Source organism: Eublepharis macularius, chromosome 12, assembly GCF_028583425.1.
Source record: "Eublepharis macularius isolate TG4126 chromosome 12, MPM_Emac_v1.0, whole genome shotgun sequence".
Taxonomy (NCBI): Eukaryota; Metazoa; Chordata; class Lepidosauria; order Squamata; family Eublepharidae; genus Eublepharis; species Eublepharis macularius.
The window spans coordinates 19,326,353-19,600,120 of record NC_072801.1 but is presented as its reverse complement, the minus strand read 5'-3'; the positions used below and the strand labels follow the sequence as shown (position 1 = coordinate 19,600,120).

The 273,768-nt window shown below is 44.5% G+C and overlaps 10 protein-coding genes across 22 annotated transcripts; 7 read left to right on the top strand and 3 right to left on the bottom strand.

Moving 5' to 3' along the window:
• Positions 1–1,475: 1,475 nt before the first annotated feature.
• On the bottom strand, positions 1,476–27,004 carry CCP110 (centriolar coiled-coil protein 110). Of its 4 annotated transcripts, none has more exons than XM_054995480.1 (15): positions 26,872–27,004; positions 23,119–23,274; positions 22,280–22,408; positions 18,029–19,652; positions 14,632–14,759; positions 11,689–11,872; positions 11,228–11,352; positions 10,391–10,507; positions 9,658–9,759; positions 8,148–8,264; positions 7,459–7,553; positions 6,597–6,659; positions 6,416–6,475; positions 5,399–5,481; positions 1,476–3,753 (listed from the first exon to the last, which is right to left on the bottom strand). In XM_054995480.1, the coding sequence occupies exons 2-15, from the start codon at positions 23,263–23,265 to the stop codon at positions 3,701–3,703; spliced, it is 3,027 nt and encodes a 1,008-aa protein (XP_054851455.1). In that variant the 5' UTR covers positions 23,266–23,274; positions 26,872–27,004; the 3' UTR covers positions 1,476–3,700. The 4 variants fall into 4 exon arrangements, with proteins under 4 accessions (XP_054851455.1, XP_054851456.1, XP_054851457.1 ...); XM_054995481.1 differs by having other exon boundaries at positions 7,474–7,553; XM_054995482.1 differs by lacking the exon at positions 5,399–5,481.
• Positions 27,005–30,383: 3,379 nt separating this feature from the next.
• GDE1 (glycerophosphodiester phosphodiesterase 1) lies at positions 30,384–41,549 on the top strand. The gene is made up of 6 exons (XM_054992681.1): positions 30,384–30,792; positions 36,218–36,393; positions 37,083–37,188; positions 38,374–38,466; positions 39,822–40,033; positions 40,599–41,549. Exons 1-6 carry the CDS (start codon positions 30,538–30,540, stop codon positions 40,744–40,746), a joined length of 990 nt encoding a protein of 329 aa, XP_054848656.1. The 5' UTR covers positions 30,384–30,537; the 3' UTR covers positions 40,747–41,549.
• Positions 41,445–96,330, bottom strand: TMC5 (transmembrane channel like 5). Of its 7 annotated transcripts, XM_054992675.1 has the most exons (24): positions 89,188–89,280; positions 88,888–88,951; positions 81,118–81,266; positions 79,712–79,914; positions 78,467–78,571; positions 78,076–78,183; positions 76,290–76,389; positions 74,198–74,285; positions 71,422–71,670; positions 70,056–70,207; positions 69,215–69,359; positions 66,474–66,629; positions 65,167–65,333; positions 64,663–64,741; positions 61,681–61,778; positions 60,817–60,912; positions 51,990–52,065; positions 51,464–51,597; positions 50,863–51,036; positions 49,895–49,973; positions 47,667–47,750; positions 45,441–45,545; positions 43,621–43,723; positions 41,445–43,059 (listed from the first exon to the last, which is right to left on the bottom strand). In XM_054992675.1, the coding sequence occupies exons 3-24, from the start codon at positions 81,189–81,191 to the stop codon at positions 42,941–42,943; spliced, it is 2,694 nt and encodes an 897-aa protein (XP_054848650.1). In that variant the 5' UTR covers positions 81,192–81,266; positions 88,888–88,951; positions 89,188–89,280; the 3' UTR covers positions 41,445–42,940. The 7 variants fall into 7 exon arrangements, with proteins under 7 accessions (XP_054848650.1, XP_054848654.1, XP_054848655.1 ...); XM_054992679.1 differs by lacking the exons at positions 88,888–88,951; positions 89,188–89,280 and adding an exon at positions 96,313–96,330; XM_054992680.1 differs by having other exon boundaries at positions 79,712–79,911; positions 88,888–89,275.
• Positions 96,331–96,654: 324 nt separating this feature from the next.
• Positions 96,655–117,804, top strand: TMC7 (transmembrane channel like 7). Its single transcript, XM_054993399.1, has 16 exons — positions 96,655–96,770; positions 98,357–98,591; positions 100,271–100,419; positions 102,187–102,354; positions 102,822–102,907; positions 104,630–104,775; positions 105,533–105,680; positions 106,470–106,643; positions 107,237–107,388; positions 107,906–108,023; positions 108,418–108,515; positions 110,081–110,264; positions 111,294–111,424; positions 112,160–112,315; positions 113,303–113,381; positions 115,572–117,804. The coding sequence occupies exons 1-16, from the start codon at positions 96,722–96,724 to the stop codon at positions 115,629–115,631; spliced, it is 2,133 nt and encodes a 710-aa protein (XP_054849374.1). The 5' UTR covers positions 96,655–96,721; the 3' UTR covers positions 115,632–117,804.
• Positions 117,805–118,469: 665 nt separating this feature from the next.
• On the bottom strand, positions 118,470–129,158 carry LOC129338871 (uncharacterized). The gene is made up of 10 exons (XM_054993398.1): positions 129,078–129,158; positions 127,587–127,677; positions 127,014–127,193; positions 125,843–125,892; positions 124,624–124,735; positions 123,345–123,490; positions 122,226–122,296; positions 120,649–121,973; positions 119,570–119,703; positions 118,470–118,754 (listed from the first exon to the last, which is right to left on the bottom strand). Exons 1-10 carry the CDS (start codon positions 129,137–129,139, stop codon positions 118,652–118,654), a joined length of 2,274 nt encoding a protein of 757 aa, XP_054849373.1. The 5' UTR covers positions 129,140–129,158; the 3' UTR covers positions 118,470–118,651.
• Positions 129,159–130,030: 872 nt separating this feature from the next.
• On the top strand, positions 130,031–137,883 carry COQ7 (coenzyme Q7, hydroxylase). 4 transcript variants are annotated; one of them, XM_054993298.1, is made up of 7 exons: positions 130,105–130,162; positions 130,871–131,019; positions 132,096–132,249; positions 133,373–133,487; positions 133,585–133,724; positions 135,079–135,147; positions 137,207–137,883. In XM_054993298.1, the coding sequence occupies exons 3-7, from the start codon at positions 132,112–132,114 to the stop codon at positions 137,282–137,284; spliced, it is 540 nt and encodes a 179-aa protein (XP_054849273.1). In that variant the 5' UTR covers positions 130,105–130,162; positions 130,871–131,019; positions 132,096–132,111; the 3' UTR covers positions 137,285–137,883. The 4 variants fall into 4 exon arrangements, with proteins under 4 accessions (XP_054849270.1, XP_054849271.1, XP_054849273.1 ...); XM_054993297.1 differs by having other exon boundaries at positions 130,108–130,162; positions 132,050–132,249; XM_054993295.1 differs by lacking the exon at positions 130,871–131,019 and having other exon boundaries at positions 130,031–130,162.
• Positions 137,884–142,706: 4,823 nt separating this feature from the next.
• LOC129339065 (palmitoleoyl-protein carboxylesterase notum2-like) lies at positions 142,707–151,850 on the top strand. Its single transcript, XM_054993670.1, has 11 exons — positions 142,707–143,014; positions 143,450–143,502; positions 145,707–145,802; positions 145,887–145,947; positions 146,769–146,827; positions 146,904–147,006; positions 147,885–148,079; positions 148,421–148,521; positions 149,416–149,563; positions 150,560–150,607; positions 151,649–151,850. The coding sequence occupies exons 1-11, from the start codon at positions 142,707–142,709 to the stop codon at positions 151,848–151,850; spliced, it is 1,374 nt and encodes a 457-aa protein (XP_054849645.1).
• Positions 151,851–157,758: 5,908 nt separating this feature from the next.
• ITPRIPL2 (ITPRIP like 2) lies at positions 157,759–159,554 on the top strand. The gene has a single exon (XM_054993669.1). The coding sequence runs from the start codon at positions 157,759–157,761 to the stop codon at positions 159,208–159,210; it is 1,452 nt and encodes a 483-aa protein (XP_054849644.1). The 3' UTR covers positions 159,211–159,554.
• A 17,547-nt stretch (positions 159,555–177,101) lies between these two features.
• On the top strand, positions 177,102–232,622 carry SYT17 (synaptotagmin 17). The gene is made up of 8 exons (XM_054995397.1): positions 177,102–177,224; positions 185,373–185,390; positions 187,400–187,548; positions 191,921–192,060; positions 193,215–193,834; positions 203,266–203,386; positions 205,434–205,589; positions 232,343–232,622. The coding sequence occupies exons 1-8, from the start codon at positions 177,210–177,212 to the stop codon at positions 232,537–232,539; spliced, it is 1,416 nt and encodes a 471-aa protein (XP_054851372.1). The 5' UTR covers positions 177,102–177,209; the 3' UTR covers positions 232,540–232,622.
• Positions 232,623–237,520: 4,898 nt separating this feature from the next.
• CLEC19A (C-type lectin domain containing 19A) lies at positions 237,521–254,456 on the top strand. Its single transcript, XM_054994620.1, has 5 exons — positions 237,521–237,632; positions 243,713–243,878; positions 244,684–244,777; positions 247,143–247,275; positions 251,075–254,456. Exons 1-5 carry the CDS (start codon positions 237,542–237,544, stop codon positions 251,152–251,154), a joined length of 564 nt encoding a protein of 187 aa, XP_054850595.1. The 5' UTR covers positions 237,521–237,541; the 3' UTR covers positions 251,155–254,456.
• Positions 254,457–273,768: the final 19,312 nt, after the last annotated feature.

Below are 273,768 nucleotides of genomic sequence, written 5' to 3'. Positions count from 1 at the left end.
TTGAGCTGAGTCATCCTGTAAGAGTTTTCCAGGGTGTGGAATGCTAATGGCGGGAGGCCTTCACTGTATCCTGAGGAGGTTCTTTTGCATATGGATTGGTACTTGATGTGCTAATCTTCTCTGCAGGGCTATTGTCAGGGATAGAATGTTTTGTTTGCCTGGTGTTTTTCAGAACTGGCAACCTGTGACACTGAGAGATCTTTGTCTTTTGGTGCTACACCTCTGAAGATGCCAGCCACAGCTGCTGGCGAAACGTCAGGAACTACAATGCCAAGACCACGGCAATACAGCCCGGAAAACCCACAACAACCATCGTTCTCCGGCCGTGAAAGCCTTCGACAATACAACAAAGAAGGCAGCTGGCCAACACATCTATGAACTTATTTCAGATTTCAAAAGTTCTGAAGTCTGTCAAGCAGAGCTACTCAAAGCTGAGAAGAAAACTAGCGACCATATTCAGGGTTGCTGGAGGGAGTGATTTTCTCCCAATGCCAATGCAAAAAAAGGAGACACGAGGGAGGTCCAGATGCATTAAGACCAAATTCTCTGTTCTAGAAGATTTCTCTCTCCAGCCCAGCAGGCAAAAGGTGGTAGGACTTACTCTGCTTTTGTTTCAGCACATTTCAAGAAATACTTCATCTTCTCACAAACTTTAGCAAGAAAGAAGCACACATGCTTGTTACCATTAAGACTAGTGTTGCACAAAAGTGCCTTTCCCCTTTGCCCCTCCAGTCCGCTGAGCAAAAGAGATGAGACAGACAAGGGCTGATGTAACGAACAAAGTATATTCGCAAATATAGGGTACAGGCTTCAAGATGAGCCCAGAGTGTACCCCCGAACAAAGGAGCACATGTTATTTTTAAGGGCTTATGACATCATTTTGGAGAAACAAAAGTCACATTCAAAATAAAGCACCTGATCTCTTTTACACCTTTAGATTGGCTATTGTCCATTTCTCAGTCTTGCGACTGCATCATTTGCCATTCTATCCGTTTTTTTCCTTCATGGTGGCATCTCTCTCCATTCCATAACTTGTTACTTTTCTACAGACACTCTCTTCTCCAAGGGGGGGGGGGGGGTTGCACACACTCTCTTCTCTGTCTCTGCCTCTGCAGATGCATCTTCTCTCTTTCCATGTACAGCCAAGAAGAAAAGGGGGGGGGGTGCCCAAAGAGCAGAGACCAGTTACTTTAAAACATAAAGAATCCATTTTATACCTCCTGCTAGCTTAATATCATGGCTACATGATTAATCCAAAGTCTTTACTAATATAAATTTGCTAATCCCACACTAGCAATTTGAATCCTTGTAGAAAGGGTCACGTCTTAGTCCTGACTTTACATGTGGTGTTTGAGATATTCTTAATGTACAGAGTTTCAGTATGCAACACTTAAATATTAAAATTATTTTGAAAATCTGGGACAATTCCTCTTGTTATTATGAACTTGTTTAAATCCAATGTGTATTAGTTGCAATTGGTAGACTTGAAAGGGTGATAACTGAGGCAAGCCACTTACAAATCTGAGTTGAAACACTCAATGGGAAAAGCCATACACGGACACATTTTAAAGATAAAAAAAAGTTTACTGTGCAAGACGTTTAAGGGAAAAAAACAAGAGCAAGACAGATGACAACCAAAAAGTACAAAAATACCACTTTATTACATTAAAAAAAATTAAAAAGTTAAACTGAAAATTAAAATAAATAAATACAAAACAGATTGCTTTTAAAGTCCTGGCACTTTTAAATAGAAGGCCTTATGAGAGTTTTTTAAAAACGGAGAATTTAGTACAGACTTTTAAATTCAAAAAGGAAAACAGTATAATTAGGATACCAGAAAAAAATTAATTGGTCTGCATATTTTTGTGTCAGGTTGAAACTAAGTTACCACCACGATACGCACAAACAGATTTATGAACAAGGCTTTATCGATATTTTTTAGCACTGGTTTATCAAGTAACCTGTGGGGTATTTCCTACTTACAAGCAATTCCTTGAATTTAGCTTGCCAAATCTTCTGTTAAGCCCCACCTCCATTTGTGTACACCTCTAAGGAAAACATTCAAGTCATGCAAAAAGCATTAAACAAACAATTCAAGACCTAAAAACTACTTGGGAATAAAAATAATTAGAAAAGCTTGCATTGTGCTGCACAAATTAGCCCATAAGGAGCCTTTGAAAGGAAAGCCTTCCTCAGGGCGGGAAGACCTGATGAGCAGTTTGCAAAAACGTTCTTCTGCACTAGCGTTGCTGCTCCCGCTCTACGCTCCAAACCAAGAGTCTAAAATACTGCATGATATATAAGTAAAGGGCATTAGAAGATGCCCACAGTAAGTGTGCTGCCAACCCTCCATACCCAATTAATTAAGCTGCAGAATGAACTTTTCATCCAGTTTTAACTTACAATAGTTACACTGTGTACTATTGTAAATTCAACCATGATGTTGCCAGATGTGAAGTTTCTGAAAGAAGCCTACCACTGTTACCAATTTGACATTCACATTTAACCAATTTCTACGCACTTACTATGTTAAAAACGGCACCATTACTAGCTAAACAGTTGAAGTATATACACTCTCTACAACACAACCCTTTTGGTTCCATATCTCTGAGCCACATCAATATCTAAGCAACAGTTAAGTTTCTAATAACTAATTCCCTTTTTCAGATGTAGTTTTGGTAGTTTAAGAGTTTACACTTTCTGTGAAAACAAGCAGTATTTTAAAGGGCCGAGGCTATTTGAGAAAGCAGGCATTCTGCAAACTTCATTCAGCACTTGAGTATCTTCACTTCAATTAACTAGCCAAAATTCATCTTCCAAAAACCTATCAGTCTTAAAAAGAAATGCAAAATAAGACACTCTGGCTTAAAAAAAATAATAATTTAAGTGACTGAGGCAAGTATTTAGTAAAAACAAATCTGGAGAACTGTCACTGTTTACATTTATTTACATCTTGTCCTTTTCGGGTTTATTGGGGAGGAAGCAAAACCTTGACTGCTGATTCCACAGCACAGATGGAGCTCTTAAGGAGCATATTCAAATATATTTCACAGCCCCGATTTAAAAGATCTGCACAGCATGATGGAGGCAAGGCCAAGGCAAGAAGGAAGCACAGCCAGCATTCATGCTGCCAGGAGGACCACCGCGACATCCACAAATGCTTAAGCCAACATACTGGTGACTAAACCTAGATCAGGCACATGGGATTTTCAGTGGGGCTGAAGCATGAAAGAGCAGAGGGTTGTGTGGTCGAACCAGTGTCTCTATGGCTGCAAATCCCACACCATGGTTCTTTCTATAAGTGCCTGTTGGAGATTTATAAAGGCCGCTATTATGTCCATAAATAATAAAAAAACAATTTAATTAAAAAGTGCAGTTTAGATTCAAATTTTCCAAAAACAATTCTGTAAAATTACAGTATAGCATTCTTCCTGAGTGTGTACAGTGTATACTACTGGTATACATAACACAGCTGTAGATACAGGAGAGTTAAAACATGCAGAATGCTCAAGTCTGTTGCCTGATTTGTTGTTTTTCCACTCCATGGAACACCTCTTAGAAATCTATGCAAAATATTATGAAGTATATGTTTGCTCCTCTAAACTTATCCGTGTGTGTACCAGCTGGAAGATCTGAACCAATGCAGAACATGTACAGATAAATCAAAGCTGCCTCCTTTAGCCGAGGGAATGCTGCCGCCTTAAGTTGTCACAGCACTTGGCTTCTTTCTTTGGATTCTTCTTGCACATACTCCTGGCAAAGGAAAGCAAGCAGTATTAACACACAAACAGAAATGTTCTTAATAATGCTATTCTTTTAAGGGGCTATATTTTAATAAAGGTAACTCATTAATAGCTTCAAAACCTACTGAAGGGAATGAATCTGTAAATATATTGTACTAAAAAAAAATAGAGATGCTGGACAGTCGCTTTCAAGGATTCTTCTGCCAAGCTGAAGCAGCAGCCATTTCTGAGGATGCGATAGCAAAACTCCAGAAAACAGAGCAGGTCCGTGGTAAGAAAGGCTTTATTAATGCAAAATGCACAGCAATTATATTTAGAATGAGACTCTTACTATAGTCGTTGCATCAGTAACCCATACTTTCAGACTACGTGCAGAACGCACACTAACCGAAAGAGACGCCCACAGTTAGTTTACAAGAGAGTATCCAAACCCAGGAACGTTTTTAGAGGAGTTCTAGCCACACAGCATTTCAATACTTGTAAGTTGTAGACAGCTGAGGTCGGAGGGGAAAAAACCACACAGCACGTAAATAAATACATAAATACACCATGTAAAAAGTGAGCTTGAAAGAATATCATGTTAATGGCTTCAGAACAAAACAACTGCTGAATTAGGCATTTGAGGGGCAACAGGAGGCAATACCTGAAACTCACAAACATCATTCAGTACCATTTTTGTTAAGCTTCTGACAAAAATTCCTCTAACAATGTGCCCAGGAATTTGAGTAATTTGTGCATGCTGTATCCATGGGTCTAAATTCAGAATGGCAGTGCTTTAAAATAATAATAAAAAGTGTAACTGAGGGTTGGAATTACATAATACACATAATTAAAAGTTTTAAACAAAAAAGTGAACAATTGTGATGTTCAAGCTGGATAAAAAGAGGAAACAAGTATGGTGTAATTCAGTGGTTTATGACCCATCTATACTTAAGAGAATCCTTTCCACACAGAATTCCAATATGCTGATGAAGATTCTTGGGAGTGATCTAAGATGCCCAAATAGTTCACACGGGGTATCAAAGCGCTTGGTTTTAAAAGGTTTCCCAAAATGCAACACTTTACAGTAGAGAGGCTTTTCTACAAAGCTTGTGAAATGTCCACTAAGGCAAGCCAGATGCCCAAACAGAACACAGTTTAAATATTTTTTCACCTTCCAAGTAACACCAGCAGGGATAACAAACAAGCCATATTGCTAATTCTTTTTTTTAAAGCCATATTTTCTCATGTGACAAAAAGTGTGCACCAGGGTTAGTATCCAAAATACACAATATACATTTTCCCCTCCACCCATGTACGTGGATAAAGCACATGATTTAGAGGCCATCCTACAAGAATATTTGATAGAAAACCTGTTAGGAAAGGTAAGCTATTTTTAATATACAATGCTGGAATTCATGCATCTTTTAAAAAATATACAACTTGCTCTGCCTCCAAATGTGACAACAGTGGTGTTTACAAGCTATTTTACCTATTCATGCACAGTTGGTGAACTTGTTTTTGCAAGAATTCCCAACCATGGTTAGTATAGCAAAGCGAGCGCATAGCCAGGGTAGCAAAGAGGAAAAGCATATGCCACTCAAACTTTGTTATCTGATACAAGCAACTTACTCTTTTCCTTGTTAAATGAGATCCAAGCACCCATTTTTACACACCTGAACGGGCCTTGTTAGACACACTGCTCTCTGAAGGCTTCTTTATATTTTGCTCAGCCCCTTTCACTGAGGTCTTAGGGGTTCTAATTGAATATAAAAGGATAAGTCATTTGCATCAAAGCTGAAATGCTACACCGGTTTTTAGAAAATGTGCCAAATTCTCAACACCATACACCGAAGTCCTCTCCAAACACGTTAATGTAGATTTCCTATTAACTGGCAGTTCCACAAGAGCTTCCTTGTTAAAAATCGTAACTATACTCCCCTCCCAATTTTAAAAATGATGTACTGGGTTGTCCACAGGATCCTTAGAAACAGATTCTGGTTCAATTAATGGAAGACAAATTCAATGGAAGAGAATGGGTTACAAAAGTACAAGTTTGAACTAAAAACAATACAAAAAACCTACATGACTACTAAGCCAATCTGAATGGAATGCTAGACGTTGCCTCAAGCGCGGAGAATATCAATGGCTGCACATTTAGGAAATATTTGCACAGGCTGTTTTGAATTTTACACTCCTCAGAATGGCACTGGGATGAAGCTCGTGTTTCCCCCAAACAACCCAAATCACTCCTTTCATTACACAAATTGCACAAGAGACACAGGATATCAGATGGCAGAGGCCATTCCTTTGGACAGAAGCAGTTGCTACTTTACCACCACTTAGTCCAATGAAAGAAAAAGAAAGACCCATTTTGAGATTTGGGATAAGCATGATAGCCGTTTTAGGCTGGGATCCAGAGAGCTACTTCAGATACACTCAACATCTTGAGCACACCCTGATCTGATGGGGTTTCCCCCCCCTCTTTGAACAGCAGACACACACACGTGCACACACTACTTATCTCAAGTTGTTTTTTAAACTTTTCCTCCCCTTGTACAGCTGGTTCATAGTTTGCAGCTGTTCAAGAAACAAGCCCACAATCCACCTGAGAACAATGAACTGGCTATTGTTTTTAACCCTAAAGAAAGGTGATGCTGCTGAAAATATTTCGTCTTAAACCGTGGTCTTACCCTTGCCTGGAAAGCAGTCTTTGAATGGGAGCATTTTGTCCCTGATTTGGCTGAAGAACTCTGTGGAAGGAAGAAACAATGTTTAATATCTGAATTTCACAATTACATGCCGTTTTGATTATAATTTTGAAGTCTCAAATAGAAACAGTACAACAATTGAGAAAGAATTCTTTACACGAACCTGTTTTCTGGAGTCTTTTGTTTCACTATTGTTTTTTTATGTGACATGCCTATTTCCGTAGCCCTACAGATGCAAAAAAAAAAGTATACGTAAACACACCTTTGAAGAAAAGAACACTTTTATCCAACTTACTATATCAACAAGCCATCTAAAACGGATAGTCAGAATATTGATTATCAGTACAGAACACATTCTAATTTTTCTGAAAATTTTGGAAGAATCTCAAATTGTTTATGAAAGCTACAGCATTGGTTTGCTTAAGTAAATTTATATTGTACATGAGGGTGCATCTTGAACTGCTATGACTGAGGGTATATTCAGACATTACAATAACCATACTTTGTGCAACAAAGTCAAGTTAGTGACAGTAATAAGTCCCGGTCTACGCATAAACATTGGTTTGTCAGTTTAGGCCTCCACCTCCCAACCAAGGAAAACACCACCCCTATACTGCTGCCTATGTAACCAAATGGCTTCCAAAGGCAACGTGATCCCACCAAGTGTGGTCTGTGAATTCAGATGGCACAAAGCCACAATGAGTGGGAACTGTAATTAACAGCTCCAAACCCTAGTTTGAAATCCAGCTGTGTTGGCCAACAAACCCCCATTGCTTAACCTCTTTCATTCAGATGACATGATCAAACTGTGTTCCATCAACAGCGGGTCCTGGAATGCAGCCAATAGGAATTCCAAGTATCTGGAATTTCAATATACTCCGTAACAACCATCAATCAGAAAGTTTTCAGGGGAAATTTTGTTACTGTTTTTCAAAATAACAACAAACTCAAAAAGCAGAACAGACCATCTGGACAACACACTTGGCCATACGCAGCTATGTAATACACTAGTGTACTTCTTTTACCATTTCCCCACATACTTCAGGCATTTCTTCCTATCCAGAGATTTCTGTGTGGCCGTAGAAAGTGTCACTCTCTCTTTAGGGGTTTTTGCTTTATCCTTCAAAAAAAGAGTGAGAGAGAGAAAAGCAGGTCTTACTTCTTGTGCTCAAAAGCAACTTTTAGCCTTGCCTAAATTAATATAACAATACTCTCAAGTCAAATAGTTTCATACTTTATCAACTCATCCTGAACCTCCAGTGAAGGATATGAGCAATTTTTTTTAAAAAAATTAGACATTACCACAAAGAGTCACTCTGAGCAACTTGAAGAAATGGTGGGATAAAAAAAGTAAAAATTTTTAAAAGTCTTTGACCAATAGCTGCTAAATTATTAGGGCAACAGGTCTAAACACCCAAAGCTGCCTTACTCATAGTCAGACCTTAAACCTATCAAGGCCCGTCTTGTCTACTCCAAGTGACAGCGGCAACTCAGTCGAGGTTTTTCACATCACCTCCTACCTGATGCCTCCAACCAGAAATGCCAGGGATCAAAGCTGAGACCTTCCGCATGCAATGCAAATTCTCCACCACTGAGCCAGGGCTCTTCCCCTAGTTCTACCTACAAGCTGCTGATCAGGGCCACAATCAACTCACTCTTCCCATTATACAAACTCTTAAGAACCAACACAGAACGAGCCAATGTCACAACACACCAGCTGCCGTAGCATTTTCTCCTTGCGAACTTCCCGGTCGTGACGCAGGATATTCATCCTCTCAGACACTTCCACTTTGAAAAATATATCGTGGATTTCATACAAAGCTGCTCTGAGCTGGGGGAAAACAAAAACAGAACACCACGCCTCCATGACATGCAACAACATTTCAAGTTCATATTTCAGAGGGAGACACAGAGCGTAACCCCCCCCCAGTCTGAACAAACTTCACAAGGGTCTGCCCTGCAACTACTTAAGCAGGGCTGACAGTAACCCAGAAAGAAGCCTGGTTACTCTCTGAAGTCTCTGTAGGTCAGGATAAAGGAACTCAGCCAAGCACAAATATCCAGAGATTCTCTTGTGTGCTTCAGGAGACCATTTAGGGACTTGGCATATAGAATTTGGGGGCGGAGGGAGAGAATGCCTGCCAGACAGCAGAATTCCTGGAACCTTGAAAGGTTCCATATTATTCCAACCAGCAAAGTCTCGTCACCTTTTAGAATGTCAGATCACAGTGAGATCCAGATGTCAGCTGGCAAACCCATCTTTTCCAGTGATCCAGAAACCAAAACCATTACTTATTTATATTATTAATAGTCTGCCTTTCTCACTGTCACTCAAGGCGGATTACAAGGTGTAAGTACATATGATCAACACCTGGGACATTCAATAAACAATACAATAGGGAAACAGCAGAAATTTTAAAAGAACTATAATACAGGAATGCATAGGTGAAACACTGGTGAAACAAAATATAAGTAATTTTAACTGGGATTTGTAAAGCACTGCAGGCTTAAAAAGGTAGGGGACCTCTGCTGTAGGATTTTCAAGGCAAGAGATAAACAGAGGTGGTTTTGCCATTGCTTGCCTCCGCGTAGTGACACTGGACTTCCTTGGTGGTCTCCCATCCAAGTACTAATCAGGGCTGACCCTGCTTAGCTTCTGAGATTGGGCTACCCAGGGCCATCCAGGTCTGGGCAAACATGATGTCTCACCTGAAACCATTGTTATGGCCTGTTGCTCTAGAGGCCCCTGCACCAAACAGTGGAAAAATGAAAAGCAGAGCAGCAGCAGCGCATGGGAGCTGAGTGGCTATTTAACTCAATAGAAAAGTTCCCAGGGCTGTGATGCTAAAGGGTCACTGGCAGTCAGGAGCAAGCGGAACCAAGTGGCTGGCAGCCAAAGAGCTACTTAGTGAAGAAGACAATGAATGGACAAGCTTACACTTCAGAAGATTGCCGTTTTCGCCAAGGCCCAACTCGAGATTAAAAGCCTTGCAGTGCTGCTAGTGCCACAGGGGTTGTTTGGCTTGTCTTAACAAGCCAATTCATCCAGCACTGAACTAGGTTTTGCCTGTACATCTTGAAGTTCAAACCATGGTTTGAGTTCAAACCTACATTTTGCACAATATTTGAACAGAGCCAGGGTTGTGGTCAGCTTTCAAAAACCCTTTCAAATTTCTCAAGTCTATCACCATGCATTTGTGTACAAATCAGATTATATCCCTAACCTGAGCCGCCACTCGTTCTTGCAAGGACGCATCTTGAGCAGAAACATTTCCTCTCTTTAACGGTGCTTCGGACTGAAAGTTTCTCATGAACTCCATTGTATCCTAAGCAGGAAAAAAAAGCACACAAGAGGCATGAGTAAGCAATGGAAAGACAGTTACCTCTCCTCCCCGCTTACCTACCCAACTTCCCCTCCCTCGTCAATCTGCCTCATCAGCCTGCCCTCCCAGCTAAACCTTTCCCTCTGATATTTTTTGCGTGGCATCTTTGCTTGATAGGCAACCCAAGATGCCAACTGGGTTTTATTCCCTCTCTCACTCAATGTCTGTGCAGACATCTTTTTTTTAAAAAACCTGAAAATGTTTGAAGATGTTTTCATATTTTTTGCAAAAAAACCCACCCTAATCCCCGAATGCCCCTCTGTACCCCACTTCATGGGGGCAGGGGGTTCTAATCTGCACAGCAGGGGACCCAGGCGAATTAGACATCTAACAAATGGAACACAAGGAGCAGGCGGGAAAGAGCAGTGATAGAGGAAAAAAAGACAGTCTGTTGAGTAACAGCTGGGAAGCACAGGCAAGAGAGAGAAACAGGAGAAAGGAATGCCTGCCCTGGACAGGCAGCAGCTGTTAGAGAGGCAGAACACAAAGAGAGCCTCGGCTGGGGTCAAGGACACTTGTGTCTGTGAGCAGGCGCTCATGCACACACCCACCCCACCTGCAGAAAGATACTTGCTTTAACAGTTTGCCTGAGATGCTTCAGTTTCTCTGTCTGCAAGAGCCTACGCGTCAGAAATCCCTTGGCCAGAGCTGAGATCTTGTTTAACTTCCTCTTCATCTCAGGACTATATACCTTGGAGAGAGAGCAGGCAGCCAGGATTGTATCATGTTGCTAAAGAGTCCCTTACATATAAACTAACAGTAATGGTGTGGGCCTGGCTCTCAAAAGAGTAAACCATGCTATTGGACCGTGAGGACTGTGATGGCTTGGCTGGCTCCAAAGCGGTTTCAGTGATTGGTGGAGCTCTGGAAAGGGCTACTGGGGGAGACCAGGGCTGTACCCTCTACCCCAGTTCTCCACCGGCTACGTAAAATGGTCTCCTTCAAGAGGGCACTAAATCTAAATTAATTAGTCAATTGGGAGGGATTCAGGTTTCCTGGTTTTAGAATTTAGGATTTTTACATTCTTTGGATTTTAAAGAATGGGATAACTGAAGTCTGGGGGCTTTTTTATACTGAGTGGTTTAAGGCATTTTTTCCCAAGCTGCCTTGGGTTTGCCACAAGCTGACAGCCAGTAGTATAGAAGTCTTTTAATGAATGGAACCCCAGTCTGCTTGCCCATATCTTGTGCAGTGGTAGCCCCTATTTACGTTTCACAGAAAAGCATAGAATATATCAAATAGAAAATAAGAAATGCCTTTAGCATAACACATGTGAAAATAAAAAATAAATAGATTACATGTATGGCTTTTAATTAAAGATCCACCGATGAATGACTAACCCTGAAAGTTTCACATCTTTACTGCCCTAGCAAGGCTTTTGCAAAAGCCAGCACAAAACTTGACTGCCCACCTGAGACCATCTCATTTTGCTCCTGTTGACTGATCTGGTTGCTGAAACTGACTTCCCACTTGGGGGCGGTTCCCAGAGGTAGAACGGAGAGTCAGCCACGGACCCAAGCTTGGCATTGACAAAGCCTACCCAAATATAGAACAGATCATGATTAAAGCTAAATGGCCATTCAGAGGGAAAACTTAATTAATATAATTAATTATATTCCTTGTTCATACTGTCCTGAAGAGGAACAATCATTCATAACACTACCCATCTTGCATTATGGATTTTAATGTGGAACCCCACAACACTTCAAAATAACACAGCTTTGCATCTAGCACTGCATTTTGTTCTTAATACCTGTACGTGGACAACAGTCAAAACTCAATAAAAAAGCAACAACCTAATGCTGCCGTTTGTAGATTATTTAAGCTCAGTTACCTACTAAAACCGACAACACATTCCCCTTCCATCTTTACCAGCGCTCTCAGAGTTTGCATTATGGAGTGTTTCCACTTGAGTCAGCACAGATTCCAACAAGCGAGGGTCGCTCATCTTCCTCCATTCCAAATCCACCCCGCAGCTAATGGCAATCGGAGGGATCTCTGTTCCTGCTACAGCAGTCTTCTCGCCTTTTAGCCTTCTCTCCTGTTCGATGATCTCCTGCAGATGGAGGGAAACCAGAGATCTGGTTACAGCAAAGAATCATCAGCATTTGGGGAGAAAGGCTTTTTTTTTTGGCAAATCTTCATTAATCATGCCCTGTACATTGTCTCCAAAGGAAAGCTGAACAAGAAGGGAAAAAATTCAGATCTGCAGTAGAAGATCAGGATTCGAATCTAGTAGCACCTTAAAGGCCAACAAGATTTCCAAAATATAAGCTTTCAAGAGTCTGGTGAAGGGTGCTTTGACTCTCAAAAGTTATAACCTGGAAATCTGGTTGGTCTTTAAGATGCACTTGGACCAGAAGAAAAGGTTAACAAAAATCCACTCTTTTTACTAAGAGGCCACCCCCCCCCTCAAAATCCTCTCCCAGAAGCTGCAGTGAAGAATAACACGGCTTTGCCTTGCCTTCAAGAGACCGTGCTGCTTTTGTGAAAGCAGAAGCTGCTTGGGAGAGAAGACTTGTGTTGCAGGAAGACACACTATGTGAGAGGAGGGATTGCTGGTATGTCTTGTCTTAAGTCTGTTCCAGGCTTTGACCTAATCCTGGAACAGATATATATATACATTATATTTGCAGATATAATTTTGACTACATAAATACTTTACTGTCATTGGCGAAAACATACCACACAGCTTATGATTGGTTACAGCCTACAAACATTATTTAATCATGCACTAGGCACACATCTTGCTTTAAACAATAGCAGCACAGAACCCTCTGCTACCTGTTATGGGCAGTTATTGAAAAGCATGTGCTGTTAGGCTAACTCCTGGAACAGACTGGAGACCAGTCATCCCAGCAATCCTTTTTGTCATATACAGTGTCTTCCAGCAATGAAATTCTTCTCCCACAAGCTGTTACACAAGCTCAGACCTATTTGCTTGGCTAACATACCAACACGCCTGGTGTTATGGAAAGAGCAACGACCATCAGTAGAACAGACACGAAGGCTCGGAAGAATCTCATCGGTGGGCATAAAAAGAGAGCTACAGTCTGGAAAGGAGCCATAGCTCAATGGTGAAACATACTTCCTATGCTAAAGGTCCTAAGCTCAACCCCTGACATCTCCAATTAAAGTATCTCAGGTACACTTTTCTGCATCTGAGATTCTGGAGAACCACTGGCAGTTTAATGAGAGAAAATGACTGATGTGTTATCGTGGCCTACAACATGCCATATGAGCCCATCTAGTGATGTCTTTATTTTAATCACAGTGACCAGGCCCAGAAGATAGCAAAACACTGTCAAGATCCCTACTTCTTTAGTTTCCTTTCTGTTGCTGGGCGACGACTTTCCCTGCTTGCCTTCCCTTTCATTAGATTCCTTTTTCTGGTCTAAAGATGGTGGTAAATCTTTACATAGGTCGATGTTGTCACTAGACCTATTCATCTTGCTATCGCAACTCCTCCTTTCAGAGATGAAACGTTTTAATGGAACCAGTGGTTTAACTATTGGGTCACGGAGGTGCTTTAAGGGAGTTATTCCATATATTTGTAGAAAATTGCTTTTAGCCAAAATAAGTCTTGGTAACCTTGGGGGAAAGAATGTAAGTAGAATACGATCATGGTACATTGGACCCTGGATTCTTTCTACTGTTTTTAAGTCTATATGTGGTACATTCAGTAAGAAGGCTAGACGTTGCTTAGCACGCCATTTTGGGAGCCAATTAATACGCCTCCCTTGGTAAGGATAGATCTTTAACACGACCTGTCAAGATCCCTAGCCAAACTGGCCTGGGGAAAATTGCTACCTGACCCCAAGGCGGCGATTGGTCTTACCCTGGCCATGTAAGAAGGGGCCACAAGAACTAAGCACTCATGTAGCCCCTCCTGCCCTCCCTCTCATGATCTGCCTAGGCTCACAGAAAAAGCATTGCTCTTAGATGGCCATCTAGCCTCTGCTTTTGTATTTAAAAAGCTTGATGGTTCCTATCTGGGATAGACTATAGGTGAGAATACTGCTTATTGACCTGGTAAGCACTGGACACGAAAGAGCTGTCAGGTAAGTTTAATAGCTTTGATTAGGGTAAACTGTGAAGGGAAGTATAGGAAGGCGTTGATGAGCTTAGACAGGGGTTTTCTCAGGAAGCCTCGTTATGTCTGCATCTCTCTGGCGCGTGGAGGGCAGTCACTCAGTCAACCGCCTCTGACTTGGGTTCTGGCAATTCTCCAAGCTCCTGTCCAGCTGGCATCCGCTCTGGGCCAGGCAGTGCCTTGGATTTATGGCATATGAGGAAGGGGTTTATGATATGTCATATCTATAAACTGCCCTCTCAGCGTGAAGAGCAGGTCTGACTGCTAACAATCCCACCCCTTCCCATGTCCTTGGCTACCCCTTCAGCCTATTTACTATTGCACCTACATCAGCTCAACCTCAAGACAACTCTGGTAATTGCCTGCCTCTTCCAGGCAAAAAGAATTCCCAACTGCTCTTCTTGCCTTCTGCTGAAAGCTGTGAGTGTACATTAATTATGCCTCCTTCCCTCGGGAGCCTCTTCCATCGCAGGACTAAAATAGGCAGCAGACTCAGCCCTGATGTTGACTTGGCTGTGTTTTTGTAGAGGCAAGAAGGGCTGCTGTACCTGCAGACCCAAACGCAGGCTTTGCAGCCAGGTGTTTTTCAGGGCTGCTGTGCCTTCCTTTCAGATCTGCTAAGTAATTTGGACCAAACAGCAGAGACAGGAGACCACTGGCCTTGAACTGGAGCCTGGGTCAAAGTTCTTGGCTCTGACCTTGCAACAACCACGGCCCCTCACCTTCTGCAGCCTTTCCTGCTCTCGCTCTTGCTCCGCGATCAGCAACGAGAGCTGCTGAGCATGCTGCTCTTCCAGTCGTTTCCTCATTTCTTCCAAAGCCAGCATTTTTATTCGCAGAGCCTCCTCTTCTAAAGAAAGAAAACAACGTACACTCGCATTAAGACTGCAATGGACATTTGTTTCTTCCAAAAAGGCCTAAAATCCCAACGATCCTTGTAGCAGCTACCCCAGTGTTTAATTCTACAGACTGATGCTCCTGACACTGAATTTCTGGCCTTTCTGCCGGCCAAGGGCCTTTACCTTGAAGCAAATCTCAGCAGTCTTGGTTTTAAAAAAAAGTCCTTGCTTCCATACACATGTATAATCCATCATAGTATCACAGCCAAGAAGGAGAACGTGAGAATGCATTTGTTTTAAGGCAGGGATGGATTTTGGAGGAGCTAGGGAACAAGGGCACTTACAACCCGTAAGTGAGTAGGGTGGGGTAAGCTGACGACAGCCACCAATTTAAGTAAATAAACTGCTAAGTTTGACCCAAGACACACAGTACCAGGCACATAGCTGTCTGGAAAGTATTACACTAAGAGTGCACTGTGCAAACACTGTGGTCAAAAGCAGCAACTTGGTTAAATCCTATAGATCTGTCCTGGAGATGGCTGCCCTTTGCGCAAGCACAGAGAGCTTTCTACTGCTGCAAGAAGCCCTTCTGCTGCTCCCAGGATTGGTTGAAGACTGCCTGAGCCAGAGGAAATGCTACCATTTGAGAACAGATCAGCTCCTTCCAGGCCCAATGACAGTCCTAGAAACTCCCTTCCCTATGACACCCACAAATACCCTAACCTTATCGGGGGGAAAAACTGATTTTGGTACAGGTTTTTAAGTTGTCGCAATTATAATTTTTATTGCAATCCGTTATGTTTTGAAAGGGATTCAACAGTCACTGTTCTGCACACTGGAGGGCCTGTACTCCCCCGGCATGCTTGACTGAACTAACTAAAAGGAGGTGTGGATCCGGGCTTAGATCCAACCTAAAAGCCCACGGGCAGAAGGGATATTTTTCGCCAACCTCTATCCTGCAGCAAACTTCCAATTCCCTGTTAGTAGCATTTTGGGGGGAGGGCATTGTGGGCTGCAGTAGAGGGAGAAGGTAAGGAAGTTGCATTCTGCTGATAGAAACTTTTCTACTTGTGGAAATTCCAGGCAAGAATCCAAGATTTTAATACAAAATGTATAGTACACGACTTTAGATCCAGAGAAGTTATCCATGTTAGTCTGTAGTAGCAAAACAGTAAAGTGTCCAGTAGCACCTTTAAGACTAACCCAATTTATTGTAGCATAAGCTTCCAAGAGCCATAGCATAAGCCACAGCTCTCGAAAGCTTATGTTACAATAAAGTTGGTTAGTCTTAAAGGTGCTACAGGACTCAAGAGCTGTGGCTCTCAAAAGCTTATGCTACGATAAAATTGGTTAGTCTTAAAGGTGCTACAGGACTCAAGAGCTGTGGCTCTCGAAAGCTTATGCTACGATAAAATTGGTTAGTCTTAAAGGTGCTACAGGACTCAAGAGCTGTGGCTCTCGAAAGCTTATGCTACAATAAAATTGGTTAGTCTTAAAGGTGCTACAGGACTCAAGAGCTGTGGATCTCGAAAGCTTATGCTACAATAAAATTGGTTAGTCTTAAAGGTGCTACAGGACTCAAGAGCTGTGGCTCTCGAAAGCTTATGCTACAATAAAATTGGTTAGTCTTAAAGGTGCTACAGGACTCAAGAGCTGTGGCTCTCGAAAGCTTATGCTACAATAAAATTGGTTAGTCTTAAAGGTGCTACGGGACTCAAGAGCTGTGGCTCTCGAAAGCTTATGCTACAATAAAGTTGGTTAGTCTTAAAGGTGCTACAGGACTCAAGAGCTGTGGCTCTCAAAAGCTTATGCTACAATAAAATTGGTTAGTCTTAAAGGTGCTACAGGACTCAAGAGCTGTGGATCTCGAAAGCTTATGCTACAATAAAATTGGTTAGTCTTAAAGGTGCTACAGGACTCAAGAGCTGTGGCTCTCGAAAGCTTATGCTACAATAAAATTGGTTAGTCTTAAAGGTGCTACAGGACTCAAGAGCTGTGGATCTCGAAAGCTTATGCTACAATAAAATTGGTTAGTCTTAAAGGTGCTACGGGACTCAAGAGCTGTGGCTCTCGAAAGCTTATGCTACAATAAAGTTGGTTAGTCTTAAAGGTGCTACGGGACTAAAGAGCTGTGGCTCTCGAAAGCTTATGCTACAATAAAATTGGTTAGTCTTAAAGGTGCTACGGGACTCAAGAGCTGTGGCTCTCGAAAGCTTATGCTACAATAAAATTGGTTAGTCTTAAAGGTGCTACAGGACTCAAGAGCTGTGGCTCTCAAAAGCTTATGCTACAATAAAATTGGTTAGTCTTAAAGGTGCTACAGGACTCAAGAGCTGTGGATCTCGAAAGCTTATGCTACAATAAAATTGGTTAGTCTTAAAGGTGCTACAGGACTCAAGAGCTGTGGATCTCGAAAGCTTATGCTACAATAAAATTGGTTAGTCTTAAAGGTGCTACAGGACTCAAGAGCTGTGGATCTCGAAAGCTTATGCTACAATAAAATTGGTTAGTCTTAAAGGTGCTACGGGACTCAAGAGCTGTGGCTCTCGAAAGCTTATGCTACAATAAAGTTGGTTAGTCTTAAAGGTGCTACGGGACTCAAGAGCTGTGGCTCTCGAAAGCTTATGCTACAATAAAGTTGGTTAGTCTTAAAGGTGCTACGGGACTCAAGAGCTGTGGCTCTCGAAAGCTTATGCTACAATAAAATTGGTTAGTCTTAAAGGGGCTACGGGACTCAAGAGCTGTGGCTCTCGAAAGCTTATGCTACAATAAAGTTGGTTAGTCTTAAAGGTGCTACAGGACTCAAGAGCTGTGGCTCTCGAAAGCTTATGCTACAATAAAATTGGTTGGTCTTAAAGGTGCTACAGGACTCAAGAGCTGTGGCTCTCGAAAGCTTATGCTACAATAAAATTGGTTAGTCTTAAAGGTGCTACAGTACACGACCTTGTAACTGTCAAAGTTTTGAACTCATATTTCTAACTGAAAGTTCTTATAAAAGGGACAAAAGAAACTGTTGTCCCATAGATATCAAAAGATGAACAGATATAAACAATCACAGTTGTTATGGCGGCCCAGGAAGTCTTTAATCAATTATCACCTACAGATTCTGATGGTACTCTAAGGTCGCAGTCCAGCAGGGGCTTACTTAGAAGCAAGCCCCTTGGAATCCAACAGGACTTACCCCTGTCATATATGAACTCAGCAGAGGTGTTTTTAAGAGTACCTTCTGAACATTTCCAACCCACCTCAAACCAGGCTTTAATGCAAATTGTATTCTCACCCCTGGAACCTCTGCCATGCGTCTCGTTCTTGGCAGTGGAAGCTGGTCCTGCTGGCCCCCTCGGGTCCTGCGACCACCGTTTCTCTGGATCGCTGGTGCCTGCCCCCATGACGGAAGGTACATTTTCCTTCTGTATGCCATCGGCATCCAGCTCAAGCCTCCGCTTCACCTTTTCAAAGCCGTTTTCCAAGCTCTGCTCGTTTCCTGCATTTGGGGTGTCTGTCTGCTGCGAGTGCTGGGTCTGCATCAGCAATGGAGAAGGGCTTTCGACATCGTAAGATTTATTAAGTTCTGTGGCTGCACTGCATTTGGCTTTGTCTGGCAAGCCAACCTGCTTGGCTCCACCAGCATTCACTGCATTTTGCAAGGCAATGGGGCTGCTGACTGCAGGGGGCTCTTGCAGGCTTGCAGCTGAAAAGCAAGTTGTTGATGCCCCTCTACCATCCAGGGTCATTAACTCTCCTCCTCTTGCTACGGTACTGGCTGGAAACCCTCCACTTTCTTGCTGACTAACTTGAAGCTGACAGACTTGATTTGGCTTGACAGCTACTGATTCATCAGAGATGTCCGAAGCACTCTTGTGGAAAGCGTGCGTTTTGCTGGAGCAAACTGGAGCAAAATCTGGAGTCAGTTTTGGCACAGGGTCCGAGGCAAATGTTTTGTCACCAGCCGAGTAGCCAATCAATCCCACAGCTCTTCCCTTCTCTTTGGGGCTTAATTCATAGGCATTTATAGGGTTGTTAATGACTATGTGTCCCATTGAAGAAGGTCTTGGGCGCCTTCTATGCATTTTGGGGCTCATGCTTGGCTCAGGACTGGGTAATTTCGAGTAAGAACCTGTAAGGCTTCTGAGAATGCTGCTGTCATGATCAAACAGAGAGGTATTTTTAAAGTCTTCATCTGAATCTGAATCCCGCACAGGTGGTGTTCCGGATCTCATAGGTATGTCCACTTTAGAAAAACTGGGTGATGCTACAATCCTCGTGCTATTTTTGGGGACAGAGTTGCCTTGCAGAGAAGTAAGGTTTGGCTTATCAAGAGTCGCTGGCGTGTAACTCCTGCCCATTAACTTCCCTCTCTCTTTCATGGAGTCACTCATTTTCACCGCATCATTTTCTTTATCTGAAAGGCTTTCACTGACGCTTCTCTTGGAACCGCTTCTCATGCTACGTCTGGTTTGTTCCCTCTGTATATACTCCCTCGATTTCTTCAAGAGATTCTGGAGACTCATTACGTAAGGATCTGGGGCTTCCACAGCAGCCGACACCATTTCAACGTTCTCTTGCTTTGCAGTCTCATTTGAAGGAAGCAAGTTGCTTGGAATGGCGAATGAACTTTCTGGGCAAACTTTCTTTTCAGAAAGGTGAGGGCAAACATCCTTTTGTTTATCAGGGACAAGCTGTTCTGTTTCTCCTAGTGAGTTCCCACTAAATACAACCTGGTTATCTGCCCGCTGAGCTTCCAGTATCTTTTGAGGCTCTGTAGAACCACAGGGAGCAGTAGAGCTTGGCAAAACACTGTTTGATTCAGTTACAAAGCCATTAAACACTTGAGGTTCTAAATCAGAACAAATTTTCTCCATCCCTGAGGGACCTAAATCACTCGGACTGGACAATTTCTTCATCTATAGAGAAAAAGAGTCACCAACATTTATTTACAGTCCGCCTTTCTCACTGAGCCTCAAGGTGGATTACACAGTGTGGGTCAGTACAATTAATTTCAAAGACATTTCGATACACATATAATAGGGTATATACATGCAAATTTGCAAAGATTTAAAAACCAGCAGAAATCCAATAAAGAGTTGAAGAAATGCTGAAACAGAGCATAAGTAACAAAAAGCATTCTTCATTGATATAAGCAAAATCTGATAAGATGCTTTAAAAGTAAAAGTGAACTGAGGCAACACAAATATAACAACAATAATAACAACAGCTTATATACCACTTTTCTAGACAGATCAGTGCCTTACTCAGAATGGTGAACAAAGTCAGTGTAATTCTTATCCTCACAATACAACTACGGATCTGAAGCTGAGAGGAGTGGCTTACCCAAGGCCACCCACTGAGCTCATGGCAGCAGTGGGATTCAAACCAGCAGTGCTGATTTGCAACTCAACCACCTAACCATTAGAACAGCAGGATTTGAGCCCAGTGGTATCTCTGAAAACAACAGGATTTTCAGAGCGTAAGCTCTCAAGAGTCAGAGATTGCTTCTTCAGCGTTAAGGAAAAATTTCCCAAAGGTACTCGGCATTCAGGTTACTTTTTCCAACAGCTGTTGCCCACATTAACTAAGACACCAAAAACCAGTGATTCATAAAGATAAATGAGTTTTATTATAACAAAACCCAGATGCAATGCCATGTTCCGACATATGCATAAAAAAATAGTCACAGCAGAGAGTCTTATATACTTATTCCAGCTAATTTTTTACAGAATGAAAGATCAAAGGTTAACACAGGATTTTAAACAAACAATTCTTTGGAAATGCTGTCTTTTGGGAATTATGGCATCTGATGGGTCTGGATGACAAGACAATAAATACTTCTTGATATAAACATGTCAAAAGGTTTGGCGCCTTCTCTTACAGTTTGGTTTTTATAATAGACTGCTTTCCAAGGCTATATTTTGATTAGTGGAAAGGAAAATGCTGACATTCTTGTAAGTTTACCCCGTCTTTCTAACTATGAGACTGCTTAGCTAAGCAAGAATGTTCCCTCGAATGTGTGTAGGCCTGCTTCAATAGCACTCATAATGGATGAAAGATTAAAAAATCCCTAACATTCAGAAATGAGTAGGAACGGAGATCCCTGAGCCTTCTATTCCTGCTTGTGTCTGAAAAAGGGAGCTCTGTTGAAAACTTACACTCTGAAAATCCTGTTGGTCTCAAAGGCGCCGCTGCTCTTCTACTGCAGATCAGTACAGCTGCCCACCTAAAACTTAACCCCCTAGATATGTGATCCAAGATCCCAAAATCATGCAAACTCTACACTCAATAGACCTGCAGCGGTATGTTTTTAACTGGAGAGTTCAAAAGCAGCTTGATAGGGCACGAGTATTGCTAAAGAAAACACATTGGAATGATTTCCTGCTATGCACAATCCTCCATGTGCATCTCTACAAACTCTCTGAATCCCATCCACAACTTGCATTAATGGACCTCAAATGGTGTTATTAATTTGGCTAGGAGGTGAGGGGTAGTCAAACACAAAAGCTACAGAGGGTGCAGAAAGAAAGCTGAATAGTTTGTGCTTTAACGTCCACAAAGGGCTCCTGCCATAACTTTCAAATCCCAAGCCAGGTGATAGTTACTAAGCACACACTAACACAGCATGAAGTTCAACAGCTCATGTTTGGTCCCTAGTATTATTCCAGCTCAACAACCTGAACACACTGTCCATTCAGCAAGCAAGATCACTCAGGCACTATATGGTTTTGCTACAAGACCAAAACGCTCTTTTATTATACTGTCAAAGACTCTAACGATATCAATTCAGAGCTTTCTGCTACCACAACCGCCTTTATGCCAACAGAGTTTTATATTGCTAGTACAGAAGAAATATGTATACACTATGACTCACAAGTAAAAGCAATTAGAATCTGGTAAACAACCTGCTTTCCTTGTGACCAAATCAGCGTGTGTGCGTGTTTCTATTTTTGCTTCTGTTCCCCTGTTGGCATAGATTTACCTAAGTGACTCATTTGGTCTAACATTTTTTGTTACAATTGAGTCAAAACCTAACTAAACAGACAGAAAAGCAAGTCTTTGAGTTGCAATTGCCTTCATACTTTAAACTGACAGAAACAGTAGTTGATCTGCATTGGCTCTAATATCTATGAGTCACAGCCCCCAATATTTAGCACTCACAGAGCCCAGTTAAACTTCTTTACTTGGAGGCCTAATTTCAGTGGATGTTACTTCCAAGTCATCATAATCATAAAATTTATTGCATTGGCTCAAAGCCTTAGCAAATAACGGTAAAAGAAAACAAACAGTCCAAATAAGAATACTGTGGTTTCTCTTCAGATCGTATAAATTTTACTTCCAAGTCAATGTGACTCAAACATTACACTAATAATTCACCTTATTTACCATAGCTAAGGTTAAACAGTGTAAAAATAAAGTGGCTTGAAAGCCTTCAGAGCCCAAAGTGCTAGCAGGAACCAGTTTAAGACAGAAGCTTATTCACTTCCAAAGTTCTTAGACCATTGCTGTTATTTCTGCCGATATTGTTTTAAGTTTATCTCACCTGCACATTTTCCAGAATCTCCTGAACACGATTCAGCAAAATTCTTTTCCTGGAATTTTGCCTCCAGAGTTCAAAGTTCAATGCTTTTTGTCTATCTTGATGGATTTCCTTTTTTCTCTCAAGACTAAGCTGCAAAACACAGTAAGGGGATTGAAAAAGATAATATTTATGAAGTCGTTTGCAGTAACAATTGCTTATAAGAGGTTGTGATTCATCATCAGCGCAGACATCCTTCACTTATTTATTTTAATAAGCTTCTTTTGCGTAAAAATAGAGCCAACAGATAAGATTGAAGTGTACATACAAAAAAAAGTTAACAATCTATATTGATAAAAATAACCCATCGATCTTTGTGGGTACTAGATCAAATCAATCCTGAATCCTCCCTAGAAGCTAAAATGACAAAACTAAGGTAATCGTACTTTGGTCACATCATGAGAAGACAAGATTCTCTGGAAAAGTCAATAATGCTAGGAAAAGTGGAAGGCAGTAGGAAAAGAGGAAGACCAAAAACAAGATGGATGGACTCAGTAAAAGAAGCCACATCCTCCAATTTGCAGGATCTGAGCAAGTCTGTTAATGTTAGGTCATTCTGGAGGTCTCTCATTCATAGGATCACCATAGGTCGGAGATGACTTGATGGCACATAACACATGGCTAAATACAGTTCTGTAATTATAAAATTTAAAATTTATTTTTTTAATAAGATATACAAAAACATTTGGTTTTGGAACAAAGCAACATATTCACAGTAAGATTATTAATGCTACGAAAGTTCCTTCTACCAAAGCATTCTTTTTCTATTAGATATATAAAGTTCTGAATTAAAGACATCTTACCAGAGGAGGAAGCACAGGAACGCCATGGAACTGAATCAGGGAAACGTTGTTGTGCTGAGCAACTGGAGGCATCTCTCCCTGCAGTAGCTCTCCTTGGAGCCTCGCCAGGTGTTTTGCACAGAACGTCTCATAGTCCTCCATCTCCATTCAGTTAAGCTGGGTGTAGAAAAAACAGAACAATAACGTGGCAATAAGCTAATGCTCGTGGCACTTCTAGACAGCTAGGGCCATTCCCTTCCTTGCCTTCCTAGCCAACTTGTAGGCCATTCAGCCCAACCCTGTGCTCAATACAGAAAATCAAAAACTAGCTCAATCCCAGACAGACGACTGCCCATTTGAGAACCTCCAACAAAGCAGAGCCCTATTTCTCCTCTCATCATTTCCATCACATAGAATAAATCCACCCTATGTTTTCAAGAATTTTTAAGCTGTACATTGATTATACTGACTTACGTGCTTTTGTTTATTTATAGTCCGCCTTGAATCTCTGTGAGAAAGGCAGATGATAAATAACATAAGTTAAAATGAAATAAAAGCACAAGCATTTATTACTGCAGAAAATCTGAAAGACGTAAATGGGAGAGGGAAACCCAAAATGGAAACATAGCAGCTAAAAATGCACTTCCCCCCCCTCTTTAAAAAAAAAGTCCACACTGCTGGATGTTTCTCATGTATACTGGAAATATTAAACAATGATAGTTTCCAGACAATGAATCATTCTATCAGTGTCATCTTAACCAATGCTACACAATTGTTAAGAGTCCTCCGCTAGCGGCTAGAAAATTCCAAAGACACCCCAAAACTGCAGCTTGTTCTGGGGAATGACAACGAACTGGAGTGTTCTGAAACAATGGATTCTGGTATTCTCTTAAATGTTCATATTCTTTGACAGGTAAAGTACCTCAACAAAGGGTACCAGAGAGGCAAAGCACAAAGTACAAATCAATGAAAGACTTCTGGAGTGACTGGGAAGAGAATTTGAAGCTCGGCAATCTCACATCTTCTATTCCGCCCCCTATCCTCCCCCAAAAGCATGAGATTAAATTCAGAAGGCCTTCCAATCAGATGGCAGAAATTCCAGATTGGCTTCAACACTGTCATTGCTCCTGCACCACTTCCCTGACTCCTAACCCAGAAAATAAAGTGACCTAAAAAACCAGAAAAGCAGGGCCGTATCAACCCATGGCCGGGCCCCTAGGCTTTCAGGTATTTCGTGCCCCCTCCGGCACTTCAGCCTTTCTCCCCACTACAGATGACAGCCTGACCTTGGTACGGTAGGTACTAGACAGCAGTACATAGCCCTATATCCATATTGGGGGTCTCCAGAAGAATTCTATTCATATATACTTATAAGTGTGTGTGAGTGCAGATAGATAGATAGACACACAGACAGATAGATGTACAGGGGTCATTTCATAGACAAAGAGCTGGAAGAACTCATTAGCATAACTCATTAGCATATGCCACACCCCCTTGACGTCACCAGAAATGTGTCATTAGCATGGCTGATTTGCATATGCCACACCCCCGGACATCACCTATCCTGGCTGTTTTGGACCCAATCCTGGCCATTCAGGGCTGAAATTGGGACCAAAATGGCAAAAAGGGGCTGAAAATGGCCAAAAAGGGGCCCAAAATGGTCAGGATAGGGCCGCCGCTGAGTGGGAGAGTGTTCCCCCCCCGTCAGAGGCCCGATCCAGACCATTTCAGCCCCAATCCAGGCCGAAACGGGCCCCAAATGGCCAAGTCAGGTGGGCGGGGCCACCTGACATGTGACTTCTTTGGGGAACTGCATTCCTGTGCATTCCCCCTCAAAATGAGCCCTGTGTATGTACATGTATTGCTATGGCGCAGAGTGTAAAGTGTTTTTAACCACTGGAGCCTTAGGGCACAGGTAACAATGCCTCAGCAAAAAAAAAATTGATAGGCCCCTAGTCCCTGTGGGGCCCCTAAGCTTCAGCCTAGTCAGCCTTATGAATAATACAGCCCTGCAGAAGAGGCAGCCACAGCATGGTTATAGTTCCATCCTAAACAGAATTACATATTATTATTTTATTTCTAATCTGCTCTCCCCACAAACAGGCTGAGAGAGGAATGCAACACATATAAAATACATAAACATGTTAATTTAAAACCAGATAAAAACATCAATAAATATATAATACAATTTATTTATTTATTTTTAATATATAATTCAATTTCTGAAAGACAGCAACACACATATTGCACAACCCAAACAGCAATCCATGGGGCCAGATGGCCAACTATTAGATGTTAACAGAACTATCAGATGTTAACAGAATGGGGGTAAGCCCCCATGTGGCAAGAGGCCCACCCATCTCAATCACCATACGCCTGGCAGAACATCTCTGTCTTACAGGCCCAGCGGAAAGATAACAATTCTTGCTAGGTCTAAGTCTCCACAGAGAGAGTTCCACCAGGTGGGAGCCAGGGCCGAGAAGGCCCTGATCCTAGCTGAGGCAGGGCGGACCTCTTTGGGGCCAGAGACCACCAAGAGATGTTTGTCCATTGATCTGAATGGCTTCTGGGGAACACAGGGTGAGATGCTGGTCCCAGTCCACTAAGGGGCTTAGAAGGATATAATTCTGCTTAGGATGGAACTTCTGGGCAGTCAAATTTGAATCCAACCCCATTAGCTGCAGTTTAATATACAATAATGAGCAAGTGATCCTGTTCAGGTCCCCCACTATAAACACATCCTGCTACAGACTTCCACTGAAGTCACAGAAGCAAGGGCTTTTGTGTTTGGGCGGGGGAAGCAAATAAAACGAGAGCGATAAAACTAGAGTGGTGTGGTGGCTAGTGTTGAACTAAGACCTGGAAGACCCAGGTTCGAATCTGCAGTGAAACTTGCTGGGATGACCATGGGCCATTCACACACTCTTAGCCTAGCCTACCTCACAGGGTAGTGGTTGTAAGACACTTTGGGTCCTCCTTTCAAAGGGAAGGAAGGAAGCAAATGAAATAAACAGAACAGCCCTAATAATGCACAGCAGTACACAAACATCTTATGCCACCTTATTAACATTTTAAAAGCCACAGTAAAATAATAACGAACACCATAGTAACAGATCACATTGTGTTTTTTCAGTCATGTACAAATACTGTATTGTTTCATGAAATAAACCAGAGAGAGGAGATATATAACAGTTGTAACAATAAATATTGCATGCCACACTGATATGCAATAGCTCTAATGACACGCAATAATACATAAATGTTTTATAGCACACTGATTATTTTTAAAAATACACTTAACATGACTACAATATGCAGCATAGGCTGTGTATATCATTATTTTGGTGTCTACAACATTTCCGTGTATTATTAGGACTGCTGTATATTGTTCTAATTCCACCTCGCTTTATTTAATAAAATATTATGTTTTCATTTTAATGTGCTTTTTTTCTAAGCGTAACGCAGCAACCCTTGTGCATGACCGCAAAAGTAGGCAATTATTTCACGCACTTGTTTTAAAAAATAACACTAAAATGATCACACGTCGTACACTGTTAAACATACCGCTGTTTCTTAATATGATACTTAAAAACAATTAAGTGCAATACAGCTGCTGGAAATTCATGTCCATTTAGCCTTGCTTTTTATTATATGATAATGCATGACCATTCTCTAAGCTCGCCCGTAATTTTTGCAGCTGGGAACTTTGAAGAGAAAGAGTCCAATGCGAGCACAAGGCCCTTCCCCGTACTATCCTCTCCTCCTCCACCATACCTCCAAACGAAGGCCGGTAGATGCGCCTCTGCGTTCCCCGAGAACGAACTCCACCGGCCGGGAAGAGCGCGGGCTCCCCGCCCGCCGAGGCGCACAGCAGCGCGGCTCCGACTCCTGGCAACGCCGGCCCAGCCCCCGGCCCCGAGACAAAAACCCGCCTTCCGCCTGCTCGGCGGCGCTTCCGCTTTGAAAAAAGGGCGGGGGAAACCGTTATACACTAACGGCGTCTCTAGGATACCGAGATAAAACTACAAGTCCCTGGAAGGAAAGAGACACGCGCCGTCATTTTACGAGATTGGGGAAATGGTGCTTTGCATGCCGGGAGTTGTAGTTGACTGCTCGTGTGAGAATTTTTTTTTAGGCCTTACACCATTGCGTGCTGGTAATTGTAGTCGGTAGAGATGGATCAAGATGGGTAGCCGAGTCAGTCTGTAGCAGTAGAAAAGAGCAAGTCCAGTAGCACCTATAAGACTAACAAAATTTGTGGCAGGGAATGAGCTTTCGTGAGCCGTAGCTCACTTCTTCAGATCCCAAATATTTGTATCCGAAGACATGAGCTGTGGCTCACAAAAGCTCATACCCTGCCACAAATTTTGTTAGCTGTGGCTCATGAAAGCTCATACCCTCAGGGCCGGCGGCCCATTGAGGCCAGGTAGGCGGTGGCCTCAGGCGCGGGGTGCCGGAGAGAGTGCCGGAGGGGGCACGGGGGGGGGGGGGCAGGCGTGCACGCCACAGAGCCGCAGCCTTCTATCCCGCCCCACCGCCACCGCTGCCAGCACACGCCCCCAGCCGGGCGCAGCAGCCGCGGGCAGGCATCTGTGGCGGTGCAGGCAACCAAGCGGGAGAGCTCGGAGGCTACCCGCGCACTGTTACAGCCGCCTGCCACAGCGATTGGGCCAGCGGCAGCACGTGCACTCCCATGATGATGTCATGCGTGACATGACGCAGGCTGACGCGCCCGCTCGTGCATGAGTGCAGGGGGGGCGCCCGGCCAGCTGGCCATGAGCGCCAAAAACCCTGGTGCTGCCCCAGCATACCCTGCAACAAATTTTGTTAGTCTTATAGGTGCTACTGGACTCTTGCTCTTTTCTACTGCTACAGACAAACAGGGCTACGCATCTTGATTGATTTCCAAACTTGTGTGTTCCCCCATCATATATCTTCACCTGCTTTCACAAAAGGAGGGCAGTAGGTGCAAGATAATGTAATGTATGGTGTGGTTCTGCGTACAGAACTCAGGGCCTCAAGATTTTCTGCTAGATTCGGATTCTGTTTTTGTTGGAACATCTACCAGAGTCTCTCCCTCCTCTTTTTACACCAGATGGACATTTTTGTTGCTGTGAAGGTTCAAAACAGACTCTAGCCATCTTTCTACACTGGCTGCAGTTGCAGAGGTTCTTAGGGCTCTGACTGCCGTCCCTTCATGTGGCTGGATATTAACTACAAAAATGGGAGGGACATGTCTGGTTTAAATTGTTTTAATGATTTTGAGTGGTTTTAAAATGTGATTTTATTGAGCATGTTTTAATCTGTTTGCCACCCAGGTGACCTATAGAGGGGAGAAAGACAAAATATAAATAAATTTCATGGCACAATCAAGTTAAGTCAACTGTTAAGTCAACTGTCTTCTGCTAGGTATGTGTTACACAACTGGCCCATTAGGGAAAAATGCCTCAGATCCTACACAGAGTGTTCTTGAGCTGTGATAGCATCAATTCAATAAATGTACATTTTATTGCATTTGATGGTGAGTTTTGATTCATGAATGCTGGAATGAATTTGATTAGTCTTTAAAACGCTACCAGACTCCTGATTTATTTTGCTGCTACAGACTGACACAGCTACCCATCTACACTGGAATAAATCATGTTCTTTCTCTTTTAAAACTATTTTAAAAGATTGTAATATCTGACCTGATGAAAAGTTCTGGTGAAATCTTAAAGGACATTGTACTTTCCCACTTTCGATGGAGTTAATCTGACTATTGCAAACTCAGTTAAGCGTTGTACTGGATCCAGCACTACTGCTAGAAAAGCAAGTTAAGGCAATGGTTGTTGTGGGTTTTCCAGGCTGTATTGCCGTGGTCTTGGCATTGTAGTTCCTGACGTTTCGCCAGCAGCTGTGGCTGGCATCTTCAGAGGTGTAGCACCAAAAGTCTTTTGGTGCTACACCTCTGAAGATGCCAGCCACAGCTGCTGGCGAAACGTCAGGAACTACAATGCCAAGACCCCGGCAATACAGCCCGGAAAACCCACAACAACCATCGTTCTCCGGCCATGAAAGCCTTCGACAATACATCAAGTTAAGGCAGCTGCAAAAAATGCTTTCCACAAATTCAAACTAGCCTGGAAGATGGTTCCCTACCTCAAAATGGCCTATTTGGCCACCTAGATCCATGCCATGGTAACATCAAGACATGAACACTATAATGCACTGTGTACATAGGTCTAAATTAATTTGGAGACTCTGTTTGGTGTAGAATGCTGCAACTCAGCTGTTACTGGGAGCCATCTTGCACATGGTCTGTACATATGTATTCTCTATGGTGGCCTCCACCTTATGAAATGGCCTACCTGAAGAGGTTAGGAAAGCTCCTGTCTTTCCTCAAACTGCAAAACTGAATGATTCAAGGTTTTTTACTCATATAGGAAGGAAGCAATCTCAGAGTTGCATTAGTAAAGGAATAGGGAGTGTCTATAGACTTTACTACTATTGCTGTATGATCCTACAGTGTACTTCCTATGTTGTTTAATACCTCACTCTTAAAATTGCTTCAGCATTTCTTGAACTCTGTATTGGATTTCTGCTGGTTTAAATTTTGCAAATTTGCGAGTATATACTTTATAACATGTTTATTGAAATGACTTTGGAATTAATTGTACTGACTTATGCTGTGTAATCCTTGAGTCTCTGTAAGAACGGCAGACTATAAATAACAAATAAAAAATTAAAACTCGTGTTATTTGGTTGGTTTTAATAAGATGTGTTGCCATTACCAGCACGTCCCAGGTTAGCCCGATTGCGTCGTATCTTGGAAGCTTGGGTTGGCTCTGATTAGTACTTGGATGGGAGACCACCAAGGAAGCCCAGGGTCACTACACAGGCGGGTAAAGGCAAATCACCTCCGCTCCTCTCTTGCCTTGAAAACCCTATAGGGTTGCCATAAACCGGATAGAATTGATGATACTTTATAATAAATGGTATTCTGAGGATTTAGTTGCTTTTTCCGTAAACCACGTTAATTTTTCAAAGCGCCTCTGGACTCCAGTTTAATTTTTCTGCACGGGGCACTTATGGTTTAAAGTGCACACGTGGCTTTAGCTTCCCAGGAAGAAAAAAAAGAGGGGGTGGGCGTCAGAATTGTGCGGTTCGGCTTCTGATTGGTTGGGTTCCGATGCGGCTGGAGAGGGAGAGGGGGCGTTCCCGCTCGCCTTCCCCTCCCACCCCCCGTTCGCCGTTTTGCTCATCCGATTGGCTGACGGCCCGGCTGCTGGACGGCGATTGGCTGGCCGACGCGCTCCGGCCAGGCAATAATGCTGTCAAAGGCCGGCCGCCCGTGACCGGGAGCTGAGGACTCGGCGTGGCCTCCGTCCCCGGCCCAGGCGAGGGCAAGGGGCGAAGCGCCTCGGAGAGGCCCCGGCTTCTGGCCGGGCGCGGCGGCCGACCATGTTCTGCTACTCCGAGGGCCTGCTGGCCGCCTTCTCCACCGTGCTGCTAGTGACGCTGGCGCTGAGCCGGAGCGCCGCGCTCTCCTGCCTGCTGACGGGCGGCCTCTACCTGGTGCTACGGCTCTTCAGCCTCGAGCCCGCCTCCCCGCAGCGGGCCCAGCTCATCGTCCAGCCGCGCGACAGCCCCGCGCGCATCGCCCACCGCGGCGGCAGCCACGACGCGCCCGAGAACACGCTGGCCGCCATCAGGCAGGTCAGCGGCCGGCCGGAGCCCCCGGGGCGGGGGGGGGGAAAGGGAAGGCAGGCAGGCGCCCCCGCCTCCCGCCAGCACGACGGACAGCTCCCGGCGGCAGAGAGGGGCGAGCCCTCGGGCTAGGAGAAAACGGGGGCCCGCCAGAGGCGACCTTCAGGGGGCGCTCAAGGCCGGAGGGGGCTTGCCGTTGCCTTCCGCCGTGGTCATCTTGGCGGCCAAGTACCGGCCACGCGGGACCCACACCATATGGGTCATGTCTAACTGTGCGCTCTGCTCCTTCCACAAAGCATGTTTCGATTTATAAACACGCGTAATTGAAATGTGCATTTCCTAAGGAGCGAAGGATGCAGTTGTAATACTTTCTGGCTCCAAGGAAAGGATAGAAAGGAGGAGGGAGAGACAGCAAACAGCCCTGGGAGGCTATGGTGGGATATACTTTTCTCTGTTACTAAAATGTAACAGAGTTACAGATTTTAGTGATCTAGCTGTAGCTGGATCATCTAAGCCTCTTCAGATATAATAGACAATGTGAAACTCCTCTGTTACTGAAATCTTTCTTTCGCCTTGTAGCTGCAGCATGGAAAGTATATGTCAGTCATCTGGCTCTAGACAAAAAGGCTGGAAGATAGCCTTATGAGACTATGAAGGCAGGATATCAATTTTTGCTTTATTAGACACACAGGGGAACTATGAAAGATATACATCCGTAGGTAGATTAGACAAAATTGCTTTGTGATTCTATAAAGACAGATGTGCATATCTCCTACTACTGATGTGCATATATTGCTGCATAGCCCCACAGTAGACTATATATTTTAACAATGTATGATAGATCTTTAATGAAAATGTGTCATAGATGTATTTCGCGCTTTGTGATCCACAAATGTACTTTTCCATTTGATCTACAAATGTATATCCTAGTTTACAGCTCATCACAGCTCATCATTTAATAATTTATAAAGCATGCTGAGTTTACCTCACTTTTTAGCTATCTATCCTGTTATTAAAGTATAGTCTGCTGCAGGAGTCCATAGCAAATTGTGTGGTCTAGTAATAGAAAAAGGTGGACATCCCACTTTATACCTCTCATGGTTAATCACGTAGAAAAGTACATTTTTCTTTCAAGTTCTGCAAGGCTATGTATTCTGTTTACCTATTCTTTCTATCATTTGTTTAGACAATAGTATTTTATTAACATATATTCTGCTCTACGGCTACACTGCAAAATACACATTGTTGCAGAAAAATGTGCATCTCTCTTCCATCTTGCAGTTTCCCTAATAATAATCCTCCTATCACTATGAATTCCTGTAGAGGAAAAATACATGCTCAAGTCTAATCAAGTAAACATGTATATACCTCTTTACATTCACACAAGTTGTGCTCATTTTCTGTCTCTGTCTGATAGAGGAATAGTCTCTTGAAGCTACAAAGTAGGATACGCTTTTTACAATCTATAATAGTTTATGTATAGAAGAATGTACTCTCCATTTTTAAGTGCACAAAGCTCTCTGTTCATTTACAAATATACAACCTACCTGTACAAGATTGCAACCAGAGTTTGGCAGAAAATCATAAACTCTAGAATCTGAGAAGAGTCCATAGACAGACCTTGATATTCCTGCTTTATAGAACGACAAGGCTATCTAAATAAAAATATACACCCTCATTTACAATTGTATTCAGGAAACTAATCTAGGTTTGTAAACATTGCTTCCTGAGAAAAGTCTGCTAAAGTGAATAGGACTTGTACCAGGAAGATACTTGTGAGGATTAGAACCCATTTCTTCACGTGGAAATGCCAGTTTGATCAGCTAGCAACTGCAGTTAAATGCATGGCAAAGGAAGGATTGCACTCACTTGTTTTGCAAATAGGAGTGCTCCATGAACCATAGGGAATGCATGTAGATCAATTAGCCCTAAACAGAAGCAACAAACTAACAGGGGAGATGACAAATATTTGTGAGTCCTTAGGAGTAAATATAGTATCCTTCCATTGCTCAAGATAATCCATAGCAAATTTGGTGACCAGGGAAAAGAGGTCTGTTTACTCTTGTGGCTCTCTCTGATCTGTTCTTTACTCCAGCTATCTGTCCTAGGGATTGGACCACGAACTAGTCCGCAATTTCCTTTCCTTCTCTCTCCTTTCTTCTCTGAACTTGTCACCTTCCAAGTTACTTTGCTCAATCACATACCAGGGAAGGGAAGTGCAAAGATTAATCTACTGCATATGCTTCAGACAAGTGAAATAAATGGGTGAGGGAGAAGAATAAAAAGATGAGAGAGATGAAGCTTGGAGATTACTGCATCCACCACCACCCCATTATCCCAACCCTAATGAGTTGAAAACCTGCCTGTTTCACGTTTTCTGTGTTCAGTCATGAAGAGGACCAAAACAGAATAAACTAGACTTGAAAAGGATGTTGCTTACCTAGAGGAATCTGAGAATAATTAACTTTCTGAGTTTTCAAAACCTCAGATAATTAGTGTATTTACAGATACCATCCATATTATGCTATTGCCTGATGCAGTATATATTTCAGAGAGGGCACAGTACATCAGGAGACAGGGAGTGCACCCTGTTGAAGCTTATTGGAAAGAGGAGCCTGACTGTCTGTGATCCTGCACAAATATTTTGTTAGATTGGAGTCTGAGAAGGAGATTTTCTAGCTGATTCAGTTTAATTGGCAGGTGATGAATTAGCACAGAATCACAGAGATGTCATAACTAGGGGTGTGCACTTCGGGAATCCGATTTGGGGAAAATTCCCAATAGGGCCTGATCCAGAAAGCTTCAGGATTTCTGCTGGGCCCGATTCGGATTCCCGAAGCAAAGCTTTCCGAAGCATTTGTAATGCTTCGGGAAGCTTCAGGGCCTCCAGGGATTAAGTTTAAAGGGCCCCTTTGCAAGTGGCAGGGCCCTTTAAACTTACTCAACCCTTACCCCACCCCCCCTTCTCCCCACCCCTACTTCCCGCTGGAGGAGGCAGCCTCCCTCCTGCCTGCTGGCCTCTGGTGGTGGTGGTGGCCCTCTCTGCCAGCGAGCTGCGCCAGTCGTGGCACCAGCAGCAGGGAAGGCCCTCTCTGCTGGCCAGCCACAACGGCTGCGCTGCGTGGCGACGGCAGCAGGGAAGGCCTTCCCCACCAGCCAGTTGGCCAGCGCAGCGCTGAGCCATTCTAGCCTTCAACTTGACAAGGTAAGTCAGGTGGGAGGTGGGGGTAGGGTTTTAAGGTGGGGGTTTAAGGGTTGTGATGGGTCTCCCCCTCCCCCGTCACTTCAGTATGCTCCAAATCTTTCTGGAGCATACCAAAGTGACTTGGAAACCCGAATCCAAAGCGGCATGCCGCTTCAGATTTCAGGGCTTTTTCTGAATATTTCTCAGGTGCACACTCCTAGTCATAACTGGAAAGTATGGTTTTGGAATCTGTGTTCTTGAACTGCTGTTTCTTTTGTCCAAGGTTATGGAGTCACTGCAGTATTCACCGCTTCATTGAAATCTCACCATTGTGAGTTTAGGATTGAGAATTAAGGGATATTATGCAGTTTACACTTGGTAGCTGCAGTTTCACAGAATGCAAGCCACCTGACATTTCCCTTATTAAACTGGTTTATCGTGATGTGTTTTTACAGCGCAATCTACTTGCTCGCTGCTATGTGATATGTTGGGTTGGATCCAGCACCACATTTCAGCTTGCACTAGAGCTCTTGTGCTTATATTAAGTAAAACTTACTGCATCCTCACTTGTATTTCTGCTAGCAGGAGACTCTGTGAAACCAGTTTCAGGGCACTATAATATATGTAGAGAAAAGCACTAGTATTACCCAAGGTCTTGCACAAGCAGAACTGCACTGTTCATTTTTGTTTTTGGTTGCACATTCGTGGATTCAAGTTGTTCAAAATGCTGCTCAAAAAGAATTTTGTTTAAATGAACAAATGATTCTCCCCTCACCTCCATGACAATTAAATAAAATTGTACCTGCTCATTAGTGTTTTGCTAGTTTTACCAAACTGTATTTTCTTAAACGACAACCCATTCTTTTATTCATTTTGTTATTGCAGGAATTATCATGGCACATGTCATGGTTTGTGATCAGTGTTCCTATCCAAGCAGATAACACAGGAGAAACATTTTGTTGCAGTTAAATTTGTATTATATGTGTTTCTGTACTATGTAGCCTTAGTTACTCTACCCAAGACACCAAGTTTACACTGCCACTAAGATAGACTCCCACATGCCTAGTGAACTTCTCCATTGAGACTGGTTGCTATAAACCAACAAGCAACACCCACAAATGGCTAGATTCTAAAAAGGTTTTCTCCAGTTCTGTGTACTCTACAAAACAAAACCAGACTCATTGTTAAGTCATTTGTGCAAATAAAGGAAATTACCAAACCTCGCAAATCTTCCATGCTTCCTCCCTCCTCTTTGCACGTGTCAGCCTGCAGAAGATTTGACATTTCAGCAAAGAACCGAAAGGCAGAGAGAAAGGGAAGGTCATAAGAGAGCCAGTAAGACTGATAGTAGTGGTGGAAATAGAGCTGACAGGGAATCTTAGCAGTAGGAGGAGAATCTGGAAGATATGGCACAGTTCGTCACTCAAGGTCTTTACCAGGGCTATTTTTCAGCTGGAACATGGTGGAATGGAGTTCCGGAACCTCTTGAAAATGGTCACATGGCTGGTGGCCCCGCCCCCTAATCTCCAGACAGAGGGGAATTTAGATTACTCTCCGCGCCGCTCAGCAGCATGGAAGGCAATCTAAACTCCCCTCTGTCTGGAGATCAGGGGGCGGGGCCACCAGCCATGTGACCATTTTCTCCAAGGGCAACCCACTGAGTTCTACCACTTCTTTTCCCGGAAAAAAAAGCCCTTGTCTTTACTATACATTGCCAATAACTCCAAGTGCATCACTATGAACATGAAGGCTAGAAATATGCTTTGTAAAAAAATGGAGCTGAGTAATCCGCCTTGAGTCTCAGTGAGAAAGGCAGACTATAAATGACATACATAAATACATACATACATAACCAGTTCCGGGCAAAGATAGCAGATTTGGGTTTGCATAGTAAATTTGCAGCCACAATGGATTCAGCTTGCCAGTTGGTTGGGCAAATCAGTACTGAGGTCGTTGTTTGGATCTGTCCAGCAAGAAGTGGCTAGAAATGATGCAATTCCTATTTTGTAGGTACAGGACAGCTTCATGAGGGACATATAAATAAATGGACAGAATATAAAGTGGATACAATACAATGTAAATAGTTTCAAATTAGTAGGGGCCAAAAGAGAGGTCAGACTGTAGCTGGTGGATCTATTTTCAGTTTTATAGTTTCCCGTATGATGTATTAGCAGAAGATAAGATAAAAGGCCAAGCCTGCATTGGTCTACACTCCCCTCTTTAATGTGGTGTGTCTTTGTTTGTTTTAAGGCAGCTGAGAACGGAGCAACCGGCGTGGAACTGGACCTTGAATTCACTGCTGATGGCGTTCCTATCCTGATGCATGATGAAACAGTAGACAGGACCACTGATGGGTCTGGAAGCTTACGTGACTTGACCTTTGCTGAGGTCAGAAAATTTAATCCAGCTGCTAAACACAGATTATGGTAAGAAAGCCATTTGTTTAACACTTATTTCTGGGAATATGGTATTTCCAATTAGTTAAATAAACTTTTTTACAACCTCTTTCTCTGAGTAGCCATGAATGCGAGTTCCATAGAGGCCAGGAGCATCTACTCCCATGATGTAATCATGCATGGAAGGACTGGAGACCTAATTTTTTCTTACAGTCACATCCCATCTCAGTGGGGTGATTCTAGAATAAGCAATTGTAAAAGTGCAGTTCTATGGCAGCAAATTGAGCATTTAACTTTTTCCATCTTGCAGTTTCCCTAATAAAAATCCCCCTATCACTATGAATTCCTGTAGGGGAACAATACATGCTCCTTATTGAACTTGTCTTTTTCTTATCAGTCATCACTGAAGCTCTGAGGTGTGTATATGGAGATTTTCATTCAGGAAATTATACTAGACAACCAAATTAATTCCAGCCCTCCTCTCCCCAGCAGTCCTGCCTGAACTAAAATTGGCTGGTTTCTAACCATTAAGGGATGGAATACCTAAAGTAGCATGTAGGTCACCCCTTTTCTTCCACTTTTTTTCCAAATGAAATTCAGAGTCTTAACTGTGTGCTTGTCCTCTTCTTCAATGGGAACAAAGCTTGCATAACTATAGACTTTTACTTTAGAGTTTTCCTGCTAGAATTGCACCATGACCCCTCCACCCTTTCCTGTAGGAGGGATTACCGTGGGGAGAAAATACCAACACTGAGAGAAGCCGTTTTGGAAAGCATGCATTACGACCTCATCATTTACTTCGACGTCAAGGGCCACGCAGACAAGGTACCGTTTGCTTACAAGGCACTGAATCCTTCTCTCCTTGTGAGAAAACACAAGTTGTGGAGTTGTGTCACTCAACCAGATCCAAAATGGAGACCTTTCTTGAAACAATATTAATGAGGTTTACCAAAAAAAACCCAAAATTGTTCCAGCTATGAATAGGGCCAGCAACAATCACACCTGTTATGTCCATGTTGGCCTTTAGGGCTTGCTGGAATTCCCTCTGTATCAATAACTTAAGATCCTTTGCCTCCATCTGAAAGGCTACTGATAAACTGAGAAAAAACATGTTTTTGCCAATTGGCGGGATTGGAGTAGGGTAAAGACAGCCAATCTGTTGTGTTGATGAAGGGGTTGGATGCCCTGCACAGCGGTGTGTCACGCCTCTTTCTCTGCAACCAACTCTCCGCCCAGAAATGCTGGGAAACAGGAAGCTGCCTTATACACTGTTCAGACTGCAGGGTCATCTAGCCCAGTACAGCCTAAGGAAAGTCCAGGCCCTCAGGCAAGAATCTTCAACATGCAATAAATACACCTACATCCAGGGGTCATTTCGTAGAAAAAGAGCTGGAGGAACTCATTAGCATAACTCATTAGCATATGCCATGCCCCTTGACAGCACCGGAAGTGTGTCATTAGCATAATTGATTTGAATATGCCACACCCCCTGACATCACCTATCCTGGCTGCTTTGGACCCAATCCTGGCCATTCAGGGCCGAAATTGGGCCCAAAATGGCAAAAAGGGGCTGAAAAGGGGCCCAAATTGGTCAGGATTGGGCCGCTGCAGAACAGGAGAGTGATCCACTACCCGTCAGAGGCCCTATCCGGGCCGTTTTGGCCCCAATACAGGACGAAACGGGCTCCAAATGGCCGAGAGTCATGTGGGTGGGGCCTCCTGACATGTGACCTCTTTGGGGAACTGCCGGAACTGCATTCCTGCACGTTCCCCCTCGAAATGAGGCCTGCCTACATCTGAAGTTCCCTCAGATGCGCCTCCTCCAAACCGAAGCAGATGCATACCAAATGGAATGTGTTTTCTAACATACTCTCCCTTGGACTGCACTCCCATCTTTTACCTGCAACCATCTTTTATTCATTGGTCCTTTCCCAATGTTTTCTTAAAATACTAAGTTAGTTCTGTAACGTCTGCATGCACAGATCTTTCATGTTGTTTATTCTCCGGCAGGCAGTTGCAGCCCTCAAACACCTCTACCTGGAATATCCGCGGCTGTACAACACTAGCATTGTTTGTTCTTTTATGCCAGATGTCGTCTATAAGGTGAAGTTTCCATTTGATGGTGTATGTCAGTATTTACCATTCTTAACACTGCAAGAATATAAGGAAGGCTTGGCAGGACATACACCTAAGGAATGGAGGGATGATAGAGAGGATTTGGTCACAGCCGTCCTGGTTGGGTTTGGATAATGAGGACAGGGCATAAGGGGGTTTGTTTTTGCATTCTGGCACCTATTTAACAGATTTTTGGGAATACTTTATTCTGGATTTATCAGTCTGTTGTTACCATTCAGCTACACAAAACAATTTGGTAACTCAAACTAGCATTAAAGCCTATTAACAAGCAGTAGGGAATCCTTTCCTACATGCTAATTAAAAGAGAAAAGTCTAACATTCTTATTTCAAAACACCTCAATACAAATGAACAGTCTGCGTGAGCATACGGCCATCGTCACAGCCATACTGAGACAATTATTCTCTCTGCCAGTCTGTAAGAGAGACGGACGGTTGTTCAAATATTGGAGTGTGAATCATCTGTTGAGTTAACTGCTCAGCTTCAAACAGGATTGTTATAAGACTGGACCTGACCCAGCACTCCATTATTCAGTGCAATTCTTAATGATGGGAAAACACATGCTTGAAATCAGTGGGATGTACTTAAAGACCAGTGGCAGATTTCAAGCGTCATGCTAAACCATGGCCACAGAATCCAAATCTTCACTTGAGCTATCAAACATACCACAGGCAAAGCACTGCATTAATCTCCATATCTGCTTTTTGTATTTTGCCCTCTCAGCACTCGCTCCATAAGTTCCTTCAACTCTGGTCTAACATAGTGTCTCAACAAAGATCGTGCATTTAGGGTCATGGTACAAACAGGGCTTTTTTCTGCAAAAAGAGGTGGTGGAACTCAGGACCACATAATGACGTCACTTTGGGTCTGCTGGAACAAGGGGGGAGTTTTTTAAAGTTTAAATTGCCCTTGGTGAAAATGGTCAAATGGCCAGTGGCCCCGCCACCTGATCTCCAGACAGAGGCAAGTTTAGATTGCCCTCCACACCATATGGCGTGGAGGGCAGTCTAAACTCCCCTCTGTCTGGCGATCAGAGGGTGGGGCCACCGGCCATGTGACCATTTTCAAGAGGTGCCGGAACTCCATTCCACCGCGTTCCAGCTGAAAAAAAGCCCTAGGTACAAATAAACCAAAATACCAATCCCTTTCTAGCAAATATGACACATGAGGCCCAAACTTACTTTCTCTATAAAATTCAAAGACTGTATAAACATAATGAAACAAAAAAGACATAGGCCAGAAACTGCAAATAGTATAGTAGCCCTCACTCAAACTTACCAACCTTTTCGGTATCAAGATGCCTGTTCTCTGCTTGGTCTTCCAGATGCGGCAAGCTGACCGGAACGTTGTGACTGCTCTAACCCACAGACCGTGGAGCTTCAGTCACTGGGGAGATGGGAGGCCTCGCTTCAGCTCCTTCTGGAAGCATTATTTGAGTCTTGCCTTAGACATCATCGTCGACTGGAGCATGCACAACTTCCTATGGCACTTCTGTGGAGTTTCTGCTTTTCTGGTACAGAAAAACTTCATTTCACAGTAAGTGTCTTGAAGCACTCTTAAACCCAGCCCCAGCTATTGAACTTCTCAACAATATGGAAATAGGGAAAGGACACATGCAGACCTCAAACTGGGCAAGATCAGTGCAGGAAGAAATAGACCAACATATTGCAACAATGGCATGGCTATGGAGCCTTGCTTTGTTTAAACAAGAAAGACTTCTGAAATTCTCTTCCTAACTTCCCCTGTGGGTTTTGGACTTCTGAATTAACCAGGCTTTGGTTTTGAGGTAGAACGATGCATTAGGAATGATCTATGATTGTGTTTTGAAATAAGGCTATCCACCTCCCCACCCCCTGCACATATCCCCCTAGATTTGATGATGTTCTGATACCCCTTACAGCAACATCAAGAAGTTCCTTGTGTGTTCTGTTTTGTCAACAATCATAATTAAGAATATCACCTAAGGACTAAAAAGTTAAGATGCCATTTCTATGAAGAACACTTCAAAATAAAGCTCTATTTTTTATTCCAACCGCAGCACAGGGACTCATCTTCCTTCTGTATCATTTTCATCCTCACAACCCCCCCACCCCTCTTCCAGGGAGTACGTGAGACAGTGGTCTGCCAAAGGAATCCAGGTGGTTGCTTGGACAGTCAACACAATTGCTGAAAAAATGTACTATGAAAACATTCTCCAAGCCAGCTACATCACCGACAGCTTAATCGAGGACTGTGACCCTCACTACTAGATTTCAGCCTTTACTGGATTCTCTTGGATTGGGTTTGTTAGGCAGATTGATGTTTATCCGCAACGGTGCTTCAAGGGATTCAGATTATCACGGGTGAACTTGTTTTCTTGGACTGGGTTATGACAATACAAACTGCCTCCAAAATTTCTCCTTTTGCCATAGTGAATAGAGACTTAAAATTATAATCACTGTTGATTTTGAGGAGGACAGATTTTCTGTGGTGAGAAGAAGTGGCCCATGCAGCCCTACAAGAATCAGACTGGTATTACTGACTTGGCAACAATACACGTGTAGCATTTACAAGGTGCTTGTTTGGAATAAGCTCTGATATCAGACCTCTGTAAGATACCCTCATGACTTGAAACATTTTAATCAGCCTGCTTCAGACAGGAATCAGGAAAGGATGCCAGTTGCAAGAGGCCAAGAGCGTGCACTTCCCTCTCCTCACCTTTTCTCTCTGAAATCCAGGGATCATATTTGAAAATAATATAGAGCATTTGATAACTTCTGGGTGCACTGACAAGGGTGTACCTACTAAGAGGCATGTTATTAAGGAGGATTAGCTCAGAAGCGGGACTAGGAAACCTGCTACACAACATATAGGATTGGGCAATTGGGCATTTACTGGCACATGGTGGTCTCTGGAAGGGTGGCTAACATATTTTAGGGGCCTGTAAGTATTGGCTTCTAAAGTCACATTTAGTGTTGAAGAGACAGCTTTTTTTATTTGATCTCAAGGGTCCATACACACAACAAAACTTAGGCAAAAATTATTTTTTGTGTAAATCATGCTACCCTGCTGCTGTGACCAAGATTCTAGTTTTTGTTGGTTTGTTTTTAAATCAGGTCCTTCTTGCACATTTATTTCCAGAACATTTTAGGCTAACCAATTTCAAAACTGCTTTGCCACTGGTAGTCAAAGGATCGATCCAAAATACTATCCTGAGAGTATCAAATTTTACAGCATTAGAGTGTCTTAAACCACATCCTTTTTGTACAGATGGTGTGGGAAATAGGGGGGAAAGTACTCAAGCACAGGAGAAGGAAGAAGTCTTGACCAGCCAGGAAGAATGATGTACAAAGGTCAATTTTAAGTCACTTTTTTTCAAGCAGAAGTCCCCAGAGAAGGTTGAATTGAAATAAAGATTGTCCATCAGCTGCCCAAGAAGCCACCAGTCAGTTCAGAATCTGGCTGTAATCACATTTAAAACTGCCCTTTTCGCCTGTGAATTTCAGTAGTGGGAGAGGAACTGAAAGGCATGTTTATGGTACATCCATGACCTTGATTTTAGAAATCGGCTTTCATGAGGCAATAGCTGTGCAGCAATTGCACAGCTGTGCAGAAAGAAAATTTAGACAGCTGATGCAATTGTGATTTCAACAAACAGGCATTTCTCAGCCCCCTTCTGTTGGCAGTCAATGGGGCAGCCTGGCTGGGAGTAGTGGCTGGGTCAGCTGACAACTGACCTGCCACTGATGTATAGGAAAATGATGAGTACTTGTCAGCCAAGTAACAATTGCAGCTGTCAAGGCACAGACCAAACAGGTCACTGGTGATAAAATTTTAACAAAACAACTGTTTTGCGAATGATATAAACTCCACAATGATTCTCCCCCAAAAGATGTAAGTTGAAGGGAAATGAAAAAATAAACATGAAGTGAGATTTACATTTCCAAATTGTGACATGGTACAAAAAGACAAGGATTTTAAAAAATTATTATTATTCATGTATAACCTTAGTAAAAAAAAATATTCTGATCAGAACAGCAAAAATTCATTAGCTCAGAGAGAAGGTTATCACAAATGTTCACAGAACTGTGCTTGGCAACTCTCCAGGAATCAGCGACACTGATCCAGTGCAGAAAGCAAAATGTGATCAGTCTTATTGTTTCTTCAAATATGTAAGAGATCCTGGACTTATAAAAGGATGGGTGAAAACTGGCAAAGATTTTCAATCAATATATTACACTGCATTCTCAAAAATCATAATAAAGAAAACTGCAACCAGTGGGGAATGTTCAATTTTTGATGCAACATACTTTCTTTTTTAATCCCGTCTTCATTGGCCCATGTTCAGAGTTCCACCAGTTCTTACAGAGACACCCTTCCTGCCCCGCCCCAGTTAGTTGTGCAAATAGCAGTGCTGTGTCCAAAGTGCTTCTTGATGCATTTTGTGCCTCTGTTTCTGTGCTTTTATGATCTAAAATCTTCTTCACCCATTTCCCATTCAGCTTCTTGCCTGGCTCTCAGAGCAAGAGCCAGAGCATCAGAAATACCAGCAGTCCCGGCTGGTTGCGGATCCCTTTGAACAGCTGTAAACGGAAGACAGAAATGGAGTTGGATCCTACCAGATTACTGCTCAACTTCACCTGATTCTTCTCCTCACTGTGGTCTTCTGTCCACATAGGTCCTATGTTTCCTGGTGGTCAAAAGCCTCCCCCCATACCAGTAGGAAAACTGGTAGAATACAGAGTTTGGACAGGGCAAAGAAATAACACTATCAATGTTTGCTAGAAGACATCCCCAGTCTTATCCATCTGTCATGTGCACGGTGTGTGGATATCTCCACCCAGCCCCTTTATTTGGTACTTTCAAAAAGGATGATGACATTTTAAATCCTGCTGGGCTAAAGTGCTTTGCAACTATAACTTCCATCAGTACCTCCAAAAATCAAAAACTGGCCTGCCAGTCAAAGCCAGAGAAACCAAGTGATTATTACAGCCCTGTCCACCTAAGCCAACACACTACCAACCAGATAATAAAAATCAACTCTGTTCCCTTCATGCAGATGCCAAGCATGAACTTACATACATAACTTGAAAATGCACTGTTTGCTACCTGGCTGTCCTTTCTGTGCCAGGTTTCTTGCTTACCTCGAGAGAAGCTTGTCATTTCAGCCTGAGGGAAGAAGCTGGTCATTCCAGGGATTTCAGCAGGGTGTGGGGAGAAGCTGTTCATTTCAGGCATTTCTGAAGGCTAAGGATAACAGAAGCATTTGACAGGCAGAGCCGTTGTTTCTTATATTTTAGTATCACACAAAGCACGGGGTGTTTTGGGCCAAGATCTCCCCCCGCCCCAGCATTTTTCTGTTTCAGCACAGGATCTCAGCTAAACTATGTCTTCTTGTTAGTGCCAAATTACATCATTAATCTTCCAGGGTGTCTGCATTTCTACCCAACCGTGATAACAGGTACTGTCAGAGTTTTTCATATTTATTGCAGCAAGAGTCAAACAAAGCAGAACACACAGCGGCACACACCTGTGAACTTGAGCGCTATTCAGATACCTAACATTCTTACAATTTTTCCTTGGCTTTAATAAGATGCAGACAGTTTCAGAGGAGGTATAAATCACTGCCAACAGCTGATGCGCAGATACAACAACACCAGAGGGAAGAGCAAGGGACTAAAATAAGGCTCCCTTGATGGGATGTAATGTTTCACTAACGTCTGCTGTTTTGCAAAAGGAAAGAGATGATGTGAGCAGTAGGGATGTGCCATATGGATCTGGGATTTCAGAAAAGGCTGGATTTTTGCCAATCTGGCTAAATCTGGCTTTGCCTAATCAAATCAGAGAATCCGGGATCTGATCCAGGAACCCAGATCCAGACCCCACAATAGATCTGGATAAATCCAGGAAACATGGCTTCAGCCTGTGGCTGGCTCCTTCCTGGGTTTCTCCCGCTTTTTCCCTGGAGGGGAGGGGGAGTGAGGCAGGGAGGGGGGACTGAGTGGCCAATCCATGCAAGAGCTCTCCTTGTCTTCCTGGCTTCTGAGAGTGGCACTGGTTCAGTCAGGGTAAGTGGCAACAGTGTCCCTTGCTTCAATTTGGTTTGGGTGGAATTCTCTGTATTGACAAGATTCTCTGGTCTGATGTCGGTCCCTTCGATTAACTTTGGTTCTGTTGGGCTTCCTCTTGCATTTGGGAGTGTGCCTTTAGCCACTGGCAGCCTTGCCCCCGTGTGTTTCTGCCTGAGAGCCTACTTAAAAATGTTTTCCCCATAGGAAACAATGGAGAGTGGCTGAACAGCTTGTCCAGGGGGCATTTGGGTTTTTGGGAGGAGGGGCTTCAGTTTGGTTCTGTTGGGCTTTCTCTGGGTTGAAGTTGCATTTGGGAGTGTGCCTTTGGCCACTGGCAGTCCTGTCCCTGTGTGTTTCTGCCTCAGAACCTGCTTGGAAATGTTCCCCCCCCCATAGAAAATAATGGAGAGTGGCTGGGGGGGCGCCTTTTTCAGGGGCCCACAGAACTGGCCCCCAGTCCAACCTTCCTGAAACTTGGGGGGTGTCTTTAGACAGTCTGAAGTAAGTTCCTGGCAAATTTGGTGAAGTTAGTTTGAAAAATGCCACCTCCAGCCCCCTGGCTAGCCCCCAGATAGTTTTCCCCATAGGGAACAACGGCCGAATAAATCCAGGATTCTCTGATCTGTCTTAAAAAGATCAGAGAATCCCAGAATTCAAGGATGCTGAATTTTTTGGGGATCCCTGAAACCCGGTTCTAGATTTCCTGGATTTTTTGAGCACACATCCCTAGTGATCAGTCTTAGAACCCCTTACCAAAGTAAAGCATACCACTTCTACAATGGGCCAAGAAGTCCCCATTCCCATCTGGTTTTTTTGCTCTCTATCTACACAGGTGGTGGTGAGGAATCATTATTTGACACGGCAAATAAATGTGCATTTGCTCTTGACTGTACCTCAACATATGAGTCTCTTTCCATTATTCCTGGGGATCTTTCCATGTCGTCGGGTGACGATGGAAGCATTTGCTGTCTAGGCAGCTGGGGCACAGAGGAGTTCCTCTGGGGGAGAAGAATAAAGCACTGGAATATTTCTCTTTTGCAGTTCACTGCACAGCACATCCATTCTTAACTGCCCCTTATACCACCCCAATGACGTGCCACCTCCTTTTATATCACCCTGAATGTGTGGTTTTGTTTAGATGCTCAAAAGCACCATCCGAAGCTTGTAGATTCCAACATGGACGGGCAACACTCTTTAGCACTGGGGAGGAAAAGAGCAGAAGCATCACAGATCACTTCTGGAAGTCTGCAGGTCAACCTGATCTCTGAACTTCAGTCACTGTTGCATCGCCTCTAGTTGGTGCCAGGGTGATGGCCAAAGGGAAGCAGAGAGGCCACCTTTGGGCTGCTTTCTCTCTCTTGCAGCTCAGCCAATGGGGTTTCAGAATTTATTTTTATTTATTTACTTATATCCTGCCTTTCTCCCAAATCCTTCTCTCCTCCATTTTATTCTCACAGCAACACGTGAGGTTGGTTAGGCTGAGAGTGTGTGACTGGTCCAAGGTCACCCAGCAAGTGTGGCAGAGTAAGGATTCAAACGTGGGTCTTTCAGATCCTAGCTGGAGACTCCACTCACTATGCCTCACTGGTGTATACTGGACATAAGGAGAGCCTAGCAGGAAGGGGAGGGGGAGGTTGAAAGGAGAGGGAAGTGAAGGACAGGCAGAGCCTGGGAACAGACTCCAAGCAAACTCAAATGTCTCTAAGTGTCTTTCATAAGCTCGAAAGAATGGACATCTGCCTGGGTGAAAAGACATGTGTCAACAGGCATAAAGCAAACTGTACAGAAAACAGTAAGTCAAGAATGAAGCTACAATCAAATATGCTGCATCCATTGTACAGGCAAGCACTACTAATGGTCTAAGAAGAATAATTAAAATTAATTCCTTGGGTGCTGTCTGGCATTAGGTATGCTTGTGCAGTCATCTCCACCTGCTGGCTATACCCAGGAAAACACGTAACTCTGTGCATTACACACTGAGATTTCCTGCAAACTCAAGAGTTGGCAAAATACATGAGGTTGAAATTTCCTGTTCTCCTGTGTCAGGGTGTCCTGAGCAGGGCCATACTGACAGGCGAAGGGACCAGAAGAGCAGCACAAGTCAGGACCATGGCTAGCTCACTGTGAAGAACAAACACGAAGCAGCGTGATGCTCCAGCAGAAGGTCTGAACCCTGAATGAGGGCTTCCTCCGGCATGTGGGTGGGGCAGTGTCCATCAAGCCCCACCCTCCCTAAGAACGCGGCTCAAGTCTTACCGGGGTCATAACTCAACTTATAGGGCTGGAATGCTTCCTTCGGTCTCAGGACTTGGCAAAGCCGTGCTCTAGATGGTTTGGGGGCCAAGACAGAGCCCAATCGAGGGAGGAAGTCTTACCTTCCTAATCATTTGTGGGGGTTTCTCTGAAGGGAGGGCTGCTTCCTGGACCTACGCTCCCCACCTGAGGCTTCAGGTCTTCTCTCTACCAGGAAGGGGCCAGAGACTTGGTCCAAGACTTCTACAAGTATCAATTTATGCTAATCTCTATATCAATTATTTCTTTTCCTTTTGCCCCACCCTCCTGAAGAATTCCATGCAGTGCAAAAGGTTTTTGATAAAACCCCTATTAATAAGGCCAACTTGTTTTGAATCGCTGTCCAAGTAGTAAGTGCAAGCTAAGTATTTTCCCCCAGGGAATCTTTCCCTGGGTTTTGAAGCACAGTTCATCCGATTTTCCCAAAGCAATATGAACAACACTTAACTAGCCAGTTATCAAGCCAAGTTCTACTCTCTGAACAGCTTTCCAAGTGTGATATGCTTTCTGCTTGCAAGTAAGGCAGTCCCTCCGTTCCAGCACAAAGAGCATAAACTGCACCTTCACATGTGTATGGAAAGCTACATTTTGGACTTCTGTGTGTGTGTGTTGTGTGTTCCTGCAGTTTGTATTCCTCAGGAGGATGCGAGAGCCTCTCTTTCTCCTCACTGCCTATATTTACTGAATGTCCAAGCCATTCATCATACAGACTTACTCTGTGTAATCCGTTTTGAGTCTCAGTGAGAAAGGTGGACTATAAAGAGCATATCAATAAACATTCATAGAGAACAAAGCCCATTTCAGAAGTCTGCATTCTCAAAACCAACCTCTTGCTGCTGTCCTGTATTTGGGAGTCTAGATGCCTGAAGCGCACGCAGTTTCTTCAGCAGAAACATCTTATCTTTGCCTTCCTACGAAACAAGAATAATTTTAATATTAATAGATTTCTAATTCTAGTCAAGGAAGGATTTGATACTCTCCAGTGAATGCCTTTAACCTTCCTCCAACAGTGAACGGATGACATTCAGGACCTCTTGGGCTGCTTCCGCAGGTGGGCAATTCCCCAGTTCACTGTTACTGCTGCTGCGAAGGCAGGTTTGGGGAAACCTGCAGCAGAGCCGGGGAAAACCTGGGGGTGGGGAGTGCACAACAGTTATGTGGAAGATCCTCAAAGAAGCTCTGCAGTTTGGGAGGCAGGGCAGAGCAGGCACTGGAAGAAGCCTCCGTTTCCTGCCCTGGATGAGGCAGACAAAACAGGGTGGAGCTCTCAGTAGTAGGTGGTGGGATAGAACCCCCTCTGCTCTCCTGTAGCAACAAGCCTGAGAACAGGGCTGACTACAGCAGACAGGCTGGTGCGCAGAGGCAAAAGATCTTACGGAGCAGATAACACAGCCCCTATGACGACAGACAAGCTAAGTCTCCTGCCCGCCTCTCCTGACATAGTGCAGGAAAGGGTTCTGTGCTTGCTGGTATCTTCAGCTTCTCATTAGTCTGCCTTCCTCAGTGGGCAGAAATGAAGAACAATTCACAGAAGAGCATGGAAAATTTTTCAGTTTGCTTGAATATTTAATTACCAATCATCTGGACAGGCCCCAGGTCCACAACTAGATTTCCAGTTGCCTAGAAAGCCACTGTGGAGAATCAAGTCAGGAGTCGAAGATCGGCATCCAGCTCTCCACAATGACCTGCTGGCAAATCCTATTGTTTCTCATTCTGGGCCCCTCTTTGACTCCTGGGCTGGCAACTAAAAGTCCAAGTAGTGCCTTTCAGAGGGCCCGTTTTCACCCAGGAGAGAGATCAGTTGCCAACCACTACATTAGGTAGAATAGAAAGAGTTCACATTACCACTTCTTTCTGAAATGGAAAAAAACTCAACTCTCTGATCTGCTCTAAGCTGCAGTCGCAGACCCAAACGGAGTACACCAGTGTCGGCACCAGCACACAGGGGCAGCTGCCAGGCCCATGGCTTCTGCAGGGGGCACTACTGCGGATTACCTACTCATGCATCCTCTCTGCCTGAACTCACAGCCTTCCACTGCCTGCTTGTGGGTACTTTGTCACCTCTCCTCCCAGCTGCATATGTAGCCAACTGCTGCTGGAGAAGGGTATATGGGTGGTTCCCAAAGCATCTGCGTTCCTGGTGGCCATGGCAGCAGCACTCACTCACCACCCAACACCATCAGGGGAACGGTGGACAGGCAATGCAGGTAGCTGTGACTGCAGGTGCTGGGAGAGTCTGAGAACGGGCACAGGAAGGATGCACAGGCGGGGGGGGGGTACGTGGGGGGAGGACAAGAAAGGGAGCCTAGCAGTAGGTGGGGGGGGGGCTGAGCACTCTCTGGAACCCGCCCTGGAACACATGGGTAGCTATTCAGAAATTAGAACATTCAGTGCTTCTGTGCATTTTGAATCAGAGACAAAGAGGAGGGGTTTCAGCCACAGTACATCTACTACTGGGATCCCTCCCCCCATGTTTTGCAAAGTAGGAGAAAACTGAATAAACAACAAAACATCCTGTAATTGGGAGGCTTTCATTCTCTTAGGAAACAAAAGCAGAGCTCATTTCGAGGGGGAACGCACAGGAACGCAGTTCCGGCAGTTCCCCAAAGAGGTCACATGTCAGGTGGCCCTGCCCACCTGACTCTCAGCCTTTTGGGGCCCATTTCGGCCTGGATTGGGGCTGAAATTGCCTGGATTGGGCCTCTGACAGGTGGTAGATCACTCTCCCGCTCATCAGCAGCCCGAACCTGACCATTTTGGGCCCCTTTTCAGCCATTTTCAGCCCCTTTTTGTCATTTTGGGCCCAATTTCGGCCCTGAATGGCCAGGATTGGGTCCAAAACAGCCAGGATAGGTGATGTCAGGGGGTGTGGCATATGCAAATCAGTTATACTAATGACACACTTCTGGTGATGGCAAGAGGTGTGACATATGCTAATGAGTTATGTTAATGAGTTCCTCCAGCTCTTTTTCTGCGAAATGACCCCTGAACAAAAGTATACTTTCTACAAAATATCCAGTTCACAGTTGGAGAGGCTTTTCAGCAACACACTTACATTGATTATTTGCTCTTGTAGTAGTCTAACCATTATTTTCCGTCCATCTATTATCTGCCAGTAAAGGTATGTGATAATTCTACAACAGAATAAATACATTCTGGTCAGCACATTGTTTATGAGTAACACATGTCCCCCCTTACTAACTGTTAATATTTTTAAAGAACAGGTTTTTAACACTCATTTTTATATTATTTATTTTTTAAAAAAATCAGGAAAAATTCATTTCCATTCTAGTCATGTGTACAGGGTTTGAAAGAGGGGTACCGCTGCCCCACTTTTATATCTGTTCATTTCAATATGCAACCTTCTCTTTCCCTGAATTCTTAACAGATTTGGCTGGTCAGGAGTCCAAGATGGTCACTAGCATTCCATCAGTGGGAACTAATGGTTAGGAGATTGTCTCCTGATAGCCGGAAATCTTTTGAGAATGAAATAGCTATCAGAACTCAGAGAAGGGGGTCACACCCTCTACCTGAGAATGGGATGGCAGATATACAGCAGAAATGCGCATTTCACGATTACAATGGCTAAAGTGCTGAAATGGGGGTGCAAATTTGAAGTAAGCTCCAAGTTCCTTTCTGGGGTATCTGTTGTCTGGTGGGAGGGTCCATTTGCCAGCACCTGCTGAAGGAAGCTTTGACTCTTGAAAGCTTATAGCCTGGAAACCTGATTGGTTTTGAAATTGCTACTGGATTTGAATCCTGCTCTTTTATTGCATATCAACATGACTACCCTCTTGAAATTGTTTGCGAGTTATGTGGGCCATTTGTTTTATTTACAAATATACAACAGTATGTTAAGTCTCCAGTAAAAGAAAAGAAAATCCAGTAATACTGCTCCTAGTTCATGGAAAGGGGGACTATATTCATCACAGAAATTGTACTCTCTTTTTTAATATCCATAAAAAGTTGGTCCCTGGTTTCAAATGCAACTGTTAAAGGAACAATGGCACGACAGACACTCACAACACGATGACCGAAAGGATGAAGAAGAAATGCACACTTTCAAATAAATTGTGATAAATCCACACGACCCATAGTGAGGCGGGATAAGTGGCCAGGATTGCTACCCAGCTAGAAATGGCTGCAAAGATTGTCTCCAGGCCTCGGAATGGACCACACATTTCAGAAGGCTTCATTCTGGGAAAATAAGAAAAAGGCTCTTCAGAAAGGGGTTCGTATCTTTTGAACACTGGGCTCCAGCATTGCTACTACTCATGGTGCTATATCCTCAGACCTGATGAAGTCCTAGGAGTAACTATCAATGTCTGCAAGGATCCTAACGAAGAATTATAACAAGCAACTGTTCATGCCAAATCAGACAAACGGTCGACAATCTCTTCCAGCTTAAACCCAATGGACTGGATCCAGACTATATTCACCATTTATGGAAAGTGCTTTTGTCAGTGGAACGGTACTCCCCCCCCTACCCTGCAGGTCACTGATGTCCCCCCAAAATGTTGGTTCTGTGGAAGACTCAGGAAGAGGTGAGAAGATTTGGCTTTGCTGCTGGCAGTGGCTCCAGTAAACACAGCCAGAAGCTGAAAGGGGCAGACGTTTCTGTTACCTCCAGACAATGACAGCTATTACAGAGAGGACGCCAGTAAAGGACGGGAAGAACAGCAAGAAAATGAAGACTGTGTTCATCTGGGAAGCTCTCCACGCCTTGCGAGGGGGCTGACAGTTCATCATCAGGCTGACCTGTAGGAAAGAGGAGTGGAGAAGACTAGACACTCGATAACACACATTGCAGGTTAAGAAAGTGTCATTCCGTTCACCTGAGCAGGTAAGGAGTTTACTTTAGCCCACAAGCCCAAGAGCTCACGTTGAGACTGCAGTGACAGGGAACCACCGTACCCTTTGTTTTGCCTTTGTTTACCCCACAAACAGCAAAATATCCGTAGATTATACTGAAAGGTTGTTTTTGCTACTGCAGATTACAGACGCCAAGCATCTTTCAAAATTCTGCCTTTATGTACCTTCTGCAAATCAGACAACCTATTCAGCTAGCTGCCTTTTTTAAAAAAACAGGAAAAAATATATTCAAGCTAAAAGCTGCTAGGTTCTTAGAGGCTTAATGAAAATCAGCGTACCTTTTTCACATAAAATATGATGAAAAATGATATTATCTGAATGGCTGGAATCAGAGGTGAGAAGAAAATGCCGATCCTGCAGAGAAGAAAATCAGGAATATATCAAACTCTTTTTTTTGGCGTAACATAGCTGTGGAAGCAGAAGACCACCTGCTTTGCTCATTGGTAATCAATGAATCTTCTTTTCCACATTTTTACTATAAAGCCATTTTGTCAGAAAAATTATCCTTTAAACTTCCAGGAGAAGTAGCAATCTTATTTTTACTCTTCTCTGATTTAAATGCTGACCTAAGCAAAAGCAAAGCCAAACTAAATCTTATATAAACAATTAAAATATAATTTAGCCAACACCATCACTCTCTTTCTATGTTGTTAAACTTAATTATAAATAATTGTGTCATAACACTACTTAGCAGTTTCTGTTATTGCAACTGGAATCTGTCTGACCATAGATTTTATTGTATTGAGCTGCTAGGATTTATGTCATTTAACTTTTTAAATTTGTGACTACTTTGGCATATTTCAATATAATCTGTGATTAATCCGTCAAAGTGATTTTTTAAAGGTTCTATTAAATAGTTTTTTAAAAATCTAGCACAATACAGGGAGAGCCAAAGGTGTCTTTTTGTGAGAATATGTGTTTGACTTAAAGTGGCGTGCATGAAGGGAGCTGAGGTCTCTGACTTGCCACATTTAAGCCAAAATCATGTGCTCACTGAAAGATTCTATCAGATGCCCCAAAAGAGACCCTCGGCCAATACTCTGATGTACTTTTCCATCCAGTGGAAAATCCCTCTCCCATCGACACATACAGAGCAATCCTATGAAGAGTTACACTGGTCTAAGCCCATTGAAATCAATGGGCTTAGACTGGTGTAACTCTGCTTAGGATTGCACCGTTAAGGTCCATTGTTAGAAAATAGCTCTAAGCAGGACTGGAAGGAGGCAACCTACCTCCCACCCCAAATGATAGGAGGGGGAAGATGTCTGCTGGTGTGAACAAAAAGCACTTTGAATTCTGGCAGGGGCCAGCGGGCTAAAATACACGTTATGTTTTTTGGCATGCTGGTTTGGGGTTTCCTGGACTTGACATGTTTTCCCTACTGTCAATACACCAGTTGTGGGGAAAGGCATTTTTAAAGTCCCCGGGAGCCAGATTCAGCTTGGAACTGCAGCAAAACAGGGTTGACATACCTGTAACTTATGTTCATCGAGTTCTTCTGTGCTGACACACATAGGGACTGCGCAGGCGCAGGCCAGCCGCCGGAGAATTTTCCATAGCTTCTATAGCTCCGAAGGGGCCGTTTGTCGCGCGCCTCAGCGACCGTTTTCCCGCCCAAACGGTCACGTGCTCCTCCAGCGACCAACGGCCCCTTCCCTCAGTTCTCCTTGCCGCCGCTGAACCAATACACATAACCACAACCTGCATAGACATCAATATTTGTTATAGCCCACACAGCATTGTGCATTGGAATTCACAGCGGGGTAGGAGGGAGGGTTGTGTGTCAGCACAGAAGAACTCGATGAACATAAGTTACAGGTATGTCAACCCTGTTTTCATCTTCGTTCTTCTGTGCCTCCACACATGGGAGTGTACCAAGCTTCACACAATAAGGAAGGTGGGGTGAAGTCCAACACAATTTTATTGTATCACACAAGAACCATCAACAAGTGTAAACAACATATAACTATACACAAATATACATACAAAAAATAACCCATATATACAATATACTCCCATATATACACACTTGTATAAGGATATATTCAATAAATATATATAAGCATATATTCATATAAAACATACAACTACAAAATTGTAGCATGATAGCGTAGCATCCCAGAACCCCTTAGGAAAAAAGGGAATGCAATACAGCCCTGGCCACAGCCACATCTCGCCCTGTATCCACATCTACAGTATAATGCCTGACAAAGGTGTCAGCCGTGGACCAGGTGGCTGCCCTACAGATGCTGGCCAACGGAACCCCCCGGAGGAGAGCCGAAGAGGCAGCCTGGGACCGCGTGGAATGGGCCCTAACCTGCAGCGGGCAGCTCGCCCCAGCCAGGGAATAGGCCTTACTAATGGCCGTCACAATCCACCTGGACAGAGTCTGCGAGGAAGCCCTATTGCCCTTGTCCTTGGCCCCAAAACACACGAACAGGTGAGGACACTTTCTGAAGCCCTTTGTCCTGTCCAGATAGAAAGCTAGTGCCCTCTTCAAATCCAGAGTGTGCAGCGCCTTTTCCCCCTTGGAAGAGGGGTGAGGAAAGAATGTAGGAAGCGATATCTCCTGCGACAGATGAAAAGTGGACACTACCTTAGGCAGGAAGCCCAGGCAGGGACGCAATACCACCCTATTGGGATGGAATAAAAGGAAGGGGGGATCAGACCGTAGCGCAGAGAGCTCACTGACCCTCCTGGCAGAGGTTATAGCCACTAGGAATGCCACCTTGTACGATAGCATGTCCAAGGGGCAGGTCGCCAAAGGCTCGAAGGGAGGCAACATTAGCCGTGCCAGCACCAATGACAGTGACCATTGTGGTACAGGAGGCGACACTGGTGGGTAGAGGTTGAACATTCCCTTAAGGAACTGGCGGGACTTCGGGTGGGAAAAAACCGTGCTACCCTCAACACGAGAGTGGGTAGCAGAGATAGCTGCCAGGTGAACCTTGAGGGAGGTAACCCTTAATCCCTGGTCCCTCAGGAGGCACAAATAGTCAAAAATCAGCCCTAGGGAGCTATCCGTAGGCACCACCCCTTTTTCACGTGCCCAGGTCTCAAACCTCCGCCACTTGGCCTCGTAAGAGCGCCGGGTAGATGGCTTGTGGGCATTCAAGAGGACCCGTTCCACCTGCGTAGAAAAACTCAATGAGGAGGGACGATCCGCCAAGCTGCCAGATGCAGCTTCCCGGGGTCGTGGTGAAGAATGTCCCCGTTCCTCAAAAGATCCTGCCAAGGGGGCAGCCTCACATAGGTCCGCTGAGATAGCTGCAGGAGCCTTGGGAACCAGACTTGCCTCGGCCAAAAAGGAGCCACTAAGATGCAGTCTGTCCTGTCCTCCTCTATTTTGCACAGGACCTTGGCTATCAAGGGGAAGGGCGGAAACATGTAATGCAATCCCTGGTTCCACGTAAACAGGAAGGCATCCCCAATAGAGAGCGGGTCGCTCCCTGCTCGGGAACAGAACGTCTGGGCTTTGGCGTTCGCCGCCGTAGCGAACACATCTATAACCGGGTGTCCCCACATCTGGAAGATCAGCCCACTGCACCCGTCGTTGAGCTCCCATTCGTGGTCTAACAACAGAACCCTGCTCAGGGCGTCCGCCCGAGCGTTGTCTGACCCAGCCACGTGTATGGCTCGCAGAGTGACGCCATTCTTGACCGCCCACTGCCAGGTGAGCGTGGCTTCCCGGCAGAGAGTCATGGACGCTGTGCCCCCTTGCCGGTTCACGTAGTACATGGCAGTGGTGTTGTCTGTCTGTACCAACACGTGACGATTTCGCAGCAGAGCTGTAAGGGACACAAGCGCAAAACGAATGGCTCTTAGTTCCAAAACATTGATATGGAGCGCCCTTTCACCTTCAGTCCAGACGTCCTGGACACAGACATCCCCACAGTAAGCCCCCCATCCCACCAGAGAGGCATCAGTGGTCACCGTGATGTCAGGATGTTGATAACCGAAAGGGAAACCTCCAAATAAATTGCCCTCAGACAGCCACCAATCCAATGAGGACAGTATGCTCCTAGGAACGGAGAGCTTGAGGGACGGAGGGTGCTGAAAAGCATCATACCTTCGTACAAACCAGTTCTGGAGAGGCCGCAAATGCAGCCTGGCGAGGGGGATTACAGAAGTAGCAGCAGCCATATGGCCCAGCAAGCACTGGATAGTGCGTACCGGTTGAAAACGGTTCCTCTTAAACATGGACACAAGACCCTTTAGGGACCTAGCCCTCTCCTGGGGGAGCAGAGCCTTACCCTTCACAGAGTCCAGGAGTGCACCAATGTAGGAGACCGTACGACTGGGAACCAATTTAGATTTTTCTAGATTAACCACGAGGCCCAATCGGTCGCATGTGGTAAGCACCAGATCAAGGTCCTGGGCTAATCTGGGCTCAGACTCAGCCACGATGAGCCAGTCATCAAGGTACGGAAAAATTGAACAACCCTGCTCCCGAAGGAAGGAGACCACAGGAGCAACACACTTAGTGAACACCCGTGGGGCAGTGGACAGGCCAAAGGGGAGCACCTTGTATTGAAAAACCCTTTGCCGGTAGACAAAGCTCAGGTATTTCCTATGTTCCTCACGTATCCCCACATGAAAATATGCGTCCTTCAGATCCAGGACCGCAAACCAGTCCCCCTTCCTGAGCAGGGCAAGCACAGTTGCCAACGTTACCATTTTAAATTTAGTCACCCTCAAATAGGCATTAAGGCCTCGCAAGTCCAGAATGGGACGCAACCCCCCGTCCTTTTTGGGGACTAGGAAGAACCTGGAGAAGAACCCCTTCACAGAGCCTTCATAGGGCACCTCCTCTATAGCTCCCTTGGCCAAGAGCGATGTTATTTCAGTGTCCAGCTCGGCCATAGTGTTATTGACAGCGGTCAGCGGTGAACAGCATCTCGGCAGTTCAATGAATTCCAGCCCGTACCCCTTCTCAACAATAGTTAAGACCCATGAGTCAGATGTTATTGACTCCCACTCCGAGAGGAATGGCCTCAGTCTGTCCGAGAAGTTCGGTGGTACGGCTGGGTTGACCCGTCAGTACTGCCTCCCCGGGCCCTGCTGCTCCTTCTGTTGGGACGGAGGCTGCGAGGAACGAGGTTTGAACGGCCTACGCCTCTTGGGCTGTTGCTGAGGAGGGTAGTGCCGCTGTTGATAAGCCGGGAACGGTTGGTAACTCGGCCGCTGCTGCTGGTACCTGCCCTGGTAGTGGTAAGGGCCGTACCTGGGAGTGTATCGTGGCTTGTAGGCGGGTTTGTCAGTGGGAGCTAGGCCCAAGGACCGTGCCGTCTGTCTGTCCTCCTTCTTTTTCTTTAAGGCCTCATCGGTGGACGCGGAGAATAGTGATTCCCCCTCGAAAGGAAGGCCTTCCACCCGGGACCTCACTTCCTGGGAAAGTGCCGTAGACCGCAGCCATGAATGGCGTCGGAGGACGATGGCGGAAGTCATCCCACGAGCTGCCGTGTCGGCCGCATGGCTCCCTGCATTTAGCTGTTGTTTCGACAGGCGGACAGCTTCCGTCTGCAGGAGCGACACCACTGCCTTCTGTTCAGGGGGGAGGATGCCAACATAGGATGCCAACTTTTCCCAAAGGTAGAGTTGGTACCCAGCCATAATCGTCTGGTAGTTGGCAATCCTCAACCCTAGGGACGCGATGGAATACTGCCGTCTACCTAGGGCATCTAGCTTCCTCCCCTCCTTGTCAGGTGGCGCTGAGGGTGCTCCAGAGCGGCGAGACTGGAACTCCTCCGTGACGAGCGATGAAGGTGGAGGGTGCTTCAACAATGATGGCCAGGTGCCCTGTTTAATCTTATAAAGCTGCTCAATCCTCCTCGAGGTGGCAGGTTGGTCACAGGGCACCTTCCACACCTTCTCGACAATTTCCTCTATCCCCTCAAGCATAGGGAAGCCAACGGTTGCAGGATTGTCAGCATAGACCCTCCTGAGCAGCTTGTCCTTGGTTTGGGGAACAGCTGAGGAGATATCCATTTCCAAAGCTTGAGCCATCCGAGCCATCTGATCTGCGTAGATTCTCAAATCTTCATATGGAGAACTACTGCTCGGCGCCACGTTGTCGTCTGGCGAAGGTTCGGAACAGGACTCGGAACCGTACTCTCCGACGCTGCCGACGTCCTCCCCTTCGGAACTGTGCGATTCCTCTCCCCGGGCCGGCGGAGGGAACCATGCCTGCCTAGAGGTCGAGGGCCTCGGTTCCGAGTATGCGAAACCAGGAACCCCTTCCCATTGGCAATGGAAAGCGGGAGGCAGATCCGAAGCTTGACGATGACGGGAGGCCAACGATCGCCCGGAACCGACACTCCCCTCCTCGGACCGACGTCGCTCACGACTGGAAGCAGCTGCTGGTGAGCGGTGACCAGAAGACGACCGATCCCGCCGACTCGGAGGCGGGCCTGGATCAGCTACTGGGGAAGGTGCCGATGGTACAACCTCGAACGCGCCCGGGTCCGGCACATCCTCCGGAACCGGAGAGCCCAGGTGAGGAGACGGAGTGCGTGGAATCAGGATGACCTCCTCCGTCGGAACCGAGCGTGGAGAGCGATGACGGTGTTTGGTCTTCTTCTTCTTTGCAGGTGGCTCTGAAGAAGATCTCGGTACCGACGCAGCCCTGGATGATGACGAGCGCGGCTTAGCCACCGGAATCGACCCAGTCGTCGGTTCCGACCGAGGGCTCGGAACCACGATCTTCGGTCCCGAGGCGGCAGCTCTCGGATCCGACGCGGTGGAAGAAGCGCTTCGGGGCGGCCGCGCCGAACCCTGCGCTGGAGAGGTTGTCTTCGACGCTGCGGCACTTGCGGGGCGTGCAGACCGAGCGGAGGACACAGAACCCGCCCTCGAGCGCCCTCCGACAGAGGGGCTTGGGCCAGCCTTGGGAGAGGGCAGCGGTGTTGCCGTTGACATGACCGCTTTCCAGAGGGAGGAATTCAGCCGGGCCTGCCGATCCTGACGGGCCTTATTCGTGAACCCCTGACAGATCTTACAGGCGGTCACATTGTGGGTCTCCCCCAGACAAAAAAGGCACTGGTCGTGGCCATCGGTCTGTGCCATTTTAGTATGGCACTTCAGGCAACGCTTGAAGAGCGCCTTTGAGGCCATCTTCAGGGGCGCGCAAATAAGAGAGGTCAACCAGTCCGAGTCAGAAACCGTCCGTTAATTACCGTCCAAATCAGTATCCAAAAGCGAAGTCCGAAGTCCAAACCGATGTCCAAATAAACCAGAAGATCAATCACAAGTAATAAGCGCAGAGCAACGAAGCTAACGTTCTCTCCCAGCGGCGGCAAGAAGAGAACTGAGGGAAGGGGCCGTTGGTCGCTGGAGGAGCACGTGACCGTTTGGGCGGGGAAAACGGTCGCTGAGGCGCGCGACAAACGGCCCCTTCGGAGCTATAGAAGCTATGGAAAATTCTCCGGCGGCTGGCCTGCGCCTGCGCAGTCCCTATGTGTGGAGGCACAGAAGAACGAAGATGAAGAGGAGAGAAGAGACTCCTGCTTTCCCTTCCATGGCATTTTCCCAAGCCGAAACAGCCTCTCCAGGGACCTTTTTGTCTGACTTTGGATCTGTGTGCACATGGAGTACTCCATGTGCTGTCAAGTAAAGATAGAGTAACGTCCAGTCAGTTTCAGTTCAGGATTTATTGCATTGGGCCAAAGGCCATTGCAAACAATAAAACAGTAGCAAAAATATAAGCGTCGATACAGATAAAATATACAATGAAAGCTGAATAAAACACTATAAGAAAGAATTACACTATTGTGCTTGCAGCCTGTGCTGTCATGACCTTCTCTCGAATTTTCCCTGCTGCAAGGGCAAAAAGAGCGACCTTGTACGAGGTCTCTGGGTCCACATCTGCTAATATGGCAACCATGTTTTCATTATCTTGTCTGGGTCCCCACCTGGCTAGGATTGGGCTTAGGAATTTCTTTCTAGGGGATGTATAAAGTGGGCAGTGTAGCAGATAGCGACACAAGTCTTCTGGCTCGGAGCCTCCGCACAAGCAGAGGCCCTGAGCAACTGGGATCTTGGAGTAATGACCTTTGAGCAGCCTGGATGCCACAAATGAAGATGTCTTCCTTCATTCCCTTTGAACTCTGTATCTTCATGAAGTAAAAAATCCCACCACATTGGTTAGAGATTAAATATGAAAAATGTTCATGATTTAGCCGGCTTCAAAACACTCCCTTATTCTTTTGTGTGTGTGTGTGTGTGTGTGTCTCTCTCTCTCTCTCTCTCTCTTTGTCTTTAAGTGGGCTTTGGTGGTTGTGGGCTTCCAGCTGGGGACTTGGATCTGGTGGCTGTATAGAAATAAATTAGGTAGGTAGAAGGCCAATTAAAGAATTTGAATGGGAAAAATATTTCACTTTCAACAGAAAAAATTTTAACATATCTCAGCCCCGTAAATTTGGAAATGATTGCTTATTGATATATTTTATAACTTGATGGTAAGATAGTTACATAAAGATAATTGGTAGAATAGACTGTTTAACATTGAAATATTGGTAAAAAGTTAACAAAGTAAAGTATAAATAAAATATAATGATAAATAGAGGGGAAAGAAGGATTTTCCCCTCATTTTCTAAGTTATTGATAAGATAACAAGTTAGAATTTCCCAATAGTACTTATTTTAATATTCTTAAAGGGTATGACAACCAATTACATTTAGTAATAAGCATTTACTGTTAATAACTGTCTTTTTCTCTCTTTTTATTATTACTAAAAAACAAATAGAAATAGGTTTGAATTTTGCATGTGTTGTTTATTTGGGAAAATATTCACTAAATTGGCTTAATTATTACTCTAATAACTATTTTAATATGTATAAAGGTTATGATTTTTGTATTCTGTACTTTAATAATCGTTGTAGCACACAATTATATATTTGTTTTATTTGTCCCCTTTTTGTCCCCTTCTTTTCTATATTCCCTTTTCATTTTAATAAAATAAAAAATATTTTTTAAAAGAAATAAATTATGTAGGCATTATTTGTATTTGGATACCTGCTACACCCCCTCTCTCATAAGCTGCATACTTCAGAAAATTTCTGGAGCGGCTATGGCTAAGCTCTTCTGAATATAAAGCTTTTTACTTACCATGCCAAAGTCTGCGCATAGATCAAATCCAAAACATTTCGAGCAATGTCAAATTCTGGCACACCAAGTTGTTGACAGCATTTCGTGCCAATGATTCTAGAAAAACAACACAAACCCATTTTAATTGTAAATGTTTGTAATCTGCCGGCATATTTCCTTCATATGCTATTTACTGGTACTCTGTTCTTAAATCCAATTAATTCAGAAAAGCAGAGTGGAGTAAAAGAGTCCACACCCTCACCTTGGCCGATTCCAGATGACTAATCTTAAGGCACTTCATGCCGCCCTCTTCCGGATCGCGACGGGGAAAATGCGAAATATCGCGTTTCCTCGCGCAAGGAAACGCGATATTTCACATTTTCCCCATCGCGATCCGGAAGAGGGCGGCATGAAGCACCTTAAGGTTAGTCATCTGGAATCGGCCCTTGTCCAGTGCTGCAGCCTGAACAAGCACTCCAATTCCCCTTTCCCCAGGAGCTGCCTTTATGGCAGGAAAACACATCAAGAGCTCTATCACAGATCTATAAAAGATAGTTATAAGAATGAACACACAAGGAGATGAAAGATTAAGAATTCTCAGTTACTCTTCGTAATAGATCAAGATGGGTAGCCATGTTAGTCCGTCTGTAGCAGCAGAAAAGAGCAAGAGTCCGGAAGCTCCTATAAGACTAACACAATTTGCGTAGGGTATGAGCTTTTGTGAGCCACAGCTTACTTCTCCGCTTGAGCTGTGACTCACAAAAGCTCATACCCTACCACAAATTTTGTTAGTCTTATAATGCGAATGGGCTCTTGCTCTTTGTAATACCTTAAATGAAAACAGCCAAACTATAATTTTAATCATTTACAGAATCATAGACATACCTTCGTACAAATTCACCAAAGAAAGAACCCAGTAAGCAACAGATAAATTCCACCACAATCAACTTGTATATATCTTGGCCAACAAGGGTTTCCCAGCACTAGATTTAAAAAAAGACAAGGGGAGGAAAAGTTCAAAAACACAAAGCTTGCTGCTCCTTTCCCTATGGAGCCACAACATGCATGTGGGCAGGGGGTGGGGTGGGGGGATCATTAAAAAGCAAAATGCTGATAAAAAATAGAGACCTGCATAACTCAGGGTGATGTATTTGTTTGATTTAGCTCAGCTTATGTGGCAGCTGTTAAAGCAGTGTGGCTCCTCCAGTGCACTGCATGGCAAATTGGAAGATTCCTACGGAGACTATGAGATCAGCATAGGCGGTGTAATGTAGCTCACACAGTGAAAGGATCACCAGTGCCTAGTCCATTATTTTCCAGGCCCTGCCTGGAGCACTGAACTGAGGCCTAATTCTCATAAAATACCAGAGAAGGAGGTAAGTCTGTGTCTTGGGCTATATACCACTTCAGACAGCAGGTGAAGGCCCACTATGAGGGAATGCACAAAACATTACACTGATTTTGTGCATGCAGGCATATCAGGGAGGATAGCCTAGAATCTCTTCCACCAGTGCTCCTAGAAGTGGGGCAGTCCTCACGTTTGGGATGTAGCTCCTCCTCTCCAAGGCAGAGTCAGTCGACTTGTTTGATCCTGGAGGGGAGGGTCTTATCCCTGAGATCACCAGTCTTTCTGGCCCTGCCTCCAAGCAGGACATCTTTGAGTTTTTTGGATGAATGGATGGCAGGAAAAGCCACAGGCAAGCTCGCAAGAGATGGAAGGCTTCTGCTCTCTTCAATTGCTTCAGAAGCGAAGGCGAGCACCAAAGCTGATGACCCTAGGTTCTCCTAGGCCTCCGCACAGTCTCCCACTGAGGTCTCCAGCCTTCAGGCCGGGAGACCCCCCCCCCATATTGGAAGAACTGGGGGCATGGTACAGTTTGTGGCAGCCTGACACAGAGTGACGATGGGACAAATAGAGCCCACGACAGCTCCAACGGGCTAATAAAGGGCTCCTACATTCAAAGGAATGTCGCCAGTCCCCTTTCAGCTGACGGAAACATGTAAAAAAGAACCAATCGGGGACAGAAACAGCATAGAAGCAAAGGAGAAGTCCTTTATTGTCACTTTCAGTTCCCTCAGTTTTGGCAGAAAAGATACTTTTGGTGGGAATGGCAGCTAAGACAGGCCTCATCACTTCCACAGGTACAGGGGGTGCAATCTGTGAATTAGATCTGCCCAATTCTCCAGCCTCAACCTCCTCCCAACCATCTCAACGGAACGAAGGGGGAAAAGCCCCTGAGGTGGATCTTTTAGGCAAAGATGCCAGATTAAATCTGCTGGTGTGCTTAGATCAGAAATTGAGAAGAAAGTTAAAGAGGCCCTCAGGGAGCACAACCAGAGTGGAGAGGTTTGCAGACCCCAGGTAAGTAGGGAAAGCTTCCCAATAGGGGCGTCTGGGTCCCAAAAGGGTCGATACCTCTCCTTCCTCCCCTAGATCAAAGAGGAATGGTTGCCCCAATGCAAACAAGGCTCTTCCTTCAGGAAATTTATGCCAGATTGTTATCTAAGGTACTAAGGGTACCTCACAAGACGAAAAGGAAAGAGGAAACAGAACCAGATTTCCCAGAAGGATTAGAAAGAGCCCTAGCCAGGGGTGGTGCAAGGGTTTGCGGCGATCGCGGCTGGCCGGGCACCCCCCCTGCACCGGCCTGCGTGATGACGTCACATGTGACATCATCATGGGAGCGTGTGCGCGCACACACGCCACCGCCACCGGCCCGATCACTGCGGTGGGCAGCCTCCAAGCTCTCCCACTTGGTTGCCTGCACCACCGCAGATGCCTGCCCGTGGCAGCTGCACCTGGCCGGGGGCTTGTGCTGGCGGCGGCAGTGCAGAGCGGAAGGGATAGGAGGCTGCTGCTTTGTGGCGCGCGCTCCCGCTCCCTGCGCCTCCTCCGGCGCTCCCTCCAGCACCCCACGCCTGAGGCTACCGTCTACCTGGCCTCTATGAGCGCTCCGGCCCTGGCCCTAACTAAGTTGGGAGTAACTCCTTTAGGAGTTCCCCTCCCCTCCCAGCAGCCTTCTAATGAAGGCCGAATAGGAAGTCCTGAAAGAACTTGCCCATGCAACAACAGGGAACCAGAGTCAATTGCTCATATATTGCTCCGATGTGAGTTTTACATCCAAATAAGGGAAGCCCTGATTAACCCTTTTTTATATAACAGGTATAGCATTCCAGAAGTGAGGCCTGTTTCCCTCCTTTTATCAGATCAGTATCCCCATATTACCATCTCAGTAGCAAGATTTCTCTGGATTGCTATGAGCTCTGGAGAAATGATTGATTTTGAACTGTATTTTCCATTTTGTGAATTCAAATACTGATTTTGTTTGACTTTATTTTATGCCAATAAAGGTACTATTCAACACCTGCTAGAGATAGGGGCCATAAAATCAGTACCGAACGTGCATAAAACCCAAGGAGTCAATTCAGCATTCTTCATAGTCCCAAAGAAAAATGGGGATGTCAGGGCCATACTGGACCTAAAATGGCTGAACAAATACATCAGAACACGCAAATTCAGAATGGAAAAGCTAAAATCCATCGTAGTGACTATCCAGAAAGACGATTTCTTAGCCTTCATCAATCTCTTGGAGGCTTACTTGCATATCCCAGTAAAAGAATTCCATCTAAGGTTTCTTCGCTTTGCATACAATGAGAAATACTTCCAGTATCGTGCCCTATCCTTCAGTTTAAATTTAACTGGAAAAGTTTGGCGCCAAGAAACAGAGCATGAAAACTTTGATTCCTGAACTTGAGTCTCGAAGGGAGCAAATGGGGAAGCTTCACATTGAAAAGGTGTGTCTGTGAAATTCTTTAGCACCCCTAGTGAACTATCACAGCAGTATAAAAATGAGATCAGAGTCTTACCTGCGCCTTTGACGCAGCCACAATGTTAAGCCAGTAGTAGCAGAGGATCCCAATTATTGACATTTTCAGAATGATATTCCTACAAAGCAAGTAATAGATATCAGGGTTACTAGAGGAAAAACCCAAACATCTTTTAAAATTCATTCCTAAATTCAGAAATTGGCATTGCAGAAACAAAGGAAACACACAATCTTCTACAAAGTTACACTTCCTTAGCTTAGAGAACAGATTACATAGATGGGCTTGTCTTCATTTTCAGGACTAGGGGTGGAGGATGGTTTCTCTTTCTTGCAAGGAGATATCACATTGCTACAAGGGAATGATCAATAATAGTATTCTACTCCTCATAGTGGTTTAAAACAGTTTAGGAGTGGATCTAACACAGAATATGTGCAATACTAGCCAGAGTAGAAGTAGTCCCATGTCAGACCTTCTTCTAAAACCTCTTCCACCTTCCACTTGATACATTCTGTTAAAAACAGGGAAAATATTTATAATCCATACCTGCCAATAGATGTGTAGATCTGATACTTAGGATATGTGAATTTTTCAACAAAACCGAAAAAAGAATAGAAGAAAGGCACCATATGATTGAGCAGGCCAACGACAATTGGCAAGACTAGCGTGACGGCTTCGCTTTCCAATTCTGTTTTATCATCTTTCAGAAACAGCTACAAGAGAGGAACGGGACGGGAGGAAAAAACTAACATTCATCCATTTTCCTTTTGTTTCTTCAAAGCAATTTAAGTTATCAGCAGATTTATTATACAAACAAAAACCATACTGCCAGGCAGCTGAGATTTAACAGAATCCGCTCCATTACAACATCAGGCCTGATAAAGAATTAGAGCCACTGGGTATAGGCGGTAAGTACACCAAATGAAGGCAGAACTATACATTCAAATGCCAGGTCTGTCCAAATCACAGTTAAACTGGGGGTGGGTGGGTTGTGATGTCAGTAAAATTTAAAGCAGGCAGGGGATGTGGAATCCTCCCCTCTATCCTTCCTCCCCTCCCCTCCAGCTCTGCTTCCAGCTGGGCTCTCTCCTGATACTGGAGCTCAGCTTGGAGTAAGGTGAGAGCTTACAAGATAAGACTGCATAAAAAAGAAAGGGAGTACGATTGCAAAGCAGAGGGTGAGAAGAGGGTCCAGCATTTATTGCCCATTCAACATTTGTGCATTTAAAAATATCACAACCCCTCTCTAGTTTACACATTTTAAAGACACAGCTCTGCCATTATCATAGATCCATATCAGGATGTGTCTGAACTAGTCAATTCAATAAATTAGCACCACCACCACCGCCCCAAAAACAGAAGAGGAAATGATGTACAGCTCTCTTCAGTCCCAGCCCCCAAATTATCTGTCACGCACACACACACACATGACTGAGCAACTGGGCAAGGCAGTGCCTGCAAGACTGTGATGGCACAAATTTCCTGCCACAGTCTGCTCTCTCACACAATTCCACCTTACCACAAAAATCTCATGACAGGCAGGGCTTTTTTTCAGCTGGAACACGGTGGAATGGAGTTCCGGAACCTCTTGAAAATGGTCACATGGCCTGTGGCCCCGCCCCCTGATCTCCAGACAGAGGGGAGTTTAGATTGCCCTCCGCGAGGGCAATCTAAACTCCCCTCTGTCTGGAGATCAGGGGCCGGGGCCACAGGCCATGTGACCATTTTCTCCAAGGGCAACCCACTGAGTTCCACCACCACCTTTCCCAGAAAAAAAGCCCTGATGACAGGGAATATTATAATAAAGACACGAACACAGGAAGTGGAAAAATAGGTACAGAGCTGGCCCTTACTTCTAAGTTAGCTGTAGAAAAGTAGTAAATGCCGGCACAGGAAGCCGCCGCAGCCCCCAAGGAGACAACCCACGCAGCCAGATGAATAGAGAGCTGGGCAATTTTCTGACACACCGAAAGCTTCAGTACTTCAGTATTCACTTCGGAGAGCGTTTCCTGGGAATTCAATAACTGCTTATCAGTTCCTCAAGGGTTTATTTCAAAAGCTCCCCTAATTCCTCATTAAAAAGTGGCTGTGATGTTATAGAGACGGCTCAGTGTACAGTTCTAACCATTAAGGCTTCTTCTTTACAAAAGCAACTTTAGGCGAAACAACCTGAAACTCCGAGCAGTTTTTATTCTACTTGCCAAGAACATTCAGTGTGCAGGCAGGGCATCAAGTAACATGTAGCTTAGATTCAAGGCCTCAACCCACCTCACAAATATAAATCAAGAGTCCCCACCCTTCACAAATTCACGTAATAAAAGAGAAATAATTATGGTTTTTTTTATTTGCCATCAAGTCACAGCTGGCGACTCTGTAGGATTTTCAAGGCAAGAGATGAACAGAGACAGTTTGCCATTGCCTGCCTAGACCAACCCTAGACTTCCTTGGTGGGTTTCCCATCCAAGTACTAACTAGGTCCAACCTTGCTTAGCTTCTGCGAACTGATGAGGTTGGGCTAATCTAGGCTATCTAGGTTAGGAAATGTTTTAAAATACCCTCACATAATAAAATCATCATCTTATATACTAATAGCCAAGCGGTCTTGATTTGAGGATACTTAAATCCAGAGATTGGAGCCGTGAATGGACAAGACAGATCTTCCTACACACCTAAAACATGCCCCAGGTTTGTGGGGGGGAAAAGGGAAAAAAACCTGAAACGATAAAAAGGAACAACTGTAGATTTAACCAGATGCTCTCAGTGACTGTTGCTAGGCAACCATACTAGTTAAGTCAGTATTCCAGGCTTGGTTTCTGTCAATAAAAGGCAAGGGGAGAGGGCAGGGCCCTCAGTCAGGCCAGGCCTAGAAGCAAGCACCTCATGACTTGATACCACATGACTTGCATAACTCACTCAGGCTTGGCTGCTTGCTACTGTTCAACAGCAGCTCCCTGCCAAAGATGCCAGTATAGTGTAGTGGTTAGCATTTCAGAGTAGGATTTGGGAGGCCCAAGTCTGAATAACCACTCTGCTGTGAAAGCTCACAGGGTGACTTTGAGCCAGTTTCACACTCTCAGCCTAACCTACCTCCCGGAGTTGTTGTGGATATGGAGGCAAGACTGTTTGGGGTTCTCATTGTGGAGAAAGGCAGTATATGAATGAAATAAATTGAGAAATACAGGTGAATATGGGGGGCAAATAAAAGGGATTTAGTAGGTTTGAGAAGGGGAAAAGGAAAAACGGAACCAGGAAAAGGGGAAGATGCTATGGGGGGCGTGAAAGGAAAGAGAACATGGTAGGGAGGGAGAAATGAGATGTCTTCTGCAAGTCCTTAGGCATCCCCTCCTGTATAAATCTAATATAAAAATGAAAATCAAACTCAATCTATCAAGAAGGATTTTACAATATAAGTTGGCACAGCAGATCTTTCCCCGCCTTCCACAAGCACCCTACAATTTGTCCCAGAATACATCTAAGGATTGAGGAAACCTCATCCAGAAATGCACCACAGGATGGGGAACTAAAGCAATGAGGGGCAATGAGGTAGAACAATCTCTCCTCTGTTGAGGCAAGCCTTGTAAAAAGATAAGGAGGCAATCCCACCCAATTCCCACTTGTCACTACAGCGCCCCGAATTTTGCTTGTCTCCCAGTCTTCAGAGAGCAGTTTCAGGCTGTTTAGCCAAAGCAGGAAAAAGCTACTCCACCAACTCCTCCTGTCAATTCCTCCACTGGACCTAGTCCTTTATCATGAAGTTTTCGTACCACTGGAATAAGTTTTACTACTGTAGTCCATTTTGTCATTCCCTGATAGAAGATTTATAAGATATAATCAACAGCGTGATTGGGGAAAGTGGCCATAAGAGGAACTATTGTTTCTCAATTGTTTCCTTAGCATATAGCTTATAAGAAAAGAAAAAAATGTACAACAGATTCTAAGGGCTCCTTAACGACATAATGTCTGCTCAATGGGGAGATTCACGGCAAACCCTTCAGGAAACTTTTTTCTGGAAAAAAATTACAGGCTAGCAGGGCTCATTTCGAGGGGGAACGCACAGGAACACAGTTCCGGCAGTTCCCCAAAGAGGTCACATGTCAGGTGGCCCCACCCACCTGACTCTCAGCCTTTTGGGCCCGTTTCAGCCTGGATTGGGGCTGAAACGGCCCGGATCGGGCCACTGGCAGGTGGTGGATCACTCTCCTGCTCAGCAGCAGCCTGATCCTGACCATTTTGGGCCCCTTTTCAGCCATTTTCAGCTCCTTTTTGCCATTTTGGGCCCAATTTCAGTCCTGAATGGCCAGGATTGGGTCCAAAACAGCCAGGATAGGTGATGTCAGGGGATGTGGCATATGCAAATCAGTTATACTAATGACACACTTCCAGTGATAGCAAGAGGCATGGCATATGCTAATGAGTTATGCGAATGAGTTCCTCCTGCTCTTTTTCTACGAAATGACCCCTGCAGGGTAGTATTACAATAAATGGGAGAACGGCTGAGTGCAAAGGGGCTCTTGGTCATACGAAATATCATACAACAGAACAGAGATTATTTAGGAAGTTGATTTCTTTTTTAAGCATACTTTTTATTTCATACCTTCATCTGAGTACTGAGGTTTCTCTGTTTCAGCTTCACGGCTTTCTCATTGGTTATGCTGAAGTCCCAGATGCAAAGAAGCTTGGCAGCATGCCCAGAGTACATTGAAGGGTTAATAAAGTTCCTGCGGAAGGACTTTGCCATGCTATTGGGGAAGATGGAACAGGTAAGGGAAATGCCACTGAAAACGCACAAACGTTACAGAAGGAAAAAGAGAAAATTAAAAGTAAGATCAAGGCAACTTTTTTAAACAAGGGATGCGGAATTTCTTAAAACGCCATGTGGAAGTGTTGAACCGAAACGGACATGTTTCTGAAATAAATTTCTTCCTTAAAATGAAAAGCAGATTTGGAAGGGAATGATTTTGAGCAGAGAAGCTATGCGCACATGCACGTGTGCATGCTCTTAACCCTTTCACCTGTTCTTGACAGCCCCCCCCCCGGTGCTTTCAATACGTGTTTCTTCCCTTGCATGTATGTCTATCTGGAATCTTGCATGGGAAAAGCATCTGGAAGAGTATTTGAAGCATGTGGGTGAAGGGTTAAACACATATACTCTGCAGCTTCGCTACTCAAAATGCATCCTGAAACCTCCTGTTCTTTACAACGCGGATATCCCAAGGTTTTGTTCCATGCATTTTTGCATAATATTTCACTTGCGCCCGCCCCACCCCAGTGACTCTGACAGAAAATATTTCCTTCCTGACCTTAAATCAACAGCAAACAAAGCACCATCTGCCAAAGTAGGTGGTTCAGAATTATTCTAAAGATTAGTAGTTCTCCCCCACAGTAATTAAAAGGACTTCAGTTTTAAACAAAAGAGGCATATAAAGCAAACATACCTGTACAACAAGCTCAGGAAGCAGAGGATGAAATAAATGCCTATGGTGAAAATATAGGCCAACTGCATGTCATACGGAGAGGTGCTCTTAGTTTTTGAGATGGTCCCATTGGTATAGAAACCATAATAGAGCACTGTTTCTTTAAAATAACCCTGAAATAACAGAAAGGATATAGAGATCAGAGAACTCCATTGGGAGCCAAAGCCCGAAGGTCCTCCTACTGCCAAAGTATTTCTGTTCTATGGCAAAAGAAACTATACCAAGCTCAGCTGGTAAGACTGCAGCCATATCAGTGTCACTTCCTACAAGGAAAGGGCAAAAGCAACACATACATGTGCAAAGCAGATGTTCGGGAGTGCTGCCAGAGGTTCAAAGACTGGAATAGTGGTGACTGTGCTGCATACTATCAAACAAGATTTTATTAAAATCTTGACACCCACTGACCTAATTTTTTTTTATAAACCTGGACAATATGTACATATCATGTATGCTAGTTACTCTGTGCATTATATCAAGGAGCTCATCCTCTTGCCCCTGAATAAGGAGGGCAAGTGTCTTGGCAGTCATCATGAGTTTGGTGGAGATGAGCAACTTGCAAAGGACAGCTGGCATGTGAGAAGAAGGGTCTGTCATCCCACCCATGTCCTCTAATTCTCCCCCACCAATACCACTCCAGGGCTGTTTGCTCCCCTGATTTCCATGCCTGACTGGAGAGAAAGCATTTTTAAGCAATTGAGAGGGGAGAGGGTGGCATTTGCAGTGGAGAACGGTGAGTAAGAGACAAGAGGCATCACCCCAGCTACTCACCAGTTCTGCCTTACAAGACTACCTTCCCCCTGCTTTAACTTTGCAAAGACAAGCTTGGGAGCCCCACATTTTCCACAGCCGCAAAAACCAGAGTGGGTCTGCATGCAGATTGGAATCCCCCCGCCCACCCATTTCTTCCCTTCCTGCAGATAGAATCTTCCTCTTGACCCTGCATAAGAAGGCAAAACAGAGGGACGGGGACTCTTTACCATGTAACATCTTGTTTTTAAATTTAGGGAGCTTCTTTCTAGAGTTAGAAGAACTGCTCTGTATAACACTAGGATTATTTAATGCAAAGAGGAAACTCCAACTCAGGGCCAAGCTAGAAGTGACGAATGACACTTGAACGGCAAGTGAACAGACTCACGTGTATTCCTCCCCGTTCACTTGCACTCCACTTACACTTCACTCGATCACGTGATCAAGTGGAGTGCAAGTGGAGTGCAAGTGAACAGGGAGGAATACACGTGAGACTGTTCACTTGCCGTTCAAGTGTCATTCGTCACTTCTAACCTGCCCCTCAGATGCCCCCTTTTTTTAAAAAAAGCCACACACTTACAGCTCCAGTGAAAAACTCCAGCCCCGTGAACGAAAGGTTATCTGCTTTGGCTTCAATAAGCTGAGGGACTGTGATAAAGCTGAAGTTCACAAGGAATGAGAAAACGTTGAACATCAGAAGCCAAGTAAGGAAAACAAAGTAAGAGCAGACACTGGTCCCAAATTTGCCGCCAATGACTTTGAGAGTCTTCTGCCAAAGTTGGAAGAACTGAAAGCATTCTAACAAGCCATTTTTAAACCGTCGAAAGGACTGGAAGGGGAGGAGAGAAGAGAAGAGACAAAAACATGAACCTCTTTTCTTAGTACACCACCCAGTTATGATTTTGGTTGCCTTAATATTTATCCTGAAGCTAGCTGGCATTACGTTGGCTATGTTATGCTAATTTATTTGCCGGTTTTGGCTACAATTCTAGTTTATATTGGTTTACAGGCTTTTTGTTTCATCTTTTAACTGCCATCCACTTTAACTTTCTGTTGGATTATGACTTTATGTCGTCTACCGCAATTTTAAAGTAGGACTTTATATTGAACTGTGTTAGAGATTTTTTATTGAAGATAAGCAACTCAATATTGGGACTTGGGCTTACTTTATGACCCAGCTGTGTTTTCAGAAAGGTACCCATGTGAATTAAATGGATTACTTACCTTTCCTATTAGATTGTTTACACAAACAAAAGTTTTTACTAGAACTACACCTGCCTTTTCCAGCTGGCTTTTCTCTAGGTTTAAAACTAGCACCTTGCTGCTCAGAGGCATATAACCTAGACAGCATTTACCAAAAATGACAAACACAATTCACAGTAAGATTTTGTTGAGTTTCTGAAACACGTTCCCCTGCCCAAATGCAATGTGAAATATTTTTCTGACATATTTTAAACTAGACTTATCAGTAAAAGATTAGTAAGATTTTATTAGGGGTTGGATCCAACAGTCTTTCTACTGGTGAAAATATGGACAAGGGTTTCTTCTCACCACCCAAAAAAGCTGTGCTGGAGATCACGGGACCTACATAGACAAAAGCCATATAGGACAGGGGCTGTACTACAGGAAATAATTCAATGACATCAAATAAAAAAGCTACCTGGATCCAACCCTATTTTGGGCCATATGCCATGGCGAAGGCTTACACTTTGCCTACCCAAGTGATTTTTTATCTTCGCCATTCCATCAAGCTGAAGACGTATGATGGTTTTTAGCTGAAAACTGTTTGAGAGAGATTCCCCAGATGACGGTGTGCAGGGCTTTTTCTCAGCAGGAACGAATGGGGAATGGAGTTCCGGAACCTCTTGAAAATGGTCACGTGGCTGGTGGCCCCGCCCCCTGATCTCCAGACAGAGGGCAGTTTAGATTGCCCTCCGAGGACAATCTAAACTCCCCTCTGTCTGGAGATCAGGGGGCGGGGCCACCAGCCATGTGTCCATTTTCTCCGCGGGCAACCATCTGAGTTCCACCACCTCTTTTCCCAGAAAAAAAGCCCTGACGGTGTGTATTCACATATATCTTTTCACCTCTCTGTGTTCCCTGATCAAACAATCCAAAACAGCACAAAACCCTGTTGGCCAGAATTCAAGGTTGGATTAGCATATAAAAATACCACGTCCAGTTTGCTGGGGAAACTATCCTTCAGTCTCCAGCCTGTGCTTTAATCATAATTTTTCATTGTTTTTTCCAAACTACATCCTTGTTTGACACATCTATAAGCAAGTGTTTAATGCCTAGATCCTTCCAGGGGGCTCAGCACTGAGTTAAAAGACCTGTCTTGTGATTATCAGTACCAGTCCCAAGATTGTTTTAGATGGATTCAGCACCCAGACACAGAACAAAATCCTTGTCTGTTTTAGAAAGCTCTTGTACTAATGTAAAGGGGTCCATTATTTTAATCACAAGGTCACCCTCACAAGGCACAGCTTTAGAAGAATACCTTTTATTTACATACCACATGATATCTTAACATTACCCTTTGCTATTGCTCTACTGATAAAGCAAAGAGGAAGTATTTCTTCACTCAGAGTCCCAGAGAATTATCATAAGTACAGTTACACTCTTCTAAGACCATAACTCTGATTAGGATTGCACTGCTAGAGTTGCAAGGGACTGATGAGTCCATTAGTCCAAACCCCTGCTCAACGGTGGAAACCCAAAGCTGGAGTATTCCAGACAAATTGCTGTCTGGCCTCTACTTAGTGGAGTGGTAGAACGCAGGCCAGCATAACACTATATAACCAACAAGCTATACCCCTCCCCACATCACAAAAAACCTGTTCTCCCAGACCCAGAAAAATAAGTCTCTCTCTACACAAGACATCTTACATGGGGGTGCTCAAGTGTAGGGAGATGCAATGTTAGCTAGGAAACGTAGTTTAAAAAGACAGAGCTGAAGGCTCTCTCAATTCCACCTTCCCTTCAGGGAGGTGAAGATGAAATTAACAAACCCTCTGAGGAGCCATCTCTGCTGGCTCTATCTTTTTAAACTATGCTTCCCGGCTAACATTGTGTCTCCCTATACTTGAGCGTCCCATGTAAGATGCCTTATGTAGAGAGATACTAACTATGGGTACTTAGAAGACAATGATAACTTTACCAGCACATGGTCTGTACACAAACTTTATTGCAGCCAAACATCCAACTTAATTTTAGCCCCAACAACTTATAATATCCCAAGAAGATTCCTTTACTTTGAACACACGGATGCTGCAGCAACTATACTATATTGCACTTTCTTCATTAGAAAATCCTCATTTAATGCTTCTTCCTTGAGGACCATGTGCTACACTTACCAAAAATGTGTTGTAGAAGCACTGGGTACAACGGTTAATTTGAGCATCCTGGTTGTGTGACTTCGTTTTCTCCCTAAGAACATGATTCCTGTTGAGTAGTAAAAAGTAATGTATGATATACAGACATAAAATTAACTGGAAGTTTCCAGTCTCCATTACTTGTGCCCAATCACACCCCCTGCTTGCATGTTGCACAACTGTATCCTTATCAGCAAACACACATTTCCTAGATATGTCTCTGTTGATATGTCTCTGCCCATGCAATGATAGATGAGCGCATCTGTTGGGAAACATCAGAAGACAGGAGAGGAATTTCACCTTTCCCATTAATGCTCCCCATTTTCTCGGCAGCAAGGAAGAAGCCCTGCAAAATAAGCCTCATAGTTCCACATTAGCAAGAGAAGCACCGGATTGGGTGTCCCACATTTCACAAGCAATGCAAGATGTAACCTTACCAGTGCATGTTCAGATAGAAAGAAAGCAAAGAATACTTTTTGCCCTTCTGGACTGGCTTGCCTCTCAGAAAACTGAGCAAAAGGACTAAATTTTATAACTAAATTTTACTCGAGTCAAAAGGACATACTACAAGGGATCTGTCTTATGCGCAGGGCCGGCGTGCCCACTGAGGCAGGTCTGGCCCCCGCCTCAAGCACTGAGGCGCTGGAGGGGGCACCAGAGGGGGCGCCAGGGGGTGGGGGTGCCAGGGGCGCGCACTGCGGAGCTGGTGGCGGCAGCGCTGGCGGCTGAGTGGGAGGGATGGGAAACTGCTCGCGCACCGCCCCAGCCGCCTGCTGTGCATGGCCGGCAGCTGCTGCAGCCTGCCAGCCCTCCCTCCCCGCGCCGCCACCAACAACATGCCCCCGGCCAGGCACAGCAGCCGTGGGCCAGGTGTGGCAGGCGTCTGGGGCAGTGTGCGGAACAACAGAGCAGGAGGGCTGGGAGAACGCAGATGCACCTCCCCAGCCACCTGCCATGCCAAACTGGGAGTGCAGGCAGCCTCTGCGTGCCGTCCCAGCCACCTGCCACACCAATGGGGCCAGCTTGCTGTGTGATGACATCACACGCAGTGACATCATCACACACTCTGTGCATGCGCGTAGGGGCAGCCTAGGGCGCCAGAAACCCTGGCGCCACTCCTGCTTATGTGCAAGTACTGTTAGTACCCTTTGGGCCTTGCTCCCTCCTACTTGACCTCTTCTTGCTCCCCCAGACCATTCCACTTAATTTAGCACCCACCCCCAATTTCTCACACTGCTCTCACAGGACTAATTGCAGACTGTTTAACTATAAACTCAATGACTCCTTGACACTTTGACTAGGACCTCTTGCCTAGTACAGCCTGTACAATTACTCCTATCTTACCCTACTGCAGAAGTCTAACAGCCTCAGAGCCCACTCACGGGGATGTGATGAAGAGAGGAATGGTTCCCTTTATTTGAGTAGGGGAGTTCAGAAGAGGTCTGGCCTGGGTAAGTCCAATACCATGATAAGGTCTATTTATGCCATTTTGGAAATATTAAAAAAATGTGTCTTTTATTAACACATAGAGTATGTATATACTGCAATCAGAGAAAGGACACCCACAGTTTGAGTTGATTGAGAAAATAAAATTGGGTCCTAAATGGACTTAAACCAATCCCGTAAGCTGTATTTCATCAATTCTCCCTCTTTATTACAGCCCCATCCCATGTGGCTTTTGTTCTGTTACCTCCCTCCCCATCCCCAACAGTTACTTGAGATGGTCAAAGGAGAAGCCTCTTTCCTTTTTTAGCAGTGGGAAAGCTGGCTGGATCTAACCCCTGCACTGGGCAGGGGGTTGGACTAAATGGTCTGTATGGCCCATTCCAACTCTATGATTCTATGATAACCCACAATTTTTTAATTAACTTTAAAAATGCGGTTGTTTTCTAATTCTTCTATACCAAGACACAGAGGCAGCTGGGAAAGGAACTCAATACATTTTGGTAAAATTACTGAAAAAACCTGAAGTTTTTAAAAATTCTCAGAGTTATTTTTAAAAGTTATTTGTCAGTCTTTCCAATCTAGGCATGCCCAAAGCATTTACAAACATCAAAATGCAATGTGCTTTCACCTGATCTCCCTCTTTTCTTTCATAGTTTTTGGGATCTTCTTGATTGCTTTTATTCTTTCCCAGGTGGACAAGTTGGCAAGATTTTGGATTAGCTTTTCTTCTGCATAAAAAAATCCAAACATGAAAGTTGTATGAAGTAGTATGAAGTCGTATTACTGTTATCCAGGGCTTTTTTCCAGGGGGAACGCGGGGGAACGGAGTTCCGCAACCTTTTGAAAATGGTCACATGGCTGGTGGCCCTGCCCCCTGATCTCCAGACAGAGGGGAGTTAGCGGCGCAGAGGGCAATCTAAACTCCCCTCTGTCTGGAGATCAGGGGGCGGGGCCACCAGCCATGTGACCATTTTCTCTGAGGGCAAACCCACTGAGTTCCACCACCTCTTTTCCCAGAAAAAAAGCCCTGCTGTTATCTAACATTGCCAAAACACAACTGAAAGAACTAAAGCTAAAAACGGAGAAAACTAAAACTGGAGTGGAAAGTGAAGAGATGCAGTAACAAAAAGAGGCTGAATCAGAGGATGCAGTGGGAGAGAACCACACATGCTGCCCTGTGCTCCTTGGAAGAGGGATGGGATAAAGATACAATTAATTAACAACAAATGACAACCCTGGTAAGTGAAATGTGACACAGAAGGATATGAATACTGAGCAAACACATTGGCTATACGCTTAGCAATATGGGAAAATGCAGACTTCAGAAGCAGAAATAAACTTATATTGTTAATCAGACTGATGGCCGATGTGATCTGAGGTTCTACCAGTATCTGGCAGACATTCCTCCTAGATATCTTTCACTGAAGAGCATACTGGATTTGGCTTCAAGCCGGCCAGCTCCAGTTTATGGCCAGGGAAGCCTGGGCAGGGCACTCTCTACTTCATCAGCAAGTAACATCCTAGATGATAAAAGACAGCAATTTCTGGTTCTAGTGTGAAAATGTATCATAATGTATCAGTGTCAGAAAGCATTAATTGGACAGGCACACTCCCAACATTTCAAAGCAGTATCTTTTGCTTCCTCCAAGGAAGTTGGGGCAACATGTTTTTCCCTCCTTCATTTTATCCTCATAAAAAAATCCTGTGAGCTAGGTGAGGCCAAGAACGAGTCACTGGCACAAGGTCACCAGGCAAACTTTATGGTGGGAGGAGCCATGGCTCATCGGTAGAGCATCTGCTTGGCATGCAGAAGGTCCTAGGTTCAATCCCCAGCATCTCCATTTAAAAGGATCAGTTTGTAAGTGAGGTGAAGGAATTCAGAGATCCTGGACCACCGCTTCCACTCTGAGTAGACAACACTAATCTTAACGGTTTGATTCAGTATCAAGGTGTCTTCCCTGCCAGGTAAGTATGAATGTTTGAGAGGTTGCCAAAACGTATTGAACACCAGAACAATCTATCTTTTTGTCATTTTCTGTTAAAGGATAATGATAAAGTGATTTCTAAAGTGGTCGCGGAGTTTTTAGTGGGTGTGCTTAAGATTCATACAAGTTTTGTATAAAGATATTGACTTCTGTTATTTCCTGTAATTTTATAGTGACTTGTTTGCTGTCTTAGATCTTTGTATGCCATTAAAAGTATTTGAATTGAATTGATGCAGTATCAGACAGCTTCATGTGTTTGTGGCAAGGTGGGAATTTGAGCCCTGGTATCACAGTTCCTAGCCCACCATTACATCATGCAGAGGTTGAGAGATGTATGCCCACATTCCCCTTGTCAAATAACTTTTGGGGAGGGGCAACATTTTTTCAATAGATCAAATGAAAGGGGAAGGACAGAAAAAACTCATTCACCTTGCTTTTGCTTCTCTTCATTATATCCTGGGTCCAACTGAAGCAGACTAGAAGGTGCCAGGACAGCCATATCCACTTCTTGCCTGCTACGTCGCTGGATGATACTAACTGAGGAATTAAACAGAACATCTTTTTATGAGTCTATAGGCTTCATAAGTGTATGGCTGAAGAGACAGGAGTCTTATGGCACCCATAATATTTTATTCTAGTAAAAACATTAATGGACTATTGCCCACTTCTTCAGAAGCAAAGGAACATTTCTTCTAATAAATATTCTTTCTGAAAAGATTTTAAATCAGATACAAAAATATTTGGGAACAATAACTATTATGTATAAAAAAAAAATCACCGTTCAACAATGCTGTCCGATATTTGACCCTTATAATCTTACCTCCATCTGGCGTATCAGGTCTGTGTACATAATGATCATTAAAGGTATCACTGGAAGTAGGTAACATGTATGCAAATTCTGGTTCATAGTCAAATGAAGGATTAACTATAAGGGGGACAAAAACAGAATACAGACTATGTGGCTCTTCCTGTCATTAACAGAAGTTTATTGAAAGAGTAACAAGGCTGCAGAGACATCTGTAGATGACAAGGTTTGTATTCCAGAATAAATATAGTCCTGAATGCCAATGTGGTCCAATACACAGGACAATTGCATTGAACCTCTACTCGTCATATAATCACAGTTTCTTTTTATAGCTGATTGCCTCATTAACTCAGCCACTTCCCCCTTTGCTCATGTAAAGTCACTCGTGCCTGATAGCAACATAAAATGTGAATAAGTTATAGATCTCAGAGGCACATTTTGGAGTCGTGAAAAATGTAATTTCAGATAGTATTTACAACCCATTTCTAGGCTGGGTGATAGCTTCGTGCCTGTTGTATCAAATAGGACTGATACAAGTACAGTAAAGCTGAAGACAGCAGAAGAAGTACAGCAATCTTAGCCAAATTGGTCCAATATATAAGGTATTACCCACATTGTTTCAGATCCCCTTTCTCCACTGGGACCAACAGGACAAGGACTTTAGTTAGAAGCACTTTGATCAAGAGTCTCCATTCTGATTGAAGCAATTTATCTGGGCTCTACATTCCACTGAATGTTCCCAACACACACAATTTTTTTTTATCCATATCAGGGAAAGCTAGCACATCAGGGAGGAGGCTAGACTAGAACGTGTCTCCTTGATGTATTAGTTTTCTCCAGGCAGGGAGGTCTTGTGTGTATGGAAATACATTTAGGCTGCAATACTTTCCTGAGAATAAGGACTAAACAGACCTGAGCAGGATTCCAAGTACATCTGCTTAGAATTGCTTTCTTAATTTTGCAAGCCCTCACCTGCAAACTGAAAAATACATAGCCCAAACACAGGTTAAGCACCTCATGAGATCTAGTCTGCAGTTGAGTTCAGACGTCTTCCAAGTACAAATGGGCAAACACACATACACAACCCAGCCACAAAAACTCTCCCTTGCTGCTCATGGTTTCCATGCATTAAGATTACACAGAAACACACACAAGATTTTTATAACAAGTCCTATAGCATTAGGACTAGAAATTCTGCAGTGGAGCCCTTAAAATAATCAGCAGTCTTATACTTTAGATACATGTGATTCAACAACATACTATGTGCATTTCCATATGGATTTGAATCTGATGTCTCAAATGCAAAAGCTCTCGGACTGTATTCAGCTGGAGATTGAAGCTGCACAGAGTCCACAGGCATTTCCATTGGTGAATTTTGCTCTTCTGCACTGTAATCATCATAGGGATCGTAAGGAGAGGAATCATAAGGATTGCGATGAAAAGAAGCGCTCCAACGAGGTCTTCTAGACAAAAGATAAGAAAAGGGGAAAGAGTTACCAACAATTGCTGTAAACGGCACACACTGAAAGCTACTGAAAAAATGTAAAAGAATGTGCAAATATAATATACACAATTTAGCATCGCGGAAGTTAAAGGTTAACATTCAGGGCTAATAAAGTAAACAGACATATAGAAAATCAAAATGTAAATCTGTTGTCTCAGTGATTCATAGCGCCATCTTCTGCATAATTTCTATTCCCTGATTTTTACGCATTATGCAATAAGAACATCGATGGTTGTTGGGGGTTTTCCGGGCTGTCTTGCCGTGGTCTTGGCATTGTAGTTCCTGACGTTTCGCCAGCAGCTGTGGCTGGCATCTTCAGAGGTGTAGCACCAAAAGACAGAGATCTCTCAGAGATCTCTCACTGAGAGATCTCTGTCTTTTGGTGCTACACCTCTGAAGATGCCAGCCACAGCTGCTGGCGAAACGTCAGGAACTACAATGCCAAGACCACGGCAAGACAGCCCGGAAAACCCCCAACAACCATCGTTCTCCGGCCGTGAAAGCCTTCGACAATACATCAATAAGAACATCCTTTGCTGTATTTTCAATGGTATTTCAGTTTTAAAGGTGGAAAAAAAATCCATGGTTGCACGCCCGTACTAACACACCGAGCATCAACTTAGTTCCAGAAAATAAGCCTTTTCATGTGCATTCTTAATTTGGAAGTTGTGAGTGAGCAAAACTAAATGAATATGAGACGTTCTGCCTATGTGAACAGGAGTTGATGGTTTTAAACTTTAAAAGATTACTGCACCGCTGTAAAAATCAACTGTAAAACACTGTAAGCTAAACTGAAATGGGTATTCCACATAGCATTTTAAAGCACTAAATTTTCCTACAGGAATTTAGCCATCTTTGAGTGCATTTACAGCGCAATCCTAAGAAGAGTTACTCCAGTCTAAGCCCATTGAAATCAATGGGCTTAGACTGGTATAACTCTGCTTAGGATAGCACTGTTAGTCAGAAAGTCCCATTCAGCAACAATTCTGCTTGTCATAGCAAGGTTTCTTTTGCACAAGGCGCTCTTGATATGCGCTGCACAACATCAGGATCAAAACTAGAATGAGTAGCTAGATGTATTCTATGGACATTAACCGCTATTCTCCCTGTTACTCAACAACAGCAATTGTCTGTAGTTTTATAAATCCATTTTCCAACATACACTCGGTCAAGCTCCAGTGTTTCAGAGTCATGGTAGTCTGGGTTCTCAAAGGCATCATTGTAGTGAAAGGCCATTTTTCAAGGAAAGTATTTGGAAATTCTTTCAGCAGAGTGCATCAGTTCTTCATTAGTGATATCTTCACTCTGAACCTATTTAAAAAGAAATTACATTCAATAACATTTTTGGCTGAATTGTTTATAGACTACATTTGCTTTAATTCAGGATTATAATCCACTGAACCCAACTGGATGTACCCAACAAAGTTTACCATAAATTTAACTGCATGGTGCATTCCTGGGATTACTGGCTGGTCAAATGTATAAACATGTCCAGTCACTCATCATGAGACACTTGTATAGGACAGAAGATCCTCCTCTGGGCTACCCCCACAAGCACAGCCTTGCAATTTATATGCCGTCCCAGGTTCTCTGTATCAGAACTGCTCTATTTTTTTACAATTATGTATTTTAGTACAATAACAATTTAAGATACATTCCACAACCCTGTATCTCGGTCCTGACCCAAACCCACACAAACAGTCTGCCTACGCTGTTATTTAAGAAGGAAAACATGCTAAAAATCCATTCAGGGTTCTTCCAGTTCCTCACCTAGTAAAGTATTAGTGGCACAATCCCTTCTTAGTTTCCCAACCGCTTGTCTTCAGACGAGGAATGATTTGTTACAACTTACAAAGAAAACCCTCCAAAATCATCTTCGTCATTTTGAAAACACAAGAAAATCCAAAGTGTTTGCAGAATTTCTGAACATTTTGGTATTTGGTTCAGCGAATGGTACAAACAAAGCCTCTTAAAGTCTGATTCGGTTTTGTTTTCCCGGCCATGTCGGACGCTCCTCTCCACAGGTCCAGGAGGAAGCGGCCAAGCAGCCTGACTGGGTGGTTGACCTGCGAGGGTTAACCTCCAGGACTCCCAGTGAGGGGGTCAGGGTCCAGAGCGCTGCGGGAAGAGCCCCCTGAAGTCGATACAGGGGGTAAATTGCCCGTCTGCTCCTACGGAGGCCGGCAGACTTGCGCAGCACATCGCGTGCTGCCGGGCCATGGAGAACGGCAACAAGCAGATTTAAGGTGAAAACCTGTAAGTAAGCGAAGCCCTTCTGCTATTCCAAGCGTATGCGAAGGATTGGTGGGAGTTGAAGCTAAGAAGGTCCGGATATCTCCCCCGTCACTGAGTTTCGGAACTTAGTTATCGGTCTCCCCCCCACCTAAGATGGCGACGAAAAAGCAGAGCCCTGCTGTGAGCAAATCGGTTTTGGCGACGCTACAGGGGAAGGGAGAAACTCTTGAAGAGGTGGTTAAACGGTCGGTCGTTGAAGCTATGAAGCCCTTTGTTGATAAGCTAAATGAAATCGGACAAAGGGTTGGCTCAGTTGAGAATGAAGTGAAAACCATTAAAGATGCAGCGTCTGGGGCAGAGCAATCTGCTCGGGAAAATGCAGTACTCATGAAAGCAACAAACAAAGAAGTAAAGCTTTTGGAGAATTAATTGATAGGATTACAAGTGGATCGTGCTCAGACGGTATTGCATCATCAGAATGTGAAGGAGGAGGAAAGTGAAAACTTAAAGGATTTGGTGTTGGAACTTTTGGCATCATCCGCAAAGGCAACTACAGAAGAGTTAAAAAGCGATATTCTGGAAGTCTGTCGGACATCTTCAAAATATGCAACGAAGCGTCAGCTGCCTCGCGAGATTATTATTGATTTTTCATCTAAGAAGACTCGGGACACCATCTTATATAATTCGTACAATGTGGACTTGGACTTTCTGGGCAATAAGGTTAAGATATTGAAGGACGTTCCATTTTTAGCTCGGAAAAGAAGATTCAAATATAAAAGGTTTGCAGCTCTTCTGAGGAAGCGTGAAATAAAATACAAATGGTTATTTCCGGAAGGCATCTGGTTCAGATATAAAGACCAAGCCTACAAGATAATATCGGAAGTACAGCTGAGAGACTTTGTGTTTAATCATCAAGAGTTCCAGCAAGAAGAAGATTTAGAATCTGAAGGGGGGAGTGGGGAGGAGGGAGGGAGCACAGCTACTGTAGCTGTTCAGAGAGAACTGAGACCGAGACCCAGAGGGGGGGGGGGAGAAGAAGACCTGATCCTGACTGTAGTTTGTATTTTATAAGATCTACCAATCTAATAGCATATTAGAAAGTTTAACTTTAAATAATTGTATTATGAAGGGAATACAATACTTGTAGATGTAGTGTGTGTTTTTATATGTTGTTTTTTCCCTCTCCCCCTGTTCCCTTTTTCTTGTAGTTTTTGATGTTAGCAATTAAAAATAAAAAAATTTATAAAAAAAAGCCTCTTAAAGTCTATAGATACTTTCACCTAAGGATAAATACCTCAGCACAAAGGTCATTTTACTGTTGATCAGAAATTTCTTTTTAAGACCCACGCTGATTATCTGCAATCTTGTCTTCAGGAAATAGCTGGCAGCAAAAGCCGCAGTAAGCAATTTAATACGTCCTCGCTGACAAGTCAACAAAAGCAAATTGGACTCCGATACCGAGAGCATAAGGGAAGGTGCGGTATGTGCACCTAGATTCTGCCTGGGCTTGCTTGTTCTTTCCTCTCCCCATTACAGCTATAAGGAGAGCTAACAGCATCAATAAATTCTTTTCCGTCTCCAAATCTTGCACATTTACCTTCCACACAAACAGCGGAAAACAAAGCAAAATCTGGAAATGATAAAAGAACACCACACATGCAGTGGCTTCTTGTAACCTCCTCAGATGAAATCTTCAAGACTTGATACGGGAAACAGCATGAAATTCTCTCTCCCTTATTTTCCCTAAATCAAACCAAAGTATAAAATACAAGTGTTTAAACTTTGTGTGAATTTCTATGGCTGAGCAGGGATTTGAACTTTTGTCTCCCACACCCTAGTCAACACTTTAACAACTACATCATGCTGGTATTTTAAAATAGTATATTAAATTATTACCCAATCATTCATTATTAAATGATATAGATTCTATCCGGGATGCAAAGAAAATTAAAATGATACATGAAAAAATGTGGTAGATTAACATCATAAATGACAAGTTTTTGCATTGACACAGTAACATCAGCCTCAAAAAAAATCAGATTGTTTTGGTGTGCAACAGCTTCTTAATTCATCCTGAACTGGAAAGGTACAGTGGAGACTGAAGCTTGCTGCTAGTGCCAGATTATAATTTAATGAGCTGTATTAGTTTACAAGCGTCTCCTTGAATGGGGGCAGGGAGGGGAAGCAAACTATAATTTTAATTTAAGACCAAAAAGAGGGAAGCTAGGAAGTCTTCAAGTTTAAGAAGAATACTTCTTATCATCCTCAGCTTCTGTTCTTACAGCTCCAACAATAAAGATAACCAGACCACAATTTGTTGAGGATAGGGAGGTCTTTTTTCCCTCCTGACCTGCTATCTTGTTTTACGTAGTTACTAGATACAAGGCGGGAGACATTGCAGGCAAGAAATCTAAGACTTTGGCAGAGCCAAATGGTACCATAATTTCTATTGTTTTGCTTAATTAAAATTAAATGACAGTTCTTAAAATAGTTGTATTGTGTTTGTCCTCAAAGAAATGGTAGGTTGCGTTATGGATTAGTTCTCATTCAGGTGGTTTTGGATGCAGCTGAGCAAGTACTTTCATAGGAATTAAATGCTTAATTTTCTCTGCAATTCTACCAGATACTTACACAGGTGTCAAGACCCCAGGCCCCTTTTTCCCTTTCCTGTGTGCTGAGCACAGCCTTCCCAAGGGCTCTCTCTGGACTCAGGCAGGTAAATATATCGTAATTTATTAAAGAGAGATTTCAGGAGCATATGCTGAGCAGGAACCACTCTTCAGTTAAGCATTAAGGCAAGCACAAGAATAAATAAGAGCTTCGATATTCTAAATACACTTAACTAAAATAGTACTGATAGATCAAGATGGGTAGCCGTGTTAGTCTGTCTGTAGCAGTAGAGAAGAGCAAGAGTCCAGCAGCACTTATAAGATTAACAAAATTTGTAGTAGGATGAGCTTTTGTGAATCACAGCTCACTTCTTCAGACACTTCTTCAGGTATTCATGAAAGCTCTTACCCTACCACAAATTTTGTTAGTCTTATAGGTGATACTGGACTCTTGCTCTTTTCTAATATACTGCATATCTGGCAATCTCTGGCTTCATGGCTGAGATCCTTACCAAAGGCTTTAGAGCCCAATCTGCGCACATTCAGTTCTTGTCCTGCTAGAAAGCAGGAAGCATGGAAGTAAAGCCTCTCTCACACAAGCTGGTAGACAGGTACTGACTAGAGATTACCACAGTAATTTTCAGGCCTGCATTACGTCAGACCACCAGAGCATGAACCAATCAGGGCTTAGATACTTAGCATGAACCAATCAGGGCTTAGATACTTAACTGGCAGTGCTAGCATGAGAAATATGGGGAGTACTGCTTGATAGTGACCACAGCCGCACTCTGCCCGGATTCCCAAGGCCAATTCTCAAGAAATTGTCGATGACTTGCAGATGTGCCTGATCAGCGAGTCGAGAAACTTTTCTCAAAACAGGCCTGGTTTGGGGCCTGTGCAAACTCAGAGCCAAACTACAAGTGACGTCTTACACAGGTTGGACACTAGTCGGCTTCCCTCAAGTTTTGATGGGAAATGTAGGCGTCCTGGTTTTACAGCTTGGCTCTCCATTACAGCTGCAAGACCAGGATGCCTACATTTCCCATCAAAACTTGAGGGAAGCCGACTAGTGTCCAACCTGTGTAAGACGTCACTTTTAGTTTGGCTCTCAGAGCCTGAACCAGAGTGTTAAACTTATCCAATCGAGAGCCTGATGGGCTCCTTTCCTTACAACAGCATTTTGAACAATTATGTTTTAAGAAGCTAAGTTCAAAAACAATTTTAAAAGCTGATGGAATACACATCAGTCTCTAGCCTCTTAAAGATAGAAAGCTCATACCCTGGAAATCTAGTTCGTTTCTAAGGTGGTACTGGACCTGAATCTAGCCTTTTTAAAGTTAGACCAAAGATTCCCACGCTCATTATGATCAAGTGAAAATTATGCTGTAGATTCCTTTCCCCAAATTTCACTGCAAGAAATTTTATTGGAAATCACCTGTTCTTACTAACCAGCCAAGCTAAGGGCCAAAAACAGATGTGATAGAAATCACAGATCTTTGTCAGTCTGTATAAAGTAAGAGTCAGGTGAACAGCCATATTGGTAGAAGAGCGAGTGCAGTAGCACATTAAAGAGCAACAAGATTTCCTGAGTATAAGCTTTTGAGAGTCAAACCTCCCTTTGTCAGATCAGCTGAAGGGACTCTTGACTCTCGAAAACTTATACCATGGAAATCTTGCTGGTTTAAAACGCTACTGGACCTGAATCTTGCTGTATTAACAGAAATCATACACACACGCACCCATAATTCAGAAAGGAAGATGCTAGCCAAGCCACTAACCCCTAATCAAAGTCCCCAGTGCTGCTATCAACAGTTTTAAAGAAAAAGACTTACCTTTTATAATGCTAATTTTTCCCTTTCTGCAGTGGCAACATGGGTGCCCAACGTCAGTTGGCAAAACAAAATTGGAGGGATGTTGAATAGTTTACTCCCCTCTTCCCTTCCTGCGGGGCCCAGATTGAAATCTTAGCCGCACATATATGCAATTTACCTTTTTACAGAGCCCTGTGATCACCAGCTCGCTTGTTTTGTCCCTTGGATTCTACCCTGGCCCTTTCAGGAAGCTTGACAAAGTTATGACCATTGACATTAGCAATCATTAATCAGCCTTCCTTAGATCTTTTCCCCCAACAGACCAATATGTGGCTTTAACTTCCTTATTGGCAAAACATTCAAAGATAGCTTATATGCATTAAGAATACTCCACAGCGAACAAAAGCAACTTCTGTTTTTGACAGGTGATCCGCCACAAATATTAATATGCCTCCATTTCCTAAAGTGGGGCACAAAAAAACCTCACCAGGCCTTCTGAACAAACAGGTTTCCCACCCCCACCCTATTTTTAACACTTTCAACATTTTAAGGCTAGGCCTGCTCTAAGCTCAGCGGAAAGTAATTTTGAATACTACTTTTGCCACAAACATGTAAAAGGCAGAGACACATTAAATAGTCCTCAGGAATACTTGCTTGAAGAAGGCTCAGTGGATTTTAGAGCTGCTGTAGCACAGTGGTTAAGTGGTTCAGCTGTGAATCAGCTCTCTACTGGTTCAAATCCCACTACTGCCACGAGCTTAGTAAATGACTCCTCTCAGCCCCAGCTGTCTTGTGAGAATAATAATAACACTAACTTGTTCACTGCTCTGGGTGGGACACTAATCTGTCTAGAAGAGTGGTATAAAAGTGCAGTTGTTATTAATATTATTATGATTTAATGAAGCTTGTTTGACAAGATGGGTATGGAATACAGGGTTTATTCTAAGCCAGTGACACTTAACTATTCATCAGCTATCAAGCACTAAGACTTCATATTCAGCATTGTAATCAAAGAGCGCACTGGACAAAGCAATCGTTGTTTATATAAGTATATTTATAAGATATGCATATGATACACAGACCTCAGGCACACATTCAATGACCCCCTTGTCCCCAGTGGTCAACAGCCAATTCCTTTATTTTGATTCCTGTTTGCTGTGTGCTAGTTCAGAGGCCTGGGGGAGAAATCTAGGTCCTGTGTTTTTATTCCCAGGATAGGGAGAACAGTGTAAGATAACTCTTCCTCATTGGTTGCCACAGGCTAACCCCCACCCCTCAAGCACCAGAGACCCAGGTTCAAACTCCCACCCTGCCACAGAAGCTCTTGGGGTGATCTTGGGCCAGTTGCTCTCCCTCAGCCTAGCTTATCTTACAGGGTGTTTGTTGTGAGGAAAAACGTAGAAGGGAATGTTGCAAGCCACTTTGCGTCCCCATTGGGAAGGGAAAACACCATATAAAGGTCTAAAAGAATAAATGTCAGCAACCGCACAGACTGGATTTTTTTTCTAGTGAAAGACTAAGAAGAAACAAAAGAAGGAAAACAGAAAATGAAAGAAAAAAGAAGGAAAGTTAAAATGGAAAAAAAAGATATTCATCTTTATTTTTCTCATTTATTCATTCTTTGTACAAGTTATTAAAGCCTCTATGCCAAACTGCCCAAAAATATAGTTTCCACTACAGATTTTTATTCCTGCTGTATAAGATGTGTTCAGCTGTACACTGTAATAAATTGTGGCACAGGAAAGAAAATACAAATAGTGCTACTCGTTCAGGAAATACGTGCAATGACTAGCATAGGGACAATGGTGCTGTGTGCCTGTACCACAATACATGTGATTAATGCAGGGTAGGTACCCAGGATGAAAACAAATCATACTTAAAACCACCGTTCAAAGTGGGCAGAAACGCTTTAGCCACAACAAATCTGCTTGTCCTTAAGGTGTCACAGGAAACATTTGTTTCTGTGGTGACAGCAGACTAACATGCCACCTGTCTAGAACTCAGACCACATCATAAAAGCCACGTGCCTTTCCTAACTGGAATATTGAGAGAGATTCAGGTCAAGAATCTGTTTTTCCAAGGCAACCTTGACACAGGATAGTTTTCATTTCAGAACATGAGCACTGTGCACAGAGATCCGTGATGAGACAGCAGAGGGCATGAAACCACGGGTGACATGGGAGAACAGACATCAGTGCAAAAGAACAAGAGCTAATGGAAAGGGAGAGATGATCCCCTTCTGGACAACAGACAGAAAGAAAGCGCTCCCGTGCTTACCTCAACCTTCTAATTCAGGTACTCCTCCAGGGCTGAAAATTGCTGGATGAATTACTGCCTGGAACTTTAATCAGAACAAAAAAAAGAACAGCTGAAAAACCATCCTTAGCTCTCTGGCTGCCGGTTTCTTTCTCAGGAGGTAGCTGGCACAGGATCCCAGGGGGAAGGGAGGAGGCAGCGTCCTGCTGCTAGCAGGACAACAGGTGCTGCTGACACCTACACCGCTTGAACTCCCGGAAACCCATTCAGAATTAGCGTCCCACAGAGGCACACAGCGCAATCATTAGCAATGCTCATTACCAGCAACGATCTTGGTAGGTCTCCTCCGGTCCTGAAAGAAAACTAGGGCATATGGAGATAAAGTTGACTGAAGTTCTGCTACTCTCCCAAATTCTCCTTCCTTGTGCATATTTCTTCCTTGTCCTTCCTTGGCTATACAATTTCTCTGGAGCATGTATTGTTTTTGTTTGAGCTTAACGACTTGGTTAATTCATTCTTTGCAGCAAGGACTATGGTGACTTACCACAAACCGAGGTGTACACACAATTCATCTATGAATTCCCAGCAGAAGGTCACGCCCTGTTACTCTCACAGGCTGTTTGATCAGCATTGTTATATCTTTGTTCACTGCCAATGTTTCAGCTCAGATGTCAACTAATGTGTCCCAAAAGCCGCTGAAGCATTTAGTCCACAGTATTTATTTGCTATTCAAATTTCTCTACTTCGAGCAATTCTTACCAAGAGCAAGGCCGCAGAGCTGTACATGTTGTTTGATGCAAACCACCACAAATGAAACCCAGGAAAGTAAAGAGTACTGCTAGGAAAAGTTTTCTGAAAATAATTACACATTACAAATAACTCTTTGAGCAAAAGTGTGTTGGACGCAGGTCATACCCTTGGTTATACACTGTACGGTGTTACTGCCTAGATCAGAGGTCCCCAATGTGGTTCCCACCGACGCTTTTCTTGGCCCCCAGCGCTTTTAGAAAGTGGGTGGGGCCAGGTGGGGTTCCTGCCCTGCAGGACTTCTGATTGACCATTGAAGATGCAGATTAAAATAATGCTTTATTCTCTCTCACTCCACTTTCCCAGTGTATTTTTAAATTACCCCTCTTCTCCCTTGCACTTGAGCTTTCTCTGTGTGTGTGTGGCTCTGCCTTTTGTGGCAGCCATTTTTGCACTTGCACTCACCACCTGTGTCAGAATTCAAAACGTTCCATAGGCTCAAAAAGGTTAGGGACCCCTGAACAAGACTGGGTGTGACAAAGCGGTTGGAGTGCCAAATTAGAACAGCGGAGACCCAAATTCTAACTCTATTCAGCTATGAAACTCACTGAGTGACTCAGGGCCAGACACTCTCATCTTAATCTACCGCACAGGGTTGCTGAGAGTACAAAATGGAGAGAATTATGTGTATCACTCTGAGCTTCTTAAAGAAAAGGTGGGGAAAATGTGATATATGGCAGGCATAATGCTGTGACTAAGACATTATGAATCAGGAAGCCCGTTCTAACTTCTAGATTTATTAGGTAACCTTAAAGCAAGCAACGTGTCAGCCCCCTACCCCAGCAATACAGTGATAATAATATTGACTTACTTTACTAGGAGTAGCCTGAATAACCTTGATTAAGTTTAATCTTGTCAGAGCTTGCAAACTAAAAAGGGTTGGCCAAGATTAGCACTTGGATGTGAGACCACCAAGGAAGACCGGAGTCTCTATGCAGAGGAAGGCAATGACAAACCACCTCTGCTTATCTTGTGCCTTGAAAAACACCATGGCCATGGGGTCACTAATAGGGTTGCCATTCCCCCACTGGGGACAGGGGATCCTCCGCTCCCACCCTTCACCCCCACCCCCGCTTACCTGGCTGGTGGGGGAGGTACGGGCCTCTGGGGGTGCACTCCTGTGGCCCCAGTCCAGCTCAATTTGGGACACTGCAGAGCACAAGAGCATTCCCACGTTCCGCAGTGGCCCATTTCAGACTGATTCAGGCCCAATCCAGGCAGATTTGGGCCTGAAACAGGCCTGGATCAGGCTGCTGCGGAGCGCAAGAGCATTCCTATGCTCCACAGCAGCCCGATCTGGGCCAATTTGACCCCCCACAGAGCGCGGGAGCACTCTGTAGTAGCACTACTACTACATTACAAGATTGTTGCAAAGCAGTTCAATATAATAAACATGAAATACTTTGAATGTTCCCAAGTTCTATACTGCTGGGGAGAGTTGTTCTAATTATCCAGCCAGGGTGTCAGGACAGATAAACCACAAAATATACTAAATTCACTATTAACTGGCGGTGAAGGAAACTGTTGCTTTAAAGTACTCTTAAAACATATCCATCAAAGATCACAGAAACAGTTATTGTTTGGCTCAGGGTTTTAATTCCAGCTAATCTTGGGGGCAGAAGAATGATTTGTAGCTAGGGACAGCGAGGATGGAACACTGAGGGTTCTGATTACCACGCTTAAGAGTCTCTTGAGACAACCATATCCCCGTTTATTTGGGCAGACTGCCAACTGGCTTCTGCAAACTTTGGCTGATAGGCTACATATACAAAGATACGTGCAGCATTTTCTTGTGGAATAGGGTACTTGATTTTATGCCAGTATCCTCTGAGAAAACAAGCACGATGGACTGGAAAAGGCAGAGGGAAGGAATTGTCCCTAATGAGGGATCTTGAACACACAGGTGTCCTTCTGTTGTTTGTACTGCAACAAACTCAGCAGTAAAAAGGGAAAATATGTTACCTTCTCGGAAGACACCCAAGATGTATTTTATTTATTTTTATGTCATTTATAGTCTGCTTTTCTCACTGAGATTCAAGGCAGATTACATAGCGTGAGATTAATACAATCAGTATCAAGGACATTTCCATAAACAATGCCATAGGATAAATAAATACAAGTTTACAAAGACATAGCATTAGCAAGGATCCAATGCAGAGTTGAAGAATTGCTGAAACAGAACATAAATCAATACTAGGACTGACATTAGACAACATGAAGCACAGGTAGCATATAGGAGTACATATTTAAAGCAACAAACACGTACGGCAACATAGTGGTGAAGTCTATGGTCCCTAACGCATTAGCAAAGCATCAGGGGCCCCCTCCCTACAATACACCCCTTCTATCTGAATTAAAAGGATTTTTGAATACTTTGGTTTTGTATCATTTGCAGATAGCCAGGAGAGGGTGTGCTCCTGACCTCCTCAGACAGGCCATTCCACAGGCCAGGGGCCACCACAGAGAAAGCCCATGTACAGGCTGCTGTTGATTTTGCCCATGTGCAGTCTGGCACCTGCAAGAGACCCTGTTCAGATGAGAGAAGCTGCCATGGAGGGGCATATGGAGGGAAGCAGTTCTGTAGGTATGCCAGGCCGAGGCCGTGAAGAGTTTGTACGTAATAACCAATACCATGAATTGAGCACAATAACTGATAGGTAGGCAATGGAGTGACTGTAGGGTGGAAGTGATGTTCATGCTCCTGCTTGCTCCTGACAACAGTCGAGCTGCAGCATTTTGCACCAATTGCAGCCTCCTAGTTAACTTAGATGGGAGACCAATGTATAGTGCATTACAATAGTTAAGTTTTGATGTTACCATAGCATGGATCCAGGTGGCCAGGTCAGTCGAGTTGAGGTAAGAAGCCATCTTCCAGGCTAGAGTGAGATTGTAGAAAGCATTTTTTGTGGCTGCCTTAACTTGTTTTTCTAGTAGTAATGCTGGACCCAGTATAACCCCTAGGCTCTTAACCGAGTCTGCAAGGGTCAGATGAACTCCATCGAAAGTGGGGAGTACAATGTCTTTCAAGATCTCTGCCTTCCCAACAAGCACCACTTCAATCTTGTCTGGGTTCAATTTCAATTTGTTATTTTTCAGTCATTTCACCATGGCTGTCAGGCAGCAATCTAAGATTTCTACTGCATCCTGTGGGGACCTGGATAGCGAGATAGAGCGTTGGGTGTCATCTGTATACTGATGACATCAAACCTAAAAGTTTTACATAGAGGTTGAATAACTAGCTTACGGGACTGTGTCCTGCGGAACCCCACAAGATTGTTCCCATTCTGGAGATAGCTGATCTCTGAAGGCAACCCTTTGAGTTCGTTCCATGGGAAACAATTTAAATCAGTCCAAGGCACATTCTTTGATGCCCACTTCCGTTTCTAAATGCCTCAACAGGATGACTGTGTCAAAGTCTGCAGATAGATCCAGGAGGAGCAATAAGGAGGCATGGCCTTTGTCTATATTCAGACAGAGATCATCTACTAACACTACTAGTGCTGGTTCTGTCCCATGCCCTGGTCTGAATCCAGACTGGAAAGGATCTAGAGTGCTAGAGTTTTCCAAGAAGATCTGGAGTTGGTCAGCTACTGCTCTCTCAATCACTTTGCCCAGAAAGGGCAGGTTAGAGTGTGGGCGATAATTGGCCACATCAGTTTTGTCTATGGATGGTTTTTTAATTAGTGGACAGATAACTGCCTGTTTGAGCGGCTGGGGGAAGGTTCCCAGAGTTAGCGATTGATTTACAATAGGTCTCAGTGGTTCACTTATATGATTTTTACTTGATTTTAACAGCCAAGATGGGCAAAGATCAAGTGCACAAGTAGTGACTTTCATAGATGCCAGGATCCTGTCATTGTAATTGGTTCAAAGCTGTACAAATGTAGGCCAGATGGTGTATTAAGCATTTCTTTTACCTCGTTTGCACTGCAGCTAGCATCTAGATCAGAGCGTATTTTGTAGACTGATTTCTAGAATGGCCACTGAAAGTTGCAACTGGAGTTTTTAAATTAATGTACCTATTAAAACATTTATATCCCACCTTTCCACATGTTTAAAGGCCGTTTACAATAAGAAAAAAATAGAAGAAAAACAAACATTTAACAAAACGAACAAGAGAGGTCTGTAGAACAGTGTTGTATGAAATAGCAAAGCAGAGTCAGGCTATAAAACTTGTACATAACATTCAGAACCAGAACAATAACACAAGTAAAGCTTGCTAGAGGTACTGAAAAAGATAGAAAGGAGCAATGAGGTCAGTTTATCCTCTGAATCTATGAAAAGAGGAGCTAGTAAGGTGGCATGGCAGACACACAGTGGCTGACAGATTCTTTGCAGATCACAGCCATATTTGTGATTCATACTCAAGATTCTGAATTCCAGAGACAGTTCAGCCACAGATAACAACAAAGCCACTGCCTAGGCATACCACAACACACACACTTACCAAAAGCAATGTACAAACCTGAACATACCAACCAGCAGTTTGCTAGCAACCTGGGCCGATTCCAGACGACTAACCTTAAATCGCTCCATGCCGCCCTCTTCCGGATCGCGACGGGGAAAATGCGAAATATCGCGTTTCCTCGCGCGAGTTTTGCGCGACGACGCGCAAAACTCGCGCGAGGAAACGCGATATTTCGCATTTTCCCCGTCGCGATCCGGAAGAGGGCGGCATGGAGCGATTTAAGGTTAGTCGTCTGGAATCGGCCCTGATAGAAGTTTAACAAAAGGCTTTCTGGAATAGAACTTTTTTATACAGGCTTTTTGAAAGCCGACAAGAGTGACAATCTTCTAGCCAGAAGGTCAGGACCCAGAAGAATGCTTCAACAAGCCCATATTTGGGCCGAATCCTATGGAACCGTACAGTAAGAATAGCCAAGGGAAGCAAAATATGGTATCTCTACAGAAATGTACCAAACATGACTTGTTCTGTCAATGTAACAAACTGAACAAAAAAGCCTAGTTTCATCATCTACTTACTGTTCACTACCTCAAGCATTTATTGCATTAGTCACAGCAATTTAGTTGTCAGTATTGCTACAGGGAATGAATCCTGCTGGCTTACTGGGCATACACTTCCAACAGTAATTACAGCCTTCCCTTGTAACAGCAGCTTTGCACATCCCAAAACAAACAAACCATTAAAAATAAAAGTTTTACTGCCATGCTTAAGGAAACACAATGGGGAAACTGGCAGGTCAGTCTCAGTATCTGTTTAACCATGCTTTTAGCGTTACCACCCTCAAGAAATACCAACAAACATAATTTGACAATTTCCTACCAGCAGAACTAAATATACAAATAGTAACACCACCAACAACTATGTTTATATACCACTCTTTTAGAGAGAATAGTGTGTTGTTATTATCCCCACAATACACCTAGGGAGCTGGGCCAGACAGGAGTGGCTTGACTTAGCCAAGGCCACCTCCAGAACTCATGGCACTAGTATGAGTCAAACCAGCAGAGCGCTGATTTACAACCTGACCACTTAACCACTATGCTACAGCATCCCACAATCACCTTCACCTCACCCACAACCAGGGCTTTTTTTCAGCTGGAACGCGGTGGAACCGAGTTCCGGCACTGCTTGAAAATGGTCACATGGCCAGTGGCTCCGCCCCCTGATCTCCAGACAGAAGGGAGTTGAGATTGCCTGCCGTGCGCTGGAGCAGCGCAGAGGGCAATCTAAACCCCCCCACCGGTCTGGAGATCAGGGGGCGGGGCCACCAGCCATGTGACCATTTTTGCCGAGGGCAATTTAAACTTTAAAAAACTCCCCCCTTGTTCCAGCTGACCCAAAGTGACATCATTGTGCAGTCCTGAGTTCCACCACCTCTTTTCCCAGAAAAAAAAATCCCTGCCCACAACTATTCCGCAGGAGTAGATACACCAGGGCAAAACATAACATGAGTATCCTCTCTACATAAAATCCTACCACCTTTTAAGAATGGATGGAAAACTCTGCCCTGATTTACTTCTCTAGCCAAAACAAGGCTTTTCTACTATACCCACGGGTCTTTCAAGATCTCACACTCTTATTCGCCCAATGACTCCCCAAAACTTGAACTAGATTTTTGTTTTCAATGTTTAAGGTGCTGCCATGTTCGTTTTATTAAGCTACCACTAGGAACCTCTCCCTTTTTCACAACACTTATTCATAGGGTTGCTAGGTCCAGGTTGGGAAATTCCTGGAGATTTTGGGGGTGGAGCCTGAAGAGGGTGGGGTTTGGGAGGGGAAGGGCCTCAGTGGGATATAGTTCCATAGAGTTAACGCCTCACAGCAGCCATTTTCTCCAGGGGAACTGATCTCTGTTGCCTGGAGATCAGTTGTAATTCCGGGAGATCTCCAGCTATCACCTGGAGGCTGACAAGCCTACTTATTCATTATGAACATCAGTTACATTTTAAACTGATTTTTGTTCCACTCCAACCTCCCACCACAAAACACTGAATCCCACGTTCTTCCCCTCAACACCAAAAAAAGAACTGAGATTAAAAATTGGAACAAAGTCCCCGTCCAGCTGCAAGCCCCTTAGAGCCCATCACATTTTGACCTGCTTTCCCAAGTGAAACCCCTCTTCGTCAGATAGTTAAGACAGGGAACAAACAAATGTTGAATATAATGGGACTTACTTCAAACTAGACCCCCTTCCAGCCTAAGAGAACCGAATAAACCTCCCTGACCCCCAAATAGTGAAGCGCTGAATGCAAAGAAGTGAGGGAAACTGATCTCCCCGCCTTCAACAAGGCATATCCAGACTTGTGAGGTGGGACGCTTTCCTGGGCACAAGCTCCGTTGAACAGACCTGCCTAGAACGAGTAACCTATTCGTAACTATGCCGCCTCACTCAAGCAAGCACGCTGAGCGAAGCCGCGCCCCTTCCCCACAGCGGCCGCCGCCTGTACCTATCCATATCCGGCCTAGCCGCCACTAGAGGCCGCTGCTCTTTCGTAGGCCCGGAAGCCAACCTGGGGCCGCGCTGAGGTGGCTGCTTCGCTGAGGGGAGATTAGGACGGCGGGAGTCGCCTTTCCCTGGGCAACATGAGTGAGCCGTGGCTGGCCCCAGGAAGACCAGACAGCCCCGGAGACGGTAATGAGGAGGGGGGCTCCATAGGGTAGGGTGGGGTCCATATAGGTCCATAATTGAGGGTGGGAGAAGCTGGGTCGTGTCGCCTCTTTGCTCTGCCTCATAAACGCTGCTTGTTGGGGGGCGGTTTAAATCTCAGTCATGCGGGGAGGAATTTGTTTGTTGTGTTAATCTTCTGTTACAATTTGCGCTCGCTTGACTATTTCCCCCTATTTTTCTATTTGGTAGAGAGAATTGTGCTTGCTGCACAGCATATAATGTATCCCGAACAGTTACTTTTTCACAAATCCTGTCGCTCTCCAATAGGGTTGCCAGCTCCAAGTTGGGAAATTCCTGGAAATCTGGGGGGAGAAACCTGGAGAAAGTGGGGTTTGGGAAATGAAAAGAACTTGGCATGGCATGATTCCATAGAGTCCATCCCCCAAAGTAGCCATTTTCTCCAGGTGAATTGATCTCTGTGGCCTGGAGACCTATTGTAATTCCGGGAGATCTCCAGCCACTACCTGGAGGCTGGCAACCCTACTCTCCAAGGAAGTTCAGGGCACTTTACACGGTTAAACTGATTTGCATTTGCTGTCCCAAATAGCAGTAGAGGGACCTGCTTTTTGGACATTTGAATTGGTGTTTCTACACGTGTTTTATCAACCTGTCAGTGTCAGTTATTTTCACTCAACTTGTTTGCAAATCTATTTGAACTTATTTTTATTTATTTATTTCATTTATAGTCCACCTTTCTCACTGAGACTTAAGGCAGATTCCAGTGAGTGAGATCAGTATAGTTAATATCAAGGACATTTCCATAAATAATGCCATAGGGTAAATAAACACAAGTTTCCAAAGACATAACATTAGCAAGAATCCAATGAAGAGATGCTGAAACAGAACAGAAACAGATTTTTCCTCACTATCCAGTATGTGTAAGTGCTAATTCTGTTAATTTATGCTGGGACTTACTCCTAACCTTTCTACATCTGGTCCCAACTTTCCTTGACATTGAGATTTATACTTGAAATTCATACCAAGCCTTGACTTTCTCCTTCACCTGCTGCATGAGATTTCCCATTATGATTTTTCTATCGCATATTTATTTATTTGATGAAGCGGGTTGTGACTAGGGTTGCCAGCTCCAAATTGGGAAATTCCTGGAGATTTGGGGGGTGGGGGGGTGAAGCCTGGAGAAGGCAGGGTTTGGAGAGGGAAAGGACCTCGGCATGATATAATTCTATAGAGGTCACCCTCCAAAGCAGCTGTTTTCTCCAGGGGAACAGATCTCTGTCGTCTGGAGATCAGTTATAATTCCAGGAGATCTCCAGCAACCACCTGGAGGCTGGCAACCCTAGCCGTGACCCATGAAAGTTTATAAAGAAATAAATGTTGCTCATCTTTAAGGGGGGTCACTTGATTTTTGCTTCTTTTTACCTTTGTAGTGCAGGTGTAACTTTTACAGTGCAATCCTAAACAAAGTTACATCCTTCTAAACCCATTGACTTCTATGTACTTAGAAGAGTGTAACTTTCCTTAGGCTTGCACTCTTGTTCTCCAGTTAAAATCTGAATCCCTTTGACCTTTTTCCTTCTTCAATTTTGCAGACGTATTTGTGCTTGATGCACATAATGTGTCCCCAACAGTTACTTTCCTACAAGAGCTGCCCAGTTACCAGTCTATGCTGAGAAGGAGAACTTCAGCTGGAACACGTGACAACCACAGCTTAGCTCGGTCAACTTCTGAGGAGTCTAGAAGCCTTATAGAAAGGATTGGGAGTCGAGAGCCTGCCAAGCCCCTGAGAGAATATGCGTTGAGTATGGCAGAAAAAAGGCGGCTGAGGTTAGAGCACAATTCTTCCTTTTCCAAGTTATGAAGGAGCTGTGCTGTTTGTATCTATTTCTGTTTAAAATGGTCAGTGAAACCTTGGCTAGTCTGTCCAGGAGGCATTCTGGTTAAATTTACTGTTTAGTACTACTAGTAACTGGAGGTAATTGATTTTATTTGCTCTGATTATTTTTGCTACTGTGAATATGTTCTGTAGTTTTAAAAAAGATTTTGGTTTAGAAATGGTTTTATGTGGCCTAGCTTTCATTGTCCATGTTCGGGACGGGGTGCCTTTGGTTGGAAAGGGGGATGCAAAGGCATACCTCAACAAACTATATTTGGTTTTAATAGGAAAGGGGTACGGGAACCATTGGATTTGCACATTCTCTTTCCCAACTCCTCCTGTTGCAAATAATTGAAGACTTCTTCTTTAGTAGGAAACCATATTTTGACTCTACATCTGTATTATGATGTACTGTTCCATGCCCTTTCTCAAGATTCCAAACCAGAGGTGAACTAGAGTTTGGGATACTGGTTTTTAGGGAACACAGAAAACCGTAGTTTGCAGTTCACTTGTAGTTACAAACTAAGGTTTTCCGCAATAGAAAAAATCTTTTGTTGTCAAGTCATACTTGAATGGAGGAGGGAAGGGTGTGTGTCTGAGGTTCAGAGCCTCCTGGGCTCTGTGATGTAACAGCAAAGTGTCAGATATCTTAGTGCATAAGTGAAAGGACTTCTGGCAGCAGGATATGGTTCCCTTCTAAATCCATTTCCAAGTAGCGAAAAGTTCTTTGAGTACTTCCTAGCTAAATAAGCTTTTTCATGTTAAAAGAAAATCAAATTAAAATGTAACGAGACTACGTAATTTTTCACCATCCAATTGAAAGTAAATTTCAGAACTGTTCCCATTAGCTTAGTTTGTGCTTAACCATGGTAAAGGACAAGTAAATAATTGGTGTGAATCAACAGAGTTTATGAGACAGAAGGGAGCCAAACTATCTTAAATATCCTTAGTGCGCAAACAAAACGGAAAGGGGTCTCTGGGAAACTCACAGTGCCCATCCTAAGAATGCGTTCCTGAAGTCTTGTTAAATATACACAAGTAGGATTCTGAGTAGACCTCCTTAGAACTGCTCTCTCAGTCAAGCATGATGGGAGCCTCCAGTCTTCTCCCATTTTTCACTACAAACTTCTTTATTTACTCAGTCACAAAACTGGTTTTCTTATGTGAAAATTCAGGTTGAAGGAATTAAACTGTGTCTTTAAGCCCATAAAAAGCCTCCGGGTGGCTTGAGTGATCCATGGAAAGTAAAAACATTGGCTGTGTTGTGCGGAGGGGTTGCTAGTTTTCTGGCTGTAGTAAGTAGCTGTCCTTAATGCTTTGTGGAGCTAGCCCTGCAGGAGCAGATGGAAGCAAGGGTTTCATATTCAGAGTGTTGTCTGCAATAGGAAGGAACCTGGGGAACAAACAGCATATATTTAAGGGTGTATTCCACACTTAAATCTATGCTTTGTTCCTTGATCAGAATAAATTAGGTAATTTTGCTTGGAGGAGAGAGAACTTCTGAAGCTAGTCTTGTTGGACTTCTTAAACAGTTTGAGTCAAATTGTGGTGGGGTGGGGTTGGTTTGCTGGTTCCAGAAGAAAACTGTGGCTATATTGTTGTCATGTTTCCATTTCTGTTGTTTTGCAAGGGATATTCAGGAGGCGAACACAAAATACCTGTCAGTGTGGCTGCAGTGGAAACAGACAAGCAGGAAATCATGGCGAAAGCTTGTAGAGGAGACCAAAGAATTGTCGTCTTACTTGGAACTTTGGAGACATGACATTCACAGCATTGAGGGTGCGGCTGCTGTTTTTTGACCTCTTTAGGCATAGGAACACATTTTGAATGTCTGAGGGGAACATCTGCAAAAGCCTTATTTGTCCTTCTTTGGCACTTGATTGCTGAACCAAAGAGCACAGGAAGGAATACCTCCCCCCAAAGTAGGAACAATGTGGCATGTGAAAATCCATGCCCTTACCTCTCTCTTACATCTTTTTATCCTGCCCGTCTTCCAAAGACGCTCAGAGTGTGGCAGAGACAGTTCTCCCTTCGCATTTTATCCTCACAGCAGTCCTAGGAGGTAGATTATGCTGAGAATCAGTGGCCCAGAGTCGCCTATGTAACTTTATGGCTGCATGGAGGTTGAGCCCCCAGAGGTTAGTACAACCTCTGCTTCACGTGATCTCTCAATGGCATGACTCCATGCAATGGTATAAGACGAGCTGCTTCCTGGGCATCCCACCAATCTGAGATCCACCTGTGGAGCTGAAGCTCCTGGAGGCTGTAATTGCTTTCAGTACTTGGGTATTGGTCATCTGTGCAGTAGTGGCTGTGGCCAGGGTAAATTTTATACTCTTCCCCCAGTGGACAGCCGTATCTCCTCCCATTTATAGGTTTGAAAGAGATGGCCAGCAGAGGGATAACCAAGGTGATTTGTAGAACCTCAGAATCAAGGTAGTTTGGGGAAGAGGTTGGATGCCCTCAACATGGCAGTCAATACATCCAAGCCTCCTACCCAACAACCTGGCATTTGTTATCCCTGCAATACATATTTGGTGTCCAGGAGGGAGAACTGGGCATCTCTTTAATTCACCTTGGCTATGTCAGCACTCCGAAGAGAAATTGCACTTGTGTTAATCTAGGGTACCCCAGGAGCCAATAGGCCAGTTGTCCTCAGTCTGGTCTAGTGCCTGATACTGGACTGCTACAGCAGTGGTTCCCAACATTTTTGGTATGATGGCCCACAAATCCAAATTTACTTTGTAAGGCAACCCATCCAGGGCTGGCCCAAGAGATTGAAACGGTGCTGGGGAGAGGCTGTTGGATTGAGGAGATGTGGGAAGGTGGCAGATATTGGCAAAGAGGTGGGAGGCAAGTGGCTCAGTGCAATACATCTCCCACATCAGGTCAAGGGCAGTGAAGCACTGCAGGGGGCTGAGCAAGAGGTTGGACTGCTAAAGGAGCAGTGCCAAGACAGAGCCTATGCTCACATGAACCTCTTTCTCTCCTCTCACTTTCCCACACACTGAACAGCTCCCATTTACTTTCCAGCCTTTCATCCCCTTCTTCACCTACCATTGTAAAGTTACTAGTTGCTAGACAGCTTCTGCCTCTCATGATTGTTGCAAAGGGCACAGTGAGAATGTGAGAAGCCAGCAAGGAAGGAGAGGAGAGAAAGAGAAGGGAGCAAAGGGCAGGAGTTGCTATTAGGGCTGGCTGGCCTGGGACCCACTTTTGGGTCCCTACCCACAGGTTGGGAAACTCTGCTACAGTACAAGTGTCAGAATGCTGCAGGAAAAAATGGTTGCCACTTTCTAGGTTTGTTTCTTGTGCCTTTGCCTCATTCCCTCAAGGTCTGGGGACAGCATAGTCCACCTCCCTTGCATTAGCCAGGCTGATGCCTCATATTATGAAAAATGCTACGTGATGCAAGGGGGTCAGATGCATCCTGGGCTTGCTGCTGCCAGAATGCCATTGATGCACTGTAATTTTTCTTAATGTTGTTTTACTTTGATAAGTGATGTGTGGATTGTAAAAGACACCCCTCTTTTAAAATCTATGCAGGAAAATTTGGAACTGGAATCCAGTCTTATTTCTCTTTTCTGCGGTTCCTGGTGTTGCTGAACGTCGTTATCTTCCTCCTGATGTTCATCTTTGTCACTCTTCCTAGCACTGTTTCTAAACATGGTGTCTTCAATGGCAGCTATGTTAAAGCTCCCCTGAAGAGCACAGGTAAGAAGATGAGAATAGCCTCTCCAGACCAGTGGTCTGTCTACACCAGCGTGGAGAGGGATCAGGTCCCCCAGAATGCCCACAAGTAGGGCCATAGAGGCCAAAGCTGCCTTCTGCAATTGCCAGCCAGCAGTGTAACATTCAGAGGTATGCTGCCTCCAGATATGGCTGATGGCTATTGAAGGGCTTATCCTCCTTTTCCAGTCCCTTTTTAAAGCCGTCTGTTTGCGGCCATCACTATATCCTGTGGCAATGAGTCCCACAAATTAATGTTTTGTTGTGTAAAGAAATGCTTCCTTTTGTCTATCTTGCCCATCAAGAGTTTAAAAACTCTTCTGACTGACCCTCTTTTTGTAGCAGGATAAAAAAAAATTCTTTTTTACAAGCATAAGATGGATGTCGTTAATGAGCAAAGAGTTCAGTGCTTTAATTCTTCTAGTGAATTTTTTAAAATCTGTTGTCTACAGAGCCACAGTGCACAGTTTATATAGTGAGTGGTACCAAAGGACTGATTTATTTCTACACTTACATTATAGATCTTCTTTCTGGCACAGTAAGTAAATGCTTCTATATTTTTTAAAATCCCAAGTTAAAAGCAAAAATGGAGAGCGTCCCTAGGAGGCAAAACAGCTTTCTGAATTACTGGGAGGGCAGATGAAATTTGGAAACTTTTGGCTATCTTCTGATATCACAGGCAAACAGATCCAGAGGAGTTAGCCATGTTAGTCTGTAGTAGCAAAATAGAGAAGAGTCCAGTAGCACCTTTAAGACTAACCTTTACTGTAGCATAAGCTTTTGAGAACCACAGTTCTCGTCATCAGATGCATCAGGCAAACAGAGGAAGAAATTCAGCTTATTTTTGTGTTCTCATCTCCCTTAGTATTTAAGAAGCCTTGACTCAAGCTCCAGTTTGCCACGATGTCAGAATGCAGGCACCCAGGCAAATGGGAGTTTGTTCCCCACCACCACCTTCAATCCTGAACCTGAGCAGTTAGAATACGAAGAGGAAAAGAAAACCCTGTATGTAGAGGAATGGTGGGCCAAAATATCCTAATGCTGAAGACTGCAAAAGCCAGAGAGGCAAAAGCCAAAAGCAAAGGGTGGTAAACCACAGCCGTGGAGATTTTAAAAAGAGAGAGATCTATGGATCAATCTATAGTGATACCAATGTCAATTTTGTGGTGGGCAAAGTGACTATGTGCTTAAATAAATACTAATAAATATTTAAAAGCTCTTACGAAAATCAAGCCACATTCCGATGAGACTCACATTCCAATCCAAATAAGATGAATGCTCTAATAGGAGCACTGTTGCTTCAGGTAAGCCTTAATATGAAAGAACAATGTCTAATCCTCCTTCCTTTTCCTTTTCAGGTGGAACCACAGACAAACAAGGGGGAAAGTGGATAACCCCCTAGCCCGACAAGATGCTGGCTGATTTTCATGCTTTTCATGTGTATACTTTCTCAGTGGCCATGTACGCAGTCCACCGTGAACTGATCAAAATCAAAGGTGAATGTCTCTCAAGTGACATCAAGAGTACGTGGCCTTTAAGGAAGTATACACATGAGAACAAGTGTGAAAATCAGCCGGCCCCCTGTTGGGCTAGGGGGTTATCCACTTTCCCCCTTGTTTGTCTGTGGAAGGAGGATTAGACATTGTTCTTTCATATTAAGGCTTACCTGAAGCAATGGTGTTCCTATTAGACTATCCATCTTCTGCGCAGCTGCAAAAAAAGAACAGATGAACCAGTGTTTCTCTAAATATATTATGTAGTGATATTGAATGGACTATTACAGCTGACAATCAGGAGATATGATCTTTGTATTTACAATTTGGATTGGAATGTGATTGATTATTATTGGAATGTGGCTTGGTTTTTGTAAGAGCGTTTAAATATTTATTAGTATTCATTTAAGCACATAGTCACTTTGCACACCATAAAAATGACATTGGTGTCTCTGTGGATTGATCCATACATTTCATTGATTTTTTGATCCTCACGGCTGTGGCTTACCGCCCTTCGCTTTTAGATAAAATCCTAATATGCAATTTGCAGGGTAATAATGACATTGTATTCCTTAATAAGCAAATGAGAAGAGTAAAGAGTGTGGCTTTGTTAGGGGTTCAACGTCACCGAGTGGCTTCAGGAATGGAGAGAAAATTGCTTTTTGTCACTTGTCAAGGTTTCTTCAGATCAGCTTGTTTGAGTGTAATGTTGTTTTATGTTGTGTGTAGTAACTTGCCCTTCCTTTTGTTGCTTTAACCTGTGGCAGGGTTTCCTTGAAATGACGAGTCTCTTTTACGGCTATTACTCAGTAGACACCATATATTTTGGTGTTGTCAGATACAGCGTGCCACTTGCGTATCTACTGACCACACTGGCTTACCTTTCTCTGAGCTTTCTCTGGATCGTTAAAAGGTAACCAACCAATGTTTGCTCAGGCTGTACGTAGTGATCTGTCTTATCATTTTGCTGCCTACATCAAAAGGTTGCTTTGAGGATGACCAAGATAAGGGCTGCGATAAAGCCTATCAAAAAGGCTTTACATATTTTAAAAATCTCTATAGAAAGGAATAGGGTTATTAATAATAAAACCATTGTTGACAGAGTTTTATTACTGGCACTGTACTGAACAGCTTAAAAACTAATTAGCTGGCCTGACTGCACCACTGCAATCAGAGCTTTTTCTTCCGAAGGAGCAGCCATCTGGTGTAGCAGAGATCCATACTGCTCCTTTCTGAGTGGAACTTAGGAAATTTGCCAGATAGTCCCACAATGGTTCGTTGGGCCCGTTCAGCTGATGCTTCATCCCCAGGCTATTCTGCTTTGGGCTCTCAGACTTCCCTTTTATTGCAGGGAGAAGTGGGTTTGAAGCTGAATTTCTGGTTGCACATTTGCAAAGGTTTTTTTAAGCGTGAGTGCCTTAAAAACTGCAGTTTCTCCACCTGCCATCTGAAGCAGAGCAGCAGAGTAACACGTTCCTCGTGAGATGCTGATTGCATTTTGGCTGTAAGGCTGTGCTTTGGAGAAAGTCCCGTTGAGTTCCACAGAATTTAATTCTGAGGAACTATGCATAGGACTAGATGGTGAATACTCGAGCCTATTCTTATAAAAACAGGGGATATTGCTAGCGATGAATCTAATTTATTTTTAAAATGCGCATTGCCTCTATTAGATCTGTCGAAGGGTTTAAGCAAAGTTTGGTCCGTAATGAAGATCAGTTTCAGAGCTACTGCAACAAGATATTTGCTGGCTGGGACTTCTGTATCACAGATGTAAATGCTGCACAGTTGAAGCACAACAGTTTGCACTATGAACTTAAAGTGAGTGTGTTTGTGCGTGTACGTGTGTCTCTCTTTATAACATGTCATACTGTGCTGTGCTTGAGATAGAAATCTAATTAAAAAGTGGATGGGACTTATCAGAGCTGAGTATCCAAGCTGGAGGAAAAACTGAGACCCATCTGTAGTCATTGCCTTTCATTTTGTAAACCATTGTGTGAAGTGTGCAGAGATTTCGCTTCACAGAGGCTTCCTGCAGTAACTGCTAACAAGTAATGAGTATCCCTGCTCTCTTCCCTTGGTTGGTCAGAGTTGGTAACTGTTTCCTTATCACAAGATCAGAGTGGTGGCCATAGTTCCCTCCCTCCCCCAATGTCTGGGAAAATATTGAAAAACGCTGATCGTGCCCACAATGAGGAACCGAGTCCGTGTTTGCGCTCTCTCTCTCTCTCTCTCTCTCTCTCTCTCACACACACACACACTCTCACTCACTCACTCTCCTGTGCCTTCAGCAGATGGACAGGATAAAAATGCTTTCCTTGCCCATGCTGATTTTCTTGCACTCATGTACCAGTGAGGGCTCAGAGAGTCCTGCAAAAGTAATGCTGGCTCCCTGAAAACTTCATTGTGCAAACTGGAACCCAGCATCTGGAAGCCACTCTCCTCTCCCTCCCCCCCCCCGCCCCAACACCTGAGTGAATTTTACCCTTACCTTTCAAACTCTGGCTTAAAGGTAGGAGCGTCAGTCTTTAACTGTGGTTTGAGACTTACTCAAGGGGCAGATCTCTGAACTACAATCTAGGGTTGCTCTTGTCATTTGCTGTTTTACAGACTGACCTGGAGGAAGAAAGGCTGAGGCAGAGAGTGGCGGAAAGAACCACCCATGAGAAGATCCGTATCTATTGTTTGAGAATATTCTTAAATCTCGTAGTTCTTGCTGTGTTGTCAACCTGCTTTTATTCTATCTATCGAGCTACTCTCTACTCACAAGAAAATACTTCCTATGTAAGTGATGGGCTGATTTTTACAAACTGCTCTGAGCAGTCTAATATTGAGATAGAGCAGATTAGCAATTTTAAAGCGGCAGGAGTAGTAATATATGCCCCCTTTCTCCATGGACCCGTAACTTGTTGGAATTCACACAACATCCCTGTAAGGTAGCTCACAGGGATGAGCTACCTTCCATGACATACAAGAGTAGGGGCTGAGACAGTGTCTTGTCCAAGATGTTGCCATAGCTTTCCATTTCATCTCTGCTTTTGTTTTTATAACTTATGGTGGGAGGCTGTATTAAGGCATATGTACACAGCTTTTAGTTAGAACTAGGGAAGTTTCAGTTCGATAGCCATGTTGGTTTGCAGTAGAAGAGCAAGATTTCGCGCCCAATAGATCTCTAAAGACCAATAAGATTTTCAGAGTATAAGGAACAGTTGAAAAACTGCCCAAGCAGGTTCTAGATGCACTTGTATTTCCCTGAAAGAGTTGCTGCTGTAAGAATTGGGTCACATGGCATTTAGGGAAGGTCTTGGCAAGTGACAGTTGCCCCCACCAGTTAGCCAGATTTACCAACTAACCATATACTTCATCTCTCTGTGTAGGACAAAAGCAGATTAGAGGATAATCTCTGGGTACAGTACTTGCCTTCTGTAGTGATCACAATGGCGAACTTCATTGCCCCGTTAATTTTTTCTGTTCTCATCAAGTTTGAAGACTATTCTCCCGCTTTTGAAATCCGGTTAACGCTGATAAGGTAAGCATTTGTGCCACTATCCTGAACAGGTATTTTGGTTCCTCAACAGAGTATCATGAAGGAGCCTTTATTGATATATTTCATTTAGGAAACTTGTGTGCCTTGCCTTCTTATTAGAGAATCTAAACTTTCAAGGTGGCTAATGGTACAAAACAGTGGGATCAGTTGGTCTGCTCTCCTTGTGTGATCAGGTGTTGCAACATTTATAGTACTAAAATGAATCGAATACCTTTATTGGCATAACAGGACATACATATGCACAGTCAGCAAGGAGACAAAAAAAAATCCCTTGCCCTATCACTTAAACCATTCTTCTCCTCTTCGATGCACAACAAAGAAATTTAGCCACAGACTCAATGATCCCAGGGTTATGTGTAGATAGTAAAAGGTGTGTCTTACTGTCATCCGATTGACCGTCATGATTTTGAAGCAAAGGTTCTAGATGAATGGCGCAAATATTAGAATATAGTACTAAAGGAATATTCATTGGTGTGCTGCCTCTCAATCCCTTTCAAAGGTGTGTCTTTGTGCGGCTGGCCAACATTGGCGTTCTCTTGTTCTCACTGTGGACCCGGATCACGCGCTGTACTGACCAAAAGTGTGAAACCTGTGGATACAACTACGAGCTCTACCCTGTAAGTAGATTTTGCATGTGAGTTTAAATCGCTGCAAGGCCTGTGGGAAAAATTCTCCCTTTCAGTCACTTGTCTTTGAATGTCTCTTAAGCAGAGGAGTGACTGGGCTGCATAGCTACATCTTGCTTTTATGTGTTTGTCAAAACTGTGGGCTGCCTTTCCGTCTAACAGACACTCAAGGTGGCTCACAGTAACAGTAAAAAAAAATCCTAATTGCAGAAATTCATACAATACAGCCAAAAATTTAAAAAAGAATGTCCATAACATAAATCAAACAAGGAAAGATGTGGCACTGTTTTTATGTGATGTGATGCTGTTTTTATGGACCACTAAATCTTTCTCTTTTCTTCCATTGGCTGCTGGATTTAGTCTGTGGTCTCATCTTTCATTTCAGTGCTGGGAATCACGGGTTGGACAGGAGATGTATAAACTGATGATCTTTGACTTCATAATCATTTTTGCAACTACAGTCTTTGTTGACTTCCCTAGAAAGTGAGTATGCAACTTGGATGAAAAAGTTTCACCGCACTTTATTCCAGAAATAGTTTGGGATCAGTCTGTACATACTTTGATGTAGTAGTCCTTATCAAAAAGAGTTCCTTTGTTAGGGCATGGTATGGAAGCCCTTTGTTCAAATCAATTGCTTTTCCCCCCCCAATCAGGCCCAAGTAAGGATGTTAAAAATGTAATGAAGTTGATCAGACAGGAAGCTTTACCAGACTATTTATTGAACTGGCCTTTGGGCAAGGCTAATTTGATCTCACTTGCTTCTCTTTTTTGGCTGTGCACTGGGAAAGCTGCATTCAGATGTCATAACAAACCTCTGCTTGTGATAGGCATAGGCTCTGCTTATTTGTTATGCTCCCTGCCTCCTCCTTGCGTGCATTAGAGGATCCTTGACTCAGACTTCTCTTTGTTATCCTCAAATGCAGACAAATTGGAGATTATTGATAGGGGGAGAGGCTGAATCGTCGCACCGGTGTTTGTTTGGACCAGGTCAGAAAGAGCAGGGACTCTCTTCTGCTGTTTCATAACCTTCGCCACAAATTAGAGACCTTCCACCTCTTCCTCCAAGCTCTCTCTGCAAGCTTGGAGGTTACTGGGGTAAACCAAGCTAATACTGTGCAGCCCTGGCCCAACGCAGCTGCATAATTCATACAGGCTGCAGTATCTTAACTTTTTCTGGTGCAGTGTTTCCAACTAGCAGGTGGTTACTTATTTTGCAGGCTCTGTTCTGTTTCCCTTATCAGTGTTGGGTAGGGACACTACCCCTCCCAACCATTATACTAAAGTTTCAGGGGTTGCCTAAAGTGTTGTGGCTGTCTATTAGGTTTTATCCCATGCTCTCTTGCCTCTTCACTTTTGGAAGGGAGATATTATGGTGTGCCATACTGGGAAATATATCTCCTTTTTGCAAGTGGGGAAATTGAAACGGTTAGGCGTGTTCAACTGCATTACCCCTTCTATGGCAATCACAGATATGCTTTTATTACTCCTGTTTCTCCGCCCCCTACCCAAGCCTTGGCAGATTGGAGGAATTATATACCTCCCTTATTTTTGCAGACCTTGATACTGGGATTATGGATAGAGTAGGTAGTTTTTGTGCAGCCACTAGAGTCTACTGTAGTTCAGTGGTGATTTAATTAATTATATTTGCTGTTTCTATATCTTCTGTGTATCCATTTCTAATATAATATTTTTGCTATTGTATGTTTTATTTTGCTGGCTTATGACCATAATAAGCAACTCAGTTTAATACCTCACTCTCTCTCCAAAGGGCATAGCGTGGTGTACATGATTCCTCTTCTCTTCCTCATTGCAATGTTAGCTAAGGATAGTGAGGTGAAATATTTTACCTCACTATCCTTAGCTAATATTGCAATGAGGAAGAGAAGAGGAAGCAAATTGATGGGGGCAAGCTATAAATATATTTCTAATGCAGTTCTATCAGTATGGTTCCATTTACATAAATACATGTTTTCAGATGCAAAACACACCATTTAGTTTTGTTGCCGGACTTTAAAATCAAGGACTTTGCTTTACATCTTTGTTCTTAGGTTGATCATGACCCATTGTGCTTTGAAGGCCTGCCGGTGGTGCGGCTTGCAGGAGTTTGCTATTCCTGACAACGTTTTGGAAATTGTTTATGGGCAAACCATCTGCTGGATTGGAACTTTCTATTGTCCACTTCTCCCTGTGATTGCAACAATAAAATATTTCATTGTCTTTTATGTCAAAAAGGTATCTGTGCAGTAAGAACTGGGTGCACTGTTTGTTTGACAAATGGAAAACAAAACCCCAAATTTTTCATCCTGCACTGAATTCTCATGGAAAGTTTAAAAAATGAAACAAAACCCCAGTCACACAACCATCATTATTTTGTGCAGGGTATTTCTTTTCTTTTTTTCCTTCTTGCCTTATATGGGTGAAACCTGCATGAAACTGTTTTGCAGAACAGTCAGATGTGCTTTCAGCGCCCATCCCCTATACAAGCAGAAAAGCTTGTGTTTTCCTATGGCTGCCAGTGTGATGGTTATAGTGCAGAAGGCGTGTTGGACCCATGTCTTTTGAATGGAGTCACCTGTGCATTTCGTAAGGGGATGGGGGGAAAACTTGCACGGGGTGTGTGTGAGAGAGAGAGAGAGAAAGCATTTGTGAAATCCATCCATAAACACTCACATGATTGGTGAGATGGTGACCACGTGACTTGTTCGATCCTCTGATTCAAAGATGAGTTGGAGGCTAAATCAAACTTCCTTGAAAAGCTGAAAGATCACATAAACAACTGGTAGACTGTTAGCTCAGAGGTAGATGGTGCTGATAGTAGAGAGATGCTATGACCTGTGGACAATCCAAGAGTATTTACCTTGAAACCTCCTCCGGTTTCTTCTGTAGCAGACTGTTATCATTTCTGGAAAATAGTTTCAGGATCCTTGATTGGAAGTGCAAGGCCTTAAATCGTCAAACTTGAGTACTTTTAGGAACTGTGATCAGAAGCTGCAGTGGAAGAAGAGAATGACAAGGGAGGAAATTAGAGCTGAGGATAAGAAACAGAAGGCCCATTGGACCTTTTTTCCAGTTTTGAGTGGCAAATGCTCGGGGCTTACTGGCAGGCCACTGAGGTCAGCAGGTGAGCACTTGGTGTTTTCCCATTTATTAAGCTCCTCTGCTGATCAAGGGATTCGGAAAAGAAGCCGAAGTCTTTCTTAGGGCCTGGGATCAATATTGTGGCGCTTGGACTGAGAGAGTTTGCTCTTTCATCCTCTCCAGATAAGTTTGATGCACACATGCAAGCCTTCTGCGCGGCCTTTCAGAGCGTCAAGCTCCAACTTTTTCTTCCTGGTGGTGCTCTTGATCGGCTTGATATTGGCTTTCATTCCGTTGGGACTCAGCATGACACAGTAAGTAGGCCTGTTGTATTCCTGACTTTTTAGTTCACTTGTCCTTATGTGCTACTTTTTATTACTGTAGAAGAGAAAAGAATTGACAGTGCATCAGTCTTTCACTCAGTCCGTCAACATTTGTTTGAGTGTCAGAAGATCAGTATACTTAGGTATAATGACAGACTGAACCAAGTGATTTGCATCCCTGTATGCCATAATTGGTCTCAGTGATCCACCCCAACATGGTGCCTACAGATTTGTTTCCCAGCACCCACGTCCTTCTTCCCCGGGCAAAAAGCCTATCCCAATTTTCCTCCACCTCACTGGAGCAGGAGGTGCTTCTGAGGAGTCCAGAAGGCATCTCTTTTTGTCCAAAAGGAGCAACTGCTTGGAAACAGCTGACCTCATTACAGGATAAGACATGACTTTGAACCTCCTGCCTTACATTTTGTTATTGGCTCCAACCTCCCAGTGCAGCTGTTTTGTGGTAGTGCCCATCCTGTTCTGAAAATTCCAGAAGCGTCCACAGGCTCTGCAACATTGGGAACCACTGCACTGACTAGTCTCTGCCATCTTTGTGCTGGCTAGCACTGACCAGACTTGACTTTTGGATGTGCTTGCCGCCCTCAAAAGGAGATACATCACGGTAATGTTTTGTCTGATAGACAGAAAGCGATCCTTTGTTGGTGTGTAAAGTCAATAACAATTATTTTACGGGCTTCTTCCTTCTTTTCCTAACCTCCTCCCCATCAGTATTCAGTCTTCAAAAGCTTGTGGACCTTTTGTGCATTTTACTCGTTCGTGGGATGTGATTGCACATACAATCGACGGGTTCCCAGATGTGCTGAAGAAGGTCCTGAAAAGCGTTGGCTCGGAAGCATTTGCCGTCCCTTTCTTCATGGTTGTCTGGTGAGTCCTGGCAAAGGTGTATGGTGGCCCCTTTCCACTCACTTGGTAGTCACTATTGACTGTTCTTTGCAGGCTTCACCTCTGGAGAAAGGGGTAGCAGCCTTCAGCAGAGCTGAGTGTCTTGCTCCTATCCTTTTCTGGCATGAATGTCTTTCTATAGACTGATGGCAGAAACCCTAACTCAAGGCAGTTCTAGAAAAGGCACACTCTTAACTCACATCATTCTATCCTTACCCGCAACTATACATTTTGGTTGAATTTTCATGCTTTCTCAGGGGCACAAGGATAGACCACAGGACTGGGGGGAAGGGGTGTGAATTTTCAAACCTAGGATTAGTATCAAATATACAAGTGCTTAGTTAATAATGCCATCAAGTCACAACCGACTCATGGTGGCTGAGGACCATGGGGTTTTCAAGGCAAGAGATGGGCAGAGGTGGCTTGCCATTGCCTGCAATCCCAATTTTCCTTGGTGGTTTCCCATCCAAGTAGCAACCAGGGCCAGCCCTGCTTAGCTTCCAAGCTCTAACGAGCTTGGACCAGTGTGGGCTATTCAGGCTACTTTATTAAGTAGTCAGCCTGGATAAAACAATCTGAATGTTTCAGAGAGAGCCATCGTGGAATTTCTAGGTACATGGACAGCCCTAGACTAGTTCAGACTGCGGCTCATGGCTTGTTCTCAACAAGCATTGATGCTCCAAAGAACTGGACAGCACACCAGCCTCAAAAGGCTTTCTTGCAAGGAGTCTTGTGTGTTGCCCAGTTTCAATAGGACTGCTTTAATCTTCCACTAAGCAGAGTCCTGAAACCATTCCCAAGCCAAAGACTAAAACTGGCACCTTCTATACAAAACGCACGTGCTGCCCCAGTCCCCAGTGGCACAAGTAGCTTCACTTTAGGATTACTTTCCATTGTTGACTATGAAGCCTTTTCCAAACATGGTTATGCATTCAAGTTACAGTGCCCTTTTATCCTTATTGTTTACAGCCTCATTATGTTCTATTTAATTGCCTTGGCTGGAGCGCACAAACGAGTTGTTAATCAGCTCAGAGAACAATTAGTTATGGTAAGTTCGAATCATGTCCTTGTCCACTGCAGTCGGGTACACTCAGCTGTCTGACCAATCAGAGGCGTGACACTGTGCATGCCCCCACTTTTGTCTATTCCACATTAGTTGTGAGCGCAGATGTTCCAATATTACAGTTTTAGGTGGATAACTGTGTTGGTCTGCAATAGAACTTGAGTCCAGTGGCACCTTAGATTTTCAGGGTGTAAGCTTTCAGGAGTCGGAGCTCCCTTCTTCAGACACAAGTAGGAATGGAGATCCCGGAGCCTTTACATCCCAGCCCAAAGGTGAGTGGGGTGTTACAAAGGAGGGCATCAGGATGTAAAGGTACAATGCAGATTGATTAGATAGAAGGAATGCAGCAAAGGGAGGTGTCAGGATGTAAAGATACAATAGTACAACGCATCTAGGTTACTGAAACCCCCCTCCTGGAAGGCACCACGTTTAGCTGCATGGAATGGAAATCTGTCAGCCTCATGAAGAAACTTGTGCAGGCGCAAACCGATATCTTTCTTACCAAATGCAAAAGACTAGATGTTATACCTAAGGGATTGAAATAAAAAATCCACTGCAAACCACTTCCTACAAACTGGGGGAAATTTGTGCCATGCTTTCTCCAAGAAACTGCTTGAACATCTGATCAGTGTCTTGTACTGCCAGCAGAAAGAGATCAAAGATCACCTCTCTGAACCGGACATTTCCATAAAGAATCAATCCGGTTACCAGCAAGCTGTCTACAACTCACAACTCATCTCCCTGAAGAAACAGAAAGACAAACTGTCTAGACTCACGCATGCTGCAAGCTGTAGGAACAATTCCTCCAACAATATTGTCCGCCTTGTGCAGCACACTCTCAGCCCAGCACAGGAACCTGTTCTTTCATGAGAACTATATTTCTACCCCATTGAATCTACACAGATGATAAAGTTCTTGGGTGATTTGGAGGCCTTTTTTGCCATCTGCTCCTGAAGGAGTACTTCCATCGAGCTTCAGAACAGAACATGGATGGACAGAGCGCAACTTCACAACACAACAATTCACAGTCTTGCTGATCAACTGCCATCTCTCAAGCCTTCCAATAGACAACACACGACAGCAGTTGCCACCCATCCCACACTACAGGAAGAAGAAAGACTCTACGCGGGCCACCCTGATGGTCTCAATGCCACATTAGAGCTCTACACAGAATGGCTTTTCACCGAGCTCAAACGGATGTGATCAAGAAACATCTCCCACAACACAGCCTCCCCCACACTGAAAGAAATGCTGTAAACAGCCTCATAAAATAATCCAGACACGATTAAAGCTGACAAAGAAGGAGCAGTTGTCCCCATGGACAAACCTGACGACATCTGAGAAAAACAGCTCTTCAGTGCTACTTTCTACAAACAACTAACCTCAGACCCTGCTCAGGAACACCAGAAAGAACTATACAGGATTGAAAAAGAATTACCCCCACACATAAAGGGACAAATCTATACGGACATACCCTAGGAACCTTGGCCAGGCGCTTTCTGTCTTCTGCCAAAAATACACCAGCCGGGCAACTCAGGACATCCTGTTGTCTCGGGCGTTGTTGGGGTGTCTGGGTACGTGGACTGCGTTCTCAGACCGTATGCTATCAGTGCCCCAGGTTATGTGAGAGACACCACGCCTCTCTTGAAAGCTTACACCCTGAAAAATTTGTTAGTCTGTAAGGTGCCACGGGACTCAAATCCTGCTGATATTAGAGTGGTTGATACAATATGTCAAATTATTAGCGGGGTCAGGGAGAAATGTCCTTCCTGGAACAGCTATTTTTAACCTATACATTGTCAAAAACACTGAGTTATGTTAAGTGTAATTATTCTAGATCCTAAAATATTAAAGCATAACTTGGCAGTTATCCCGCGGCTTCTGCCAAGAGCTTGCACCAGAATGTTAATATTTCTGTGCCACCTTTCCACCCAGATGCTCCCCCAGGGTGGGATATAGTACCTCGAGCCAATGAGTCAGCGCCTACAGTTCAGGGAAAGGCAAACATTACCAGTTGGTCTGCATTAATAGACGGCAAAGTAGCTGCTGTTGATCACCGCCCTGATTGTTCTGCTTTTTCCACAAGAGGCAGCTTATGGATGGACATTGCAATAGAAGTCTTATATTTTCCCCAACTGTGCATTAATTGTGCTTTTATTCTGATGGCCACCTTAGGAGAGCCGAGACAAACTCTTCTTAATCAGGAAGCTGACCGAAGCCCAGAGGCATAGCTGAGGGCCCTGCAGATGCCGGGCATACCCTGAGCTGCATTCAAAAGGAGCCGTGTTAGCAGTGCCGCAACAGCAGGGGGCCTGCAGTGCCTTGAACCAAGTAATTTGCAACCTCATTGTTGCAAAGTTGAGGATGCACCGTCTGTGAGCTTTCCCAGCTTGTGTGCACATTCCTGTGGAAGCGTGGGTGTGGGTGTGTTATGTTTCCCATTGCTTTGCAGCCCTCTCATGCTCATGGCTGGAGCAGATTGTTGATCAACTCAGGGAAGGAAGGACTGTCAAGCATGCCACACCTTGGTTTTCTTCCGCAGGATTTCCCTTATCTTCTGTTTGTACAGAACTCAGTTACTAACCTTGCACAAGCTCTCTACTATTGTAGGGCTGTATTTGTGCTGCTGTACCTTAACTTTCATGGGTCGTTTTTCAGGAGCTTTTATGAAAAGCATGCTCTTTGTAAGGGTTTTGCTTGCAAATTGCCTTAAGGAACTTAAAATGCTTACCTTCCCCACTGTGGCTGTTGTTCCAGTCTAAACTGACTTGGATGCCACTGGGCAGGCTAGGAAATGGACTGAGGTGCATAGCAGTTGCTTGACATCCAGCCAGCTGGGTCTGCCAGTGCGTGCAGCTCTTCCAGTCCTATGCCTTGCTGCTGAAGAGGCCTGAGCTATCACTGGAAGTGCCTGGGGTTGCACAAGGGAAGGAACTGTGTTGCCTCCATCTCCCACCAGTGCTTCAAAGAACAAGCCAAAGGAGGTGTGGGCAGCTACCTCTGCCCCCCAATCTTCTTCAAGCTTTGCTGGCGGCAGACGACAATGTTTGCCTTCCCCATAAATTCTGAAGGAACAGTTGATCACTCTGCATTTGCTTGGACTCTGCATGGTGGGAAGCTTATATGTTCCTCCCCCTCACCCCCATATGTAAACTGCATTCCTATTGCTGCCTTTAGGAGAGTGGTGACAAACTTCCTAATGTGAAGGCTGCCTGAAGCTCAGCTGAGAAGCCTTGTCCCCGGAGGACAAGGCATAGCCGTCTGGCTCACCGTCATGCGCCTTGTATAGAAACCACTTTTGAGTATCTCTTTTACTGGATATACGCTCAAGCTGTATGAAACAGGGATACCGCTGCTGGTGTTCTGCATCAACATGAAAGTTCACAGCTTTTTAAGCCACTGGATTTCGTGAGATAGGGGCAAGGAAGAGGAGCTGGAGTTGCTGGGGCTGGTTTTCCTTAGCGACATACAAAGCTTCTAAAGTCCAAGTGTTACCTATGGGTCTTCTAAGAGTATTTCACTCTGGGAAAGCTGGCTTTGCAAAGACCAGAGGCTCAAGTAAATGAGGGTCAAGGCTCTTAGGGCTGGATCCTGTGCCAGTGTATATTTTTGTAAAGTCGACCGAGTTTGTTTTTGGGTCCTCGGGAAGCCACGTTGCCTTGGTCTGCTTATGTTCAAGGGTAAGCATTAAGCACTGGTGCCTGTGCCCTTCATACTTTAGGGCATGTTCGGAAGTACTGCTCTTAAAATGCTAACTTTAGACTTGTTTGCATAGACTTTGTTTCAGCACTACTTCTGTTTTATCTAACTGGAAGTCTGTAGAAAGATTAACTTGAAAAGGCATGCAGTGTTCAAAAAAACAAATACTTGCACAGTTTCTGGTACGTGGTTAACTGCAAAATTTGAAATCTTAAATTGTTTTCAGTATTTTAAAATGTTTATTTTTAAAAGTTAAAAATATGTATTGATGCTAATAAATACGATGTGAATACTTTATAAAAACAGATTTTTTATTTATCTATTGCAATATCCTTCGTCTCCCAAGTATCACACAAGGATCAAGATCATGCTTCTTAAAAAAAAAGGATAATCAGAAAGTGGAGAAAATAGGTACAGTGCACTCAAAGTTAAGCACAGTTGAGAAGTGTTGATTTTTAAAGCCAGAACGCTATGTATGAGAATTGGAAGGGCGCTTATTTCTCCTCATCTCTTAGCCTTGTTATAAATGCTGTCAGATTTCAAAACTTTTCTATAAATCTCTAAAGACTAGAACCATGTTTTAAAAATCTAAACACAGCTCTAGTGTTTCAATGGGAACCTGTAGGCTTTATTGGCATACGGGACTGTGGCTCAGCGGTAGAGAATCTGCTTGGCATGCAGAAGGTTCTGGGTTCAGTCCTGGGCATCTTCGGTTTCAAAAATATCAGGTCAGGTAAGAGATGATGGGAAAGACCTCTACCTGAGACCCTGAAGAGCCACTGCTGTTCTGAGTAGACAGTCCTGACCTTGATGCCTAACACTGGCTGTACCTTTTCGGCATCAGATGAAATGTGCTGTAAACCACAAAAGTTCACTAGAGTAGAAAAGTCAGTCTTTTAACAAACAAGGATCCTGTTTGCTTTTGGCACTTGGTAGATTTCATTGGAATGTGTAATAGCTATAGGATAATACATGTGAAGTTCTAGTGCTTGGTATTTTGATTACCCATGAACGTGAGAAAACAAATAATGCTGGCCAGTTTTGAAAGTTTCACTGTGAAGGCTAAGCTCAACAATCAGATTTGAACAACAGCCTGGTGGGTCTGAGAAGCACCTGCCCGTTCCTGACCATAACCTTCTTGGCATCATATTAAGCAAATGCAGGGCTTTTTTTCTGGGGAAAGAGGTGGTGGAACTCAGTGGGGTTGCCCTCAGAGAAAATGGTCACATGGCTGGTGGCCCCGCCTCCTGGTCTCCAGACAGAGGGGAGTTGAGATTGCCCTCCGTACCACTCCAGCAGCGCGTAGGGCAATCTAAGCTCCCCTCTGTCTGGAGATCAGGGGGCGGGGCCACCAGCCAGGTGACCATTTTCAAGAGGTGCCGGAACTCCGTTCCCCCGCGTTCCCCCTGAAAAAAAGCCCTGAGCAAATGTAAGTTAAGTTGTAAGATGGCAGCAGCGGATGTGAGGTTCTAATGGAGCTTCTAGGAGGAAAGAAGCAAACTGAAGTGTTGGTGCTGGAATTGAATCCCTTGAAGGATCTGGGTTGGGAATGTGAACTAAAACGATGTGGGAAGATGAGAAAAATAAACCACATGAGTGGCGGCGCGTCTATCCTCTGGTCCACCATCCTTGTTGGTTCTCTTCTCTTCAGCAGAAGAACTGTAGAAAAAGCAGCAAGACCATCACAGTTTATGGACTGAACAGGGAGGGAAGGAGGAGGTCTGACCAGGCTTTGGTTTTGCATCACTGTTTGTACAGAGATTAACGCAAGAACCTGCATCCTTGCCAGAGCGTGGGGAGGAAAGGCATCTGAGCTTTCTATGCAAACAAGGAAGTAATGCTGGAAAATAACTGTGGTGTACTTAGTGATAAGGAAGTGAAATACATACTAGATTACTAGGCAGCCATAACAGAAGTTACTGGTACATATAATAAGAAATGTACATTTCAACGCACTTTTTAAAAACAGCTGTATACCTGTTACTTCCTCCTGTGTCATCTCTGCTTATACAGAGCACCATGGTTCTGTGCTGGATCGCTGCTTCCGCTGCAGAGAGTCTCAGGTTCAAGCCCCAATAACTCCAGTTAAAAGGACTGGGTAGAAAGTGAGACCCTGGAGTGCTGCTGCCGGTCAGACAAGGCTGACTGGATGGTCTGACTTGGGATAAGGCAGCTGCTTCTGGGCACGCAGACCAATGTCTGCTGTATGCCTGAATTAATGCTCCACTGCAGCCCTGAGACTTGAGATAAATTGCCACAATTTTAAAGTCTGCACTGCTCTGACTTGTCTATCCTTGCTTTGGGAGGGGAGGAGAATGAGTTACAGTGGGCCAAAAACTGTACAGTGCTTAGAGGAGGGGGAGGAAGGATTAGGCAAGGAAAACCAAGGATTGCTTGTATAATGCCAAACCACAGCTTGGCGTCACGTTTAAACTTTGCCTTTATTTCCCAGTAAAATGACTCATGGTTTTTACCTTAGCCTTTCACTGTGTTGACCAAACATCTCTTGTTGAATGGTGCTGTTTTCTTGCATCGCATTTGCAACTAGAAGTTTGGTGCTGGAATCTACATCTTCCCTCTCCTTTAGATCAGCATTCATATTTCTGCTCTAGGGTGAAAAAGGCAGAGAGAAAGACACTTTGAAGAGTATTTCTGTTGGAAATGTTAAATTTGCCCTAATTGAGAGATCATAGCAAGTTTTCTCTAGACTAAACCTATTGGCCATCAACTTCAGCTCTTCAATGGTGCTGATGATAAGGAAGGGTTGTGTTCAATGCTGTCTGTTGAGCAGAATAAATAATACCTGAATATGAACGTTCTTGCTTCTACCAAATGGGAAGTTGATTTCTGAAGGCTTCCAAACCTCCTATGATATGATTAACCCTAAATGGCAGCAAATCTTGGGTCTTTCATGTCACCTTGCATTATTATTCTAGTGATCTAAGGTTAACCAAGAAAAGGAAGCTGCATTAACTGTTTTGCTTCCCCCAAAATCAACCAACCCTGAAGAAACTTGAATTTGGAGCCAACCTGATACTGCAGCTTAAAACACGACCCTTCATCCTTTTCTCCCTTAGCATTAAGAGTCAGTCCTTTATGACACTTGCACAACGTAGTGGCAATTTCAGCTACTTGAAAGTAGTTAGACTATTGCTTAGGAAACAGACGGCAATAAATGCTTGTTTGCTATAAAGAGGTGGAGAATATGAGTAGTGGATTTAAGTGTGATGATCAATGACAAACAAAAGTCCAATGTTTTGTTTATACATGTTTGTGTGCAAAAAAAATTGATTTGCTGCAAAACTGAGGAAGTTGTCCATTTCTGAATGGTTTACCAGTGCTGTGTGTTAGAGCCTTCACAGAAACTGCATGCCAACATTAAAACACTCTTCATATGCTCAAGAGAATGACAGTGGCGGATCAGACCAATGCAGTTTCCAACCAAAAAGGTTGGAGCTGGAACAGAAGCATCAGCTGATGCCTCGTTTCCAGAAATGGGGCGGGGGGGGGGGGGGTGTTGTGCTTTGTTGACGGCACACCTTCACGCTCTTACCTCTGTGCTGGTTAATGATTCAGCACTCAAGCTGCTTGAAGCAGAAGAAATGGTAAATTCCTCATCACATGCTTCATTTTCCAATCTTCCAAAAATAGGACTGCTTCTCTCTGGGGATGCTGAGGAACCATCTCCCTCTTCAGAGGTTTCGCCAACACCTGGAAGCACTGGTGGGATATATACCACTTGCTGGTCCCATGGTTCATTTAAAATAAGGTTGGTTATTTGCATCTTATTGATAGGATCATCAACAGCCTTGTCATCTACTTCATTCAAAGACAGTAACTGATTTAAAAGATTCCCTGAATGGCCTTTGATGCCTTGATTTCCCACACTGGTATCCATATTCATACTCTCATTCATAATTGGTGCATCTTGAGTTCCCTGGCAAACCTGATACCCCAAAGATGATCCATGTGTGACCGTAATAATATGGTCCTTATCCTGATCATTTGGAAGACAGGCCAGAATCTCACTGGATTCATCTACAGAGGCTATGGGCAGAGTTGCTTCTTTAGGCCCTAAGTTATCCAAGTTACAGCTCTCTGAGCTGTGCTTCCATTCAGCCTTTCTGGGATGGTCCCATTGCTGGAGCCCTTGGAAATGGACTCGATGACCATTGGAGTTCCTTTCTGTTGCAGAATCAAGCCCTCCTTCAGTTTCTTTCGGCCAGTTCATTTGAGACTTTCCTGAGAGCTTACTTTTCCAGTTACCTTGGGCACACGTTTCTTTAGCCTGCCCTTGAAGTATAGCACAGCCAGAAACCCTCTTGAAATTGTGTGGCTCCCTAGACTTTTCACTGACGTTTGAACTTTGGGCATGCTTCACTTCAGCCATCTGTTTCACACAACATACTTCTCTGTTATTTCTTGTTACCTCTGGAGTATTCCTGGGGGTCAAGATTGGTTGTCTAGCCAAAGGTTTGCTAGCTCTAGAACTCTTTGTTCTTGAAACCACCCCAATGGGAGTGCAAGGTGACTTTTTCCTTTTGATTTCAACCAGCTTGCAGGACTGTCCAGCATGGGAGGGTGGATAGCACTTCCAACGAGTGTTTGGCGCTATGTTTTGGTATTCAAGTGTCTCTGAAGAGGTGCAGGACAGAGACGTACTGTTTTTAAGAATACCTTTCCGAAATACTTTATTTTGCCCAGGTGGTGAATATGGGCTTGGGAAACTTTCATTCACTAAACATGAATCACTGGATTTAGGGCGCTTTGTAGAGAATATCCTATTCAATTTATAAGAGTTATGGGAAACATTTGAGGACATTTCACTTGGTTTTGCTCTACATTTCACATTCTTTCTTTTCTGAGTGGCCTTTGGTTCTGGAAAGACACAAAATTGAAAGCATTTAAAAATCCCGTCAGCCTTGGGATTTATCATAAACAAAGGTGCCATTTGACTGAAGACCAAATTACAGAACCACAACTTGTCACTAGGAAGGAGAAGAAGTATTATTCAACAGTACTTCTTCAAAATCAGCATCTTAAAAATTCTTGAAAAGGTATAGTGCTGGTATCTTACAGAAAAAGACGATTTGGGATTGAGGACTACATTTTAAATGCGTAACAACTTACTTTTCCCGACATTCTTTTGTAGCGTCTCTTGATCAAGTTCGGTTCTGAATTCTTCATTACCCTCCTGTATACTGTAGAACGCAATAAAATTAGTCAGCAGCAGCAGCAGAACAAAATCCTCCATTTAGTATTAGAGCCAGGAATTAATGAAGCTTGCCAATCAATATTTTAAGAACCCTGTAAGTAGTTATTTACCACTGAATCAAAACCTCATTGAACTGAAAACATTTGCCTAGCACACATGGATGCTGCTTATTGATTTTCTAAACACACTGTCATGTTACTATCATATGCCTTGGGGGGGGATCTTTATAAAAGATTGGGGGTTTTTCTGGGTAATCAGATAAAAATATACCAAATGTTTTACAGTGATTTACAGTGCACCCCTAAGAAAAGTTACTCCAGTCTAAGCCCATTGAAATCAACGGGCTTAGACTGAAGTAACTCTGTTTAGGATTGTACTGTTAAAGTTATCCATGCAGTCATTTTCCAGCATAGCACAATTGTATCGATTTTGTTAACAGCCTGATTGGAAGGGCATAGAAGGTACTTTTTACAGCCCAGTTACACAGCTGAAATTGCAGCAGTGGAACTCCACATGCAAGCATAATTTGGCGCCTAGGCTCTTCAACTGATAGCGACTTGCCTTGGTGTACAGTAATAGCCCTAGTATATGATTGTGCCAGAGCTGTAGTGACTTCCATCAGCATCTCCAGAGGTCTGCTGGTGATAAGTGCATATACCTCACCACCCATCTTCTGGGCCAGCTCCCTGGGATCCTTCCACTCTGCTGCCCTGACTAACCTGAAGCCTTAGACCCCTTCCTCTCCCCCAAATCCAGTTTTTGTAGATAAAACTATGGAGTCTATGAAGCTCCAGGGAAAGTGGTCAGTGCAGCAATTGCCTCCTTCAGTTTTGCAATTAGCATCAAAAAGGGTGCTGTAGGAATGATGGGAAAAATGGAGTTGGTAGCAAAATTCTTGGAAAGCTGAGAGTGAAAAGATAAGGTTTCAGGAAGGATCAGAGGAACCATGGCTTGGATGAATCTGCTACATGCCATCTCAAGTCAATGTTTTTTGAAGAACTGCAAGCAGTTATTACGGGATCTGGCTTCCATACCCCTCTGCCTCATCATGGTGGGATTGTGTAGAAGGAGCCTTTTTCCAGACACGATCCAAACTTGGAAAGCTCCTAGTAGCGCTTCTCTTTTGAGTTGAAATGATTTCTGGAGTTGTTCCTAATACTTTGGGAGAGATTTCAGATGTCTGGAGAGAAAAATAAGTCATTAAGCTCTTTAGATAAAAACCGTTTGCCGTTCGATTTCAACAGGAAAATGTGCTCAATATTATCTGCTTGACTGATATTTCTCCAAACCCACTTCTCCCCCCACCGTGTTTAGAAGGATGGAAATTGTTGGAATGCAAAACGTTGCTACTTCAACTGCAAAAGAGCAGCACAGTGCAGCAGTTACAATGTTTGATCTGGGTCTGAATCCACACTCAACCAAGGAAACTTGCTGGATGACCTTGGGTCAGTTACACACATTCTGCCTTCCTTACCCCACAAGGTTGCTGTGAGGATAAAATAGAGGAGAATGTTATTTTCTCCCCATCAGGGAGTGGTTTACAAGGATATAAATGAAGTGGTGGTGGAGAGTGCCCTCAAGTCATAGCTGACTTATGGTGACCTCCCCCCTCCCCCTCCGGTGGGGTTTTCATGGCAAGAGACTAATAGAGGTGGTTTACCATTCCCTGCCTCGGCAACTAGAGGTGTGTCCCTGAAAAATATTCGGGTTTCCCATTTCGGATTTATCCCAAGCAGGTAAACAATTTGGGATAACCTGAATCCTGAAGCAGCAAGCCATTTGGGCTTCAGGTGACTAAATGCTTCGGGATGCTTCGTAAAGATCTGGCTGAAGTTCAAAGCACACCAGCAGCTTATTTCAGAGGAGGGGGGATCCCCCTCCCATCAGCTGAAAAGCAGTGGGCATTTGAAAGCAACACTTTTCTCATCACTTGCAAATAGTAAGACCAGTGTTGCACTTTGCCCAAAGCTTCCCAAAGTGATCACTTTGGGAAGCTTTGCTTTAGGATTCCCAAATCGGCTCAGCAATGCTTTGGCTGATTTGGAAATCCCGAATCTTTCCAAAGCGGGCCAATTTGGGTTAAAACCCTGAATCAGAAACTGGACGTGCACAGCCCTATCTGCAACCCTGGTCTTTGCTGGAGGTCTCCCATCCAATTACTAACCAAGGTCAATCCTGCTTAGCTTCAGAGAACTGACGAGATCAGGCTCACTTGGACTATCTAGGTCGGCATATATGAAATAAATAAAATTTAAGCAGCAGCAATAAGTTTTTAAGGGAAATGTTCAACCAACTTTTGAGAGTGATACCTACAGCCGCCACTATAAGTTTGGAAGCTGATGAAATTATTCTTTGCAATTCTTCCGCTGACATGCTCGGGGTAGCATTTCGGTGTAGATTGGAGGTGCTCTGCCAGTTATTTTGCCTAACAGAAAAATGAAATCTGCGTTCAATTCATTCCAAGTTTAACACTGGTTAATTATAGCACGAGCAAGCTACCCAAGGAAGAGAGAGGGAGATTTTCAGCAACAGAGCTAGTACAAGAAAGCACTCGATAGTATACCTGCTATCATGCCAAAGCAAGAAGAAAGCAGCAATTATCTAGCATGCATAAAATAAAATCTTGTTTCATGTTTTTAAAAAATAGCTCTCCCAATATAAGTTATGTCCTCACAGAAATATGCTGCCCAAACTGTCTACTACTCACCAAGATTAGTACTGAAGTGACATAAGACTCTATAAAACTAAGTTGCACTGCAGTGTATGGCAGCACCCAACTGTACGGGGGAAATGAAAGAGTGCATAACACATGGCAAGTCATGCTGCTACTCAGATTTAGCATTCTCCTCAATTTGCTTTACCTGCTGTTCTCCTAGCATGGGGGTGGGAAGGTTACGCATCATGGCAATAACACCTACCATGGTTGAGGGCAGTGTCTTGTTGCATGAATGTACAAGTCCGTCACATAAACAGCAGGCCTCCTCCCTCTAGAAGAGCACAGCACCTCCCTTCCCCACCTCAATTCATTTCAGGAAAAGATGCCTCCAGCCTTAACAGTATGGGCTTCTTAATGTGAAAAGGCTGAGCTTCTTTGGTTTTGAAACAGTACGCTAATACATTCACAAAGGTACAGGGGACAAGCTTAGGTCAGGAATCTCAGTTCAGCAAGTCCATTTGCGCCTCTGAGCTAACTCTGAGTCTTGTAGAAGATAAAAGCAGAAGAACTGTGTGTGCTGCCTGGATGATGGGTAGTACAAAGTGTAATCTAGCGGCATCTGCAGACTATCTTTGTTGTGGTTGCGATTGTGGGAACCTCGAAACTGATTTCCAGCAGCTCTGCTAAGACAACATTAAATGATTATATTGCTGAACTTTTGCAGCTAATATTGTTAATGCAACCTGCTTTCCTTAATATTCTCACGTCCTGAGTCTTCAGCAATGAAATGACCTGATGTTGCAGCTGTTTAGTGTATTAGTGAATTAAGAGGGAAGCCAACATCTGACCCACATCAGCTCACTACAATGCATTTACCTTTGAGTCCTCTTAGCTCTGCCCTCATTCATTCTGTCAGGTACGTAATCCTGCCAAAAAAAAAAAAAGAGCAAGAAACTCTAGGTGATTACCTCTAGCCATGAAATAAAGCACAAGCCCCCCACTTATTCATCAGCCTGTGGTCTAGGAGACATTAAAAATAAAAATAGCAACAGGAAAAAAATCATATTAGATGTATCAGAACAGAGCTTGAGTGGAGGTGGACATATTGGAAAATTGTCATTCTGTTGCTTGACACCATGATCATACAAGTGTTGCAATGCCTCCTGTATTCACTACCCAAGCTATGAACTGGTAAAAATGACCAGCAATGAAAGTCAGTGAGGCCTGAGTCATGAGCTGGGCCTGTGACGAAGCAGCCACACAATTATTTTCACTACATGCCAAACTGCATGAATCTTCTAAACCCAAGTTATTAATATAGCAGTTTGGTGGCATGTCCTTGTCTGAGTCTGAAACATTTCATTCTATCAGCAAGCTAGACATCATTGGGGCATGTATGTGTGGCTGCTTTCCAAGCCTTTCCCAAATGAAACTGTAACAGGAAGAGACTGCTCTGCCATTCTCCAGAAGGGCGGGCAGAATCTTTCTGCCTGGGGATAGAACTCTAACAGTATTTCAAATGTGTTGCTTTCTCAGACCCCTTTCGGTTCTCCCCTTCTCAAGGCTACAGGTGACCAAGGGTGGGGGGCAAGAAGTCACCTCCTCCCCACCCCTTCAACCTTGAAGACATCTCCATCCTTTTAATTTGTAGTGCCAAAGGGTGAAGAATGGAGGCAGCCATTTTGATAATCGCCTCACCTATCGGTGTGGGCATTTTATAGTACGGGCCGCTACCCTTTTGCAACATTTAAACAAAGGCCCACAGGCTTCAAACGGTTGTGGGGTCCCTTTTGATGGAAGGATCTGGGAGACTCGGGTTCAAATCTCCATTGTCTGCCATGGAAGTGCACAGGGGCAGGCAGTCATTCTCTTAGTCCAGCCTACCCCAGAGGGTTGTTGTGAGGATAAAACAGAGGGGGAGACAACAGTGTTGCAAGTTGTTTTTAGTTTCTGTAAGCTGCTTTGGAGAGAAAAGTAGGGCATAACTATGTAAAGAAATACACCTAATAAATAAGGAGAGAGATAAAATTATGGCTTTAAGCATTACCTGTGCCTTCTCTTTTATGAACTTTTCCAAAATCTTTCGCTTTCCTGGGCTTTCCTGCACTTTTCGGTGATATTCCTCAGCACTGCCCATGTACATGCGCAGGGATGCCTCCAGTTTAACCTCGGAAAAATCGTGCTCCAGCGGCCGTCCATGCTCCCACTCAACCAGACGTGTGGCATGCTGAAAGACAATGAACAATTCCAAGGCAGCTGGAGGCAATAAGCAGGCACTCACAAGCCAGCAAGCTGCAAAAAGGCAGGCCAGGCTTCTGTACCTGTTGCACCACTGCAAGTGAACAGAGAAAGGGAGTGCCGATCGTGAATTCAATGACTGTATTCAGCTCCAATGGCAACAGAGGTTGACCCATCCTCGTTTCCTTTAAAATCAGGTCTGAACAACTTTAACTTTGGTCTGATGTTCAGCAACTGGACTGCATTTCTTGCTTGATATTTCTCATTGAAAGTATATATTGAGTTATGCTTCAACACTCTAGAAAATCCATTGTGAAAAATCCAGCACATCATTGGCCTATGTGCAATTTGGAAACCCACACCAAATCCTGCAGATACTTACCACATACCAACTGGAGCTCTCTGTCTCATCTCTGATTAAGCCAGACGAATCAAAGGAATGTTCTTTTCTTTGTACGTCAATGTAATATTTTCTAAGAAAAAAAACCACATGTTTTTGATCAATAAAAATGTTTCAAGTCAGAAGATCTTGCTGTCTTTCTTCCCATTCCATCACAGTATGTGCAGTGCTGTCATGAAGAGACAATAGTGTATAATTTAATTTTCTTACTTTACTTACAGCCCAGCTTTCTCGCTGAGACTCAAGGCAGATTACAAAATATAAAAATGCTAAATAATGCTAAAATGTCAGATTTCTATGAAACATGGCATGGTTTTATTTCATATAGGAATCAAAAAGTATCCAACAAACATCTATCTGAACGCTTTCTCAAATTATGGAAAAGGAACTAGATAAGTACATAAAGAAATACTTTTTAAACATCCTCTATGTCATTAATAATTCTCTTAGTTATATCTTGCAAGATAAGTCTGAAAAATGTGTTAAATATTAAGCTCTCTGTCAGTAACTTGAGTCAGCACTGTCTATTTTGTTTTTTGCTGTGTTTTTCTCTATCTTTTTGTAATCTTGTTTGTTATGTCTGTAAATCACATGATGGTGGTTCTTTTTTTGTTTGAAAGACTAATAAAAATTGTTTTTTAAAAAAACAAAATATAAAAACAATACCATCATATGCCTAATGAGTCAGTTTTTCTATCCAACTGCAAAGCAAAGATAAAGTATTGGTTTGATAAATCTGTGCAGAGGTCAGCGAACAGCAGAGTGTCTTCCAGCAATGAGGGCAGCAGTCACCTAAAAATGTTACAAGGTAGAGTAACTGTGCGTGGGAGAAAAAGGTTTTGTAGTGCCTTCTGAACTTCTACATTTAAACACTTGTATGCAGGCAGAATTTCTATGTGCGAACAATAGGACGAACCAACCAACCTCTGCATAAAAGAATAAATGGACACAAATCTGACATCAAAAATGGCAATATTCAGAAACCAGTAGGAGAACACTTCAGTCTACTAGGACACTCCACCAAGGACTTAAAGGTCACCATAGTTCAACAGCAACCTTTCAAAAATAAAATCCAACCGGAAGCTGCTGAATTGGAATTCATATGTAAATTTGACTCCGTTAGACTTGGAGTGAATAGAGACTCTAGATGGTTTGAGAGGTAGGTTAGGCTGAGAGTGAGCGACTGGCTCAAAGTCACCCAGCGAGCTTCCCAGGCAGAGTGGAGATTCGAACCCAGGTCTCCTCGCTCCTAGCCTTGACACTCTGACCATTTCAACAGGCTGGCTGTCATATGCGCCCCAGGAGTCTCGGGTGACATTCAGAGTCACACTTGATTCGGGTTTCTATTAGCACATTAACTATTAATGAATGTTTAAAACTACTACTATTATTGGGTTCGCATCAAATATTTAGGGACCAGTCAAAATGCCATTCGCGCGTGCCCTCCCGCCCCGCCCAGCCGCCGTCCCTTACAGCCTGTGGGCCACCGAGCGGGCGAGCGCCCTCGCCGAGACCGAGCCGCCGCCTGCCGCCATGGCCCCCTCAGCCCAGCGCCGCCGAAGGCATCCTGGTCGCCACGGCAACCGCCACAGGAAACTGAGGCGAGCTCCCGCCAATGAGGACAGACAGCCTCGGGAGTGGGTGTGCCCAAGCAAGCCAATAGGAGCCAATGGGAAGGAGGGGCTTTCGGGGGAAACCCTGCCCAAGGGCGGCCACCAGAGTGCTTAAGAGATGGAACAAGATAGCTGGCAGGCATAATAAAAACTTCCGGTAGCAAACTGAAAACACCACCCTTCTTACTTGTGATCCAATGCATCTTAAAATATTATTATTTCCTTCTCCATTTTATACTTCCTGCAACCACCCTGTGAGACAGGTTAGACTGAGAGAGAGTAACCAAAAAGGCACTTCATTCGCCGGAATAGCATTCTTTATTGGAGGAAGGTTCGGGTCCAATAGCACCTTGGAGACCCAAGTCTTGCTCTTCTACTGCAGGCCAACACGGCTACCCATCTCAAACTCTTGTTTATTGCATGTCCCAGCCGGTCGATTGGATTGACTTACGCTGCGTAATCTGCCTTGAGTCTCAGTGAGAAAGGCAGGCAGTCAATAAGGTAAAAATGGGAATTCATCCCAGATCTCATAGACATTACCAACCATCCATAGCTCTCCTGCAATGGGGAAGCGGGGAGCTGAGGACGTCCCCTCCACGGCAGCGAAAGCCCTTCTCTTTCCTAATCAAAGAGAGTCCAGTAGCACCTTTAAGACTAACCAATTTTATTGTAGCATAAGCTTTCGAGAATCAAGTTCTCTTTCTTGCAAGAGCTCACTTCCCCCTATTTTTTTCCCACTCAACGTCCAAATAAAGCCGGAAGTGTTTATTAAGATGCGAGTGATTTCCCCCTATGTCTAGCGGTTGGCTTTGACGTCATCGCCGCGCGCCAAGTGCTGGCGCCGAGGCGGGCCCGGCAAGCAAACGACCGGGATGGCGGAGGCGGCCGCGGCTCTGGCCAGGAAAGGGCTGCGTGCCCATTGCCGGCGCCTCTGCTGTGGGGAAGGTACGGGCAATGAGTGGGGCGCCCGCCCTCTCTGAAGCCGCTGGCCAGCAGATCCCTTCCGGATACCCGGATGTTTCTCCGCTTTCCCCCCCCCCTCCCCGCTTCGTCCTCTTTTGCCCTTCTGGCGCGCCTTGGCAACTCTGCTTGCTGCGCGCGCGCCCTCTGCAGTGTAGGACAGAAGAACTTTTAAGTGGGCAGGGTTTTTTTTTAAATCTCTTCCTGCTTGTCTCTGTTCTGTGACAGCCAGTGTGTTGTAGTGGTTGGACAAGCATCTGGGAGATTCAGATTCGAATTACCGCTCTGTACAACCTCACTGGGTGACCTTGGGTCAATCATGCACATTCTGCCTTACCTACCTCACATGGCTGTTGTTAGAATAAAAGGGAGGAGAGGAGAACGATGTGAGCTCCCCCTGTGGGGAGAAAGGCAGGGTATACATGAAATAAATATTTCCTCTAATTGTTTTTCAATAGTCATTTATAAGCCACTGTCTTTCTCGAAATCTCTTTGCTGCTTCTCACAAAAGAAGGGGACTGGAGAGAACTAGAGCTGCCAGTCAACAACTGGAGTGAGGAAACATTCCTCAGGGCCATCAATGTCTTAGGAGAAAGTGTAAATGCAGAGGCTTGCGGAGAGTCATAACACTCCTGGAAAGAAGGTGGCCTTGGTTACTCTTGGAATAATCAGATCCCTATTTCCTTTCTGTAGCATAGGCAGGGGCGCTCTTTTGACAACATACACAGTTCTATTTGTCAGTCAAGAGTTCTGCAGATTGCTCCAACAGCAGCAGTTATTTCAATTGTTCAGGGTTAAGGCTTTGAACTATTAACCTCTTTGGGTGCTCTTCTGGCAGAACGGTAAGTAAATCAATGATGTAGTTTGATGTTCAGTACATGTTCTCAAAGGTGTGCAGCCCTGTTCCCTAGAATGGTACAGTCAACATGTAAACTCTGATACTGAAGCTTAAGAGATTTTTTTTAAGCAGTTTTTCCTAATTTAAAAAAGGACAGTTCTGGCATAAGCATTTCACTTAATGGTTTCCCTGCCTTGCAGCGGACAGTTATACTCAAGTGAGGCTGGTGAACTACAAAAAGCATAGCTCTGTAAATTAAAAATCATCGTGGTAAAATCCTGAGCAGAGTTAAAACTTTATAAGCTCACTAACTTCAAGCAACTTAGAAGGATGTAATTCTGTTTAGGACTGCCCAGTAAAACTGCAACTGGATTTTTCTTAATATTATCTACTTCATACCTTCCAGTGAGTTTTTAGCAGTGCTCCTCTGGAGAAGTCAGATCAGTTTCAGTATTTATTTAATTATGTGCCTCTCTTATTTGAGGATTATAACTTGACAATTGGAACTTGTGCTGGGGTGAGGCACCCCTGAGCCCATTGATTTCATGGCATTGTCCTGCATGTCATCCATACTATTATTGTTGTTGTTGTTGTTATTAATATTTATATTATTAATAACAACAACAACATTCAATTTATATACCGCCCTTCAGGACAACTTAATGCCCACTCAGAGCGGTTTACAAAGCATGTCATTATTATCCCCACAACAAAACACCTTGTGAGGTGGGTGGGGCTGAGAAAGCTCCAGAGAGCCATGACTAGCCCAAAGTCACCCAGCTGGCTTCAAGTGGAGGAGTGGGGAATCAAACCTGGCTCTCCATATTAGAGTCCCGCGCTCTTAACCACTACACCAAACAGAGCCAGGCAGATTCTAAAGGAGTTTGTGTACTCAGGACTACTCTCAAAATGAGCAGACTAGCAGCCTTGATCTATTTATGATTGCGGATTAATCTTTAAAATAAGTTTCCATCAAAACAAATCTGGTTAGAAATGTCATGCTGTTTCTGTAACAAATGTTTTCTCTCTGTCAGGTTCGAGAGGAAGATGGGGTTTCCAATCCATACACTCCTTTTACAGGTTTTGCAGCACTGGAATGGCCTTTGAAAGCATCAATAAGCCAGTTGTTGACCGCATAATCAGAGTGGATCATGCAGGAGAATACGGGGCAAACCGCATATATGCAGGCCAGATGGCAGTGTTAGGTCGGACTTCGGTTGGACCAGTGATCCGGGTTAGTATCTCTGGCATGTACTTTTGTTTCATGCCCAGTTCTCTGTACATTTTGAGGTCAGCTTTGCTATCAAGCAGGCTTGATAAAAGCTACTTCCCCTGTTGCTTTCTCATAAAGCAAAACCATGGTATAATTCAACTAACCATGGTTAAGTATAATTATCCAAATGTTCACTGCTCTGCTTACCATGGTTAGTTAGCATTTGTCAAACTCTGTTCTGAAACCAAAGCTTAGTAATGTCTTAATGGTGGTTTCATGTGATTTACCAGTGATTTACCATTCTGACTAGTTCCCTGGAGCCACCCTGGTGTGTTTCCTGGCCACAGTTTCTTGGCCAGGGTAAAGGACATGTAACTAGCATTTGTCTAGGCAAACTGGGATTTAAATTATCGTAATGAATCGGAATCCTGGTTTCAAAAACAAACCATGATTTAATATGTAATGGCTTTGTGTTATGTCTAAGCTAAGCCACTTTATTTTAAATTGGGTATCTTACCAGAGTTTGTGCTTCAGAGAGATTGGTCTGACTACAACCTGACAAAGGGACATAGGCCACTATCCCTAGGTGGGGAAAGAGAGAGAGTTTGCTCTTCTTTCTGGCATCCATATGGGAATTTAACATCCAGAGTGGGTCTGTGCAGATCACATCAGCTTCCTAAAAAAAAAAATCCTTCCAAGAGTTTACATTTTTCAGCACAGTCAGCAGAGATGCGTCATGGTGCTCCCCCCACCCCACTGCCCTGCTAAGAATAAGGAAGGGGAGGAAATGCACCAAATCCCAGAAAAAGTATAAAGGGTAATTCAATAATATGCAATAGTTATTCAGTAGGATAGAAGAATATTTCAGTAAGGAAGAGTGGCACAGGTGCAATAATAATTTAATTGAATCTTCCCAACGGGAGCTGTCTTGAGCTCCTTGCAAGGAAAGGGGGAATAAAAAAGTACTTGGCCATAAGATCTCGCATGGGGAAATGTATGAGTTAATTGAAAACGTGTATCAAACTCCCATGTTAAAAGACATGGAACATTTCTGTCGCCGACGTACGAGTGTGTTGCTGACCCTTGTGTACCTTTTCCCAGTCTCCGTGCAGCCTTACTCTCCGTGATTTTTTTTTAAACACAGCACATGTGGGATCAGGAAAAAGAGCATTTGAAAAAGTTGAACGAGTTAATGATCTCGTATCGGGTCAGGCCAACTATTCTGTTGCCTTTCTGGAACATCACAGGGTTCGTGCTTGGTGAGGCTCAGAATAGTTTTAATTTTATTTTAAAATTCAAACGCGTATGGAGTGATCTTTTGGGGTATCTGTCCTGATGTAAATGTCTCTGCAATAGGTGCCGGGACTGCCTTGCTTGGTAAAAAAGGTGCTATGGCTTGCACGGTGGCGGTGGAAGAGAGCATCTCTCATCACTACAACAACCAGATCAGGACGTTAATGGAAGACGATCCGGAAAAATACAAAGAATTATTACAGGTGCTTCTTTAATGGTGTTTGAAAGTTTTTTGGAAGAGTGAATGGGCATGGCTGGATAGGCAGCCTTTTCTGGCTTGAGAGCTTTAAGGAAATGTAACATCTTTCTGTGAAGAGGTGGGTGTGCTTGACAAAAAATTGGCAGGGGGAATTGTATTTGGCCAGATGTGCACAGAGCAAGTGAAGCTTCAGCGAGACTGTGTGTATTTGATGGATTCACCTTGGCCTCAGCTGTTCGGGCCTGGGAGGGCAAGACGAGCATAAACCACGCCTCCGCCTTTTCCTGCACAGCATGCCTCAGCAGCGCTGCCAATGCTTTAGTGACTTGGGCCCCTCAATCTGGGACCCTCACTGCAAAGCAAAACGGTCTGGTGCGCTGCTGTCGGTGCACATGCCAGGGGGTTGCCCACCTGTGTAGCAAAGCTTAATTTGGGCCAATGGGTTATTATTTGGGGGCAAAGGGCAACATGGTCTTGTGAATGAAAGATCAGTTTTCCAAGGGTTGATGATCTGATATGGCAGTAGTAACAGCAGCCTATTTAGTATCTGTACAGCACTTTCAGGGTTCAGATATAATACGGCAGCCCCCGTGCATTCAGCCCAATGTTTGTCTTCATAAATACGTGGGCAGGGGGGAGGACCTGATTGCTAGAGAGAGTGCCTTGCGGAAGGCCACCTGGCAAGTTTGTGGCCAAGTTAAGATTTAAAAACCCCTAATCACAGCTCACTCTCTTACCTAGTGTGCTACCCCACAGAGAGAGGCCATGGCTCAGTGGCAGAGTATCCGCTTGGCATGCAGAAAGTCCCAAGTTCAGTCCCCAGCATCTCCAGTGGAAAGGGTCAAGTAGGAAGTGGTGTGAAAGGCCTCTGCCTGAGACCCTGGAGAGCCACTGCCAGTCTGAATAGGCGGTACTAGCTTTGATGGACCTGAGGTCTGATTCAGTATAGAGTGGGTTCATGTGGTCCTGTTCCTGGTAAGGGAACGGACGGGGGAAGCCAATACACAATTCCAAAACATAACACAAAACAAAAAATAATTTTTAAACACGATCCAGCATTGCTTTTGAAACGTGAAGGAGATTTGTTCGTCTTTAATTTTTGGTTTTTGAAAAAAGGGCCTGTGGGAAAAAAGGAACAGTACCAGCTCCCCCAATGACACTCTGCTCCACCAAATCCACATGAAAGGTTAAAAAATAAAGATTAAACAGAGGAGGAGGAGGAGGCCTAAAGGGAGGAGCAGCGGGCAAGGGTAAGGAAGAAGAGGGGAGCAATAACAGCATATTTTAAAAGTGTCTTTGGGCATCTCCATAGCTAGCCTGCCGAAGTGCTCATCTGCCGTTTTTGTTCTTTATGCCAGGTAATTAAAAAATTCCGGGATGAGGAGCTGGAGCATCATGACATTGGGCTTGAGCATGATGCAGAACTGGTAAGCATCCCTGATTACGAGTCAGGCATCACCTGCCTTGCTGTGGGCCTCCTGGGGCGCATGACTGCCAGAGGGGATTCTGGCTTTTTTCATGCCTTTCCCCCTCCTCTTTGCATTTTAAAAACAGGCAGTCTGTCCCGGTCCTTTGCCTGCTGTGGCAGTTTTCTGTTTGCAGAGAGTTCTTAAGGCAAGGGGGAGCATTCGCTGCCTGCAAATCTTTATTTTTAAAGCGTACGGTGGTGCCAATTTTGTTAATTCCGTTTCTGCCATTTCTCATACTCACTTGTTCCCTAATAAGTCCCGCACCCTACGGTTCTGTTCTTGAGGGCACTATGCTATATTGTCTTTTCCTCCAGTTAGTTTTAGGTGGGTAACCTTGTCGGTCTGTAGTAGAAGAGCAAGATTTGAGTGCAGAAGCATCTTGAAGGCCAATAAGATTTCGAGGGTATGAGCTTTTAAGAGTCGAAGCTCTGGCATGAATCCAGTGGAGCTTTGACTCTTGAAAGCTTATAGCCTAGAAATCTTGGTAGTTTTTAAGGTGCTGCTGGACTCAACTCTTGCTTTTCTTCCAGCGTATGTTAGTCCACACTGCATATTTACTAAACAACTTTTCCATTCTTTTCTCACATTTATTTATTTAGAACATTTGTATGCCTCCTCTTCAGACTTGGTGAAGGCAGCTCACTGCTAAAACAGTTGAGCCAATAAACACAAGCCAGTAAAAGCATTTCACACCAATCAAAACATGTCACTAAAACAAGCCAGGCTGATAAAATAAATAGACAAAACAAAAATATTTTTTTAATCTGGCTCCTAAAATAGATAGGCCCTGACCTGGGTAGCCCAGGTGAGCCCGATCTCGTCAGATCTCAGAAGCTAAGCAGGGTCAGCCTTGGTTCATAATTGGATGGGAGACCTCCAAGGAAGACCAAGGTTGCAGAGGCAGGCAATGGGAAATCATCTCTGTTTGTCTCTTGCCATGAAAATTCCACCAGGGTTGCCATAAGTCAGCGATGACTTGAGGGCACTCTCCACCACCAAAATAGATTTCTATCAGGCAAGCCTCAAAGGACATGCATTTGACACAGCTGACTCCTACTTGCAGCAGAAAATTGCTGAAGATCCATAGCTCCATGACAGAGGGATGTGCCTTTTGTGCAGGTTTGGTCTTTAGTGAACAGGATCCCCAATAGCAGGGCAGGGAAAGAGCTTTCTGCAGAGCCCTGGAGATCCATTGCCAGTCAAAGCAGACGATGCTGGAGTAGATGGATTGATGGTCCATCAGCATCAGGCATCTTCATATGTTCATAAGCTTTAAGTAGATAGGCTGTTGCGTTGTAGATTAATATGCTCAGAAACGTGAGAATCTCCATTGAGAAGGATTTCGGAGAGTAGGGACAGGAAAGCCCTTCGCTCGAGAAACAGATCACCGTTGAGACAGTACTGGACTGTGTGCGCTAACTGAACTCCCCATATGACATTAGTCACTGGCTAGTTGTTTGCTTCTGTATCCAATTCAAGGAGCCTTTTAAAGTCCTTTACAGTCTGGATCCCTCGTAACTTGAAGGACTGCTTTTCCACGCAGGAGCCCAGATGGACCTTATGATCCTCACAACCACACCATCTCTCTTTTCCCTCCTTAAAGGAGGTGAAATCTTTACCTGCCAGCACAAGCATGTTTCCTATGGTGACTCCATCTTTAAGAAGTGGGGTGCTGGTTGAAATAAAGGCTGTCTCTTGTCTCATGTAGTTCAAGCAGCAGGCGTGTGATGCTCTGTTGTTTGGGTGGGCTTTTTCCTGACTTCATTTCATGTTCTATTGTGTTGGTTTTTCTGGTTGGCTTTTACTTTGCTGATTTCATTGTAAACTTCTGTAGGCAATGAGGAAAAGCAGGATAGAGATGCAGTAAATTAACAAAGGGATGGGTTGACAGGCCTGTTTCCTGTGTTTTACAGATATGATTCTTAAAATCCCGACTTTAGCACACCTTACGATTCTTTGGCATTATTGTACGTAAGCTATAACATTTACTGAATATTCATTTCTCCTTTTTGTGTAGGCTCCAGCATATTCTGTTTTGAAGAACGCAATACAGATTGGATGTAAAGCTGCCATATTTTTATCAGAAAGAATATAGTGGATTTTTTTAGCAATGATATGATACTGGTATTTCAAATAATGTAATAATGTAAAGCTAAAAAAAAGACTTTCCCCACATAGACAGTGTTTTTGGTTCTGTGTTATTTTTTTTTCACTTGTGATAGCACCAAAGAAATGTATGACCGAGGGGACAGTATATCTTTAGGAAAGAACAGTTTGTTAATTGGAAAGGAAGTCGAGCCGCGTGAATGTTTGCATTGTGGATGCTCCAGTATAGCATGCTTATCTAATGTCCTTATACTAATATTATGGGAGAAAATATAACTTTCATATCACTCCTAAATGCATTACTTTGATGTAATGCTCAAGTAGTTTAACGTCCTTGCCTATGTTAGATGGAAGTAAACTTCATTGTAATCAATAGGACTTCAGAGTAGTCTGTTCCAGCGGAAGGGAAGAGGTGTCGCATAAGTTCTTGAGCCACATACGCTATTGCAAAACAATGTCCATTGCAAGGATATTCAAAAAATTCAATGGGAATGAAGCAACACACACTTGCCCTAAATGAGTTATCTTCATGCATTATATTTGCAGACGAGAATTGGCAGCCTCTAAAAATAAACATCTCAAGCTTGCTGTGGCGAGTTTAAATTCAGCAACTGCTCCTACAAGGAACAGCAATAGACTCTACTTACGTAGTTCTGATTCTCCTGTAAGCCAAATGCATTCTTACATGTCACATTTTTTATACAGTAGGTAACACATTTTTCCCCCTTGAATCCCCAAACCCGATATAGGCCTATTAGTAAATTTCCTCTCAGTTTGAGGTTCAGTCTTAATCCCAAATTTATGAGTGCACATTCTGCTAGTAAATTTGGTGGGGCAAAATCTCTTGAGAGCTAGAGTGGTATTGCAGCAAAGAGCAGAAAAACGAAAGAATAAATATGTAGTGGGAAGGAAAATGATTTTATTCACTTATACTGCCCCTGTGCATTTTGCATATACTTCTTTGGTGGGAGTCTATAAGAATGGGAATAAAAACAGGAAAGAATAAATTACCATTAAGAAATGTAGTAAATAGACAGTAAACACTGAAAAGTTTCATCTTTCATTTCACCAATTATTGTCACAGCCAACTTGACTAGATTCAGCTTCAGCCCACCTGTACTTAGCTGCAGCTACCAATGCAGCTCAAGAAAACCAGTGACTTAGGAGTGCAATCCGAAGCAAACTTATGCCCTTCTAAATCCGTTTAAATCAATGGGACTTACAAGGTTGTGTATTTAGAATTGCCTGGTTGGACAATATTTCCTGCAAACTGAGAGTAATCCAGATTGGTGCTGAGAATGACCCTGCATACGTGGGAGTGTATGAACATGTACACGGTACACAGATTATTTAGAGTTTATGCCCCCCTTTTCTCCTTGAGGCTGAGAAAATGTAGCAAGTGCAACTTATTACAGCCGCGGAAAATGCACATGAACTTACCCTATTTTTGTTTATCATCCTGAAAAGAAGTCAAAGCAATCTGATGGGATTTATTTGTAGCACCTGGGATGTTCATAAGGTGCCTTGATCTTCACAGCGTTCCTAAGCACTTTTGCAAATGTATAGTGAGTAAATGAAATCTAGATCCCGTCGAAAGTGTGACTGCAGACCTACATATCGCTTCTCCCATCTGTTGCGTGATTGGTTCGTTTCAAATGAATGCTCTGTATAGAAACAGGACGAGGAGAGGATGGTGTCTTTCCCCAACAACAATCAAAATGGCCCCTGCCGGATTGACAGCATCGTCTGCCAAGAACATTCGTTCATTTGCTGCCATTGCGTAATGTGCAAGTAGCTGAGGTTGACGTGTTGTCTGTCTGCAAAGGTTGTAAAAATGCCATTGGAGTGACCGGAAAAGAGGAATTCTGGAGATTTGTATTAGATTTCTAGAACAGCATAACTCTGAGTTCATAGCTAAAGGTAGACATGCTTTTTACATGATGGAAGAGATTCAGAGCACTGACATTTTAGGGAGCATTTTCTGTAGCACAGAAGAGCACAAAAGGTAACATTTTCCCTCCACATATTGATCACTATCACGGTGTCTAATAAACTGGCAAGCCCATGCAGATCACAAAAGCCACGCAACAGGGCCACCTACGGGCAAGGGAGGGGTCTGTACATACTAAGGGGATTTCCCAGGTGAATTGAAAAATACGGCTTTGTAAACCAAAGGAAAAAGCAAAAGATTTTAAAATGACTTATGGAGAATATGCTCTTCTAGTACCAGAGCCTGTTGCGTCATAATACAACGGGCTCTAGCAGCGGGCACCGGGCCAAGCTGCCCTGCAGCAGGATCTTCAGTGGTGGGCTCCTCTGCAGCAGGGGAGCAGCGCGAGGGGGGGGGGAAGCGGGCTCTTTGGCAGCAGTGGGCTCTTCAGCGGCAGGCTCTTTGGCGGCAGGCATCGGTGGGCTTCTTGGCAGCAAGAAGGCTTGGCGCTGCAGCACTGGGTCTTCCTGCCCCTCCTGTTGCCACGTTGGGCCTTCCCAGGCCTCTGGAGGTCCCCAGAAGGCGGTGGGGAGGTAAACCATGATGCTGACGACTCGTTTCTTATCCCCATGCACTTCCTGCTACTGCACTGGGCCTTTCCGGGCTCGAGGCCCTGAGGAGGCGGTGGGGAGGCAAACCGTTTTGCCCCCACTCACTTCTTATCCCCGTGTACTGCACATGCGCAGGAATAAGAAGTGAGTCGTCGGCAACGCAGATGAAGCATGGAGAAAAAATACTGGCCTACCGTACAGAGTGTCTGTGAAGACTGCAGCCAGACAATGTGTGAAATACATCTTGCATACTGAAAACTCTTAAATGCTGAGTATTATTGTTGTTATTATGACATCCTGCCTGAGGTTCGCTTCCAAGCTGAAAGATTTGTAAGTTTGTGTGATCCTGTGAAAAGTCAGCTAAGCTCATTGAAACCGATACGCCTAGACCGGAGTAGCTCCGTTGTAACTGACTGTTAGCTTCAAGAGACAAATGTCTTGCACTATGTCTGCGTGAAGCATCTCCGCAATTGCCAACAATGTCCTTTTGACGGATGGCATTTCGTTGACGAAAGGAAGGTGGAGGACACTGGGACTCATAAGTCCCTTTAGGGACTCATGAGTCACTCAAGTGCTATTTGAAAAATATGCCAGCTTGTTTTCAAATAGACAGCTTTTTCTTTCCCTGGGTTCATCTTCTCTTTGGTAGGTGATGCTTCTTGGTCCTGCTCGGTTGATGCCTCTTCCACCCTTACTCAAGGTAAAAGCTGTTTTCTTTAATTCCTTAGTGTGCATTCTATGCAGCCGGGCTGTAGGGGGAAAAACAACGCTGCATTTGCAGTGAGCTAACCTAAAGTTTTGCTCAATATGTCCTCTTAAATATTTAGCAGGGGCTTACAGTGCTGAATTATTTCTCGGTGGCATTTATTTATTTGTACCCCACTTTTCTCCCTGATGGAGGAGTAGCTTGTAACATCATTCTCGGTTTTATCCTCACAACAACAACCCTGTGAAGTAGGCTAGACTGCTAGAATGACTGTCCAAAGGTCACCCGGTGAACTTCCATAGCAGACTTGGCCAGAGCTGCACACTGGACAGCTACTGAATTCTGCAGCACCACTGTTTCGATGTGGGGGGAAAACAGCCCAGTAACGTTTCTCCTTTGTGCCAGTGGAACTGTTCTCAAGCCTTCATTCCCACACCATTTTCTGTGTCCCTGCGTCAAATTTTCCCAATTAATGTATGTATTTTCAACATTATGTTTTACTTTATTTTTATGGCACCCAAAATGTTAAAATTATGCTAAGGTAGTATAAAGAGAGCCAGTTTGGTGTAGTGGTTAAGAGTGTGGAACTCTAATCTGGGGAGCCGGGTTTGATTCCTGGCTCCTCCACTTGAAGCCAGCTGGGTGACCTTGGGCAAGTCACAGCTTTCTCAGAGCTCTCTCAGCCCCACCCACCTCACAGGGTGTTTTTTTGTGGGGATAATAATGACATACTTTGTAAACTGCTCTGAGTGGGCATTAAGTTGTCCTGAAGGGTGGCATATAAATTGAATGTTATTGTTTTTTTGCTTTATTGTTATAAAAAAGTGAAGGGAGGAACACCCAGAAGGAAAACGAATGAGACAATCCTGGGGGTCCTTGGAGAGACACTGAGCAAGGTCACTGTGGGAGCAAAGACACAGAAGGATCCGCACAGAGAGAATCCGCCTCAGAGAATACACAGCCCAATTCCCTAATTGTATTCCCTAATTAGGGAATTCCCGAATTCCCTAATTTTTTGGCAGTGATGGGTGTGCATGTGCCTTTTTGCCACCAAAACGGTCACAAGAGAAATCTGGGTTCAGTGATGCCTCTGGGGCCCAATTTCCCATCCCCCATGGATTGTTGCAAGCCCCCACTTGAGTAACTCCTATCAAGCAGTTTGCACAGATGTTTTGAAAATGTCTGCAGCGAGCCATTCTTCCATCAATGTTTTTGCTTGTCCCAAGAGGGGACAAATAATTTGCATGCAATATTTTATTGGACAGTGGAAGATCCGGATTGGAACCCCTGCTCTGCCATGGAAGCTTGCTGGGTAACCTTGGGCCAGTCTGTCTCAGACAAAGCTGCCTCCCAGGGTGGTAGTTGTGAAGATAAAATGGAGAGGGGGGAACAATGTTGTCAGCCACTGCAGGGTCCCTTGGGGAAGGAAAGTGGCGTATAAATATCTAAAATAGAAATAAATAAAAACGACTTAGAAGAATCTCGCAACAAGAGCCCAGCGATCTCATAATGGGCAGGGCTTTTTTTCAGCTGGAACGCTGTGGAACGGAGTTCCGGAACCTCTTGAAAATGGTCACATGGCTGGTGGCCCCGCCCCCTGGCAATCTAAACTCCCCTCTGTCTGGAGATCAGGGGGCGGGGCCACCAGCCGTGTGACCATTTTCACCAAGGGTGATTTAAACTTTTAAAAAGTATGCGTGCACTTTGCGCATGCACATGTGGTACCAGGGGCACCACCTCCAGCCAAGAGCTGCCCGCTGTGCTGGCCACCCACTGAGTTCCACCACCTCTTTTCCCAGAAAAACGCCATGATAATGGGTAATGTGTCAGTCTGATGCTCTCATGCATGTTTCTACGTTTCTGCAAGCTTAAATCATTGCGGTGGATCCAGCCATCCTGTCCTCCTCCCAGCTTCAGTGGTTCTTCCTGCAATGGAAGATCCCCTGAAATTGGCGGAAGACTCCTTAAACTGGAGGAAGATGTTGAAGTTGAGCCAAAAGGAAAGATGGGGTGTAGATATTTTAATAAATGAATGAACCAACTGCTCTGTGGAGTGTTAGGCTCTTCCTAAACTATCTCCCTCTTCCTAAATAAACCCCCAGTACTGTAATTCTCTCCTCCCTGTCAGATGTCTGGTTCATTCTTCTAGCTTTTCAGCTCACGGATGACGGCGCTACAGATTTTCAAGGGGCTGCTACTGGCCCTGCTGTTACTAGGGCAAGCTTCATCTCAAAGCAAACGCAACCCCAAACTTAACATCAAGACTCCTGCTCGGAATCAAAAGGGTAGTCATCCACCCATTGTGCAGCCTGCTGCTGCAGAGGAAGTCACACACCAGATAGTGCCTCCTAGTGGGGAAAATGCAGGGCCGCTAGCGAGGAATGCTTCGGTCAACTCGAAGCCCTCCAATGACATGAAGCTTACCTTTCTGAAGAACACCAAGGTCACCTGCAACGATGGGACAACAGCCGGGTAAGATGCCTTTCAGCATATCCTTATATCTCATAGACAAGGGCTGGTGCATGTGCCAATTTTTTAAAAAGCTACACAATGGGCCAGCCACAATTACAATTTGGGTTCTGCAAACTTGGGAAAACCTCTACCTGGACAGGGGGGGAAATCCAAGTTGTTGCAAAAAATAAAATAAAATTAGGAGGCAATTCTCAAAAATATTGAGATGTCTGGGCATGCACAGACTGTGGGGTGGGTGGGATTTGACCAGCATCTGGAGTTGCATTAAAGCAATGTGCGGCAGGCGGTGAAGATAAGGTAGGGAAGGGAAGGGAAGAGCATGCATGAGATTTGCCCTCCCGCACAAGCCCTTGTGAGCCCCTTCTTAAAGAAGTATGAATTAGTATTAGAAGGAAAGAAATGTAATATTTAATACTCTCTTCTCTTTCATTGCAGATATTACATAAGGGAGCAGAGAAACAGCAAGAGGTGGATTATCTTCTTAGAAGGTAGGTAAGAGGAAAAATTGCCTCTCATCAGAAATAAGCCAAAGCTGTCAATTTTGTTTCTCACTTTGATCACGTACAAGCCTGCCCAGCAGTTAACATTTTCTCCAGAGAACCTGCTCTGTGAGATTGTGGAGGTAAGTGACCCAAACAGGGCCTTTTTTGTAGAGGCACCCAAATTCCAGAATGCCCTACCAGCAGAAATTCCTCTAGCACCAAACATACAGGCTTTCAGATGCCGAGCAAAGATACTTTTATTCTTCAAGGCTTTTCAGATCGCCCTTGCCCCCGGTGAACTTTCATTACTGGTTTGATCATATTGTCTTGTTTTTAATCTCATGATTTATGGGCATCCTAATTTAAAGGGCTAACCCGGCACATGTGCCCGCATGTCAGCACAACACTGGTGCCACTCGATCACTCTCTAAGGGCCTTTTTGAGCAAGCCAGGCTGGCGCCCGAGCCTGGGAAGCTGTGGTGCGGCTGCCACTGAGAGCGCTGTGCTCACTCCTGTGATCTGCTGAGCCACTTGGGTGAGGCAAAACATTGGGGGAGCAAGTGAGTTTTTCCCGTAAAATGGGTGCCTGTGGCCTATACCACCGTTTTTTGCAGCGTAACTTTCTGCTGCTGCAGGGGGTGTTCCCAGGACCAGGATGGCTTAGGGAGATGACTAACTCGAGCCCCACCTCCTGGACCACCCCCCTGGCTGCCAGTGCAGGGGCTTGTGTCGCACTCGCATCTGTGCCCAGCTGCTGTGGCCGGGCATCAACAGGGTAGCACCACAGCTGGACACATCATAGGGGGGTTATGCTGGCGTAAGTCTGGGTTAAGATGGCGTAACCCTTAGTCCACTCGCTGAGCACTTTCCGCCCCCACCCCAGTTTTGCTGCTGTTTTTATCTACATATGCATTTTATCCTATTCGTTATTGTTTGTATCTTGTTTAATTGCTTTATTTCTGTGTTTTAAAAAGAATTCTTATGGTTAGAAGCTGCCTCACCAGTACTTATATGGAGAGGCTGGGGGAGGGGGGTATACATAGTTTCCTGGAGTTCAGGACATCATTTTAGCATCACAACAATCCTGCAAGGTACATTCAGCTGCAGGGACAGAGATTTGTCCAAAGTAATTTAAGGAACTTCCCGCCTAGCGGGGCATTTCAGTCTGGATTTCCCATATCTACACCCAGCATTTTAGTCCTTATCCTATCCCACAAGCCCTGCAGCAGGCCAACCTGTGTCATGATCGCAGCAGGTATTCATGTTCCAGGTAGCTGTGGCTCGGCTGGGTGGGGTGGGGCAGAACCTGGGACAGCTCCCAGTGCAAACAGGCAGGAGCAAGCGAAGAAGTGAGAGCCAAGCTACAAGTGGTGCCTGACACAGGTTGGACACTTGTCAGCTTCCCTCAAGTTTTGATGGGAAATGTAGGCGTCCTGGTCTTGCAGCTGTAATGGAGAGCCAAGCTGTAAAACCAGAACGCCTACATTTCCCATCAACATTTGAGGGAAGCTGACAAGTGTCCAACCTGTGTCAGGCATCACTTGTAGCTTGGCTCTGAGTGCCTAGACCCAGCTCCTAGCTGCAAGCTCGTATACATTTAATTGAATGACCCATCGGGTAGGTTTCTCTTCCACTGTGTATCCTGCAGAGGTCAGTTCCTCAGATCAGGCCCAAAGCCAGCTTGGAATCTTGTGGGGTCTCGTCCTCAGAGTCCCACTGACCCATATCCGTAGCAGTCTTTTCTACATCAAGAAATTTCTTGATGAAAAATCAATGATATTATTACTTAAGTACTAGTTAGCTTTTTTAAGGATGTTGAATTAAGATGATGGTGCTGCTTGCCTCCATTGCACAGACCAATTGTTTATTCTTTGGAAAAGCATCCCAAAGGCATTTTTGGACTCAAAAGGATTGCAGAATTGGTATGCATATGGAAAGGCAGCTCTTATTAAAACACACGTGCAAAAGTCCATGGTTTGTTTTCAGGCGGTGACCCGTGAATTAATGAACAAAATGCACCCATTTCCCAGTAAATGCTCCTTGGCCTCTTTTTTTTGGCACCAAAGTTCTGCTTGGCCCAAGGTTTTTTTAATTAAAAAAATTAGGAATCCAAGGAGAGAAACAGATCCCCCCTCTGAAATGTAACCTCAAGAGTGTGTTGAGGCAGTTGTATGCAACGATTCCTGACCATCTTTTTCATCCTTTGTCAGGTGGTTGGTGCTGTTACAACACAGAAACTTGTGACGGCAGACACAAAAATACTCGTCGCTTGACAAGTTCATCGGAATGGCCTCAAACAAGAAAAGGTACTGAGGGTTGAGAGAGAAAGCTGGAATTTAGCTGTTGGACTGTACTCCATTGCTGTCTTATTTCTCTGCTTGCTATCCTAGGAACAGGCATTTTGTCAGCTCACGTGGAAGAGAATCCTTACTGGTGGAGTGCAAATGCAGTGTAAGACGTTTCTTCTATTCCTCAATTGTCAGGGACCAAAGGCAGGGGACGTTAAAGACCAGGGCTTTTTTTCAGCTGGAACGCGGTGGAACAGAGTTCTGGAACCTCTTGAAAATGGTCACATGGCTGGTGGCCCCGCCCCCTGATCTCCAGACAGAGGGGAGTTGAGATTGCCCTCCGCACCACTGAGCGGCACGTAGGGCAATCTAAACTCCCCTCTGTCTGGAGATCAGGGGGCGGGGCCACCAGCCATGTGACCATTTTCTCCGAGGGCAACCCACTGAGTTCCACCACCTCTTCCCAGAAAAAAAAAAGTCCTGTTAAAAGACGTATCTTTTTCTTCTACCTGCATACAGAGATCTTCTGCTCCATATGCTTCCGCTATCAGAAGTCCAGTGGATGGCTACATGGGGCAGAGCTTCCTTGCTGGTGGCCCTGGGGCTGTGCAATTTCCAACACAGTTCTTTCCAGTAGGCACTGGGTGTTAATACTTTTTAGGTTTCTTGTTTGACTGGATATTCTGGGGTTTCTCCTGATCTGGGCCTTGAGATTTGCTCAGGGTGATAGTTGTTGTTTTTTCTTCTTGACCTGGCTGGTTATTTTGTTCTAGGTTATCCTCTTCATAGTTTTTTATATTGTATATAGTGTGGACTAGTGGTGCAAAAAAGCAGGATATATATTTTTTAAAAATGTTAATAGCAGAGGTGTTGGGAGGCCATTGAAAGCAACTCAAAAATGTCATGGCATTTTTTTTTACTCACTGCATTGCTGATTATAATGCTGAATTGCTTTAATGGCATGATGTTGCTGCTTCTTTTTAGGTTTGTGCCTTATTGCTCCAGTGATATTTGGATCGGAACTCTGCCCAAATCACGACAAGGTATACATTGTTTTCCAGTTTCCTTCTTGCCCCTTTTCATCTCAGGTCATTGTCAAACTTGCCCTCTTTCTTCTAGTGCCTTATGCTTTCATGGGCTCTTTGATTATCCAGGAAGTAATAAAGGACCTCGTCCCCAAAGGAATGAAACAAGCAAAGGTGCTGTTGCTTGCTGGGTCAAGGTAAGCCAGAAGTTTCTGTGAATGGAAGAGCGAAATCTATTTAAATTGGGGGTACGCTTCCACCTCCCGAATGGCAGAGTTTTTGTTCAATGGCGGAGCATCAGCTTTGTATGCAGTAGGGTGTAGTGGTTAAGAGTGCAGGACTCTAATCTGGAGAACCAGGTTCGATTCTCCACTCCTCCACTTGAAGCCAGCTGGGTGACCTTGGGTGAGTCACAGCTTCTAGCTCTCTCAGCCCCACCCACCTCACAGGGTGATTGTTGTTGTGGGGATAATAACAACATACTTTGTAAACTGCTCTGAGTGGGTGTTAAGTCATCCTGAAGGGTGGTATATAAATCGAATGTTGTTGTTGTTGTTAGGGCCCAGTTTCAACCTCTGACACCTCCAGTCAAAAGGCTCTCCAGTGGCAGAGTCTGAGAACTCGGAATGTTGCTGCCTCTCTAAGCTGCACCTACCTCAAAGGGTTCTAGTGTGGGGACAGGGCTTTTTTTCAGCTGGAACGCAGTGGAATGGAGTTCCGGCACCTCTTGAAAATGGTCACATGGCTGGTGGCCCCGCCCCCTGATCTCCAGGCAGAGGGGAGTTGAGATTGCCCTCCGCGCCGCTGGAGCGGCGTGGTGGGCAATCTCAACTCCCCTCTGTCTGGAGATCAGGGGGCGGGGCCACCAGCCATGAGACCATCTTCTCCAAGGGAAACCCACTGAGTTCCACCCCCTCTTTTCCCAGAAAAAAAGCCCTGTGTGGGGATAAAATGGGGGAGGAATCACATCGGAGATGAGAAAAACATCCATTGGTAGATCGATACGGCTTTTTCGCGGAGTCAAAGGTTCAGTGTGGAATATATGGGTCCTGCCATGGTGCGTTTTCCTTTTCAGTGCTGGTGCCACAGGAGTGCTGTTGAACATTGATCGGGTGGCAGCCCTCTTAGAGGCGCTTGAAGCAGAAGCCCTTCAAGTCCAGGGGCTTGTTGATTCTGGCTGGTTCCTGGTAGACACCAAACGGCCAAGAGCACCTGGCTGTTCAGATGCTTTCGCTTGCTCTCCGGTGGAGGCTCTCAAGAAAGGGATCCGGTATGCTTTTGTTTGCTGACCTGACACTGGAATTCCCACACCCTTAAGAGAGGGGAACTCAAGTGTGTTTATTAAACGGCATTGCTGCAAGTTCAGAACACTCCATTGCCGAATATTTTGTGGCAGAGTGTAACAGTCAGTTGGGCTTCTGTTCTGCGTCACGTCCAAATGTCACCAAAGCTCCCACTTCACATCAAACAGCTTTGGTGCCCCTCTGAGATGGGAGCTCCAGACACTGTCCGGAAAACAGCCCACGCAAAGCAGGAGCTTTCAGAGCTCCCACGTGAGAAATTCCCAACATTGCCTCAATGGTTACGTTTTCTTGCCTTTCCCCCCTCTAGAATGTGGAGTGGAATCCTTCCGGAAAAATGCAAGCAGCAGTTCAAACGAGGCGAGGAATGGCAATGCTTCCTGGGATATAAGTTGTATTCATCCTTGAAAAGTAAGGCTGGTTTCACACTGCATCACAGGGCCTCGTTCCTACGGTGCTATCAAATGAGGGCAAAGCAGACAGCAGAGCAACCTTAACCAAGCGACTATTGTTCACCCCTCATAGAGTCGTTGGTATAGGGGGTTGCCTGCCACCAGTTCACTGGCACCTGCTTGCTTCTACGGGTTAAGATCTAAAAGCATGGGGGGAATAAAGGATGATTCAGGTCACACCCTACCAGTAGACTATCACATTGACAGGCTCATTCTGGGCAGGTGCATCACAGCCATGTGCCCTCAGCTTGACCACAGACATGGCCTTCCCTATATCTCTGGCAACCTTAAGGTCTTCCTTATATTGCTAGCTTGGCAACCTCTCCTTTTGATTTCACAGGGAGCAAACCCTTCCCTTTTGGGGGAATGTAGAACCCAACAGCACCTGTTTTGCAAAGCAACCAGTCAGTTAATCACCGGTGGCAGCCATTTTGTATTTGGCCCCATCCTTGCATGGCAGCCATTTTGTTGTGGCACTCACTCCACTTTCAGAAAGGTCCAGAAGGGATCTGATGGCTCTAGAACATAGGCCTAGCAGTTTGCAATCCAGAGAAATCTTCCTTTAGTGGGAAGCAGTTGCTATCCCTGCCCCTCCCACCCAATTTCTGTTCAGTCCTGTCATTTATTCCCACCCCCCGCAAAATCTTCTGCCCTTTGGGGGAGACATTAACACAGAGACCAGGAAGAAGGCCCCATGGAGACATCTCCTACTCCAGTGAGAAAACGAAAGGTAAAAAGACATCTCTGGGTCACAACCTGGCAACCCTAGTAAGAGCTGTTTCTTTGAGGTCAGCCTATGCTATAGAATCATTCCTTTGTCTCCAGCCGGGGTCCTTCTTCATTCTCCTTGCAGCTCCAGTATTTGTGGTTCAGTGGCTGTTTGATGAGGAACAACTGAAATTGGAAAACGTCCGCCTCAGGAGCACGAGCGTCTTGGAAAATCAGTGGAGTTATATTCAGAACCTTGGAAGGGACCTGAAGAGCACCTTGCACGACATCCCGTAAGTACTCCTGATGCTAAAGTTAAATACTGGAGAGGGGCAAGAGTGTTTGCAGAGAAAGGCCTTCTGGGTTCAAGCACTGAAACCGGCTGTTGAAGAATGAGGATTAGGAAAGATTTCTGCCCACTTTAAGGACATCAGAGCAACCTTGGTAGGTCAGATCAGCAGTCCATCTAGTTCAGCATCCCATTTCAAACAGTGGCCAGATGAGAGGCCTACAAGGGGACATGAAAATGAAGGTCTTTTGACTGTTGTGGGTCCCTAGCAACCAATCTTCAATGGTATACTGCCTCCAAACATGGAGGCTCCATTCTACCATCATGGCTCATAGCTTGGATAGGCCCCTCCTGTGCAGTCCCCTTGAAAAGCAGTCTAAGCTAGTAGCCATCTGACCATCTTGGTGTCAGTGAGTTCCATTAGCGAAAAAGTGCTGCTTCTTGCCTCCTTGAATCTACCCCCACCTCTCATTGACTTCATTGTGAGTGCCTCAGTATTACGGGAGAAGAAGAAAAAGTTCTCACTGCCCTTTTCCACTGCCTCTTTCATAAGTTTATGAAACTCTTCCATGTCCCCCTTAGCTAGCTCTTAGAATCATAGAATCATAGGGCTGGAAGGGACATCTATGGTCATCTAGTCCAACCCCCTGCATGATGCAGGAAAATCACAACCACCTCCCTCACATATCCAGTGACCCTTGCTCCACGCCCAGAAGATGGCAAAATACCATCAAGATCCCTAGCTGAACTGGCCTGGTGAAAATGGCTACCTGACCCCAAGGTGGTGATCAGCATTATCCTGGGCATGTAAGAAGGGGCCATGAGAACTAAGCACTGATGCAACCCTTCTTCTCTAAACGGAAAAGGCCCAGGCTTCTTCTTCCTCAAGGAGGTGTTTTGCTTTCTTTGAATGGGTAGCCCTGGCTCTGTTGAAAACTGCTGTATCATATGTTGGGTAAAAGCAGGTGACAGCAATGCCGTGCTTTCCTCTTTCCTGCAGTGCGGTGTTTGCGCCCTCCTGTCTTGCTCATACGTTGGTAACGAAAAGGTGAGTATAAACGCACACCCCCAGCTGCCTTCTACCGAGTCAGATCATTGCTCTAGCAGGGTCAGAATTGCCTGCACTTCTTGGCAAAGGCTGTTGAGGCTTTCTCAACATCACCTACCACCTGATCGTTTTAACAATAGGGAATTTCCGAGAATTGGACCTGGGTCCTTCTTCATGCAAAGCAGATGTTCTGCCACCTTGAGGGACAGCCCCACCCCTAATTCATGAGCCAGCTTTCTGCTGCCAAGTGTCAGTTCCTAGAACATTAGATACCCATGAATCATTTGACTATGGGCCAAGCTACAAGTGACGAATGACACTTGAGCAGCAAGTGAACAGGCTCACATGCATTCCTCCCTGTTCACTTGTACTCCACTCAATTGAGTGGAGTGCAAGTGGAGTGCAAGTAAACAGAGAGGAATACATGTGAGTCTGTTCACTTGCTGCTCAAGTGTCATTCGTCACTTGTAGCTTGGCCCTTTGTGTTATTTCTTGGCACTTCTTCGAGGGATGCTCCTGGGTGGCTTAGGTGAGAGCTGAGAGGGTACCAGCCTCCCTCCCCGCCCCGGGGCCAAGGAAATCTCTGTCATTATCAGAAGGACGTCTTTCGGTATAGCATTGCTTCCATCACACAATGCTCTGTGGTTGTACCCACAATAGGGGTGCCAACTTTGGGATGGGAAGTTCCTGGATATTTGGGGGTGGAGCCTGGGGACGGCAGAGTTTGGGGCGGAGAGGAACCTCAGAGATATAATGCCATAGAGTCCACCCTCCAAAGCAGCATTTTCTCCAGGGGAACTGATCTCTCTAGTCTGGAGACTAATTCCAGGCTCCACCTGGAGGTTGGCAATCCTAGCCCACCCTACAGGCTCAAAAGGGTTGGGGATCCTTGGTGTAATTTCTCTTAACTTTTACTGGGTGTGAGGGGAGGAGGAAGGCCAATCACGTCAGGAAATTCAGTCATGGGACCCCAACGTGATGTCCAGTTTGGTCCTCAGATCTGTCAGTCAATCCTCTCTCTTTGTGCTTTTTTCTCCACAGTTACTGGACAGAAATTCAAGTGAAAGGGGTTCCTCTGCCACGAGCCTTGCAGTGCTGGGGGAGGAGCCTTCAGGAAGTGGGCCAGTCCTCCAAACCGCCCCTCCGCAGCTGCTCCTTCCGCCTGATTGACAGCTGCTTGTGGCCAAACTGCAATCCCTCCTGCTCTGTGCTTCAGGATCGGGCTGGACACCAAGAAGCTTAAAAGGAGCGTTTTCAGTTGGGGTGGGTGGGGGAGGGAGAGGCCTCTCCTTTACCAGAGCTGCGTCTCCAATCTATACAGCCTCACCCCCCCAAAGCTATTTTTTCAGGATCATAGTAGATCTGGAGTTCCAGTTACAGGATTCCTGCCTCATATGCAATTTGATCATCAATCTGGGATCTGGAAAGACAATAAATCTCACTGTCGCCACTAGGTGGCACTCAGCAAACCAATATTCTCCAGCCTCAGACCCCTCCTGTCTGCAGTATGGGAATAATTACTGGCCTACCTTACTGAGTGGTTGTTAAGGACTACCAGAATAATGCTTGCAAAGTGTGCCAAACCCTCCAAAGCACTGTATAAATGTTAAGTGTTTTCATTACAGATAAAGGTATGCCCTTACCCAAGGCAAATGGAAGGACTAGCCAGGGAATTACCTCCTGCAGGGCCGTCCGCACCAACTTCCTCGAGTGCTCCTTTGATATCACCCACAACCCCCCAGCTACTTGTGTGCTGCTGGGCGTGTGGGAAGCTGTTGTGGCTTTGCAAACCCCAGCAAAAGCAGCATATGTTTTGCACAAATTATGCACCGTTATCTCTCTGCTTACAATGCGCAGATGATGCGTCTGTCTCCTGGTAGCTGCAGGAGAAACAACATTTAATCTTTGCAGAAACGCCTGCTTTAATTATTGTCTTGAGGACAGTTTTGGAGTCAGTTCAATGCCATTACATTAGAGGCCTATCATGAATCGCAGGATGGGGGAATAATTTGGAAATCTCTCTCCTGCCCATTCTTCTGCAGCAGGCCTTGCTTCTCAGTTGCTGTCAACATTCTGCAATCCTGAAGCAGATTCAATCCTCATGGGGCCATTTGGGATTTGCCCCCCTGCCCTCCAATGACTCTAATGTCACATGACTTTGTATCACATCCATGCCACTCAGTGGGTCTCATGCCCAGTGGGTCCTGGGTCTGGAAAGACTGAAGACAACGGACCTAAAACACCCTAGCTCAAGACACCTGCAATATAACCCGGGCTATTTCATATTTCAGTTGCCTCTCGGCCATGGAAGCTCGCTGGGTGGCCTCAAATCAGTTATACATGTTCAGCCTAACCTACCTCACAAGGTTGTTGGGAGGATAAAATGGAGAGAAGAATGATGTAAGCTGCTTTGGCTCTCCAGTGGGGAGAAAGGCAGGGTACAGATGAAGTAAATAAAAAATAATAAATATCAGGAAAACAGCATGGAAGGCTTAAATCCCCTTCTCTTACTCCATAGTTGCCCTGTTTACAAGTTACAGAGAACACACTACATTCCATGTACAGCATACTCTCGATTTTCTTTATATGTGCATTGAGTAATTTTCATGTTGAATTCAACACATGTATGTGCGTTTGAAACTCCCACATCTATCTAAGCGCTTGTCCCTGGTTTCATTTGTAAAGTGAACATCCGTTGGCTCTTTCTTACAAATAGGTGGACACACATACATGTAGTTTATATGTGTGTTCACTGTAACATGTGCAACCCGAATTGGGGGTTGGAGGGCTGAGCATGATTTTTAGAGAAAGAATGCTAGAAGTTCTGTTCATAGAACACACCGTGTCCTGCATAGATCGGCTTCACTGAATCCTCCAGGGCTACTCTGATTTCTCAAGCCTTCCTTATCCCAGAGAACAAGACGTATCAAAGAATAGCACAGTTATAGAGACGATAATGGGATGTGTGCCACGTAAGTTGCTTCCTTGGGCTTCACTGTTTTGCTGTCCTTGGGGCGATCCGCAGGACAACATACAACTGGAAACATTCTTGTGAGGTGGGGAAGCGATGATGATAAGCAGATTGTTGGTTGTCCTTCTTCTTGGTTAAGGGATTAGTCTGTATGGTACTGTTTGTCCAGGGCAAACAGTTAATGTCTTGCTAGGCAGCAGAGGAAGGTGACCTTCCGGACCGACGCTCCCCAAAAGCAAGGCATGCTGCTTCTGAAGCAGTATTTATGCATGGAGAGGATAATTACCAACGGCGTATTTTTGTATTTCTCGAATGAAGAGGGAAACCAGCATGTAGTTGGATGCTATTTGTAGACTGCCTCTTCTGTTCTACAGGCCGTTTTGTTAGCAAGTTAGCTTCAACAAAGCTATAGGGGGTCTGCTAACCTCCAAGTTAATCTGCTGCTATGTGTTCAGTTATGGGGTTTTTTTTTTACCATGAACCACTGTTCAGAAACAGCAGCCCGGATCTGCTGAGATGGATGTATCTCAGTGGTATGAAAGGATCTTCGCATTTCTGGCAGGCACAAAAAGTTCTAAACGGTTTAGCGCCACTGTGGTTCCAATCCCATTTCAACATTCATGCATTTTTGGTGTCACCTGAGAACAGGTGTGCTCCAGCTAGGTTACCGGTCTTCCATCTAACTTTACTGGCATAAAACTGTAGACATTTGAGTCTAGGCAAGTGCGTGCAAGTGACAAATGTGTGTGTACATCATTTCCCACTGCTGTTTGAGGAAGAGCCAGAAGGAACTTAAAAGCAGGAGAAGTTTTCACTTGTCAACCAAGGAAACGCAAATAGCGGTGAAGCCCGAGGTGATAATTAAAGCGATTTTCAAGGCATGTGCAAAAACGTCCTTATGTTGCGAGGGCTGAGATGGTGTTTTAGAGCTTTCCACTGGGTTTGGGGGGTGGGGGGAGTAAAGCGTCTTCAGCAGGGCTTTTTTTCTGGGAAAAGAGATGGTGGAACTCAGGACCACACAGTGACATCACTTTGGGTCAGCCGGAACAAGGGGGGAGTTTTTTAAAGTTTAAATCGCCCTCGGCAAAAATAGTCACACAGCCGGTGGCCCTGCCCCCTGATCTCCAGACAGAGTCTAGATTGCCCTCCACGCCGTGGCACAGAACGTAATCTAAACTCCCCTCTGTCTGGAGATCAGGGGGCGGGGCCACCGGCCATGTGACCATTTTCAAGAGGTGCCGGAACTCCGTTCCACCACGTTCCAGCTGAAAAAAAGCCCGGGTCTTCAGGATAAAACTGTCATTATTTATACATGTGCAGCCTTGGCTGGCACAGAATACAGCCATGATGAAACTGGACGTATGAAGCTACGTGATAGCAAGGTAGACCATCGGTCTGTGGTGGAGAGTGCTGTCAAGTCCTAGCTGACTTATGGCGACTCCTGCTGGGATTTTCAAGGCACAAGACTAACAGAGGTGGCTGGCCATTGCCTGCCTTTAGGTCTCGTCTTCTTTGCAGTTCTCTCATCTAATTACTAGCCAAGGCTGACCCTGCTTAGCTTCTGAGATCTGACGAGATCAGGCTTGTCTCTCAAGGTCAGCATTACCTGGTCTGCCCAGGGGTTCAGGCAGAGAAAGGGTTTTCTCAACATTTGCCAGCGGAGATCCTTTAATGTCAAGATCTGTACACCAGAAGGGTTTTGTGCTGGTATATTTATTGCAAGGGTTGTGACTGAGGGCCCTGCCCGTTTCAACGAGACACTGACCACCCACAACACCCCAGGAATTCCTAAGCCGGCAACAGATCTCCGTCCAAAGACAAGAACAGACATTTTTACAACTACCGACTAAAAACCAGAGCAAAGATTTCGGTTGATATTCAGTTGAGTAAATCTTAGTTGGTTATCCTGTGAGTTAATTTGTTAATCGGTTTGTTAAATCTGCATGTGAATAAAGAATTGTTCTGAAGGCGGGGCACTGTCTGTTGTGAAGTACCACACATAAGCTTCTCCACAGAAACAGCTTTCCCTCCTACAGGGGAAGAGGAATGCTTCGAAAAAGGTGTTTGCTACCCATAGGCCTGACACTATTTATATGAAAAATAAATAGCATTTTCCCTGAAGTCTGCCCTCCAGTCACTTTGGGGGGCCCTTTTCAACCAAGCAAAAGATTTTGAATCAGTTTATTGTACAAATCTCTGCCTCACAATTGCCTCAATGGAAGGCGCGTGAGCTATTAAAAAGGGCTATTCAAACAGACTCGAGGCTCTGACCTTTATGAAAATCCGTATTTTCTGCCGTTTGAGGGAGAAGCTTTAGGGTGCCAATATGGCAACCTGCAGCTGTCTATTTCGGGAAACAGCAAATTCAGCCACACCAGAACTGGAGAAAAATCCTTCAAGTGGAGAAAGACAATGCTCTGTTACCTAACAATAGGATGTTGCATGATGTGGCGTGTTGTAAAGCTCTTCACAGGGGTTTTAATTCAGCACATTAAAGACCACTCTTGGCTAGATGTTCAGATTGGTACTGGGGAGGGATTGGGTTCACAGCTCTGGCTTTTATATTCTCAAAAGGAGGATTGCTGGTTTTTGCTTTTTCCCCCCCCCAAGTAGATTTTGGTGCATCTTTAAATCTGTTCTTGTACCCAATGCTACAGAATTACGCCTGCCCCCACCTTCATCTGCAGGCGTGAGGCTTTCCCTGAGAGATCCATTTCTTCCTTCTCTAGGTTTTATTTTGCACTGAGCATCCAACCTCATAAAGTTCTGGGGCATTTGAAAACTTGTTCAATGTTCTGTGACATTCTGGCACATCCTATTTAAAAGGTGTCCTACTGCTGCCGCCAGGGCTACAGTGGCACTTTGTTAATGATATACTATGGGGACCTAGATGTGATAACTCAGCCCTGCCAGAAAGGAACTTTGCGCGTGGTTCAAGGCACTCTGATTTCCACCCAAGGGAACTTGAGCACTGCTGAATCCGAACACAAAGGAAGCCTGAATCCGCAGTTCAGTGTGTGTGTTTAAACAAGAACACGTCAGTTCTTTATGGAAAAAAGAACTTATAAGCAGGGCTTTTTTTCAGCTTGAAAGTGGTGGAATGGAGTTCTGGAACCTCTTGAAAATGGTCACATGGCCGGTGGAACCCCCCCCCATCTCCAGACAGAGAGGAGTTGAGGTTGAGGTTGCCCTCCACCCCACATCTAAACTCCCCTCTTGTCTGGAGATCAGGGGATGGGGCCACCAGCCATGTGACCATTTTCTCCAAGGGCAACCCACTGAGTTCCACCACCGCTTATAAGTAACGAAATTAAAAGCCATTGCAACTTCTATGGAAATGCACAAAGGTTTGGCATCCTTTCCTGCTGCATGGGGGAGAGTGCTAAATGAAGTGTAGTCCCCCCCCCCCGCTTTATTTGCATTTCCTTTTCCATGTTGGTCAATGAATAATTTCTGCTTTCTTGTCCCGTTAAACGTTCCCTGGAAAACTTACGTTTCCCTCCCTCCGCGCCCCCTTTTTTCCTGGCCCGGAGCCGCATCTGTGCCGCCTCCCCAAGGAAGCCTGTGCGGTTTGCACGCTGCGCCCCCACCCCGTCCCAGCCTTTGGCATTTCCTCTGAGCTCAGCGGGTGAGTGACGCGGGCGGTTCCTCTCTCCCCCCTTCCTCCCAGCTCGGAAGAGGAAGCTTCACATGAACTTTGAAGTAACGGGGCTGGGAAAGGGCCGGCCGCGCTCGCCTTGGGACACAGTCCAAGTTTGGAGAAGGCGGAGGGCGCGCTTGCTTGCTTGTCCCGGGACCGTCCAGCCCGGGAAAAGGAGAGAGAAGGGGCAGGAAGGAGCCGCCGATAGCCGCCCCCCGCCCGGCCGGCGGAACTCCCAACAAGGGGACAGAAACCGAGATCGGAGCGCAGGAGCGGCCCAGGAGCGCCGCGGGGGCTTTGCGCCAGGAGAGGCCCGAGGAGCATCGCGGATTCCTGTCCAACCGGGAGCAGGCCGAGGCGACGGCGGGAAGTTGGCAACGCGGGGCTGGCCCTTCGCTTCCGCACAGCCTGAGCTGAAGAGATTCTCTTTTAGGACGCGAGGTCGCCGCGCCAGCCCCAGAACTCGCCGGGCGCCCTCCGCGCCATGCACTCTGCGCACGCCCAGAGGCCCTCTCGCCCATCCGCCCGCGCCTCCCCGCCATGACCGCCTACAGCCTCAACCTGCGCGTCTTCTGGCCGCTGGTGACCTGCGGCTGCACGGCGCTGCTGGGCCTCTTGCAAGCGCTGCGGACGCGCGCCGGGCCGGCAGGGGAGGGCGCCCCGGCGGCGCTGCTGCTGAAAGGCGCGCTGCTGCTGCTGGCGCTGCTGGCCTGCCTGGCACTGCGCTACCGGGCCCGAGGGCGGCGCGGGGCCCCGGAGAGCCCCGTGGGCGAAAGGAGCCCGGCGGCGGCCCGGCCCGGCGGGCGGCGGCGGCGGCGCGAGGCGCTGGAGGAGTTCCACGAGCGGCAGCTGCGCCTCTCGCCCCACGTGCTGGGCCACAGCAAGGCGCACGTCAGCCTGGTGGTGGGCGAGGTGGTGCGCGCCGGCAAGGCGGCCGGCCGGCTGGCGCTGCGCGGGGACTTCGTGCAAGTGGGCAGCGCCTACGAGCAGCACAAGGTGCGCAGCCCGGACGCCTTCGACGTGCTGGTGCCGCTGCGCCTGCCGCCCCGCCTGGCGCTCCGCGTGGAGCCGCGCCGGAGGGAGGCGGCGGCGGCGGGCCTTCGCGGCGCCTTCGCCTGCGCCCTGGAGGTGGCGGCGGCGGCGGCGGCGGGCGGGCTGAGCGAGGCGCTGTGCGTGGAGCGGCCGGCCGAGGGCGGACGCCGCCTGTCGGCCGCGCTGGTGCTGCGCTGGTTCCAGGGCCACGTGCAGCGCTGCCTGGGCGCCGTGCGCTCCCGCCTGCAGGAGCGCGTCCGCGTCAGCCTGGCCGTCGGGCCCGGCCGCCCGCTCACCTTGCACGTCGCCCCGCGCTCGGACTACGTCTGCTGCCACCTCTCGCTGGCCGTGCGCCTCATCCCGGCCATCCCCTTGGGCGAGGCGCTCTTCCTCACCGCCCTGCCCGCCGCCCAGCCGCCCGCCCCGGGCCAGCTGGCCTCCCTCTGGACGCTCAACGTTTCCAAGCCGGAGCAGCGCCTGCTGGGCTGGCTGAAAGAGCAGGGCGCCGGCGACTCCTGCCACCTCAAGTGCCTGCAGATCCTCAAGGGCCTGAGGGACCTGGGAGGGCGCGCCTTGGAGCAGCCCCTGGCCTCGCAGTGGGCCCGCGTCCTCTCCTCCTACGTCCTCAAGACTGCGCTTCTCTCCCTCCTCTTGCGAGGATCCTTGCACACCTGGGCGGACCAGTTTCTGGTGGAGAGGCTGGAGGACTTGGTCCAGTTCCTCCAGGACAGCCTGCGCCAGCGCATCTTGCTGCACGTTTTCCTGGGCAACACCCGCCTCCCTGAAGCCCTGAGCCTCCCCAAGTTTCTCAAGGAAGCAACTCCTGTCAACCTGCTGGCAGACTTCGACGGTCCCACCTTAGACAAGGTGGCCGACCATCTCCTGAACACATGGTGGCAGGCACCCAAAATCATCCGAATGTACAGTGGCCATAGGTACAGGAGGACGCATCCTGTCTGAGACAGTGATCCGGAGTCTCGGATGCAGCTGCATATAAGCAGGCAGCTTTATATGTGACACTATCCATATATAGAAGGGATGTCGTCTTTGTGGGTTCATTGTATGAGTTTCATTCACATACATTTACATATCACAAAAAGTGTTCCAAAAATTATATTTTTAGGTGATGAGTGCCCTTCTTTGGAGCAGGCATTGTATTAGAAGAGGCATTCTTTCTCTCACACAAGAGGGAATGCTTCTTCCCAAGTGTAATTTGCCACGTGTGGCTTTCACGCACACCACACATTTGCATAAGAGCAGTCTTTCCAGAGATGGAAAGAACAGACCTCTTTTGCTTTAAATGATACTCTGCAGAAGGTACAAGAAGCATTATCTGTTCTCTCCCCCCCCCCCCCCCAGGGAATGCCTCTTTTCAGAAGCAATTTGCCGGGTGCTGTTTTTTTAATTTAAAAAATTGATTTTGTGGGAATCTCCTATCTCAGGAACACCTTGCAGCTGATCAGAAATGGTTTTAGTCAATTTCATCCAACTGATTAAACTGCGGTGGTTGTGGCCTTAACCAAAATAGGTTCGTATCTTAATATGTGTCTTTCTCTTCGATATCTCTTACCCAATACAAGTTCCTTTTGAGGCATTATTAAGGATTCATCAGGTTGGTCAGTATAAGAGCTGCTCTGAGTTTGGCCTCTGGCCAGAGGGGCACTTTGTCATAAGCACATGTGTGAGTTTTGTCTGTCTTTTACTGAAATATTCGAAGTGGGAGTTGGACGGAGTGTAGAATCCCTTGGTCTATGCTTGTGGTGTGTGACTATGAGCATACATTCAGCAATGTTGGAAATCAAGGGAGGGTGTCTATCACATGGCTTTTAGCCAAAGATCTGAAATGTTCCAACGCAAAGCGTGATACTGGGGTCAAGAATGGAACTGGTTATATTCAACGGGAAGGTCACCATGGGATCTTATAGGCAAGTATGTGTTTGGAGACCAAAAAAGCACTTTATTTTTATAAGGACTTTCCTTGTTTGTTCTGTATCTAAATCTTGTCTTTGAAGCATAGAACATTCGTTGTATATATAAGCTGATTTTTTATGAAGGCCATTCATTCCAATCCTGAAGGCTGTTACAAAGGGCCAAGCCAGAGGTGATACTGTGTTATCTTTGAATGAGTCTTCCCAGCATTTGTTAAAAGAGGGGCCACATGGAGCTGAGTTCAGATAAAAATAAAACAGGAGTCCAAGGGTGCCTTAAATTTGGCCTAAGCTGAGTCTTCATGGTAGAATGCATTTTGTTAATCTTTTAACGTGTCACTGGACTCCTGTTTTATTTTGGTGTTCCCCATTTGGAATTACCAGTTCAGATCAGAACAACAGTGTGTTGGGTGGCGGTGGTAATTAACACTTCCTACATTGAGTGGCATTGCCAACTGAAACCATCCCCCAAGTGTTATTAACCTTGGAAAGGAGGAAAAGGCAGGGGGTATTCCCGTCCAGCGTTTTATAATACGGGACGAAGGTTCAGTTTCAATCTGCAAAACTGTGTTTTGCAAGGGAAGGAAACAGTTAAAACACAAAGCTAAAAAAAAGGCATCTCAAAAGAAGGTGTAATAAGTGGTTTTGATCTCTTGTAAGTGGGCCAAGTCTGCAGAGCCAGATGTGTTCAGACATCGGAGCTTCTATCTGATTTTTCTGTCTCGGAAGTGTTAAATCCAGCCCCCTTCCCAACCCTGGTCTAAATTGGTTGTTTACATGGCTGCTTTAAAAAAATTCCCTTTAAAAAAACAAAAACCTGAACAGATCCGCTAATGGATCTCGCAGGATCATGTCTAGCTTGGCCCTGAGGAGGTACTGCCAAGCCTAAAACAGTATTTCGCTTTAAAAAGTTGTCCTGTTAAAAGCAACTTCCCTTTTTGTGATTTAAAAAAAAAATCCTGTTCAGCAAGAAGACTTGCATAGAGCTTTGTGTAGCTTGTAATAACAATTGTCCTGTGTTGCTCACCTTGTGAATCTCTTGGCTCTCAGTCAAGCTTTCCGTATCCTTGTATCCTTTAAAGTCAACAGGGAGTTTCATTTGTCCTTCATGTTGCAAAACATGGTATGCCAAGGATTTCAGTCCTTTTTGTACGTGTGTTGGCTGTGAGCCCAATTGGTCTTACTCCTGAGTAAGCATAGAAAAGATCAGTGCTGTGAAGTTGTTCTGAAGCCAGAGTTTTGGTAAGGGCAGTGTTTTCAGAGACTGTTTACATTTCCAGAGAACTTTGTAGGAGCTCATGGTGCAGAAGAAATTAGGCAGCTAGGCTGCAGTCCATGGAATCTGAAGCAGTGTACGTAGAGTGTGGCTTTTAAAATCACTTTTTCCTGTAGATGCTTTGCTTATCAAAAACTAGGGTTTTTTTTTAAATTTGTGGTACATGCATGGTTTCAGCATGCTGGGATGCACTAAAATGACGGGGGGGGGCCTGTTGTAATTTATTTATGTTTTATTATTTATTTATTTAAAACGTTTTACATGCCACCTCTTCAGAGACATGCTTGAGGCAGCTCAGAAAATGAAACAATTCAAAATCAAAACAAAAACATTAAAACTCCAGCCAATAAAAACCAAGACGCATAAAAAGCAGCATTAAAAATCCCACAGTTCCTTCTGAATAGTCATAGAAAGGCATTATATTTCCAAATGTCCTGGCAGCTGTAACATAACCCCCGCCCCCCCAAATCAGAACTCGGATTGCGTACGTTCCTTTAAATTACTGGCATCGGGATTATTGGATGTCTTATTTGAACTCATGATAAGAAATGCTGCAGGCCAAGAAGAGCAAGCTGATGCAATCTATATCCCACTTAATCATGCGAGATCTATACAAGAAGCCTTGCCGATCTCAGTGGGATTTTAAGTTTTAATCACAACAGGATATGATCGGAATATTTACAGTGATGGAGATTCATAAGATCGCTCATCCACACACTGATGTCAGCGGAGTCAATTAACTGTGATTGGCGAACCAGTTAAATGTGAGAGTTAAAATGACCATAATCTGCCTAAAGCACCCAAAGATGGAAATGCTGGCTATGTTTACCTAGAAACAATTTGTCCCTGAGACAGCATGAGTGGACTGTAACATGGATAGGACCAGTTTTTGTCTCCATCAAGTTATTTCTCAGATTTAAAAAAATGCAACCCTAAGAACGCTTCCCACTTGATCCTAAGACATGCTTACCAAGAAGTCCTCCAAATTCAGCCCTCAAGAGAATGCACCCTAGATTGCATAGCATAGGATCAACTCCCGTCCAAATTGCTGGATCCTGAAGCACTTAAAAGTGATCCTTTTGCTTTGGGGTGAGACTTGCAGCTTGATCCTGCCTGGGTTTACTGATCTGCTTAGGAGTGACCTACCTTGAGCTTGCCAAAAGTTCTCCAGATTGCTTCTGTTGGCTTTAATGGATTGAAAGAACTCTGATTTCATTGATGAGTGGTGCTGAAGGGTCTGTTAAACTCCTAGTCTGAAAATGGGTTTATTTGTTAATCAGCTGTTTTGATTGGGGTTCTTCTGCAGGCTTAATGTTTCTGCAGAACTAAGTTCTGTCTGTTCAATAGCAGCTGTGATCCGGGGCCAAACAACATGTTGCGTGTTAATTTTAAACAACTTCCCCCTTCTGCAAATCCAGCTGATGGGGCTACCTTTTCAAGGAGGAGAAAAGGGAGTTCTTTAACCCTTTCCTTGCTGCTATTTTCCTCAAGGGTTGTGTTGCTGATATAGAGAAAAAGAGTGTCGATGCCTGTGAAGATTTGTTCCAACGTACAACTGACCCCAAGCAACCTTTATTGATAGCTTACTCCTCCGCCTTTTCTGAGATCTGGTTATTTGAAGTGGCATTTTCCTTTTGTCAAAATCATTTCCCCCAGGACTGTAGAAGGAGGTCTCTGTTGATTAATTGGAATCTTTGTTTAACCTCAGTTCTGGCACGGCATCCCAAGGCAAACAACTTCTTTACACTTTTTTTGGATTACTTTTCATTTAGGTTTTATTTATGTTTCTGTATATTGCAGTTGATTAACATTTCTGATAGCAATAACAAAACATAGTAGCTGAAAGTTGCATCATGTAAAGATTGAACCATGCTGAATTTTGTGCCAGATTGCGTAGCCTGAAAGTTGAGCGAAAGGTTCATGGAGGTCAGTTTGGCAAACAGTAAAGACGAAAGTATGGCTGACTTCTGTAGCCCACTGCCTCTGTAAATTTGAGGCAATTCACATGGCTTCAGATTTTTTTTTAACACTATAGATGCGTTGTAATCATTTCAGATGATGTCTTTGGTACTGTTCTATTTATTATTGTTACAACAACCACAACGGTTGGAACATTATATTATAAACGTTAACAAAAACTGTAGGCCAGATTGGAGGGGTCAGTTATCTTTAAAACAGAAACATCTTTATTTAGGACGATAACAAAGGTGGAAAATGAGTTAGAAATGACGGAAGAATGGACAGCGAGGGCTATGCAGTTGGTCACATAGGTTGGAGAAGGTACAGAGGAGGTATCATAAAATAATGCATTTGAGGGTTGGGCAGGGCAATGGGAAATGAGTGGGAGACCCAGTTCAAGGCTGCTCCAGTCATAGAATGCAGTGGTTGAGGTGGAAGTTAGTATTTTTAGCGAACAGGGAGCATGGCGTGGGGAAGGGGAAGGAGCTGAATCTTCATGCCCATGGCTTAACCCCCCTCCCCAAGAGTTCCCATTCTCTTTATTGTGAGAAAGTGGCAATATGTATGTTGCCCTCTAGAGGACAGGGGGATGCACTACAGTGGAAGTGTGGCGAGACCAAACTTCTAAAATTCTAGAGAACTGGCTTAGCTCAAGGCAGATTTGGTGTGTGGTTCCCAGACTGCTTTGCAAAGCTAAAAAGGGGGTGTCTTTTTTGTTGGACCCAAGAGATTATTTAAAAGCTGTGCTTTAAGATACGCTTGGCTAAAAATCAAAAATATTTTGGCGAGTCCAGGGCCATATTAGTTTCCCTGCTGGTGTTTTTTTTTTTATAAGTGCCTCCGTCTCTAGCTGTTCAGGCTAGAGGCCAGTATGAGTCATCCAGCTGTCTCTGCAGAATTAATCATTAGGAGTTGCAAGCAGGTTTAGAAAGCTTGCAGGGCTAAGGGCTTGTTTATTAAACAGTATTGTAGCCCTAATGAGACAACCTCTATTTAAATTGACGACCTACACAGGCAAAGCACATCATTTTTAGACACTGCTGTGTGGCCTTTCTCTCTGCCTGGTGTATCTTGAAAGCTGTAAAATCTAAACCGAGCTGCTGCCTCTCAGTTGCTGAGAGATAAAAACACATTTAAGGCTGGCTTGGATATAACAACTTCTTTGATCACCTGGGGTGAGCCATAATGGCTCCCAGGTGATTAGATATAAAAGCTTTATTCAAAGTTCTAATGTCACAAATGACCGGTATAGGCACTGATTTTTTGCGTGGTTGATTTAGGACTTGCAGTACACTTGCAGTACACTTGCAGAAGCGTGCACTCCCTATATTGTAAGGTACAGTTTTCTGTAGAGTTGCTTGTGGACCAGACCCTGAGAGAGTTCCTGTACCTTTAAGAGTGGCATAGAAGGGAGGATTCTGCCCTATGTGGCTGCATTATGAGGGGCAGGAGTTTATACCTTGCCAAACTGTCTCTTTACAATGCAACTCTTAAAGGAGCCGTTTGATACACGTGCTCATTCATACATCATTATTTATCAACTAAGAACTTGCTTCTGTTGTGTTAAAATATTCCGGTTTTGAGTGCTGAATCTCTGCAAAACAACACACTCCACATACTGAACTTGCAATGGACGATTGTGGTACGATTGCTGTTATTGGTTATTGATCCGGCCACATGCTGAGCTCTTTCATACATTCTAACAAGTGCCAAAAGGAGAAGCGCACGTTAGATACGTGTCCTATCCTTGTGCCTTTTCTACCCTTCTGGGGCAGGGGAGAGAGAGGCCTCCCTTTTCCCATGTTTTACACAGGTGGAAACAATAAGGATGACTCCTTTGTGTTTCATTTTTAGGGCTTGCTGAAGGCTGCAGAAGCATTCCAAGGGTTATTCAGGTACCAGTGCCAGGGAAGGTTTTGAATGTTACAATTTTTCTAGCTTTAAAGATTTTTTAAAGCTAGATGTAATATTTTTAAAAGATGTTAACTAAGTTTTGAATGTTACAATTTTTCTAGCTTTAAAGATTTTTTTAAAAAAATTGCACTGCTATTGTTTGAATAAAAAGTTGCTCTGATTTGAAACTTGCCACTAATAATAAACAGCTGTTTCGAGACATCTGAGCCTGCTTGTTTGTACACTAAGAGAATGCTTTACCAAGAAGCTAGCCTGATCAAATGCCTTTGAACTGAAGAGGAATCACAAAAGAGCTGGTGGATTTTGTAAAAAGAGAGCCTGTTGTGTCTCCACTGCTGCTTTCTACCCTCTTACCAAACCAGATTGTTCCAAAGTTTTCCCAGGCACTAAAAGTATCGGTGAAACTACTGAGGCCGCTGGACCTCCGAATCATCAATAGGTGATGCCTTGGGCGTGCAGGATTTTCCTGCCTCTCCTTGCACGGACTGCAATGACCCGACACAGATTTTCAATACATGATGCAGAGAAGTTGCTGAAAGTATCCTCAGCGTCAAATGAACAAGGATAAATGCGCTCAGCACTGATAGTTTAACAGTGCAATCCTATGTAGAGTTACTCCAGTCTAAGCCCATTGAAATCAATGAGCTTAGACTGGAGTAATTCAGCATAGGATTGCGCTATAAATCTTGCTTAGGTGTTTTTAAAACTTTTATAATGCTGCTCTGAAGTGCTATTGCAACTGCCATTTTTTTGTGACTGATTGTCTTGGTGATAACAAATTCGATTTGCAACTGCTGTCAGATAGAAATACAAAACTGTATATAAGGGTAGAAGATATATAGGAGGAAAGAGTATCGCCAGACCAAACTATGACATTTGCTACAGAATTCTGCCAATTTGTGTGTAATAAACTTATTGCTACCATTCTGAAGAAGGATGGGTTTTGGTCAGTACTTGCAAAGGACAATGAGAGTGTGGGTGTGGAAGGAGTAGTTGTATATTACAAGAATCCAGGGGGCGGGGTTCTAAGTACATGACAGGAAGTTATGTGACATCAGAGCCAGGCAGCAGGAAGAGGAGGAGCCAGAATTATGCTCTCACAGGTCAGAAGGCCAAAATCATAGGCAGCAGACTAGACTAGGAATGCTACCCAACCAGAGTTAGTTCAGTCTATACCAATTGAAACCAGTGGCTGTAGACGGCACTGCGAAAAAGCAGCTAAAGGGAACAAGGCCTGTCAAGTACGTAGCAGTTGTTGGTGGTGGAGAGTGCCCTCAAGTCAGAGTTGACTTTTGGTGACCCCCTGGTCAAGAGACTAGCAGGTGGTTTGCTATTGCCTGCCTCTGCAACCCTGGTCATCGTTGAAAGTCTCCCATTCGATTACCAAACAAGGTTATATTTTGGTAAAAACAGGAATTCCATTGGAGGCTATTTTGTCAGATATTTATGTTTTAAAAATGTATTTTAGTGTTTGTGATTTATTTGGGTGTTTATATCTAATCTTCAAGTGCGTTCCCAAAGCAGATTTCAACCACCTTAAAATAAAACCACACATTAAAACTTCCCCAGGAAAACACCAAAAAATCTCAACAGCAGGAAGAGAACGATGCAAGCCCCACTCCTGCTCACTTGCATTTTGAACCCAGACCACTTTACATGTGGCGTTCATGCTTTTTGAAGGCTTCTTTATGTTCAGCTGTTTTGTTCTTCTTGGCAGGGGACTGAGAAATTCCACTTCCTGAATGAACTAAGCATTAGATCAACAGTTATAGAGGAAGTGAATCATTTTTTTCCCTCTGTTTCTTTTGAGAGAGCTGTCTAGCCACTGCATTCGACATAATGAGAAATATTTCTTTGCCGTTCTGGACATTGGTTAGCAGTATAAAAAATCTACAGAAAATTAGTGCTGGAGAGCCCATTGCTAAGGTGGATTCAGAAAGCTTGGTGCCGAAATGCTGTACTTCCCTGGGCATTCCTTAGACACGTTTTGCTGCCTGACAGATGGTCTTGCGATTCATGGGGTCTGTCAAGAAGCCAGCCTTACATATTAATCATTCAAAGACATTCTCATACATATGAAAATGTGGGCGTCATTCCTCCATCTGCAAAGAGGAGCGTGGAAAGCCTTTGCCAATGTGTGGCTTTAAAAATGCTCCCTGCCATGTTCATCTCAGTTTTTGGCACAAGTATACTCCAAGGCAGCTTACATATATGTAAAACAGCAACACAAAATACAAGTAAAGAAAAAAAATGTATACTTCATTTATATCTTCTCTGCCTGTCCACTTCAGTGTACCCCAAGCCGCTTACATCCTCCTCCTGTTTTCCATTTTATGCTCACAATGGCCTTGTTGGGTAGGTCAGGCTGAGTGTGTGTGACAGCAAAATTTCACGACAGTGGAGTTTTGAACCTGGATCCTGATCTGATACCCTAACCACTACATCTCACTGGAATGAAAAAGGAAAACCAAGGATGTTAACTAGCAGCTTGAGAAAAGAATTAGAACTCAAAAGATTCAGCCAGCCAAGTTTGAAACAAGCTTTACTGCCTTCCTAAAAGCCACTGGGAAAGGGCTAATGGAGTTTCATAGGTGCTCCATTGTTCAATAATCTTGGTGCCATCACTGGAAAGGCCCTGTCAAGCAAAACTACTCTTCAAAATGTTGGTGTAGGACCTCAGTAGATTATCTCCCCATCCAACGGGGCCAGAAGCAAGTTGTGGATCAGTCCCCGAGATAGCCTGGTCCAAATAATGTAAGGCTTTATAATGTCAAAACCAGTGCTTTGAATTGGGATCCAAAAATAGGACTGGAAGTCAGTCCCGGTAGGTACAATTAAGATATCCTGTTAGTCAGCCCTAGTTGATAGATAGCTAGTCAGCCTAATTTTGGGCAGTTTCCAAGAACGTTACTAAGGCAGCCCCATACAGAGAGTGCCTTAGTCACAAAACTGCCTTTGATCTGTCCAGGTAAGTCTTGTCTCTTCTGATTGTCAGGATCTCTCCAGGGTCTCAGGTAGCTGTGTACCACCAGAGCACCACCAAAGCTGGGTTCTATTGCCACTGGACCTCAGCCATTCTGAAAGGCTCTCCTGGAACATCTTGTCTAAGGAGAAACATACACAGCCTCTTGCATTTGGGAAAAAACTGCAGCAGCTGTGTTTGTAGAATGACTGTGCTCCACTTGACGTGGGGCCCTGGTGAATCGTGGCAGATTATTACCTTTTAATCATCTCCCAACATGGTTTCCATTTTGGAATGTTGATCTGAGGCTCTGGAAAGTCCTGATTTGTGGCAGCTGATGTGAACAGCGCCAGCATCTGCTGAAGTTTCTCTGTGAGCAGGGCTTTTTTTCAGCTGGAATGCGGTGGAACAGAGTTCTGACACCTCTTAAAAATGGTCACATGGCCAGTGGCCCCGCCCCCTGATCTCCAGACAGAGGGGAGTTTAGATTGCCTTCCGCGCCGCTGCAGCGGGGTCTCTCCCCTCTGTCTGGAGATTAGGGGATGGGGCCACCGGCCGTGTGACCATTTTCGCCGAGGGTGTTCTAAACTTTAAAAAACAACCCCCTTGTTCCAGCTGACCCAAAGTGACATCATTGTGTGGTCCTGAGTTCCACCACTGAGTTCCACCACCTCTTTTCCCAGAAAAAAAGCCCTGTCTGTGAGTAATGGATTGCCTGCGCTGGTCTCGTTGTGAGAACTGTCGTTACAGGCACAGCAAGGAGTCTCCATCGAAAGAGAAAAGTTGTTGTGGTTTCTAAAAGAAAAGCAGACAATGCAAAGCGACGGGGACCTGAGGTCTGAAGGCCAGATTTAGAGGATTTTTTTAAAAAAAAAATTACAATACTGAAATAAAAAGAAAACGTGCTTGTACTGGCATTGCCAATTAGGGCATTGTGGGTGGTCAGATAACAAGCTGGATTTATCTTGGAAAATGGGGAATGGGCCGAGGCAGCTTCTGAGGTAAATCCGAGCCGCGGTTTAGAACACCCGATGAAAGAACAGGAGGCAAACAAGAAAGAGGGCTATATGATTCTTGGCGTTTTTGAATTCAGCCAAAGGAATTGGGCATGACAAGGGATTCAGCACAGAGAAAGAAATTGGATAAAGCTGAGGGAGAAAAATGCAGGAAAGAACAAAGGGGAGAGAGAATGTGAAACCCTTTTCAAATCTCAACCCATTGACACAGGTAAAAGATTTGATGGAGGCAGAAAGAGGCCTGCACAATATGATGTTTTCAGACATGAATGGGCAGGCAGTCCTCTAACTCTATACAAACAGATTCGTCATCCATTTTGTGCAGGGCTCTTGTGAGTCAGTTGGGCCAGAAAAGTGGTTTTGCTTTTGAGACTGTGGAGTGGAATGTGCTTTTTGCTCCTTGAGACTGGCTGAGTTGTGCATTCTGGATCCCTTGTTTATTCTCCATGAACTCTTTAAGTACAAGTGTACTAATTCCTTACTGCTATATCCAAAGAAGGATCGTATTAAGCTTGGGGACTTGGCCATTGGCACTCACATTCCTTAATCCCTGCACCACTTTGGTAGCTTAACTGAAAAAATAGTTATTTGCTGACTCTCTGCTGCAATTCAGCACCCCCACAGAGGAGGGCTGGAGGGTACAACGGCAATAGGAGCTGAAAGGTCTCTCCACCTGCTCCCATTCTATTTCTGGCTTGAGTATGGTTCTTTGATCTGAGCCCCTTGCTTTCTTCTAAACATCCTATGAGAATGTTGCAGACTTTTCTTTTGATTTGATTTGTAGAAAGGAAGCCGCCCTTCTCTCTGAGGTGATTTGAACCACTGAGGTAAAATGGGGACGGTCCATCCTATATATTGCCAAGCTGAAAAGGGCTAGAGTCTTTGACAGGAATCTGAGAATGCAGGGGAGCTAGTAGGTTGTGGCAACAGATTGTTATAATGACCCTGTGCTACAGTGATCTGGCCTGAAAAAGGCCCCCAGCAGTGGGGCAGGAGATGACATTGGGCAAGAGAAAGAGCAGGGAGAACTGGATGTGAGAAATCATCATGGTGAAACAGCCTGATGCATTTTTGCCTTATGAGCTGGGGATTTTGTTTTCCTCATTAAAAGGCAGCTCTGGGTCATACGCTGATGATGCCTTCCTGTAGCTACTCTTTTCGCTGCTTGTTCCTTCTCTTTCCCGCCTCCTTCCTTTTTAAAGCCCTGCCATTTTATGGAGCTAATCACGTTGGCTGCTTTTGTTCCCAAGGAAGTCTGTGAAGATAAACAGTGATAAAACTGCATTCTGCTTGCTCAGACTCCCACAGAGTCCTAATTAATTATCAGGATTAATAGAAGGCAAATGGGCAGCACACTGTGCGGGTCCCGATACCCCATTTGGGTACAACAGCCATGCCAGACCTGAGGCTTCTCTCCGTCCCTCTGACCCATTTGCCGTGGTATCTACTCCAAGATGGAGGAAAGCTGGCTGGGTGAGCCAGGATTTGTTCACACAACCAAGAGTTTGAGGTGGTTATACTGAGATTAAACCCAGTGTGTTTGTGCATTGGTCGACATACCCTCTTCTCAGCCCAGACTGACTCCTGAAATGGCCCACGGCCAGGGCTTTTTTTCAGGGGGAACACGGGGGAACAGAGTTCCGGAACCTCTTGAAAATGGTCACATGGCTGGTGGCCCTGCCCCCTGATCTCCAAACAGAGGGGAGTGTAGATTGCTCTCCATGCTGCCAAGCGGAGCGGAGGGCAATCTAAACTTCCCTCTGTCTGGAGATCAGGGGGCGGGGCCACCAGCCATGTGACCATTTTCCCTGAGAGCAACCCACTGAGTTCCACCACCTCTTTTCCCAGAAAAAAAGCCCTGCCCATGGCAATTAAAATCTGACCGAGATCATACCCCAAAGCAGTGATCATGAAGGTCAATGACCCAAAACACAAGAAAGGCAGAGGAAAGAAGGCAGAAGATCTTCAAAACTAGACTGCACCTGATCTCCAAGGAAGGGCTGGAAATGGAGGGGGCCGGCCAGAATCCTGAGCCCTCCATAACATAAGTGGAGCCTGCGGGATCAGACCAGTGGACCATCTAGTCCTCCAGCATCTGATTTCACTCAGTGCCCAACCAGGTGCCCTGAAGGGCCAGCAAAGAGGGCACATAGGCCAAGGCTTTCCTCTGAAGATGAAGGATCCGTTTACTCAGCCAGTGATAGATCTCTCCTCCATGAATCTTTTTAACCCCCGTGTGCAGCCATCGGTCCTCACAGCCATCATTACAGTTAAGTGAACCAGTTTGCTGGCTGCCGGGATTAGCCAAACATAGCTGAACAGCCTTCTCACTCTTAGGGACAAATCTGTGGGCAAAACCTGGAACTCCCTATCCATTACAGCAGTACAGGCAGTGTGGTGTAGTGGTTGGAGTGGTGGACTAGGATCTGGTAAACCCAGGTTCAAATCCCCATTATGCCATGGAAGTGACCTTGGGCCAGTCTCACACTCTCAGCCTAACCTACCTCACTGAGTTATGGTGGGGGTAAAATGACAGAGAGGAGAATGATGTAAACTGACCTGGGGGGGATGGGGTGTAAATGAAGTGAAAAAAAATAAAACAAAAAATAATTTTTTTTCCTGATTAGATGTGAATTGTACATGAACACACTTCACTCTAAACTTCCTGTGTTTCATGGGTCCTTGCTGTTGTTTATTTTATAAATACCTCCTGCATAAAATGTCTTCATTGTGAATATCCCCTTGTAGCATCTGAAGAAGTGAGCTCTGCTCCATGAAGGCTGATCTGGAATAAAATGCTGCTAGTCTTTTAAAGTGCCGTGAGACTCCTGTTTCCTAAGTCCCACTTGATCTGGTGAGTTCCCTAGGTACAGTAATCCACTTCTGAGGAAATTTGCTTGCTGGAATTCCAGTGGATAGCTGTCTGATTTTAGGACTGGAAGCGAAGGTGGTGATGACTGACGTGATTTCTTATTCTGGTTTCTGACATGGACAGCATTTTCTTTTCCAGGTGTTGCTCTGTTTCTGTTGTAGAGCCATAATGATCCATGAAAAAAAAACCCCAAACAAGAAATCCGTGTAATAACTTCTATTAGGACCAACCAAATCAACACAAAACTCTGCAAGCTTTTGAGCGCAATAGAGCTCTTCATCAGGCTGGATGTTACAAAATATTTTAAAAGACTGAAGGGTAGAAGGCAGAATTCCCGTGACCTTATCACATGGTCTGAGAATTCTGCTTTCTACCCTTCTTTTTTTCTTTTTGAAACTGTTAACACCCAGCCTGATGAAGAGCTCTGGTGAGCCTCAACGCTTACACCATTTTGTGCCAGTTCGGTTGGTCCTGATGGATCTGGTATTTGTTTTTTGGTATGTCATGACAGTTTGCTGCTGGAGCACATTTTCCTCTACAGCTGCTGCTGGATTGGGGGAGGGGGAAATCCCCTCCAAATTCCACTGGCTCTTTTGCATTGACCCTCCTACGTGTTGCTATTTGGCAACATCTCCATCTGGTGACAGACAGATGGATTCCTGTGTTTCCGAGAGATGCTTCCTCCAGATACATCCTTGGGGTTTTCAAGTGGGGGGGGGGAATAATATTTGAAGGGAAGACGAGCTGAGAGAAAGGAATCCAAGTTGCTAAAAATGTAGCAGGTGCCTGCGCAAACCACGCTGGGGGGCGGGGTGCACTCGCTTGCCAAGCACAAGAGAGGAAATTTAAAAAATCATGCAATTGAATGACAGGCTGAAAGACCCCATCCTTCCCAGTGGAGGAATCATAGCGAGCCGGGGTGGCATGCAACAAATATCCCAGGAGCAGACCCTGAAGCGAAACTCATGCGCCAGGAAGAAAAGTCTGGTAAGGAAGCTCTACAGGGTGTGGGAGAAATATGGGTCTTTTTCACTGGATAAACCAGTTGTGTTGGATTTGGGTGGCTGAGGGCAAACTGGGGAGAGATGGTGTACTTGAGCTACACAACAGGGTTGTGAATTGTGATGCAGCAGGTGTATGATCAGGTGTGTCTGAACATTACTGGGGGAATGCTGTTCTAGGCAGGAGAGAGAACAGAAGGGGCTGGCTGTGAAGGGGGGCTGACAAGTTTATGTGTTCATCAAGGAGATGTTGTTGATTCAGCCTTGGTGTGTATATGTGTGGGGGGGATTAGAATAACATGAGCTTGCAAATGAGAGGCACGGTGCCATTGACTAGTGAAGAATGTCACACCAGCCAGCTTCATCAAAGTTCCAAATTGTATTTTTCCCCACCTGTTCAATAAACACAGGTGCATCTGGTATTTTTAGGGCTGCTTCTTGGCGGTGGACAACTTTGTCAGAGTGATGATAATGTGGGAGGCTTTCTGCCTACACCAGTGTTGGGGATCATGGCAGAGCACGCATCCTCAGTGGCAGGGGACTCTGTGCATCCAGATGTGTCCGGGAGGAGAGACTGTGTGGATGTGCATGGTGGTGAATGGGTTACTTTTTATATACAGAGTGACTGTGTACATTTTTTGTGGCTGATGCTGTGTTGTGTGTGCGTGTAAGAGAGGCACAGGAAGAGAGAAATGTTTTTCCAATTAGTTTTTAGCACAGGACATCAGCTTAGCGTGCAGAAGGCCCCAGGTTCAGACCTGGGCATTTTCAGTGAAAGGATCTCAGGCATCAGGGGCTGGGAAAGACTTTTCTCTGGAGAACTGCTGCCACACCTAGGAGACAGCACTTACCCGATAAATCTGCAGTCTCATTTGGTAGAAGGCAGCTTTGTGTATTTGCATGCAAGGCTGGCATCCACAAGGTCCTGGGTTCAAGCCCAGGCATCTCTGCTTAAATGGCTCTTGAGCAGCAGGACCAAGAAAGGTTTCTGCCTGACCCTGGATCGCTGCTAGGACATCAACCAGAGAACTGATTTCTTTGAAATAATGCAGCCACTATGGGCTGTAACGGCAGCTTGCTTTGCTGTTAATGTTGGAGCAGGATAGGCAAGATCTAAGTCCAAATCACACTCAGTCACTGTTGGCCTAACCTACCTAACGTTGACAATATCAGGTTAGGCAATCTGGAGATCTGGGAGTGATGCCTGGGGAAGAGAAAGTTTGGGGAAGGGAGGGATGTCATGCCATAGAGCGCACCCTCCCAAGCTGCCATTTCCTCCAGGGAAACTGATCTCTGTAGTCTGGAAATCAGTTGTAACTCCAGGAGAACTTCAGGCCGCACCCGGAGGTTGGCAATCCTATACCTACCTCAGAGGGCTGTTGTGAAGGAAAAAAATGGAGGAATGGACAACCATATCCTGAGTGCCTTGTAAGGTGCGATAAAAACACAGCGGAGAGATTTTTCAGCCTGCCATCCACCTACTTTGGAAGTATTGAGACTAGATCCCTTTGGAGACCAGAGTAAGAAAGGGCGGCTTACGGAGGTTTATGATACTGGCTGGCACCTACTTTTTCCCAGATAGAAGAAGGGCTGCTCTTGTCACAACCCCGTCTGCATCCTGGGTGGCAACAGCAGCACTCATTTTTTTCCAAAACATGTGCATCTTTGCTTTCTGTGGCAGGTGCTGGCTGTTCCCCAAAAGCTGGCTTCTGCCATTGTGTGAGATACTGTCTGCCACTTTTAATAAACAGGATTGTTTTGCACTGAGTCAGACCATTTAGCAGAGCCATATTACTGAGCTCTGGCTGGTAGCAACAGCCTGAGAAAGGGCTTTCCTTGAACTAGAGATTGTACTTGGGACCCCCTGCATGCAAAGCAGAGGCTCCGGTCACTCACTCAGGATCAACCACTTCCCAGGGAGAAAATGAGCTGATGCTTCTCTTCCGGAGCAAAGAGGAAGGAGGAAGGTTATCTGATGCTCACATCACCAACATCATGCTGCACAGATTTCAACGTTTAAAAAAAGATGTTTAAAAAGGTTTTAATATAAACCCCTGTATTTTACTGCAACACTGCTCTTCCCGGTATTTAGTAAGTTGTCCCCCCCCAGCTTTTCAAAACTTCCCATGCTCTTCTTCTCCCTTCTTACTTTTCTCTTAGGGCCAAGCTAGAAGTGACGAATTTCACTTGAATGGCAAGTGAACAGACTCACGTGTATTCCTCTGTTCGCTTGTGCTCCACTTGCACTCCACTCGATCACTATGTGGAGGAATACACATAGTGTATTGAGGGGATGCACTCCCTCGATCACTTCGAGGGAGGAATACACGTGAATCTGTTCACTTGCCATTCAAGTGTAATTCGTCACTTCTAGCTTGGCCCTGTGATTTCAGCATTTGCAACCATTTCCAACCAATTGACTGATCAATCTCTCTCCTGGAGTGGCTTCCCGGGATGTTGAATTATCTTTGGGCCCAGCTACTAATACGCTTGGGGTGTGTGTCTGTGATTTAGCTGCAGTGTGAGTGCAGGGGGCATGGCCTGGGGCCTTAATATTGGAAAGAGAAGGCTTATTTCCCCGTTGAACTGTTTTCTGGGTTGAAAATGTCTCTCCAGGCTGCTTTAAGCCCTGGAAGAGAAAAACGTTTCCATACCTCGTTGTTATCCCTGTCCACCCTTGACTGCTTTTTGCAGCTAAATTTAACATATGTGGATCTGATCATTTTATTTATTTTTATTTTGTACGTTTTTATTCCAGTCTTCTATGTAGCACAGGGTTCTCCCCTCCTCTGCATTCTCCTCATAACAACAACCCTGTGAGGCAGCTTAGGCTGAGAGAGTGATGGCCAATGGTCACCCAGAGTGCTTCTAAGGCAGAGAGTAGGGATTTGAACCTGGGTCTCCCGAATCCTGGATCCCCAATGTCACTTTGTGATTGTGTGAAACAGAAATGGCGCAGAGCTAGATGTCAGGAGTAGTTGCTCTCAAGCTGACAGGTGTAGAGACAAGCCTTAGCCCTTTTTCTTTGCATGTTGGCTTTCTATGGACAGGGAATGTTGTATAGATGAGCGTTCAGACCGATGAGTATTGAACTGCAATCTGAAAATTCCCTCCTATGAGAAAACTAGCATCTCAGGAAGAGGCATTTTAGAGGAGCCTTCCTCCCTGACATACTAGTTTTCTATGTGACAGGTAATGGTTTAACTATGAAGAGCATTCCAACCAATAAGGATTCCATTCTGTGAGTCCCCACTTGAAAGGGGTGTAGCCTACATGCTGATTGGACACTTCAGAGAAAATTGTGTTAATATTTTCAGGCTGCACACTAGTTCTCAAATCAAGTGCTGGAATTGAAATCTGACTCTGTTTTTTTTTCTTTAATTCTTTGCAAAATTGTATGCATTTTTTTTTCAAAAAGTCATGCCCGAAGTCTCGGGAAGTCCGCCTGCCCTGCTAGCCCTTCTCGTCCGTTCCCCGGAATTTTCATGCCGTCCTTTCAGGTTCGGCGGCGGCGACCACCGCCCCCTAGTGACCGGTGCGAAACCGTGTTTTGATCCCTGGCGGCGTGCGCCTCTCTGTCGTGACACGTGTTGCGCTGGACAAACCACCTCTCGCTTGGCGCCAGCTGCAGTTTTTACGCAGCAGGGCTGCAGGCGAAAGGTCCATTTTCCCCTGCCCTTGCTGTGCAGTGCCGGGAATCGAGAAAGATGGACCCGGCGAGAGGGGGGCGTAGCGAGGGGCTGCAGAGCGTTGCAATTAAATTAAATTAAATTGCAAGGAGGGACTCGAGGCTCCAAGGAGAAGCGGAGCATCCCTCCCCTCCAGATCTTGCAAAGAAACTAAGCAAACCCACCCCAGCCCCAAACCTAAGCTTGCCTCCAAGCGCAGGAGAGGGAGGAAGGAACGGCCAGTCGATCAGGGCAGTCCTCATTGAGCAAGCCAGGCACGTCGATGCTCCCCTACTGCCGAGGCAAGTGGAGACAGACGCCATACCCAGGCTTAGCCAGGGACTGATGTGAGACCCGGCGAAGATGGCGTACACACAGGTAGGTCTGAGCAGCGGTGGGGAGGGACTGGGCAGGGGCGGCGGCAGAGGAGGGCGACGAGAACTGCCCAGGCTTGGGTGGGGGCTGAAAAGGGAGGTTTCCCTTCAGCCAGAAACTTACTAGGTGAGAAGAGTTGACCGTAGAGCGGCTGACTTTACTCCCTGGTGCAAGATCCAACCTGTAGCATCCAGCACCGGGCTGGATTTGTGTTTGTTTTAATCGTCTCTCTCTGTGTGTTTCGTTTTATTGTCTCGTCTCGGCTGTTTGCGTGTTGCTTTTGGGTTAATGGAACCGCTGCAAAAATGGGCTGGGAGGAAATTGGAGCTCTGTGTAATTATGCTGAAAGTAAGTGCGCGCCAGAGAGAAAGCAGGAGAGGTTTTGCTGGAGGCAAATAGGTGTAAACAACTCTTGTGCGTGCACAAGGAAGGCCTGTGAAGAGGAGGGCTTTTCTTGATAAATCTTTCCAGTCCGTGTCCGTGCTGGGTGTTGCCCTCCATTCCAGATGGGAATGTCAACATCTGTGAGGGTGAGCAGGCATGTTTGTGGAAACCTCCACGGAAGGGAAAGGAGAAACTTTAAAGAGTTCAGTATTGGATTTGCACTCAAAGCTCTGGAAGAAAAACAGGGACCGACCGTTTTGCAAGAGTTGCTTCTTCTATAATCCTGGGTTGTTTTTTGCCCCATCCATGTGTGGCAAGCACTGACCTCTTATGGACTAGAATGATGAGACAGGCTACAGAGGGGTTCTCTGTATGTAAAAGTTAACAAGCTGGTGGGTGACAATTGCGGGATGGGGAGGAAGAAGAGGAAACAGAGGAAGGCCAATCTAGTCCAGCATCCTGTGCCTCACACTAGCTAATTAGAATGGAGCCCCTGGGGATGGGCGGTATACAAATTGAAATATAAATAAATAAAAAATAAATGCCATCTTAGAAGTCCACTTTCCAGTAATTGTTAATCCAAGGTATGCTGCCTCTAAACATGGAGGTATCATTGAGTCATCAAGGCAAACAGCTGTCAATAAACTTATTCCATGAATCTATCGAATCTCTGTTTATGTTCAGCTCTCAGCCTAGGGGCCTTTGCTGCATCCTATGACAGTGAGTTCCATAAATGAATTATGCACAGAACAAGTTGCAGTAACTAGTAAGCATTTGTGTAGCACCTGGTACACATGATTTGATTATAATCCTTTAAAAAGCCTTGTAGGGTAGGTCACTGTTACTGCTGTATTGCAGACAGGAGGCAGAAAGAGAGAGAGAGAGAGTTAGCAAAGTTAATAGCAGAGGAATAATTTGACCTAGGAGCTTGTTGAGCTGTAGTTCGTTTTTCTAGCTCTGATTCACTGTGGTCTTAATCAGAGTGTTGCAACTTCTGTACAGCTCCCGTCCCTGTTCTTCTGACTGCTGTTGCCATACAGCAGGGTTTAGCAACTTTCTATAATTAAAAAGCCAAACTACATCTAATTTCAGAGCGAATGAGTATGAGAGCCCATTTTGCAGAACTGAAAATGCACGACTTAAGGTTACTGATAATTGACATATTGATTAATAGTGTTTCTGCAGCTCCAGCATGAGTCTTTTACAAGGAAGTAGCACACACGAGGTCTCACAGTATATGTACACAACATACAGCATGTTTACACTTGGATTCCTGGCAGCTGTTCACTTCTATAATCTCCTTTTCGGTAAAGCATCTCTCAGAAGCCCTTTGGTATTAAAAAAACCCCTTTGCCTGCCATTCCTTTCATATTCTGGTTATTCCAGCATCTAACCTCTCCCACCAAATATACCTTGATGTAAAGATTTCTTTTTTTAAAAAAGAGCCATATCTGGTTCCACACTGAGCCATGGCTTGCAGACGCCTGTTGTAGGGGCTCAGCTTGCTGAATCAGGGTGGAACCTGGCCTACTGGCCTCTGAAAACTCCAGCCAGGAACCAATCTTCAAGCAGTCATTACTCATGCACATTTAAAGATTACTAGATCAAAATTTCAGACTTGACAGATATTAGCAAGTCAGTAGGTTGGGGTTTCAAACTAAGCTGATCTGAAGCCCAGGAAACCAGAACCTAAGTCCGTGTTCTGAAAGTGTAAAGTTACTTCCCACCAAAAACACTCCTGGCCATGTGCAGAGTTCCTTAGGGATCAGAGGTCGGGCAGGCAGCATTTCCACATATGTATGAGCTCTGGCGTGTCTCCCAGAAACAAACCACTGCATGTTGGCCTGTGTGTTTATAATCCAGACTATACCATGGACTGATGGTAGCTTAATCATATGAATCAATCCTTCTCCCTCCATGCCTCCGACTTCTGCTCCTTCCCATCCTATCTTTCTATCACATTTAAACCTTCCTTTGTTAAGGTAGATTAGCCTGAGAGTGAGTGTGACTGGCCCAAGGTCACCCAGTGAGATTTATGACCAAGTGGAAACTTGAACCCCAGACCTAATCTTACACTCCACCCACTGCTCCACGGTGGAATATATAGAAATACATAGGGACTTGGGAAAATAGGTAGGGTGAAGCCAAGCAGTGCGAGTTTCATTTAGCCATTGTGGCTAATAACAGTTGATAGAACTGTCTTCCATGAATCGGCCTGTAATCTCCTTTTATAAGCCATTTTACCCTAGTGACTATCACTACAACATGTGGTAGTGAGTTACACAAGTTAATTACGTGCATAGTAATGATAACAGTATTCTGTAGCAGGAGAAAAGAGCAAGAGTCCAGTGGCACCTATAAGACTAACAAAATTTGTGGTTGGGTATGAGCTTTTGTGAGTCACAGGTCACTTCTTCAGATACAGCTAGAATGTGAGTAGTCTGAGGATACAGTATTCTGTAGAGCAGCCAGTTCCCATTATTCTGTCTCTGTGTCCTACTTTGTTTTACAGAGAAGCCAGGCTACCAAGATGGGGCCAGTTTCTTTCTGGTGCTTTGCAAGCTAACTGCCACCCCCCCCCAACCCAGGCTCTGTTTTTTCCCTTTTTGCAAGAGCCCTTGGTCCCCCCACATGGTACCAGAGTCTCCCCCCCCCCCCGCCATCCGTCACTAAGGCAGTTGCACAGATGGACAAAAGCAATGAGGCCAGGATGTCCCTGCCCTATACTTGTGGGAAGGAGCTGTGGCTCAGTAGCAGCACGTTTACTTTGCCAGCAGAAGGTCTGGGCTTCAGTCCTTGTATTAAGGGATGTCAAGTACCAAGCGCTGGGGAAGCGCTTTCTCTGCCCAAGACCCTGGAGAGCTGCTGTCCGATGCGGCAGAGATTATCGAATTATTGAGACCTATGTATCAGGCATCTGACGAAGAGAACTTGATTCTCGAAAGCTTATGCTACAATAAAATTGGTTAGTCTTAAAGGTGCTACTGGACTCTTTTTGATTTTGAGACCTATGACAGTATCTCAAGCTTTGCAGACTGGATTGAACAGGTGGGCAGCAGAGCAACAACCCTGTGAGGCAAGATAAGCGGAGAGAGGGACTGTCCCTGAGGTCACCCAGTGAGGCTTTGAAGCAGGGTCTCCACAAGCCCAGTCCAACACTCAAATTGCTTACACTGTGCTGGCTCGCTGTGTCGCAAGGCTCCCCTCTTTGGACGGCTGCCGCTGACTAATGCGGCTAGGACCCTGGTTGCAAACTGACTTGATTCTGATTGCAAACTCTAAAGAGATGCTGATGCTCGATGGGGGTGGGTGGGATGGTAACCACTGCCCATTTCTGAGGCCACGGGATCGCAAGCCCTGTAGAACAGGAGAGGAGAGGTCTTGGTCATCCTATTGAATCAGCATGGTGGAAAGTCCACAAGCTTGTGTGTGTCAAAGTAGAAACCGGGATGGCTCTTTGTTTAAATACGTTTTCCCAAAATGTCACTTTAAGAGCCTCGAGAATCTCTGGCCAGTCATACACCTTCGTATCTAGCTGAGTAGAATAAAACAAGTTATCCTGCTTCCTCTAAAGCAGCCTGATTATGTTCATAATGGAGAAAGAGAGAGGAATTGTCAACAAACTAAGCAGCATAAAAATAGATAAAACCTGCCTTCTGTAAACCTCTGGGGTCATTCTTTCTTAAGAACGTAAGAAGAGCCCTGCTGGAACAGGCCCGTGATCCATCTCGTTCATGCGCCTGTTTCACACAAGGGCTGGCCAGTTGCCCTAGGGGGTGTGCAGACCTGGTGTAGGGGCCGAGGTTTCCCCCTGAGGTTGACTCCTAGTGCTGATATTGAGAATTTCCCTTTGGTCACCATAGCATTGATGGACCAGCCCCCACCCAGGAATCTGTCTAACCCCCCTTGAAAGCTTGCCTTCGTCTCATCACCCCCTTGTTTTGTGGGTCCCAAGCAGCTGTTTGTGTTTGTGTTTCCTTCCTGCCTTGACAAATTTCTAAAGGGCATTGTCAACTTACTGTGCTTGCTTTCTCCCTTGGGATCTGCCATTTTGTGGTGCTGAGGTTGCACTTCCTTTTCAAGTATGTTAGGTATTGCTGTTATTTAGCACTCCTTTGAAAAGCATGGAAAGGGGTCCTTGAAGGGACTGCTTCCTCCCATATTGTCTAGCCCACCCTTCACTCTGTGCTCTTGCCCACGGAGGAGTAGGGCACGTGGGGGCCAGGGATAGGGCCTTTTCTGTGGTGGCCCCTTGCTTTTGGAATGCCGTCTCTTTTGAGATTCAACTGGTGCCTTCCATACTTTTCTTTAGGCACCAAGCTAAAACATTTTTTTGCCCAGATTTTAATTTTTAAAAGGAAAAAAATGTATAAAGTATACCTCCCGAAACAGAGTTTTTTTAAAAAAATTACCACAGTAGAACTAGCATATTCCTTTGAAAGTTTTTTAAAAAAAGAATTCAGATTAGGAGAGCGATAAATGTCAGGGCATGTGCTTGTAAATCTATTGTGATGAATGAACAACAATCACAAAGGTGATCTGGTTTACAGTTCTTGATAAAAAGTGACCCCCCCCCCCAAGCACTCACAGCAGCTATGTGCCACTGGCAAGCCTTTTCCATTTGAGAGAAGCAGGGTCTGCCCTTCAGTAAAGAAAACCTTCCAGACACCTGAACTACTCACAACAATTTTCTCTTTGTATGCCCTCCTACCCTGTAATTGCAGTGTGCCTTTTCTATCTCAGCCAAATCGAAGATCGAAAACAGCTTTCAGTGCACAGCTGAGACTACTTGAGGGAAAGAGCTTTCCTTAAGTAATCTCTTTGTCAGTCTGGCGGTCTTTGGGTTCAATGGATAGCCTCTTTCTTTGCGTTATGTGTTAAAAGAGTTGCTGTAGCACAGTGGTTAAGTGGTTCGGCTGCGAATCAGCACTCTACAGGTTCGAATCCCACTACTGCCATGAGCCCAGTAGGTGGCCTTGGGGAAGCCACTCCTCTCAGCTCCAGCTCCCCAGCTGTATTGTGGGGAGAATAATAACACTAACTTGTTAACCACTCTGGGTGAGGCACTAATCTGTCTAGAAGAGTGGTATATAAGTGCAGTTATTATTATTATTACATCCCAATATATTCTTATAACACTAGAAGTCAAGAAGTATATTAGCCACGGATCCTGTGGCACACCGTGACACCACCACTTGCACTCATGGGGACCAGTGATACATTAGCATGTATATTCATAAACCAAAGAAATCTGGTGGCGTGGAAATCAGTAGTGCAACTCAGCCTTCAATCTGTGTGATGTGGGGTTGCAACAGGTGCCTCCTCACTTTCGTTTCTTGCAGCATACTTCTCATACCACAATTGAGACTGGCAAGTGGCCTTATTGTGCATCTGATCCAGAGGAGTTAGCCGTGTTAGTCTGTAGTAGCAAAATCGAAAAGAGTCCAGTAGCACCTTTAAGACTAACCAGTTTTACTGTAGCATAAGCTTTCGAGAATCACAGTTATCTTCGTCAGATGCACATCTGACGAAGAGAACTGTGATTCTCGAAAGCTTATGCTACAGTAAAGTTGGTTAGTCTAAAAGGTGCTACTGGACTCTTTTCGATTATTGTGCACTGTATCCCAAAACAGTAGAAAACATCAAGAGTCCAGTAGCAACTATAAGACTGACAAAATCAGTGGTAGGGTATGTGCTTTCGTGAGTCACAGCTCACTTCTTCAGATACCTGAGACTCATGAAAGCTCCTGCCCTGCCACTAATTGTGTTAGCCTTGTAGGTGCTACTGGACTCTTGCTCTTTTTTACTGCTACAGGCAGACTAACATGGCTACCCATCTTGATCCATATCCGAAAGGTTTGGCCCTGCCTGGGGATGTTGCAGCCTCACCGTTTCAGCGCAGGGTCTCAGTTCAGTCAGCGCATGAAAACTTGGACGTATTTTAACTACTGGCTAGTTTATGAAACCGGGATTCAGCTCGCAGGCAGTCACAGAAATACCGTCATCGCTTCCTTCTCTCTGCAGCCTGGGAAGAGTGTTGTCAAAGAACAAGGCCGGACTAAACCAGGTTTCCGCTTGGATGTATTTGTATTTACTTCATTTTATACCCCACCTTTCTCATCAGTGGCTTACATCATCCTCCTTTCCTCCGTTTTATCCCCACAGCAACCTGCCTACCTCACAGTGTTGTTGTAAGGATAAAATGGAGGCAAGGAGGATGATGGGAGCTGCTTTAGGTCCCCATTAGGGTATAAATAAAGTAAATAAATAAAACTGTGACATGGTAATCATTCTCCTCTGTTTTATCCTCACAACAACCCTGTGAGGGAGTTTAAACTGAGAGTGTGCGACTGGCCCATGGTCACCCAGTAAGCTTCCACGGCAGAGCAAGGATTCAACCCTGGTTCTCAAAGATCTCCTGGTCTTACACTCTAACCTGCCTCACCCTGGCTCTGAATGTCTGCATTCAGACAGCGCATGAAATGATTTTAAGACTGTTTAATAAACAATCTTTTATCAGAGGGCATGAAAGTCATATGAAAACAATAGGAAATATCATTTCTATGGATTCCACTTGTTCCTCTATTGATGGAGCGTACGGTTTGCTGGAATAGGGCCTCAATCCTCCCTAAAGTACTGGTCAATGGTCATGAGAGCTAGAAACCTGATTTTTAAATAGAAAGGATTAAAGTCACATCTCATGCCAGCTACATTATTGAACAGATATGTGGGAAGCTCTGATGTTTTACCATTCTTAAGGAATTGTATGACACTGCTAGCCTCATTAAACAATTAAAACCGGTAGCATCATTTATACTACCGGTTTTAATTGTTTATTTCTGTATTTGTAAACTGATGTGATCTGCTCTGAGCCTGCTTGCAGGGACAGTGGACTGCAAATTGAATGAATGTATGAATGAAGTGGCTCTGTAATAGAGCATAAGCAAGCCCCCCCGGGTTTAATCCCTAGCATCTCCAGCAGGGGCTACAAAAGACCCCTTTCCACATGGGACCCTAGAGAATAACTGCACATCAATGGAGGAGCAAATGGGTGGTTGGTTAACCATAAAGCTACTAAAAAAAGTCCTGCATCTTGGGGTAAGGGAAACTGTGTATGTGTGTGCGTGTGTACGTGCATAGCTGGGGGAAGCCTTCCTTAATCCCAAAGTCACAACTAACTCTGAACCCATGTTTTAAAGAGGGGATTTGCTTATTTCAGTGGAATTTGCTTCCAAGTAAAGACTGAAAGACCCCCCAGCTACAAGTGACGAATGACACTTGCCTGGCAAGTGAACAGACTCACATGTCTTCCTCCCTGTTCACTTGCCATTCACTTGCTCTCCACTTGATCAAGGGGAGCGCAAGTGAATGGCAAGTGAACAGGGAGGAATACACGTGAGTCTGTTCACTTGCCAGGCAAGTGTCATTCATCACTTGTAGCTTGGCCCTCAGTCCCCCTCAATTCTGAAGATATACAGTAGGCAACTTAACAGAGGGAAAGTGTGGGGTGGTGGAGGTGAGGATATGAAATTGCAGCTGATGTGAGGAAAAGACAAAATAAATTGATACCCCCTTCCGATCCCTTTCTCTTTCCTTCAAATAATGTAGGACAATCAGAGCAGAGGAAGAGCATCATGCTAAGAATCAAAGCCCTTGCAGATTGCTCGAAGGGCAGGTGTTTGGGGGTCACTAGAGAGCTTTGCTAAACTGGTCTTGTCTCTTTCGTTTTCTTCCCCTTTGCTTCAACGTGGATATCTAAAAGGACAGTTGGAACCAATAAATGAGGTGAGTTAATCTGATGATTCATTCCTCCTGCTCTTGCTGCTCCCCGTGCAGAGGGAAACAGTCATGCATTTTAGACTGCTTCTCTTTCTAGGGTACATTTTTTTTTTTAGTGTACGCATTTTCCAGCACGCACAGCTTCTTCGCAGACCATGCACATTTCAGCTCATTAAAAATAAGTTTGCTGGAAATATAGTTTGAATGTTTAAATATGTATTGAAATAACTAGTAAAACAAAAAGATCTGTTTAATTAAAATACAGGGTGAATCTGCATAGGTGTGCATAATTCCGCACAATATCAAGTGTACTGTAACCGGATTCCTTGAGAACCAATGCTTTCATTTAAAAAAAAAAATTCCTAGTACTCATTTTTCAAAGGTTATCTGCACTCAGGGCCGGCGCGCCCATGGAGGCCAGGTAGGCGGTGGCCTCGGGCGCGCGGCCACTGGAGGGGCGCTGGAGGGGGTGTTGGGGGCGGAGGCACGCGCAGCAAAGCTGGCATGACTGGGCTGCAGCTACTGCTGCAGCCAGCCCGTTGCTGCCGCCGCCGCCACCGCCACTCACCTCAGCTGGGCGCAGTCTCCGTGCGCCGCCCCAGCAGCAGCTCACGGCTTCTGCGTCCAGCTGGGGCGCACGGCGGCGGTGGTGGCATGGAGCTGGCTGGATGGCTGCAGCAGCAGCTGCAGCCAGCCACGGCAGCTCTGCAGCGCGCTCCTCTGCCCCCACACGCCCCAGCCAGTCGCAGAAGCAGCGAGCCGCTGCTGGGGCATCGCGCCAAGCAGCCTCCGTGCGGCACCCGCCCCAGCAGCAGCTCGGGGCTTCTGCACAGGGCCGGCGCGCTGCCGCCGCCACACGCCCCAGCCGGGCGCAGCCTCTGCGCACTGCCCCAGCAGCGGCTCGCAGCTTGTGCACCCGGCTGGGGTGCGCGGTGGCGGCGGAAGGACGGGGCTGGCTGGCTGCAGCAGCAGCTGCAGCCAGCCACGCCAGCTCCGCTGCGCGCTCCTCCGCCCCAGCCGAGCGCAGAAGCCGTGAGCTGCTGCTGGGGCGGCGCACAGAGCAGCCTCCGCGCGCTGCTCCAGCAGCAGCTCGCAGCTTCTGCACTCGGCAGTCCTCTGTGCGCCGCCCAGCCCCGCTGCGGCACGTGATGACGTCTGCGATGACGTCATCACGCAGGCCGTGGCGGGCGCGCACATGCACGCCGCCGCGGGCGCCAAAACCTCTGGCACCGACCCTGAGTCTGCACTCTTTCAAAATGTTGCCAAGCTCTGGGTTAGATCCTACCAGCTTTTCCACTTGATCTTAACCCCCATCCAGTATGACTCTTATCCATGCAAGTCCTGCAATTTCCAGCCCAGTTTTTTGGATGGTCAAAAACACAACAGTTACAGTTTCTTGATGTAAACAGGTATGCCTCTACTGTACTCTGTTGGCATCTCACTTATCTTCCAGGGCCCCAGAAACATATCTCTCTAGTTCACCTCTCTCAGTCGCCTTGTAGTTGAGATTGTACCTGTAGGCAGGGCTTCTTTTCAGCTGGAACACAGTGGAACGGAGTTCTGGCACCTCTTGAAAATGGTCACGTGGTCGGTGGCCCCGCCCCCCCTGATCTCCAGATGCGGCGCAGAGGGCAATCTCAACTCCCCTCTGTCTGGAGATCAGGGGGTGAGGCTACCGGTCATGTGACCATTTTCGCCAAGGGTGATTTAAACTTTAACCCCCCCCCTCGTTCCAGCTGACCCAAAGTGACGTCATTGTGCGGTCCTGAGTTCCACCACCGAGTTCCACCACCTCTTTTCCCAGAAAAAAAGCCGTGCCTGTAGGTATCTTAAATTTCTTTGTCTGGTGTTAATGGAAGGAACAGTAACAGACCTACTGCTACAACAAGAACGAGTGAAATGCACACATGCAAAACCAAAAAACCCCAACACCTAACAGTTTGCAACATAAGACCACGGAGTGCTAATTTTGCCAGCTGGTTATAATTTTGCTTTCTGGTTTCCAATGGCCTCAGGGCCTGTTGTCTAGACTCTCGGATCTCTTGCTGTGCAGATGGACTTGCAGGAATTGCTGTCAGAAGTGTTACGACTGTAGCTGTTGCCAGTCGAGCGAAGATGAAGTGGAAATCCTGGGGCCCTTTCCAGCACAGACGCCTCCTTGGCTGTAAGTTTTGAATGCTGCCATTTTTTCCCTTAGGCTACGTTTGGCTGTTTCATGTTGCCTTCCACGGCGCTGGAACGTCAGGAGAGCCCTTCTGGATCAGACCGAGGGTCTGCCCAGTATCCTGTTTCATGTAGCAGCCAACCAGTCGCCCTTTAGTCACCATTGCTAGGAGTCATTGCCTGCCCTCTCCTCCATGTGGAACCAGGTCCTTTTTTAAAAGATTGCGGCCTCGCATGTAGCAGGGGCCACCTGGACATTGACAAACAGAACTGTGTTTCAAGCTTTGAAATGATTAGATTCTTTTTCTTCCAAAGCAATAACACACATCTCTGAAGACATAACTACAGCACTAGGTGTCATTTCAGTATTATGGGCTTGTCCCATGCTTCAGTGAGTGACTGTGGCTCAGCTGGTAGAGCATCTATTTTGCATGCAGAGGGTCCCTGTTCAATCCTGGCACCTTCAGGTAAAAGGATCTGGTTTGATTCCCCACTCCTCTGCTTGAAGCCAGCTAAGTGATCTTGGGTCAGTCACAGCTCTTCCAGAGCTCTCTCAGCCCCACCCACCTTACAGGGTGGTTGTTGTGGGGCCAATAATAACATACTTTGTAAACCACTCTGAGTGGGTGTTAAGTTGTCCTGAAGGGCAGTATAGAAATCTATTGTTATCGTTATTGTTATTGTTATTGTTATTATTATTAGAACAGGATGTGAGACACCTTTGCCTGAGACCCTGGAGAGCTGCTACCAGTCAGAGTAGGCAATACTTTAGACAATGGATGTACTTCCTATAAGGAAAGTTCATGCATGTGTTTATTGGGCAGAGGAGGGGTTTGCTCTTATTGTCCTGTTGGCTGAACAATTTAAACAACAGTCCATTACCACATTTCCTCAGAACCTCAAGTAGGCCAAAAGCTTAGCTGATAGTCTGGCTGGATGATGGGATGATAGGGCCACACACCCCCAGCCAACAGCAGCAGTACGCAACCATCTGTATACCTAATAGCCACGAAATCAATGACCCAATAACCTCTACATCATGGGCCATTCAAGCCATAGGTTTCTGCAAACCAGATGAGGAGGGGAGAAAGTTATTCTGCCAAGTAGAGAGCTAGAAGGAGCAATCGTATAAATGTCCATTGAGATAAACCCAGGATTCCCAGCCTGCAGGAGACTTGGAATTTTGAGGGAGCCAAACCCCAAATGGGTGCCTTGAGAGGCAGAGTCAAACACAGTATCTCCCTCCTCACTTTGCAAAAGAATCACATGGCAACCACGTTGCATGCGTGAAGCTGCCTTGTTCGGAGTCCAACCACCGATCTGACAAATGTTATCTGTACTTTGGTTGGAAGCATGCACTGGCCGGTGGGAGGGCAGCAAGTCTGGAGAAAGAGGGGGTGGGGTTCTACTTCTGCACACTCTTTTCTCCTCCTGCAACAGTCCAGCTTCCTGGCTTTTAAGATAAGACCAAGCTCCCTTTCTGATTTGCAGAATAAGCTCATGGCAACAATTGGTGAAGCTTGAAGGGGGAAGGGAACCACATACTGGCTAAGGAAAGCCCACTCCCCCAGCGGTCCCCCCCCCCCCCCCGCGAGCATTCAGTGGCTGTAGCTGCTATTGCCTCCGTGGAAAACCCTTTCATTTGAATGTGGGTAGCTGGTTACAAGCCCTGCCTTACGATGGCTCTGCCCACTTTCTGAAATTCTTGGTGGGCATCAGGTTGGCACCACCCTCGTAGGGGAACCATGAGATAGATACAGGTAAGTGATCATGGAACAGTATGTAATATGTGGTTCAGCCCATAGTTGAACCTAAAAGTTCTGAACATTATCCACGTCGTTGGATATGAGCACGGTGATGGTTCTCCCTTCCGGGCTTTTTACTGTATAAAGCTGAGGACATGTCTGTCTTGCTCCGGCAAATCTAATTATGTTGACTTAACGCACATGGCAACAACACCTTCCTGTCATTTCCTCTCTAATATTTACTTTCCAGCCTTGTTGGAGGGAGGAAAACAAATTGGAAAGAGCAATGGGGGTTCATTGGTTTTGCAAATTATGAAATGTCCGATACAGACAGTCAAAAATAAATGTTTCATGCTCTAAGAGATTACATGGAAATCAGAGTTCAGCTTCTTCTTCACGGTGTCCCTAATTAGTCAACCATAAAGGAGAGGTTTCATTCTAAATATAGCTAAGATTTATAGGTTATAAAAAAAAATAGATGGCATCTCGAAAATTGCTGTTTTGTTTTTTTGGTTTAGTGCATTATTAGAATATCTTACAGCTGTTCTTGGCTTAGTTGATTTGTCTACATTGCTCTCGTTTTCAGCTCAGTGGTTAACAAAGCACATGCTTTGTAAGGTTGCCAGCCTCCAGCTGGTGGCGGGAGATCTCTTGGAATTACAACTGATCTCCAGGTGACAGAGATCAGTTCTCCTGGAGAAAACGGCTGCCTTGGAAGGTGGGCTCTATGGCATTATACCCCACTGAGGTCCCTCTCCTCCCCAAGCTCCTCCTCCAAATCCCCAGGAATATCCTTCCCTGGAGCTGGCAACCCTACAAGGTGGCAAATCTTGAGCTTGGTCCCTAGCACCTCCAGTAAAGGGATCTTTCAGAGCAGAGCTGGGAAGAACAATTGTTGAGGAGCTAGTGCCAATCCGAACAGATGATACAGGGGTCCCCAATGTTATCCCCGAGGTTCTCCACAGTGTCTGCTGACATCTTTCCTGGCACTCTCCGAGTGTTTTTAGAAGGTGGATGGTTCATGGTGTGGGTTTTGCCCACCAAGGCTTCTGATGGCCGATGGCCATTAGATTGACTGTGCAGATTTTTAAATATAACACCGTAACACAAGGATCTTCACTGGGTGAGTGATAGGGTTGCTGTTCTCCCGGTGGGGGTGGGGAATTAGAAACCAACAACAGGAAAAAAGGAAGTATGCCAAGGGGTAACTCAGTACAATATTATTGTCTGTACCACACTGCAATTAACAATATATCCACATTGAGATTTCAATGATCTACAGCAGTCCAAAATACATGCATGGAGAGAGAATAAATTCCAATATAGTAGAGTTCTCTTGAAAATTACTTATAGCGCCCGAAGGTACACAGTTCCAAAAAAGTCCAGAGTATAGCTGGTTGATAACATCCAAAGGTTGCAAAGTTGCAAAAACCAGGTGGCAAAACAGGTGGCAACGAGCTACACCGGTCTCATTCCTTTCGGCTCGTTTCAGAAATGGTCCTTCGTCAGGCCACAGTTATCTATTTCATCAGGCGTGGGGAATTCCCTGCTCCCCCCCTCTGCCCCCCCTTACCTGGCCAGTGAGGGGGGGGGGGCGAAGGCAAGGGAACAAGCCTCCAGGGTGTACTCCCAGGGTGGTGCCACAGTGTCACTCCCAAGAGTGATGTCGTCACACCGCTTTGAGAGCGCACTCATACTTTGTAGCGGAACCGTTTAGGCCTCAAGTGGGCCAAACCAGGCTTGTTTGGGGCCCAAATCGGCCTGCAGCAAAGCGCACAAAGAAGAGTGCCAGGGTCCCCCCTCCCTCCAGGAGGGTAAGGAAACCGGGCAACCCTAGCAAGTAAGCCGCTTCAGCCATTTTGTGGCAGCTGTTTTGTATATGTACCCACCACACTGTCAGAATTCCAGAGGTACCTGCAGGCTCAAAAAGGTTGGGGACTCTGGACTCGATGGGCCAATGGTCTGACTCGCCATAAGACATTTTTCTTGCTTCGTAAACTTTATGGCGAAGGGTTAATATTTCCCATGCCTTTTCTCAGCTTTCACAGGGTGGACTGATTCACAAATAATTCTTATTAATAATTATTAATAAAAATTATTATTATTATTATTAGTAGTAGTAATAACATAAATGCTGCCTTGTGTGTGTTATGTGCTGTCAAGTTGCCTCCAACCTATGGCGACCCTATGAATGATAGACATTCAAAATGTTCCCTCTCTAACAGACTTGCTCAGATCCTGCAAACTGGAGGGCGTGGCTTCTTTTCTTGAGTCAAGCCACCTCATTTTAGGTCTTCCTCTTTTCCTGCTGCCTTCCACTTTTCCTAGCATTATTGACTTTTCCAGAGAATCTTGTCTTCTCATGATGTGACCAAAGTACGATAGCTTTAGTCTTGTCATTTTAGCTTTTAAGGAGAATTCCAGCATGATTTGATCTAGTACTCACTCGCTTGTCTTTTTGGCTGTCCATGTTATCTGTCCATAAATGCTGCCTTACAATCTAAATAATGATATTGCATGTTAGGGTAGTTAATTGATGAGGAAAACCCACAGCTGGTTGACAACCTTACTAATGTGTATGATGCGGTCCTGGGGTTCAGAGATTCCAATGTGTCTTCTTGTCCACAGGGTAAGCAATCGAAGTGATGAGAAAGATGGAGATTCAGATAACGCCACGACGAGTGAGCCTCCCCCGACGCCTCAGGACAGAAGGAGGTCCTCCTCAGATACGTCTAGGTCCACTTACAGCCTCACAAGGCGAATTTCGAGTAAGATTATCGCTTGTTTGGTGTGGTTGTGAGATAGATTAGCCTGGTTTCTTGATGCAGAAGCTCAGGGGGTGGAACTGGTGGGATGAGGTGTAGCCTGGTTGGTCAATGGAAATGCCTGGATATGGGTGTGTCGGAGATGAATGGCAGACATTTTAAAAGCAAGCGGAGAACATCCTGAATTCTTTCCTAGAGATTTTACTCCTTCTCTTGGGTGGCCTTAGGAAGCTGATGCCCGAAAACTAACCCAATTCTGCAACTTCAGTTCTGAAAGCAGTCCACTTGGGTGAAGCCATGTGTTACGTGGAAGATTTGTTTTCTGATTCTCAGGCACACAGCTTAGTTTCAGAAAGAAGCCAAAAGGGTGGGAGGGGACTGCTATGAATTGGGGCTGGGGTATGAGGGGGTTAACTCTTTCTCCCCTGTGCACCATATCCCTGTTGGAAAACATTCCCCCTGCTTTCAGCCCCAGGAATGAAATAGACAGGCACAATAGTTAAATAAATAAGTAAATAAAATACGGGTCGAACCCAGAAGCTTCTCAATCTTGCTTTGCAACCTGGTTCTCAAAGTGGACCACTAGATCCGTATGGTTTAAAAGGCTGTCTTCTTTTGATCCGGTATTAATAGAAAAGAATAAGCAAATGAAATAATCTAGGATAGTACATCCAAAGATCCCCTATCACCCCATTCTCCTTTGCTGCTCCCTTCTCAAGGGGGCAAGGTATCTAATCTGTAATTTTATGAACATGTTAATCCCTTACTTTTTTCTCTCTGGGGAATCAAAGCAGCTTGCAATATAATTGTTCTGGCCATCCTTTTTATTTTTGCAACAACCCTGTGAAGCGGGTTAAGGCTGGTCAAAGCTTCCACAGCACGCACGGTGGGGATTTAAACCTGGGTCTTCCTGATCCTCTTCTACCTGTAAACTTTATTGGGAATCTCCTAATGGGACAAAATCTGTCTTTACTTTGTGTGTAACTATGTAAGTCTCTTTTTGCTCTCCTCGATAATAATGATACCATCTTCCTTAGCGGGTCGTTGTGTAAAATGATAATACAGCATGAGAGCACATAAAATGTTACAGAAGCGCTATGCATTGTTGTAGATTCTAAAACTGTCCTGATAATTTGCTGTGTGGTCCTCTTGTGCAGATCTGGAGCTGAGGCGGCCGAGTTCCCCGTTAATCGACATTAAACCCATTGAGTTTGGAATTTTAGGAGCCAAAAAGGAGATAGTCCAGCCTTCCATCCTGAGGAAACCCTACACTTCGGATGACTATTTCAGGAAGTTTGAGCCGAGACTCTATTCCCTTGACTCTAATAGTGATGATGTGGACTGTCTGACGGACGAGGAGATGTTGGCTAAGTACCAGTTGGGCATGCTGCATTTTAGTACGCAGTATGACCTCTTGCACAATTACCTAATTGTAAGGGTCATCGAGGGCAAAGATCTGCCCCCTCCTATTTCCTATGATGGCTCCAAGCAGGATATGGCTCATTCAAACCCTTACGTGAAGATCTGCCTCCTTCCAGACCAGAAGAACTCCAAGCAGACGGGAGTGAAGCGCAAAACCCAGAACCCCGTGTTTGAGGAGAGGTACACCTTTGAAATCCCATTTTTGGAAGCCCAGAGGAGGACTCTGCTCTTAACCGTAGTGGATTTTGACAAATTTTCCCGTCACTGTGTCATCGGGAAAGTGTCTATGCCCTTGAGTGAGGTGGACCTTGTCAAAGGTGGCCATTGGTGGAAGGCGCTGGTCCCCAGTTCTCAGGTAAAAGGGTTATCTTCTTAGCTTATTTATTTAGAGTATGGACACTCCACTTTTCTACATGTGTTGGCACCCCAGCAGCCTACAAAGCTTTGTAAAGCAGTTGGATTATAGTTAAAAAAAATAAAAATAGACAAGGACATTGGTGTTGCAGTGAGTCCAAATGATTCCTCTTTCTTTCCTCAAAGGAGTGTCTTTACTGGATGTGTGTGTGAAGCTGACTTAATTCCTCATTTCCACCCTTAAATGGACATGCTGTGGCAACGGTCTCTTTGGGGCTGTTCTAGCACCTCCCCGTGTAATTGCCAAATAGTTAACGTATTCTTGCTGGCCTTGGTGGCTTTTATTTTCTCTTCCTAACTGTAATTAATGTGAATTTCTCTCCCAAAGCATTTCTGGTGCATCTCTTCCAGGGGTTTTAAGGAGTTGCCCAACATTATATCTGTCGCTAAATTGTACGTGAAATGCTTGTACAGGTTTGGATCCAGTGGGCGATCTCTGCAGGTTTGTCTCCTAGGAGCAGCGTTTGGGGCAGTGAGGGGGCAGCCAGGGAAGTACCATACCACTTACGGGGAAATCCCTTCTGCCAGTAGAAATTACTTAGAAAAGGGATCCCAGATGTTTCGCAAATGAGTTAGAAACCATAGATTTCACCATTATGTTGCCTTACATATTATCGGTTGCTTTAAATAAGTACTCCTATTTCCTACCTGTGCTTTATGTTGTTCAGTGTGAGTCCTAGAATTAATTGATCATGTTCTGTTTCAGCAATTCCTCAACCCCATACTGGATCCTTGCTAATACTATATCTTTGTAAACTTATATTCTTTTACCCCATGACATTGTTTATGGACATGTTCTTGAAACTGTATTCATTAACCCTATGACATTGTTTATGGAAATGTTCTTGACACTGTATGGAAATGCCTGCCCTTGTCCTTGCCACTAATTGTGCTAATCTCACACTATGTAATCTGCCTTGAGTCTCAGTGAGAAAGGTGGAATATTGAATGAATGAATGAATGAATGAATGAATGAATGAATGAATGAATGAATGAATGAATGAGAGCCAGTTTGGTGTAGTGGTTAAGAGTGCAGGACTCTAATCTGGAGAGCTGGGTTTGATTCCCCACTCCTCCACTTGAAGCCAGCCGGGTGACCTTGGGCTAGTCTCTCACGGCTCTCTGGAGCTCTCTCAGCCCCACCCACCTCACAGGGTGTTTTGTTGTGGGGATAGTAACATACTTTGTAAACTGCTTTGAGTGTGCATTAAGTTGTCTTGAAGGGTGGTATATAAATCGAATGTTATTATTATATTATATGAATGAATGAATGATCCAGGCCTCAGAATTGAATCTAGAGGAAGAGCTCATGGAAGCAATTGGCAGAGTGGATCCTTCCCCACCTCCCTCTTGCTGATTGTTCCAGAACTCCTTCATGGGGATCAGAAAGGCACAGGGCCACAGGAAAGGGTGTTGCAGCGATGAGGGAGAAAGCCAACCCAATCACCAGTTCCTTCCACAAACTCTTCCACTGCATCTTGACCTGATACCCCTCCTCCAGTCTTACGGCCAAAGCACCAATGTGCACTGAGATGTATTCCCTCTAATATCAGGAATTGCCTCATTCATTTCCCTAGAGGAAGATGAGCCCTTTTCCAAAATACAAGCAGAAGCCATTCCTGAGCTAGACGAGCAGCGCAGATGATTATGCAGAAGAAACAATTTAGTTTTGTCCACCTGGGTAGAAATTCTTTGTTGGGATCTTGTCCCTGGCTTTTTAATTGCATAATCCTGTGGTAGGCCTAGCATTTAAAGATGGAAAATCTCAGGAAAACTGTTTTTATATGGAAATGTAGTATGTAGGTATGCAGGGTAGAATAGGATGCTGGAGGGATTTTTGTCCTAATATCTAATGACCACAACTAACCCAGTGATCCTTACAGCTTTTAAGTATATTGCACCATCTTCTCTGGTTCTCTGCCAGTTTCCAGGGTAGGAAGCAGTGAAAGCCTCCCCCCCCCCCAATACCTACTACCCGAGATTCTGTAACTAGCAAATGCAGTTGAGGGGTGGGATTTCCAAAGCCAGTTTGCCACCACAGAAAAGGACCTGTTTTTGGTAGCCATCAGCTTCACCTCGAAAAAAGAAGGTATGCCTAGCAGGGCTTCTGTTGAAGATTTTAGTTGACAGGTTTATATTGGAGTAGACAGCCTTTTAAGATTAGAGATGTGCAAAAAGAATCGATGAATCTAGTTTGGATTCTCTAGTTTCTCTAGTGTAATTCTCTGGTTTGTTTCGGCAATATAGAACAAACTTGGCAAAATTCAGTTGTCATTTCCACTGAAGCAGTGGAATGGAATTCCTCCAGAACCAAAGTGAAGAAAGGGGACCAACATCGCACCAGAGAATCACACCAAGTCCACCCAAACCAAACTGAAGCAAGGGGTACTGTTGCAATTTTGCCCAACAGAAGTAAATTGAAGCAAAGGAATGGAAGCCCCTCAGAACTAAAGTGAAGCAAGGAGATCAACCTCACACCAAAGAATCACTTCTATTTCACCCAAACCAAACTGAAGGGACACTTTTGCAACTTAGCCCAACTGAAGCAAGGGAATGCCTTGTACTTATGGCTGCATACGGCTTGGTTCTGTTCTATGGTGTTCCCCCACTGGCTGAACCCAGTGCCTGCCTGCTGTGAATGACACTGGTTCTGCTGGGCTCTGTTTGGTTCTAGGGGGATTCTGTTCCGGTGCTTCAGTTTGGTTCTGTTGGGCTTTCTCTGGAATGAGCTCAGCTTGCATTTGGGAGTATGCCTTGGCTGTATGAGCCTTGCTCCAGTGTGTTTCTGCAGTGGGAGTCAGCTTTGACTTCTCCCATAGAAAGCAATCTTCCTTGGGGGCCCACAGAACTGACCCCCAGGATCCAGTCTACCTAAAACCTAGGGAGCCTTTAGGGAACAGTCAATAGGTTTTTTCCAAATTTGGTTGAAGTTTGGTTGAAAAATAATCCCCACCAGTCCACCGGATAGCCTCCGGATTGATTTTCCCGTAAGAAACAATGGCTGAATGTACTGAATTTTACTAACTTAATTTGGTTAAAAAATCCAAAATACCGAATCTAATTTGGTATTCAGGATTTTGATTCAGAATAGCTAAATTCCACTGAATCAGCCCAAATCTGTTATTTTAAACCAAATTCCACACTAAACTGCATATCCTTATTTAAAATACTCTTGTCTCCAACCACTTAAGGCTTTCAGGGTCAAAATTGACACTTTGGTTTGTGTCCAAAAACACAGACAGTTGGTAAAGAATAAGTAGATTGAGAGATCGATAAGATTCATAATTTAGAATAAAAAATCTCATGATAATCTTCATTTCCATCTATTTTCCTCCATGTTACAATCCTTTTTCTGTTGTTTTTATTGCTAAGTATTTTAAAAAAAACAGCTACATGTAGATTGCTCGCATGGTGTCGCTGCATTGCCAAGGGTAGAAAGGAGAGTTGTGTCATTGTGTTTCATTAGCCTGTTTTTGGCCCATATGGTCTCTTTGAAGAAATAGGCCATTTAAGAGGCCTGGCTGTGCGCAGATTTTTGCCAGAGGGCCAGCTGTGCTGCTAGCTCAGAACATCTGGATTTGACCCATAACTCTTTATAAGCAGTTTTGGTACAGAGGCACTGTGATTGCATTCAAATGTTACCGCAAACCATGGGCTGTAGTTTTGACTATTTCGATTTTGGAAATACCGGGCTCCTATGCTTTTTGACCCAGACACCTGGTGGATTGGAAATTGGCCACATGACCTGGTTGGCAATCAACCATCAAAGGAGAAATGAGACTTCACCCACAGTTATCTGTGAAAATTCCAGCTTTGCACGGTAAATGCTTAGTTTAATGCTCAGAGGTTAATTTAAAATGCACCCCCTACTGGTTGGCAAAAAGTTGCAGATAAAGCTTTTCTGTTTAGCATTCTTGGTTCTCCACATTGGCTTTGGTGCTGGTTAATTCCTCGCATGGTTCTTCTGAAAGACTGAGTGATCTTTTTGGGTGTAGTAGGTGTTGTCGGTCAATCGCTTCATAATCATGGCGCCTAAATACAGTGTCCCTGAATTTATCAAAACAGACTTCACAACCTCCATTGGCAAGATGTAATTTAAAACTTTGATAGTATAGCGACTCTGATTTTATGGTTTAGTCAGGTATTGCTAACATACTTTGGGGTTGGATTCCAAGTTCCTCCAAGCTGCCCTTTGCACTTGGTTGCCCTGGCCTTCTGATGCAAGGCTCCTCTATGACATCAGAGCAGTTATGCCAATGGCATTCTAGTTTACGTTAGAACTATGTAACCGTTTTCAAAGATCTGACTGGGAGCTACAGATCCTTTTCTCTTACAGCTATACAGGGTGGTGAAGAAATGTGACCTTTGTAGCTGGATAGCTTACGGTGGGGACAGATGGTAGACATGGCCTATGTAAGAACTCAAACCGAATGTCGAGAGCCAAAGCTCAAGGAGACACAGAAAGGGGTTGAAATTAAACACCTTCTGCCTGATAACAATATACAGTTTTATGTATCAGTGAAATAAACCAGAAAAATCAAGTCCAATATCAATAGTTATACAAAGTCCCATTCACAAAATTATCATGTGTTTTCTTGAAATGTTGTAGTAACCAATAATAACCATGGGCGTGGAGGTCAGTATATAAAGAAATTACAATGAAGACAGCATGATCTTTTGAAGATTGGTCGTGCACTTTATTGGTTACTCCAACATGATCTACCTCAGCACTTACAGCACTTACTCCGTTTATGGGCTAATTGGAATGTGTGTCTTGAAATTTTCTAGGAATAATTCCATCAGCTTGGTACATCAGCATCAGATATCGGCTGAAATAATTGCAATAGCCAATTGTAATATTTATTTGTAAAAGAAAGTATTAATGTATTGTTGATTGCAGATGTTTGCTTCTTGAATTGTACTTTCAGCACGTATGCACTTTTTCAATATAAAATTGTAAAAATGGTATTGCTTGTTTGGTGAAGAAATCCATTACCAGGAATTTATAATAGTATGGCCTATGTAAGGCCAATGGAGGCTCCCACTTTGAAAATTAAGTGATGTTAGAAACAAGAGTGAAAGTGGCTGTGGGATGACCTTGCAGCTATGAGGAGAAAGGGTTAAGTCAGAAGCAGAAGGGGGAACCTCCCAAATATTTCCTTTTCCTGTCTCATTGTTCATCACTCTTCAGCCTAGCTGGCATGAAAATATTTTAAAGAATTACATTGTCAGTGTGGTGGCGGCAGCAAGACCCATAACATCCCCCCCAACCCATAAGTAGCCTGAGATGATAATGGTGGTGTGTGTATGTGTGCGACAGCAATGGTGTGGTCCCCGTTGTGATGATGGTGATCCATAGTGGTTAGATTTTCAGACCGGGATCTAGGAAAACAAGCTTTGAAGGGCTACTATGCAAACTCACTGGGGAATCTTCGGTCAGTTATTCTCTCACAGACAATTCTACCTCACAGGTAGTTGTTAGGACAAAACAGAAGCAAGGGGAATAATGTTGTATAAGCCACTTTGGATTCTTATCGGGGAGAAAAGGTATACATAAATATCTAAACCAATTAAAATTTTCTTCTGTTTCTGTCCATGGACAGACCGATGATGGGTATTTTAATATAGTCTAGAAAGGGTGTCTGATGAATCAATCTAATAACATTAATAATAACAACATTTGATTTATATGCTGCCCTTCAGGACAACTTAATGCCGGCTCAAAGCAGTTTACAAGGTATGTTGTTATCCCAACAACAATCACCCTGTGAGTGAAGTGAGTGGAGCTGAGAGAGCTCTGGAAGAGCTGTGACTGGCCCAAGGTCACCCAGCTGGCTTCAAGTGGAGGAATCAAACCCGGCTCTCCAGATTAGAGTCCTGCCACTCTTTACCACTACACCAAATTGGCTTTCTAGGCAATTTATGATGATAAAAGAATCTACAATACTTAGAGATGAAAAGTATACAAGAAAAATGCTTTTGGGCAGAGGGTGTGGCTCATAGCTTGTCTTTTGGTAGCTGGAGTGACAACGAAAGTTGCTGAGGGAAGAGGGCAGGATGTTAATGCTTCTTTATAGGGCACTGTGAATTCTGCTGGAAACAGACACTCTAGGAATCAGACTACTAAGCAGCATCGGTAGTGATTGCCTCCGGTTGGCAGGACTTCTCACTGAAATACGATGTGACTCCCAACTTCCTCTTGATGGTGAAGTGAGACACATGGACACATGAAGGTGTCTTATACTGAATCAGACTGTCAGTCCATCAAGATCAATGTTGTCCACTCAGATTGGCAGTGGCTTTCCAGGGTCTCGGGCAGAGGGTTTTCACATAGCCTCCTACCTAATCCTTTTAACTGGAGATGCTGGGGATTGAACCTGGGACCTTCTGTATGCCAACAGAAGCTCTACTACTGAACCATTCCGCCTCCCCACTGGGTGCAAGTTGTCATAAAGCCCTTCTCTAGCACTCTGTTTTAGGGATTTTTCCAACTTTTATGAGCATATTGGTTTGATTTTTTTAAAACTTCCAATAGGTCTTCTCCCCACTTGGAAAAGATATGCAGGTGTCTTTTTTTTATCCCTGCTGAACGTACTAACAAAATTCATTACTGTTAAAACTGACGTATGTTTTTGCACATAAAAGGAGCAAAAAGAGCATGAAAGAAACTAACCAGTTGGGAAATAGTAAAGAGTCCAGTAGCACCTTTAAGACTCACCAACTTTGGCTGTGGTTCTCAAAAACTTATGCTACTATAAAGTTGGTGAGTCTTAAAGGTGCTACTGGACTCTTTACTATTTTGCAACTACAGACTAACATGGCTAACTCCTCTGGATCTATAACCAGTTGGGAGCCACCAAGGAAGCTGATAAAGGGCCAAGCTAGAAGTGACAAATCACACTTGAATGGCAAGTGAGCAGACTCACATGTATTCCTCCCTGTTCACTTGCGCTCCACTTGTGCTCCACTCAATCACTATGTGATTGAATGGAGCGCAAGTGGAGCGCAAGTGAACATGTGGAGCGCAAGTGAATACATGTGGGTCTGTTCACTTGCCATTCAAGTGTGATTCGTCACTTCTAGCTTGGCCCAAAGGCAAATGTATCAAAATGGGTATCTATCTGTACCTCCCTACCAATGAGGCAAGGTGGGTGTTACCAGGGAATGTGGTGGCAGCAGTCAGGACCATGGCTAGCTCCCTGTGAGGTTGGAAACTCGGCCTTTGACTTGCAGGAAGCTTGCAGCAGAATTCAGTGGCAGAGAGCTGACGTGGTAGGCTGCTGTTTTTTTCCAATATTCCCTTAACTCAGAGCTCATTTTGAGAGGGAACGCACAGGAACGCCGTTCCGGTAGTTCTCCAAAGAGATCACATGTCAGGTGGCCCCGCCCACCTGATTTTTGGCCATTTTGGGCCCATTTTGGCCTGGATTGGGCCCAAAATGGCCAGGATCGGGCCTAAAACAGCTGGGATGGTCACAAAACGGCCAGGATTGGGCCTCTGACAGGGGGTGGATCACTCTCCTGCTCAGCAGCGGCCCAATTCTGACCATTTTGGGCCCATTTTCAGCCATTTTCAGCCCCTTTTTGCCATTTTGGGCCTACTTTCGGCCCTGAATGGCCAGGATTGGGTCCAAAACAGCCAGGATATATGAGGCTAGGGGTGTGGCGTATGCAAAACAGTTATGCTAATGACACATTTCTGGTGATGTCAAGGGGTGTGGCTTATGTTAATGAGTTATGCTAATGAGTTATGCTAATGAGTTCCTGCAGCTCTTTTTCTATGGAATGGCCCCTGCCTTAACTTAATAGTTCCCTGTGAAGTATAACTCTAGAGCAGCTAAAATCTTTCTCCTTGATATGCTATTTTTTTCATTTACAATGAGTATTTGCATAGGGAAGAATCAAAAAAATGATCACCTCTTTCTTCAGTCTGAAATGATACAATCAGTTCTACTGCTTAACACCTTGTTCTTCTTCATGTATCAACCAGATCTCAGACTGTGGCTCCAGTGCTAGTCTGGAGCCAAAGGTGGAAAGCTTAGGAGGCGTGTTTCCTGTGCCATCTCCTTGGGGCACCTTTAAGACTAACCAACATTATTGCAGCATAAGTCTTTGAGAACCACAGCTGTCTTCGTCTGACGAAGAGAGCTGTGGTTCTCGAAAGCTTATGCTACAATAAAGTTGATTAGTCTTGAAGGTGCTACCAGACTTTTTACTATTTTGCAACTACAGATGAACACGATTAACTCCTCTGGATCAGTCTCCTTGGAGGGGGAGACAGCTCAGGTGTAGGTGCGAACACTCTTGTCAGGCTTTGAAAGCATCCCACGGTCTCTGGATTTGGCATTGTAATAAGCAAGGGCTGTTTGGTGCTACAGATGGTTTGGGGGGTGAATCACAGTCCAGAAAAGGGGGCAAAGCTGTTGCGAGGGATGCCCCTGTCTCTGGGTGTGCATGGCTCAGTGGCAGAGCTTCTGCTTTGCATGCAGGAGGTGCCAGAGTCAATCAGTCCCTAGCATCTTCAGCTGAAGGAGCAGATAGGAGATGATGGGAAAGACCTTTTCCTGAGACCCTAGAAAGCTGGTGATGGTCTGAGTAGACCATTCTGATAGACCAAGGGTCTGAATCATAGAATCTGAGTAAGCGTAAGTGCATCCTCTTCCCCATGTGAGCCTCTGATACTTCAGTGACTGCTTTCTGGGCTGATTCCTGGTCCCAGGCCTCTTCTGCATCCCTCTGATACAAAAGGGCCAGGGATTGTGGTCCATGCAGTGACCGGGAACAAGATAACCAGCATGCCAATCAACTAGCTAACTAGGAGTGAGAGAGGGGGTGAGGGGGTTCTGGATCATTGCTTGTAATCGTCATATATGACTCCTGCATATCTGCCAAGAATGTATATGGGTTCTGCCTTGGTCTTCTGAGAGTGTGGGAAGTTCTTTATTGCTACAATGCCAGTAGGTTATCTTGCAAATGTTTACTTTCTCTTTCTTGCTCCGCTGAGCCAGTGTCCTTGACTGCCAGCCGAAGCTGGCTCGTGATGTGTTCTTCTTGAGAACCAAAGACAAGTTCATCCTTCTCACTGCCTGCTCTAAAATGTTTCAACCCCCCTCCCCCCGGCCGTTAACGGTCCTTCTTCCGAAGGCGGGAAGATTCCCTATAACAAACATTGCTGGCCCCACATACGTCACTTCTGCCAGTTCCATTGTCTTTGCACCTTGTACTGAATGGATCTCTAATTAAGTTACTTCAGCTGGAATACCTGTGTGTTAACTGTGGAGAACTTGGGGACCTAACTGCCAGGGACTGACAGTAATACTTCCCCTGCATTCCGAACGCCCTTTTTGTCACGGTGTTTGATTCCTCTTGCAGAATGAAGTTGAGCTGGGAGAACTCCTGCTGTCCTTGAACTACCTTCCCAGTGCAGGAAGACTGAACGTAGATATCATTAGGGCAAAACAGCTGCTTCAGACAGACATGAGCCAAGGCTCAGGTAATGCTTAGAGCTTTTTCGAAGAGATTAGCGTGCCAAGTTGTCAGTGTGTTACTATGTGTTAATAAGCTTGATAGCATGTTAAATATAATAAGCTTGATATTAAGCTTGATAGCCTGGTAAGTAATAATGAGAATGACAGGTGTGATAAAGTATGAGATATGTGAAAGATTTGGATGCTTTACCTAAGGTCTGGAAGGCAGATGTTGAAATCACTAAAGTAGCTTTGAGAATCTTTCCCCAAAGGTAGGCAACTTGCAGCACACGTACTGAACACCAGCATGCTGGACTGCTTAGTGTGGCATGGCAACATCCTTGATTCACCCCCAAAAGTAGAGGTGTAGATGATATCCTTGGGACAGGTTAAGGTCCCGGCTGGAAGAAAGTTCTCCTTCTGTAAAGCTGTGATTCTTTAAAATTAGAATTTGGAGTGAGATAGTTCTGAGAATGAAAGTTGGGGGTGTAAACTTGCCCCCAGGGTGCCCTCATAGCCCAACAGGCTCACAAAACATCTTTTGGGACCAGGTCTTACACAGCTGATATTTTATCCATTGCAATCCAGTTCTTACATTTTCCCCTGATGTGCTCATTCTCTATTTGCATGGAGTTTTCTTTCTCGGTTTTTGATGTGAAGGGACAAACTGAATTACTTACGAGCCATCTGTAGTGGCACAGTCCGTTTTACTGCCTCGTTCTTCTGCATGTGTGAATTGGTGAATCCTCAGGTCTTGTCTGGATAGGAGGCGGCAGACTGTTGATACAGTTCGAATGGACTGTGCTACTTCAGATGGCAGGGGAGGGATTTCCTCTAAGTGGAAAACACCCAGCATGTGAGGAGGTGTGCTGCACTTTTCATGGAACCATTACAGTTGTGATATTCTCCTCATCCGGTAATGGTACAGGCCATTCTCTCATTTCTTTCTTCTTCATATCTAAGCCAGTGAACTTATACATCATGCTGGAACAGTAGAAACCATTTGTATGTTTAGAAGAGGTGTTGTTTGAAAAGGCCTTCTTTACCTTTCTCCTTCCACCAGGACATTATTTTGTTGTCATTCCTGTTACTTGCTGTTCCCGTTGACGAATTCTTGCTGTTTCAGGGAGAACAACATAGCGACCTCCTGTCCACAAGGCCAGGTTTTAATTCTTCTCAGTTGAAAGTAAACAGGGTACATTTTGACCTCTGCAGCTGAGAAGCCCAAATGACTCATTCTGAGAGTCTAAGAATGCTTAGAACGAGGCTGCTCTCAAATGCCACCTGCCTGCCAAACCTATCCAACTTAATATAAGATATCTTGGATTTTCCATGTAGGTGCCCTGCGATCTGGGTAAGGATTGATAGATAAGCCTCTTGCACACCTAGGATTCCAGTATGCATTTCCCCCTCTAAGCTGATAAAAGATTGTGTGGTGAAGAATAGCCAAATGAAGAGGGTCATGTGAATGGCAGACCCAACGGTACACATTTGGTGTGATCCACAGTTATTCCAAAATTATGTCATATTTTGAAAGAAACTGATGTTTGTATATTTATTGTAATAGGAATATACATTATAGGACCTGTCCTAAATTGGTCCTGAATCAGCTGACTTAGTTTGCTCTGGCAATAGGCCAGGAGTGCTTTGAATTTTGATCTTTGGCTCACACCAAAGACTTGTGCCTCTGGCCACACGCAAGTTTTTATACCTGCACACAGGGCTTTTTTTCAGCTGGAATGTGGTGGAATGGAGTTCCGAAACCTCTTGAAAATGGTCACATGGCTGGTTGTCCCGCCCCCTGATCTCCAGACAGAGGGGCAATCTAAACTCCCCTCTGTCTGGAGATCAGGGGGCGGGGCCACCAGCCATGTGACCATTTTCTCCGAGGGCAACCCACTGAGTTCCACCACCTCTTTTTCCAGAAAAAAAGCCCTGCCTGCACACACGAAAGGAAACAGAACTTCAGCTCAGATTGCCAGAAATTTTCCCCAGATTCTCCTCCTGTGCTACGTAACCAATAATTAATGAAATACAGTAGTCAATTTGGAATTGTTTGTCTTTTCAATTCAGATCCCTTCGTGAAAATCCAGCTTGTCCATGGGCTAAAGTTGGCAAAAACAAAGAAGACTGCTTTCATGAAGGGTACAATAGACCCCTTCTACAACGAGTCCTTCAGTTTCAAGGTCCCACAAGAAGAGCTCGAAAATGCCAGCTTAGTGTTCACAGGTATGTCTGCAAGGCTGCTTTAATCATGTATCCAATAAATACATATTGATGTTTCATATACTGAAAGCCACTATGGTGCAGTACCTGATTAGGACTGCAGAGACTCAGGTTCAGATCGCCCATTCAGCTGTGACACTCGCTGGACCACTCTCCGTCTAACCTACCTCACAGAGTTGTTGTGAGGATAAAATGGAGGAGAGAACCTCTTTCGAGTGGCCCCGAGTTCCTTAAAGCATGGACAGAAATATAATGGATGTTATGAGGCATGGATGTTTTGTATGAATAATAATCTGGGTTTTAGGAGTAATAATCCTTAGAAATGTTGCTACTTGGTTTTGGTTAGCACCATCTGGATTGAGGTTGTGAGAATAATGCACGAGTGAACTGTAATTACTCTCATCTTCCTGTGACGGAATAGTTAGCTAAAGAGTACCTTGTTTCAAAAACAGTGTCATGGTGTGAACGTCAGAAATGGCACTAACAGGTCTGGCCGCTGGTTTGTCTGTTGTGTCTACTTTAACAAAAAGCAGGTCTCTGGGTTTTTGGAAAACAAGGGGGTAAATACAGAAAGCCCTGACCCGGATGGCCCAGGCTAGCCCAGTCTCATCAGATCTCATAAATTAAGCAATAAGTACTGGTAAGTACTTGGATGAGAGATTGCCAGGGAAATCCAGAGTTACTGTGCTGAGGCAGGCAAATGCAAACTACCTCTGTTTGCCTCTTGTCTTGAAAACCCTGTAGGGTCACCATAGTCAGCTGCAACTTGACGGCACTTTACATACACAAATACAGAAAGCCAGAATGAGTAAATATGTACATTACCCACGTTCACAGCTTGGCTACCATGCAAACCAAGAGGATCTATACCCAGCTGGTGGGCTCTCATCATACCCGATTCTAATGTTTGAAAAGGTCTTCTGTCTTCCCCTTTCATCCTCCTTTTAGCATATTGGCATTTCAGTTTAAAAGCAACCGCAGAGGGACAAAACAGACACTGTAACTTTTTCTTGTTGCTGCTGCTGTTTCTCCCATGGTAAAAACAGATGTTCTGATAGAGACGAGAAGCTCAAATTGAATCCATTAGCTTGTTTCCAAACATTTCATAACCAGACTCGTGCTCATCAGCAATTTAAATCTTGCTCAGCATGTACAGGATTTTTGTCCTCTGCAGAAAGGACTGTAATTAATTGGAACTCTGCAGGAACCATCTTGAACACACCCTCTCATCTGGAAGGATGAAATCGTTCCTGTGATCCAGCCTCTCTCTGCACAAGAGAAATAAACTGATGACATTTCACTCTCGACATACAAAAGACTGGCTCTCTCACTCTGTGCACATGTTGCAGTGAATGGGCAGACGTCTATTCGTAAAGAAGAGCCAGCGCACTTGCACTTAAAAATAAAACGGGGGGGGCAGTGTCTGGATAAAGGTGGGGTTTACAGTGTGTGTTCAGCTATAAATATGAGCCCTTTTCAGATGTGCCAAGAACATGGCAACTACACACATTGCGTCCATGTGTGTTACCCACAGTGCTTCTTGATGTGCACAGTTTCCATGTGCAAAATATGTTAAAATGCCCCCGTCCAAGCAACAGGGCATAATGGGAACGTTGTGGGTAGAGTATAGTCCCAGTATATGTGAATATAACATCTGAAAAAGGCTACCTTGAATGTAATGTAAAAATTACTCAATGCTTGTATGTAGAGCCAGAGGAGTTAGCCATGTTAGTCTGTAGTAGCAAAATTGAAAAGAGTCCAGTAGCACTGTACTGTGATTCTTGAAAGCTTCTGCTACAGTAAAGTTGGTTAGTCTTAAAGGTGCTACTGGACTCTTTTCAATCTTGTATGTATAAAAATCCTTCGTAGTGCTGTACTTGGATTTTACAATTTTACAAGCATTCACAGAAATGGGTACAGGGCTTCTGTGAGGTGAAAGGAGACACAAAAACAATTCACTATACTAGAAATTTGAGCTGTCTCCCCTAGATTTCAGAAGACAGTCGGTTGGCTCTGTGCAAGCTTATTTTAGTCCTTTGACGAGTTTGGATCTGTCTGAATCAGCCGGCCTCCATTTTGAAGGGACAGAGTTACAAGCAAACACCAGCCATTCCTCCCAAGTGTACATTTCCCCGGCCTTCTGACTTCTGATAACCCCAGACACTATCAAAACAACCCTAATGCATATTATTTAGGACAAGCCTGAGCTTGCTTTGCCCTTCTGCCCTCTACAAAGAAATGATCTCTCATCCCTCTGGGTTTCCTCCTTGGATCACATCATGCTCCACAGCCAATTTCACAACTCAGTTTGACACTGAGAATACATGCAAAGCCATTCCAGCGGTGAAACCATGTTAGTCTATCACAGCGAAAATAAACAGGAGCACAATTCTGGCATTAGCTTTGGGGAGGCCAGAGCCCACATGGTCAAGTCGTGTAGGAGGACCTCGCTGGGCAGAAGGATACAAGGTTATACAAGGGTCCAAAGGCTCTGAAAAGCAGGATGCACAGTGTCGCAGAACAGCCGTGCTGACTTGCAAGCGCTGTTTTGCTTTGGGTCCTCTGAGAAATTGAGACTCAGCAGCCACCCCAGGTCGCTGCTCAGGGGTACACCACTCTCCTGAGCCCACCTTTCTCTCTCCCCCCCCCATCGTACTGCTTCATAGCTTATTAGTTTTAAGCAGACTACTGAAATATAAAAACCAGGCCACATTTAAACAGCTGCAAAAATCCATCACAAGTGCATACAGTTTCGCAACGGAAAGAGTGATGGGTCTACTATTATCTTCTAATAAAAGAGGTAATGTCTCCATATGATCAATATTTGGTGCAAAGGAAAAATGAAAAGATTCCTAGCCTCTGAAAAATAGCTCTATTCAAAAGTCACATGATATAGAGTGGTCACTCTCAGGGCTGGCGCCACCATTGAGGCAGTGAGACGGGCGCTGGGGCGCTGGAGGGGGTGCTGGGGGCGGAGGCACATGCCACGGAGCTAGCGTGCCTGGCCTGCAGCTGCTGCAGCCAGCCAGCCCTACACCACTGCTACCGCCACTCACCCCTGGCCAGGCGCAGCAGCCGTGGGCCAGGCACAGCAGGCGTCTGGGGCAGCGTGCGGAGCGTGGGCAGTCTCCGCGCGCCGTCCCAGCCACCCGCCAGCCAACGGGGCCGGCTTGCTGCGTGATAACGTCATCACACAGTCTGGGTGGGAGCGTGCATGCACTATGTGCGCATGCACGTAGGGGCGGCCACGGGCGCCAGAAACCCTGGCGCCGCCCCTGGTCACACTACCTATTCCACATTCGTGTACTGTCTCAGAATATGGTACCCTATGATACCTCCCTTGCAGAACTCTAGAAAGTAAGGCATTTAGGTGTACCAACATGAAGACATGCCTGTACTGAGGAACAGTCAGATATGAACAGTAGCCAGGAATCTGGCCATATGGAAGAATATCAACAAAATGAGTAGAGCTAACATGTTGTGTTCTACAAATTGTGCTGTGAGAGTCATGCCTAAATAAACAGTTCTTAATCACGCTTATGGCTTCTTTTCTGGTGACTGAATGGAGGGAGTCCAAGGAAAGATTAAGGAGCGGAAGTTGTTGCTCTACAACTTTATCCCAATGGAAAACAAAAGAATCTTCTCTCATCAAACCAAGGTAGCCCTCTTGGATGTCGGAGTATATCATTTTAACTTTACTAGAAAAGGCCTTCATTCAAGCCCGAGCTTCAAGAGCTGATTGTCCCAATTTGCCTCAGAGGGCCACCCCCGCTACACAATTCGGAATTCCAGAGATGGAATGTAGGAATTTATGGAGAAATGAATCAAAGGACTCCCTTGTTTTATCAATCCAAATACCCACCCCATATAAGCATTGTGTGGCAATCTTGGCATTGACGAGTTTAATTGTAGCTGGAATATATTGAGCCCCAGATGAATAAAAGAAGTGACAGCTGATATTTGTTGCCTCTGTAGCCAATCTTTTAACATGAGCAGCTTGCACTGACTTACTTATTTATTTGTTCATTGTCCACCTGTCTCACTGAGACTCAAGGCGGATTACGTAGTGTGAGATAGTACAGTCAGTATCAAGGACATTTCCATAAACAATGCCATAGAGTAAATAAATTCAAGTTTACAAAGACATAGCATTAGCAGAAATCTAATACAGAGTTGAAGAAATGCTGAAACAGAACATAAGCAATTCTAGGACTGACATTAGACCACATGAAGCACAGGTAGCTCATAGAAGTACATATTTAAAGTACATATTTAAAGCACTGTAAGTCAACATAGTGGTGCAGTCTATAGTCCCTAACTCATTAGTGAAGCATCTGAGACCCCCTCCCTACAATACTTCCCTCCTAACTGAGTAAAAAGCCTTTTTGAATAATTCAGTTTTGGATCATTTGCAGAAAGCCAGGAGAGAGGGGGCTCTCCTGACCTCCTCAGGCAGGCCGTTCCACAGGGTAGGGCCACCACAGACAAAGCCCGTGTATGGGCTGCTGTTGATTTCACCCACATGGAGGCTGGCACCTGCCGGAGACCATGTTCAGATGAGCGAAGGTGCCGTGGAGGGACTTAAGGAGGGAGGCGGTCCCGTAGGTATGCTGGGCCAAGGCTGTGAAGAGCTTTGTATGTAATAACCAATACCTTGAACTGAGCACAGTAACTGATAGGTAGCCCATTGAGTGAGTGTAGGATGGGAGTGATGTTCATGCTCCTGCTCTCTCCTGACAATAGTCGAGCTGCAGCATTTTGCACCAATTGGAGTCTCCTAATTAACTTAGATGGAGGACCTATGTATAGTGCATTGCAATAGTCAAGCCTTGATGTTATCATAGCATGGATCCAGGTGGCCAGGTCGGCCATGTTGAGGTAAGAAGCCATCTTCTAGGCTAGGATGAGGTTGTAGAAAACATTTTTTGTGGCTGCCTTAATTTGTTTTTCTAGTAGTAGCGTTGGATCCAGTATAACCCCTAGACTCTTAACTGAGTCTGCAATGGTCAGACTAACCCCATAAAAAGTGGGGAGTACAATTTCCTTTAAGATCTCTGCCTTCCCAACAAGCATTACTTCAGTCTCGTCTGGGTTCAATTTTAATTTGTTCTTTTTCAGCCATTTCACCATGGCTATCAGGCAGCGAGTTAATATTTGATCAAACCAAATCCCTAATTTAAAATAGGGGACCTCCTCAATGTTGTTACCATGAATTTGCCACTTATGATGTGCCTGAGATTTTTTACCAAAGACAATGACCTTGGATTTTTGGTAGTTCTCTATTGGGCTTTCTTCTAGACATTAAGAGATTAAAGCCTTTATCAGAGAGGACAGTTCTGAAGTTGTTCTTGATAGGGAAAACTGCATCATCAGCAAAGAGTGAAATAAGAACTTAAAAAAATTATTTATTTTCGATTTTTATTCCACCCTCCCCACATTTCCAGCAGGCTCAGGGTGGATTACAAAATACATAAAGGTTAAAATATATAAAACAGTTGTTATAATTAACATATTAATAGATGGAGAATAGTAATCCTGGGTGGAAACAGCAGAACTCATATCATTAATATACAAAATTAAACAACAAAGGGGACAGCACACATTGGAAAGTTGACCGTCTAACTCACAGTGGACTTGTGCAGTAGGGTTAGAATACAGAATCTCAATCAAAGCCAGATCAACAGCTGTTGATTTAAGCTTATGCCACAATCTGGCATGGGGTACAGGAACAGAAGCCACCTTCAGTTTGGAGCCAGTTTGGTGTGGTTAAGAGTGCAGGACTCTAATCTGGAGAGCCGGGTTTGATTCCCCATTCCTCCACTTGAAGCCAGCTGGGTGACCTTGGGCTAGTCACAGCTCTCTGGAGCTCTCTCAGCCCCACCCACCTCACAGGGTGTTTTGTTGTGGGGATAATAATGGCATACTTTGTAAACCTCTCTGAGTGGGCATTAAGTTGTACTGAAGGGTGGTATATAAATCGAATATTATTATTATTATTATTATTATTATTATTATTATTATTATTATTATTATTATTATTATTATTCAATCCATGAAGGCAGCAGCAAGAATCCCCGGCTCTTGGTTGTATATTTGTTGATTTAAGAACTGCGTTGTCAAAAAATAATCTTCTGTACCAGCCCTTCACTTAAAACTGGCCTGTTCCCTCCCCAGAATTTTATTAGTGTCTTGCCAGTCCACAAGTCGATAGTAAAGAGAGAGAGCCTAGAGCTTCCCGACCACTGATAAAAAGCTAATCAGCCTGTAATTGGTTGTGTCTGCTCTGTCCCCCCTCTTATAAACTAGAATTATGATAGCATGTCTGCCAACAGATGGCATGACTCTTGTTTCATTTATCTGGGTGGAAACAGTTGCCAATATATCCTTCCACCAAGAGAGATTGGCTTTAAAAAGTTCAGGGGGAATTAAATCTGCACTTGGGGGCCTTTCCTTTCTTCATTTGAGAAATAAAAAAATCTGATTTCAGATGGGTGAACAGGGGGCCACTCCAGTAGTTCAGCTAAATTCCAGTCACTGTGATAATTGTAGTTAGAGCTAGCAAAAATATTAACAAAATGTTCCTCCCAGGTTTGCGAAGGAATATGGGATAAGAATGGACTCCTAGGCTATAAAATAGAACTAACCAACTTCCAAAATTCACCCAGATTTCTATCATTTCCAGCGGCTCTGATTAGCTTTTGCCAATTATTAAGGCAAGCTTCTTCTTTAGTCCTGTGTATAGCTTGTTTATATGGACCCACCAGCTGAATGGCTTCCCCAATTGGCATAAGCTTGTTGAAGAGAACCATTACAGGTTTTCGTTTGTCCAGTTACAGGACTGGATGGTTTAACAATTATCTTACATTCAAGTAGAACAGAAAAAATCAGTTTAGCACCAAAAAAGGCCACTTGATCTTGTTGAACATCCACCCGAGAGCCAGATAGAACATTTGTAGTAGCCTGACAGGTCTGTATTTCATCAAGAGGAGCTTGAGATCTCCAATTTGTCAGTGGCTAGGGTACGGCCCTCCAACATTACTAGTGACTGGCTAATAGAACATGGGGCAAACTCAGAGGAATGAGCATCTACCTTAGAATAAGAACTTCCCCGCAAGGTTTCTGTAGAGTTTTCAATCTGTTGATTAAGTGGGTTTGCTCACCGTAAGAGCCCCAAATGATTTGATCAAATTTGTTTTGATTGGTTCAAAATGAGATCCTGTAAGTGCCTGAGCAGCCTCATCCTTTGAGGCTTTTGCCTGGTGATTAATAGGGTGTGTAGCAGGTACAGCCACCTGCTCAGAAGGTGAGACAAGATCAGTGAGCATGGGCACTTTTTTCAAGACTTTTTTCTTTCCAGTCTTTGTCCTAGTCCAAGAGACTTACTAGGAAATAAAGGAACCAGCCTCTGTGAATCAAAAGCTCTAGCAAGATATATATTGTATCATTTAAGATATAATTCTTCAGAGCATATTAAAGATGGCAGTCTTGAAGAGTAGAAATAAAGGGCTATAGGGGTCGCATGAATCAAACCTGGGACCTGTTCCATATATCACCAATCTGTTGAACTTAAATGCTAGTGCAAAAGGAAAGCTCCATGCTGCTTTGCTTCCCGTTCGTTGTTCCCAGAGATGAATGTGCCACAATAAGGAAATATATTTAAAACTATTTTGTTTTTGTTCAGAAGGAGAGGCCCAAAGTTCACAGAATTGGCAGAGAAATTTTTCTTTGATTTAAACTTTGTAGCTGTAGATGTTGATTTCTCATTTAACTTAACGAGATCTAAAAATTTACCATCTTGTTTCTAAGCATCACACCGCCTTAAAGGTTTAAAAACGAGCAGGTATTTTAAGTTGGTCTGTCAGGTCGTTAAGTTTATCATATATTCTTTCAAGGGTCTCCACAGGCTCTTGGCCTGTGGCTCTTCGCCTGGGGACCTGAAACTCTGCTGGTATACTGGTTCTGCTGGTACTCTAGGTATATATCTGGAAGGCAGTCATGTCTACTGAAGCCCCCTTTGTAGTCACCTGCATGGAGTGTGCCATGTTTGTTTTCCTCCCAGAAGAGAAGACAGAGTTCACTTGCCAGAAGTGTAAGCTAGTTAGAGTTTTGGAAGAAAAGGTTCAGAGCCTGGAGGACAGGATCGCCACCCTTCAGGAGATCAAGGAGGGAGAGGATTTTATTGACAACAGCCTGGGGGCTCTGCACAGCCAAGAAGAGGAAAGTCAAGGAGGAGAAGAAAGAGTCGATCTCCCTTCTGAGCCTCCTCTCAGATCTACGGTACAAACCCGAAGACGTCAACGAAGAAGATGCTCTGGTCCACTTGAGCTCAAGAATCATTTTGAAGTGCTAGAGATGGTGACGGAGATGAGAGTGGAAGGAGAACCGCAAAGTGCTGGAAGAGGGTGTGCAGAAGACATGAGGCCACATGGAAGTGGAAAATATACAGAAGGTGGTAGTTGTCGGGGACTCTTTGCTTAGGGGTATGGAACACCATGTCTCTGAGCCAGATCCCCTATTCCAAGAGATGTGTTGCTTGCCGGGGGCCAGAATTCAGGATATTACCGACCGGCTGCCGAAACTCATCAAGCCTGCTGATAAGTACCCGTTTGTACAGATTCATGTGGGAACGGCTGTGAATACTGTTGCAAGAATTAAAGAGGATTATGAAGCTCTTGGAAGGCAGTTGAAGACATTGGGAGCTCAAATGGTATTCTCTTCTATCCTTCGAGTCACAGGAAGAGGAACACGCAGGGAGCGGACCATACTTGAGGTGAATCGTTGGCTGAGTTGGTGGTGCCGGCAAGAGCGCTTTGGATTCTGGAACCATGGGATAGGTTTTCTTAGAGAAGGCCTTCTAGCACATGATGGGCTTCACCTCTCAAGTGCAGGGAAGAAAACGTTTGGAATGAACCTGGAGAACTTCATCAGGAGAGCTTTAAACTGATGCCGCAAGGGGAAGAGGATGATCAACATGGTGATTTCAATGATGAAGTGAAAACAGTGGGAACCCACCTGGGTAGGAAAGGTCAAACAAAGGTACAAGGCTACAAGTGTCTATATACCAATGCCCAAAGTATGGGCAATAAGAAAGAAGAGCTTGAGCTTCTATTGCAAACAGAGGGCTACGATATCGTAGGAATTACTGAGACTTGGTGGGATGATTCCCATGACTGGAATGTGCTAGTGGATGGGTATGAGTTGTTCAAGAAAAACCGGAAGGGTAGAAGAGGAGGTGGAGTGGCGTTGTATGTGAGGAGAGGGCTTGATTGTCAAGAAGTTATGGAGAATGGGGCAGACAGCCCGGTGGAAAGCATATGGGTAGAAATAAGGGGAGGAAGGACAAAAGGTATTATTGTTGGAGTCTGCTACAGACCACCTGACCAGCAAGAAGAAACCGATGCTGCCCTCTTTGAACAGATTGGTAGAGTATCCAGACATCAGAACCTTGTAATTATGGGTGACTTCAACTTCCCTGATGTGTGCTGGGAGACAGGCTCAGCAAAGCGTCATGAATCATGGAATTTCCTGACCTGCCTGGCCAATAACTTCCTTTTTCAAAAGTTGGAGGAAGCTACAAGTGGCTCGGCCATACTAGACTTGATATTAACCAACAGGGAAGAATTGGTAGGTGAGATGAAGGTGGTGGAGACCTTAGGGGGAAGTGACCATGTCCTCCTTGAATTCCAGTTGCTGTGGGGAGCCAAGGAAGTTTGTAGCCAGACTCGTAGGTTAGATTTTTGTAGGGCCAACTTTGATGAACTCAGAGGCTTGATGAGAGTCATTCTGTGGGGGAGTGTGCTGGAAGGGAAAGGAGCGAGTGAAAGGTGGGCCCTTCTCAAACACAAACTTTTGCAAGCTCAAGCCCTCACTATCCCAGCAAGATGGAAACATGGTAAGAGCTCCAAGAAACTGATGTGGATGTACAGAGAGCTCCAGAATAAGCTAAGAGAGAAAAAGGAAATGTTCAGGAAATGGAGAGGACAGACGTCTAAAGAGGCGTATATGAGGGTTACTAGGCACTGCAGATCAGCCATCAGAGAGGCCAAAGCTCAGTACGAGCTGGGTCTGGCCAGGAGGGCTCACTACAATAAAAACTTCTACAGATATGTGAGAGGCAAACACAAGGTAAAAGAGGCAATTGGACCGCTGTTGGGAGTAGATGGAGAAACTGATGCAGGACAGAGAAAAAGCAGACAGGCTTAATGACTTTTGCCTCTGTTTTCTCCCTGAAGAACTCAGGCACATCTAGAGATAGTAGAAAATGTGGCAGGACACCTGAGTGGCTAATTGACATTGACAGAGAGGTTGTGGAGAGGCATCTGGCTGCATTGGATGAATACAAATCCCCTGGGCCGGATGGGGTGCACCCAAGAGTGCTGAAAGAACTTTCTAGAGAACTTGCAGAACCCCTGCCCATCATCTTCAAGGCCTCCTGGAGGACTGGGGATTGCCACAAGATTGGAGAAGAGCAAATGTTATCCCAATCTTTAAGAAAGGGAAGCAGGATGACCCGGGAAACTACAGGCCGGTCAGTCTGACTTCTGTTGCTGGGAAGATATTAGAACAGATCTTAAAGGGATCAATCTGTAAGCATTTGAAGGACTGCTCAGTGATCTGGGGAAGTCAGCATGGTTTTGTTCCTAACAGATCTTGCCAGACCAACCTGGTTTCCTTCTTTGATCGAGTGAGTAGCTTACTGGATCGGGGGAACTCTGTTGACGTGATTTATCTGGATTTCAGTAAAGCTTTTGATAAGGTCCCCCATGACATTCTGATGGGCAAACTGGAAGACTGTGGAATGGACTATAGGACAGTTCGGTGGATAGGGAACTGGTTAGAGGACTGCACTCAAAGAGTGGTGGTCAACGGCGTTTCATCAGATTGGAGGGAGGTGTCCAGTGGGGTGCTGCAGGGCTTGGTTTTGGGCCCGGTACTTTTCAATATTTTTATCAATGATCTGGATGAAGGAGTGGAAGGGCAGCTCATTAAATTTGCTGATGATACCAAATTGGGAGGAGTAGCAAACACTCAAGAAGATAGAATTAAAATTCAACAAGACCTGAATACTCTGGAGAAGTGGGCAGCTGTGAATAGGATGCAATTCAACAAAGACACGTGCATAGTATTACATCTGGGCCACAAAAATGGGAAGCACAAATACTGGATGGGGGATACACTTCTGGGCAGTAGTATATGCGAAAGGGATCTTGGGGTAAGAGTGGACTGTAAACTAAATATGAGCAGTCAGTGTGATGTGGTGGCAAAAAAAGGCTAATTCAATCTTGGGTTGTATCAAAGGGGCCATAGCATCGAAATCGCAGGAGATCATAGCCTCTCTCTATACTGCCTTGGTCAGGCCACACCTGGAGTATTGTGTGCAGTTCTGGAGGCCTCACTTCAAAAAGGATGTGGCCAAAATCGAGAGGGTGCTGAGGAGAGCGACAAGGATGATCAGGGGTCTGGAGACTAAACCTTACGATGAAAGGCTAAGGGCCTTGGGAATGTTTCGTTTGGAGAAGAGGAGGTTGAGGGGGGACATAATTGCTCTCTTTAAATATTTAAAAGGCTGTCATTTGGAGGAGGGCAAGGAGCTGTTCCAGTTGGCAGCAGCGGGTAGGACGCGAAGCAATGGTCTTAAATTACATGCACAAAGGTACCGGCTGGATATTAGGAAGAACTTTTTCATGGTCAGAGTAGTTCAAAAGTGGAATCAGCTGCCTAGGGAGGTGGTGAGCTCCCCCTCACTGGCAGTTTTCAAGAAGAGGCTGGATGAATACTTGTCAGAGATGCTTTAGGCTGATCCTGTGCTGGGCAGGGGGTTGGACTAGATGGCCTGTATGGCCCCTTCCAACTCTATGATTCTATGATTCTATTAAAAGGGTTTGAGTGACAAGCATATTATAATCAAAAGCTCCCCAATTCTCACAAGGAAGGCAATCACTAGACAAATTAAAAACCCTTTTCTTCCCTAGTCAAGGGGGGAAAGGAGATAGTTCTTTCACTATAGTATCCTCATGTTCCACACAACCGGTGGACCGAGTGTCCCTCGGCCAATTGAAGAAGAGACACACAAGGAGTCCTTTGAGTGACAGCAAAACTTACAACATTTATTTAAATGTTGAGGAGGACAGTAACACAGAAAGTAAAGACCCCTCTGTGTCCGTTGCTCATCAGGGCACCAGTGGTCATGCAAGACATTTTGTACCCTTTGGCTCATTAGCACAGATTACAATCTTGGGGTCCTTGCAAGCGACCACGCCAATGATCTGGCGGTCTCGCATTGGAAGAACAATTTTGGTCATCATTAGCCATGCATACTTTTCAATTAACATCACTTATCACCTCAAGAGATATTGTTTATAATGTCAAAGAACATCTTCCCTTGTTACTTTCCCATCCATAGAGTTGTTATCAGTTCCTGTCCTATTGAGAGTGTATCGCTTTTGTGATTATTAAGCAAACAATCTCCCATTTGTGCATATTGTGGGAGCAATCTCCCCTCCTCTGAAATGCGTTTGATGCTATCCAAGAACCCCATATCTGGTGCCTAACTGTCATGGGAGGACTTCAGAAACCTTGAGGCTCTACTGATAGGAAAGCTGAAGCAAGCTTGTTTTTTTCTGCTGAGTTGATTATGGCTCTCTCCCCCCCCCCCCCGCCCTTCCCTGCATTCCAACTGTAGCTTTCTCCTCTTGCCATCTGCCTGGTTTTTCTGATCATAGTTCGGCTATTGTTCTTTCGCCCCTCAAAGTAGCTTTCTCTGGCCCCCTCCCTGGCCAGTCTTTTTGCTGAATGCTACAGCTGCTTTAGCACAATTAAGCCCAATTGGCCCCCCAAAGGAGGCTTCTCTTACTAACTCCTAATTATAGCAATATGTGTGTATAGATATATGTATATATATATTTCTCAGTAACCTAGCCTAGTATATGTGTAGGCAACTGGTACTTCAGTACTTTCCCTTGCAGCATCACCTGAGTGGCTTAGTGTCTGTCTCTCTCTCTGTCTCTGTGATTACTGCACCTCACAGTTCCCTCTTTGCTTTGCATAGTGAGAATATAGTAAGTGCACCTGAGAATACAGTACAAATCACATGAAGATAGTAAAGGCACATAAAATATTTCAGACCTTTCAATTCACTTCCCACACTCAGAAGAAGCTGGCACGTCATTATTAAGAAAACTCTATCTATTTGTTACAGGTACCGAAGAAGCTACCGTACAAAAATAATCATCTATTTTACTTTGTTTAGGAAAGGGTGGTGGTGTCATTAAAAGGTAAAGCCCTCTTTGTCCCTATAGTCTCACCACCAGCTACTCGACTAAAAGATATATCCTCAAAGGTATAATATCAATAGTCTTAATAACACCATACACATATGGAAAAGAAAGGGGGAAAAAAGCAAAGAAACTCTATAGAATGCAAGATGGAATATAAGTAACTAAACTGTAAAGAAAACAACAGCTATAAAAGAGGAGGAGAGGAAATCTCTCTTTTTCACTGGTGCTCAATCTTTATCTCTACACCAGCTGCTTCCCCTGCCCCAGCACACCTAGAGCTAATTAAACTACACTTATCGTTTACATCTTCATAAAATAGTAAAAGAGTCCAGCTGCATGAATGCATCTGACGAAGAGAGCTGTGGTTCTTGAAAGCTTATGCTCCAATAAAGTTGCATCTGACGAAGAGAACTGTGGTTCTCGAAAGCTTATGCTACTATAAAGTTAGTTCGTCTTAAAGGTGCTACTGGACTCTTTACTATTTTGCAACTACAGACTAACATGGCTAACTTCTCAACAGCTTCACAGAATGTATACAAAACATCAACGGGAAGAGAAGCTACCTCGAGCCTAAAAACAAAACAAAATAGATAATATTAAGGAATAATAAAGTAGTAACGAATAGATAGTAGAATCAACTAAATAGTAAATACCCTTCCCTCAACCACCATCCACTCCCACTCCATCACTAAAACAAAACAAAGGCTAAAACTAAAATGTGTGAAAGAGATAAAACTACATAGACAAAAGTTACATTAAAAAAGATAAAATAAAGAGATAAATTAAAATTTAAAAGATAAATTAAAGTAAGTTAAAATTAGCAATCTCTAAACAGAGCACTGACTCCAAGCATCTTTCTTTCCCACCCGGAACTGGATAATAAAGAGACCTGTTTATTATTCCAGCTTTCCTCCTTCTGAGCCCACCTGACTCCTGGAGGGGTCCTTGCTTCACTCTAGGTATCTACAGTGCCACCTGCTGGTCATTTAGAGTATCTCCTGCTAAAAGGCTGGTACTCCTCCAGCGCTCCACATTTTCAGGCTCTACCTAGTGCCTGCGCTTCCCACTTGTGCAGATAAGTTACTTGGGAATCTAGCAACTGCCTTTCTCCCCTGCCGACTTTTTAGCAATATGGTCTAGTGGGAAGAACAAACTTGCACCATTTAAAGTAATGTCCATACACATACCCTGCACAGCAACGGATTGCACAAGGGTATAAAGTAAAGACACATGCATGCAGTCTTCTGTCCCTCCTCTAGACGTACACTGACTGTTGTTATTGTTGTAAGGTAGTCTCTTTACTTTTAAAGTTACATCATTCTGTCAGCTATCCGTTACCGTGAGAGGTTGGACACTTGTCAGCTTCCCTCAAGTCTTTTTTTTAAAAATTTTTTATTGGTGAGCCCAATTTTTTATTGGAGAGCCAGTTTGGTGTAGTGGTTAAGAGCACGGGACTCTAATCTGGAGAGCCGGGTTTGATTCCCCACTCCTCCACAAAGCCAGCTGGGTGACCTTGGGCGAGTCATAGTTCTCTTGAGCTCTCTTAGCCCCACCCACCTCACAGGGTGATTGTTGTGGGGTAATAATAACACTTTGTAAACCGCTCTGAGTGGGCATTAAGTTGTCCTGAAGGGCGGTATATAAATCGAATGTTATTATTATTAAATTTAAAAAATGTATACATACAATCAATCTCCTGTTAATTAATTATGACCCCCTTCCCCCCTCCCTTATCGACTTCCAGCAGCTTTCCAACCCCTAATCTCTCTTATTACTGAACTTATTTTCATTAATATTCTTCCCTAATATATATCCTAACTCTTATTCTAAGCATATTCCAATTCTATTGTATACTATACTATTATATACTATATTATACTGTATTCTATAAAAATCCATTACAATATTTATTATACTTCTCATTAATTAACTATATCTAAATAAAATTCCTTGCACATAATACTAACTTATATATATCCCTTTATCTCATAGTTAATCATTCTATCTAGAGTTTTCTTACACATAAAACTAGCTTAGTTTCTAATAGCTAAATTCCCCCCTAATGGTAAAGTCACTTCTCTCTTTCATTTACAATATCTCATTTTAGTAGTTCTCAAACTGCCACAGTTCTCCTTTCACATCCCATTTTTTTTCTAAGTATTGTTTCAACTTCCCCCAGTCTGCAATGTATTGTCCTGGATCAATATCTTTAAGTTTTCTTGTCATTTTTTCCATCTCTGCCATGTATAGCAATTTGTAAATCCAATCTTCTATAGTTGGTACTTCTTGCACTTTCCATTTCTGCGCATACAAAAGTCTTGCTGCTGTTGTCATATAAAATAGCAATGTCCTGTACTGCGTTGGAACACTTTCCATTCCCAAGTTCAGTAGCAACAATTCTGGGTTCTTGTTTATTTGTATTTGTAAAATCTCATTTATTACTTCGATTATATCTCCCCAATATTGCTTAGCTACTTCACAAGTCCACCACATATGATATAGCGATCCTTCGTGCTTTTTACATTTCCAACACTTATCCGACATATTTGTATTTCCAAGCACAATTTTCTTTGGTGTCAAGTACCATCTATATATCATTTTGTAGACATTCTCTTTGATATTGGTACATGTTGAAATTTTTAGCGTATTTTTCCACAAATGCTCCCATGCTTCCATTGTTATTTCTTTGTGAAAATTTATTGCCCATTTCACCATCTGGACTTTTACAGTCTCATCTTCAGTATGCTATTTTAAGAGTATTTTATAAATCTTAGAAATTTCTTTTTTACCTTCTTGTGAAATCACTTCCTCTAATTTGGAGTTTTCCATCCATATTCCTCCCCTTAGGCAGTCTGAATTGTAAAGATCTCTGATCTGTCTATATTGAAACCATCCATAACTAGGAGACAATTCTTCTTCTGTTTTAATTTTGGGTACTGAATGTTGTATCTGTATTATCTCCTTATAAGTTAAACATTGCTGTTCACTATCAACAGTTTTCGGGTCTATTACTTCATACGGAACTACCCATGAAGGAATTCCCTCTTTCATGTGAATCTTATACTTCTTCCAAATGGTAAAAAGGCTTCTCCTAATATAATGATGCAGAAACATAGAGTCCGCTTTTATTTTATCATACCACAGATATGCGTGCCACCCAAATATTTTTTTATGTCCTTCCAAGGCCAGCAACTTTTCAATGTTATCCAATCCTTCACCCATGTCAAACATACCGCTTCATAATATAGTCTTATATTGGGCAGCTGTAAACCACCTCTCTCCTTCGCATCCTGCAACACTTTCATTTTTACACGTGGTTTTTTCCCTGCCCACACAAAGTCAGAAATTTTCCTTTGCCATTTGTCAAATTGTTTGGAGTCTCGTATAATTGGAATTGTTTGCAACAGGAACATCACTCGCGGTAAGACATTCATCTTTACTGCCGCATTTCTTCTCAACCATGATAAATTCAGTTTATTCCATTTTATCAAGTCTCTCTCTATTTGTATCCACAATTTCTCATAGTTATTCTTAAATAAGTCTATATTTTTGGCAGTTAGTTCAATACCAAGATATTTTACTTTGTTTGTCACCTCACAGTCTGTAATCTCCATCAGCTCCTGTTGCTTCTGTTTAGTCATGTTTTTACATAATATCTTCGATTTCTTTTTATTTACATAGAAACCAGCCAGATCTCCAAATTCTTTTATTTCCTTTATTACCTTTGGCATATTATCAATTGGATCCTCTACTATTAACATTATATTGTCCGCAAATGCCCTGACCTTGGAGGTAAATTCCTTTATTTTAATACCTCGAATTGCCTCGTCTTCCCGAATCTGGATCATCAATATTTCCAAAATTAAAATAAACAACAATGGAGATAGAGGGCAGCCTTGTCTCGTACCTTTACTTATTTTCAGTCTTTTTGTCAAGTCATCATTAACTACAATTGTTGCACATTGGTCTTTGTAGATTTCTTTAACCGCTTGTATGAACTTTTCTCCCATTTGCAGCTTTCCCATAGTGGCAAACATAAAGTCCCAGTTCAAATTGTCAAATGCTTTTTCAGCATCTACGAAGAAAAAACCAACTTCCCTGTCACAATGTTTGTCATAGTACTCAATAGCATTTATCACTGTCCTTAAGTTGTCCTTAATTTGTCTATTGGGTAAAAACCCAACCTGTTCTTCTGCGATAAATTCCGACAACCATCCTTTTATTTTTTCTGCCAATACCTTTGCAAAGATTTTATAGTCATTGTTCAATAACGAAATTGATCTATAATTTCTAACATTAGTCACATCTTGCCCCTCTTTCGGAATCAATGAAATATTGACTTCATTCCTCGTCTCAGGAATCCTTTGACCTTGCATAGCTCCATTCAACACTTCTTTTAAAAAGGGTACTAATTCATTAGCCATCACTTTGTAGAATTTTGCCGTTAGTCCATCTGGTCCCGGGGCCTTCCCTAATTTCGTTGACTGTATTGCCTCTTTTATTTCTTCCTCTGTCGTTTCACCATTTAATTTGTCTTTCCATTCTTCAGAAATTGCCGGAAGTTTCATCTTATCTAAATACTCGACTATGGATTCTTTATTCACCTCTTTTCTTTGATACAGTTTGGCGTAAAATTTAAAAAAGGCTCTGCTGATGGCAGCTTGATCCATAAATATTTTATCATCTTCTCGAATTCTAGTTATGGTTTTCTTCTCCTTCCTTTTTTTTAATTGCCACGCCAAGTATCTCCCAGGTTTATTTGCCCCTTCAAACGACTTCTGATTCATTCTCTTCAAGTTCCATTCTTTTTCTTTGTTGTTCATTGCCGCCAACTGTTCTTGCAGTATTCTGATATCCTGGTAAATTTTCTTTTTCCCTGGTCTTTTCTTAAGTTGTACCTCTTTGGCTTTTATTTTTTCCATAATTTCCAATCTTTTCTCCTCTTTTTTCTTCCTAGCTCTTGCGTTCAAGTCCATCAGTATGCCTCTAATCACAGCTTTATATGTGTCCCAAACCTTATTAGTCGACACCTCTTTATTCAGATTACTTTGTACAAAAAATTTGGTCTCTGTCCGCAGCAACTCAACATTCTCTACCGATTGTAGTAGGTCTTTGTTTATTCTCCATCCTCTTCTTTTATTGTTTTTACCAAATCTCCACATGATTGGATTATGATCTGAGCTTACTTTAGGCATTATAGTTTCCCTCAAGTCTTGATGGGAAATGTAGGCAGCTTGGCGGAATGTTGGACAAGTGACAGTTGAAAAGTCCATTGGACAGCAGTCGGAGAGCCAAGCTGCAAGACCAGGATGCCTACATTTCCCATAAAAACTTGAGGGAAGCTGACAAGTGTCCAACCTGTGTCATTTATCACTTGTAGTTTAGCCCTTTGTCCAAGTTGCCTGCCCTTAGCTCCATGTGGTAATGGCAGCCATCAGGATGGAGCCCAGATGTGAGAGTACCTTCCTACCAGTTATTCTCAAATGGAATAAGCCAAAAGGGAGCTCCAAAAGTTGACCTCTTTCCCCTTGTCTCAAGGGAATTTATCTTCTATCTCTTTCCATTCCCTTGTGAGTCAGTCCTTCTCTTCCTGTTATTCCCAGGAAGCGATACAAGTTGGCATTTGGTATCCCCCTGTCATGGACCAACCCAGCCCAGCAGAGAAGAGAGACACAGAGGACTCTTCTGAGGAAGAGGCAGCTGGCCAACCTGACCCAGATCCACAGCCAGTGGCAGAGGCACTGCAGGAGGAGGCAGTCTCTGAAGGCTCAGACATAGATTCACCGCCAGGTTCCTCAGCTTCCCAGCCCTGGGCCAGCAGCAGAGAGCCAGGCACCAGGCTAGATTCATATTGGGATCACAGCACAGGAGGAGAGAGTTTAATACACTCCCCCCAGTGCAGTTTTACCAATCTAAAATGGCCTTGGGGAACAACTAATTTCCCTATTGGGGAAACTTTCTCGTGCTGGGGGCATTTCAGGTCAAGAAAACTGCATTTCTCATTTCCTGTGGTCCTGAACTGATTTAGGCCTGAACATACCTGAGAATTTGTTCCCAGTGGGGAATTCCCAGAACATGGCTGTCAAAAATGCATATGGGGGACAGGCAGGGCTTTTCTTCTGGGGAAAGAGGTGGTGGAACACAGTGGGTTGCCCTTGGAGAAAATGGTCACATGGCTGGTGGCCCCGCCCCCTGATCTCCAGACAGAGGGGAGTTTAGATTGCCCTCTGCGCTGCCGAGCAGTGTGGAGGGCAATCTAAACTCCCCTCTGTCTGGAGATCAGGGGGTGGGGCCACCAGCCATGTGACCATTTTCAAGAGGTTCCGGAACTCCATTCCCCCGCGTTCCCGCTGAAAAAAAGCCCTGGGGAGAGGTAGACTTGGTAATGGTTGAATACATCTAAAATCTATTGTTAGGGGATTTGATGTTGGGGCCATAGTTTTCAGCCATAGAGTTGAAGAGAACACCAAGGAACCTTGATTTTTCCTGCTTTTTTGTTATGAACGTCTTTGGTTACCAAGGTAGTTTTTAGGTGGGTAGCTGTGTTAGTTTTGTAGTCGAAGAGCAAGATCAGCGTCCAGTCACACCTTAAAGACCAGCTAGATTTCCAAAGTATGTTTTGAGAGTCAAAGCTCATACCTTGGAAATCTAGTTGGTCTTTAAAGTACTGTTGGCTATAAACCTTGCTCTTGTTTGGTCACTGATTAGACATAAATGTCTCCCTTGTACAACAATGAAGGGCAAGTTTTGTAAGCTAGAAACAGCATTTACTTTTATTTCTCCCACCGCAGATTGATGTTCTTTATCTTATGTCAGGATTATTGACTTGCTGGCATGAGGGGAGGGGAGGGTTCGGCTAAGCTTATCTCATCCCATTGTCCAAGTCATGAGGAGAGAACAGCTCTCACTTACCATTTGTTGGAAGTATTTGTTTCCTGCTTTCTCAATTATATGATGGGTCCAAAGCAGCTCACAATTAAATTATAGAATAAATCAAAACTAATTGCACTCAAATAAGCAGCGTTAAAATGTGAAGAGCAGCAATTAAAAATTGGAGCCAAAAATTCAGTGCGGCAAAGTAATAGCAGGAGGAAATAATTCTCACCATCTCACTAGAATGCACCCAGTTTCATCTACGAACAAAGCCAACCCTCAGAACCCTCACTGAAATTGAAGCCAACACAAGTCTCAGTTGAAGAAGGACAAAATGAAATAAGCCTTCTCTAGGCATTTGAACTGTCGGCAAGAGTGCCAAACGGTCCTTCTAAAGAACGGTGTTCAGAGCTGCAAAGACCCCCTCCTCAAAGAGGGAGGGGAGTAGGAGTAGGGTAGTTTGAGATTGGAAACTAACCAAGTTATATATTGGTACCCTGACCGGCTCTCTTAACTGAAGCACCTGAAAGTAAAACTTACTGCTGGTAGTAAATTCCAATTCTCGGTGGGTGGTTGCAACGCTTGATTTTAGTTTAGTTTTAACAGCACAGGTGTTATAACTAAATGCCTACCTAATCCAGTATACCAAATGGACCCATGGGATACCAGAATCAAGGCTCTCTGAACTATTTGGGGGTATCACATACCTACCCTGTCCATTTTTCATGGATTAGCAAAGTCCTGATATGTACTATAGGTTCTGTGTACTCTCTCAGATAGCCATTGTCTGACACTGTAGCCATCAGTGAGCCGGCGGGGGGGGGGGGATTTTGCTTTGCTGCTTCTGTGATTTTCAGTCACCAACTTCACTCTTAAATAACAGCAGTAATTGAGTCTGCTCGAGGCCGAGCATGCTTATGACTTTTCACAGGACAGCGCCAGAGTTTTCAGGGTGTCCCCCCCCCCCCGCTCATCCTCCTGTTTCTATTTGAGGATATCAGCATTTTAAAGTTGTTCCCCTATCCTCACAAGGGGAAGTTCTTGGTGTTCCAAGAAATCCAGTCTTTGTGACAGCATCAATTTACGGCACATCTGTTCCTTAACTTCTTGGAAAAAGCCTATGTAGTAACTGAATATAACATACGTCATTTCCCAGACATTCCGAAGTTATAGCATAGTGAGTTTTAAGCATATGCTCTTTTTACTTGGGAGGTATTTTCTGGAGGCGATTTTGCACTTGTTTCTAAGATGCATTGTTTGGCTGGCTGGTATGTAATGAAATACCCTGACTTGGATAGCCCAGGTGAGCTTGATCTCATCAGATCTCAGAAGCTAAGCAGGGTCAGCCTTGGTTAGTAATTGGAGGGGAGACCTCCAAGGAAGACCAGGGTTGTAGAGGTAGGCAATGGTAACCCACCTCTGTTAGTCTCTTGGCATGAAAACCCCACCAGGGGTTGCCATAAGTCAGCTATGACTTAAGGGCACTTTTCACCACCTCTCGTAATGGAATATTGATTTCTATTGCAAATATCCCTGTTGAAGGAAACATTCATCCCTGTATTGAATAATAAAGTGGCTCTCCTGCATTGCCTTTAGACAAGAGGTGGAGTAAAAATGCATCAAATAGACCTGGTGCAAACCCTGAGACCACTGCAAGATTTGTTTGCAGAGCTGGAACTTGAATCAACCCCGTCCAGTTGATAGAATGGATTATTACATGAATGAAAACTGAGGACAGGAAACATAAAATGTCACAAAACGAATCCCTTGATCAAAGAGGAAGTTCCCGTCCACCCTTAGAAAGCAGGTCATAGAGACCACCCAGGGACATGGCTGGTTCCCCCGTGAGATGGAGATTGCCAGGAACGGAGTGTTAAGTGCTGCCCCAGATGTTACAGGCCCTGGTGTGACTGGACCGTTTGCAAGGGCAATGACGATTTGCTAAGTTGATCATTAGCTGTTCCAGGCTTCTGGAACTTGTCACACTTGCCATGGTGGGGAATTAAAGCAGTTTGACAAGTTGTTCCCCTATCCTCACAAATGCAAAAAGCGATGCAAAAAGTCAGGTTCTGAAATGTCGGAGCTAGCTGGGGGGGAAAGTGTGGCTTGCAGCCATTGAGCTACAAGGGTGCTGCGTTTTGGGAGAGTGGCCTGCTGCTGCGTGCTTGGCTCTGAGACTCTGGAATTCCTGCAGGGCCCACCCGTGGGATTCCTGGTCTGCTTGCTGAACTGACTACCAAGTAGGGTTGCCAGCTCCAGATTGGAAAATTCCTGGAGATTTGGGAATGGAGCCTGGCGAGGGTGGGGTCTGGGGAGGGACCTCAGCAGGGCATAATGCCATTGAGTCCACCATACAACAGGAATAGGCTTCCCAGTTGCCTGCTGGTGGTGGCCAATCTCTCGGGGGTTTGCCCCATTGCCAGCCAATTGCTGGCGAGCAACAAGAGGTGACAAACCCCCTGGTGATCACCCACTACCGGCAGGCAACCAGGCATGCACCGGGCGTGCTCCCAGCGGGGTGTAACAACATCACTTCCCAAAGTCCCAGAAGAGTTAGCCGTGTTAGTCTGTAGTTGCAAAATAGTAAAGAGTCCAGCAGCACCTTTAAGACCAACCAACTTTATTGTAGCATAAGCTTTCGAGAACCGCAGCTGCATCTGACGAAGAGAGCTGTGGTTCTTGAAAACTTATGCCACAATAAAGTTGGTTGGTCTTGAAGGTGCTGCTGGACTCTTTTCTACTTCCCAAAGTGACAACTTCGTGCTGGACACAGGTGTGCTCCCGTACTTCGCTGAGGCTAATTTTTGCCCCGATGGGCTGAATTGGCCCCATGCTTTGCACAGGAGCACACCCGTGGCCAGCATGATGGTGTCACCTCCTGGAAGTGACATCATCACAGGAGCACCGGGAGCATGTGCATACTTTGTGCGCATGCGAAGAAGAATCTCCCGGTAAGTGCCAGCCCCCTCCCTTGGCTGGGATGGTGGAGGGACCTGACATCCCTCAAGAGCAGCTATTTCCTCTAAGGGAACTGATCTCTGTAGTTTGGAATATGGGGACTATGGGTGGGAGGGAGGGGGTCCTCAGCTCTTGAACGGCCTTTTCTTCTGCGGACTCTACATCCCAAGCCAAAGCTGGGTCAAGGCAGGTGCTGACGTTGCCATTGGATACTGCAGGGTTCGGAAATGCATCAGAGACATTTCTGAACTTTTCCAGAACCACCGTGTACATGTTCTGAGTCTAAAACCAGCTGCAAATATTAACAAAAAGAACTCTAGTCTTTGGACTTAAAAATAATGAGATTTGAAAACTTAATAAATCTTTTTTTAATTTCCCTCTGGGCCCATAAGATTACACAATTTCAAACTTTCCAGACTTCTTCAAGCAATAAAGAATAGGGGGGAAATTACTTTTTGAAACCCTCAGTGGATCTTCTCATACCTCACGTGTGAGGCTTAGGGAAGGCCACTGAAAGTCCACAAGTAGATGGGCCATTCTAAAGTGTGGCTTCCTTGCTCCAGGGTGTGTCCTGAGAGCAAAGCAGCCACAAACAACTTTGCCTGCTGGTTAATACAATGTCCACTAGTAGAAAGTGGCCTTTCCTGCATTGGGTTCTGTCACTGGTCAGGGTCTTTCCTAGAAATCATGGTATTATTTTTTTACAGTCTGTGTTAGAAGCAATGGGCCTGTCCCAGGAATTTGCTAAGCAGACAAGATTACTCAGTAATACAGAATCCAGGGTGCAAGTGATTACTAATGGGACTGCTTAAATACTCTTTGCTATTGGGAGAAGAGCTGGGTAGGGTTCCCCCGTAAGTGTTTAACCTTGCTGTTGAACCACTTACCCGTGTAAATAAAAAACAGTGAAAGGAGTAAGGACTGGAGAAAGAGAAGTTGCACTAGATTCATAAGTTGATGATGTGCTGTTGATTTTAGGGAATCCAGAACAGCCTGCCAGTGAATGGAACTTATTGTTAAATCTGGAACTCTTTTGAGATAGAAAATTAACATAAATGAAAAATGTCAGGGACTGAATCTAAGACCTTCTTGTGGAGAAAGGTTTTCCCCCAGTATCTGTAAACTGAGATCCTTTAACATGAAGATGCTAGGAACTGAACCTGTGAACTTCCACATGCAAAGCAGGTGCTTTGCCACTGATCCACAGCTCGCTCTGTCTCTTTTTTTGCCTTGGGTGGTAAAAAGGCTAAGTCTGGCCCTGTATGTCTAATGGAAGCTTTGGTGATTGTAGTAGATTCTTCTCTGGTTCAATGTGTGTGCGGCAGCCATAGATTGCATTTTGTTCACTCTGCACAGCCATGTCAGATTGTTCTGTTATTGATTTTTCCAGGTGGCAATGCAGTTGTAACTTGCTAGGCTTGTGCCTGTAACTCACAGCCATATGGTCAATTATTTAGAGGGTTTTAAAATATGTAATAGGGAGACATTCTGTACACACACACACGAACAAACCAAAGCCTTTGAGGACATAAGTCATCAAGCTAGGCTTGTTGCTGTCAGGCTCAAACCTGACCCTGCTGCTGGTGAAGTCTACACAATTGCATTAGTGCCACAGTTGTTATCCCACCATTAGCAATGCTACAAGAAGGATGATCGCACTGGTCCAACAATTATGGTTTCCCAAAGGCCACCTTTATTAGGAAGTGGCACATGCGAGGTCTCATAATAAATATACGTGGGGCACCCAGTGTGATTGTTTTAGTGCTCTGGCATAAATCTGCATGGTTCACATTTGGCTCACTGGCGCCTTTATCATCTCTACGGAGCCCTCCAGCCCTGCCTTTCCTGTCACACAGTGGTTATTCTAGCATCCTGCCTCCAATATACCTTCTTAAAGACTTCCTGTCCTTTTGGAAAGAGCCGTATGTTGCAGATCCCCGAATTAGAAATTAAAGCCCAGTGCTTTGGTCTTTGAAGTTTTTAAATGTTTTTATCCCATCATTTCTCCAAGGAGCTCAGGGCAGAATAGACAGCCCTCCCTCAGAGTTTATCCTCACAACAACCCTGCATAGTAGGTGAGACAGAATACATGTGACTGGCCTATCGGTTTGCATGGCTGAGTGAAGACTTGAACAGTCTGCCTCATACAGTTTGTATAAACAGTCCAAAGTGGTTCTCAAGGCTTTTCAAGGCAATTTAAAAATAACCTGCAGCCTAGAACTGTTTTAAAGGTGGTAGAAGAGTTATACTTATGAAGACACAATCTTTGATTTCCCTGTGTTTCAACTTCCTAAAAGAATTTCTCCAGCGATCTCTTCTACACATTGCTTTCCTCCTTCAAACCTCATCATCTCCATTCCTAAAGAATCTTTGTCCTGCAGAGCGGACTAACATTTACAGCTGCGTGGGGACTGTGGTGGGTTAATGGTAATGGATGGTTATTTTTTCAGGAGGTTTTAACAAGTCCAATCTGGTGATAATGACTGAAAATGAGGGCTTTGTAGTTGGGTTTGGGGCTTTTTGCTGTGTGCTTGGCCTGGTATATGCCTGATTTTGGGGGGCAGGGGGAGGTAGATCAAGAAGCATGATAATTATCACTAGAATGACTCACTTTCTAGCAAGCTATTGAAAAATGAAGGATTAAAGGAATTGCATTTGCTCTTTTTAAAATAAATGGTTCCAGATGTCTTCCCTTCATGCTTACCTGTTGCTAGTAGACTGATCATACCTTTTTACGTTATGAAGGAGGGGTGGCATTATGGGAGAGAAAAGGACGAGCTTTGATTGTTTTCTAGTTGTGAATCTAAATCATAATCACGGCTTGTGTATGCTCCCTCCCTGATTTTCCCCAAGAGGTTTAAACGGTGGGTCAACTGGGAGCCCACACTGAGAAATGCCAGATTGAACTGTCTGGTGCATATTTATTCTTCCCCTAAGGGCCTCTTCCATTTGATCCTTGCAGCAACGACCCTCTGAGAGAGGTTAGACTTTAGGTCAACCCAGCCAGCTTCCATGGCCGAGTGAGCACCTGATTCTTCCAGAAACCAGTCTAAGCTTCAGGCTTAAGTGGGTGGTATGACCCAGGCCTCTCCAACCCAGCATTCTAGCCTCTACTCCACAGTGTGTCTCTTCCCTTTTAGTCACTGGCATCTCCTTGTGGTCCAGGGGAAGAGATACGAGTATGTGAGAGTTTGTTCCTTGGCTTGTTTGTTTAAATATCTTGCCTAACCTCCCTGGTGCTCACTTTTGTATGTGTATGTGCATGCACGCTGTTAAGTCACAGCTGACCTATGGCAGCTCCTGAAGGGTTTTCAAGGCAAGAGATGCTCTGCATAGCAGCCCACGCCATCCTTGATGGTCTCCCATCCAAATACTGACCGGGGCCAACCTTGCTTAGCTTCCAAGATCTGATGCTATCGAGTGACCTGGGCCATCCAGGTCAGGGCAGGAGCTCACAATACCATAGGTTAAAGGTCTCTAGGCAGTCTCTTATCCAAGTACTAACCAGGGCTTAGCTTGCAAGATCTGACGAGATCAGGCTAGCCTGGGCTATCCTTATTTTCAGACATTTGCAGACCCCTTTCTTCAAATGCACTTTATGCTTTCACTTTCAGTGAGTCATTTTTCCTTTTCTGTTTATTTCTTCAGTCTATGGGCACAATGTGAAAAGCAGTAATGATTTCATTGGGAGAATCGTGATTGGTCAGTACTCGACAGGCTCTCCAGAATCAAAGCACTGGCGACGAATGCTCAATTCCCACCGGACAGCTGTGGAGCAGTGGCACAGTCTTCGGTCGAGAGCAGAGTGTGACCGTGTCTCACCGGCATCTCTGGAAGTAACGTGAGGCCAACAACAGCGATTCAGCTACAAGCCAATATACAACAGAAGTCATCCATGTGCGCGCGCACACACATAATCACCATGGACTCAAAAGCAACCATTACAGCGGCAGGCCACAAAAAACCCCGATCCCTGCCTCAGCAGCCTCCATTCATGCAAAATCATGCATTCCATTGGTTTATTTTCTCAGGATCACTAATGATGTGACACGTAGGGTAACGACCCATTTGTGCCAGTCGCTGCGTCCACATCAGAGTTCTTAACGTTGCCGTAAAGGGCAATGGAACTTACTCAAAGTTGTTGTTAATAGATTTTAAGATTACGTTGCCTGCTACGTTGTAGTGTAGTGCAGATCACAGATTTGTTTGCAGCAACAACAGTGAGCTCCATACAAGCTTCTTGGTTCTCTGTACCGCACTCTACTGTGCATGTCCACAATTCATTGTATCGGGAGACGTAAGTCCCTATGTGTTCTCTTTGGTGGATATGTGGTAAATAAGCTAGAATTTAGGATATTTTAGTAGTAGAACATACGGTGAAATCATGTCTTAATCCAGTTTCTGTCCTTGTAGTAGCTTAACCAAATCAAGTAGAGTGTGCACTCGTGTCCTGGAGCTGCACATACAGAAGGAATGTAATGGTCACCATAGTCTCATATGTTACGTTTTATAAAACATATTTAATGTCACATAAGTGAAGGACCTTTGGTGTCCTGCTGTTAAAGCTGCCACCCACAGATCAGTTAACCTAGAGCAGACCTAATAAAATCAGTGGGGCTTCTTCTTAGGAAAAAAAATAGTGGATTGCACCCCTGGTTCAGGGCCTTGCGTGTAAGGATACACAATGGTCCTGCATACCACTACATTCATTTCAACAGAGGAAACATCTGCAAGTGCAAAGACAGACACATGGGGGATTGCTCCACCCTTGTTGTGAACAAAGCTGCCTGGGCAGGTGAAGGTGCCCAGTGAAGGTACAGGTGCAGGTGAAGGTGTAGTCATTGGGATGCCTGTGCCCCCAGCACATTGCTAGACTAGAGCATTTGGCCTTTAAAAACTTCAGGCTGCATGCAGATGCCGTGAACCTCAGCTTTGCTGCTACCAGATGATGAAGATTTCATTGCCACTGAAAAGGCAGAAGTACGCGCACTACCAATGGATCTTCAACATGTGGAATTTTTGGCACACTTTCCTCCATCATCCCTTTGCAGTCATCATTTTCTGTGCTTTTTTTCTTGCTGTGCCACCAGAGGGCTTAAATTTTTTTAAAGCTCTCGAAAAGCTCTTTGGTGGCACAGCGGGGGAAAACAAAGGAAATGAGGGCAAGATCTTTGCAGGGCACGAAAATGTGCAGCATTCCTTCCATATGGCATCCTTGGACTCTGGTCTTTCCTAAAAGACTAGAGTAAAGCAGGTTTGGGAAAGTGTATCGAGGATGGAGAAAACCTGGAAAGAAGGCAGTTAGCAGCAAGATGTCATTTGGAAGCTCCCCCCAAAAGCAAAGCGCTACAGTCAGAAAGTCCTCCAGCTGGCATGCTCCCTCCTCCCTCCTCTCTTTGTGCGTGACTTTAAAAAATTCAAGACCACCTGGCTTAGGATCTTGGGTTTTATAGGAGACCACAAACTGCACTTGGTCATTTCATCTTCTTGAAAAAATGCAACAAACCATGGCCAGAAGTCTTCCATTTTCTACCTCTGCACAAGGAGAGAATGAAGGAGAGACGGTGAAGGAGTACACGAGCCTGCGTTTTCCCTTCTCATTCTAGTGTGTCCTCTGAATGCAGACACATAGCATGGAAATGGGAGGCATGTGAAGCTTTTCAAAAACAAGTCTGTTTTTAGACCCTTTGGTGGTCTCAGGCAGTAAAAGGCCTCTCCCATCTTCAGTTACTTGAGATCTTTCTCCTGGAGAACTTGGGAATTGCCCTCTGGATGTCCTGTCCAGAGTATCAAACAGAAGGTAGTCATGTGTTGACTTAGCTATCTTTTAATTTTACCATATTGAGCTGTCCTTAAGAAGGCTTCAACAAAGGGTTGGCTTTTGGTTCACCATGTATTGGTAAATAGTTGAACGCCCAAGTTCATTTGGGGTGTACCCAGGCTGTAAGGTAATCAGAGCACCTGCTTAAAGCATGCAACAGTACCAATTCCATGCACCCAAATCCACTCTAAAAGCCAGAATGTGTTGCCTTCACCATGCGTGCGAGAAAGGTTCATGCAAATTAAAGGTTTGGGCTGTCCTCGCAACTCACCTTTTGTGTCTTGGATGTCTTTAAGAACTACAACCGCTTTGCAGAGCGGTGAGTGAACCCAGCAAAATCATCCAATCCTAAACGCTTCTGTACATTTTTTTTCTGACAACACATTGTCTGAGAATGTATATTTATGGAAAATAAAGATCTGTTTATTTGTGTCAAGTAAGGTCAAGTTGAATTTTTAACCATTTGTGTTTTTGTAAAGAACAATCGTCTTTCAGTTTCTGATGTCCTCACAACAGCCCAATGAGGTAAAATAGATGGTGGTTTGTCTGGGGCTGCTAAATTAAGACTTGAACTGAGATATGCCTGATCAGGTAAAAATAACTTACATTTCTTTCCGGTACTGGCATGTATCTAACCATGTGTACACTGCTATTTTCCAGTGTTAATCTTCATTCCAGCAGCCCTTTTTGATCCCCAGAAAGGTCATTCATTGGGTCATGGTATCCGTGCGGAGGAATCACCATGCACATTTGTTGGCTGGAATGAAGAGGGACCAGAGGATGAAATTTAACTCTTTCCTTAGCAGAGCTGTGCTTGCAGAGAGGAGGCAGGAACAGTTTCACTCCCTTGTCCTTCACCCCATCCCCTTCAATCCACATGGCTATTCCTACACATGAGTCCTGTGACCGTGGGAATTATCTTTCCAGGACTCGAGCAAAACTACAAGTGACGCCTTACACAGGTTGGACACTAGTCGGCTTCCCTCAAGTTTTGATGGGAAATGTAGGCGCCCTGGTTTTACAGCTTGGCTCTCCATTACAGCTGCAAGACCAGGATGCCTACATTTCCCATCAAAACTTGAGGGAAGCCGACTAGTGTCCAACCTGTGTAAGACGTCACTTATAGTTTGGCTCTCAGAAGGGGTTGCAGGAATGGAGAGGAATGCTGGAAGATGCAGAGTTCTGTTTATGGAATGATTGGATACTGCCATTTGTCTGTCTTTGGGGGGGGTGGGAGGGTTCTCTTTGACCACTTCCTTACCACAGTCTTGTATCAGCTTTCACCCCTGGCCTGGTCCATGTCCCCAATCCATCCAGTACACCACACTGGAGATCCCCTGTTTGCCACCCCCTTGCCTGACATTTTCAACAAACTGCCGGACTTGAGCACATGTCAGCCTATTACCTTTTCAGCCCATCTAATATAGTGGGCTGTTGACTGCAAAACTGAGGCCCCAATCAACCAGTTGTATGCCACAGATCACTTTCCGCTGCTGGACTCCTAACGTAACTGCTCGAAATGATTTTTCTGTTGCTCAGCAGTTAAGCCCTTTAAGGTCATCAGGTGCCTGATGGCCTCAAGATATGAGATGGTTCAGCTTGTCTGATTGTTGCCAACTGAAAAGAGTCTTGACCCTAACTGTAATTCCCAGTCACCCCTGTAAACCCTTTCTAATAACTAGTGACCTACTGCACTGCAGGCACTTCAGGCAAACCTCTTAACCCAAATATGTCAAATGGGACAGTTTGGAGACAAATTTCACTTGGAGAGGTCATACTCCTTCACCTAAACCAGTCCTACTAGAGTGGAGAGGGTTTGGGGGTGATACGGGGGTTGACTCTGTAGGAATGGCTCTGAAGAATGATTCCATTTGTTCCTTACTGTGCTATCCTAAGCAGAGTTAAAGGCGTAACTCCACTTAGGACTTCCCTATGATTCTCCTTCAGTCATCTATCTATGCACACAATAAAGGGATTTCTCTGCCATGACAGCCCCTGACATGCTAGTTTTTCTGTATGCAGGGGCTGGTTGATAGATCGTATAAAGGAGCATTTGATCATTCGAGCTAGGATTCTGTTCAGACCAATCTGGTGTAGTGGTTAGGGAGGCCCAGGTTCCTATCTTGGCCATGAAACTAACTAGGTGACTTTGGGCCAGTCTCTGTCTCGTAGTCCACCTTACCTAACAAGATTGCTGTGGGCATGAAAAAGGGGAGAGAGCCATGCATGCCACCCTGTGCTATTTGTAGGAAAGAGAAAAATGTATAGATTCTCTGGGAAAGGGGAAATCGCTGCTTAAGCATGCAGTGTCCTCTAGTTGGCTGCTCCATTTACTATTCCCCATTTTGTGCTTCTCCTTCCCTCTTATTTTTTCAACTGTTGGAGCGAATAGTTTCTGGAGTGGAGAAGTATTTACCAGGAAAACTGTGTGAAGGAAAGTGTAATATCTACACCCTCATTGCTTTTTTAAGATGAGAAAAGAACACTGGTAGGTTTAATCACAAATCTCTGATGTGTCATGGGTAGGTTCATAATTGTATCCTGCTCGTGATGGTGGCACATCAAACAGAAGACAAAATATGAGAAGGAACTGGAGCCCTTGACCCCCGCCCCTATATAGTCTCAAACTACTGGAGCCAAATCTTGCTCTTCTACTGCAGACCAACCGGGTTGCTCACCTGAAACTTTCAAAACATATAAGCCATTTCTACCAATGGTCCCTTCCTTAGGCAAGATTTTCCACCACCCATTTCATCTTGGTCTTGTCTGGGATTCTCTGGGATGTTGTGAGTGTGTGTGTATTGAGGGGGAGAGTTGAGAGGGGAGGGCAGGGCATGTGTTGCAAACAGCTTGGCTGGCTTTCTATGCATGTCTCATTGAAAGTTTGTGCTTTGGGGGGAGGGAGTGGCCCGCAGAGCTTCTTCGCAGCTGCTCTAGTATCCTTCGTGGTATTACAAGGGGACAGAGCCAAAGGAAGGCATCAAACAGCCTTTTCTGCAGCCCTGAACAGGAGACTTTAGCTTGTGATGGTGCTTGGATGGAGCTTCTACGCAACCCTCTCGGGGGCTTTCCTTCTCATCCATGCTTTCCCCCACACCAATATCAAAATCAGTCAAGGTGAGTAGAAATTCTGATTATGCCAATGAAAACTGGATGCAGGAACCCCCAGTGCAGTTTGGGATGGGATTTTAGTTATGCTGGGGGGGGGGCAATTTGAACCCAAAATCTCTTTCCTAGTCTTCCCACCCCCAGTAGTTAAACAAACAAGGGTTGGTAATGGATGGCTTAGTAGGAATCAAGCTATGTTTTGAGACAATGCAAACTTTCCCCCCAGCTAATTTGACAACTTGCCCTAAACTTTTGCCAAGGGTGTTTTGTTCAGGCAAAGCATTCGCTCTGCTATCATTATCTGCTTTAATTGCTTCATTGTAAAATGAATGGAAAAGCTAGTGCAAAGGCCACCCGTTTACAAAGGGTGATCATTTATCTCACTTCCAGACAATATTGGTACTGCTAAAACACAGTGGCATAAAAATGTTGATCTATTTGTGCAACCAAATGCTCAAGGAATTCTGTATTACTGAAGTGCCAAACAAATGAGTTATCGGGGCCCCTTTTTCATGCTTTAACTTTCTGAAGTCTGTGGGTGCAATCCAGACTTGGAATGAAATGGGAGGCAAACTGTTCTTTGGGCACGATCCTTCATTTGGTTTTTATATGTTTATTGAAGGGATTGGTATTCTGCTTTGCCTGCATTTGAGGTGACTTATGAGGAAACAAATAAATAAATTTTGAAGTAAAAAAAAACAAAAAAATTCCTGTCAACACAGCCACAGTTAAAACACCCAAAGGCACCTTCCCCTTTCTAATGGCAGATTAAAACCTATTTTTAAAAGTTTTGCAGCCTCTATAAGGTTATTGGCACTTTCTTTGGATAGCGGCACATTCTGATAGTAAAATCCGAAATAGTATTACAACCTTCTAAATCCATTGAAGTCAAGGGGCTTAGGACGTGACTCTGCTTAGGATTGCACTGTTCACTTGGATGCTGGATACCCCTTTTCTAACTAGGCGGGCATCCTGTTTCAATCCTATACACAAAAAATTGTGAAATGATTCAAGGAGTTGCACCATTTCGAATGTCATTAGAATAGGTTTGATGGTGCAGTCCCACGTAGAGTTACTTTAGTCTGCTCCCACTGAATTCAATGGATGTAGACTGCAGTAACTCTGCATAGGATTGCACTGCAAAATTTTCAACATGGTTTTAAACAGCTGCTCTTGCAGAGAGTAAAGATCAAATAGCTCAAAAACTGTATTTTAGGAGTCTTTGTTATGAATAAGTAACAGAAGCCAAACTTCTGCTTAGTATGAGGCATGTTAAGTACCCAGATCCTTTTAATCGCTTATTGCAATATTTATCTATTACATTTTTATCCTGCCTTTCCTCCAAGCTCAGGAGAGCCTATATGGTTTTCCCTACCCTATTTACCCCCACAACACCCCTGCAAGGTAGGTAAGGCTGAGAGTGATTGGGGTAGAATATCAAAAAGAGTCAAGGGATATGAACCTAGGTCTCTTAGATGCTAGATTCATTTAGTTCTCTTTTAAACCCATCTCAAGTCATGGCCATCACAACAACATTCCAATTGTTGGGTGTATGAACAGGAGAATAAAACAGTAATGGGGGTGTTCTCCTGACCCCGAAAGCCTCAGCTCCACGAACTTCAGCAATGACTATATTATATTCCTTTTCCTTTTTCCAAAAGCCCAACCGGGCAGCAAACAAAGCCTGGGCCAGACGTGACCCCTCCAATTATTGTACCCTGTGAGCTAAAAGTCTAATGGCCATTCTTCCGGAGACTGAGCAGAAGCTACCTGTGGAGACTTAATGACGAAGGTGCTAATTAGAGGTTGACCCAAGTCTGACTTTCTTCTATGGCCCATTTAACCTTCGCATTCCTGTAGGTCTCTCCTGTGCACTGAAGCCAATCAAATTCATATAACCTACTGGGATAGAATATCAAAAGGACAAAATGGCTTAAATGGGCTTTGTTCCCCATTTTGCTCTGAATTGGAAGGTGGGGGTCTGGTCCAAATTCTTCCCAAAGAACCCTGCTGGACACCTCAAATCAGTGCCCAAAACTCATTCTCTTAATTCCGGACACAAACGGCAGGAGCACGGCACCCACCTTACTCAACCATATTTGTTAAGTCACCCGCCCCTAGATCCCTTTGCTCTCTCAGGCCAAAGAAAGTAGGAGGGACCCTTTAGTTATTTCCCTGCAAGTGGGGAAGCTGCTGGGAGGCTCATTTTTATTGGGAGAAATGACCTGTGTAGGAAGGATGAAGCACCATTTCCGCACTAGGATGAATCAAATTCAAAGCCACCCCTTCTTTTACAAACGTTGTTTAATTTTAAAATTTTAAATCGTTCTTATTCATGTGCTGTTTTATACAATGTAATCCGCCCTGAGCCTGCCAGTTTGGGAAGGGTGGAATAGAAATTGAAGGTAAATAAGATAAAAAATAAAATAAAGAGGAACCACGCTCATGTGTCTTGCACATTCTTTCTAGTGCGGGCTGAATGTGGTGATGCCAAAAGCAGTGCTAATCCATGGCTGAAGCGATGGCCTGGTGGTGGAGCATCTGCTTTGCTGGCAGATTCCACCTCTAGCGTCTGCAATAAAAAGATCAAGAATTAGGCGGTGTGAAAAACCTCTGCCTGCGATCCTGGAGAGCTGCTGCCAGGAAAAGTAGACAGGACTGACTAATGGTCAAGATAAAGCCACTTCATAGGTTCAGTCCAGTCAAACCACATCCCCTAAGAAGAGCCCCACTGGATTAGACCAAAGGTCCGTGGCGTCTAGCATGGTGTTTCTTTTCTTAGTCATTGTCTTCAGCAGGGGTCATTTCGAGGGGGAACATGCAGGAACGCAGTTCCGGCAGTTCCCCAAAGAGGTGGCCTCACCCACCTGACTCTTGCCCATTTTGGGCCCGTTTCAGCCTGGATTGGGGCCAAAATGGCCCAGATCAGGCCTCTGACGGGTGGTGGATCACTCTCCCACTCAGCAGCGACCCGATCCTGACCATTTTGGGCCCCTTTTCAGCCACTTTCAGCCCCCTTTTGCCATTTTCGGCCCAATTTCAGCCCTGAATGGCCAGGACTGGGTCCAAAACAGCCAGGAGAGGTGATGTCAGAGGGCGTGGTACATGCAAATCAGTTATGCTAATGACACACTTCTAGTGATGGCAAGAGGCATGGCATATGATAATGAGTTATGCTAATGAGTTCCTCCAGCTCTTTTTCTACGAAATGACCCCTGGTCTTCAGTAACTAGTGTTCTCAGAATCTCAGGCCGTTTTCACACAGCCAACATAAATGGTTTTGCCTGCTAGTTGATAGTGCATTAAATAACACATTTCATACAAACCCAGATCGTAGTGGGTTGAATGAGGGATTGTGGCTGTTTTATTTTTACTTTTCAGACAAAGCCGATTGCGCCCCATTATTGATGTGGTGTTGAGCCAACTTTTTTAAAAAACCCTTTCACTCCATTTTCACTCTCCCAAAGCAACTCCCAGTCGCATCAGCTTGCCATTTGAAATTTCCACCTACATTGCGTTTTTGTTTTTGTGGGATTAGCAAATATTAGTAAAGATTATGGATTAATCATAGCAATAATAGTAAGCTAGCAAGAAGCATAAGATGGATTCTTTATGTTTTAAAGTAACTGGTCTCTGTCTTTAGCCACCCCCCCTTCTTCTCCCTAGCTGTACATGGAAATAAAGAATGTCTATCCTTGAAGATAGATAACTGGAAATTCCTGCCAGTATATGAACAGGGCAAAGCTAGAAACAAAGGGAGAATTATAAGTTCCACCCCTTCCCCCTTTTTGGAGAAGAGAGTTTGTGTAGAAAAGTAACCAGTTGTGGAATGAAGGAAGATGCTGCTATGGAGACCAAGAAAGGATGGTACATGATGTTGTCGCGAGACTGAACGGTGGACAATAGTCCAATGTAAAGGTATAAAAGTGATCAGGTGCCTTATTCTGAATGTGGCTTTCGTTTCTCCAAAATGATGTCACAAGCCCTTAAAAGAAGCATGTGCTCCTTTGTTCTGTGGTACATTCTAAGCTCATTTTGTAAGCTGGTACCCTATATTTGCAAATATACTCTGTTACAACAGCCCTTGTCTGTCTCATCTCTCTTTTGCTCAGAAGATTGGAAGGGGCAAAGGGAAAGAGCACTTTTTTGTGCAACATTTTCCTACCAATTCCGCCCCCCTCCCCCTGCTTTTTTTCCTTCCTGGCAAGAACGCCAGGAAAAAAGATGCTGTGGGAAATGACCAAAGCAGCCCACATATGCTTCATGAACAGATCATGACCAAATGCAGGATGCTGTTTGAAAACCCTGCCCCCAAAACACATCCAGCAAATTCAGGGCACTGACAGAGCGCAGCTGCGTCGAAAGAGGAAAGTGAAAGCCCATTTCTGCCTATGATCGCAGAGGGTTCTGTCCTGCCGCATTGGCTCCTAGGAACTGATAGACCAACACACCACATATTTGTCGCATTTCCTTTTAAAGCCATCTAAGGTAATGGCCATCCGGACTTTATTCCAGTTGCTGGTTGTGTGAAGAGGCCCTTGCTCTTTCGACAAGGGAATTCCAGATAAGGCCCCCTTCGGAAACTGAACTTCCTCATGCAGCATGTTGCCTCCCCAAACCATCCAATCCCTGCTTTGAGTGAGATTGACAGGAGGGAAAGGGACAGACTGTTTAAAAGACACGGATGTCTTTTTTGTGCAGTGTGGTTTATCTAATCTGTGATTGTGAAGCTCTTTTATCTTTGTTTCTGCTGGCTCCTACCAGACTTCCTTTCTTGTGCTGCCTGTAATCTGTAGTGTTGAGATGGCACAACATGACAGCTGCTGCTTATTCATTCTGACCACAGTTGTGGGCAGCTCTTGAGATAGGAACGGCTTCCTGACCTTTGTAATCTGCTGGTGCGAGCACTTTCCAAGACTGGTAGCGAGGGAATGGTGCTACCTGCAGCAAATAGTCTAACAGAAAAAGTGCCGGGCTGATATACAACCAGGACCATAGCTAAGGAGAGCGTTGCTGTTCCACTTGGAGCGCAGCTTCACCCTAAGAATTTCCCATCCTCTGTCACCTGTTTATTCCACCCTTACAACAAGGAGCTCAAGGCAGCATACATGGTTCCTGTTTTGGCCTCACAACAACCCTGCAAGGCAGGTTAGGCTGACAGTAAGTACGATCCATGGAGCTTCCGGGCAGCATGAGGGATTGAACCCTGGTCTCCCAGATCCTAGTCCAATGCTCTAAATTTAACAACATTGTTTAGAAAAAAATAAGTCCTCCTTCCCTTCAACCAGAGTCATGATTGTACTTTGATGGCTTCCATTTAAAAACAGAGAACTGTGTTTTAAAATTGGTAGGACTCTGATTTTTAAAAATCCGGCTTTTTCAAAATGGTAATAATCCATTCTCCATCCACCTCCCACTCCACCTCTGCCCAACCTCTGCTCTTCCAGGCACAGAGAACATTTTTCTTTATTCAAATATTTATACCCTGCCTTTCTTGTAGCTCAAGCGCAAGCTATCATATCTTTATGCTTAAGTGATCCTGAAACAGTCTCATATATTTGGACTCTGAGCATGGCAGGGTGCTTAGAAAAAGATAAAGAGGAGGAAACTTTTCAATATTATTATAAGTAAAACCTTCTGACCTGAAGAACCACTACATCTGTTCAAAATTAAAAAGGAATCTGGCAAGACAAAAGACAGAACAGATTCCGGCATAAGCTTTTGTTCTAACAAGTAATAGGTGCTAAAACACACAGAGCCACTTGAGCTTGGGGGCAGAATTTTAGAAGTTTTTGTTGTGCTATGAGCAAACCAATGGTGTTCCATTCATTTCTTGGTAACCCAAATGGAAATCAGGGCCATTTCCACATGGCTTACCTTCCCTTGGAATGACCTGGAACATCGTGCCAAAAACGCAGAAGATCGCGTTTTCTTGCACGAGAAAACGCGATCTGTTTTTGGCGCGATGTTCCAGGTCATTCCAAGGGAAGGCAAGCCATGTGGAAATGGCCCAGGTGGCTCCACTGAACAAGAAAACCTGGCTATGGCCCTGTATGCACCTCTAACGGGTATTTTTATCCCTCCCTCAGCTTTGCCAGAGCCAATTCTATCTTACTCTTGCCCTCTCTTCTGGACCGAATATGAAGGATACTGTTACAGATACTTCCCCATCAACAAAACATGGGCTGAGGCAGATTTATACTGTGCTGAGTTTTCCATTGGTCTCAAATCTGCCAAGCTGGCTTCCATTCACAGGTAAGGGTTGAAAAGCAAGAATCTTTCTGCCAAATCTATTTTTACCACCCCAGCAACCTTCTTGCACACTGCTAGAATTAGGAAAGGAACCGTAAGAGGAAAAGCAAAGTCTTCCTCCAGATGATGTTTGGTGGACATGACCCCCACATGCAAGAAGTAGCCACTAGAATTAAGAGGAGCTAGCCGTGTTAGTCTGTAGTTGCAAAATAGTAAAAAGTCCAGTAGCACCTTTAAGACTAACCAATTTTATTGTAGCGTAAGCTTTCAAGAACCACAGCTCTCTTCATCAGATGCATGCACTAGAATTAAAAATGGCTTTTTTGACTAAAAAGCAGAGAGCAGACTTACAGTGTGACTTGGTATGTGAAATGACGGCACTCTTTGCATTCAAGTTAAAATCTTAACTAGGGTCTCCCTGTCTCCAAAATCACTCAAGTGTTGTAGGCACCAAGTGTCATGGTGTATTATATCAGTTGCTCAGTTACGGTTGCCAGCCTCCAAGAGGGGCCTGGAAATCTAGAATTACAACTGATCTCCCCACTACACAGATCAGTTCCCTTGGAGAAAACGGCTGCTTTGGGGGGTGAACTCTGTGGCCTTTTCCCTGCTGAGGCCCCTCTCCTCCCCAGTTCCTACTTAGCCCAGGCTCCATCCCCAAATCTCCAAGGATTTCCCACCCTGGAGTTGGCAACCCTAGTTGTCCTTCTGGCAAACTGCCTAGTGGCAAGCCAGGTAAGTTATTACCCTAGTCCTCTGGTGGATTTCCCTTTGATTCTACATATTAATTTTTTGCTGTTGTTGGCAGCTGGGAAGAGAATGTATTCGTGTATGACCTGGTAAACAGCCGAGTGCCTGGAATAGCCACGGATATCTGGATGGGGCTGAATGATCTGAGACAGGTAAGCGATGTATCACAAAACCTGTAGGGAGAACCCGGCTGGATCAGAAACCAGAGCCCATCCAGTCCAATAACGGCCAGAGAATTGCTTATGCTCTCTTTCAGCACTTCTTCAATTCTGTATTGAATTTCTGTTGGTTTTAAATCTTGCAGATTTGCATTTATATACTTTTATGGCATTGTTTATTGAAATGTCCTTGAAACTGACTCTACTCATTTAAACTGTGTGATCTGCCTTGAGTTTCAGTGAGAAAGGCAGACTATAAATAATGTAAATAAATAAATCCCATTAGCAAGACAGAAAGGCGATGGCCCTCTTTCATTGTATGTCCCCATAGTAACTGGTATTCAATTTAGTCTCCCTGAAAACATAGAGGGTCCATTTATCTATCCGGGCTAATGGACTGATCTCCTATGAATTTGTTTCACCCATTTCAAAAGCCACTTAAGGGCCAAATAAGATGAGATGCAGGATATTCTATGAATGGAGTTTTTGTTTTTCCTTTCAGATTTTAGGTACATGGGAGGCCCAATTCCAATCAGGACTGTGAGGGTAGACTTAAGCATGCATCATTTCCCTGACTTGAAATATCCCTGCAGACTCATTAAACAGGGCCCCTTCAGGTCAGGAACACAGCATGGGAGAAGGCCTTGTTTTGCAGGTTCTGTCAGAACTGTGCCACTGCATGCCTGATATTTGCCACGGAGAGTGGAACACGATGGTGAGAGTGCCACTCACAGTACGTTACCTGGTTTGGCTCTAAACCTGCAGCCATCACCACACCCTGTGGCAATGAGTTCCATAAGTTAACTCTTGGTTAACTGCCAGGGCTTTTTTTCTGGGAAAAGAGGTGGTGGAACTCAGTGGTGGAACTCGGGACCAGACAATGATGTTACTTTGGGTCAGCTGGAACAAGGGAGGGCGAGTTTTTTAAAGTTTAAATCGCCCTCGGCGAAAATGGTCACATGGCCAGTGGCCCCGCCCCCTGATCTCCAGACAGAGGGGAGTTTAGATTGCCCTCCACATGGAGGGCAAGCTAAACTCCCCTCTGTCTGGAGATCAGGGGGCGGGGCCACTGGCCATGTGACCATTTTCAAGAGGTGCCGGAACTCTGTTCCACCACGTTCCAGCTGAAAAAAGCCCTGTTAATTGCCCTTCTGATGTAAACGCCGTGCTACACAAGCAGGGCCATCCAAATGGTCCTGGAAAAGGAAGGAACCTTTGTAATTGTACTGATTTAGGGGTTTCTGCGTATTTCTGCTTTCAGAGAAGCCAGCTATCCAGACAGCCCAGCTTGCCTTGGCCAAACAATAATCCCTGTCAGCAATAACAGAAGGAGGCAGATTGCAGCAGAATAGCTATATTAATCTGTTGCAGCACAAATAAAAGAGTCCCTTCACGGTCTTGGTCTCTCGCATCTGTGGGACCGCTTCTCCTCCAATGCTTCATCAAAACAGCTTCGCTCATCGGAGCAGGGCCTTCTGCATGTGCCACCCTGCAAATGGGAAAAACCAACAACTGCCAGTACACGTGCTTTCTCTGTGGTGGCCCCATCTTATAGAATGGGCTGCCTGAAAAGGATAGGCAGGCTACTCTCCTGGCTTTCCACAAGCTGCAAAACTGAATGATTCAAGAGGGCTTTTTAAAATAGGGCCATACTGTAATGAAATGGTTCCGAAAGATGCTTTAGTATAGGGACTGTGGACTAAACTACTGTGCATAGTACATACTGTCTATTGCTCTAAGTATGAGCCTACTATGTAACGTCTGCATCATTTAACGTGCTGTGTTTAAATGCTTATGCTCTGTTTCAACTCTTTTAGATTTCTGCAATCTAAATCCACATTGTTTTTGGGTGTCCCATCCTGTTGAGTGTATTGGTTTGCTCTGTGTAATCCACCTTGAGTCCCAGTGAGAAAGGTGGATTTTAAATAACATAAATAAATAAATTCTTGAGAGCATCCGGCTGGATGTAAAAAAAAAGGGGGGGGAGGAGAGTTCAGTCCATGATGGTGCACCTTTTGCAGGATATGTTGCCAGATTAATTAGATTAGGTGGTGCTGATTGGAGCTGGTTTCAGATTGTACCTCGGGGAAAATGGCCATCTGGACAGGGAATGGACTTTCTTCGAGTTCTCTTCCCTGACTGCCAGCCTGATTTAATCACGGCCATTCCTGCTCAGGTGTTACCCAGGTATAATTTCTCTGTGGCTCAAGTTACAAGGCTGAATATCAGTGTTCACAGGTTCACAGAATGAACCCAATGTCTTCATCCTTCGATTTCCCACCTCTTTTGGATAAAGCAGGTGATGGCATCACTTCAGGTCTATTTCCATCCCTAACTCCCCAGTGATCTCTTTTGGCAGGAAAGCAATTTTGAATGGACAGATGGCTCATCCTATGATTATAACTACTGGGATGGCAACCAGCCAGATGACGGGATCCATTCTAAACCAGAGGAAGAAGACTGTGTGCAGATCTGGTACAGATACAGCAGTGGTAGGTGGTGTGTGTGTGTGACCGCCTCTGCTCAAATGGAAACCTTCTTTTCTAAGATTGCCTGTGATGGCCCTGCTTGCTTAGAATTCCATATTGTAAAGAGCTTGGCTTCTGACAAACATGTCTCTGTTCTAGCCAAACAGGTACGGCTATCAGAAGATGAGGTAAAAGCAACAGGGACTATGTGCAATTGCCCTGGGCCCAGAAAAAAAAGCTGAACATTGGCTACCCTCACCGATCCCATTCCACTGTACTGTCTCCTAAATAATGAAAAGCAAAAAAATCTATTTCATCTCTAAAATGTCATAGCTAATCTATTCATGCTTGCAGCCTGCGACTCCTTGGATCCCCAGTCCCAGATAAAATGGACCCATTTCTCTCCCCATTTTTGGTCTCTGGTAAGCAGTCAGACCACCACTCGATTGTTCCTGGATTCAGCTTGTCTGTGGTTGGCTCCCCCAATACCCACCTTTCTCCCCTCCTCCCTGGCCTCAATGATATCCAAGACGTCCAGCCCCCACAGCCCAGAGCAGTCTGCCACTGTGCCCCTACCTTCTGGGGGATCTGCAGTGGGAGGAGGTGTTGTTGTCATGGCAAGCAACCAGCCCGTCATGTTGGCTTCCTTACGAGACAACATAGGCTGGCCTGGTGGCCATGGTGAAACAAGATGGGGATCCCTCAGGCAGAGCACTGCTGGAGCTGATGGAGGCTGAGCCCCAGCTGGAGCAGCTGCGGGTGGGGGTGGTCTCAGGCTCCCAGCGGCAGCAGATGGCAGTCTGGCAGCAGATCCCTGAAGATGATGTGGAGGCCTTTCTTGTAGTGTTTGAATGGACAGCAGAGGCTGCCCAGTGGACCTTAATACTGGGTCAGTACTTCACTGGTGGAGCCCAGCAGCTCTTTGATCCCTTCCAAAACCTCAAGCTGCCAATTACAACACGTTCAGGCCACAATCCTTGCCTGCTACGAACTCACAGAAGAAACTTTTAGACAATGATTTTGAAGTTGGCATTGGAAGCAGGAAGAGGGCCTCCAGTTGGTGCTCAGGGAACTAACTGAACTAGGCATGCATTGGCAGGAGCCTAAGACCCCAGGGAAGTTGGCCCTCGTGGGTGGTGGCCGAGCAGGTGCTCCAGGTTATACCACCCTTGCTCAGAGCCTGAAGGAACTGATGACCATCCTGACTCATGATGCAAAATAAGGGTTAATGCATTCTAGTATTGTTGCTTACTTATTTGCATATAAAAGAATCCCACAATTAAATGAATGTATATAAATGCATATTACAGAGTTCTGTCAGGAAACTAAATCTCATAAATTCCACCTTCCATGCCAAATTGTCGAAGGCTTTCATGGCCGGAGAATGTTAGTTGTTGTAGATTTTCCCGGCTGTATGGCTGTGGTCTTGGCATTGTAGTTCCTGACATTTTGCCAGCAGCTGTGACTGGCATCTTCAGAGGTGTAGCACCGAAAGACAGAGATCTCTCAGTGTCAATGTGAGAAGAAGATGTTAGCAGGTAATTTATATCTACTCAGGAAGGTAGGTTTGGGCTGAGTCATCCTGTAAGTTTCCCAAGGTATGGAATGCTAATGGAGGGAAGCTTCCCTGTATCCTGAGGGGGTTCTTTTGGATATGGATTGGTGGTTGATATGCTAATCTTATCTGCAGGGCTATTGTAAGATGTAGAGTATTTTGTTAGTCTGGTGTTTTTGAGGACTGGAAACCATGCCCTATTCATTCTTAAACTCTCTTCTTTCCTGTTGAAATTGTGCTTATGCTTATGAATTTCAATGGCTTCCCTGTGCAATCTGACAAAGTAGTCACATTGGGAAAACCACGTCTTACATCAAAGATTTAGCACATTTCATCAACAAAATCAGTCCTCTGAAACTCAATCCACAGGACATACTCGTCAGTTTTGATGTTGTATCCCTTTTTACTAAGGTTCCAGTAAAAGACACAATCGCACTTATTAATCAGATTCTTCCACAGGATGTAACAGCCTTATTCTACCATTGTCTGACAACCAGTTACTTCCAATGGGATAACAAATTCTATGAACAGATGGATGGGGTGGCCATGGGAAGCCCTCTCAGCCCGGTTATAGCAAACTTCTACATGGAACATTTTGAAAAAACAGCTTTAGAATCAGCACCCCACAAACCTACAGTCTGGTTCTGGTTTGTGGATGATACCTTTATCATTTGGAGCCATGGTGAGGAAGAATTGATGGAGTTTTTAAACATCCTCAACAATATCCACCCGAACATACAATTCACCATGGAAAAAGAAATCAAGGGTAAACTCCCATTTCTAGATACATTGGTCATCCGCAAAGCAAACTTTCAATTAGGTCACAAGGTCTACAGGAAACCAACCCACACGGATCGGTCCTTACACAAAAACTCCAATCACCACCCTCGACAGAAAAGAGGCATAATAAAAACTTTAGTAGACTGTGCAAGACGGATATGTGAACCGTACTTTCTCAACGAAGAAATTAATCATCTAAACCACGCACTTCAAGCAAATGAAATCAGAAGAGCAATTAAACCAAGGATAAATCAAACAACTAAGGAAAAACAGTCCCACACAGGAAAAGTGTTTTTGCCATATATCAAAGGAATCACTGATCAGATGGGAAAAACTTATGAAAAAGCACAATCTACAAACAATATTCAGACCCACCAGAAAAATACAACATATGCTACGATCAGCAAAAGACAGTAGAGACCCCCTCACCTCTGCAGGAGTATACCGCATGCCCTGCAGCTGTGGACAAGTTTATATCTGGACCACACAGCGTAGCATCCAGACAAGAATAAAAGAACATGAAAGATACTGCAGACTTGGCCAACCTGAAAAATCAGCAGTGGTTGAACATAGCCTAACTCAAACAGTACACAGTATCTTATTCCAGGACACTAAAGTACTGGACAACACATCCAACTACTTTGTCAAATTGCACAGGGAAGCCATTGAAATTCATAAGCATAAGCACAATTTCAACAGGAAAGAAGAGAGTTTAAGAATGAATAGGGCATGGTTTCTAGTCCTGAAAAACACCAGACTAACAAAATACTCTACATCTTACAATAGCCCTGCAGATAAGATTAGCATATCAACCACCAATCCATATCCAAAAGAACCCCCTCAGGATACAGGGAAGCTTCCCCCCACTAGCATGCCACACACTGGGAAACTCTTACAGGATGACTCAGCCCAAACCTACCTTCCTGAGTAGATATAAATTACCTGCTAACATCTTCTCCACACGTTGTCACTGAGAGATCTCTGTCTTTCGGTGCTATACCTCTGAAGATGCCAGTCACAGCTACTGGCGAAATGTCATAAACTACAATGCCAAGACCATGGCCATACAGCCCGAAAAATCTACAACAACTAACTTCCATGCCAAAGTTTCTGTTTTTGGCAGCAGTCAAGGGCAACATTTTCAGAGAGGGATGCTAAAGCCATCAGAGGCTGTATCTGGGCTGAATGCAATTCCTCCATATAAAATAAAAATCCTTGTACATAGAAATAGAGCAAGCCAGGGAGGCCCAATCTTCCACCAGTGGAAGACCCACTTGTGGAAGATGGTTCCTTAGGCTGCAGGGACGTTTCCAACTTTGCAGAGAGGAGTGGTAGGATATAGGCTATAGGGCCATTGATTATGCTGGAAAATCAGCTTCATTGTGTCAGATGCTCTGCCATTGATGTACTTAATTTACATTAGCTTTTCATTAATGTTGTTTAAAACTCTGACTCAATTTTTTAAAAAAAATCCTTTCTTTTTTCTAGCTTTGCGATCATGGAACGATAACAGCTGCCACAGAGAATTCCCATTTGTATGCAAGATTCCCTCCCTGGCTGCTGATTAGCCCTCTCTCAGAATCACAGCAGCCACCAAACTTCTCGACTGTCAGGATGGAGAGAAATTGATGTACCAGACAGCATTTCAACAGTTCCAAATTAAAAAAGAAAAAAATGTGCTTCTGCAGCTGACCAATTTAATTTGAATTCTCTACCTAGCCATACCCAGAGCTATTTGCATTCTGCACAGCTGTGATTAAGCTTCAGGTCCAACCCGAAATCCTACTGTTCTGTTGATTGGGAGGCAGGGGGACTGAATCCTAGTAGAATACTTCTCCCCAGCACATAGCAAATTTTCCAAGGAGACTCCAGACTCCAGAGAACAATCATAATTTGAATTTCCCAGCATACACCACCAGTAAGCCTAGGATTGCCAACCTCCAGGTGGGATCTGGAGATCTCCTGGATTTACATCTGATCTCCAGAGACTACAGAGATCAGATCCCCTGGAGAAAATGGCTGCTTTGAAGGATGGACTCTATCCCACTGAGGTCCCTCACCAAACTGCACCCTTCCCAGGCTCCTCCCACAAATCTCCAGGAATTTCCCAACGAGGAGTCCTAGCATAGATGCGCAAAGAACAGAGCAATCTAAAATAGTATTGACCAAACAGACCTCAGGCTAGGAGCAGACCAAAGAACAGATGAAGATAGAAACCCTTAGTTAAAAGCCTGGATAAGAAGAAATTTTTGACCTGGTTCCTAAAGAAGAGCTTCAAGACTCAAACGGAGAAGTGGCTGTTGTACCTACAACTGATGACAGGGGCACCAAGGCACAGTTGGCCCTGATGAACTAGCAGGGTGAATCTTTTGAGCCATCTTCAGCGACTGATACTTGCCCATCAAACCAATGCTTCCATTTGCCAGCCACAGCAAATAAGCCACTGTCTCTAATACAATCAGGCCATCTTAGACTGGAAATTGTTTAGACAGATAGATAAAGCATGTTGAGAAGTTAGAAGGAGGGCATGGCAGTTACCACTGGCTTAATCTCTTTAAGGTATATCAGCAGGCCACGTGGAAAATTGGGCATCCTGCAGACAGTTGGATCAGCCTCCCCCATTTAGAAAAGAACTGTCTTCATACCAGTCTGGCACAGCACTAAAGCCCAAAAGTTGCTGCTGTTTTTAGGGCTGATTCATAGCCAAGCACATGATTCATAGCCAAGCACTGGGTCTCTTGGCACGCTGAAACTGAAAGGTGACGTGTAAACGGTGAAGTCTTCCTTTTCACACAGAGGTTGGGGCAGAAAGAGTTTAGGTGCTGTGTCAAGAGAAAATCACAGCCTAAATGACTGAGACATGAATGTGGTTGGGTGTGTGGTCACCCGGCGGCAACGCTGCATAAGACTGAGCTGTAAACTCTTGTTTATTAAATATTTATGGAGTTTATTAGTAACACTAAATGCAATATCACTATTTCCCACCATTTTGTCCCTACCCCTTGCCATCCTGAGACTTGTAGCTATGGGCTAAATGCAACTTTAAGTGATTTTTTTTGGTAACTGAAAACAGTAGCCTTGTTAAAGTGAGGGAGAAAAGGGGGTTGTTATAGATATAGCTAGAAATATAGACGTGTTTCTGGATCTGACTCAGTAAGTCATAGATGTTTTTGCATGCAGAAACAAGGCCAGCCCAGCCCCACAAGATGGGAGTTTAGAAACCTAGAACAGAACAACTGTGGAGAGAGGTATGAAAGAGAAGAGTAACACAGTTGTACGGCCTTGTATAGATGAGAAGGGCCATCTAACCCGTATCAATAGATACAGTATGTTGAGGCCCAGGTGCAGAGAGTGTCTGACAATTATAGGAATGTCTAACTTCACAGAACTTGGAGATATAATTCAAGGATGGGTCTATTGGTTGTGGGCCAAAAGATATTCATATGTATGAGAAACTTGTACTCACTAATTTTCCATAGACTTTGTTAAGATAAAATGTAACAAGAATGAACTAACCATTTTTGTATATTTTAAGAAGATATAGATACTTATTTGGTGTTTCAAGTTACAAGATAATTAGTTAGCCAAGAATGTGAGCCCTTTGAAGTGGGACAGTTAGTTATTGTTAGGAGATGGTTTCGAAACCCTATAAATATGAGAAGCTGAACTGATCGGAAGGTTTTTCCTAGAAGGGGCTCCTTGCCTGTGGCCTGGTTATCTTTAGGTAAAATACTTTCTTGGGCCGAATCCACACTTCCCTACCTTCCGGTTTTCCTGTGCATTTATTGCACTGGATTCTATCCCGCAATGTCCCAGGCTGTGCTCACATTCCCTTTCTTACTGAGTCAGCGTTGCACTATGCTTTGTTCACATCCCTGGGAGAAAAGTGGGATAAGGGGCGGGTCTAGATCTGCCGTCGCTGATGACAACATGATGGGTTTTTTTAATTTAATGAGAGATTTCCCCTATATCAATTTTCCGCTGTATTGCAAAGACATTCATAGACAACTGAGACCGAAGTAGCATTTTCTGTTAGTCAGAGAGCCCCAGGAGAGCACAATGGGTCACTGAAAAAGACTGCGGACATTGGTGGGACACAGGTGTTAACATGGCCAATTACAACAGACTACCGCTCAACTACATTTATAGGATAGCGATTTTTCGCTATACTGATCATTTTAAATTAAAAAAAAAACCACCTGGAAAGTGTCACCCTTTGCAGCCACAGTCCGCTTATTGGAAATTACCTAAGCTGTCCTTCGGCAGTAAAACATTATTCACTGTAATAAAAATGACACACACACCCCTTGATGCCTCCACAGGCTTTTTACAATGCCACTTCCCAAACTGCTTGGGAATTGAAGTGGGATTGCGCAATAGCGCTAGGAAAGCACCCTTTAAAAAAAAAAAAACTGGACGGGGGTGTGGGCATGCCTCGGACAGAGTTGGGACCACAAGAAGTGCTTGGCAAAGAGGGATGGTGTTCCGGAAAGGCAAGAAACAAAGCAGTGGGGGTGGTTGAGAGGGGGCTGTCTCTTTGTGAACCGCTTCTATTTGTTCAGATCCATGGTGAGAACTGCGCAAGAGAAGCGTTGGAAAGCATGACAAACTCATCCGAGGCACAGTGCAACAGATGCGAAAGAATGGCGGGATTGAGGTGAGAGTATGTGAACAGCCCTCTGAGAAGCGCATAAATGGCGTGAAAATAGCAGCAAACTTGAGACGTGTGGATTTGGCCTTGGTCTCGTAATAGCTGTCCTTTAAAGATTTATGTAGTTATAAAGGATGATATGATGTTCTGTTGACTGAGCTCACATAAAGGATGCTGAATAACCATGTTTTAATAATAAAAGCTTAGGATGGAAACACAGATTCTGTAATTGTATTGCTTGTTTGCGCCTAGTAATGAACCTAAAACATTATTTGTGGTGTACCTCTTGCCAGGAGTTAAACGGTTTTAATATAAGAAAGCTAACCAGACTCTGAGGGCTGCTTAAGGGCCCTTCTTAAGTATCTGAATCAGGCCTGGCCAGAGTCATCCAGAACTGGGTGCTTTCCTGACTCCAAACTTCTGCACATTTACTGGGAATTAATTAAATGCCAGTCTCTTCAGGAATTGCAATTTTAGTGTGCATGTGAGTGTTCTCTTACTGGAAACAATATTTTAAAATAATTAAGTTAACTGCATGAGATCTGTCTATCTGGAGCACATGCTTAATCCATCTCCTATTTACTGTCAATTGTGCAAAGCAAAATGCTGTTTTCTCCAGTTGTGTGCATGGCAATAAAGCCTCAGGAGCTGTCCCTGCAGCTAAAATAGTCACTGGTATCATGAAGGGCAGTTGAGATAATGAAATCCTAAAATAGTAACTTCAGTGATTAGAAGGGAGCTGTGGAAGAGAGGGAACACACCCTAGCTGCTTGATTTGTCAGAAACAGAAGGGGAACGTTATGCACTGATATCAAGAATATACTATGTACCCCCGACAGTCCTTTATACATGAAGCTAATATCTGAGTTCTGTCTTTTTGTCACAACTGAATGTGACTTACAGGACAGGTTCAAGCTAGAAGGACAAATGCTGAGGGGTTAGAATTGGGTGTAGTGCTTCAGGCCACAAGTGAAGGATCATATTTTGGGATACTCCCTGAAAACAGACAACCAGCCACAGGACAAGTCAACAGAGAAGATGAAACTGGCAAGGAGGGGATTTTTTTAATGCAAAAAATGTTCACAGCATCAATCCACCTTCAGTCTGAAGCAGCTCAGTCCATTCTACCATTTGAGGACCATCTAATTCTCCTGAATCTGCAAACCAGTCCAGAGGAACAGAGCTAAGGCTGATGAATGCATGTGAAGGGGGCGGGGTGCTTGCTCCTCTGGGGAAAACCTACATGTGCCCCATTGGTACACATGGAGCAACTAACAAGGCAAGTCTCCTTGAGCTGCGTTAGGTCAGGGAAAGGAAACAGCCCAAGTACTCCCTCTCTTGTGCTGTCGTCCCAATTCACATTGGGCTCCTCAGTGCCTAGGAACTGAATTACCAGTGAGGAAATTGTTGGATAGAAAAGTTTTCTCAGCAAACCCAGGCATTATGCAGGGATTGTGTAATGTGTTGTTAGACAAGGGTTATAAAAACCTAGTTTTCTCTCTGAAGCGCTAGTTTTCTACATGCAGGGACTTTTTTAAAAAGAGGAACATTATCACATGAACCTCAGTTTAAAGCAGTACTACTGGTGTTGGTGAGAACTTGCCCTTGCCAGGAGAAACTTACTTGCTTTGTCTAATTCTCTTTTGTTTATTGAAAGGCACCACACAGTAAAAGCCAGAAGTTCAGGCCAATGGATGACGGCAGACACTGAGGTCACTTTGAAAACAGGACAAGGATGAGAGAATAGATCTGGCTGAGACACCTGCAGCTTTGTTTGGGGAAATAAACAGTTACCCAAAATGGCTGCGTTGTGATATCTTGGCACTGAGTCACACAAACCAGCCCCCGCCTGAAGTGGAGCCAGGTCTGGGATTCTTCCTTTTTTCGTCTTTTTTCTTTTTTGGAACTTTGGGATGGATTTATTTAGCTAGCCCAAGTGGCAATAGCCATAAGATTGGTTATGGAATAAACATGTTGTTAATTATATTTGTTGATCTAAGTAAATGTAGTGTTATGAAAACTGATTTCTTTAAAGTCTGTTTTAAGACACTGATAGGCAGGGCTTTTTTTCTGGGAAAAGAGGTGGTGGAACTCAGTGGGTTGCCCTCGGAGAAAATGGTCACATGGCTGGTGGCCCTGCCCCCTGATCTCCACACAGAGGGGAGTTGAGATTGCCCTCCGCGCCGCTGTGCAGAGGGCAATCTAAACTCCCCTCTGTCTGGAGATCAGGGGGCGGGGCCACCAGTCATGTGACCATTTTCAAGAGGTTCCAAAACTCTGTTCCACAGTGTTCCCGCTGAAAAAAAGCCCTGCTGATAAGGCAATTTTAAGTGGAGTGACACCCTCTGATGGATCTAGCATGATGGGACTTTTGCTTAGGATTGAAAACTCTTAAGATTTGAGACCCTCCCCTGAAATGTTTCTATTGAATATTGTGCCAGAAGGGATAGAGAAGAAAAATGGGTATTTGATTCTCCATATAATTACGGCAGCAAGAATAATATATGCTAGATATTGGAAGAAGATAGCCATACTAACGAAAGAAGAATTGATAGAAAAAGTTTTAGAAACCTCAGAGATGGACGTTTTAACAGAACTGACAAAAAAACAAAGCAGACATGATTTGCAGCAAAGATGGACACTCTTTTATGGATGGATTAAATCAAAATATGGAATAAGAAGCTAACTATGCTTCACGAGGATATGACTAGAGAAAATAAATGAAGGGAAAAGAAGGGGAAAGGAAAGAAAAGGGGAAAGGGGGGGAAGGAAGAGAAAGGGAGAAGGGAAAAAATGAGAAAATGATTATTAGAGTTAAGCAGAGTAGTCTTACAGAAATACTAGGTTTAGAGTAATGAAAAGAAGCTATAAAGATAAATGAATTCTAGAGATGGAAAACTAACATAATACACAACTATGTATATTTGTCTTCTATTACTTCCCTTGATACCCGCCCCCCCCCCACAATCCCGTGGTGTTATGTTTATGTATCTATATTCAAATTCAATAAAAAGTTTTTTTTAAAAAAATATTTGAGACTCTCCCCCCATGCCATTCCAAATATTCCAAATATTTTTGGAATTCCAATTTTTTTTTTATCTCACCATGTATAATTCTCCTTTTCCCAATGACCCTAGGAGGCAAGCTAGACAGACAGGGAATGGCTGGCCCAAGATCACCGTCTGGGTATGTTAGGATTCAGGACTTCCCTGTCAAATACTGGCACTTTCACCACTGCACCCTTTGTCTCTATAATTATTTTTTTTCCTCAGTTGGGAAAAATACACATATAATCTTTTCAAAAACCATCTGCTATATTTGACTCCAGAATTTAATGCAACAGTATGTTCAGTTCTTAGGTCCTGAAAACCGAAAGACCAAGCAAAAGAAAGTGCTTTTAATTCCACCCTTCCCTTTCATATACTTGGATTGAATTGCAAGCTCTGGTACCCTTCTGGCTTATTCTAGGACACCTTTTCACTTTCCATCAAGGAATATATCATGTATGTAGACGCTGAAAAAGCGTTTGACAATTTAAACTGGGACTTTATGTTTGCCACTATGGAAAAGCTACAATTGGGAGAAAGATTCATCAGAGCAATTAAGGAAATTTACAGAGACCAGACTGCAGCAATTGTGGTGAATGATGAATTGACCAAGAAATTGACGATAAGTAAAGGAACAAGACAAGGTTGCCCGTTGTCTCCATTGTTGTTCATTTTAGTATTGGAGATTCTGATGATACAAATACGTCAAGATGAGGAAATTCGTGGAATAAAAATAAAGGACTATTCATATAAGGTCAGAGCATTTGCGGATGACATAATGTTAATTGTAGAAGACCCATTGGAGAACATGCCAAGAGTGATAGATAAGATCAAAGAGTTTGGAGACTTGGCAGGTTTTTATATCAACAAAAAGAAGTCAAAGATATTATGTAAAAATATGACTAAGCAGAAACAACAATTATTAACGGAAACAACGGACTGTGAAGTAACAAGCAAAGTGAAATATTTGGGAGTCGAATTAACTGCAAAGAACATAGATTTATTCAAAAACAATTATGAAAAACTATGGACTCAGATAGAGAGAGACTTGATTAAATGGAACAGGCTGAATTTGTCATGGTTGGGTAGGATTGCAGCAGTTAAGATGAATGTGTTACCAAGAGTAATGTTTTTGCTACAGACAATACCAATCATCAGAGACTCTAAACAATTTGAAAAATGGCAGAGGAAAATATCAGATTTTGTTTGGGCAGGCAAGAAGCCTCGAGTGAAAGTGAAAGTTTTACAAGATGCAAAGGAAAGAGGCGGAATGCAACTGCCCAATCTGAGACTTTATCATGATGCAATCTGCCTAGTTTGGTTGAAAGAATGGATGACATTAAAGAACAAGAAACTACTAGCCCTAGAGGGATATAAAAAAATATTTGGATGGCACGCATATCTATGGCATGACAAAGTAAAGGTCAACTCGATGTTCCTACATCATTTTGTACGGAGAAGTCTATATATAATCTGGAAGAAGTATAGAATCTATCTACAAGAAGGAACTCCCTTGTGGGTGGTTCCGTATGAGGTGATAGACCCGAGAGCTGTTGATAATGAACAACAATGTTTAACGTACAAAGAAATAACTAAAACTGAAGCATTCAAACTTAGAATTAAGACGCAAGAGGAACTATCACCTAACTACGACTGGTTCCAGTATAGACAGATCAGAGACTTATATAATTCGGACTCTGTAAAGGGAGGTATACGAACAGAGAATTCGGAACTAGAGCAGACCCTTCTTAAAGAAGATAAGAAAAGAATATCCAAGGTATACCAAGTACTGTTGAAATGGTATACCGAGGATGAGACAGTTAAAACACAAATGGTGAAATGGGCTATAAATTTTAATAAAGAAATAACAATGGAGGCATGGGAATACTTGTGGAAAACTACAATGAAGACAACGACATGTACTAATATTAAAGAGAACATTTACAAAATGATTTATCGTTGGTACATGACACCAAAGAAGATTGTGCTAGGGAATCTGAATACTTCTAATAAGTGCTGGAAATGTAAGAAGCATGAGGGCTCCCTCTATCATATGTGGTGGTCGTGTGAGGTAGCCAGGCAGTACTGGGGGGAAATTATAAGAGAAATGAGTGAAATTTTACAATTTCAAATTAATAAGAACCCAGAACTCCTGCTACTGAATTTGGGAATGGAGGGAATTCCAGCCCAACACAGGACGTTGATATTTTATATGACAGCAGCAGCTAGACTTTTGTATGCGCAAAAATGCGCAAAAATGGAAAGTTCAAGAAGTGCCAACTATTGAAGATTGGATTTACAAATTGCTGTATATGGCTGAAATGGATAAGATAACCCAATAAAAAAAATTTTCAAAAAAAAAAAAGGAATATATCATGTACAAAGCTAAAGCACATGTTTACACATAATGACAAACCTAAGTCAGGTTACTGTTGAAAGCATATCTATACACACATGCATACCACAAATGTTTATGGAACAAATTCAGAAATGCCATGTGGGGCTACTCAGAAGTAATTTTAGCTTTAAAGAGTCAGGAATGGCTGAGTACTTCAGTAGCCATTTTTTAAAAGAAATCTTTCTCTGGCTATTGCATGCTTCAGACAGTGGAAAAGAGTATGAGGCAGTGAGTCACCTACCATTAAAGGGCGATCACAGAAGCGCTGGTCTGAAGGTATCTTGAGAAAATGGCCTTCATCTGAGCTGCTGGCAATACATTGCAGCATGCAGTCATGTATGACCACCTCAGTTTTGGAACTATCAGCATACTGAGATAATGAGATGGGTCAAACTGGGTAGAATACTTAATTCCTGCATGGAGTGGGGAACATTTTTGCACAGCATCCTTTTGAAGGGAATCCCAGTCCCGTTTAAGCAGCTTCTCTATAAGTAATGCTCATTTTAGTTAAAATTCTTGAATTCCATGAACCTAGTCGGCTTATTTCCATCTTGTCCAAGAGCGTTTATGGGCTGCTGATCTAATGAAAACTGGAAGGACTTCCGAGTTTCGCAGTTTGTATTTAAAGCTGTCTATGGCTTTCCAGATCAATGTTGAAATTTTTGGAAGGCCCAAGTTGAGTCATACTACTGCAGAAGCTATACATGGTGGTAAAGCAAGTATTTTGCGGAAGAAGGTTAACTGGAGCTTGTCAAGTTGTTCTATTGGGCCCAGGAACCAGATCTGGGAACTGTACAAGATGCGTGATATCACAAGAGCCTTGTATGCTTTCAAAAGTGCTCCTAGATATTGAGCTCCTTGGATACAGAAGAACTTCCTTAAAGCCAGTAGAACTATCTGTTTAAGATATTGAACATGCTTGGACCAAGATAAGTTTGACTGGAGCACAATTCCTAGATATCTAAATTTGTTGACCTGTTGTTTTTCATATGCACTAATTTTCCATCTATTATTTAATCATTTTTTTTATTTTTAATATCTAACATAAAAACTACAAAAGACTACAAAAATACAAGGGGGAAAGAAACAAAAAAGGGAAGGGGGGGCTGGGGGAAAGGGAAGAGCAACATACAAACAACAAACGCTACACTACATGTCTTGTATTCCCTTCATGCTGCAATTTTTCTTAAAAGTTAACTTTTTAATATGCTATCAGATCTTATACAATACAAACTATATTCAGGATCAAGTTCCCCCCCCCCCCCCGGGTCTCGATCTCAGTTCCCTCTGCGCAGTTGGAGCAGCTGCGCCCGCTCTATTATTTAATCATTTTGTTGACTTGAGAACTCCATGATTTTATATCTATCTTCATTTATCTCCAGCAGTTCACTATTACAATAGTCAATGAATGCTTTTGTAGCATGCTTTAGACCGATCTGAGTTCTGGAGAGCAGGCAAGGTCATCGGCATATAGCAAGGTGGCCACTGGCCAATTTCTCAGACATGGTATGTGACTGGAAATACCTTGTAAGTTGGAAACAAAGTCATTTAAGTATAAGTTGAACAGATGTGCAAGAACACAGCCCCAGTGTACAGACAGGTATTTGGTTTGATGTAGATCCTGATTGGTTTAATTTAACACATAATACATTTTAAGAATAGAGGTTCATTATCAGCTTTGAGAGTCTTTTGGGTAGACACACAGTCTTAAGTTTGTTCCACAGTCTTGTATGGGACATAGAATCAAAGGCAGCCCTTAAGTCAATAAATGCTGCATATAGGGAACCAGGTGTGTCTAACACATGTTTGCTTAGTAGCGAGGCGAGCATAGAAGCAGCAGTCCACATAAGAGAGACCCTTTCTGAAGCCAGCTTGCTCATCACCCATTACCTCCTCTTCATCTATCCAGTGCAGCAGGGTTCCTTTGAAGAAGAGATGTGTACAGTTCGTCAATTACTGCCAGGAGACAGATTGGTCAATAATTACTTGGATCAGGTTTATTGCCTTTTTTGTAGATAGGTATAATCAGCAGTGTCTGGCATAATTCCATCCAAATTTACCTGTGTAAATAAAGGTGCAGGCACTTGAGCCCACCAGTCAGGGGCTATCTTCAGAAGCTCGGAGGGAATGCATCAAAGCCATGGGAATGATCCATTTTCAGAGCTGTGATCAAATCAACTACCGCGCGACGGGTAACAGATTACCACTTTGGAACTTGCTTAGGATAGATTTCAAAGTCCAGATCCAGTTTGAGATTGTTTCTTATAGAGGTTTTTAAAATGCTTTTCTCAGGCAGTGGATGGTATGAGGGTTATAGTGTAGCTTTATGCTTTCAATATTGGTGTAATTAAATGCCATAGAGGCACCTTGGGTTTCTCTTAGGCAGCTGCAATTATCTTGTCCCATAGAGATTTCATAGACTGGCGATTTTTGCCTTTTAGCATAGCTTTATATTCCCTCTGGCTTGTATCAATGAGTGTCTTTTGACGGTTGTATTGCTGTAGCTAAAAAGTTCCGCTTTACTTGCTTTTAGCCTTCCTACAGTCCTTGTTGAACCAGTTTTTGTGTGACAGTAGTAGTTGTTTGATTTTCCCTTTCCATTCCTGCTGTTTAGTAGAACTGGGTCAAACAAGCGGGTGAGCAGAGCCATGGATTCCAAAGCTGATTTACAGTCTTGTTCCGCCATTATCTTTTTTGTCAGATTTTGTGCTTCAGTGGTGTACAACATTTTTATAGCTGCTTCAGCCAATCTTTTGGACCATCTTCGTTTAGATGGAAATACTTTGGGATCAATTTGGTCAGTAGTGGTCTGGTGTGGTCTCCATTGCTATTTTGATGAAGATTGGAAGATGGTCATTCCATGGTCTCTCTCTCTATGAGACCTCTTACACAAGGACGGTTAAGTGCAGGGAGATGCAATGCTAGCTGGGAAGCGTAGTTTAATTTCATCTCTCTACAGGAGGGGAGTTTAAAAAGATAGAGCTGGCAGAGATCGCTCCTCAAAGGGTTTGTTAATTTCATTCACTTCCTTCAGGGCTCTGTCAAATTCACCTCCCCTTCAGGAGGGTCCTCCACCTTGAATTCTGATGCTTTGGATAGGCAGGAATCTGAGTTTGTTCTTAGTGAATGACTGATAAACCTGAAAAGGTATCAATTTGATCCTTGGCCAGTGTGTGTTTCTTGGGCCTCAGTGCTCCTGAATTACACAATGCAACTTTATACTTCAGAAGAATGCTGACTCAAAGTTCTGTTATTCCAACCCCCTGCCCATGAATATCTGTGGTTGTGGTCTTAGCCAATGAGCCACAGGGGCAACTTCCCTGGGCCCCATGCTGGGAGGGACCCTGACAACCCATGGCCACTCCCCCCTAAAGGAGAGGGGAAAAGAGGAGAGTCCTGTTGCTTCTTCTCACACATGGCCCATTTGAGGTTTGGGCAGCTGCCTTCTGGCCATGGTGACGACTCCCATCGACTTTGCACAGGGCAAGGGCCAGCCCTTGCATTGCCCTGGTGTGTGGGGATTGTCAGTATAGTGGCAATGGTTTGAAGGCCCCATCCTGGAATTTTGCCTACACCCCCAAATTCACTGACTGCCCCTACCACAGATTTTGTGGCTGGTCTTTGGTGATGCATGTCTCGTCTTAAGCACTTCTCATCTGTAACACATATTAATTGAGTGATCTTTGATCAAATTGTTGTGTGTCTGTTTTGGGCTGATGTACAAATCCCTCTAGTTGTTGCATTAGTACTTGTGTTGTTATTGTATAGATCTAGGAGGGGTGGTAATTGAGTCTGGACCTGCCTCCCTGAGCTGCCATTTTGTGCCTGGCTCCCAGTGGTAGACTACAGGGTGCACTAGTTAACAAAATGAGATCACAAAAATAAGATCACACAAGCTAGCAACCTGTCCACCCCATCCTAGATCACTGCTTGCTGCCAGATAAAGCCTGTTCTTTATCCCTGCCATGGCAACAAATGACAGCCCAGGCAGTCCCACAGCAGAAAATGACAGAGCTTGCCTTTCCAGTTGACTTGGTGGTGACTTTCTCTGTAATTTCCTAGATGAGGCAAGAGACAGTTGTGGTTGTTCCACAGCTTTGCAATGGCCTTGTTATGCTAAAGGTGTAATTGGGGGTGGGGTAACTTAATATTTTGAGGTCCTGTGATGTCTGGGTGCTGTTTGGTGCTGTTGGGGGATACATTTCTGTGCTGCTTTTTTCTGCCTGATGTAAGGCTGTGTATGATGCACGGGTCGGTAATTGCCAGCATTTCAGACTGTGTAACTGTGATTGCCTAGTAATCGCGGTAATTGCACGTTGGAGCCAATTACCTTGCAAACTGTGAGTGTGTGTATGAATCATCCATAAATAAGGAGATGGGAAAACAATGATCTATTTTTTTTCACTAGAAAGAAGAAGTAAACCTTCTATTTATTAATTTTCTAATTGTTTGGGTTAAGACTTAGAGGATTTACAATTAATATCATGGCTAAGAGAATAAGTTTTATTGGGTGGGCTGCAGGTTCAAACGTCAGCTCTGCCACCAGCTTCCCAGAACTCAGATCACACTTCACAGCCTTCACACATAGAGGAGAAGAGAGTGAGTATTGGATAGGGATACAAACCTCAAATTGGGGCCTGGAGTTCTCGCAGAATTACAATTGATTTCTAGACTACCAAGATCGGTTCCCCTAGAAGAAATGGCAGCTTCTAAGGACAAAATGTATACCACACATTCTAAGAGAAAGGGGAATTCTAGAGTGACATCCCTACCTGGACATGGCCAATCTGCCCACTTGGATTCATGGCACATTAACATTAGACTAGAGATGAGCACGAACCGACATACAAACCAAAATTAAGCATGAACCAGGCCGGTTCATGGTTCGTGAACCGCGGTTCGTCAGATCCCATTTCTGACGAACAGCCACAAACTTTAGACTGGTTCGTTTGGTTCGGTTTTTTGTTCATAACTGCAGACAGCCTGGTGCCAATCAATCAGTTTCCTAGGCAACAGGGGATGGACTTCCTGCAGACCTTCTGCTGACCTGAAAGTGACCTTCTGCTGGCCTGGAAGTGATGGTTTTCTGACCTGGATGTGACGTTTTCACGAACCAAATGAACCGGTTCGTGAACCAGGGGCAGGTTCATAAAAGTTCATGGTTCGCAGTTCGTGAAATTTGATGAACCACGAACTGCATGGTTTGGTTTTTCCCCGATTCGTGCCCATCTCTAATTAAGACTAGACTATGTAATGTTTTCAAAGTCAACTTGGAGACTTTAGCTGGTACAGAACACTGCAGCTCATTTATTCTCAGAAGCTAGATGGAGCATGCCTATCACTACCATTTTGCAGTCACTCCATTGGCTTCTCATCAGATACTGGGCCCAATGGCTATCACACTCAAAGCCCTTCATGGCCTTGGCCCCTCATATGTGCAACCGCCTCTCCCCTTATGATCTGCCAGAGCAGCTTTATTCATCTTGGCAGGGCCTTCTGTGCAGATATCACCCTGCAGTTGGGCAAAATTAACAGCTGGCCACACACATACTTTCCTGTGGCCTGCCTGAGGAGGTCAGAAAAGCTCCCGCTCTCCTTGCTTCCCACAAACTATGCAAAACTGAATTGTTCAGCAGGACTTTCAACCCAGATTATACGGCTGTGTCAGAAGTAGCTCAGAGAGATGCCCTGCTAGATCCAGGGATTATTTGCTACTCTGTTAGGTACTTTCTGCTGATGTAGACATGTGCCTTATAAGGCCTTTCCACACTGCTAAACATTCCATGTAAATGAGTTATGCTTTGTTTCAGAAAGATTTCATCTCTGTCCTTGTTTTTCTATTTTCTGCTACTGTACCCTATTGTATCTCTTTCACTGAATGTCCTAAGAGTTGTTCATTATTGTAGTTTCTTCAGTCAATGTCCTAGCTGTTGATTATATTGTATTTTCACTTGCATTGTGTTCTGCCTTGGATCTCAGTGAGAAAGGTGGACTATAAACAACAACAACAACACCATCCCAGCAGAGCTCTGTCTGCAGGCACTGTCCCCAAATCTCCAGGAATTTCCCAAGCTGGTGTTGGCAACTCTAGTACTGCACCTGTCCTCCTAGGTGTGCTCTCTGTATGTGACCACAGCACCTACATGCCTACCAGCTGCACGTTTGTTCACAAATTGACATAGGCTACATGCGCACAACTTGTCCTGTACACATATTAAAATTGCCAATTCCACCTTGGGATAGGGTTGCCAGGTCCAGGTTTGGAAATTCCTGGAGATTTTGGGGGTAGAGCCTGGAGAGGGTGGGTTTTGGGTTGGGGAGGAGACTCAGTGTGGTATAATGCCATAGAGTTCAACCTTCACAGCAGCCATTTTCTCCAGGGGAACTTATCTCTGTTGCCTGGAGATCAGTTGTAATTCCAGGAGATCTCCAGCTACCACCTGGAGGCTGGCAACCCTACCTTGGGAACATTCCTGGAGATGTTGGCGTGGTGTCTGGGGCGGGTGCAGTTTGGGGATGGGAAAGAGTTCACCAGTTAGCTAGACAGAAAGCAGCCAACCCCATGACTAGTGTGTGCATGTATGTTGCAGTGGCCCACACTAGAAAGATGGTGCAGGAGAGGTAGTGTTGTGGCCTACTGTAGTTCTCAAATGCACACCTGCGTCTATATTTTTCACATAGATGTGAAAAAAATACTTCAGTGTGCTCTCTGCTTTTCAGAGCTGGCATGGACTCAAGTAGGAAGAAGAGGATAGGCGAGGCATTAGGGGGTCCTGCGGTCTCTCTTTGTATTCCTAAAATGAAGTGGGAAAAGAAATGAAAATAATATGATACCTAATCTGTCTTTAAAGCCTAGCTCCACCATGTCAGGTTAACTTAACCAGGTTGCTTTTCAGCCTTGACATTTTAATTCTGAAAACTAAGGAACAGAGGTAGCTGAATACAGATCTCTCTTCTGTTCTGCTATAATAGATAGGGACACTAAATAGCCTTTTTGGGGACAATTATTAATTTTGTGCTTTGGATGTTGTTCCATTTTGCTGCACAGCATGCTGTATAGAACTGGGAAGTATGGGAAGGGAGCCCAAGCATCCAGCTGTAAAGTAATGGTAGAGTACTGAACTGGGACCAGGGGAACCCGAGTTCAAATCTCCACTCAGCCCATGAAGCTTGTTGGGTCATCATCACAAGCCAGTCATGAATGATTTCTCAGCTGAACCTACCTCCCTGGTTTGTTGAGGGTAAAATGAAGTTGAGTAGAGCTGCCACCAGGATCCTCTAGGTCTCCAGAAAAGGGAAGGGGAGCTGTTGTAGAAAACCAGTGGGGTGTAGTAGTTTAGTTACCAGACTAGGATTTGAGAGGCTCATGCTTAAATGCCCACAGCTATGAATGTAATAGATAGACAGGTGCTTATAGGCCACAAGAATATAGAGTTGTTGGGTCAGACCAGTGGAACATCTGGCTTAGAATCCTTTTCTCCAGTGGCCAGCCAGAGGTTCTACAAGCAGGGGCACAGAGACCAACAGCGCTGCAACTGGAAAGTATTGCTAGCAGCCAAAATAGACCTGTGAGATCCAACCCATAATTGACAGTTTAGGTACTTCATTGGTTTGCTGCAACATCCTCATGTTTTGTTTATCCAAAGAATGAGCCACACACTACTTTCTGTTGTGGGAAAACGTATCTCCAGATTTGCTTCTTCCCTGTACAGACTTTCTGTGGATTCTTTTCAGTAGCTCAGTAGAAACTAACTCTTTCCCTCCAGTTCCTCCTAATGAGAGCAAAGGCTCTCAGATAACTGGAAAGTACTTAACATTTTTGTTTTACAGAATGTATTTAATGCACTTTAACAACTTGAAACATATGAGGTGACTTGTATTTAGGGTCTGTCTGTTCTGTGCTGATTTCTATCCCTTAGGGGCTATGTCTTGGTTGTATAGCACACAAATTGTATGCAAAGGGCCTCATCCTTGACAATACTATTAATAGATCTCAGGTATCAGACACTGAGAAAGTCCTTTCTCTGTTAGTGACCCTGGAGAGCTGCTGTCAGTTGGAGCAGACAATACTGAGTGATGTTGATTCAGCAAGAGGCAACTCCATACGTTTGCATCTAAAATGTCAGTGGAAACTGCCCCCTCCCATGCCCCGTGAATCTGACTCCTTCCTTCGGCCATGGTGTGGTTTCCTTTTGAGCTACTAAATCAGACTCGACAAGACAACTGGCAAATAATCCAAGGATGACAGCTTGACCTTGGATGTAATGGCTTTATTTATTTATTTATTTACATTATTTATAGTTCCCTTTTCTCAGAGATTCAAGGCAGATTGCATAGTGTGAGTCAGTACAGTCTATTCCAAATATATTTCAATAAACACACCATAGGGTATATGCATGCAAATTTGCAAAGATTTAAACTAACCGAAATCAGTACGGAGTTCAAGGAATGCTGAAACAGAGCATAAGCAATTCTAAGAATGACATATTAAATAACAAATAATATATTAAATAATCCTCTATGTCTGTAGGGGGTATTGACCACCTACCCCATATATAAGCGAACACGCATGGTTAAGCCGCACCTCCACCTCCATCAGATGCTGTATGACTTTTATACGGTGAGCAGGTGTTTTATTAGAAAGCTGTGTTAATCGATTGTGATTTTATCTTTGTATATTTTATCTTCTGTTGTGACCTGCCCTGAGTCCGCTTGCGGGGAGGGCGGGATATAAATATAATAAACAACAACAACATAGGAACTACGCTGCAGAATTATACTTACAGCAATAGTAGTAAAGTCTATGATCTATCCTATTTGCAGCAGTAGTAGTAAAGTATATAGTCACTCTCTATCCTTTTATTGAGGCAACTTTGAGACTACTTCCTTATCTTACAACCATCCTATCTGAGTAAAAAAGCCCTCTTGAATAATTCAGTTTTGCATGGTTTAAAGAAAGCCAGGAACTTTCCAAACCTCTTCAGGTAAACCATTCTATAAAGTGGGGGTCACTACAGAGAAGGCACATATACAGGCAGCTGTTGATCTTGCCCACATGCAAGGTGGCACCTGCAGAAGACCCTGTTCAGAAGTGTGAAGATGCCATGGAAGGGCATAGGGAGAGAGGCAGTCCTCTAAAGATGAAGAACCGAGGCCACGAATGGCTTTGTATGTGACAGTCAATACCTTAGATTGAGCCCTGTAACTGATAGGTAGCCAAAGGAGTGACTGCAGAATCGAGTAATATTCATGGTATAGCCAAACTATAATGTCCTGCATCAACTGGAGTCTCTGAATTAATTTAGAGGAGAGACTTCTGTATAGTGCATTACAGTAATCAAGTCTTGATGTTACCATGGCATGGATCCGGCTGTCGAGATTGGCTTTGTTGAGGTAGGGGACCATATTCCAGGTTAGTCTGAATTTGTGGAAAGCATTTTTTGGAACTGCCTTAACTTACTTTACTAGCAGTAGTACTGGATCCAGTATAAGCTCTAGGCTCTTGACTGAGTCTGCAAGGGTCAGATGAATTCTACTGAAAGTGAGTACAAGATCCTTCAACATCTCTGCCTTCCCAACCAGCATAACTTCTGTCTTGTCTGAGTTCAGTTTTAATTTGTTTCCTTTCAGTTACTTGACCACAGCCATCAGATAGCAACCTGAGATCTCTACTGCATTTGGATAGCAAGATATAGAGCTGGGAGTCATCTGCATATTGATGGCATCCAATTCCATAGTTATGAATGAGTTCTCCTAAAGGCTTTACACAGAGGTTGAATCACATGGGGGATAAGATTGTGCCCTGTGGAACACTGCAAGGTAATTCCCACTCTGGAGATAGCTGGTCTTCAACAGCAACGCTTTGAGTCTGTTCCATGAGAAATGATTCAAACCAGTCCAAGGCACATCCCTTAATACCCACTTTTGCCTCCAAATGCCTCAACAAGATGGCATGGTCTGTTGTATCAAAGGCTGCAGATAGATTTAGGAGGAGCAACAAAGAAGCATGTCTACATTCAGGCAGATATCATCCACTAACGTCATCAGAGCCGTCTCCATCCCATAGCCTGTCCTGAATCCAGACTGAAAAAGGTCCAAAGAACCAGAGTTATCCAACAAAACTTTATTCAAGAGTTGGTCAGCTACTGTTCTTGCTATCAGTTTGCCAAGAAAGGGCAGATTAGAGGCTGGACAGTAGTTGGCTATGTGACTTTTGTCTAGGGATAGTTTGGTATGGTGGTTAAGAGTGGCAGGACTCTAATCTGGAGAATCGGGTTTGATTCTCAATCCTCCGCTTGAAGCCAGCTAAGTGACCTTGGGTCAGTCACAGCTTCTCAGAGCTGTCTCAGCCTCACCCACCTCACAGGGTGATTGTTGTGAGGATAATAATAACACACTTTGAAAACTGCTCTGAGTGTGTGTTAAGTTGTCCTGAGGGCAGTATATGAATCAGATATTATTATTATTATTATTATTTTAAGTAGCAGGCAGATAACTGTTTGAGTGGCCACGAGAAGGTGCCCTGACTTAGTGACTGATTTACAATAGACCTCAAGGGCTCATTTATGTGGTCCTTCCATTATTTTAACAACCAAGATGGGAAAGGATCCAGTGAACAGATGTCAGGATCTTGTCGATATTGATCATGGTAACTGATTCAAAGTGATCCATACATGAATCAGTTTACTAAGCATTTCTGCCACCTTGCCTATATTACAGCTAGCATCCAGATCAAAGCGTATCTGTGCTATTTTATCAACAAAAAACTTTGCAAAGACATCACAGCTAATTATCTGTTATTGAGAATGTAAAGGTTCAGATGTAGGAGTTAGAAGATGTCAATGAACAGCTGCATTAGTCGTGAACTAGCTGATGCAATGGTTGCAGAGTAATAACCTTTCTTTGCTGCTCTCATTGCTGCTTCATAGGTCTTCCAATGGACTATTTTGCATGCTCTATTGGTTTCAGCGCAAGTTTTCTGCCAGCATCCTTCTAGTTGTCTTCCAGTCCTGTTTAGGTCACCCAGCTCCATGGTAAACCAAAGGCAGGAGAGGCTGGTGAGGGGCAATGTTATCAATAGCTTCGAGGAGCTTCACATTCCAAGCTCTCAATAGAGCTAATGTTTGGAATCCTCCCCTCCCAGGGCATTTTGGAATCTAGAACGGTCCATGAGCCTTTGTGGGTGGGCCATTTTAATGGTCCCCTAATCTATCTCTAGTCCCCAATGAAAGGAGAATAGAGTCAATGGCAGCTGTAGACTGTACCAGGTCTGTGGAAGTTATGATGACTTCCACCTGCTCTGCCCCCCCCCCCCCCGTGGACTGCTTGTTCTCTCTCCAGAGGATCTTTTTTCAGTAGATAAACATCTGCTAAAAAGAAATCGGGCTAACCCCCAGTGGTAAACAAGGGGAGGAAGAGAAGCCTCATCCAGAAATCCAGGCCTGGTTGGAAATTCCTTTATTCCACCAGGGATAACCACAGCTGTGGTTCACTCAGGATTCTGCCAAGCTCCAAATCCCCTTGGAATCCACTGATTCGCTTTGAAGCCCTGTGCAATCCGGTGGCTGCAGTCAAGATTCCATTACGACAGAATCCCCATTGGGGCAGAGGTGGGAAATATTAAGAGTGTTACAGATTTTCCTATCTGACTTCTGTAGTGGGGGAAGAAAAAAAATACCTTTCCCCCATTTGTGTGAAACACAGCAATGTTCCAACAGGGTTTGAATTTGTTGGCTCTGAGAAAGCAGAATAATGGAAGGAGTTGTTGGCCAAGGTCTTTTAAGTTCTCACTGTCTGAATCTTCTCCCTGAAGACACTCCTTTTTTTTTATTTTTCATAACTACAAAACACTACACAGCACTACACAAGACTATCACAAGGAAAGGGGAGAGGGAAGGGACAAAGGGGGGTGGAAAAAGAAAAAAAGAAAAAGAAAAAAGGGGGGGAATGAACTACAAACACTAAACACTACACTTCAATGTTTTCCCTTCATACTGTCATAATACAAAAATAGCTCCATAGGATAATGATGGAGTGGTTAATCATACAGAGAATAAACATTTCAAATTCTGATTAAACTTTCCTCCCCCTTCTAGGTCCCGGACGCAGTTCTCTCTGTGCAACCGCTGTTGCGGTGCTCTCCTCCTCCTCCTCCCCCCCCCCTACGGCTCCTCCTTTTCTTCGTTCTCGGTGCAGCAGAGTTCTGGGTTTTTATTCTCAAAATCCTTTAGTTGATCTTCTGATAATATCTTATAGGCCTGATCTTTATATCTGAACCATATTCCTTCCGGGAATAACCATTTGTACTTTATTCCATGGTCCCTCAGAAGAGCTGCAAACTTTTTATATTTAAAACGCCGTTTCCGGACTAGAAATGGAACGTCCTTCAAAATCTTGACTTTCAAACCCATAAAGTCCAAATCCGCATTGTATGAGTTATATAGGATGGTGTCCCGAATCTTTTTAAATGAAAAGTCAATAATGATCTCACGAGGCAACTGTCGCTTTGTTGCATATTTTGAAGAAGCCCAACGGACCTCCAAAATGGCGCTTTTAACCTCTTCTTTAGTCGTCCTCGCGGGTATCGCCAATAGTTCCGAGACCACCTCCCACAGATCCTCTTTTTCCTCCTCTTTCACGTTTTGGAGACGCAAAATTGTCTGCGTTCGTTCCATCTGTAGCCCGATCAGCTGGTTCTCAACCAGCTTCAGCTCCTTTTTTGTAGCCTTCACAAGTGACGCACTTTCCAGAGCAGACTTCTCTGCCCCCCCCCGCTGCTGCCTTAATGGTTTTCACTTCGCTTTCAATTAAGCCCACCCTTTGATCAGTTTCGTTCAGCTTGTCAACAAAGGGTTTTATGGCTTCCACCACCGCCCTGCGCACCATCTCTTCGAGCGACTCCCCCTTCAAGGTAGCCGAGATTGACTTACCGAGAGCGGGACTTTGCTTCTTTGCTGCCATTTGGGGGGGGGGGGGGCGCCAACAAAATTCTGGAACTCAGCGAAGGGGAAGAACGAGTCTTCTTCAGATCAACCTCTCCTTCACAAACGCTTGTAGAACAGAAGGGATTCGCTTGTTTACGGGCTTCCGCCTGTTTCTTTTATTTGCCGTTTCTCGTTGCCCGGCGGCACTCGAGGCGCCGCGCACGTCTGCCGGCCTCCATAGGGACAAACGGGCAATTCCCCCCCCGCATTGATTTCGGGGAGTTCTTCCCGCCGCGTCCCGGACCCTGGCTCCCTCCCTGGGAGTCCTGGGGGCTAATCCTTGCGGATCAGCCGCCCGGTCAGGGTGCCCGGTCCCTGAAGACACTCCTGAACAGCAAATTAAAGTCTGAACAATACATGCCAGTATGCAATTTAGAGCTTTTAAAAAGTGGGAGTTTTGGGGTGCGGAATGGGGCCATCATGCTGAGGAAGAAGGGGTTAATTGTCCCTCAATTCTACCCCCTCCAGTGCTGTTTCCCTGATTGAAAATGCTCCCTCTCATGTGATTTATTCCCCAATAAAGAAAACAGAGATGTGGGAGGGTCATTTTCAGTGGAAGGGGGGGGAATGGCATAAAGGGAAGCTCATTACTGGAGACCCTAGCCAGACTGACCCCCTCACAGCTGCTTTTAAAAGTCAAATTATATGTCATATGTATTTTAGCCATTAGAATGGGAGAAGAAGTTCCAGATGCATATCCCAGAGTCTGTTTTGTAGTCTGTTTTTCTTTTATGGCCCTGCGTCATCACCATGCTTAAATCAAAGGAGAGCTGTTATAAATCAGTATATTCTTGGTACTTAAATTCTCCTTTACCGGTAAGGCATTATCAGAATAACAGTGAGGCATTTGGGAGGTGTTTACAACTAAAAGACCAGTTTCCTGCACTTTCAGTGGGACTGCCCCAAGACACAAATATTCTGGGAAAAGATCTTATTTGTCAATTGGTTGGCTGTTAAATCTTATTATGTTCATTCGTCATATAGTTTGGGTCCTTGCATGGAAATGTACGTGAAGAACATTTTGAGACAAAAACAATAATTGCTAAAAAAAAATGACGAATTCAGTGAAGACCTATAAGCAATTACCTCATGGTAAACTTGAG

What these genes read in the sequence shown, in the direction of transcription:
- CLEC19A (XM_054994620.1), top strand. Translation starts at nt 237,542, where the DNA reads ATGGTGCTTGGATGGAGCTTCTACGCAACCCTCTCGGGGGCTTTCCTT. An exon ending in CAATATCAAAATCAGTCAAG is followed by an intron (nt 237,633 to 243,712) that starts GTGAGTAGAAAT and finishes TCCCTCCCTCAG; the next exon opens with CTTTGCCAGAGCCAATTCTA. An exon ending in GGCTGAATGATCTGAGACAG is followed by an intron (nt 244,778 to 247,142) that starts GTAAGCGATGTA and finishes CTCTTTTGGCAG; the next exon opens with GAAAGCAATTTTGAATGGAC.
- CCP110 (XM_054995480.1), bottom strand. Translation starts at nt 23,265, where the DNA reads ATGGAGATGGAGGACTATGAGACGTTCTGTGCAAAACACCTGGCGAGG. An exon ending in TGCAAACTCTGAGAGCGCTG is followed by an intron (nt 11,353 to 11,688) that starts GTAAAGATGGAA and finishes ATATTTGGGTAG; the next exon opens with GCTTTGTCAATGCCAAGCTT. An exon ending in GCAAAATGAGATGGTCTCAG is followed by an intron (nt 10,508 to 11,227) that starts GTGGGCAGTCAA and finishes TCTCTCTCCAAG; the next exon opens with GTATATAGTCCTGAGATGAA.
- LOC129339065 (XM_054993670.1), top strand. Translation starts at nt 142,707, where the DNA reads ATGACGGCGCTACAGATTTTCAAGGGGCTGCTACTGGCCCTGCTGTTA. An exon ending in TCTGCCCAAATCACGACAAG is followed by an intron (nt 146,828 to 146,903) that starts GTATACATTGTT and finishes TCTTTCTTCTAG; the next exon opens with TGCCTTATGCTTTCATGGGC. An exon ending in AGCACCTTGCACGACATCCC is followed by an intron (nt 149,564 to 150,559) that starts GTAAGTACTCCT and finishes TCTTTCCTGCAG; the next exon opens with TGCGGTGTTTGCGCCCTCCT.
- ITPRIPL2 (XM_054993669.1), top strand. Translation starts at nt 157,759, where the DNA reads ATGACCGCCTACAGCCTCAACCTGCGCGTCTTCTGGCCGCTGGTGACC.
- GDE1 (XM_054992681.1), top strand. Translation starts at nt 30,538, where the DNA reads ATGTTCTGCTACTCCGAGGGCCTGCTGGCCGCCTTCTCCACCGTGCTG. An exon ending in CGCTGGCCGCCATCAGGCAG is followed by an intron (nt 30,793 to 36,217) that starts GTCAGCGGCCGG and finishes GTTTGTTTTAAG; the next exon opens with GCAGCTGAGAACGGAGCAAC. An exon ending in TGCCAGATGTCGTCTATAAG is followed by an intron (nt 38,467 to 39,821) that starts GTGAAGTTTCCA and finishes TTGGTCTTCCAG; the next exon opens with ATGCGGCAAGCTGACCGGAA.
- TMC7 (XM_054993399.1), top strand. Translation starts at nt 96,722, where the DNA reads ATGAGTGAGCCGTGGCTGGCCCCAGGAAGACCAGACAGCCCCGGAGAC. An exon ending in GCAGAAAAAAGGCGGCTGAG is followed by an intron (nt 98,592 to 100,270) that starts GTTAGAGCACAA and finishes TTGTTTTGCAAG; the next exon opens with GGATATTCAGGAGGCGAACA. An exon ending in TTTCTCTGGATCGTTAAAAG is followed by an intron (nt 104,776 to 105,532) that starts GTAACCAACCAA and finishes TGCCTCTATTAG; the next exon opens with ATCTGTCGAAGGGTTTAAGC.
- SYT17 (XM_054995397.1), top strand. An exon ending in GCACAGACGCCTCCTTGGCT is followed by an intron (nt 187,549 to 191,920) that starts GTAAGTTTTGAA and finishes TCTTGTCCACAG; the next exon opens with GGTAAGCAATCGAAGTGATG. An exon ending in CGCTGGTCCCCAGTTCTCAG is followed by an intron (nt 193,835 to 203,265) that starts GTAAAAGGGTTA and finishes TTCCTCTTGCAG; the next exon opens with AATGAAGTTGAGCTGGGAGA.
- TMC5 (XM_054992679.1), bottom strand. Translation starts at nt 81,191, where the DNA reads ATGGCCTTTCACTACAATGATGCCTTTGAGAACCCAGACTACCATGAC. An exon ending in TGAAGAGAAGCAAAAGCAAG is followed by an intron (nt 76,390 to 78,075) that starts GTGAATGAGTTT and finishes TTTTTTATGCAG; the next exon opens with AAGAAAAGCTAATCCAAAAT. An exon ending in TGGCTGCGTCAAAGGCGCAG is followed by an intron (nt 61,779 to 64,662) that starts GTAAGACTCTGA and finishes TTTTAAATCTAG; the next exon opens with TGCTGGGAAACCCTTGTTGG.
- LOC129338871 (XM_054993398.1), bottom strand. Translation starts at nt 129,139, where the DNA reads ATGGCGGCAGGCGGCGGCTCGGTCTCGGCGAGGGCGCTCGCCCGCTCG. An exon ending in CGCTCGGTGGCCCACAGGCT is followed by an intron (nt 127,678 to 129,077) that starts GTAAGGGACGGC and finishes TTTTTTTCTTAG; the next exon opens with AAAATATTACATTGACGTAC. An exon ending in AGAGCTCCAGTTGGTATGTG is followed by an intron (nt 127,194 to 127,586) that starts GTAAGTATCTGC and finishes ATTGTCTTTCAG; the next exon opens with CATGCCACACGTCTGGTTGA.
- COQ7 (XM_054993296.1), top strand. Translation starts at nt 130,090, where the DNA reads ATGGCGGAGGCGGCCGCGGCTCTGGCCAGGAAAGGGCTGCGTGCCCAT. An exon ending in CGGTTGGACCAGTGATCCGG is followed by an intron (nt 132,250 to 133,372) that starts GTTAGTATCTCT and finishes TTTTAAACACAG; the next exon opens with CACATGTGGGATCAGGAAAA. An exon ending in TTGAGCATGATGCAGAACTG is followed by an intron (nt 135,148 to 137,206) that starts GTAAGCATCCCT and finishes CTTTTTGTGTAG; the next exon opens with GCTCCAGCATATTCTGTTTT.